Raw genomic sequence first — 288,358 nt, 5'->3', positions numbered from 1 at the left:
CCCTGGCTTGAGTGTGGAGCAGAATTTCCCCTTTTTAGGTCACAAACTCAGAGCACCCACTCATCCCAGAGACTCTCTCCACTCTGTCAATTTTAAACATCTTCATTAACATTTAGGAAACGCTGGCAAAGTGGTAACTATCCTGAGTTGCCCCTGCTGTACAGGAGCAGTTCCCGAGACTGAAACACACACACAAACTTGCCTACCAGGCTAGGATTATAAAAACACACTGATACCCACCTCTTCTGAACACAGCTGAATTAAGAGCCCTAGGACAAGGGTTGTGGGTTGTTCAGTGATCCTCGAAGGGTGCAGACAAGCCACAGCGTGTCGTCTTCCTGTGTTAGTTTCCTGGTCGGTGTCTGGCTGCCCCTTTGTTGTTTCACCAGGTGGAGTGTTGTTCCCCACGCCCTGCCTTTGGTGTTGGGATGGGACCTCTTGCGCTCAGATGGACAAATCTCACCTGGGCTTGTGATCTCCTCAAGAATCAGAGCATCGGACCAGGGTGAATATCATAGTGAGTTTGGTTTTCTGCTGGCCAATACTCCACAATCCGGTCGATTGCATTTGTCCTGCAGCCACTCCCAGCATGCCTTGGCCCATTAAATCCACATCCTTGCCTGCAGGTGGTAGCACTCATCACAGCCACCCAGCTTTCACTTCTCTACTCCTGTGAAATCACACACTTAAGCAGGCAACTTTCGAGGGCCTACCTTTGTCCTTTGCTGTGAAAACTACTCTTCCATCATTCTCCCCTCCTTCCCACCCTCCACTGGCTGAGCGGTCTTGGCCCACCACACACCAACTCACCTCCCAGACACTGTTAATTGGACTAGGGCTTGGTTCTGGCTTAAGCTGGGCCAATCAGATTTTCTCTCTTGCTATTTGATAGGGGCTTTGAAGTCAATGAGGGAAGCCACAAGCCACGAGGTAATGAAGAATGGGGGCTTAGATCAGTGCCAGAGACCCCCCAGAGCCTGCGTGTGCTGACCTGAGGGGGGAGGGGGACTGGGAACCCAGCAGAGACTGGTTCACCCTCAGACCAAAATGAAGCAGGTGGTAGCTGAGAAGTAGGGGTGAAAAGAGTTGCTACAACCTGGAGCTGTGTCTTCTCAACTAATCCCCCCTTCTCTTTTTTTTTTTATTTTTTTTAAGAAGATGTTGGGGGTAGGAGTTTATTAATTAATTTATTTATTTTTGCTGTGTTGTGTCTTTCGTTTCTGTGCGAGGGCATTCTCTAGTTGTGGCAAGCGGGGGCCACTCTTCATCGCGGTGCGTGGGCCTCTCACTATCGCGGCCTGTGCTCCAGACGCGCAGGCTCAGTAGTTGTGGCTCACGGGCCCAGTTGCCCCGCGGCATGTGGGATCTTCCCAGACCAGGGCTCGAACCCGTGTCCCCTGCATTGGCAAGCGGACTCTCAACCACTGCGCCACCAGGGAAGCCCTCCCCCCCCACCTTCTCTTTTTGAATGAGCTTCTGTTTCTTGCAACCAAGTGTTCCCTGATTGAAACCACACTCAAAAGTCGCCCGTGACCTTTACACTCTGGCCTCTTCGCAGTCCTCATCCTCCAGCATTTCCACAGCACCTGACACTGTCACCCCACCCTCGTCACAAACTCTCTCCACTTAGGACTTTTCTAAAAGGTGCTGCAAAATCTCGTTCTCTTTTTACTTCTCCGGTGCTTCTCTTCCCCTCTTTGTAAAGGCATTTCATGAGATTCGGGATTTGGTCTCCCGGCCTGGTCTTCCCCTAGGAAGATTCTATGGGTTCCCATAGCTTCCTCCACTGAGCCCAGGCAGAACGCTCCAAATCCAGACGCCAGCCCTGAGTTCTCCCTCCTATCCCCACCGCATTTTTAACTCTCTGATGGATATCTCTACTTGGATGACGCACAGTCACTCAAACTCTTAAAATGCACATTTGATATCTTTCTTCTTCAAGCCAGCCCCTCTCTTGACTTTCCCATTTCCACTGAGAGCATCGTGTTCTTTCAGCCGCATCCCCTGGGACCCTCGCGGTAATTCTGCACTGCATGGTGATTGCTTGCTTAGTCTCTGCCTCTCCTCTAGCTCAGAGGCTCCATGAGGGCCTGGATTATGTGACTGGAGTGTACAACTATTCCCTCCTTCCCTCCACTATTCCTAGGGTCTGGTACATGGGGATCACTTAAATGTTTGCTGAATGAATTGGAGGAATGGATGGTTATCTTTTATTTTTCCCTCTGCCTCATTCCTCTCGTCTCTCCGATATACACTCACCAAGCCCTCTGGGTTCTTTCTTCCTGCTGTCTCTTTCCTTGTCCCCTTCCTCCCCATTCCCTTGGCTTCCAGTCCAGACCCTCATCACTACCGGTTAGAGGTCCTGCAGAAGCCAGCTGGTCTCCCTGATTGCAATTAAAAACCTGCCAAGTAGAATTCTGGGAAGATGGCGGCAGCAGAGTTTTAAGATCTTCCCAAATCCCCTCCTATAAACAGACAGAGCAATTGGATAGAAAAACTGAAAACCTATGGACACTCACAACGAAACCGGATAATAAGGTTTTCCCTGAACCTCAACCAACAACAAGACCCACCTGCTTTCGCCGTCGGTGCAGCAAGAGGCAGAGGGAAGCAACAGGGCACTGTCAGCCGGACGTGAGAGCAGGAAAAACCCCAGGGAGCCAACAGGTATCCACTGGAAGGGACGGTGGGCCAGTATGGGAGCAGCAGCTAAAACCGGGAGGAGCTTTGCGCTCGCCATACACACAAACACAGCTATTACACACTAGACTATATGTGGTGTGAGTGGTATAAAGAATTTCAGTGTATGCATTTCTGTTGCACGGAACATGTTATGAAATAGGACACACACACACATACATAGTCACTTACACTCACACTCCACTGTGTTTAACTTCACTGCTGGATTCTCTCACGAGGCTTAGCTCACTGCCTTACTTCAGTGTGATCTGAAGATTCGGTTATAACCGACACCAAGTCAAACGCAGAAACACTCAGTTTTTGTCGAGATCACATGGCAGCTTAAGCTGGCAAGCACGACATCAGAAAGAGGTCTGAAAAGGTACTTGTGTGAGTCTAGAGAAACACTGTGCAAACATGTCAAAATCAACAGCATCGCCAGTTTTAAAATAACTTTTTGCCATAAAGTCTTGTTGTCTTAGGCCCTTAGGGCTGTCTTAAATCATCGTTCCACAGACTCATAAATACTTGAAAAGTTTGCCATGGGCAGAATCATCACAGAAGCCAGAAGAAATTTCAGTAACCACCTAACCCCAAACTTATTTTACAAGGGAAGAGACGAAGGTCTAGATTAATGGGGACTTATCCTACCAAAAGCAACCAATAACTTATTGGAAAGAAAAAATACAGTTTATGTGGCTTAGGAGACAATCAGAAGGGGGGAAAGAAAGAGCACAGATGGGCCTTCAATTTCCCTTTATAAGGTAAAAAAAAAGAAAGAAACAAATGCATTTATCCCTCTAATCTCAGTAGCCAAACCAGTTTAAAGTACATGTTGCTCAAAGGAATAAAGCCACCAATCTGAGGCTTACTTACCTAGTATCCTCTTAGCATGAGGGGCGGAGAAGGGGGAAAGGCCCTCTCTTCCTGAGGTTACGACTTTTCAGCACTGCCCTCTGCCCGCGGTCTGTCTTCCCAGGATCACATGAAAGTGTTCTATAAATGTGCATCGGCTTAAGGTTGGGAACGCTGGCCTGGGAGGGAGCAGTGTGTAAGCAATCTGACCCAGGCCAGGTGGCAGCTTTCCAGAAGCCTCTGCAGCCCAGAGGGAGGGCAACAAGGGGCAGAAAGCTTGCAGGTACCGGGAGCCTGCAGCTCTCTGTTTTGCTAAGTTTATCTGGGATCTGAAGCCAGTCTCTACTGCCTCGGGCTGCAGTTTAATTTACTTGGGGCAGTTCTACATTTTGGCTACTTTTCAAAACAAAGCAGCCTTAAAAAAAAAAAAAGAAAGAAAAAAGCTATAAAATTAGAAGTGCTTTTGGTAAATGGGGACAGGTCATCATCAGATTCTAGGGACCTCATAAAATCAAGTTGTCTTTTTTGAAACCGTCAGTATGCTCCCTCGGGAAAGGGGAGATGAGCAAAGACTGTTAAGCCAACTCTAAATGGCAAAGCTACCTAAAAACTCCATCAGTATTTAATGAATTAAACGAGCAGCCGTACAATGGCCAGTTAAGCAACTCTTAGAAAGGATGGGGAGCTCTTTTTGTACCAACACTGAAAACTCTCCAAGATACATCATTAAGTGAGAAAAATTAAGGTGCAGGACAGTGTGTCTAATATGCTACCATTTGTGTTAAAAAAAAAGGGTATAAATTTGCGTGTGTATACATTATGTATAGTACATAAATTCTATGTCCTGAGAAAGTCATACTATACTATATCATGATATACAAATTAATGACTCTTTGGAAATTCACAGGAGAAACTAGTGACAGTGCTTGCCTCCAGGGAGGTATGGACCAGGGAGGGGGGAGACTCTGGGCGGGGTGGGGGAGGGAAAGAGGAAGATTGTCTTCTCACATATTTCCTTTTCTGGTCTAGGAATTTTATCTCATGTGAATAGTAATTTTTCAAAGAAAATTTGAACGGTGACCTAATTTTCATTAGCAATATTTAAGTTTCAAAATTATTCTACTAGTCAGAGCACTGAATTCAATTGACCATAACTCCTACTTTTCACATATTTAAATATTTTGATCGGATTGGGAAGGATATTCTTTAAGAAGGCAGAGCTCTGCGATAGATAAAATCCTGTAATAGCAAAGGACCTGAGTGAGTTTTGAATAAGGGGTCTGGAGCCTGGATGTTTAGTCCTGATTCATCTTCTTTCTAGCCAGGGCTTGGGTCAATTGTCCAAATGCCACATGCCTCGATTTTATTAGGTATAAAACGGTCCCACACCCCACCTTCTCCACAGGCCCAGCGTGGCCCAAATAAGACGATGTATATAAAAACCCTCTAAAAGCGGAAAACCCTTACTCAGGAATAGAATGGTTCAGGGTGATCACATTTTATAATGTTTTCCTGAAGTTCTTGTGTAATTCAACATTCAAATAATTTGTCAAATTTTCCCATAAGACCAAGCATAAAAGTAAAGGGCATAGTTTCAGAGGGCCTGGATCTACATTTATTGTGGTTAATATTCATCTTAGTACTATTTTTAATTTTCTCAGCATCACCTCCCATTATTGTACGGGATGCCTTCTTCTAAACAAACCTCCCGGCCTGTCATCGTGGGCTGTTTTGGCCTGCATGGTTTCCTATCACATCTAAGTTCTGTTCCCAGTTTATTAATTATTATTATTTTTATTTAATTATTAATTTATTATTATATTAGTTATTATTAATCCAGAGCAAGTTTTTAGTCTTCACATTAGTAGCAAGGTATCATGCTTTGGCGAACTTGCCTTGAAATATAAAAAAGGCTTTCGATTACACTAAAATCACAGGCCAAAGTTCCAATGCCTGCGAACAGTGCGGTTCCCACCATCCTGATGAAAAACTGCAGACTTGTCTGCTTACCAGCGGAAGTGGCGCCACCGTGTGGCAATAGGGACAGTTCAGTTTTTACCATTTGTCCAGTCAGCTTTGAAATGATTCTTGACCTAAAAACGAATTACTTAATCAACAAAAGCAAAAAAAATTTTAATTTGAGGATATCTGACATATTTCAAAATTTTCTTATAAAGTAAGGTTTTATAATATTTTTATTTCATATAACTTATTTGCCCAATTCAAATTCATGTAAATGCGGACTTGCTGAAAATTACTAGCATATGGCAGAGAATGCAAAGAAAACAAAACATTTCCCAGGCAATGCTTAGAACTGCTGATTATTTAAAAATTCTGGAAGGAAAATAAATTCAAAGTAATGTTTATTATGACAGTAAACAGGTGGATTTATGAAAATAAAAAGATAATGTTTAAGGTTCATCATCTCCTTACGTGGCAAAAAAGAAACTCCTGCTAAGGAAGCAAACAGAACACGCAAATTTAACTCCTTGCTTCAAGAGACTTCATTAAAGTGATCACAAAGGAATTTTTTTTGTTTGTTTTTTGTTTGTTTTTGTGGTACACGGGCCTCTCACTGCTGTGGCCTCTCCCGTTGCGGAGCACAGGCTCCAGACGCGCAGGCTCAGTGGCCATGGCTCACGGGCCCAGCCGCTCCGCGGCACGTGGGATCTTCCCGGACCCGCGTCCCCTGCATCGGCAGGCGGACTCTCAACCACTGCGCCACCAGGGAAGCCCCAAAGGAATGTTTTTTGTTTTCAAGTTTGTTGGGACAATAACAAAGCAAACTGGCCGGCACATCAGCGGACAAGAGATGGCTCCATGTTTGTGGATAACAGGAAGTGGATGGAGGGCTGATCCTGGAGGAATCAGGGCTGAGCAGCCTAGAGCTGGGGTGAGGGGGCGATGGGGCTTTCGCCCAACAAGACCCTGCAGACCCAGGAGAGGCTCTGAAACCAGGAACGTTGGAGGGAGCAGAACTGGGGCTGAAAATAAAAAATAGGTGTAAGTGAAGCTGACTCTTCCACCCCATCCCACCCCTCCCCTGATGCCTATCAACTAGACAAAAGCAAAATCGAAACCCAAAACCAAACCTCCAGTGTATTCTGGAGAAAACAACAACAACAATAGAAGGTTGAAGGTAAGCTTTACAAAAATCTAAGAAAATAGAATTAAAGAAAGGTTTAAAATATGAAAGCATATTAGAGGCTTAGAGAATCAATTGATGAAGTCTCACACCTGATTAACAGGAGATCCAGGCATGGAACAAAAAAGTGGAAGAAAGAAAGTATCAAAGAAGTAATAGAAGAATATTTCCCAAAGAGAAAGGAGGTGAATCTCCAGATTGAAAGGACCCAGTAGGTGCCTGGTACAATAACTAAAAATATCTCACACAGTCCTGTGGGTTGGCTGGGCTCAGCTAGCCCGTCCTCATGTTGGGGGAAGGCTCTTGTGTGGCTGCAGTCAGACAACAGGTAGAACGAGAGTTATCCAAAGGCTCAGTGGGGCTGGGTGTTCAAAATGCTCACTCCCATGGCTAGCAGGTCACACAGGCTTTGGCTGGGAGCTCATCAGTGGCCTACATATGGCTTCTTCACATGTTTCGAGCTTCCTTACAGCATGGCAGATGGATTCCAAGAGTGAATGTTCCAATAGACAGGAAGTAGAAGCTGCCAGTCTCTTAAGGTCTGAATCCAGAAACAGGCCCAGTGTCACTTCTGCTATATTTTATTGGTCAGAGAGTCACAGAGCCCAGATTAAAGAGGAGGAGACACAGATCTCCTACTTCAGTGGGAGGAATATCAAAGAATTCCTGGCCATCTTCAAGTCACCACCAATCCTGAATGCTTCTAGAGATAAAACAAGATAGGTCACTTACAAAGTAATGAGAATCAGAACCAAACTCATTTTCCAGCATTTTCTCCCTTGTGTACCATACTCCAGCTACATGTGCCAGACTCATTTTATCCTCGAAGTCTTTCCTTTGCCATTGGCTCTGACTAGAATACGATTTCCCTGCATCTCTGCGTGACTCATTAGTTCTCACAATTCAAGTCTCATCTCAAATGTCACCTTCTCTGAGAAGGCATCCCTGCCCATCATATCTAAAATAGCATTCCCAGTGAGCACTTATACCCTTAGCCTTATTTAAATTCTTCATAGCACTTACCATTACCAAGTCTTTTTTCTTGTTTTTATTTTCCATCTCCTCCCTGAGAGTAGGGTCTTTGTCTTATTCAACATTGTATCTCCAATGCCTAGAGCAGCACCTGGAATGTTTGTTGAGTGGATATTGAATCAGAATCCATCTCAAGCAGACAACGGAGCAATGCCTTTAAATTCCTGATGAAAAAAAGTATTTTCAACTCAAAATTCTATGTTCAGCCAAATCATCCTTCCATTTGGTTGAATCATCTTCAACCAAATGGAAGGAGAGAATAGAGACATTTTTCAGACTCATAAAAATTTCCCCTTTACAACTCTTCTAAGAAAGTGTCTCCACAAAATCAGGGCATAAACTAAGAAAGGTTTTGGTTTTGTTTGTTTTGGTTTTTTGGCTGTACTGCATGACTTGTGGGATCTTAGTTTCCCCACCAGGAATCGAACCCAGGCCCATGGCAGTGAAAGGGCCGTCCTAACAACTGGCTGGCCAGGGAATTCCCAAAAAAGTTTTTTTTTTTTTTTTTTTTTTTTGCGGTATGTGGGTCTCTCACTGCTGTGGCCTCTCCCGTTGCGGAGCACAGGCTCCGGACGCGCAGGCTCAGCGGCCATGGCTCACGGGCCTAGCGGCTCCGCGGCATGTGGGATCCTCCCGGACCGGGGCACGAACCCGTGTCCCCTGCATCGGCAGGCAGACTCTCAACCACTGCACCACCAGGGAAGCCCCCAAGAAAGGTTTTAAACATGGAATCCAGAAAGCAAGGGATTTAACAGAGGAAAGCAGGAAAGGGAAGCCTCATGGTGACAGCTGTACAGCAAGACTGGAATTGCAGCTCATCCAAATTGAAGTGGGCAGATACAGGGTGCTGGGGATGGAAATCTCCAGAATAAAAGGGGGAATTTCAGTGGAATAGTTGACTGAATGAAGAAGGTGGAAAAAATTGACCATATATTTCTTCAAATGGTGCAATGAAAGCAATCAGAAACTGTAGGAGAAAGCAAAAGTGTAAGAAAAAAATGTAACCAGTAATTGTATTGATCACTAGCTCCTTATTAAACAGTATTCACAGAAATCCAATAAAACATTGCTCATTGATTTTCAGATTTGGAAATCGATCTATAGACAAAGTACAGATGGTTCACTTAACAATTGCACTGCCACCCTCTACCAGAGACAATCTGTGTGCCACCTGCCACCAGTGATGGTGTCCTCAGTGTCAGGCAGGCAGGTGGTCCAGCTCCCAAATTCCACTTCTGCTTCTGGGTATTTATTCAAAGAAAAAACCCCACTAAATTAAAAAGATGTATGCACCCTTATGTTCATTGCAGCTTTATTTACAGTAGCCAAGATATGAAAACAATCTAAGTATCCATCAATGGATGAACGAATTTTAAAAAACGTAGTACATATTTACAATGGAATATTATTCAGTTATAAAAAAGAACGAAATCATGTCACTTGTGACAGCATGGATAGACCTCGAGGGTGTTAAGTGAAACAAGTCAGAGAGAGGAAAACAAATACCATATGATCTCTCTTATATGTGGAATCTAATATATATACATATATATGTATTTTCAGCTAATGGATACAGAGAACAGATAAGTGGTTACCAGAGGCATGGTGTGGAGGAGTGGGAGAAATGGGTGTTGCTTTTTTAGTTTCATTAAATCGAATTATTTATTTATTTATTTTAAGATTTAATTTTATTTACTTTTGGCTGCGTTGGGTCTCCGTCGCCACGCATCGGCTTTCTCTAGTTGCGGCGAGCGGGGGCTACTCTTCATTGCAGTGTGCAGGCTTCTCATTGCGGTGGCTTCTCTTGTTGCAGAGCACAGGCTCTAGGCGCGCGGGCTTCAGTAGTTGTGGCTCACAGGCTCAGTAGTTGTGGCTCGTGGGCTCTAGAGCGCAGGCTCAGTAGTTGTGGTGCACGGGCTTAGTTGCTCCACGGTATGTGGGATCTTCCCGGATCAGGGATCAAACCCGCGTTCCCTACATTGGCAGGCGGATTCTTATCCACTTCGCCACCAGGGAAGTCCTAAATGAAACTTTTTAAAAAAGAAAAAAAGTCTCTACAAATTTCAAAAAAAATTCCAAAATAAAACGTGTATTTTCTGACCCAAATTCAGTGAAACTAGATGCTAATTTCAAATGATGACAAAAGCAAACAAACAACATTTTAAACAACAATTTAAAAAATTTTATAACAACACCCCCAGGACACTTAGCCAAAAAAAAAAAAAGAAGGAAAAATATAAATTAAAATTGATGCCTATTTTGAAAAAAATGAACTAAAAGTACTACCTCTCAAATTTAAGGTGTCCAGAAGAAAACTGACACCATGAATGAATTTACTTTAAAACAAGGAAGAAAAACAAAATGAGGAAGACTAAAAATAAGCTAAATAAATGTACTCACGATATTATAAAAGAACAAAATTAACCTTCAGAAATTAGAAAGTAGGAGTCAATGAAGATAAAAGCAGAAATTAAGTAAATTTTAAATTAAATAATAAATTTAAAAAATTTATTTTAATCTAAATTTAAAATAAATAGAAATTAAACAAATTTTTAAATAAATAAATTTTAAAACAAATAATGGTAATTAAAATTTAATTACAAACAGTATTTACAGAGAATAAAATAGAAAAAGTCAGACTTCAAAAATTTAGATTAAAAAAAGAATAATACGTGTTCCTAACATGATTCATTTTTTGCCACTTTTCTACTTTGCAGAATTTCTTTTCTTTGTTGCCTTTGATCCATTTTCATGAAGCTTCCCTGGATATTTGAAAGGTGTGCGTTTACCTGCATGCAAAGTTCTATATATCAAATCAAGTTGCAAACTGTCCATTTGCATACGGGGTGGTCAATAAATAATAATAAAGAAGAAAAAAACTGCTCTAATTTGAAACCCTTTATAATATGCCTTAGACCAACTTTCCTAAGCTAGGTTCCAACCAGTATCAAGCACAAATTATCCACTCCTATTACAGCCTCTTAATCACCTCACATGTTTATTTTCCCTCCTTGCCTGTTTTCATTCATATTTCAAAACTAACAATAACAAAAATACTTAAGCTAAATATATACGTATTTCTCAGTTTGTGCTAAGAACTTTATATAGGATAATACTGACTGATTTAATTTTTATAGCGACTCTCTGATGCAAGATTATTGTCCCCATTTTAGAGGTAAGGGCACTAAGTCTTGACACAGTTAAGTAATGTGCCTAAATTAGTAAGAAATGAGCTCAAGACTATTTTACCGTAAAGCCTGGTGAACAATTATGCCTATAGCCTCATCTGCTTCATTTGTCCAAGAGAGGATCTCTCTCCTCCGATGCTTGATAGCTTTACCCAGAAGGAAAGGAAAGAATGTGCTATTCTTCCATGGTCAGAAAAGCAAATCAGCTAAAGAAGTGTGTGTGTGGTTAAAACTGGAGATCCAGCCTATCAACCTGAATGAGTGTTCCCAAAGAGTACGAGAATGTAATGAAAATTTCATCCTCTTTGCAATATTTTCAATATTAATTTCAACCACTAGTTTCAATGTTCAGAGCTTTGCTAAAATGCATTACTCTTCATATCTTAAAATACATTTAGTGTCATGTTTGGTATGTGTTGTGTAAATGTTGGTTTTTAAAAGGGTTCTGTGTATAAAAATAATAGGACAGGGCTTCCCTGGTGGCACAGTGGTTGAGAGTCTGCCTGCCGATGCAGGGGACGCGGGTTCGTGCCCCAGTCCGGGAAGATCCCACATGCCGCGGAGAGGCTGGGCCTGTGAGCCATGGCCGCTGGACCTGTGCGCCCGGAGCCTGTGCTCCATGGCGGGAGAGGCCATAACGGGGAGAGGCCCGCGTACCGCAAAAATAATAATAATAAATAAATAATAGGACAATAGACTAAAAAGAAGTTGATATATACCATGTTTCTGATTTGGGTGAGATGAATATAACGAGAATTTCTATTTATGAGGAAATGACTGTATTTAGGTAAACGTTTGCGCTCTTTTACACAATTAAGACCAGTATTAATATATAAACCAAATACGTTTTCTGCGCCAAGGAAACTTTTGAAAATTGTCTCAGTTATGCTTCGAGACCGTGGATATTTAAATGTTAGCAAACATTATTCATGAAAATTCATTAGTAATAAAAATAATAGTAATTTTTAGCATTATTAACATCCTTATTATGAGGCAAAATAGCATAGCTAAAGTTAATTTTTAAAAAAGAAAAAAAGAATAGTGATGAGTATATTGAGAGGAGGAGGAGGGCATAAATGAAACATTAACAGTTGACCATACAGCTGGGACTTCCCTGGCGGCCCAGTGGTTAGGACTCCGAGCTTCTACTGCAGGGGGCACAGGTTCGATCTCTGGTCAGGGAACTAAGATCCCGCAAGCCACGCAGCCAAAACAAAACAAAAACCAAAACAAAAACACAATTGACCAAATGGCAAGTCTCTGCACTCTTCTTGAAACGCCTATAGGTTTGAAATTATTTTAAAACAAATTACTTTTTGTAAATGGTGATACTTGTGCTCTCAGGCCACCTGATCTAATTATAGTAAAACCAAGTGAGGCGAGATATCAGAAGTCAGGATTGGGAGGGACTTCCCTGGCGGTCCAGCGGTTAAGACGCCGCGTTTCCAATGCAAGGGGCGCAGGTTCAATCCCTGGTCGGGAAGCTAAGATCTGACATGCCGCATGGCACAGCCAAGAAAATTAAAAACAGAAAAGAAAAGAAAAGAAATCAGGATCGGGAAAATATGCCTCTAAAGGCTGCCGGCTTCTCTGGGCAGATGCAGCTATTTCTGGAAAGTTCCAAAAAGCAAAACTTGAAATTGCCATGCACTGGCAACAGTTTACGTAGCATTTACATTGTATTAAAGCTATTTACGTAGCATACATTGTATCAGGTATCATAAGTCATCTAGAGATGACAAAGTATATAAGATGAGTGCAGGTTATCTGCAAATGCTGTGACATTTTACATGAGACTTAAGCAAACTCAGATTTTCGTATTCTTGGGGGTCCGGGAACCAATCCCCCCTCGGATGCTGAGGGATGACCGTATACACCTTTCTCTGGGTTCATGCATGCATGTTGCATATCTGAGTACAAGCAGCCCCTCTGCTCTCTAGCCAAATTGCATCAATGTAGGTGCTTCCTTTGCTGTCTGTGCCCAGGTGGGAATTGCTGAGGAGCTGTGCATACCCTTCCCTCCTGCATTGTCTTGTGTCTCAGGCACCCTGACCCAGAGGTCTTGACAATAAAGGCAGGCGTGTCCCAATCCTGGGCTCAGTTTCCTCTCAAAAGCTTTTGGATCAGTGTCTAGGCTTAGGGGAGATACTAGGGAAAAAAAGAAGTCTCTAGATCTGAAAAGTTCTACCCCCCCAGAACTTTGAATGGCTGTTTGCTTCTCATTATTTAGTTCTTAACTGAAATGTCAGCTTTTCAGAGGGGCCTTCCCAGACCCCAGCTAGAGTAATCCCCTAGACCCCTCACTGCCTAATCACTCTTGGCCAAAACACACTTTTTAATTTCCTCATGATACACCAACTGAAATTGTTTATTTATTCCTTGTTTATCGTCTCTCTCCCTGATAAGCTTGCCCGCTGGTGTCTGCACTGGACAGCAGGGATCTTGTCTATCTTGCTTATGCTGCAGAGCCTGACGTTTAATGGGCACATGATGGCTTCGAACTGAACTGCCACCGTCCAGCCCTATGCCTCTGCCACCTCCGAGCTCCCCTGCAGCCGCAGGCACAGTTTCCCACCCCGAGTTCCCGGCATTTTCCCTTTTCACGAGTTTTAGCTCTCTTTTATGTTCCTGCAGAAACTTCCTTTATTTTTTGTGAGCCTAGCAGGGCCATACAAATTATAGTGCATACAGGATCGAGTTGTTTTGTAGCAGGAGACTCTCAGAGTGTCTGTTCTGACACACCTGTGATCTTTTTTTCACCTTTGCACAAAGCAGTTCCCAAATACCGAGCATCAGGCTTTGGGCTCTGACGCCCCAGCTGCCTTCCTACCTTCATCCTATCCTGACTGTCCTCTTGTGCTTCTTTCCATCTCAGCTGAATGACCTTGACTGCCACGGAGGTCAAAACTCTTGCCTGGGTCCTCATCCTTTCCTTCCTAGCACTCGACACAGCAGCAGTTATACAGTCATCTCTGTCTTCATTTTCTTGATGTCTGACTTTCTCCAAAAACTATAAACTCCACGAGTGCAGGACCTTGTCTGTTGTCTCTGCTACTCTAGCTCCAGTATCTAGCACGTGGCTCAGCACATAGTGGGCACTCAGTAAACATTCATTAATAAATGAAGCACCAGGAAAAGGGGCAGATTTTCATCTCAGATTCATGTAATTGGCAGCACAGCAGGAGCTATGAAAGAACCAGGGCATTGAAAGTTTTCACTAACTTCCCACTTTGCCTGGAAGCCTGGCAGAGTAGGGGCACAGAGATTTCCTGGAGAGACATACCGAATATCGAACAACAGCAAGTGACATGTTTATGACGCCAGCCATAAAAAACACGTTGTTGATGCTCCAATTCAGCCGTGGCTGGACATACACGGCCACCAAGTCCAGAGTTCCTGGCACCAAATCAGATCTCACCAGGAGGATCTCACCTGTAGTTGGCTGTCTTCCTGAGAGGTGATGTTGCCAGAACCATTATAAACTTTTTTTCCTACCTGAGAACGTACATGTTTTCCCATTTGATTTGCAAAAAGGCTGGTAACCAGCTACAGCCTGGAGGAGAGTCCACGCCACTAGGGGACCCATTGTCTTGGTTCCTGCCCCACCTTTGATTCTTTTCCTGCATTGCCCCTCTCTGCCTGGTGTTCATCAAGTCCTGGTTACCAGATAGCGCCCCCTTTTGTCTACACCTCATCTTGCGGTTCCTCATTGTCGTGCCATGGTCTCTGGGAGGGTGATCCAGAGGCTTCATCTCCAGGAAGAGAGGACGGAGTCCACACGGCTCTTCTCACCACACTGTTCTCCACCTCATCATCTTGAAATACTCTTTGTTCCTGATTATCATGTGTGACCCTCTGTGCTCCTCAGGCTTTCCTGTTTCAGGCACAGTTCCTACTTTCTGAATCCACCTGGTGGCACATGTTAGGAGTCTCTATTTTTTGGTACTAGAATCTAAACCAAATTGGCTTCAGTAGGAAAGAAATGCATCACTTGTACGGTTTTGTCTACACGTGACAGAACACCCGATGAAGAGCGGTGTAAGCAGTGAGGACGTTTATGACTTCCCGGAACAAGACGCCCAGAGCAAGGGCAGCTGCATCACTGGCTCAGCAGCTTGGTTATGTCAACAAGGACGCGGACTCTTGCTGCCTTGTGATGTTAATTTGTTAATTTGTCCTCACATGGTCACAAGATGGCTGCCACATTTTGAGAAACACAAGTGGACATGACACTTTTGGCTAAATAGGAACATTTCCTCTTGGTGTTTATTTTTATTGTGGAGAAGACTTTTTTGAGAAGACCTTCCATAGGTTTCTCCTTAGTCCCATTGGTCAAGATTGGGCCACATTCCATCACAGGTGCCAAGGAAGTTCGGAGGAAAGGTGAATATCTGGTTTTTTTTTTTTTTTTTTGGCTTCTATGGTGGAAAATGAGCTCCGACAGTAAAGAAGAAGAGATGGGGAAACAGAAACAGAAAATGTTTCCCAGTGTCCCTTACAGTTAGGTCGGGCCATGTGACCAGACCTGACCAATAGACCGCAAGCAACAGTGACGTGCCATTTCTGGTTGAGGCAATTAAGCCAATGCTTACTTCAAGACTTCTAGTTTCACAAGAAAAATTATACCTATTTGGTTAAGGCACTACAGTGGGGTTTCTATTATTTTTAGCTGAACAGACGCTGATACACCCTTTACCCACCAACCTGGTTATTGTCCTTTTGTCGTCACCCCTTCCTCACATCCATCCCGATCTATCTTCCTTGGCCGTGTTCTTCCCAGAGACTGATCTATGGACTACATCACACAGGCTCTCTTGCCCTGTGGCTTCATGTTGGCATCAGCCAATGGGAGGTAAGCACAGGGGAGATGTTGAGAGAGAGAGACCAGGGTATTTCAGCTCCCACTTCCTCTTTTCCTAGCACTTTCTCTTTTCCTGGCATAGCTGCATCCCTCAGGGACCAGAGCTCCTGTCTGATGGACCCTTCTTCGTGGCTTTAGCCCTCATGGGGCTCTGCTAACAGTGCTTCTTCCTCTGACCTGCCAGGCGCAGAAGTGGTAATGACTTCCCAGTGTCACTCATCCTGCGTGCCTGTATAAGTTTCCTAGGGCTACTATAACAAATTACCACAAACCTGGTCTCCAATTTGTCTATTTTTTCCTTGGTTGCTTGAGCTTTTGTTGTCATATCTAAGAAACCATCACCTAATCCAAGGTCACAAAGGTTTACTCCTATTTTGCCTCTAAGAGTTTCATAGTATTAGCTCTTACATTTAGGTCTGATCCAATTTGAGTTAATTTGTGTGTATAGTGCAAGGGGGAATCCAATTTCATTATTTTGTATATGGGTATCCAACTGTCCCACCACCATTTGTTGCCAAGACTATTCTTTCCTCTTTGAGTTGTCTTGGCACCTTTTTAGAAAATCAATTGACCATAGATGTATGGGTTTATTTCTGACTTTTAATTCTATTCCATTGATCTTTATGTCCGTCCTTATGACAGTATCACAGTCTTAATTACTATAGCTTTGTAATAAGTTTTGGAATTAAGTGTGAGTCCTTCCAACTTTGTCTTCCTTTTTCAAGGTTGTTTTGTCTATTCTGGGTCCCTTGCATTTCCACATGAATTTTAGGATCAGTTTCATATCTGTCTCCTGGTGAGACCCTGGAAGGCAAAGACAAGTCTCTCAGCCGCCTTTGTAACCTGCTTGGTTTGCTGAGTGTCTGGCCTATTAATACACATCAAAAGCTTGTTGAATTCAATGAAATGTTCCAGGGATTTTTGTCTGGAGTGTGGAACAAATTTCCACCTGGAAGAATGCTAAGTATTTGTTTCAGTTCCAACGCACTGAGCTGCAAGTAGCAACTACAAAACAATTAACGGTGGCCTAAACCACAGGATATTTGTGGCTTACTTAACAAGGAGTCTGGAGGTAGGCAGACTCCAAGTCACTCAGCAATTCAGCCATGTCCATCCTTCCTCTCCAGTATCCCCAGTATTCTGGTCTTTTCTCATGCTTGTCATGTCATCAGTAGTAGACGGTTGTCATTGTGCAGGCTCCATTTCCTCATGCCAGCATCACAAAGAAGAGTGAGGATGGGGGTAAAGGCTTTCTTCTCCGGAGGCTTTGTGTGTCATCCAAACGGGAAGCTCCCGCTCACGTCACTGTCCAGAACTGGATCGAGTCCTATCCCTAGCCCAGTCATTGGGGAAGGGGGATGAGATTACCATGATGCATTTAGACCAATCATGCTGCATCCAATGAAGCAGGGGCCAGCGCATACCTTTCCTGAAATCCAGGTGAAGCAGGTGTGAGGTGAGACATATGTGTTGGGCAGCAATGAATAGTGCTTACTCAAGCTGACTATACCTGATTCACAAAATGGTATTTTTGTAGACTCATGTAGTAACTCAACTTATAATGTTGTTCCTTTGAGAAAACGTGTTCTCAACACCAAAGAGAACGCTTGAGAAACATTGCAATACGTGGAATGAAATTCACCCATTTATCTTTAAAACTATAGGAATATAATTTCATCGTTCTTAGACCCATTCGAAGGTATTTTAGAATCTTTTAGTTTGAGGACCGATTATGAACATAAACTGTCAAGGTGTAGATATTTAGAAGCGATGGTTAACAGAGTTTACTATGAGAAAACCAAAAAAACTTGTGAACTTTTTGTTTGCTCATTAGTTCTTCTGTCCTCAAAAAGAGTGGGATTGCCAGCTGTTTATAAACACCATTTGGTCCCCCCAAGGATGGCTCAAGGAACTAAGTTCACAGATAGTGGCAGAATCGCCTCTCTTATCTCCAGGTCCACCGTTCATCCTGCTTAACTGCAGGAGCCTCGATCAACAAACATGGGCTGCGTGCCCATGACCTGGAAATAAATGTCCCAGGTATTTCTGTCTGGCGCTTGGAATGAATTTTCACCTGGAAGAATGCTAAGTATTTGTTTCAAGGCTGTGGCTGTGTCCCGGAGAGCCAAAGAGACCCTTTCCCGGTCTGTTGGGGCCGGCACGCGGGACCAGACAACCAAGATCCTAAGCACCTTCCAGTGTGGAGTAAGTGGGATCTCAGTGTATCAAACATCAGGGGCGCGAAAGGCCAGGGGCCTGCGTTGCGCCCGGTGCCGGCCCGGCGGCGCTCTAACCACTGCGCCCCCGATCTCGTCCCCGCCGTCGGCCTCCAGCCACAGGCGTCGCTGTGCTCTCGCGCCGGCCCGGGAGCCGCGTTCCGCAGGGAGCAAGCGCTCGCGCAGAGCAGGGGTTTCAGTTTCTGGCGCGAACTTCCGCCGTTGCGAAGTTGCAGGGCGGCTTGGCGCGATGTCTGGGGACGGCAGCGGCCGCCGGTCCGAGGGCCGGGGCCGGGGCCGCGACCCGCACCGGGATCGCACCTGCTCCCGCTCCCGATCGCGGTCCCCGCTGCCGCCCGTGTCCCGCCGCGGCGCCGCGCCCGAGCGCAGGGAGGCCCCGGAGCGCCCGAGCTTGGAGGAGACGGAGCCGTCGGATTCCGGGGACGAGATGATGGACCCGGCGAGCTTGGAGGCGGAGACCGACCATGGCCTGTGCCGCCAGATCCGCCATCAGTACCGGGCGCTCATCAACTCGGTCCAACGTAAGGCGGGGCGGCGCGGGCGCGGGCGCGGGCGCGGGGCGGCGCGGGCGCTGGGCGGCGCGGGCGGCGGCCGGGGCCAGCCCTGCGCCGCCTGGCCGCGCCTCGATTGGCTTGCGAGGCGCTCGCATATCCGTCGTGCGGATAGCGCTGCACGACCTTGGCCGGGGCGCGCAGGTCCCCGAGGAGAAGGACGGCACCGCCGGAGGCCAGGCGCGGGCGGGCGCTCGTGCGAGCCCAGATGGTCGGGAAGGGGGAGAGACGGCACGCGGAGCCTGGGCTCCTTCTCTTGCATCCAGCGGTTCCCAGCGAGCGCTCGCCCGCCCGCGGCAGCGTCGCCCGTGAACTGTCAGAAATTCAAATTCCCGGACCGCACTCCAGACCTATCCAGTCTGAAACTCTAGGTGGCCCAGGGGATCCTGTGGCTTGCAGAGTTTGAGAACCACTGTTAGCAGCGCTCCTCAGAGGCTGCAGAAGGAGTGGAGCCTTTGGGTGAAGTTTAGGGGGAGCCAAGTGGGTCCCCTTTTAAAGTTCATTCTGCTAAAGGGGTACAGTCATCTTTCTCTCGCCTGGCCGTTTTGGTTAAAGAGATAAAGCTGTTGGAAGTAATTTCCCCGGCGAGCAGGGGGCGGGGCTTGGCTGTGTTGCTGCAGCTGGTCACTTTGTCAGCCATTTGTTAGCGAATGATGAGCACCCTTCCCAAAGCTTGTATTTTTTTAAATAGAAAACCGGGAGGATATATTGAATGCCAGCGACAAGTTAACAGAGGTCCTTGAAGAGGCCAACACCCTGTTTAATGGAGGTAATTCATTATTTTATGTATGGAAGCTTTGTGTTATCATATGTTTTAGGATAATTTTCATTAGTTTTACATAAGAAGCGAATTATTGACATCAGACAACTCCCACATTTATAATAGTGCTTAACTAGTTTTGGAACCTTTTTCACTGTAGCACTACTACTACTTTTATTGTGCACTTACCATTCCCTAAGCATATAGTAAGGGCTTTACATGAAATTTGGGGAGGTGGGGGGCTGTGTCTGACAAAGCCCCCCAGGTGGTCCTGTTGCTTGTTCAAATTTGAGAACTTTCTGTGTATTATCTTTCTACTGTATTGACTGCTGTATCCCCAGAATGCATTGGTTGAATGGATGAATTAAAAAGAAAGGACTGAGCTGGACCTTGACGTCCTGTTTCTTTCCCTGTCCTCCCGACCTCCCCTCCCTCAGCTCCTTCCTCTTGGTCCACCTGTAACCCAGTAGGGGTAGCCATGTCTACAGGTGGCCCTGTTGGTCTCTAATGGGGGAAGGGGTGTGAGAAAGAGAGAGAGAAATCTCAGCACTGAACTCTAGACCTGTGTTACAGAAGGAGGAGGCGCTAAAAAATAATCTTGGTTTGAATGAAAAGCAGCAGCAGTGTTAGTGGTAAGAGCAGTCTGTCTGTCTGAAGACAGAGGACAGGTCAGAGAGGCCCCTGATGTGGGCACTGGGTCACAGAGCCCTAGGATGAGTCCCCAGACCACTTTTCCCTCCTAAGTCCATTGGGAGCGGAAAGGGAGGGTGCAGGCAGACGCGGGTGAAGAAGCCGGCAGAGCCGGCCGCTGCCCAGACACCACGATTCCTCATGTTCTTTGAAGACCAGAATGTTTATTTCTGGTCATTCGCTAGTGTGGCTGATGTTTAAATGTCACCCACTTGCACATTTTCTATCTGTACGCTTTCAAATCTGTGTCTCTCTTGCTGTGACTGCCGCCTCCTTACCATCCCCCATCTTGGTCTACTTACCATCCCCCATCTTGGTCTACCAGTTCACCTAATTTCCGCAAACCTTCCCGAAGCCAGCCTTTCCTTTTCACCCTGTGAAATCCCTCCTCCACCCTCTAGGCTTTTCTTCTCTCCCAAGCCTGGACCCCCCCAGGCTGGCTCCTCAAGGTTACTCTTGACCCCTTCGCCCCCTTATTATTATTATTCACCCAGCTTAAGAGTTGTCGATCAACAGATCGTTTCCCCCTCAGCCATTTCCACTGTGCTGGCTGGGTCACCTCTTTAAGGCAAAATTATTTACAACTGACCTGGGAGGTGGTCAGCCAGCACAGAACTCTGTATCCCCCGTAGACGTGGATCTGATGTTCTCAGTTTTAACTGTTTAGAGGCTTGGATCCATCCGTGAGAGATCTGCACTTTCCTCAGTGTGCGCTGTGACAGTGATGTGCTGGGGGGTCTAGAGCAGCCCAGGAACCCGCCCCTCTAGCTTCTGCCTCTGCCTCGTTCTCTCACTCATTGTCACTTTCGCAGTAATTCTCCTAAATTAAAACTGAGGAAAGGGACTTCGCTGGTGGCGCAGTGGTTAAGAATCTGCCTGCCAATGCAGGCGACATGGGTTCGAGCCCTGGGCCGGGAAGGTCCCACATGCTGCGGAGCAACTAAGCCCGTGTGCCACAACTACTGAGCCTGCGTTCTAAAGCCCGCGAGCCACAACTACTGAGCCCCTGTTCCACAACTACTGAAGCCTGCGCACCTAGAGCCTGCGCTCTGCAACAAGAGAAGCCACCGCAATGAGAAGCCCGCACACCACAACGAAGAGTAGCCCCTGGTCGCCACAACTAGAGAAAGCCCACGCTCAGCAGCGAAGACCCAATGCAGCCAATAAATAAATAAATAAATAAATAAATATTTTAAAAAATTGTGATAATGTTAAAAAAAAAAAAAAGAAAATGATGTATAAATACAAAGCCTGGAGTCAGTAAGTTCACCAGCCTGAGGAATGTTCGGGAAATAGTAATTCAAACGAAATGGCCTTGGGGAGTGAGCCAAGCAAAGGTATTTGTGTATTTGTCTCTTCTTGGGTGTCTTTTCCATTTGCCTTTGCCGGTGTTCCTGGAGCGCTTTTTACACACTGCCTGTTCCCTTCGGAGTCCGATTAAACCCATTCCTCTCAGCCCTGCTGTTTCCCCCAGTGGACCCTTCCCTCACCTCCCCCAACTTCCTCCTCGGTTTCCCTGCCCCATTCCCTTCTTCTGTCCTATTTAAATCTTTTTCTGCCTATAGCTTATCTTAAATCCCATGCCCTCTGTCAAACGTCTTGGGATCGTCCATCCTCAGCGGTCATGGCCCTGCTGCCCGTAGACTGTTCATTTGGTGGTGCTCGTGCTGCCAGGTAGAGGCTGCATCTCCCACTGCTGGCCCCGCACCTAATTTCACCTGAGGCTCCTTGACCACTTGCCTGTTGCTGGTTGGCAAACCCCCACGCCCAGCACGGTGCCTTACACATAGCAGGCATTCAGTTTGACTTGCATCATCAGTGCGGTGTTAACAGTGGCTGGGATGGGTTGCTGGAGCCAAAGGGAAAAGCCTGTGTTGGAGATGATGGAGGTTTTGTTAAGCTGGGGTTGTTACGAGATTGCGGTTCAGTTCCCGGGAGTAGGAAAAGTGCAGAGGGAGTTGGCTTTTAGGAAGACTGGTTAGCTTTGATTTCAGAGTTTGGTGAGCTGGGCAGGGGAACCAGTTTTTAGACGGAGATGGATGATGTTTGAGATTTTTTTGGTCCCGTGGGAAATGCGGAGTAAGTGTAGTTGGAAGTTTTGGGAAAATACCTGTGGATAATGTGTATGTTGTAATGTGTGTGTTTTCCTTCTTTTTTGAATAGTGTCCCGAGCAAGAGAAGCAGTCCTAGACGCCCACTTTCTTGTTTTGGCTTCAGATTTGGGCAAAGAGAAGGCAAAGCAGCTGCGTTCTGATCTGAACTCGTTTGATATGTTAAGATATGTTGAAACCCTAGTAAGTTCAAAGCTACAGAATCTTAATAAAAAATGCTTCATCTGTCACATATTATATAATTATCTACTTGCAAATGGTTTTCACTTCATTTTTCCTTTTTTGGGCCTCAGATTCCTCCAAAGAGATCTTACCAAATTAAACAGATGACAGTCGAGCTATGTGGTGGAATCTAGGTTGGCAGTTTAGAGCAGTTTGAAAATCTCCTAGCCTTCTAAGACTCTGGGCGCTATGTTTATTTCAAATGGCCATTTTTTTCCTCACTCAGCTGTCAGTTCATAAGTGTTCCAGCTTATTCTCAGTGACCTAGGACGTTTGTCCCAGGCTGGGCAAAAGCCCACACTGCAGATGGCAGAGTTCAGCTGGAGATGACAGGTCTGGTGGAGGGGCCATGTTTTGATTTGTCTTTGAGAATATTTCAGAACCATCTGAATATGACTGGGGTTCTGCTTTTGGTTTTTTTTTGTTGTTGTTGTTTTGTTCACCTGTCTTTGCCTCTTAATACGTTTGAATGGCTGTTACCTGAAATTTGGAAACTTTTCCTTGATGGATTTACCAAAAAAAAGCACAAGGAGACTAACTTTGTACCTTACTCTGTTGTCTTTTTTTCCTTGGTTCTACTTTGAGCCAACCTGTATCCTAGCATTTCTGCTAGGACATTGATTTTCTGACCAAATGTTTGTTAAAAGGTTATTAAAATGATTTAGTACCATGAGACCTGACCAGATAAATTATTTTGTAAAGGTATGAGGCAGACGAGGTTTTCGTTGTTTCTAAAACCTTAGATTTTTTTAAAATTTAAATTTACTCTACTTAAATTTTAAACCTTAAAATTTTCTTTTTTAACAACTTTTAAATTTTGACGTATCATGCATTTTGGAAAATGCACACTGATGTATAGCTCAATAAATAAAGTTAACTATGTATTGGGTAATCTTTTTAAAAATTACTTTTATTTATCAGGGTGAGCTTTGTACTTTAAATAACATATCAAAATAAATTCCAGAAGTCTTAAAGCAGTCCATATAAAACCTGAAATTAATAGCTGTCTAGTCTCTGGGAAGGGAAGATCTTTTCAAGTATGACACTAAATAAAAAGACTATAAAGAAAAGATTGGTAGATTTGACCAGACAAAAATTGAAATGTGCTCCTCCAAGCGTGCGGTGGTGGGACAGGGTGGCAGGAGAACGGAGTGGAGCTGACCATGCCTCTCTGATCGGGTTCTGGCAGCCTCTCTTTTCTTCAAAGTTTAACTGCCTTTAACGGGTGAAGCTCTCTGAGGGTTTTTGATTACTGTTTATATATGATACTACCATTTTAATTTGATAACCTCTAGGCATTTCATAATTTTATAGTGTAATAAAAGTGTACTTTCATAAAAGCAAATTTAATGTAATACACTTTCTGTAAGATAGCTTCAGGTAGCAGAATTATTAGACTTCCGCCAACTCTTCCCAGGAAGGCGTTTTTAAGATGACCGATTCTCTCCCTGACGCTAGGCCCCTGCTCTCTGGAAATGCTGAGATACGAGCTGAATAGAGGTCTCCAGGAGGTTGGCTGAAAAATGAAAATCCAAAGCCAGCTAAACTTCCCTGTTCTGTCTCAGAACTTTGGCTTGGGGATGTCATGTCATATTTTTATGCTAATTCAGCTTTGCTAATACTTTAAAAGTGAACTATGGGTGATCGGAAATTCCCGGTGGGCTTAGTTCTGGTCCGTCCACCCCTCAGCCTGCAGGGGGCTAGAGCAAGGTTTCTCAGGCTGGGCACGAGGGACATTTTGGGCTGGCTGAGTCTTTGTTGTGGGGGCCTGTTGTAGGATACTGAGAGCATCCTGGCTTCTGCCCACCAGCTGCCAGTAACGCTGCCCTCTCCGCCTCCCCCCAACCCAGTTGTGACAGCCAAAAATGTCTCCAGACATGAAGCCAAAAGACCCCTGCGGGGGCACGGGGGGTACAGAATCACTCTGGTGAGAACCATTGGTCTGGATCATCTCGCTTTCTTACCGAAAGGTTCTGAGTACATTGAGGAATATTTTCTGCCACAAAGAAGGTACCTTTGAAAATAGGAATTTATAATAAGAAATTTAGCCAACGTGTTAGGACAGCGAAAACAGACTTTGCCTCTGGCCTGTTGTTTAGTGATAGAGACGGTTGGGTACGGTGAATGATTGCTTGTGGCTTAACTGGGGTTTTTGTTTCCCTTCATTTTTGTAGCTGACACATATGGGTGTAAATCCGCTAGAAGCTGAAGAACTCATCCGTGGTGAAGATAGTTCTGATTTTGAATTCATAGTCTATGACTCCTGGAAAATATCAGGCAGAACAGCAGAAAACACCTTTAATAAAACCCATACATTCCACTTTCTGTAAGATTATTTTAAAAATCCGACACACCAGCCATTTGTAAACCTTAAATTGTTTTTTATTGTAGGGGCAAAAATTCTTTGGTATTGTGGAGGTGACGATCATGATGACGTTGTTTGGAGACTTTCTAAACTTTGATTTAAAAGCCCATAAAATCTTGATGTGGATGGACCCTCATCCTGCTTAATTTAAGGAGGAAAGGCCGTGGGCTGGCACCTCCTTACCAGGGCACCCTGCTGGCTCCTTAGCTTTCTTTCTTTTATTTTCTTTTTTATATTTATTTATTTACTTACTTATTTGGCTGTGCCGGGTCTTAGTTGCTCCTTTGCTTTCTGGCGTGGCAGACTTTGGGTCTGTGGCATAATGTCTGGCTTTGTTTTATCATCTTTAAAGTCCTTATCAGGTAGGAGGATGATATCTCCTATGAAAGATGTCTTAAAATTCTACCAGTATATGTAAAGTGCCATTTATTACATATAGTTTCCTGTTAGATGATCTCTGACTTATATTTGAAGACTGCTTGAGTCACTATCACATAAACTGCCTAGTTCATTTTTTGGATACAACTCTAATTTTGAAAAGCTTTTCTTTATACTCAGATGGAATTGGCTTCTGTCTTAATTTCCCAGCTCAGTCCTATGGAGAAGCTAAGAACAGCTCTTACTTGTTCTTCTGTGAGACTGCCTTTAAATACATAGTAGATAACTTCTCTGGGGTAAGCACCCAAGTGGTTTCTTCCTTAAGTGGATAGCTCCAGGGCATCTGTCTATTCTGATTACCCTTCTAAACCTTCTGAGATTGGTAGTGTCTGTTAGAAGGCTTTGGAGATGCAGATGTGGTCCGTCTGGGGCGTGGGGCCCAGCATCTGTTTTTAACAAGACTTCCCTTAACTCAAGTGCCCAGAACCGCTGTATATTACAGCAAAAAGGTCAAGCTTCCTTACTATAGGAAAAGTCCAAGCCTTTTTTGCTGCTGAGTTCTAGGCTGTGTCATAAATCCTAGGATCTAAAGATAGCCTTTTGTTGTGTGACTTAAACTTTATCTCATGATGTAGCTCAACTTGCAGCCGCAATGATTTATGTACAGCTTTGCAGCCTTGCACTTGCTGTTTGTTCCCTTGGCCTGCAGTGTCCTTTCCCCTTTTTTTCTCATCTGGTAAGGTTTACTTCTCCCACAGGCACCAGCTTGGAAGCCTCCAGTGACTTCTCTAGACAGAGGTATCAGTGTAGGATCAGTTTTCCCAACCAGACCACTCCCATGTCTGGGTAGATCTCTCTGTCCAAATGCTCTCATAGCACTTGAGTAATGCTCCACTACAGCACCACAGGATCTACCATATTATGTGGAAATGGATCTTTGTGCGTGAATATTTATCTGTCCATCTCTACTGTATACTTTGATCTCCTCAAGTGTAGGGACCACATGGGTCTAAATTCTCTGGGCCTTGGTTTCTGCATGGTACCTCTGTAGGGCTTTTTTGGAAGGTGGAGGGAATCCAAATGGGAAAGGAATCCCTTGGCCTCTGCCTGACCTGTTATCTCCTAAGACAGGTGTGTTCTGGATTCCCAGGCTGTGGGCCTCTGCCCTGGCACCCCCAGACCAAAAGGCTTTTAAATTTTAACCCCAGTGGAGCTGGTCGTTCCCTTCCCCTGATCTCTGAAGTTGGCTTTGTGAAACAGACAACAGGCTAGCTGGGAGGACCACAGGCATATTCACCGGCTTACTGTTCAGAGTAAAATACGAAGGTGTTGAGGAGGTATCTGTGATTGAGGCGAGCTCCTAAGAATTCTTTTAGACACACAGAGGGAGCAGAAAGGGTGTTACAAACCTGACACAAGAGTCTTGGTCTGATGTCACTCATACATCACTGATGCCTGGTTGTGAATTTGACTATGCCATGGGAACTGCTTTCAGTTAGTGAAATTAGTTTGTTTTAAAAACAAACAAAAGGGCTTCCCTGGTGGTGTGGTGGTTGAGAGTCCGCCTGCCGATGCAGGGGATGCGGGTTCGTGCCCCGGTCCGGGAAGATCCCACATGCCGCGGAGCGGCTGGGCCCGTGAGCCATGGCCGCTGAGCCTGTGCGTCCAGAGCCCGTGCTCCGCAGTGGGAGAGGCCACAACAGTGAGAGGCCAGTGTACCGCAAAAAACAAAAACAAACAAAACCCCAAAAAAGACATGAGAGCGTATTTTTCATTAGGTTGGGTTCAATACAAGGAGAGTGCCCTGTGCCAAAGCCACGAACCGAGCGTTCAAGAAAAGTTCGGATGATAGAAGAGCAGCAGGCAATGCCTGACGAGGTTTGTTTTTTCACATGTTGCTTTTTAACACACCTAATTTCAAATAGCCATTAATATGATATACATGTACTTTGGCCATCTTTTCTAAGCTTTAGGGTCTGGAGTCAGGTTCTGTCACTTAAAAGTAATCATTTAATGTTTGAATCATTTTTGACATGTTTAAGGCTTTAAACATTTTATCAGATTGACCACTTGTCTTAGTTTTAACTCATTTCTATAGGTTGGATTAGTTCTCCCAAACCAGGGTTTCTTAACCTCAGCACTGTCAGCATTTGGGCTGGATAATTCTTTGTTGTGAGAGGCTGTCCTGTGTATTACAGGATGTTTAGCAGCATCCTTGGCCTCTTCCCACTAGATGTTAATAGCATCCTCTCACTCCCCCTGCCCCACCCCAAGTATGACAACCAAATGTTAGCAAATGGCCCATCAGTGGGGTGGGGGAGCGGTGGTGCACAGTCACTCCCGGTTGAGAGCCACTGTTCTAAAGTGTCCCTTTTGTATTTTGCTATTTTATGTTCAACCTGAAAATGGTTGATTTGGTAATGCTACTCTTCTATTAGAAAATTAATATGAAAATGTTACTAAAACCAGAAAAATCTTTTTTAACTATTAGTTGTAAGATGGGGATAAAAACTGCTAGCAATCCCAGATAAAAGATATTTAGAGGAGTTTGGCCATGTAAGAGAGCAGAAAAGGTTAACAGGCAGACAAATAGGTCAGTCTGCTTGATAACAACTTTATATTTTCAGTTAAAAAGAATGGAAGAATCTCATCAAGAAGCAACAGAAAAAGAAGTAGAAAGAATCTTGGGATTGTTGCAAACATATTTTCAAAAAGATCGTAAGTATGATACCAAGCTCAAAAGGGAGCAACTTGTATTTATCAGGCCTGTGTCACTTTCAGTGAGAAGTTATTTTTATTCAAAAGGCATATATGTAATGTTTGAATCATTTTGATTCTTTCTTGACATACGTCTTTAATGAGGCTTCTCCTCTCTAGAAATTCCATGAGAACATTGGTGTAGTAAATTCTCATTTTTATCTTTAGAAGGTGGGATATTTTTTCTGTTACAAAATAATACATGCCATAGGAGTGAGAAAAGTAAGAAGTCAAGTACCTATTCTACCTGTCCTCACTCCCTAGAGGTTGCCACTTATAAAATGTGATGTGTATATTTTCAGATTTTCTTATGTTTATGTCATAATAAATATGCAACTAAGTAGGGGTTTTTTTTGTCGGTTTTTTGCTTTTTTCAAAGCTAATCATAATATACACATTATTCTGCAATATGACTTCTCCATGTGGACATTTTCCCATATAAATACATAAGATCCCGCTTATTCTTTTCAGTGATTCCCACTGGGTGGCTGTATCATAAATATATTTAACAAATCCTCTATTAGTGGGCAAGTTCTTTATAACATTTTACTCTTGTGTAAACTGCTGGAGTGAAAAATCTTGGCACATAACTTTGCGCACATGTGCTAATATTTCTGTAGGACAGCTTACAGATTTTTAGCAGGTACACAAGATTGCCCTCCAGCAGGGTTGTATTGATTTCCATCCCACAACAGGATGAATGCCCATTTCCTTTCTCTGGCTGACACTAGAGAGTATTGGTCTTAACTGATAAGCAAAAACAACTTTTCCTGTACTGAAGAATTTTTTTCCTCTTTTGTCTGTAGCTGATACTCCGATGTCCTTCTTTGACTTTGTGGTTGATCCACATTCTTTTGCCCGAACAGTGGAAAACATCTTTCATGTTTCTTTTATTATAAGGGTAAGATTTAAGATTATTTCTCTAATTGTTTTTATATGCTTTTAAAAGGGTAAATAATAACAGGTATAGATGGGAGCTGGCAAAGGAATTTGTACTAACCAATAAGTGTTTTAGACCCAGTGTAGCAAAACATTGACAAGTCATAGGCAGAAGGAACTAGCTAAAAACTTACATGCTTGCTTTTACATTATAGAAATTTTTTAGAGAAAGAATTGGCAAAATTTGAATATGGAACTTATAGATTAGATAACTGTATGATGTAAATGTTAAATTTCCCAAACTTGGTAGTTGTCATGTTATGTACGAGCATATTCTTGTTTTCAAGAAACATACACTGAAGTCTTAGGGAAAAGGAACAGATTGTCCATCACTCATAAAAATTAATATATATAGAGAGAAAGCAATAATGTAAATATGGCAAAAGTCAAACAATTGGTGACTCTGGGTAAAGGATTATCTGGGAGGTCTTTACAGTAGTCTTGTAACTCTTAAGTTTGAAGTAATTTCAAAATAGATGGTTTAGGAAAAAAAAAAAAGTACTCAGAAATGTACTTTGAGAATTTGCTCTAGGCTGTCTTTAGTCTTCTGTCAGGTTGCATTCCTGCACTTGTAAGATGAGTTCGATTTTCATCTTATGCAAAAATCTTGTATTGACCAAAGTATTTTTCCAGGAATGATAACAAAGGCATATTTTGTCAATGGTAAATGGTAGAATTATGCATTATAAAATGTGGATATTCAGGAGTTCCCTGGCTACCCAGTGGTTAGGACTCCACACTCTCACTGCTGAGGGGCCCGGGTTCAGTCCCTGGTGGGGGAACTAAGATCCCACAAGCCAAGTGGCACAGACAAAAAATAATAATAAAAATAAAAAGTGGAATATTCAAAAAGTATGAATCAGTCAAAGAGTCAAGATGGTTACAGTTTTATTTAAGAGCTCCTCAGGATGCGGTTGTAAAAGAGCTGATTAGAACCTGAGGGATACCCTGTGTCGAGAAAGATGTTAGAGAAGGCTTGTCCATATAAACTCCTCATTATTGTTACGGTACACTTTGATTGTCTAAGATTTAGAATTTTCTAATTGAGTAATTTTTTCATCCAGTGGTTATGGATTTTGAATCTAAATTTTAGTCTTCTCCTAAAATCACATTTGTGTTTTAGGATGGGTTTGCAAGAATAAGACTTGACCAAGACCGACTGCCAATAATAGGTAAATGATTCTATGTTCAGAAAAATTAGTTTTAGAGAAAGTGTACTTGTTACTAGAGTTTGTGAAATGTATTTTATTAAATGTAAACTAGTTTTTATTTTAGGTAACAAACTTTACAATGCTGTGTCTTCTTCAACTAACTGAAAATGCTGAAAACTTAATCATAGTTTAAAACCTATGGATTCATCTGTGTCATTGATTGAACATCTATTGCTGTGAAGACGAACAAGAAATTATATAATTTCCCTTAAATTTTAATTTAGAAAGCTTGTAATTGCAGTTATTTTTGTAGTTTCCTTCTTTCTATATTAACCCTAATGCCAGCAGCTCGAATCTTTAATTCTTTGTTGAATGATTCACACTCTCCATTACTCTTTGCCTTCTAAGGTCTCCTGTAGAGAATGAAGTTCTTTCATTGCACTTATGTCTTCCTTTAAAAGTTCTTAATTTCATGTTGGACCCATTAGGCCTTAGCTCTGTGGTTGGTTCATAGATATGCAGAGTTTTTCAAATGATTGGAATGTGTTATTCTACCACATTTTTTTTCTGAATGGAAGCAAACGGGACTACTTGCTATTGTAATAATACAGCACAGTAATGCATGAAATCCTAATAAATATGTAATATTCTAAGTATCTTGTCGATACAGGTTTCATTCCTATTATTCATTGGTTTCTGTTCAGATTACCTCTTCTGACTTGATAACTTTTGAAAACTTTGTCTTTCAAACAGAGCCTGTTAATATTAACGAAGAAAGTGGAGGAATTGACCAAAACACTCAAATTAGGAATCAGGGAATTATAGCTTTGAGTTACCGTGACTGGGAGGTAATGCTCTGCATGTTGCCTTGGGCAGTTCGTCTTCAAGAATTCCTTTGCTGTAAACCCAGTGCCCAAATGTTCTTTGTTCCCTGCCAGGAGATTGTGAAGACCTTTGAGATCTCAGAGCCTATGATTACTTCAAGTCAAAGCCGGCAGAGGCTAAGTGCTTGACACCAGCTGAAGGTAACATTTCCTATGGGAAGCTGCACGTATTTATTAAAGTTTTTTTTCACATTCTGGTGAAATTTGGATTTTGCTTCCCTCTAGTGCCCCATTTTTAGAACTGTGTGTAACTGCTGAAAAATGCAGAACAGGAGCTAGAGGTTGCAAGTTCCCTTCTTTGGATTGATTACTTTGGTGTTGTTAAGACTTGCCGTTGAAAGAGACAGAGCAGGGATTGTTCTTGGTTTGGCTTTTTTTACGCCCAAACAAATGGATAAAGTAGATAAGTGGAATATTGAATCCTGCCATCAGTTTTGTTCATTGTCCCATTAGGTTCGCTTACTTTATAGGTACAAAGTAGAAAAGGAGGATTAAGACGGAATTACCTTGGAATGATGTTGGTAATGGGCATTTCTGAAATTTGAGTTATGCTTTTGAAGTAATTCTTCATCTTTATGGAGAACATTGCTGGGAGGAAATCTTAGTAATGATCTGTACTGCACACAGCTGTGGATGGGAATCAGAAGACTGGATTCCGTTGGCTCTGCCCCTTTAAAATGTTGGGCAGGTCAATCTCACCCAGCTTTGTTTTCCTTCTCTATAAATCTATCTATGAAATGGGGGGAGGTTCTGAATTAGATAGTTGCTAAGACTTTTTTTTCTAGCTCAAATTTTCTATGATTTGGAGAATTAAAATTAGCTTTTTAGTACTTAATGTAAACGTTTTTTAAGGAAAAATAGCTTTATTTTTAAAAGAAATCAAATGTCTACTGAAACTATACACGAAACAGCATCTTTCCCTTAAGCCCTAAGCTTGATTATGTATGCTCTTTATTATATTCCAATGAGATTTTGGAATTCAATTTCAAAGACAATAACATTTATTAGTAGATATTGAAGAAAGCTACTGACTTTGAGGAAAAAAGTTCAGTAACTGTTTACCTACCCTAAGATACTCATCCCCACAATATATTGGGGATTATTTGAGCATTTAAAAATTTAACAAAATATTTATCTTTTCATTGCATCCATCAATACATTAAATTCTCTGCTACAATCCAAGTAAAATGATGGTGACCAGTGTTTCCTGATACTGTCCATGATGGACAGAGTAAAATCACAGCATAAAGAGTAGCCAAGAATTTATACTGTAAACGTTACCTGGGTTCAAACATCTTGCAACAATTAATGTAAACTCTTAACATGTGCTTCAATTAATTGAGCTTCTTTTGTTCCAAGATAATTGAAGGAAAGAGGAGAATTCATGTAAGATATATAATGTGTGTTTACTTGGGCCCTCCTCACTGAGGAGGGGCTGGCTGTTAGATTTCATGTGTGCATCTTGAATGAACTTTCGTCATTTATAAACTGTTAACCAGCTCTTTCCCCCTTCTTTTAGGACTCAAGTGGATAGCGAGGTCCAAAAAGGAAAGCGGCACATTGTATTGTACATACTGTGTGATTAAACATTCTTAAAGACAGATTGTTTTTAGTAAAGTATAGCTTTTGATAGTTAATGGGTCGTCTTTGATTAAAGGAGGTTCACTGCCATATTCACAAATAATTGTAGTTATTCTTTATTTTCTGTTCTTGGGGAGTCAAGTCAAGTCTAGTCAAGTCCACAAATATTACGTGGCACCATATGAAATTGTTGGGTTTTTTGAAGTAAAATACAGTCAAATATCAGCAATTTTATAGGATTCAGCCTGTGATTTACACACAAGAAACGACTCAGCCCTCTTTCAAGCCACGCCAGACTGCTTTGGATCCATCTTACCAGCAGTCCTCCCTTTGTACTTGAGGGCTGCTGACTGCCACAGAGAAAACCCGTACGACAGGGTGGAGAGATGCTGCTCCCGTGGGTGCAGGGCCTTCAAGTCTGTCCTTGATGTTCTCTGAGTCCTAGTTGCTCCCTTTTCCCATTCCCACACTTCTATATCCATCCTTTCTCACTCTTTCCCTCTGGTGTCAGAGGTAGAGGTGTCTCTTCTGTGGAGGCTCTGGATCTCTGCATCCTGGGATCTCTGCTGTCAGTCATTCCTTCACTGTATCTAGCACTTTCCCTTCAACCGCGCTCACCTCTCATCTTAAAAAAATTACTGTGACCCTTCTCAAGTTACTGTCCTGTCTCCTTTTAAATTAACCATCACTTGCTGCCTCCTCCTGTCAGTCCTCACGCCATGCTGTGTAGCACCTCCTTTCCCACCATCCTACCAAGGCTCTTTATTGGTGATTTCCTTTCCAAATTGTTAAATCCAATGGATAAATGCTGTGCATTTAACACTTGAAAATTTACTTTTTGAAAACTGTACATCCTTATGTCTGATGCTTTCCCTGGTTCCCCTTCCACCACCTCTCATGATTTATATCTGTATCCTGGACATTCCCTAAAATTTATCTGACTAAACTTCTCTGCAAAGCTACAGATGCACGTAACCAATGGCTTATTGGACAGCATGTGTGGGGGCTGTTTTAGACATACGTATAAAACAGCCCCCAAATTTGTTTTCCCTGTAATTGCCGTATGGGTACTTTTACTACCTTATTTTCCCAGAGAGAAACCTAGGATTTCTTTTCTCTTTTAATGCCACAGTCTCTACCTTAAGCGGTCACTAATGCCCGTCTGGTCCCTTGCTGCCACAGACTAGCCTCTGTGTCCCCCACTTCCTGTCTGTCCTTCAGATCGCTTCCATATCTTCAAAACCACTTGTCAGTTTCTCAGCCATCTCCCCACTGCCTTCAAGATTTGAAACCCTGAGCTCTTCAGTGATGTTCAAAGCCTTGCAGGATCAGGCTTTTTGCCTACATTTCCAGGCTCACTTCCTTCTCTCTGAACTCTAGCCCTTGCTTTCATTTTGGTTAAACAGCTCTACTGAGATATACTTTACATACTATGCTATTCACCCATTTAAAGTGTATAATTAATTCATTGTTTTTTAGTCTGTTCACGGGCTTGTGCAGCCATCACCACAATCTGGTTTTAGAACATCTTTGTCCCCCCAGCCTTGGACCCGTAGCAGTCACTCGCCCCTCTCCATCCAGCCTCCAGCCCCTCAGCCTAACCGACCCCTAACCTGCACTGCGTCTATAAATGTGTCTGTCTCTGTCTTTAAATTTGCCTATTCTGGACATTTCATATAAATGGAATCACACAGCATGTGGTTTTAACATTTGGATTTTTCGAGCATGTGTGTTTAGAGCTGATTTTTCATTCATCTGCTTTCTACTTGTTTCAAACTCTCGTCATTAAGAAACTTAAAAGTGGTTACCTTCTGCAAACCAAGGAGGCAAAGCTGTTCCTTTGCATTGTGTACCTTTCTGTAATTAAGTTTTCTAACCATGTACTTTTTCATTATTTAAAAAAATTATCAACAGAAGTTATTTGGACAGGGAGATTATGGGCCACTTTTACTTCTTTAAATGTCTGAATAGAAAGGAAAAAAAAAAAACTGGTATGTTCTCTCTTAAAGACCAAACGCACGTAACATCCCCAAAGCCTCTTCCTGCAGAGCGTTGTGTTCTAACAGCACCTCGTGCTGACCTCAGTTATTCGGTGCTCCTCACCCTGTCTGTTTGCAGTGGAGTTCCCCCACTGGAACTGAAATAAGTCTGTGCCCCATTTTTGTGCCGACGGTGGCCGGCAGGAGGTAGGCATTGACGTTGAGTTTCTCCTAACTGCTCAGCCTGCCCGAGGACGTATTTTCCAAAATGCATTCTCAGGCCCCCACGTCCCCCATAAATTGCTGCTACTCTACTCTCTAGGCCATATTCTCAGTGTAGCTTTTCATACTACGGAATTGGACATAGCTTTGTTTTACTTCTTCTATTGTTCTCTTCCCCCAGTAGATTGTAAGCCCTCTAAGGGGCTACGTCCTAGAGTCTTGGATCTCTGGCAGGGCTAGGGCTTAGGCCTAGGTACATGATATCCCATTAAATTTTAGGTACATTGGAGAATACAAGACAATGTGTTGTCTGCATTAATAACTGTGACAGGCTTTTACACTGTCTGTCTATATTTATAGAGGGGGAGCCAGGGCTCTTTAGTCAAGATAATTCACAAGCTGTGGAACTGCAGGTTTCTTTGTATAACAGTATTTGTTCTTATAAGCAGTGTTCACATAAAAGAACAATGAAAAGCATAAGGAAGGATAGAGGTGTGTGATAAAGAGTTTTCAGAGGCTTGGAGTGGTAGATTAAAACACAGCCCCAAGTTTTTTGTTTTTTTAAAAAAAATTTTTATTTATTTATTTTTGGCTGCGCTGGGTCTTTGTTGCTGCACGCGGGCTTTCTCTAGTTGCAGAGAGCGGGGGCTACTCTTTATTGTGGTGCATGGGCTTCTCATTGTGGCTTCTCTTGTTGCGGAGCATGGGCTCTAGGCGCACGGGCTTCAGTAGTCGTGGCACATGGGCTCAGTAGTTGTGGCGCATGGGCTTAGTTGCTCCGCGGCATGTGGGATCTTCCCGGACCAGAGATCGAAGCCGTGTCCCCTGCATTGGCAGGCGGATTCTCAACCACGGCACCACCAGGGAAGCCCAGCCCCAAGTTTTTTTGAGAGAAAGAGTCTGTTTCTCTCCCCTTGAATGTGGGCTGATCTTGGGTGGCTTGTTTGATCAGTGGAATACAGCAGAAGTGAGCATCTGATAGGCCTCCCAGATCCCTGAGTCGCCATGTAATAAGTCCAACTACCACGTGGCCCTGAAACTACCTAGAGAGGGGAGACAAGGCGAAGGACCAGCTAGGCTCAAGCCTCCTAGCCATCCCTGCCAAGCCATCACCTGAATGTTCCCAAGCATTTCCAGTGGTGCTGCATGGGGCAGAAAAATTGTTCAGCTGAGCTCTGCCTGAATCCCTACAGAATTGTAAGGTAAAATGAAATGGTGGTGGTTTTAGGTTAGTTATAGAGATAGCTGAAAGCCTTGGGAATGCTGTGCTTGTGGTTTAACTTTTTTTTTTTTTTTTTTTCAGTGTGATGCACTTAGAAACAACATTAGGGGATATAGGATTTTACTGCACCGACATCTATGAAGGTATGCTAGCCTAAAAAAGAAATACAATCTAGAAAATAATTTAAACTTTCTGTTTTTCTAGTTGACTTCTCAAAAATGGTGGTATACTCAAGAGCTCTCTTCGGAGTGGTTTTGCAATTTTATCTTCTTTTTTTGACTTTTCCATCAGAATAGTCACTTCCATAAGTGCTTCCTGGTAAGGCTGGACAGTTGGATAGGCTGTGACCCATTCAAATTCTTTTACTTCCTCTTTCTCCACTTGAGATTTCAGGAAAGTGGGAGCTTGCGTAGAGTTTCTGAGCACCTCATCGACCATTGCTTTGCTCTGTGAGTTCTCTCCCTCAAGTCATTCGATCTTGATGTCCCTTTGTTTCTTTGCCCAGGCCACCCTGTGCTTTTTGGTCTTAGTTTTGTGTGTTTTCTGGATATTTTCGGTGTTTTCATTCTTCTCCAGTGTTAATACTTTGGGGGAAGGGATTTCATTTGAGATTCCTTGGGGGTGTAGTCGACACTTGTGGTCTCTGAGGCCTCTGGCTTGTTCGGCTCGGTATACATGTTTCCGTATCTGGTTGTCCTTTATTGTATATATAGTCCATGGCACAGATCTCAAGTGGCTGTTAGCCCTGCAGGGCACTCTTACACCACGTCCCAGCTAGGGTCTCGTAATTGTTTCATGTCTTCCTCTTCAAGCCTCTTCCCCTCTCCTCCCCCTGCATTCCCTCCTAGTTGAAGACTGTGCCTTAGACATCCTTGTAAAAACAGAAGCAGCCCCTCAGGAACACCGTCCTCTTCCCACTGCAGGAACAACCCCGTGCATCTATCCTGGACTCTGCCCTCCTGCCTTTACGGTGGAAACAATGCCCCTTGGCCCATCAAAAGCCAGTTCTTCCACCTGTGCTCGCGGAACTTCAAGAACTTCAATTTACCATGATCAGATTCCCTTTCCTGCTTCAAAATTTCCCGCCTGCTGGATTGCTCCATCAGCATAAAAATACACTTCAGTATATATCATCTTCAAACAAAAAAGGAAAACTCTTCCTTTACTGCACATCCCCTTTTTTACTCCCCTTCACAGCGTAACTTGAAGCAGTTGCCTCTCCACTTTCTCGCCTCACGTTTTCCCTCAATCCTCTTCAGTTCGGCTTTCACCCCCATCACTTGTCTGAGACTGCTCTCATCTAGGTCACGAGTCATCTCGTTTCTGTCCCTGTCATACTTGACTTCCCAGCAGCATTCTACAGTGGTGACCACTCTCTCCTCTGTGAAATACCTTTCTTTCTTCTGGCTTTCAGGCTATAGCCAAGGGCATGTGACTAAGGCTATCTTGGACCCCCTGCACTCTTCCAGCCATTAGCTGAATGTCCGCGAGTAACTGAATAGCCCCTCATTCTCTTCCTGCCTCATGGCCACCCCCTCCACCGGCTTTGCTGGTTGCCTTTTAAATGTAATGTAGGAAGATGCAGCAGAGAAACTGTCACTTAAGATAGAGCACAGTCACACTCAGGCTTTCTTGGACGAGGACAGTCCTGATCATTCAGGAAGTGAAGTGCTGTGTGTCAGGCACCGGTTTGGAGTGGGAGTCAGGGATGAGCGAGCCAGCCGGGCACACAGGCTGCCCTGTGCTCGCCTCAGCTTCGGCTGCCTGCTTGGCATCCCTGCTCGACTCGTCCTCCAGAGCGCTTCCTTCCGTTCCCCCTTCTCAGTCCTGTCACTTCTCAGTTCAAAACGCACCCCCCTGCCCCATGGTAGCAGCCTGTAACTAGCTTCCCTGAATCCACACTTTTCTCCCCCTGTCCCCAGCCCCATCAGACCGATCACACATACAGCAGCCAGAGTGATCTCTGTATTCCATAAATCTGAGCACATCGCTTTCCTGCATAGAAACCTGGGATAGCGTCTTATTGCTTTTGGGAGAAAATCCCCAATTCCAGTATGGCAGCCATAAGCTGGTTCCTGACTGCATCTCCAAACAAGCTTCTCAAGCCGACTGCTCCTTCTGCTGCAGCCACGCTGACTTTTCCTGTCTGAGCATTTTCACATGTTCTTCCTTTATATACTCCCAAACACATAATATAGCAGCTCTGACTAGGGTTTTTTTTTTCTCTTTTCTTTTGCGGTACGCGGGCCTCTCACTGTTGTGGCCTCTCCCGTTGCGGAGCACAGGCTCCGGACGCGCAGGCTCAGCGGCCATGGCTCACGGGCCCAGCCGCTCCGCGGCATTTGGGATCCTCCCGGACCGGGGCACGAACCCGCGTCCCCCACATTGGCAGGTGGACTCTCAACCACTGCGCCACCAGGGAAGCCCCTGACAATGGTTTTTAGGTTTTAGCCTGTGTCACTTCTTCAGACCTTCTACGTACTCATTCAAATAAAATCCCATCTTTTCATGACACTTCTCACAATCTGTGGTAACTATTTAATGTCCACATCCCTCACTAGACTAAGCCCTAGGAGGTTGTGGGTGTTTATTTTGTTCAGTGCTGTCCAGTCAGCACCACTGTTGCTCAATGAACCAAACAGTACAAGCAAAGCATGCTCCCTTGAAATACCTGGGCCCTTTTTAACTTGGTGATAAATTTTTATGATTCTATTACTGGCTCCAGAGTTCATGGTAAATGTATTTCCTCACCTTAATCTTCTTTTCTCATGGGGACTGGGAACCTACTGCAAACCGAGGGTCTTGAGTATTTTTGGCCCAGGCCAATCTAGAAGAGCAAAAAGAGAAATTATACAAAGATTTGGAGAAAGGTTTTGGGAAACATGCTCTGGTATGAATGGTAATGGGAGTTGATTTGAGACTCACTTTTCATTATGTAGCAAAAGGCATTTCTGTGCTTCTATAGGCAGGCCTCCACAATATGTTTAACTTCTTCTATCTTTCCTTGAACCAAGGAAGGAGTGCTCTCTGATAAAAGCATAAACAAAGAGCCAAACACAAATGTGTCTGAGGTTGAGGCTGTCCTCAGTACATTCATTTTAACACTGGAGAGGGGAGGCTGAGTTGCTATTTCAAATTCCACACACCACGGTAGAAAAAAGAACTTACCTTTGATGAGAAATTTGAGATTCCAGAGTTGGTAAGTCCATTTTAAGTTCAGTTATGCATAAGGTGATTAACGATAAATATAATTGATAAGCTATCATTAATTTCCAATAATAGCTATCTAACTATAACATGTTTCATGATTCTTGTGAAAGGTTTACATTTTAGATAGATAATAAAACAATTTGACAGCAAGAAAGAGTTGTGGGTTTTTTTTCTTAATTTTATGCAGAAGAATAAAGCAGAGATATTTATCACTTAAGACGGAGCACAATCACATGTAGGCATCCTCAAGACCTCATCTCTTAGCCCGCTCAGTTAGCAGATAGGTTCTCTGATTAGCCATCTGGGTCATAAATATTGTTGCTCTGACTTAGCAAAAGGGAGGGATTTTATAACATGGAACTAGAAAAAAACAAAACTATATTTGCTGTTTAGGTAAAGTTAATTTCTCAAAGACTCATATTTCTGCTTTCATATTTTTCTTTCCTAAGCAATTCTTATATTATTTCCACAGCAACATTTATAGAGTTTACCATACTCTAGGCATTGCACTAAGAACTCAAATGGATTCTTTTACTTAATCTTCCAACAGCCGTATGAGGTAAGTACTTGTTATCCCCCATTTCACAGCAAAGTGGACTGAGGTCAGGAGAGGATCAGTGACTTGCTAAAGGTCCCATGGGTTGGTTTCAGAGGCAGGGTGTGTGCCTGTGTGACTCCAGAGTACATAATTTTCTTTCCTGTGCTACACCCATTCCCAGATAGGTGAATCTTCTCCTGCCTTTACTCAAAATGTAAGGACAGTAATACCTACTGCTCTTCTGCACTCAGATCCAGCCGTTCTGAGTCTGTCACCAAAGGCGGGTGTGAGGGTGGGATCTGCACTGCCGGTTGATCCTTCCGCAGCCCCCCACTGCCCCTTCTCCTCGGAGCACCTTTGGCCACTTCCGCGGCTCTTAGGGCCCCATGCTGTTTACCTCTGGTGTCTTCTGTTTCAGCCATGGCCCTATCAATGGCCAGTTTCACAAAGCACATCTCTGCCCTTCACTCTCTTCCTCTCAGCACGCGCTCTCCTAAGCTGCTCTCCCAGCTCTCATCTCTCATTCTCTATTCTGCCAAGTCCTGTTTTCCAGCCATTAAAGTCTCTGGCCCTCTTTCAGTCTTTCAGCTACCTACTGTTGATCCTTCAGGATGCCTTGGTTTGATTTCTAGGGCAACCAGAAGTAGTCACAAGCTTTTCTGTATGTGTCATCACTATCCTAGATCGAGACTACTGGGAGGTCGTAGGTGAAGACATCTTCTGGCTGGCAGGGAATGAGCTTCAGCGTGATCTGGGCTAAACGGCTGCAGACAGAGAGCAGAAGGGCCTGTGCTTCACACGCACAGGTGTCCCGGCTAAAGTGCAGTTAGAGAGAGCATCTTCCAAGGCAACGGGAGCATCCTTTTTTTTCTTTTTGGGATATATATTGTGTATCTTCCATGGAAATGGAACCCTGGAATCGGTGGAGAACCCTGGAGTGGGTCCTGCACACACACACGCGGTAGTGGCAGGAGGCCGGACAAGCGTGCAGGTGGCCCAGTTGTGGGGTCTCATCATTACTTAGCTGGCGTGTCACTCACCTAAATACTGCTCCTGCTATGAAGTTGTGAGCTTTGATACTGTTTAGTATACTTCTAGTCCTATACTATATAATTATGTTCATAACTGGTCATTAAGCAAAAAATACACCAATGTTGAAATCACATTAATGAAAATGACTGCGTATTCACATCAGGAAACCCTGTTCACCATACATGTGAGCGGCATCCGTTCGAACAAAGTCCTCACATAGCCCACTATGATGTTTCTAGTTCTTTAAAAAAATGTGAAAAGGAGAAAATACAGTGATTAATTACAACCTGGCTTATTTAGTAGGAATAAAATCTACCCCTTCCAAAATGTGCTGCTTGTGGAGACGAGCTTGAAACTGTAGCCCCAAACTCAAATTCAGAAATAGATGAGTTATAGAAGTAAATATGGGTATTTTATGCTTAAAAAAAAAATCAAAGAATTTCAAACATCAAGTCATGACAGTGGTTTCTATTTTCATACCAAAGCACTGAATTTTCTTTTTTTTAATACATCTTTCTTGGAGTATAATTGCTTCACAGTGCTGTGCTAGCTTCTGTTGTACAACTATGTGAATCAGCCATATGCACACATATATCCCTATATCCCCTCCCTCTTGAGCCCCCCCCTCACCCTCCCTATCCCACCCCTTCAGTCTACATTTTAATATCAGGTGCTTCCCAAACCAAACAAGATACCATTTTAAAACTGATCAGAAGTCATGCTGCTCAGACGTGAAACCTACGTGATATTAGTTCCGCCAAAATGTTTATAACACCTGGGACCTGACAGCATCATACTACCACACATTCCTAATAGTCACTGACTATGAGCCAGGCACTATGTGAAGGACTAAAAGTCAATGTCTTATTTATCGTCCCATGAAAACAGAATAGAAAGCCTCTTTTTTTTTTTTGATAAAGAAAACTATGCAATTCTTAATGTGAGCCTCTCTTTAAGTAAGGAATCAGCTTAATTAAAACACACAAAGACAATCATGTGGACCTGACAGTACTTTTGAGTACTATGCTGTAAAGTTTCTCTTTCCTGATAAGAGAAACTGGGGGGATAAAGAATATAAGCCAGGGAGATAAACAAAAACCTCTGATAGCCAATTAGGCTGAAACAAACGCTGAGCAAGACTACACTTAGCCCAAACATAAGCAAAGATGGCTTGAGTTGTGTTTCTCCACGACAAATATAAAAAGGACACTTTGCTAACAAGTATCTTCTTATATACCTGAATTTTAACCCTTTGTCAAAAACCACGAAATATGTTTAAATAGTTATGAGAAGTCCTAGCTGGAGGAGGAGATGATGATGCTTTCTGAACTGAAATGATTGTGAAACCTCTTCTCACGTCACTGAGCTTGAAATAATCTTCACAGTATAATCACAGATTAACTGCTGGCACTGGAAGCAGCACCTTGCCTGCTGTCTCCATTTTGCAGGAGTTTGAAAACAAACTAAATAAAAGTGCCTCTGACAGTATCTGAACATAAAATATGGACATTCCAACCACACCCTTGAGGTAATGTTATTATTCTCCCCATTTTCCAGGAGAGGAAATGGTGGCTAAGAGAGCTAAGAAATGTGTTCAAGGCCACACAGCAGCCAAGTGGGAGACTGAAACTTGAAAGATGTCTAAACTCAAAGTCTGTAGTCCTAAGCACCTGCCATACCACCTAACCTTGGAATACCGGAGAAGTAGAAACACAGTCCTTACCTTTGTAGACTTTACAGTCCAATTAGGGAGGCAAGAAATGTATGCAAGAGCACACGCATGATGTAGTGGTATAAATGGGATGCTTACAAAGGGCAGGAGTCATTAGCATGAGATGGGGTGCAGCAAGGAGGGCTTCTTGGGGAGCACATTTTGAGCAGTGGCAAAAATGGAAGACACTCCTGAGACCAGCCAAGCAAGGGGTGAGTCAATCAGAGTGGTTAACTAGAGGAGGTTGCACAGGCAGAGTACAAGATGGATGCTGTGGGCCAGAATATAGAGCACAGTCTGTGGTGAGGAACGCAGTAGCCAGAATATGACGTGGAGGAATTGTGATGATTTCCCAAAACAAATAGAGAACTATGAAATTTTGTTAACAGGAAAGTGCTTAAGAAGAAGTGGCACTAGAGAAAAGATCCTGAAACTGTAGGGACTAGAAGCAGAGAAAAGTAGAGAATTGAGTTGGCCCAGTGAGGAAGCACTGTTCAACAAAAATAGAATGTCAGTCAGAGATGTAATTTAAAGCCATCTAGGAGCCACATTTTAAAAAGTAAAGAAACAGATGAGGTTAATTTTTGTGATATGTATTTATCAGGATGTCAGGATAAACTTTATCCAGGATATATGTACAAAATATTACATTTCTACACTTAATCAATTTTAAAAGCTTTACACTGCTGTTTTTTAAAGTAACAGTTTTTTTTTAGAGCAGCTGTAGTTTTACAGAAATATTGATCAAAGAGTACTCTTTTCCTCCAAGTTCCCCCTGTTATTTATATCTTGTATTAGTGTGGTATATATATGAATCAATACTGATACACTATCATTAACCAAAGTCCATAGTTTACATTAAGGTTCACTTTTTGTGTTGTACATTCCATGGATTTTGACAAATGTATAATGACAAGTGTCCATAATTAGTACATCACACAGAATTGTATCACTGCCCTAAAGCCCTGGCAACCACTGATCTTTTTACTGTCTCCATAGTTTTGCCATTTCCAGAATGTCATATAGTTGGAATCATACAGTAGGGCTTTTTTTAATACTGTAAAGGCTTTTTCAGATTGATTTATTTCACTTAGCAGTATGCCTTTAATGTTCCTCTATGCCTTTTCATGGCTTAAAAGCTCATTTCTTCTTATTGTTGAATAATATTCTATTGTATGGGTGCACAGCCATTAGTTTATCCATTCACATACTGAAGGACATCTTGGTTTCTTCCAAGTTTTGGCAAATATGAATAAAGCTACTATAAACATTCGTGTGTAGGTTTTTGTGTGGACATAAGTTTTCAACTCATTTGGGTATATACCAAGGAGCACGATTACTGGATCATATGGTAAAGAGTATGTTTAGTTTGGTAAGAAACTGCCAAACTGTCTTCCAAAGTGGCTGTACATTTTGCATCCCCACCAGCAATGAATGAGAGTTCCTGTAGCTCCACATCCTCACTCCTATTTAGTGTTGTCAGCGTTCTGAATTTTAGCCATTCTAATAGGTGCATAATGGTATTTTATTATTGTTTTAATTTGCAATTTGCTAATGTGACATGATGAGCATATTTTCATATACTTATTTGCCATTTGTTTATATTCTTTGGGAGGTATCTGTCCAGATCTTCTGCCCATTTTTAATTGGGTTGCTTGTTTTCTTATTGCTGAGAATTTTAAGAGTTCTCTGTATGTTTTAGATACCATTCCTTTATCAGATGTTTTGCTAAGATTTTCTACCAGTCTGTGGCTCATCTTTTCATTCTTTTAACAGTGTCTTTTGCAGAGCAAACATTTTTAATTTTAATGAAGCATGACTTCATTTCCTCTTTCATGGATCATGCTCTTAGTGCTCCATCTAAAAAGTCATTGCTAAACCCAAGGTCACTTAGATTTTCTAAGTTATCTTCCAGGAGTTTTTAGTTTTGTGTTTTACATTTAGGCTTATGCTCCATTTTGAATTATTTACTGCAGGTGGGTGCCCAGTTGTTCCAGCACCATTTGTTAAGACTATCCTTACATTGAATTCCCTTTGCTTCCTTGTCAAAGATCAGTTGACTATATATAACTGTGTCTACTTCTGGGCTTTCTACTCTGTTCCAATGATCTATTTGTCCATTCTTTCACCAATACCACACTGTCTTGATTACTGTAGCTTTGTAGTAATTCTTAAAGGCTGGTAGTGTCAGTCCTCCAACTTTGTTCTCCTTTAACACTGTTTTGGTTATTGACTCTTTTGCCTCTCCATATGAATTTTGGAATCGGTTTTTCAATATTCACAAAATAACTTGCTAGGATTTTGACTGGGATTAGAATGAATCTAAAGATCGAGTTGGGAAGAAATGACATCTTAACAGTATTCATCTTCCTACCAATGAAGATGGATCACCTCTCCACTTGTTTAGATCTTTGATTTCTTTCATCTCAGGTTTATAGTTTTCCTCATACAGATCTTGTACATATTTTGTTAGATTTATACACAAGTATTTCTTGTTTTTTTTTTTTCTGGTGCTAATGTAAATGGTATTGTTTTTACTCTCAAATTCCACTCATTAATTTCTTGTATATAGGAAAGCAATTTACTCTTATATATTAACCTTGTATCCTGCAACCTTGCTATTATTGGTTCTTAGTTCCAGATTTTTGTTGTTGTTGTTGATTCTCTGGGATTTTCCATTTGGCTAATCATGTCATTTGTGAAGAAAGAAAGCTTTATTTCTTCCTTCCCAATAGGTGTGCCTTTTATTCCTTGTTTATTGCATTAGCTAGGACATCTGGTATGATGTTTAATAGGAGTGGTGAGAGGTGGCATCCTTGCTTTGTTCCTGATCTTATTGAGAAATCATATAATTTTTCACCATTAAGAATGATGTTTGTAAATGTTCTTTACCAAGTTGAGGAAGTTCCTCTATATTCCTAGTTTGCTGAATTTTTTTTAATTGTCATAAATGGGTATTGGATTTTGTCAAAGACTTTTTCTGTATCTATTGATATTATCATATGATTTTTCTTTTTTTAGCCTAGTAATGTGATGGATTACATTAACTGCTTTTGTCATGTTGAACCAGCCTTGCATACCTGGAATAAGTCCTACTTAGTGGTGGTGTATAATTCTTTTTACATTGTTGGACTCCATTTACTAGTATTTTGTTGAGGATTTTCACATTTATGTTCATTAGAGATATTGATCTATAGTTTTCCTTTCTTGTAATGTCTTTGTTTGGTTTTGGTATCAAGGTAATGCTGGCCTCATAAAATGATTTAGAAAAATCCCTTTGATTCTATTTTCTGGGAGAAACTGTAGAGTTGGTGTAATTTCTTCCTTAAATGCTTGGTAGAATTCGCCAGTGAACACATCTGGGCCTGATGCTTTCTGTTTTCAAAGGTCATTAACTATTGATTCTATTTCTTTAGATACAGGCCTATTGAGATTATCTATTTCTTCTTGTGTTTTGGTTGATTGTCTTTCAAAGAATTGATCCATTTCCTCTAGATTATCATAGGTATGAGCATAGAATTGTTCAGAATATTCCTTTATTATTCTTTTAATGTACATGGGAGCAGTAGTGGTGTCCTTTTCTCATTTCTGGTACTGGTAATTTGTATTCTTTTTTTCTTAATTAGCTTCACTAGAGGTTCATCACTTTTTTTTATCTTTTCAAAGAACCAGCTTTTGGTTTTATTGATTTTCTAGATTGATTTCCTATATTCAATTTCATTTATTTTTGCTTTTTGTAATTCTTTTTGCTTTAATTTTTGTAATTTTTTTCTGCTTATTTTGGGTTTAATTTGCTCTTCTTTTTCTCATTTCCCGAGGTAGAAGCTTAGATTACTGATTCGAGGTCATTATTCTAATATATGCATTCAATGCTGTAAGTTTCTCTCTAAGCACGGCTCATGCTACATCCCACAAATTTTGTTAAGTTGTATTTTCATTTTCATTTAGTTCAAAATATTTCTAAATTTCTCTTGCAACTTCCTTGACCCAAGTGTTATTTAGAAGGGTGTTGTTTAATCTCTGGTATTTTGGACTTCTCCAGCTACCATTCTGTTATTGATTTCTAGTTTAATTCCTTTGTGGTCAGACAGCATAGTTTGTATGCTTTCTATTCTTTTAAATTTGTTAAGGCTTTTCTTTTTTCTTTCTTTCTTTTTTAATGGTCCAGAATGTGGTCTATTTTGGTGAATGTTCTGCGTAAGCTTGAGAAGAACAGGTATTCTGCTGCAGATGAATGAAGTATTCTATAGATGTCAGTTATATCCAGTTGACTGATGGTCTTCAGTTCAGTTATGATCCTGCCTGTTGGACCTGTCAATTACTGATAGGGGGTGCTCAAGTCTCTATAATAGTGGATTCTTCTATTTCTCCCTGCAGTTCTATCAGTTTTTGCCTCACACATTTTGGAACAGTGTTAGGTGCATACACATTAAGGACTGTTATGTCTTTTGGGGTACTTGACCCCTTTATTATTATGTAATGCTCCCTCTACATCCCTAATTTTCCTTGCTCTAAAGTTTACTTTATCTGAAATTAAAGTACCTACTCGAGCTTTCTTTGGATTAGTGTTAGCACAATATATCTTTCTCCCTCCCTTTAATCTGTGTTTTTATATTTAAATTGGGTTTTTCTGTAGATAACATATAGTTGGGTCTCATTTTTTAATCCAGTCTGATAGTCTTTTAAAAAAAATTAATTTTTGGCTGTGTTGGGTCTTTGTTGCTGCGCGTGGGCTTTCTCTAGCTGCGGTGAGTGGGGGCTACGCTTTCATTGCGGTGCACGGGCTTCCCACTGTGGTGGCTTCTCTTGTTGCAGAGCATGGGCTCTAGGCGCACAGGCCTCAGTAGTTGTGGCTCGTGGGCTCTAGAGCGCAGGCTCAGGAGTTGTGGCGCACGGGCTTAGTTGCTCCGCGGCATGTGGGATCTTCCTGGAGCAGGGCTCAAACCCACGTCCCCTGCATTGGCAGGCGGATTCTTAACCACTGAGCCATCAGGGAAGCCCAGTCTCTGTCTTTTAATTGGTATATTTAGACCATTGATGTTTAAAGTGCTCCCTGATATAATTGGATTAATATCTACCATATTTGTTACTGTCTTCAATTTGTTGCTCTTGCTCTGTTTTTTTGTCTTCCACTCTTATTCTGCCTTCTATGGTTTTAATTAAGCATTTTATGATTCTATTTTTTTTCTCCTCTGTTAGCATAGCAATTATACTTTTTTGCTTCTTTAAATGGTTGCCCTTGAGTTTGCAGTATACATTTACAACTAATCCAAATTCTTTTTCAAATAACTACTTTACAGGCAGTGTGGGTACTTTTTAAGAGTATTCCCAGTTTCCTACCTCCCACCCCTTATAACGTTGCTTCACTCATTTCACTTATCCATAAACTTGCACCCTGTACAAGTTGCTGTTATTAAACCATCTGTTATCTGTCAATTAAGATTTTGAAAAATTTGATTTTACCTCCATTTATTCCTTCTCTAATGCTCTTTTTATAAAGTAGGTCTGAGTTTCTGACGTATATTACTTTCTATCTTTCTGGAGAATTTCTTAACATTTCTTGCAAATCAGGTCTAGTGAGGACAAATTCCCTCCATTTTTGTTTTGTCTGAGAAAGCCTTCTCTTTCACTTTTGAAGGATAATTTTGCTGGATACAGAATTCTAGGCTGGTCTTTTTTTTCTTTCAATACTTGAAATATTTCACTTTCTTCTTGTACGGTTTCTAACCAGAAGACTGACGTAACTCTGATCCTTGCTCCTCTATAGCTAAGGGTTTTCCCCCCCTCTGGCTTTTTTTTCAAGATTTTTGTTTGTCTTTGATTTTCTGCAGTTTGAATATGATGTGCCTACATGCAGATTTTTTGGCATTTATCCTGCTTGCTGTCTATACTGCCTCAATTTAAGAATTCAAGTAAATTTAAGTAAAAGTTGTTTCCCTGTCATACTATTCACATTTTACGTGCTCAGTAGGCACATGTGGCTAGTGGCTACCAAACTGGAGAGCAAAGGTCTAGACAGTGGAGGGAAAGGGTCTAATCTGAGGTCTCTTGGCAGTGAGTGCCCCACAGAGGAAAGCATCTCCTAGGACTCTACCACCACCACCAGTACCTGAGACCCCTGGTGCTCCTATCTACCTCCCTGCCTCTGCTCATAACACAGCTCTTTCCTAGTGTGTCCCTCTTCTCTGTATTTAACTGCCCTCCCCACCACCCCCCAGCTTACTATCTACTCACAACACTTTCTTCAGAAGGAAAGAGAAACACATTTCACTTTAATTCAAGAATCACGGGCCTATCACCATGCAGAGTCGTTCACATCATCAGTGCCTAGGACTGAGCCTCACTCTTAAGCTTTGCAAACTCAACTTCAGATTCAGTTATATAAACTATGTTAATGGAACCAAACATGCTAGTGTTGCCAGCATTTTGTCAAGAATGAAAATTAAAAACAAAGACAACTATCTATTACTGGCAATTTCATAAATAAAAGGATGTTCTAATAGTGCCCTCTTCCAGCTCCCCCCGGCCCCCAAAGATGGAAACTAAATGAAACTTTGCACTACTTTTCTCATTTGGGCCTGGAAGATGAAAACTTTGTGCCTAACCTTCAGCAAAAGAAACACATTAGGAACTACTGCCCTACCCATGTCCAAACCTAGTATTTGTTGATCTCTTTTCTTCTTCTTCAATTAATTTTATTTTTATCACCTTTTCCCCCGCCTATTTGTCTCTTACTAGTTGTGTGATCTTAGGCAAATTATTTGGCTTCTCTGGCCTTTGTTTCCTATGTTGTCCAGGAAAGCACCAGAAATAGTCAAATCTGTTATAATGAACAAAACGGATGAGGTCTGTCTTAAGAACATGGGTACTGAGATCTAGTAAGGGGCCTTTAAATCTAAGGATTGGAGGAACTGGATAAATCTAAGGTCCTCCGGCATGCTACATAGCTATCCTTAGGTTCTTTCCCATTGTGTGAGGCACAGGTGATGCTTAGCGATATAACAGGTCACTCTGCCACCAAGAAACCTCTTAAATAGGCACATATCCAGCGTAGTGGACCTTGGGGTCAAGAATGTTGAAACTGACTTCAAAAGTTTACCTGCTTCTCCAAGTTACATGATTTCACTAACATAAAAAGATAATCAACTTTATTGTTGACGGGAAAAAAATACAAGGACAGACAGGCTTAAATTATCTGTGCATACAGAATTAAAGAATAAGGAATATTACCTTGTTGGAGGTACTCACTGATTTTTATACTTTGCTCCAGGACTGTTAGTCTTTTAAGTAATCCCCTTTAAAATAGTGGTTGCAAATTGGAGGCTCATGTGCTGAATTCAGCCTATATAAATGTTGTTTGGCCTGTACAATTAAAAAAATTCTTTTAAAGTAACATTTCAAAACTGTACTAAAAAAAATCTGATTTCTAGCTTCTTTTTAAAAGTTAGGAAAGTCGCGGGGGTGGGGTGACGGTGGGATGAATTGGGAGATTGGGATGGACATGTATACACAAATATGTATAAAACGGATAACTAATAAGAACCTGCTGTATAAAAAAATAAATTTCAAAAAAAAAAGTCGTAAGATATGGTGGCACTAGGCACAAGGCAGCAACTGGCTCTGACACTTGTTTCCTTTAAAAGAGTGACGTGTTCAATTCACTTACCCTGCCATCCACAGAATGCATGTGTACTCGAACCTACGGGACATTTAAGTGAGTGCTTGCTGGTTTGGAAGAAGCTAGAATTGGCTAGAACGGCCTGAAATGGTAACTTTTGAACTGAGACCTGCAGGATCTAAAAAGAGGGTGATCATAAGCTCTGTGCCTCAGTCTCCTTATCTGTAAATTAGGGCTATCAACGCGCAGTTGTGGGAAGGACTGGCGATGGAATAACGAAACGGGTTGGCTCGAACTCGGCGCCAGAGCGCACGACTACGATCCACTAATCCTGGGAGGCCCCCGGACCCAATACCGACCGGGCCCCCCGGCGCTGCGACGCACCGCGCCGGGCCTCGCTCTCCACTCCTCCCCGCCGCGGACCCCAGCGCTCCGCAGAGGTCGGCCCCGGGGCGCCGAGAGGCGTGGTCGGCCTGCGTGGACCTGGCGGCAGCCATGGCCTCGGTAGTGGAGTACAAGGGACTCAAGGTCGGCTACTACTGCGGCTACTGCGACTCCGAGGAGGGCAAGGCGTCCTGCGGTGAGTGGTCCGGTCGATGGAGCTGGTGCGGACGCCTTACGTCCAAATCCCCGCACCGCCCGCCGCGTCCGGGCACTCGCAAGGGAACACCCAGGCCCTGCTCCCCAACTCCCGCTTTCCTTTCCCACTCGTTTCTTCCCAGACCGTTGTCCTTCACGTTTTGTCTCTTGGCCTCATCCTCACCGAAGATGGCGGTCCTTCTCGGAGAAGGAGCGGAAATAGCGGAAGGCTGCTGCCCTAAGTTAAGATGGCGCGGGCGGCGTCAGCGCCCAGGGGCTCGGGCGAGGGCCGGGCTGTGGGCGCCCGGGCGGCGCGGTGCATTGTGGGGTGGCGGGGGCTTTGGGCTGGGCCGCGTAGCGTTTGGAGGGTCGGGGCCATGGCTTCCTGGGCCGCGCTTTCGCCCAGCATCGTGGAATATTTCGAGGGCGAGGATTTCTACCGCTGCGGCTATTGCAAGAACGAGTCGGGCAGTCGCTCCAATGGTAAGCGGGCCGGGCTGGCGGGCGGGGAAGGGCGCCGCGGCCTCGGGGCTCGGCGGTGGGCCGGTGTCCTCGGGGGTCGCGGCGCCCCGGGCCGACTGGCTGGAGGGACGCGCCCAGCCCCTGACCGGCTGCCGTCTCGTGGAGCGAGTGCGGAACGCGGCTCCCCCTGAGTGCAGTGGCTTTCGGAATTAAAAACGGACCTCACCTTTGATTGAGCAGGGAAGCTTCTAGATGCTCATTCTTCGCACAGGTGCTCGGACGTGCGAAATAATTATTGTCTCGCAGTAGCCAAGTGTGGAAATAGGTGTCCATCGTCAGTAGGAGACGGTTAAGTACCTGGTGGCACGCCTGCGGTCCGTTACGGGGGCTGACCTGTAAGTTCTGATGCTGCTGTGAGGGTGTCTCCGAGGGTCAGGGCAAAACGCGGGGTGCAGGACAGTGAGGGTTGGGTGGTGCTATTGGTGTAGAAAACGGTGTGTGTGGAAAACACACGTGCGCGGACATCCGTGGCTAAAATGTCTCTGGAAGAATATAGAAGAAACTAGTGACCGTAGTCGCTGCTGGCGAGGGGCCCTGTTGGTACCGAGGTGCTTGAAAATTTTACCAGGTGTTAGGGTGCCGCGTCATTTCTCCACCCACCTCGATGACGACGACAAAGCCAGCCTACAGTACCCTTCCCCCCCCCCATGATTCAGTTTTCTTTCGGAAGATTTCTTGTTTGTAAACAGAACATCATGTTTATTTCCTGCCGTGTCGTGTTTTGGCAAAAGTAGACACTTATTTTAAAGAATAATCTAGCATTGTGGAAAATGGGATGTCTATGAAGATGTAAATCGGGGTGGTTTCCGTATTAAAAAAAATGTATGTCCTACCGTAGGGGAATGGTTTGGGCGATTATGGTGTGTCCGTTTACTCGTTAATTAAAAGTGTTTATTAGGTGCATCTTGTGGGTGAGTGGGGGTAGAGTGTAGTATAACGCAGTCATTAGTGACGGTGATGAAGATGAGTTAACGTGAAAAAACAGAGTCTTGGGTTAAACGGAGAACATAAGCAGGATGCAAATAACATATGTGACACGGTTACAGCTCTGGGAGGAGAAAAACCCAAGTGGTGACAGTGGTTGCCTTAGGGTATTAGAGATTTTTCCCTTCTCGCTTTCAGAATCTTAGTATTGTGATTATAATATGTGTGTAACAAATACTTTATACTAAACATGTCTAAAATTAATATTAGGTCCTTAATTATTTTTCTAGTAATTTTAGTAAGAAAATCGATTAATATAGATGTTCTCTAAGTTCTGTGGAAAAAACCTACTTTCAACCCTTTCACTTAGATAACTGTAAATTTCTGTCATCTCGATTTTAATAATAATCTTTACTATAGGGCACCCCACCTATTGGGTAGGTAGGTTTTACTATTCCTATTTTACAGATGAGGAAATTGTACCTCATGGAGTAACTGGGTGTTAATGGGTGTCCACCAGGCTTCTGGACATTTCTGTTGTACACATGCTTGTGCTTTTCTCATTACGCCCTGCTCTGTCAAACCTATCTTTATCTTTACGTACTGCTGATGCAGTTTACTGTTCACAAGAATAAAATTCACTTTTCTTTACCATTAATTCAGTGTTTTCTCATAGTCTTCATTGTTTTCATGGTTGCATAATTATTTCATCATATTGATAACATCATAGTCCCTGTAATCAATTTTCTGTTCCTAGGCATTTGGATTACTTTCAGTTTTTATACTTAAAAGGAATATTGCTGTATGTATACTTCTGTTCAGTGTGTAAGACTATGGTGTAAACAAATAAAAATCAGGAGAATTTATATGCACAAGAAAACATTTGCTTTCTAATTCTTCTAAAGAGACCAGGTTATTAAATTATTGGGGATATTATTATGACTTAAAGGTGTGATGTAATTTGATTGCAGTGAGGACCTAAATTTATGATGTCATAGAGACTGTTGACTAATCCTGAATTGCATGTGATCACTTTGTGTGCTTGATTTTTAAACTTTAGGTAAATACATCATGTATTTCATTTGTGTTGTGTATTGTGTCAAACTAACAAGTATGAAGTATGTGCAGACTTTCATTTCTCCAATATGAGCTGGATTTTTTTTTTTTTTTGCTTCAGTTTTCATATTTTAAAGATAATGCTTTGGATTTAAAAAAGTAAAAAGTTCCACCTGCTGTAATTAACATGGCACTTATTTTTCAGGCATGTGGGCACATTCCATGACTGTACAGGATTATCAGGATCTCATAGACCGAGGATGGCGAAGGTAAAGGTCCTTAATACAAAAATACTTCTTTAAAAAAAAAAAAAATTATTTATTTATTCATTCATTCATTCATTCATTCATTCATGGCTGTGTTGGGTCTTCATTGCCGCACGTAGGCTTTCTCTAGTTGCGGTGAGCGGGGTCTAGTCTTCGTTGCAGTGCGCGGGCTTCTCCTTGCCGTGGCTTCTCTTGTCGCAGAGCATGGGCTCTAGGTGTGCGGCCTTCAGTAGTTGTGGTGCACGGGCTTAATTGCTCCGCGGCATGTGGGATCTTCCCAGACCGGGGCTCGAACCCGTGTCCCCTTCCTTGGCAGGTGGATTCTTAACCACTGTGCCACCAGGGAAGTCCCAAAGATACTTCTGAAATTACTCAGGTTCTTCTTATAATTGAAAAATATTATTTGCCTTTAAAATGTTTTCTTGTTGTTGGAAAGAGGTTTAAGAAAATTTTTGTTATATTTTGTGTGTAGAGATATTTTTCTCCTTTTAAGGGTGTTTATTAGGAAAATTTCACAAATGTAGAGAGAATGTTATAATGAACCTCACATACCTATCACCAAGCTTCAATAGTTGTTAACATTTTGCCAATCTTGTTTCATCAATTTTCCTTGCTCCTTTCGATGGACTGAATGTTGTGTCCCGTCCCCAAAGTTCATATGTTAAACCCTAACTCCCAGTTTGTGGTATTTTGAGGTAGGGCCTTTGGGAGGTGATTAGGTCATGACGATGGATGGGATTATGAATGGGATTCTAGTGCCCTTATAAAAGAGACCACAGAGAGCTCCCTTGCCCCTTATGCTATGTGAGGACACAGAAAAGATGAACCAGGAAGCTTGTCTTCATCCTACATTAAATCTGCTGGCACCTTGATCTTGGACTTCCCACCCTCCAAAACTATGAGGAATAAATTTCTGTTGTTTATAAGCCACTCAGTCTATGGCATTTTTTTTTTAAGTCTTTAATGAATTTGTTACAATATTGCTCTTGTTTAGTGTTTTGTTGTTTTGGCCCTAAGGCATGTGGGATCTTAGCTCCCTGACCAGGGATCGAACCCACACCCCCTGCATTGGAAAGCGAAATCTTAACCACTGGACCACCAGGGAAGTCCCCTCTATGGCATTTTGTTATAGCAGCTCCAGCAGAGTAAGATACTTCCCCCTTCCCCTCCTCCCACAAGATTATTTAAACCAAATTGCAGATATCATGTCATTATACCTGTATTAAGTATGTGTTTCTAAGAAGGATTTTCTTTCTTAACATCTCCACAATATCATTACCATACTTTCCAAATTTAATGATAATTATTTGATGTCACCAGTTACCTAGTTTTGATTAGATTTTCTGCTCGTCTCAAAAAATTCTTTTTTATAGTTGGTTTATTTGAATCAGGATTCCCTTAAGGTCCACACATTGCCTTTGATAGCTGAGGTTTTTTGGCAGCTATTTTTATGTAGATGATTTGAGAATAACTATTAGGTAAGGTTCCTTACGTAAGTATGAGCAGTATGAAGTGCCCTGTGCCAGTACTCCCCAGAAGTCATGGGATTGAGCACAGTAAATGAAACTTCACAGCTTTCCTTAAACGTAATAATGGGGCCCAAAATGAAGATAGATATAGGCCAGATGTCGAAAGACTTCGTGTGCCATGATAAGGAGATTTTGTGGGGTTTTTTAATGGCACGGGGGAGCTATTGAAGGCTTTTATGTCAGAGAGAAAAGGGATGGAATTTGTGATTTGGACATGATCATTCAGATAGCAGAGAGGTGTCTGAGCGGGTGATTCTGAAGGCAGGACCATTAGTTCCAGAGATTATTGCGGTGTCCATATGTGAGGTGGTGAGGACCGCTGTCACGGTCAGTAGCAGTGACTGTGTATCAGGAGGTGGATCGGATGGATCATAAGACACGTTTTTGAGGCATTTTGGAAGTAGATCGCTTACTGGCAGGATATGGAGGTGCATTAGAGGGAAGAGTCTAGGAGGCCTCCCAGGTTTTCGGCTCGGGAACTGAACTCGTGTGTTTGCTAGGGCTGCCGTGACAACATACCACAGATTGGGCAGCTTGAGCAAGAGAAGTTTATTTCCTCACAGTTCTGGAGGCCGGAAGTCTGAAATCCAGGTCTCTACCGCTTTGGTTTTTCCTGAGGCCTCTCTCCTTGGTTTGCACCTGGCTGCCTTCTTGTGTCCTCACATGGTCCTTTCTCTTTGTGTGTGCATCCCTAGTGTTCTGTTTATTGTTCCTTTTTGTGTACAATTTCCTTTTCTGATAAGGATACCAGTCAGATTGGATTAGGGCACATTTAAATCTGGACAGAATTCAGCTCGTAAATGTATGACTCTGCATTAACTGAGATCCAGAAGGCATGGAAAGGATTAGATTGGTTTGGGGGTTCATCGTTCTGGTGCCCATGGAACCCCCAAGTGTGGATGTCATAGGCAACAGCACACATCAGTCCCACAGCATCCTGGGCAGTTTTCTCTGACTGCCCTTTTGCTGTTGAGGGTGGGTGGTGGATCGAGGCATGGAAGGGGCTGCAGGTGCAGGTGAGAGGGTAATTGAGGTGATTAACCGTGGAGTACATATGTAAACGTTCAGAAGAGAAAAACCTGGACTCTGGTCCTTGGTATACCCACGTTGCAAGATCATTTAGCTTATGAAAAGTAACTAAACCTAAATGTTTTTACACTGTTGATTAGGTTTTTACCCTAATTAATTTTGTACTCCTGTACTAATCGACTTTGCTACATATGAGAAATGTGTACAAACTTAACAAAACTATTTTATAATTTTAGAAGTGGGAAATATGTGTACAAACCTGTCATGAATCAAACATGTTGTCCTCAGTACACAATAAGGTAAGAATTTTGATTAATATAATATATTCTATTAATATGAAAATTGTGTATAATTTTTTAGTAGACTCTTGCTTTTTGAAGTGTCTATTTCTGTCTAGGTAGACATTCTTCATAAAGAAAAGCAAACAGGTTTTTTTCTACATACTCATACTATATTCAGGTGCCGATCAATAGCTTTTAATAATACTGTTTGGTTTAGATATAAATACGGTATAAAAAATACACTATTTAGTAATCTAGTCAATAATACGTGAAATATTGGGAGAATATTGGCAAATACTTAAATTAGTTTTAGATATCAAATTTTTATCAGTTTAGCTTAGGGCTTTGCAGTTCTCTGGTGTGTTACTTGACAACAGTTGTTTCATTCAGGCAATGCCACAGGATCCTATATAAGGGGGAGGAGGGCTGACACTTAATCTGCATCTGTTCAGAGTCTAGTTTTCTTCACTGGAAAACTCGAACTAAAAGTCTGTTTTCCTACAGAGTGTTTGCTTGATTTTTCTTAATATTTTGTGTTTCCCCTGTGCCCCCCTTACTCTGCCCTAACATGGGAGGATTTTTCCCTTCTCTGATTATGAAGGTCCTCCTCTTCCCCTCCCTCTTCCCCTTCTTCTGGTAGAAAATAGGGAAGGTACGTTAACATTGTGAGGCATATGTCTGCAGTTTCAATGTGTATGTATACTCTAGATAAAAACACAAACACAGTTGTGTCCATCATGCTTGGCATGTCCCCACAGCTGTCTCCCTTAATTACTCTTTTTTTTTTTTCCCTTAATTACTCTTAACTTGTTTTGGGGTTGTAGACTGTTTTGAGAATTTGACGGTTGCAGATCCTCTCTGCAGCAAAACAAAACAAGACAGGGAGCTGTATAGACAAAAATAATGTAACATCTAACATATTAGTTTTAGGGTGATCACTGACTTTGAATAATTCACTGCTTCCTGGTTAAGAATCCTTTCTCTTACATAATTGGTCAAAGGACTGGTACAATAAGGAGAAAAGATGGGTGTCTGGTTTGCTGACAGCATCTCATTTAGTATAAAATGACAGAGTAGCTTTTTCAGCGTAGTGTTTATGAAGTGGTGACATCTTCAAAGACAGAAGTCATTTTCCTTCTGGTAACAATTTATTATTGGATTATGGCTAGGATTTTGTTGAAATAAGTCTGAAATTGATTGGCCTGAACCTTGAGAATCTCTATTCAGAAAAGGCCAATTTCAGTGGGTTAAAGAAAAAGATAAAAGCATTTATAATTTACTGGGTGCCTGTCTCATACAGAGCACCATTCCAGGTATGTTGCCTTTATGAAAAGGGATTCAGTTAACGTTGCAAGAGAAAGTAATTATAAAATGTGACTTATTTAATAATTTTACATGGAATCAAACATTTTCTGAATTGTTACGCTTTTTTTAAAACAATATACACAAGAGTGGAAACTTTTTTTTTTTTTTTACATATTTATTTATTTATTTGGCTGTGCCGGGTCTTAGTTGCGGCATGTGGGATCTTCGTTGCTGAGTACTGGCGGGATCTTTAGTTGCAGCATATGGGATCTAGTTTCCTGACCAGGGATCGAACCCAGGCTCCCTGCATTGGGAGCACAGAGTCTTAACCACTGGACCACCAGGGAAGTCCCTGATCGTTATTCTTTATACAACTTTATTTTATATGTTGATCTCTTGGAGTCATTTTGCATATTCTTTTGGTTATTTTCCTTTGTTTACTGCAGTAGTTGCAGTGAGGCCTTATGTAAAGGCAAGGTGGTCTAGCCTACAACTTAGCTTCTTGTTAGACAGCTGCTAGGACCTGTCCAGTATGTGAGTAAAAATGAGGATGAACTTCCCTGTCTATGGATTTTTTTTTATTTTAATTTTTATCAATGTTGTATATGCTAACAATTTAAAGAATCAAACAGTTCTATAAAGCTTATTCTGCAAAAAGCAGTCCTCTGAAACCCTCCCGCCTGTCTCATGTTCTGTTTTCCCAGTTCAGTCACTTTCAAATCATTTAACTGATTCCTCTGGGTTTTCGTCTCTATCTTTAAGTGGCATGCTTATATAATTATAATACTTGATTTTTAAAAAATTGGTTTTCTTCATTATCTCTGGGCTTCTTTCTTTGAAAGATAAGGATTTAACTTTATTTCAGCCCTCTTCCCCTGTCACATTCAAGCTCCTATTTGTCCTCGTCCCAAACTTCCCAAATTAGAAATATCATTGTTTTGGATAGATGTAGTCACCTCATTATGGCTGTGTAAGTAAGCTTCACAGCTCAGCCATGTAGTAGTCCATGATTACTTTCTCTTTCCTGCACAAGTTTTTACTTTCCTGGTGTTGATTATTGTCATTTTTGTTTGCATAGTCTTCTAGGTTCCTATTACCAGTTCATCTAAAAATGCTCCCTAAGAGGTGTAAATTTCCTCTTGGTATGTTTAGATGCTTCAGGTACGCTGTCATTTTTATCTTCTTGATGAAAATCTCTTGTGGAATCTTCTGACCTGCTGTGATCTGGACAGGTTGCCTCTGTGCCTGATGCATCGCTGTCATCCTAGGGTCTCTTTTTTACTGTCATCCTGAGGATTCTCTTTGAGTCTTGATTTGGATCTTATCTCTTCTACCCTCTTTCTTGTATGTATTATTCCTTCATTTTAGTGAAGCACGTCTTCTAATAGCTTCTTGAGAAAAAGTGCATAAGAGGTAAGTATTTTGAGACTTTGTCTGAAAATGTTTTCATTGACTACTCAAACTTAACTTACAGTTTAGCTAGGAACAGAAGTGTAGATTGAAAATAATTTTCCTTTAGAATTTTGAAAGCTTTGCTCCATGGTTGTCTTACTGCGGTTGAGCCGTCCAGTGACGTTCTGACTCTTGTTCCTTTGTCCAAAACATGTTCTTTCTCTTGGGAAGTTTTTTTGTCTTCAAAGTTCTGATGTTTCATAGTACGTTTGGCAGTGAGTCTGTTTTCATTCATTGCATATGGACTTGAGGGACCCTTCTTATCTAGGGGCTCCTCCCATCATGTCCTTCAGTTCAGGGAAGTTTTCTTGTATTTTATTGATCCTCTCCTTTCCATTAACTTCTTTCTCTTCTCTAATGTCTTTATTCAGACATTGGAACTTTTAGACTGGTACTCTAATTTTTTTTTTTCTCTTCAGTTTTCCATGTCTTTTGGGAGATTTCCTCACCTTTATTTTCCAAGTCTTCTGTCTTCTATTTAACTTTTAATTTCTTCTTATTATATCTTATTATTATATTTTTACTTCTAAGAGGGATTTTTGTTCTTGGACTCTTAAATTTTTTGAGATTCCCTTCTTCTTGTATACTGTATGTCTCTATCCTCCAAGTTACTTTCTCCAGGTTTTTGGCACCTATCTTTGTTTTAGAGGCCCTCCTCAAGTGTCTGGTGATTCCAACCTTCCAGTGTCCCATTGGAAATTTTATGTACCCTGGTGGGTCTCATTTACTGTGGGCTTTAAGTAGGGTGATCTGGCTAGCCTGTTCTTTGGGAGAATCTCTGAGGTCAGTATTTTTAGTTCTGATCACATTCTGGAAAGAAAGTATTATCTACTGATGTTCTGGGGCTGGGTTGGAGAAGTGGGTCTTGGAGGTCTCAGCATTCAGCATGTATACTTCTGTTTACGCTTACTGTTTGCAGTACACTTCCATTCCTTTCAGCTGTGCCTGTATCCCTCAAGTAAGAGGCCTTATTTTTCCCTTTTCTGAAAAGTTTTCAGTTTTCTGCTGGGTTGTGTAGAGAGTCATATGTGCAGAGTGGGGGAGAGTATCAGATATATAAATCGCTTGCAAAGCAGACTTTCAAGGGATCTTCCTATTTTCACTCTCATCCCCCAGGGTATCAGGTATGGCCAATCCCTGAGACTTTTAGGGGTAATTAGAGAAAATTGGATATTTTTTTGGCTCTTCCCACTTTTGGCTTAGGATTCAACTTTTCTTTGGTCTGCTAAGTCAGTTATCACTTGTACATCTGCTTTCTAGCTTCCAGCATTTCTCCCATTATTTTTTTTCCTAGTGGTTTATGTCTTTTTTTTTTTTATAATCCTTTAACTGTATTTTTGTGAGATTTGGGGTGGGATTAGAGGCTACATTAAACCCTGTCCTATTTTTCAGAACTGATTTTATTTCTTCACAGTTTGAGTTCACTTTTTAAATATTTATTTTGCTTTCCTAGGTGCCGACCTTTACAGTTTCAGCCATCAAAATCTCACAAGAAGGTTTTGAAAAAAATGTTGAAATTTCTGGCTAAAGGGGAAATTTCCAAAGGAAATTGTGAGGGTAAGATGAGATGGGGGTCTAAAAACTGTTTACCTCAAATAGATGTTTCTTTCCAAGGTTCTCACTTTCAGTCATGTCTTAGATAGGGGAAGGAGGTCTAATACAATCAGGTACTACTGTTACTCTGATGATGGTGACTGCTCTTAGCACTGCTGTTACTGTTACCGCTGGCCCCCAAATCAAGTATATGGGGAATATATGCCAGGGAAAGTCTAGCTTGGGAAGAAGAAAGGACCATTTTAAGGATGTGATTTCCTGGAGTTTATTGAAATTATAGTTTTCACAATTCTTCGAGAACTCTTAATTTTATTTGATCCTAATAATATCCTTATGAAGTAAGTAGAAAGTGCTACTGTCTCTGGAGAAATAGATGCTTATCTGCAACTCACACAAGATTGCGTAATCACAATGCTGAGTGAAGCTCAGAGTTTCCATGTTTGAGTAAGGTTTTTAGTAAATTATATTGCCTGAAGTTGTCTCTTATTTTCAGATGAATTCTGAATTGTGAGTGGATTTCCTAAAAGATCATTAGTAACATTTAATTAACTTGGGTTACAGATACTTTGCTTTTTCAGTGTTTTTGCTGCCTTGTTTTTTTTTAATGTTTTCCTATAGGCACTACCTAATACATGACCATAAGAATTGGGAATGCCACCCATTCTTAGAGCTCTTTCTCACTTCTGCCATAGGAAACGCCTAACTCTGGGAGCCTCCCAGCCCTGTCTTTGCTTGTTAATTCATTCCCCAAGTATGTTTTGAATGCCTGCGATGTTCTAGTCCCTCTTATAAGCACTGGAGATACAGTGGCCAGCAAAACAGGTTTGTTCTTTGCCCTCGTGCACTGTGCTTAACAGAGCAGAATTCAGGACAACTTGGAGCGGACTTGGCAGCAAAGAGGCCAGAAGGCTCTAGGTCATACTGGAAACATCAGAATTCTGGTGTAACTCTGTTTAGTGTTGTCAGTAATATAACCTTAAAGGTTAAACAGATTTTCGTGGTTAGTCATTATGCAGTTTTTTTCAGCAGCCAGGAATCATGTTCTGAGTTTCAAAAATTAATACTTAGATAAGTTTTGAGGATGCTGTCCATTAGTAAATTGAGGATTGCCTGTTTTTTTATGTAGCTTTTACATTTGGTTTTTTATTTGACGTGTTGTAGGCTTCTGAATTATTTATGTCTGCACTCAATTCATAGGAGTGATGTACTCGTTAGGGTAAGAGACTAAACAGCTGTAACAAAGAGACACCAAAATGCAGTGACTAAAAAATGATAGAAGTCTGTTTCTTTCCTCACATAACAGTCCAGTGTGGGTGTTCCAGGTCGGCCTGCAGCCCTGCTCCCCCCCTCCCCACCCCCCACCCCCGCCATTCTGGGATTCTCTTCAACATGTGATTTTCAAGGTTGCTCTGGTTTTTACTAATAGAGCCAGTGGGGAGGGGAAAGGGTGGAAGTTCAGGGTTACAAATTTCCTTTAAAACAAGTGAGGCAAAATTGAACATGTCAGTTTGGTTCTGTTCCATTGGTGAGAGCTTGATTATACCTTGTGAAGGGACTGGCACGCTCCCTTGCCGGGGTGCCACAGTCTTAACCGCAGCCCTGACCCTGGAAGGTGGGAGAATGGATCTGGTAGACACGCAGTCGTCTCTGCCACATTGGATAAAAGGGGGCTTTTTTTTCCTGTGTGTATTTTAATTGTGTCAAATGGCCTGGCTGATGGACTTTGAACTGTTTTGATTTATAGATGAGCCCATGGAGCCCACCATGGAGGATGCCGTTGCCAGTGACTTTGCATTAATAAATAAATTGGATATACAGTGTGACCTTAAAACGCTCAGTGATGACCTCAAAGAGAGCTTAAAGAGTGAAGAGAAGAAGAAAGGAAAGAGCTCAGAGAGGGAAGAATCTAATGAATTAATCCAGTCACAAGATATGGAAGAGAAGTTGGACTCTGGTGAACCATCACAGTCAGTAAAAGTGCATGCAGCTCCTCAGCCAGGTATTGAAAGTGTGTTATCAGGCCATATTAAAGTCGTATTAAATAATTTTCTTTGTGCTTGAGACATTGTAATCCCTGGGTGCTCTCATGAGCTAAAAAAGTGAATTACTCATGAAATCTGTGAAATAGATCCCTGTTTTATATACCTTATTATTACCTGGATTTAGGTGAACAAATTGTTTAAAAAACCTGAAATAATAGCCTTATTATCCCCTAACACAGACATTTTAAAAGAGTTCCATTTCTTTTTACTACTTTAAGGCATTAGCGGTTTGAGAATAAAATTTTTGTCCATGAGAGGGTATGGTGCTAAACATTTTTATTTTTAGTGTTAAATGAGACAAAGTAAGTTTTAGATATTATGTTCGAAATATAGACATTGTGAAATTCTTCACTTTATCATTAGATTTCTTTATGCAATCAAAATTAATTTTAGTTTGAAAACTTTCAGATTAAAAAGAAAAATTTCCAGGGAGTTCCTTGGTGGGCCTAGTGGTTAGGATTCCAGGCTTTCATTGCCGTGGCCCAGGTTCAGTCCCTGGTTGGGGAACTGAGATTCTGCGAGCTGCTCAGCCAAAAAAAAAAAAAAAAAAATTTCCACATGTTGATATTTAATCTCACCTTTAATAAGGTGAGACTTCTTTCTGTATTATCACTTATAAAAGAACTGGCTTAGAAAATTTATCCAGCATTAAATGGATTTATTATATGTATGTGTGCACATATGTATGACTCTTTCAAAATTATTTCATTAAATGTAAATTTGCATAGTTATTCTTCAGTTCTTGAGTTTGTTCTTATATTTATTTATACAAAATAATCCAAGGGAGAGATTTTTTTAATATTATTTTAGTTTTTTGTTTAAATTATAAGTTACATGTGTTAAAGCACAGAAAACTTTGTGTTTTTACTGAATAGTTGTTTTTTTTTTTTTTTTTGGTGGTATGCGGGCCTCTCACTGTTGTGGCCTCTCCTGTTGCAGAGCACAGGCTCTGGACACGCAGGCTCAGCGGCCATGGCTCACGGGCCTAGCCGCGCTGCGGCATGTGGGATCTTCCCAGACTGGGACACGAACCTGTGTCCCCTGCATCGGCAGGCGGACTCTCAACCACTGCGCCACCAGGGAAGCCTGCCCTTTTTTTTAAATCTAAAATTCTCATGGCATTTAAATTGTTTGTCCGAGATTTCATCCTAATTGATAAGAATAGTCCAGTAAAATATTTTGAATGGTTTAGATCGTTTCTTTCAACTCTTACTCTTTTGGGCATTAGGGTCGGTCAGTTTGTTTACCATTTTTACTTTTTATTATAAAAATTACTTATAGTTTATAAAATTTGAAAAACCTTCATTTTGGAGAATTTCAGAGACAAATGTAGACTGAATATTGTAATGAATTTCCAGGTACCCTTCCCTCATTTGAAACAATTATTGACTCATGATGTCCACTCTTTTTTTTTCTTCTAGTTTTATTGAGTTATAATTGACATACGGCACTGTATAAGTTTAAGGTGTACGGCATAATGATCTGACTTACATCGTGAAGTGATTCTCACAATAAGTTTAGTGAATATCCATCATCTCAGATGGGTACAAAATTAAAGAAATAGAAAAAATTTTTTTTCTTGTGAAGAGAACTCAGGATTTACTCTCTGAACAGCTTTCATCTGTAACATACGGCCGTGTTCATTATATTTATCATGTTGTACATTACATCTCAAGTAGTGATATTTATCTTACAGCTGGAAATTTATACTTGTTGACTTGCCTTCATCCAGTCTCCCCCTTGACCACAAATCTGATCTCTTTTTCTATGAGCTTGTTTGTTTGTTTGTTTGTTTTTGAAATGATTGGCCATTCTTACTCTTCCAGTATTGTATTGAAGCAAATTCCAGACATTATATCATGCGGTATTTCAGAATGCATCTCTAAAAACTTAAGTACTTTAAAAAACATTCACAATACCGTTATTGCACCTAAGTAAAATTCCTTAATGTTGCTGAATATCCATTATTTAAATTTCTAATTTTCTTTTCAGTCTTTCTTTTTTTTAACTTTTATTTTATTTATTTATTTTTGGCTGCGTTGGGTCTTTATTGCTGTGTGGGCTTTCTCTAGTTGCGGAGAGCGGGGGCTACTCTTTGTTGCGGTGCGTGGGCATCTCATCGCGGTGGTTTCTCTTGTTGCGGAGCATGGGCTCTAGGCGCACAGGCTTCAGTAGTTGTGGCTTGCGGGCTCTAGAGCGCAGGCTCAGTAGTTGTGGCGCATGGGCTTAGTTGCTCTGCGGCATGTGGGATCTTCCCGGACCAGGGATCGAACCTGTGTCCCCTGCATTGGCAGGCGGATTCTTAACCACTGCGCCACCAGGGAAGTCCCAGGTGTACTGATTTTATACTGATGATCTGTTTTCATTCTGCTGAAGCAATTTATTGATTTGGGGAAATCTGTATCCCCTAAATAAACTGAAATCCTAATTTGCTGCCCATTGCAGTTGGCAGTGTGACAGTACGTAAATACAGTGCGGAGCATCACGGTAAGGATTGCTTAGTCCAGCGAATGCATCAGTGTAAAGATGACACAGGTGGTCTTTCGTTAAAATACTGAAAAGTTGTTTCTCAGTTCACTCTAGATAGTTTTATAATTTGTTCATAATTTTAAAACTTTGGTAGGAATGTGATTTTGAGTAACTGTTAGGAAATGCAGGTATTTTTCCTTATTACTATTTATGGGATGTTGATAGGTGAAATAAAACATTGTTTTAGGTATTGCTGATACATATAATAGCTAATAAAAATAGATGACCCTTTTTTTAATTGGAGTGTAATTGCTTTACAATGTTGTGTTTTTGCTGTGCGATGAAGTGAATCAGCTATATGTATACCTACACCCCCTTCCCTCTTGGACATCCCTCCCCCTCCACCCCCCATTCCACCCATCTAGGTCGTCACAGAGCACCGAGCTGAGCTTCCTGTGCTTTATAGCATGTTCCCGCTAGCTATTTTACGCATGGTAGTGTATATATGTCAGTCCTAATCTCCCAATTCGTCCCACCCTCCCCTTCCCCCCGCCGTGTCCACATGTCTGTTCTCTACGTCTATGTCTCTATTCCTGCCCTGCAAATGGGTTCATCTGTACCAAAAAATAGATGACCCTTAATTGAACAGTGGCTATAGTTTTATGAGCTGCACATGCATTAACACATTTAATCCTTAGGAACTCCACCGTTAGGACTGGTTATTATCTTTCTTGTACAGACGAAGAAACTTGCCCAAGGTCATCTAGCCAGGTGTGACAGAGCTCACCTCAGGTAGCCCATGTCAGCGTGTGTGCTCTTGACCAACAGGCTGTTGTGCCTCTCAGGACAAATTTGAGAAAAGATGCGTTCCCTGGCCAAAGAAAATTAATTCTCTAAGGCAACAGAGTGATGGCTAATTATGGAATTAGTTTTTTGTTACTGGTTTATTAGACTCATTCAGAGTTTTTTTTTAATAGGTAAATTTTGTTTTTAGTTGGAAAACATGTAGTGAAGTTGTATTATAATATGGTCCCACTATCACTGTTTTCTCATCAAATTAGTTTCTTTTGACCAGGTCTTGGTCTCTGACAAGTCCCTTAACACTCTACGTCTTAATTTTCTTCTCTGTAAAATTGACTTTTATATGATTTGTGAATACTGTTTCAGGATCCTGAATTTTTAAAAAAGCGTTTTTCTTTATTTAATTAGTGGCTTTTAAAAAGATTACAAAGTTATGTTTAGTGTTAGAAAAATTGGAGAAAAGAGAACACTACAAAAAAAAGGAGGAGGAAAGTCCTTTTTTTAAATTTCTAAACCCAAGTAAAATGACTGTTAACATGGTGATATATTTCTTTCCAGGTTTTTTCCTAAATATTTTAATTATATATATTTATACATAATGTTTTTTTTTAATAAATTTATTTTATTTATTTACTTTTGGCTGCTTTGGTTCTCTATTGCTGTGCGTGGCTTTCTCTAGTTGCGGCGAGTGGGGGCTACTCTTCGTTGCGGTGCGCGGGCTTCTCATTGCAGTGGCTTCTCTTGTTGCAGAGCACGGGCTCTAGGCACGTGGGCTTCAGTAGTTGTGGCTTGTGGGCTCTAGAGCACAGGCTCAGTAGTTGTGGCGCACGGACTTAGTTGCTCCGCGGCATGTGGGACCTTCCCAGGCCAGGGCTGGAACCCGCGTCCCTTGCATTGGCAGGTGGATTCTTAACCACTGTGCCACCAGGGAAGCCCATGTTTTAACATTGAATAATGACAAATCCCCTAAAATTTCTACAGCATTTAAAATGGCTGTTTGATATTCTGTTGCTTATTTTAAAAATTGTGTAATTCTATAATTGAGCATTTAGATTACTTTGAGGTTTTCATTTGTGTTCATTATTTGCCTCTATCTCTTATGATTTTCTTGGGATAGATTCCTTGAAAACAACTTCCTAGATTAAAGGGTACTCACTAAAATTTGTGGTTTATAATAGTAAAAATTGTTATATTTTAAAGGATTATCAGTTTGATATTTGCTCTTTTAATTAAAACAAAACTCAAATTGGAGCAAAACTAATGAGACCCCCCCCCCCTCAGTTAGATAGAGAAGGACACAAATATCTTGAACTAAGCAAGGATATTTTTTCATTAAAAAAAACCTGCCGGAGTATGTTCTGGGATCAGTCCTCATTCACACCTGGTTCCTAAGCATTTATCTCTGTCACCAGTGATAAATGCTTAGGTTTCAGAGAAATGTCCCTCAGACATGGGCTGGAGACAGCAGTGTCGTGAAGCAGAAGGTATTTGATTATGTTCCTTTTACAAAGGCAGAGAAGTGGATGAATATGTAAAAGAAAATGTTTCAACAATAAGAGCTGCCTGAAAAGTTTCTGTTACTATTTACTTTCTCTGGCAGTTCTTCTTCGAAGGTAGAATTTAAAGATCAACTTAGGGGTCTACACCATGAGCCTCTGAAACGTCTACCCGAAGCTAACCTAACAGTTGGAACTCTTTGTACTGATTTTGTGGAACCTTTGAGACCTTTAAAAAATATTTCTAGAGCCAAAAGTGATTGGTCTAATATTTTGAAATTCTTTTTTAGGCAAAGGGGCAGATTTGAGTAAGCCTCCATGTCGAAAAGCAAAGGAAATCCGGAAAGAAAGGAAAAGGTTAAAACTCATGCAGCAGAACCCAGGTGGAGAACTGGAGGGTTTCCAGGTTCGGTGTCAGCCACCGTCTTTGTTCCCACCAAAGGCTAAATCCAACCAGCCCAAGTCACTTGAAGATTTAATTTTTGAATCTTTACCAGAGAGTGCGTCACACAAGTTTGAGGTACTTTGGAAGGTGTTTTTTGTTTGTTTGTTAGCTACTTTGTTTTTTTTCACTTGAGATCATACAGTTGATGTTTTGCTGTTTATATAATGGGAAATTAAGGTGAATTGGGACGGAGTGGCATTTATATTTACTAAGTTAATTGGTACTTTAGAAAAACCTTTTTGTTTTTCTTTAGGATTTAAAAAGTAGGCAATTGGCTACTAAAGTTGTGAAAATTCTAGTTTTAGTGTGTTGTTATTTGAGGTACTCTGGCTTTTTGTATCTCTTGATTGAAATTTAGTAGAGTGAAAAATAAAAGATACTGTTTTAAAATTTCATTTTTGGCAGCTTTGGTTTAGGTAGTGAAAGAGAATAGATCACAGTAGGCAAATCACTGTTTCATCCATTCTCATTTTCTGATCTTGATCAAGGCAGCAAATGGTATTACATATGCAAGCCAGCAGTTAGGAATTAACTAAACAGTCCTAAATGTACTACTATAATCATCTCATTAATTCCCCCCAAACCAATTTAGGCATAGTGTGAGTATGCCTAGTCTTAAGAGTATTCCTCTTATTTTTCCCAAATTGATTTATATTCCAGGTGAAGTCTAGATTTTTCAGTATTAGTTTGGTATATTTATAAAATTTTTTTCTAAAACATTAGCCATAATGATTTTATTATATTCTCCTACCTGATTAATAACTGGTCAGCCTTTGAATTTACAGCTTAATATAATCTAAGAGCATCACTTATCACTGAAAAACCTGATATTAAACATTTACTTTGGTGCAGTTTAAATCTTAGGGCGATATATATTATCAGATATAAGTGTTAACAACTTTGACTCTTGTAATTCCTTGGCTACTCTGTTTTGGTATTGACTTTCTCCTTCCCAAATTGTAAGGAGAATGGAACACACTACTGAATACTTAAAATAGTTTATCAAGAGGTTTTTATCTTTTGATCAAATAGTAATGTATTCAGGGCACCAGGCACACCTAATATAACAGTTCTTCAGTAGGCACCTTTTACTTTTTTAATGTAACGATATCCAGGATGGATAGATTTTTGGTATCCCCTGGGTGTCACTCTTTCATGAGAGCAGCTACTTCTCGTGGCACAAGAAGTTTCCAGTTGGAAACAAGAAGTTTCCAATTACGCCTTTCTATTGTATTACATTTGATTTCGTGTTTTACTCTTCTATTTTGCTAACATATTTTAACTGGTTAGTAAGTAACGTTAAAATAAATGTTAGCCATTACTATGTACAATTACTGCTTTTAATGCATCCTCATTTTAGATATGAGGAAACTAAGGTGCAGAGAAGTTAATTTATTTACTTGACTAAAATGGTGACTTTAAGATTTGAGTAAAGGGAATCTGACCTTAGAGTCTTCATTTTAAACTATGCCATGAAATAGGAACACTTTTTGAGGGTTGTCTTACACTTATAGAAGAAAGTTGTAAGTTTAGAGTCAATGATGCATGAAAGAGTGTCCAAAAAATATATTCACATTTTCAATCTTTTGGATTGTTTTACTGAAGGTGAGTTGTGTACAGCTAATATTAAAGAGTATTTATTTGTGTCTGTGTCTTGAGTGCCAGAAGTATTCTACTGTTTTACAATAGAGGCAGTCTTACATAATTCAGTCAGTCTAAGAGCTTAGTCTTAGAATTTGGACAGGATCCTCTGCCTTCTTAATGAGTCTATAATTTGGAGAAATAACTTTTTTTCTTTATTCACTAACTGGTTGATTTTTAATGTTAAAATATTACCGTTATATGTTCATGCTTTAATATTTATATTGGAACTTTGGGGCTTTTTTGGGTGGGAATAACTTAATGCATAGTCCATGGAATAAATAAATGAATTAATGAACATTGTTTTTTAACTCCTTCTGAAGGTGAGGGTGGTGAGATCATCTCCACCAAGTTCTCAGTTCAAAGCCACATTTCAGGAGTCTTACCAGGTCTATAAACGCTACCAGATGGTTGTTCACAAGGACCCACCTGATAAACCAACTGTGAGCCAGGTCAGCAGGCCAAGTGTAATTTTTCTGTGCAAACGCAACTTTCCCCTCTGTTTGATATCACTGTGTGAATTCTTGGTTTATTTGTGGTACATTTAATTTATATTCAATTTGCAGTGTATCTGCAAAGAGATAGGACCATGGAATACTGGACATTCTGAAAGCGCAGATTTTACCTGATGCCATGTTAAGAGCCTTCCATGTATAATTTCAGAATGGAAAGTAAAATGAAGTATCTCTATTTAAAGTCACTGTGTTTAGATGCATTTATTTAAGAGTTAGTGAAAAGGCGATCTCTAAGTTAAAATATTTATGAGAAAAAAGTAAAAAAACACCCACTATATGGTAGGCATACTTTGTACAACACAGTTAATATGCTTTATCTCCATTTAAAAGTCATGTGCAGAAAAAGTTCATAACAAATAAATTACTCTTCGTTGTTGTACTACCCGTACACAACTGAGTGGGACTAGAAAAGTAAGATAGTAGAATGTTTTAATTGAAGTCCTCATATACTTATAATTTTACAAATCAAATTACCCGAGAAAAATCTGGAAGGGGAAAAAGTTTAAAGCCCTTAATATAAGTAGAGGTGACGCAGGTAGTGGCAATTAACATGAGCAGCAATATTGACTCTGCTGTATGCAGAGAACCACAACAGGTAGATAGAGAAAAAAAAAACAAAAAGAAATTGTCCCGGCCCTTGTGAGTTTAAATTTTTCATGAATATTGGTGCACAGTTCGTGCTTCACGCTCCGTGCTAGTCAACCTGTCCCTAGGTTTATTCGTTTTATAGAAATTCCAGCGCTGAGCTTTGGAAGTGGATTTGCGGAGATCTTACTCTAGCCTCACCTTCAGAAGCATATCATCAGGTAGAGGTGTTTCAGTAGCGTTTGCTTGTATCTTCCTTGCTCTGAAGGTGAGGCTAGTACCTGTCTCCTTTGAGGACCCCGAGTTCAAGTCGTCCTTCAGCCAGTCATTTTCTTTATATGTCAAGTATCAAATGGCCATACACCAGGACCCGCCTGATGAATGTGGGAAGACCGAGGTACCTTTTGCTAAATGTTTTTTTCCTATGTTGATGAGGTTGTCTATGAAGAAGCATAATATCAATATATAACCTTCTTATTCCATTTTCTTATTTGTTAAGTAGAGTTGATGATCCTTACATTGTGTACTACTGAACTTTTGTGAAAACAAGTTATACATGTGATCATTTTAAATCCCTCAGAAAAAAGGATATGTTTTTACTCAGTGTTCTCTCCAGGAACCTGAGTGTATTGTGTTTACACATCAGTCATTGGGCTAAGACAGCAGACGTCACTGAGTGCTCTTTGTGCCAGACTGTGCCACAGCACACAGGGAGGAGTCTCTGTCTTCAAGGAATTGATGATCAAACGGGAAAGACGGACCAATAAAGAAATATATCTTAAGAAGAAGCATGTGGGGAAAAGCTGAATGTGTTGAGGTTACATAGAGCATCATTTAACATGCATTTATCGAGGGCCTGTATTTTCCAGCTGGAGATACTTAGATGAATAAGAGATTGCATACTTTCCACAGTCGGACAGTGATGTTTTGGAAGAAAGATGCCAACAGATGCAGAAGGATTGAAGTTTTGATTTTTTGTTTTTTTTTGTAATGACATAGGATGTGTTAGCTTAAAAGAGATGATTAATAAGGCAGGAGTTAATGCTGCATGTTCCCTGGGAGAATGCTGACTTCTGGGTCTCGCAGAGCCTTTCTCGGTGAAGTGTGGTCTGCAGACCAACAGCATCAGCGTCACCAGGAATGCAGACTCTCATGTCTCCCCTCAGACCTACTGAATCACAATCTGCGTTTTGAACTAGGTCTCCAGGTGATACGTGTGCACATTCCCATTTGAGAAGTGCTTCCATAGGTTCCCCGTTGAGACCTATAGCTGTGGGTGGTAGCATTTACAGATAAGGATTCTGAAAGGTGCAAGAAGTTCCCTTTGATATTCCCAGGAGGCCTTAATTCCTTTCTGAGCGTTATTCTTTCCTACTACCCTTGAGATTCTGGCTTTGTGCCTGCCTGCTTACCAGGTATGGATAGTTGGGCCAAAACACCCTGACATGTTTGATGTGTTCCCGGGAACCCCCTCACCCCCTTTCGGGCTTCAGGCCTCTGGTGGAGTCCATTCTTGCAGACCTAGTTCAGTGCGAAAGTTCATAGTTGTAATTGGGGAGACAGATGGGTAAGCAGTTCCAGTGCTGTTGGATTAGTAAGGAAAGCCACCTTAGTGGGACTGGAGGTTAGGGGAGGTTTTTCTGAAGGAAGTGACATCGGAGCCAAGTCTGAAAAGATGAGTGCCACTTAACATCTGGACAGGCTCTAGGGCAGTGTTCTGTATTTAGGCATAAGGTATGATTGAGGCTTTTTAAAAAAGGCTTAAATTTACATTCACTATCATTGGTAGTACTGAACTCTGGGTACATGATTTGACCTTGTGTTTAAATAGAAATACATAATGGATTTCTTTATCGTAGCCAAATAGTTTTGCTTTAATGATTCATTTTATAGTATCACATGCTTATAGCAAATTCATACAGGTGGGAAAGTTTGTATAAACTATCATAAACTTTCCCACCAGTATGAATTTGCTGTGTTTAGTACTTTGATTTCATACAAGTGAGTATATTTGGCTTTGATAAATTCTTTTACTTTATTCATAGCATTTTATTTACCTGACATCTAACTGAATTCATATGGAGTTTTCAGAGACATTTGAAATGATGTTGTTTTTCACATGGGTGAATTTGTTATCTCACTGAACGTAGTTTCTAAGAAATAACATGAAATAACATTTTGTAAGTCAGGACTCTGTACTGTGCGTTTTTCTTTATATTAGCCTTATTGAGGTGTAATTCACATGCCATTATAAGTCACCCATTTAAAGTATATGATTCAGGGGTTTTTAGTATATTCACAGAGTCGTGCAACCATCCTCACTAGCGCCAGAGTATTTTCATCATCCCCAGAAGAAGCCCCATTCCCACAGTGGTCACTCCTCGTTTATTCCCCAGGCACCCCAGCTCCAGGCAGCCATATTCCACTTTCTGTCTCTGGATTTCCTTAGTCTACAATCAGTATTGTACAGTTCATATAAATGAAATTGTACAATGCTGGTCTCTTGTTGACTGGCTTCTTTCTCTTAGCATAATGTTTTCAAGGTTCATCCATGTTGTAGCATGTGTCAGTACTTCATTCCATTTTATGGCTCAATTAATATTTCATTGTATGGCTATACCAAATTTTGTTTCTCTTTTCATCCATTGATGGACTTTTGGGTTGTTTTCATTTTGGGGCTTTTATAGAAAGTTTTGCTATGGACATTTGTGGACAAGTATTTATGTGGACATATGTTTTCATTTCTCTGGGGTGTATACCTAGGAGTGGAATTGCTAGGTCATAGGGTAACTCTATGTTTACCTTTTGAGGAAGTGCCAGCCTGTTTTTCAAAGTGCGACACCTTTTTAAATTCCCATCAGAAGTATGCAAGGGTTCCACTTTCTCCACATGCTCAGCCACACTCATTTATTCCTTTATTTATTTATTTTTTAAATTTTAGCCATCCTAGTTGGTGTGAAGTGGTTATCTCATTGAGGTTTTTTTTGGTCTGCTCTGCGAGGCTTGTGGGATTTTAGTTCCCCGACCAGGGATTGAACCTGGGCCACAGCAGTGAAAGCGCCTAACCCCTGGACCACCAGGGAGTTCCCTCATTGAGGTTTTGATTTGCAGTTCCCTGATGGCTAATGATGTTGAGCATCTTTTCATGTGTTTTTTGGCAATTTGTATATTTTCTTTGAAGAAATGTCTATTCACATTTTTTGCCCATTTATAATTTTTTGCCCATTTTTAAGGGACTAGATGCAAGTCCCTTATCACATATGTGATTAGAAATATTTTTTTCATTCTGTAGATTATCTATATCTCCAGTAGGATTTTTTATTTTACAATCTGTTTTGTCTGATATTGGTTATAGCCATTCTGTCGTCTTCTGGTTCCTGTTTGCATGATACTTCTATACCATCCTTTTTATCTTCAATCTCTTTGTGTCTTTGAGTTTCGAGTGTGTCTTTTTAAGACACCATATATTCGGATCTTTTTTTTTTTTAATTTGGAGGGAGAACAGTCTCTCCCACTTAGTTGAAGTGTTTAATCCGTCCATATTTAATGTTGTTATTGATAGAGTTGGATTTATGTCTTCATTTCACTTTTTTTCTATGTTTCATATCTTTGTTCTTTTATTTCTTTACTACTTCCTTTTGCACTGAATGAGTATTTTCTAGGGTAACATTTCAATTCCTTTAATGATTTTTTCACTATATATTTTTGAGGTGTAGTAGCTGCTCTAGGGCTTACCATATACATCTTGACTCACAGGAGTGACTACAGATTTATACTAACTTGATTCCAGTGAGGTATAAAAATGTTACTCCTGCTGAGCTCTAGTCCCTCCTCCCCCTTTTTGTGCTATTTATAACATATATGTTGTAAACTCAATATATGTTATAATTATTACCTTATGTGATTTTATGTCTTTTATAAAGCTGAGAAGAGGAATAGGAACAAGTGTTTGTTTATAATTTGTTAAAATTAACCTGACTTTCCATTTCTGGTTCTGTTCATTTGTTCCTGTGGATCTGAGTTACTGTCTAATATAATTTTCTTACTGTAGTTCAGCTTTGTTCCCATCCACCTTCCTTTTGATGCTATTGTCAAATATCTTACTTTTCTATATGTTATAGTACCAACAGTACAATTATACACATATTATTTTGTACAATTGCTTTTAAAATCAGTTAAGAGAAGAAAGAATACACACATGTATTTGAGAAGCCTCTGATGTCACGCCCTGGGGCCTCGGCCGTGGACGTTGCACAGTCCCCCTGGGATGACGGTGGTCTTACTAGTGTTCTCTTTGTCGCCTTCCCTGATGCTGTTAAGGTGTTTTAGCTCTGTTGGTTTCACATCCAGCTCTTAGGCTCCACTAATGGCTGACTGTTTGCCGCATTGTTTTCAGCAGTGCCCCAGGGCATAAATTGCTCCATAGTTTGATTTATTAAATTTAGTCCCCTTTGCAGCAGCAGTTTTTGAGGCCCATCTTTGAGGTTTGTTCTGACCCCAGGAGGGCTCTTCTTCACTGTCTCTTTTCCTGTTTCTCTCTGGTAAACCAGCTGGCCTACGGCTTAGCTTGTTGCCCTCATGGAACTACTAGCCTCCTCTTAGATGCTTCCACCAAAATCTCCATTGTTTTCAAGACTTGCCCTGGGCTTGAACTTCCCTCTGTCCCAGATGCAGTCCCGATTGCTGAGGAGCTCTCTGTTCTGTGGCCTGCCCTCTTGAGCCCCTTTGTGCCGCTGCTCTGGAGCTGCGGGCAGGGACGGTGGCTCATTTCCCTTGGAGTGACACCTCTGCTTCATGAGCAGCGCGCTGGTCAGGAGCTAGGCCCTACTTCTCGTCTTCTCTGGGTAGATGATTAAGTTTTGGACTCATTAACAGGGAATTTTAGCTGCCCTAGTGATAGTTCTGTGTAGGGAGACGGTCACTGCTGTAGATGAGTCCTTCACCTGCCATGTTTTCATCCTAGAAATTCTTTCTTCACTTGGCAGACTCTTGCTCGCAGGTAGAGAGTGAGTGCTCTGTCTGTGGGGCTGGCTGCCTAGACGATCTGATTTGGACATGCTGCTTTGCTTCTCAGGCTCGAAGTGAGGCGTTTTATACTGAAGGGACCTAATTCTTGTCATGGAGTACAAATAGTAGTTTTCCCTTGTACCTGGCTACGGTTTCTACCTGAGGAACCAGCCAGTGTTCCTGTGCTCAGAGGCAGAAAGAGAAGCCAAAAAAGTCCTCCTTTGAAAAGTTCAAATGATGTCCTGACCTGCTTTACGGGCTCCACGCAGCAGCTCACTGTGTTGTGGTTTTGTCAATATAATGGGCCAAACTAATTTAATTACGTTCAAGAAAATCCATTTTTGCTTTTGTTGTTGTAAACCATTTGAAGTAAAAAACAGTCAACATACTAACTTGTAACCATATCAATGCATAAAATCCATTTTTACTCTGTTGGTGACCGTAAAATAAAATCGTTTAAACACCCCAAAAAGTAGGTTATTCTTTGAGAGATTTGATGAGAATATAAATAAATATAGATTGCTTTGATATGCAGAATAGCAAGTCAGTTCTTTTTAGTAACATCTTTAGAAAAACAGCACATAATTGCAGATGGTGAGATGGCATAGGATTTAGTAAATTATTCTATATGTTTGTTTCTGTTACTGTTTTCAATCATTCAGGTAGATACCAGATTTTCAGAAAATAATACTATCTAGATAAAATAAAACAGGAGTAATTTGTCACCTATCTTTTGTATAATACAATATAAAGCCAGAATTTAATAATCTTTGTTTTTCCAAATATCAGTAATTCCATGTGATATAAACATGGGATTTTTAGCTGAAATTTTATTGTTATATTTTAGAAAACAGCGTTATCTAATAATGTTTATTAAGTGCCAGTTGATCTGAGCTCTTCTAAACTATTTGAAGAACGGGCTGTAACCACAGCTCCAGTAGTCTCATCACAGTTCTGAGGCATTGACTAAATTGTTTTCCAAATTTTATTAAGGACTTTCAAACATAAAGGAAAACTGAGAGAGTGGTATACTGACCACCTGGTACCCATCACCTGGATTCAGCAGTGGTTAGTTTTCTGTGTTTGCTTTATCGTTTTTTGTGTGTTGAATCATTTTAACTTAGATTACGCATCATGACATTTTACTCCTGAAGTCTTTAGCGTACGTCTCTGAAAAAATAAGATGTGCTTCTTCAAAATGCAATGTCATTATCACATGTAAGAAAACTGATGATTTGTAAATACCATCTAATATCTGTCTCATTTAAAAAAAATTCCCATTTAAAAAAAATCAGTATCCAGTCTAGGTTCGTAGATTACATTTAGCTGTATATTAGTTTATATTTTTCAAATTGTATAACAGCTTCTATCTTTCAACTATTTTTTGTGATATTGACTTGTTTTTTCAACTTTTTATTTTGAAACTTCTGAAATTTATGAACAGAAAAGCTGAAAGAATACAGTGAACACCCACATACTGTTCACAAAGGTTCACTGGTTGTTAATAACTTTTGTGAAATTTGCTTTGTCATCTTTTCTTTACTGGAACCATTTGAAAGTAAGTTGTGGGTATTATAACACTTCACCTGTAAGTACTAAGCATGCATCTCCTAAAACAAGTATATTCTCATGTAACCACAATGTTTATCATTCCTAAAAAGTTAACAGAAATTTTATAACATCATAATCCATATTCAGATGTTCCCAATTATACCCAAAATACCTAGAAAGCTTTTTTTAGAAAAATACTAGATCCAGCAAGGTTCCTGCCTTGAATGAAGTATTATATTTATGCTGTGTTTATAATATGGCTGTTATGTTTCCTAGGTCTTTCTAAATTTTTTTCTTCCTCATGACATATTTTACAAGAGTGTAGGCCACTTGTTTTTAGAATGTCCTTTATTCCGTATTTGTTTCTAGTGTTCAGATTCAGCCTACATGTTTTTAGTTGTAGGTGATATGTACTTTCTAAAAAAACCCTTTTATTGAAGTATAGTTTCATACAGGAAAATGCACATAGGTGTTCAGATAGATGAATTTCCCTAAATTGGACTCACCCTTGTTCAGAGGCACTCAGATCACGAAATTGACTACTGCCAGCCCCTCGGAGCCCCCTCTCGTCCTTTTCCCGTCACTGCCAGTACTTTCTTGACTTGTAAGACTGCAGATTAGTTTTGCCTGTTTTGTACTTCAAGTTGAACCACGTGCGTACTATTTTGCTTGTGGTTTCTTTTGCTCAGCATTATATTGAGTGCAATTCATCTGTAATTTTGCGTGTTGTAGATTGCTCAGTCTCATAGCTGTATACTGTTCTAGTTATGAATATACCATAATTTATCCATTTCTACTGTTAATGGGAATGTGAGCAGCTCCTGGTTTGGGGCTACTATGAATAGTGCTGCATGTGTACATCCTTTCACATGTCTGTTGGTAAACATATGGGCACATTTCTGTTGGGTATACACCTAGGATAGAATTGCTGTCATTAGGTATGCAGATGTTCAACTTTTAGATATTGCCAGTTTTTTCTAGGGGTTAGGCCAGTGTTTTTTGTCCTGCTGTATCATATCAGGCAGCACATAACGTCAGGCTGCCCTGTATTTGTGCTGCTAGGTCTGCTCACTTAGATGGATGGCAGCCATCAGATCTTTTTATTGTTAAGTGCCATTTTCACCTTTGTAATTAGATCTTTCCATTGTAAAGGCACATTACTCACTATTTAAAAAGTGAACTGTGGGATGATATTGGTATTTTTGAGAGATTTTGAAAAATCTCTGTCCCAATCACCTATTGTCCAGTCATTTTATCATCCTTTGGTGTTTCTTGCCTGAATCAGTTATGGGAAGGTGGGAGGGGCTGCACAATGGTGAATTATCTAACTGTTTTATTTTCTTCTACATTTATTATCTGAAATTACGTATCTTCTGTAAAGAAGAGCTTTATCTTCATTTACCTCCCCTTCCCCCGCCCCCCATCATTTTTCCTTCTGGTATCACTGTGGGCTCATGGATTTAAAAATTTTTCGATTATAATCCATTGCTATCTTTTTTTTTTTTTATGCTTAAATTGTACCAAATTTGGCCAGTAGGATTCCCCTCAAGGGAGTCTAAGTATTTATTCCCTTTTTATCTGGTTCAATAAGATGTTCCAGACTAATGTGCTTTTCTTCTTCCGGGTTTGGAATCAGCCTTTCTCCAGTGAGTCCTAGCTCCTTTTAGTGGAGAATAGTATTTTTGTGCCTAAATCAGGATGCTAGTTATGCTCTTTAGGTACATGACAGTGGCTTCTGAAAGTCCAGGCCAGTTATCTTAAAGAATGTCCCACATTCTGTATTTGTCCGAATCTTTCCTCCTGGTCTAATTTAGCTTCTTTGTTGCCCAGATTTCCTGTAGACTGAAAATTAAGTCTAAACCTTGATTCAGGTTAAACAATTTTGACAAATATGCTTCATAGGTGATTTTGTGTATATCGTATCATGTCAGAAGTTATATAATGATGGGTTGTCCCAGTATTGATGCTAATTTCAAACACTAGGTTAAGGAGGTAACGTCTAGATGTCTTCATTGTAAGGATAAGATTTTCCCTGTGTTTAGCAAGTTATCTGTAGGAGAGTTACTTCTGCACAGATGAATGTCCCCTTCGTCAACAGCCTTTCATCTCGTGGTTTTAGTATCCACTGATGATCTTTGTTTGTTTGTTTGTTTTTGCGGTTGGCGGGCCTCTCACTGTTGTGGCCTCTCCCGTTGCGGAGCACAGGCTCCGGACGTGCAGGCTCAGCGGCCATGGCTCACGGGCCCAGCCGCTCCGTGGCACGTGGGATCTTCCGGGACCGGGGCACGAACCCGCGTCCCCTGCATCGGCAGGCGGACTCCCAACCACTGCGCCACCAGGGAGGCCCTGGAGTTGGCTTCTTAATTTAATTTTAGTTTTTAATAGGTGATACATTTACATAGTTCCAAAGACAAAACTACAGAAAGAGAGATTCACTTAGAGAAGTCCCCTTTGTATATCCCCTCTACCCTGTCCCCTGCCCTCTGGTAATAACCATTTTAATTAGCGTCTGGTGGTGTTTTTTTTTTTTTTAATAAATAAATTTATTTTTGGCTGCGTTGGGTCTTCGGTGATGCACAAGGGCTTTCTCTAGTTGCGGCGAGCCGGGGCTACTCTTTGTTGCGGTGCGCGGGCTTCTCATCTCGGTGGTTTCTGTTGTTGTAGAGCACGGGTCCTAGGCACACGGCCTCAGTAATTGTGGCTCACGGGCTCTAGAGCACAGGCTCAGTAGTTGTGGCGCACGGGCTTAGTTGCTCCACGGCATGTGGGATCTTCTCGGACCAGGGCTCGAACCCGTTCCCCCTGCACTGGCAGGCGGATTCCTAACCGCTGCGCCACTAGGGAAGCCCCTAGTGTCTGGTTTATCCTTCTAGAGTTTTGTTTGTTTTTCCAAAAATAAACAAATACATATGAATAAGCTTATTTTTCCTCCTTTCTTTCACCAAGAAGAACATTCTGCGTACACTCTTTGGCACCTTTCTTCTCTAAAAACATATCCTAGGGACTCCTCTCCTATGATATCATAGAGATCGCCCTCATTCTTTGTTTTTTCCACCACATATTTTTTCTTGAGTAGACATACGATAGTTTATTCAAGCAATCTCCTATTAAGATTGGCTTGTTTCTAATCTTTTGCCGTTATAGGTAGTATAATTTTGTCATTTTGCATTTGTGTGAAGGTGTACTTTTTTGCTTGATCTGACATAGTGCATCAAAAGACAAAAGCTCATAGAATTTTGCTAGATATTGCCGCATTTCTCCCACAGTTGTACTCTTCTGTGCTCCAGAGTATGAGTGCCTTTCTCCACAGCACCCCCAAAAGAGCGTGGTATCAAACTTTTGTGTTTTTTTGTTTTTGTATCCTTGATTAATTTTTAAAGTATTGAAAAGATGTTAGGAAGAGTGTCTTATTTTGGATAACTTCTGTGATCATAGGCTGAAATGTGTATAAAGAATTTTGTAGTTTACTTTATATAGTTTAATGAAACAGCTGAGAGACTGATGCTGGTGGTAACACAGAAGTGGAAGGGAGTAAGCAAAAAGGTTCTAAGGGGTGATGAAGATGATGTACTGTTATTATCCCTAATAACCAGGAATATTATTAACGACGTAAATTATGAGGCTTAAAAATGATCTTTCTATGAGTATGCTTAATGACTCATAACACTTTTCTCAATGAGAATATGAATCTTCCTTGTTAAATTTAGTGACTGAATCCAGGTTATTGCCTTAATAAAATATTTAAGCAGTGAGAAATTAGACCCTGTCTGGTCTATAAGAAGTCTGCTTGCACTAAAGAGGCAGGCTTACATGCCCCTTTTCCTCCTCATTGCAGGATAAACATGTTATGTGATTTTGTGTGTATATGTGTGCGTATCATATCATAGTTGCATTGTTTTAGAATTAAAGGAAATTTGATTTAAATTTTAGAGAAATATATATTCCTATCTCTCCTTTTTATGTGAGGTCGAGTCTTTTACCTGAAACATAGTTAGGGGGTATAGAAAGTAAACCTGGCTTGAGTGATGTGCTCATAAGTCACTGTGTGGCAGTGTATTGGACGTGTCTAGTGTCATGCAGGGAGGGCCCTCTGGTGGCATCATTGTTACGTACCCCCTCTTCATTGCTGACCACCCCTGTGGCTAGGGTGAGGGCCTGGGCAGCACCTCTCATGGGCTGTGACTCCTCTGATTTTATTCTTCTTCCATTGTGTTGACAAGAACCCTTCTTGAACTGTTTGTTCTGTGGCTTTGTTATCTGCAGTGGACACCTGCCTACTTTTAATAAGTCCCTATTATAGGTCTGTACTACAAAGGATTTCCTTTTGTGAGCATGCCGTTCTCTATCTAATTAAACAGCCGAGGTTCTCAGGCTTCATGGTCACCCGCGTTCCGTGTTTTCATTTTCCCTTCTACTGTGTCACACATTCACAAGTTAGTGACAAGAAAACATAATCATGGGAGATGAAAATAGTTTATCACCTGCTAGATGTCTCTGTCAACGCTGGAGCCACTTTTCTGGCGTAGATTACAGAGCCCATCATCTTAGTTTCTGTTCAGATTGTTTAAAACACAGCAGTCTTTGAATCCATGGATGAAGATAGTGGAAGTGTTATCCTAGGCGACAAGTACTCAATTGAATAACGCCAGACAGTTATTCTCTATTTGTTTGTAGATAGTCATAACATTGACAATGTTACTTACCATTTACTCTTTTTTAAAGAAATCTTTAAAAGGCTTCTTTAAAAGAAAAAGATGAACAAACTTTGTTTTTTAGAGTAGTTTTAGGTTAAAAGGCTTTTTTGGAAAGAAGTTCACATGTTATTTGAAAGACATATCACTAGGATTAATAAATCTGAATTTTATATTTTTACTTTAATTTTCTAAAAAAACCTTTTAAATTGAAAGTTTCAAGCGTTCATAGGGTAGAGATAATAGTTTAGTGAACCCCGTATGCCCATCGCTCAGCTTCGGCACTGTCAGCACTTAGCCCTATTTCCCCTTGCCACTTTTTGTTTGTTGTCCCTGAAATTATGCTCTTTTACCTATACATACTTTAATTTCTCTTTGCTTATTCCATCAGGTGATCTTGTATAAATTTAAAAATTACAGTGATTGAGGTATTTCAGGCTACTGTGCTTTCCCAGAAAGCACTGTTTTCTAAACTGGTTCAGAGAATTTACTGTGAGAGACTCACATATCAGGAGACCTCTACTTCTGAGGGATATTTATTTTGGGGAAAGTTATCTTATATTCAGGCATAAATGATTAGACAGTAAGTGTGGTAAAGAAAAGTTTGCCATGTGTCCCTTCTGACCCCATGGAGCAATGAAAGGAGGTGGTAGAATACCGGACTGTTGTCTCACTCCAGCCACCAGGTGGTGCTGTAGATCTGGAACAGGTTCGTTCCTTCATCCGGGCTCAGTCCTATCCCAGTGTGGCATGTGTGTTTACAGCCTATGAAGTATGGATAATGCTTTTCTTCTGCCATTTATAAGAATTAGTTTGCATTGAGGCATTGAATATGATAATTACAAGTGATTCTTTGCTTGTTAAAGATTTAAGTATTTTCTGGAACTTAACCTAGAGAAGCTTTCAGATTCATTTTTCCTTCTTAATAGCCTTACTCTATGTATATGAAATATTGAATAACAACTTATATTTAGAAAATTATTCACTGTATCATGCTGACCTCTTCCTTCAATTATGCAAAGAAACCAGAACAACCATGTATAGGATAGGCATATACTATTTTATAAATATCTGTCATAATTAACAGAATTTGAATGATGGCTAGGTGTGAGCATTTTGAAATTTTTGAGACACTTTTTAAGCCTATTTTCTTGAGTAAAGTAGAGGGCCTAGGCAATATTTGTACAGTTCAGTCAAAAAAACCACTTTTTATGAGCAGCTCCTAAGTAAGGGCACTTTTGTATTGTAGCCTGTCTTAAGGTATGTTGCATGACATTTGTTACTAATAGTAGTTAAATTACCAAGATTTTAAGATCATTTACTTAAATAAATTTAGAGGAGAGGCCACAGTTTTATCCTCATGATAATGTTAATTCTGAGGGAGATGCAAAGGGGTAGAGTTAAACTAACGCTGGGGACATTTTTTCTTAAAGTTTCTTTTGGTTAATAATTTCCAAAACTTGTCTCAGATCATAAAATCGTAGCATGATACAACATTAGAGACGGAAGGACCTTTGTGATTGTGTAGATGGTATAGATTCACTTCTCTTACTTAGAGAGTTAATTTGTCTAAGATAATATGGGTGGTTAGTGGCAGAGCAATGATTCCAAATTTAAGTGCTTTACACTGGGCCGTGGTGTTGTCATTGGAAGACGTAAAAGTGGGCGTAAATAGTAACATAGAATAACTGACATCAGTGAATGAAATGTTCAACATAAGCAAATTTTCCAAATAATTGAAGCATTTTTATTGTTAAAATTTTATGTCCAAATGTACTGTGTTCTTCCCTGCCTTCTCACACAGAATACTGAGCAGGACTTGTCTTGAGAATGACCTGCATATTCCCTCAGGAGTGTTCTGCTCTTACAGTACTTCTGTGTACCACATGCCCTCAGACTACTGCTTTTTTCTGTAAAGTTACTCTTTTCATCTTTTTTTGCTCTTCTTTTCTTTTTTTTTTTTTTGCGGTACGCGGGCCTCTCACTGTTGTGGCCTCTCCCGTTGCGGAGCACGGGCTCCGGACCCGCAGGCTCAGCGGCCATGGCTCACGGGCCCAGCCGCCCCGCGGCATGTGGGATCTTCCCGGACCGGGGCACAAACCCGCGTCCCCCGCATCGGCAGGCGGACTCCCAACCACTGCGCCACCAGGGAAGCCCCCAGGGTGCTTACTCTTTAATGACTATCTCTGGGCACTCCTTCCCACCCGAGAATGTGAGCTCCACAAGAGCACGGGATCTTCATCTGATATTTCATCTTCATCTACAGCATATTTCATTTCATCTTCATCTACATCTTCATCTACAGCACACCGAATGAGCAAATTACCCAGTAGGGTTAAATGTTAAAGGAAGAGAAGAGCAGGTGTAAAGGGAGGAGTGGCTGTATTAGTTACTGGCTTGGAAACTAGATCACCAAGTTTATTGTTTGTAAAGTAATAGTCAAGGGGAAAATGGCAAAGGGAGTTGGAGGGATTCTTTTGCAAGTTGGGAACATAAGCATTAGGACGTGCCTTTTTGAGTCCTCATTTTAACCTTTATTGCTTTCTTCTGGGATTTGAATGTCTGAAATTCTAGAGTAGTTTGATAATTGACCTCTAGCTAAGGTATAACAATATAACAGTAACCATTATAGGTAATATGTACATATTTATATTGTCTTCTGGAAGCTGAGGAATGAGACAGTGAAGCAGGATGTTTGGTGTCAGATGGAACGTGTGGCACGAAGTGGACGTTGATACTTGATTAACCAGCTGCAGAAGGAGAGATGAGCCCTGTGATAAATGATCTGGTTTGAACAGTGTGAAGATGACACCAGTGCTAGTGGACAGCGCTTGTGTGTTTATAATTCTAGACATTTTGGGTAAGAATACTGATGACAGGAAGGCTGAGTAGCATCACGTGTGACGCGTGGACTCTGATCAGGCACTCTTGCCTTAACTCTCATCTTTTCCACTTATTACCTGTGTGGCTTTGAGCAGGTCCCTGCTCCCTCTGCTTTCCGCTCTTCAGGTTCCTCATTTGTAAACTTGGGGGGAACATCACATGGGGTTTGTTGTGAGGATTAAGTCAAGGTAAAGGTGCTTGGCTAAATAATCTTTGACTAAACTTGAGATGGTAGGATGGGGATGATGATAAACCATTAGGAAGCATCAGAGACACCAAGGTCAGGGGCAAACAAGTGATACTCCTGGTCCATCCAGCCAACATTTGCAAATTAAATTATATTTTTCTTTGTTGTTTGTTTTTCCATTTAATTCTTATATCTGTTTGAATTAAAAGATCTTATATGTTTTAAATTTTAATATTAAATTAGAATCAGTTCTTTCAGAGGAAAAACGTAATAATACTCAAAACCGTTCAGTTTGGTTCATCAACATGTGATTTTAGTCTTTAAAATACTATTATACCACATAAAATCTATAAAACGTGTCATTTGGTGAAGCTATATACGTATATTTCTTAATCGCTTTGCTTAGAACTGGAAACAAAGGAACTGTGGATGTTCTTGTGCCTTAACTCTGGTGATGGAGCTTCTTGCTTATTCTGTGACTAGATCTCTCCTTTTGAAAAATTAGCTATATTGTATTAAACTACCATAATCTGTGGTATACTTTGTGCTCGTAAGCCAACTTATAAAGTACTCTGTCAGAGTCAGAAGGAATATACACTTCCGAGTGCCAGGAATGGAGTAGATGCCTAGTGAACATTCATTGAATGAATGGGCAACTGAGTTGACTGTTTTTAAGAAACAGCTGGATGGAAGCAACCTAAATGCCTATCGACAGACGAATGGATAAAGAAGATGTGGTACATATATACAATGGAATATTACTCAGCCATAAAAAGAAACGAAATTGAGTCATTTGTTGAGACGTGGATGGATCTAGAGACTGTCATACAGAGCGAAATAAGTCACAAAGAGGAAAACAAATATCGTATATTAACGCATGTATGTGGAACCTAGAAAAATGGTACAGATGAACTGGTTTGCAGGGCAGAAGTTGAGACACAGATGTAGAGAACAAACGTATGGACACCAAGGGGGGGAAAACCCCGGTGGGATGGGGATGGTGGTGTGCTGAATTGGGCGATTGGGATTGACATGTATACACTGATGTGTATAAAATGGATGACTAATAAGAACCTGCAGTATAAACAAACAAACAGACAAACAAAAGAAACAGCTGGAGGGCTTCCTTGGTGGTGCAGTGGTTAAGAATCCGCCTGCCAACGCAGGGGACACAGGTTCGAGCCCTGGTTTAGAAAGATCCCACGTGCCACGGAGCAGCTAAGCCCGTGTGCCACAACTACTGAGCCTGCACTCTAGAACCCACGAGCCACAACTACTGAGCCCACGCGCCGCAATTACTGAAGCCCGCGCACCTAGAGCCCCTGCTCCGCAACAAGAGAAGCCCATGCACTGCAACAAAGAGTAGCCCCCGCTCACTGAAACTAGAGAAAGCCCACATGCAGCAACAAAGACCCAACGCAGCCAAAAATAAATACATTTTAAAAAAATGTATTTTCCATTTGCCAAATGGAAAACTGCAAGAAAGAAAATAGCGTTCTTGAAACTTGTGACGTGAAGCCAAAGGAAAATTCATGTGATGTCAAAGCTCTTGACAGTGGTCCTTCTATAAGAAGTAAAAGCTGAGAGAGTGTTGAGAAATTGACCCCTACGAGTTAAGCACATTTTAGTGAGTGCAAAGCTAGTGTGCTAGGGATCATCTTGTTGTGGGCACCATTGCCGTTTGTCTTTAGTTTTTGTATTTTAGGTCTGCTTTTTCCATTAAGCCTGAGGAGCTTCAAGTTTTATGACCTCCTGGTAATGACAAGTGAACAGTGCCACCTATTGAGGACTGGCCTAAACAAGGAAAGTTTGTGTTTTTGCCGTGGAAATTCATATGATATGCCAAATAAGTTTAGCTAACTGCTTGCATGATTAAAAAGCGGTTGATTTGCTTCTAGTCAGTAGTTAATTATAAAAGTAAATATATACATTATATATGTGATTTTAAAAATCCAGAATATGTAAATGTGTAAAAAACTAGGGGATATATTTGTGTAGGTCTGTGAGTATTGTCTGTAAAATAACATACATGTTGGCTTTTCTGCGACAGTCATTCTAGAGATAGCTCAAAGTTTTACCCGTGGAACGGCTCCCATGTTTCTTTCTCCTGGGCTGTGGAGGAACGTGATTCTTCTGTCCAACCAATCATATAAATATTTAATTCCTTGCATGTTCCAGTCACTGTGGTAGGTCATGGGGATGCATAGATGAATAAGACACGGTCCTCTGCACGTTTTAAAAAATGAAAAACTTCTTTTCATAAGTTTGCATTAATGTTTAAAATGTTAAAATCCCAATAATATTAAAGAGTAATGGAAATATATGTTACCTGGCATGATGTAGAGAGATTTGATCTTGCCTGGGATCACTTGGTCTGATAAGTATGCAAGCAGTACCTATAACCATTATTCATGTGTTAATATAATCGAGTATTTTCAATAATAATTAAATTGCTGATAATATGTTCAATTTCTTAGTACTTTGACTAGAGAGCTTTTATTTTTTATTATTATTATTTTTTTTTGCGGTACGCGGGCCTCTCACTGTTGTGGCCTCTCCCGTTGAGGAGCACAGGCTCCGGACGCGCAGGCTCAGTGGCCGTGGCTCACGGGCCCAGCCGCTCCGCGGCATGTGGGATCTTCCCGGACCGGGGCACGAACCCATGTCCCCTGCATCGGCAGGCGGACTCTCAACCACTGCGCCACCAGGGAAGCCCGACTAGAGAGCTTTTAAAATAAATTTTGTTTTGACTGTGCTCTCCTGCTAAGAGACTTTATTTCTAAGTTTTGTGGTATTTTCTGCTTATCCCTAATTCATGTCATTCAGATTTTTGGAAGACACCCAGTTTTTCAAGGTCAATTTGAATTCTTTTACCAACTTAGTGCCATTTAAGTGATACCTAGTTTTGTCCTCAGTAATCTTTTGAGTAGTTGCTCCTCAAAAATAATACTGGAAGTTTCCCTGCAGGAAATTAAAGGAGTGTATTGAGGACATAGGTGGTCCTGAGGAGAGCTGATGAGAGGGGCACAGGCTGTTTCTTCACAGATACCAGCTCTTGGTTACTGGTGACTGCTTCTCTCTGTTTGTGGCATCTCACCTCGACCAAATGACACAATTTTGCAAAGTAGCCAGGGGCCATGAAGACACATAGGGGAAAAGAGCAAAATACGGATATTCATTTATTCGTTTATGAATTGATTAATCCAATTCACAAATGAATGAATGCATCTAGGCATTTAAGCAGCAAATATTCGTTGAGTCCCTACTATGTGCCAGGCATCATTTTAGACTCTGGGTAGTGAACAAGAGAGAAACGTTCTCAACCTCAGGGATATTATATGCTAGTGAGGAGGATGAATAAACAAGTAAGTATGCAGTATAGTGTCAGTATAGTACATGCTGACAGGAAGAGTGAAGAAGCGGTGAGGGACAGAGGTGGTGGCGATAATTATATGAAGACGTCAGGAGAGGCTCTGAGGAGAGGGGCTGCTTGGCAGACACCTGGATGGAGAGCATGCACCTGTGCGTTTCTTTGGGAGGTACATTTCAGGCATGACATGTTCACAGAACAGCAGGAACAGTGGTGAGGCTGGAAAACAAGGCGTGGCACATCTCCTTTCTTATCTATGTCGCTTATGAGTGTTTTGTTTTTTTAATCTCCTCTTTCTTTTTGCCATTCATTGGCTGATTTTCATTATCATAAAAATTTATATGTTTTGTTGTAGACTTGTTGCTTTGTTTCCTTGTTACCTGAACACCTATATATCACCACATTTTAGTGTTGTTTTATAACACTGAGACTTGGTATGTTTGGGCTTTATTGCCTCCTTGGTGAATTCTGATTAATGGTTGTGTTTAGTCAATGATACAATGAAGGGAAACATGGATTGGAAAAAGCTTCTAGGTTCTAATCCTAGTTTTGTTGCTAACTGACTGTAAACTAATGTAACATTTCTGGACCTCAGTTTATCTAGATGTAAACTAAAGCTGTTGGACTAGATAACTGCCAGGATTCCTCTTAACTGTAAAATTCTGTTGTTTCAGTGATTTTTAGGAAAAATCCCCAGGAGAAATACAATAATTTTTTTTCTTTTTATTTCCTTTTTTAAAATTAAGGCGTGCAAATCTTGGATGTACAACTTATTGAATTTTCACATATGTATGTACTCTTTTGGGAACTTTCTGGAATTAAAAAAAAAATATTTTCCATCCACGGTCGGTTGAGTCTGTGGATACGGAACTTGGAGGGCTGCCTGTATAAGTATATTCCAAATACCTTTCCCAATCTGGAAATACCTATACTCAATACCTAAGAAAATATTATTTTTAGAAAAATGCAATTTTCAAGTGTTTCCATTTTGTTGCATTCTTTTTTTAAGTTTATTTGTTTTTGGCTGCGTTGGGTTTTTGTGGCTGCGTGTGGGCTTTCTCTAGTCGTGGTGAGCAGGGGCTACTCTTCACTGCAGTGCGCGGGCTTCTCCTTGCGGTGGCTTCTCTTGTTGCGGAGCACCGGCTCTAGGCGCGTGGGCTTCAGCAGTTGTGGATTGCGGACTCCAGAGCACAGGCTCAGTAGTTGTGGCACACGGGCTTAGTTGCTCCGTGGCATGTGGGATCTTTTCGTACCAGGGATTGAACCGTGCCCCCTGCATTGGCCGGCAGATTCTTATCCACTGCGCCACCAGGCAAGTCCTTCCGTTTTGTTGCATTTTTGAACACAGTTTATAGATTAAGAAAGCAACAGATTTAAGGATTTCTCTTATTACATAAAGGTTTGGTCCCAATGTTGACTTTAAAGAAGTCCTAAGGTACTTTTTCTTTTAAACACACTTCTGAAATTATTTCCACACTTCTTATGGGATATTTTAATATTTTGGGCTGGTCCTTAACTTACTTGATGTTGTAAACAGGCAGGTCTTTAGGTCATAGGGTCCCGTGACAGAATGATTCTCCCATTAGAGAAGCAAACAGGTCTGTTCTCAGCACATGATGTCACCAGCGCTTGAGTCTTTCTTTAGTGGGTATTCCTTTTGGTGACTTTGCCAAGAGCTCCTTTTCTTTGCATGTCGATGTGAACTCTGTTCATGGTGATTTTGTTCACTGCTGGTAATGTTGAAAAGCAACAAAATTCTTTTAGATTCTGTTATCTTTGAGTATAGCTCTTCAAGCTATAGAATTAGGGCATTGTTTTCTAGATTTATAGATTCATGTTTCAAACTTAACCTTTTAATTTTAGAAACAGGAACACCAAAGTTGGAGGTAGTAAATAATAAGTTCAAATGTATACTATTTGTGTTAATAGATACAGAGCCACTGTTTATAAAATATACAGTTGTTATAGTGAACACATGAGGTAGGTGTTAGTGAGTGACTTAATTATAGCCCAAATCCCTATTGCTGTTAGAAATTGGGGAGAGCATTGCAAGGAGTAAAAGAATATGCACTGAAGTAGCTCACTAATTAGGATGTGCATTAGCAAACTGGATTCAACACTATGAACAAAACATTTATAGCTCGCTCTGTGTGTTAGCGTTAACGGACTTTTGTGATTCTGGGCCGATGTTAATCTTTAAAGAGGCATTTGTTACAGTTCCTTCCACGGTGTGGGCTTGAGCATTAGTCCCTTCACCAATCCAAAGTGCTAAATATTGCAAGGATCCCCTTGAGGGATATTATTGGGCAGGGACCATGACTTTTAAAGGGGGGAGAAGAGCCATTGATTCATTGATAGTTTATATTAGATTTTTCTGACAGTGTAAACAGCCATACTGAGTATTTTCAGTGAGCATTTCTATTAAGTATAGATTGGGGAAAATGATTCAGAGTCGGCAGGGGCCAGTGTTTCTTAGAATGAGTTTTGTGGAATATTGGTTCTGTGGAATGTTAATTAATGTTACATGAAATTAAAACCCAACCAACCAACAAACAGATCTCTTTGGTTATGAAACTTTGGAAAGCACTAGATTAAATGAAATTGAAGGGTTTTTTTTTTGTTTTTCTAACTATATTGGGATATAGTTATATAATGTTGTGTACCTTTAAGGTGTACAACATATTCATTTGGTATAGGTACGTTGCAATATTGTTACCACCATAGAGTTAGCCAACACTTCCATCATGTCACATAATTAGCATTTCTCTTTTGTGGTGAGAACATTCAAGACTTACTCTCTTAACAACTTTCAAGTATATAGTACAGTATTGTTCTCTGTAATCACAGGGCTGTGCTTTAGATCCCCAGAACTTATTCATCTTCTAGGGTGTTTTGTTCGACTGTGGGAATTCTCAGGGCCTGTAATTTGTCAGTATACCTTGTACTTCTCTAAGATGAAGGGGAAGTGAGACAGCAATAGTATGCAGCATTTCCCAAACTTATTGGGCCATGGAATCATTTTTTAGAGAGTGTTTTGGGAACTTGACATGCCACAGGATACCACCGGTGAAAGTGATTAGGCTGAAATCATTTTGTAGATAGAAAACTAAGACCTAAATAATGTAAGTACTCAAGTAGCTAGAGCTGGTGAGGTTCCAGACTAATTCTTAGATCACTGTTCTTTCCATCAGCAAAAAAGGAGATTTAATGGCTCAGAAGACATAGGTTTAAATATGTTAGAGTGTAAATTAGGTTTTCATTGTCATCTTTGAAGATTTATTGAAGCTTAATGTCCTGTCCAAGGTTCTGGGTCTAACCAAAAAAGGTAGTACAAGCGGTCATTTCTTTCAGCTGCATTGCTAACAAACGGAATAGGGAATAGATGTAAAAATGAATTTACAGAATTACCTGAATCAGCTCTTTTTACTAAAATTAGGATAAACAGGGTCTTAGTTCTCAAACCTTAGTTTTGACTTGCTATTAAGTACAGATTTAATTTTCATTCTGTTGATGACTTTTTAAATGGGGTGGGGAGAGAGTTTAACTTAATGTAATTTAGACTCATAATTAAAGCTTCCAAAATCTAGATAGAAAATTGGGAGATTGGGATTGACATATATATACTACTGATACTATGTATAAAGTAGATAACTAGTGAGAACCTACTGTATAGCACAGGGAACTCTAGTCAGTGCTCTGTGCTGACCTAAATGAGAAGGAAATCCATAAAAGAGGGGATATATGTATACATTCACTTTGCTGTACAGTATAAACTAACACAATATTGTAAAGCAACTATACTCCTTAATATTTTACATTGAGGTATGATTTAGGTTGATCATTATAAAATTTTAAATAAATTTAGATTATAGACTAATGTTAGATTAGTTAATTATTAGATTAATTATTAGATTATAGACTAATGTAGTCAGACTTGTCGTCTAACAGTTTGTAAGAAAGTACGTGCACCAGGGTGAAAGGCTAAGGGAACGGGACCAGCAGAAGTATTTGTTAGTGCAGGGAGATTTTGGGTAATCCATAGGAGCCGTTATAAGGCTTAGAATTCCACTCTGACAAATAGGTACACCTCACTGATGTTCTTTGGTTTAGGGGAAAAAATTGTGGCTTATCTTGAAAAAATGCTGTTGGGTGTTCCTTCTGCTTTATATAGGAATTTAACATGGTTCCTTATTAAATAGAAAAGGCATTTCAGGAAGATATTAGCTTAAATTACTTATGTGTTGAATATTTTACATTACAAAGATAAGTGGTTGATTATAGTTTTACTGGGATATTTTGACAAAATTGGTAGTGTGTATTCTTCTCTCCTGTTTATTCCCCCACCCCACCCTGCCCCCAGTAACTGGCATGGTTAATAACAAGTCTTGGAAAAAGAATTTAGTGATTATAACTGACAGGAGGTTTAACTACAATTTTGTGTTCTTGGAAAACTGTTTAGAAAATTTTGGTAAGCATTAGGTACTTCTCTGAAAGGAATGAGAAGGTATTATGAGACAGGCTACTGATGACGAATAGAATAATGGTACTAGGAGGGGTGAGTAAGAATGCTGCAAGAGAAGCAAGGTCAGTAAGTGACTATATAGCAATAGCATTGATCTGTGTGTATCCCTTTTCTCTTTTTATTTTTTATTTTTAAAAATAAATTTATTTATTTATTTATTTATGGCTGCGCTGGGTCTTCGCTGCTGCACGCGGGCTTTCTCTGGTTGCGGCGAGCGGAGGCTTCTCTTTGTTGTGCTGCACGCGGGCTTCTCGTTGCAGTGGCTTCTCTTGTTGCGGAGCACGGGTGCTAGGTACACGGGCTTCAGTAGTTGTGGCTTGCGGGCTCTAGAACGCAGGCTCAGTAGTTGTGGCACACAACTTAGTTGCTTCGCGGCATGTGGGATCTTCCCGGCCCAGGGCTCGAACCCGTGTCCCCTGCATTGGCAGGTGGATTCTTAACCACTGCACCACCAGGGAAGCCCCTCTTTTTATTTTCTTCCAGTTTTATTGAAAAATAATTGACATACAGCACTGTATAAGTTTAAGGTGTACAGCATAATGATTTGACTGACAACATCATGAAATGATGGTCTTAATAAGCTTAATGACCATCCATCATCTCATAAAGATACAAAATTAAACAAATAGAAAAATATTTTTTCCTTGCAGTGAGAACTCTTAGGATTTACTCTATTGAAAACTTTCATATATAGCATATAGCAGTGTTAGTTATGTTTATCATGTTGTGCATTACAACTCTAGTCCTTACTTATCTTATAACTGGAAGTTTGTACGTTTTTTGTTTTTTTTTTTGCTGTACGCGGGCCTCTCACTGTTGTGGCCTCTTCCATTGCGGAGCACAGGCTCCGGACGCGCAGGCTCAGCGGCCATGGCTCACGGGCCCAGCCGCTCCGCAGCATGTGGGATCCTCCCGGACCGGGGCACGAACCTGTGTCCCCTGCATGGGCAGGCGGACTCTCAACCACTGCGCCACCAGGGGAGCCCAGAAGTTTGTACTTTTTAACTGCCTTCATCCAGTTTCCCTTCCCCCCACCTCTGCCTCTGGTAACCACAAATCTGATCTCTTTTTCTGTTTGTTTGTTTGTTTTTGAAGTATAATTGACCTACAATACTGTGTTAGTTCCTGTTAACACAACATGTGATTTGATATTTTTATGCATTTCCAAATGACCACCATGATAATTCTAGTTATGGTCTGTCACCGTACAAAGGTGTCACACTGTTACTGACTGTATTCCACACACTGTACTTTTCATGCCTGTGACTCATTTATTTTGCAACTGGAAGTTTGTACCTCCCTCACCTCTCCTCCCTCCATGTTCCTCCCCTCTGGCAACCAACTGTTTGTTCTCTGTATCTATAACTTTTTCTGTTTATGTTTGTTCATTTGTTTTTTAGGTTCCACATATAAGTGAAATCATACTGTATTTGTCTTTCTCTGACTTCTTTCACTTATCATGATACCCTCTAGGTCCATCCATTTGTTGCAAATGGCAAGATTTCATTTTATTTTAATTAAGGCTGCGCAGCTTGTGGGATCTTAGTTTGAAAGATGGAAAGGGATTGAAAGATTTCATTTTTTGTGGCTAAGTAATATTCCATTGTGTGGGGACTTCCCTGGCGGTACAGTGGTTAAGATTTCGTGTTTCTACCGTAGGGGGCGCAGGTTCAATCCTTGGTCAGGGAGCTAAGATTCCACATGCTGCACGGTGCGGCCAAAAAAAAAAAAAAAAAAAAAAAATTCCATTGTGTGTGTGTATGTATGTGTATGTGTGTGTACCACATTGCCCTATCTGTTCATCTATTAATGGGCACTTAGGTTGCTTCCATATCTTGGCTATTGTAAATAATGCTACAGTGAACATATGGGTGCATATATCTTTTTGAATTAGTGTTTTCTTATGATAAACACCCAGGAGTGGAATTGCTAGATTGGATGGTACTTCTATTTTTAATTGTTTGAGGAATCTCCATACTATTTTCCATCGTCACTGCACCAGTTTACATTCCGACCAACAGTGCACGTGGGTTCCCTTTTTGCCACATCCTTGCCAGCACTTGTTGTTTGTTGTATTTTTTATAATAGTCATTTCAGGTGTGAGGTGATATCTCATGGTGGTTTTGATTTGCATTTCCCTGATGGTTAGTGATGTTGAGCATCTTTTCATGTGCCTGTTGTCCATCTATATGTCTTCTTTGGAAAAATGTCATTTCAGGTCCTCTGCCCATTTCTTAATCAGGGTATTTCTTTTGTTGATGTTGAATTGTATATTTTGGGTGGCAACCCTGTATCAGATATATTGTTTGCAAATATCTTCTCCCATTCAGTAGGTGGCCTTTTCGCTTTGTTGATAGTTTCCTTCTCTGTGCAAAAAGCTTTTTAGTTTGATGTGGTCCTATTTGTTTATTTTTGCTTTTATTTCCCTTGCCTGAGGAGACATACCAAAAATATATTACTAAGACTGATGTCAAAGAGTGTACTGCTTGTGTTTTCTTCTAGAAGTTTTGTGGTTTCAGATCTTACATTTAAATTTAAGTCTTTACATAGAGAAGAGACTTGTGGTTGCCAGGGCAGGGGGCGCCGTGGGAGGGGGAAGGACTGGCAGTGTGGGATTAGCAGTTGCAAACTAGTATACAGAGGATGGATAAACAGCAGGGTCCTACTGTATGGCACAGGGAACTGTATTCAGTATCCTATGATAAACCATAACGGAAAAGAATCTGAAAAGAATATATATATACGTATAACTGAGTCACTGCTATACAGCAGAAATTAACACAACATTGTAAATCAACTGTACTTCATAAAATATTTTAAAAAATAAATTTAGGTCCTTAATCCATTTAAAATTTATTTTTGTGCATGATGTGAGAGAGTAGTCCAGTTGAATTTTTTTACATGCAGCTGTCCAGTTTTCCCAACACAGTTCATTGAGGAGACTGTCTTTTCCCCATTGTATATTCTTGCCTTCTTGCCTCCTTTGTTGTAGCTTTATCTTTAATTTTTGCCATCTTAAGTATGGTGTGTCTTTGTATGGTCTCCTTTGGGTTGATGCTGTTTGGGCTGTCTGTGCTTCCTGGACCTGGATATCTGATTCCTTTTCCAGGTTAGGGAAGTTTTCAGCTATTATGTACTGACATATGTCCTCTGCGCCTCTTTCTGTCTCTCTCTGTCTCTGTCTCTGTCTCTCTCTTCTCCTTCTGGGACCCCTACAAATGAGAATGTTAGGACATGTGATGCTGTTACAGAGGTCTCTTAAACTGTCCTCATTTCTTTTTTTTTCTTCTTTTTCCTGTTTAGCTTTCCACTGTTTATCGTCCAACTTGCCCATCTCTTCCTCTGTATCATCTAATCTACTGTTGATTCCTTATAGCGTATTACTGTTATTATTTTTTAAAATATTTATTTATTTGGCTGCGCCGGGTCTTAGTTGCGACACGTGGGATCTTCCTCGCAGCGTGTTTAGTTGTGGCAAGTGAGCTCTTTTAGTTGTGGCATGCGGACTCTTAGTTGGGGCACACGGGATCTAGTTCCCTGACCAGGGATTGAACCCCGGGCCCCTTGCATTGGCAGCCTGGAGTCTTATCCACTGGACCACCAGGGAAGTCCCATAGTGTATTATTTATTTCAGTTATTGTACACTTCACCTCTGTTTGGTTCTTTTTTATATTTTCTCTTTGTTAAAAACATCTGACTCCTCACTCTGTTCATCCATTCTTCTCCCGAGTTCTTTGAGCATCTTTATGGTCATCACCTTGAACTCTTTATCAGATAGATTGCTTATCTCTACTTCACTTAATTCTTCTTCTGGGGTTTTATCTTGTTCCTTTGTTTGAAACATATTCCTCTGTCACCTGATTTGCTGTTTTTATGTTTATGTATTTGGCAGGTTGGTTACATTTTCCTCCTCCTCCAGATACAGCAAGGGAGACACCCTTACAAAATATTTCCATTACTAATGTAAATGTTTTCTTGCAAAGGGGCAACTCCTACTTGGTTTTCAGAGTTTTCCCGAATTCTGCTGTTTCTTAGAAAATAACCAGTTTAAGATAATATTCCAAAGAGACACATTTTGGGGTGGCAAATTCTGCTCCCCTACATTATAGCAGGCTTTACTTTTTTTTAGGGAAGTTTTAGATTCACAGCAGAATTGAGCCGTCTTTGGTACTGATCTAACATCACGGTGGTATTTGTTAAAAGGTGTCTATTTCTGTTATCAATTTCAGTGTATATACGAATTGTATTGTGCAGTTATATTTGCTGTTTTATGATTATTGTTTTTCAGAGTATTACCTTCTTTGTGACTGAATATAATATGCGTCATTTCATTACGAAAAAATTTACTCAGTAGTTAACTGGAGGGAAAGTAGCAGTGGGCTTCTCTGGTCCGCGGAAGTAGACACAGCCCTTCTCAGCCTTTTTCGTGCCCTGTGAGCAGGATAGTGAGTGTGGGCCTTGTGATTTGTTCTGTTTTACTGCTTTGCTGACTGAGAACCGCACTTATATGTTTCATGTTTTGGCAGCTTCAAACAGGAAGAGAATTTTTAGGTCTGTTTTGGAAAAAAACTGTGACAGGAATGTTACATATGTACATGACAAAGATGTATGTAAATTATTGGAGCTTCAAGGAGAGACAATAGTTTTCTTGGAGAGTATATGCTACTCTATCATTATTTGAAGTGACTCCTGTCAGATGAAAAATTAATCAGTCCAGTCAAACTAAGAGAGAAATGGAAAATTTTATTCAAGCTAAACTGAGGATTATAACCTGGGAACAGCCTCTCAGAAAGCTCCAAGAACTGTTCTGCCCGTTAGAAGTCAAAGCACCATTACAGAAGTTTTTTGACACAGGAGCCTGTACATTAAATGATGTATTATTGACTTACACAATCCAGATCTGCAAGTACAAAGAGCTGGGTTGTGTGACCCCTTACAAGATCAAGATGGAATGTTATCTTTTAAGGAGTTGTCCTATTGGTGCTGGGAGAATGTTGCGCTTTATTGTTGAGGAGGTTTGGTGGATGCATAACGCAGATACACAGTGCACATTAAGGGGAGAGAGGAGGCCAAAGGACAGAGAAAAATTTTTTATGTTTAAAATTTTCTTATCTTGCCATAAAATATGAATTTTATTTCACACTTCCATCATAATTGATGCATTAAGTACGACTGAACCAGAAGTACTTCTAAATTCTAATGTAGTATGTATAAAATACAGTTAACATGCACATACTGGAGAAAAGCACGGAAACCCTACAGTAGCACATTTCTCATTTTAAAATAAAAATGCACCATGCCTCCTTTTTCTCCACTATTAAAACTGGGTAGTCTTTCAAGTGTTACTTTTTATTCTTGGGAGGAAAGGCAGAGATTGTTTATGTTAGGCTAATGTAAAAAGAATCCAAGACCACAAAGGTTGCACTTTAAATTTCAATAGAATTATGTGCTTCATATCAGCATTATGAAATTTTAAAATTTGGTGTATCTTGCACTTTCAGAAATTTCTCCTCTAACAGTTAATATAATTGAATTGCATATTAATATCATTTAAATTAAGAAAAAAATCTTACGGTGCCTTTATTTTAGTATACCCTGTCATCTGAGGCCTAGATGATACTTACTAGTTAATTATGTGGCTTTGGTATGCACTAGTAGTCTTTTAGGAAAATATTTGCATTAGTTTTGGGGGGAGGAAGTGTCTGATATATTTTTTAAACTTTATTATGAAAACTTTAAACATTCACAAAGTAGAGAGAATTGTATAATGAGTCCTCATATATTCATCTCCTGTCCTCACTAGTTTAATATAATGACTCTTCTTGTTTTATCTGTGCATTCCCCACCATTACTTTCCTCCCAACCCCCCAGTGGTTTTGAAGGAAATCCCAGACATCATGTAATTTCATTGAGAAATATTTCAATGTGTACCTCTAAAAGCGAATCAAATTATTTGTATTCCCAGTGAGTACTAGCGAGCTTTGTGTGGAGAGGAAGTTCCAGAGTGCTTGGAAACAGACCTGCCATTGCATTTTATTGTAGTTAATTTGTATTCAGTAAGATCCAGAGTTTACATTACTTGGCTTTTTTTTTATTATTACAATACATCTCAAAGGATTTGAAGTGTTGATTTTGTAAATAACATCTAAGAAAACATTATGAATTACCATCATGAATATGTATGAAGCAATGTGACAGTCCTCATTTCAGAGCTAATCTGCGATTTGCTTTGTCATTTTTCATGGCTCCTCCCCAGCTCCAAAATTAGTTTCTTTATTTAAATGCTGAGAAACAGTCAGCATGTAACACTTATTTTCAGATGAAATCTATAAGGCTCTATTTGTGTCAGAGAAAGAGAGAGCAGAGAGAAAAAATATGCATATGGGGCTGAAAAAAAGAGGAAGGGGCAGAACAGTGTAAACATCACAGCCTGGGTACCAGAGAAGTAGCTTCCCCTTTCCTTCCCTCTCACCCACCCAACCTCCTCTCTTGGTCTTGGCTTTTTAATTTCTCTCTTTTCTTGGTGTCCCCTTTGATTTATATCTCTTTCTTCTCTTGGCATTTGCCTAACTTTGCCTGTGGCATTTATGATTAGGAAGATCGCTGACTCCTCCCTTGGAGAATGTTTTATTATATAGGGGTTGTGAGATAAAACTTTAAAAAGCAAAATATTTCAGGACGAATTTGTTGTGCTTTGTTTTTATACAGATTTTGAAAAATGTTTATTTAAACTCGTTCACATAGTTGGGTACCTGCTATGGCCTAGATTGAACTTTTCTGTAGTCTGTGAATGAATGATAACAACGTATGAAACGTTAACTATATATAGACATTTAGGTTCGCTCTATGTGCTCTTTTTGAAAAATTTTGTAATAATTTTTCCTTTTTTTGTGTGTTCTCTTTTGCTGCTCATTTATTGGATGAAACTGATTTTATTCAAATGTGACTCTGCAGTTCACAAGATTCCTTTGCAGCTCACCTTTGGAGGTAAGATTACTCAATGACCTTGAAATGAGAATTGCTATTGGTATCTTTTGTGAGGCATTTGATAATTTAAGACTGATCATTTCGTCATGATGTATTCTTCAATACCAGCAATGAGATGAATGCAGACTTTCCTTTATAAGAATTCCTATAAGTTACAGAGCTATCCCGGTAAGTTACAGAGCTCTGTGCGGGCAGTGACCTTCACAGCAGGTCATTGCCGCCGTTTTAATGGGTAGAATGAAGCCAGTCCATTTTAAAGAGACTTAGTTGTATCTCCTCACTCCCACGCCGCTCTCACATTGGCCTTATCCTCTGTAAACTGCCCTGGTGTTAAAGGAGAGCTGGAGAAGTCTGGGCAGAGGCTGTCATCAAGCAGGTTTCAGTTAGTTTGAGAGAACTTTCTAAAATCCATGAATTGATTAGGGAAGAGCAGAGGCCTTCCCTTGTACTGAGCCTCATCATAACACAGGCATGATTCTAGGTGCCAGATTCGCTTTCTCATCTGATTCTCATAATGGTTCTGCAATTTAGAACTGAAAATCCAGCGATAAATTGTGAGATAAAGAGAACTCTTAGATAATCAGAGAACCAGTTATCAGTGTGAGCTGTGGTTGATGAGGAGTTGATTACTTGGAGAAGATGGACGAGGCTTTGGGAAAGGAGTCGGAAAGGGGAAGCAGCCGGGTGTGTGGAGGGACATTGGACTTGGTACCAGACCTGGGGTTAAGGCCAGGTCCTCACTTACTAGCCATGTGACACTGGGCAGTTGCAGCTTCCCTGAGCCTCAGCTTTCTCATATGTAAAATGCAAATAATTTCTACCTCTCGAATGAAGCAGTCGGCAGGGGAGCGGTTTATAAAGCGCTCTTCGCATGTTACTAATATTTTGTATTCTTCTCTCAGGCTATGATAAGACTCTGTCCCTGCCTTTCATTTGTCCTTCCTTGGCCTTTATTTGTTTACTTCACTCTCTGTTCTCTTCCCCACTCCCAACCTCTTAAAATCATATCCCGCTTCAGGGTGAGCCTAGATGCTGTGTCCTCTGTGATGCCCTCTCTGACCGCTCCACATGGAGGCAGTTGTTCCCTTTTCTGCTTCCATAATATTGCATTCTGTGCTGATTGAAGCTACTGTTGTTATGTGGTGTGGCCCAGCCTCCTCCTGGTGGCCTCCTTGAGACCTCGTGGTGGCCAGTTTGAATGATTTCCAGGGGAAACTGAGCAGACCAGAGCGGGTAGTACCATCCAGACTTGGTTACATTTTCTAAATGTCCAGGACCAAAGGGGAAACAAAGCCTGGAAAGATCCTGGGTTTTGAAATGAGAGATCCTTGGGTGACCCATGAGTAAGTAATTTCATCTTTCAATTAATCTAAAAAGTGGAGGTAATAATAATACTTAACTTACAGGGTTATTAAAACGAAATGCGATAATGTGTGGTAAACGCTGAGTACAATGCCTGTCACACAGAATTTTAAATAGTTTGGTGTAAAAACAATAAAAATTAAAACTGTACTGTAAGAAACTTGAAGACAGTGTAAACTATATAGTCTACTCTTTAATCGATAAAGCACTTTCTAAGTATAGAATGGGAAGTATCACAAAGGAAAGGATGGAAAAATTAGATCTGATTTTGTAAAAAAATCCATGATTCGGTTCATGAAGACATACGGAGTTAAGAGGCAATTTGGGAAAGTGTAATAAAAAGATTATTATACTTAATATAATCTCTTAGAAACCGTTTTTAAATGTAGTGTTTTCTTTTGCATAATATTTGGTTGGATTTTATCAGATAGTTGATCAGCTGACATACAAATGGTAATATGTTTTTTGAAGTTTAATCTTATAAGCAGTCAAAGGAATGCAATTTAAAATAGCAGTTATATACAGTTTTTTAACTATCAAGATATCTTTTTCATTTTTAAGTGAATGCTTCGGAAGATGTGATGAGATGGGATGTTTTTAAACGTCATCCTTTATAGAAATCAGTTTGGTCATATACATTAAAGATCTTATAGAAATGCATACCTTGTGGTTGAGTAATTCTTATCTAGGAATCACTGCCATGGAAATAAAGATTGGGACAAAACTTGCTTAAATATGTTTGTTACAGCATTATTTATAATGGCAAAAAGTTATAAATAATTTAAATGTTCAACCATAGGAAAAGGTCATATAAATCATGGTGCAGCTGGCCATGTGATAGAACACCCAGTAGCCATTAAAATAGTGATCATGCATGTATGTTCATGCGTATATATTGATGAAAAATAGCAGTATAAAATACTTCTGCTTGTACTAAGAGACAGAAGCAGGATGCAGAATTATACATGCAGATCTCAGTTTAAAAACAATTTAAGTAAAAAAAAAACCAACAACAATTTAAGTATACAGAAATTAGTTAGGAAGGAGATACACCAAATGTTAGCGTTAACTACAAAATGCTAAATTATTTTACCTCTTGTTCTTCCACGAAGGAGTCACATGGGGAGAATGAGGTACCTTGGTAGGTTTTTGATGATGGCTCTTATAGTCAGTGTTTGACTGAGATGTACATCAGGGAAGTCTCTAGTTGATGTGGAAACAGGGTCTAGGGGAAAAAAAGGGACTGGCAGGAGCTTAGATGAAGAGATAACGTTGATAATGCTTAATTAAGGCTGGACTCGCATTTAAGCAAGAGCTCAGAGGAATAACCAGGAATAGGGGTTTTGAGCAGAAGGCAGTAAGGCTGGATTAGTTTACCTGCACAGGGAGTAAATAAGGAAGCTGGAGCTCGATATCTACTTCACTGGGGCAAAGTAGCAGTTTGAAGATGTTACTAAACAATGGCAAGGATGCTTTTTTTTTTTTTTTTTTTTTTTTTTGCGGTACGCGGGCCTCTCACTGCTGTGGCCTCTCCCGTTGTGGAGCACAGGCTCCGGCCATGGCTCACGGGCCCAGCCGCTCCGTGGCACGCGGGATCTTCCCGGACCGGGGCACGAACCCGTGTCCCCTGCATCGGCAGGCGGACTCTCAACCACTGCGCCACCAGGGAAGCCCAAGGATGCTTTTAAATAGCCCTCACTAACAGACTTTTCTCAAATGTAAGCTCAATGAGAAAGGACCGTGTTTTTCTTGTTTCCTTGTGTTTCCATGTATTGTTAAGTACTATATAGGAGGCACTGAATAAATATTTGTTGAATGAATAAATAAGTAAACTAGGCACAGCTAAGGCCGAGAGTAGCAAGCTTTTCCCCATAATCTGGCAGGACTAGCTAAGAGCACACAGGGTCTAATATTTATGTCTCAATATGGTCAGGTCTCTCTTCCCAGCTAGACTGTAGCTACTTAAAATCAGGATCTTTGTCTTTTTCATTTTTGGATCCTCTCAGGTATAAATAGGGCTTGGAATGGTACCAACCATATACCTAGAGTTGTACCAAACAAATACTTTTAAAATTACATCTTATTATTCATGTTAAATATTGGGAATCGTTGTGTAGAAGCTTAAATCTTTGGCGAAAAGTAGAAGGGAAAGTATCATCATCAAAGTTTAGTGATAGTTTCTGTTATTTTCTGTCTAATCTGCTTTTTCCATTTAATGATCTGGAGTTATGTTTTTACCTTGGCTAAATTGATCTTTTTTCTTACTGGGCTTATGGACATGGAGGAGGCAAAAGAATCAAAGTTAAAGATGACCAACGTGCTTTTCTTTTCTTGAAGTGTTTGGGAAATACTTTGAGGGCATTCTGTTGATATTTTTCTAGCTTGGAATTTCACAGGGGCCACCTGATGGCATAGTTAGTGGCTGCTGCCCCTGAATTTCCAGCAGCACTGAGCTCAGGGTTCTGTTGCTGTGCTGCCTTGCAGAACTTGAGAGCCAAACAGAGCCAGGGCAGGAGAATGCTGAGACTCTCTAAATGTTTAATTTTGCCATTAAGCTTATGCTTCAGCTGGAGAAGGAAAATTGCAAATATGGGTAATACCCAAATATTGATAGCTTACCTAATTTTGAATAAAAGAAAAATAGTTCAGGTGGAGACAGTAAAATACATGAGGTTTGCAGCTGAAAATGAAGGAGACTTTAAATTTCATTCTGCCTACAAGAACTAAACTACTATGAATGAACCATGTCCTTTTGTTATAAGTCCTAAACAGTTAACTGCCACATGAATCTAACAGAATTGTCAGGTTATAGTAATTACATCAGTAATTTGATCTGCTGTCATTTGAATGGAGCCATGTGTGGAGAGTCAGTTCCTTCCCTCTGTGGGGCTGACCCTTTTACATTTCTGTAAGCTGAAGACTAACAGAGCTCATTAAGCTTTATGGGAAAAGAGCTTTTGTCACCTCGTCAAGTCCGGCAACACATTTCCATTCTATTCCTGATTTCGCGTGGCTCTGTAGCTGCTGATGTGCATTCCCCTGCTAGGTTTACATGGGATCTCTCCCTCACAGACGTTTTTATTGACATTTCTAAGCCTGAATTACATTTCGTGTGGCACCACCTACAGATGTCTTCAATTAAATGTAGGTAAATAAAAGGGATTATGTATCAGAGGCTAAAAGATTCTTCAAATTCTCTTCTAAGCCATACTTTGCCAGCCAATCCAGTAGCATGCAGTCTCAGCATCATTTTGGAGGTAGAGAACTACAGAAGAGGCATTTGTAAGAAAAGTTAAACCATGTGGGAATGTGGGTCACTTAGGATTCTCTTTAAGGATGTCCTATTCCTTCATTTCAGATCAATTAAAATCTTCTTTGTTAGCAGTTAGCATACTAATTTTTCGAGAAGTTAGCAGCTGTAGTATATTGGGCACTATCCTAAACTCTTTGCTTACATTATTTTGATTTTTGTAGAATGTCTATGCGGTAGTTATTTCCAATTTCCTTATGAAGAAAATTGAACCTAGAGAGGTAGTTTAGTTGAGTTCAGTATCACAGCTACTAGTGAATGGCAACAACGTGCTTAAAATGTCTTATATTACATGAAGTGATGATGATATTATTTGAAGGAAGACAGTGATAAATTTGAGATGTGTCAACCTTGGCACTGTTGACATTTTGGGTTGGATAAATCTTTTTCGTGGCACCGTCTTGTGCATTGTGTGATGCTTAGCAACATCTCTGGCCTCTACCCAAGAGACGCCAGTAGCACCCTTCCCCCTGAGTTGAAACAAAATGTCTCCAGACTTGCCAAATATCCCTAGGGGGTAAAATGGCTCCGTATTAAAAACTACTGCCCTAGAGCAGCCTTAACAAAAAAAGAACAAAGAGAGTTAATAATCCAAGAGCGATGATAGTAGCAATGATAACATGTTTTGAGTCTCACAAAAGGTGGGGAAAAGGACAGGTGAACAAAGGACAAGGGAGACAAATAGAAAACAAATAGCAAAATGGTCCACTTAAACACAGCCATATTAATTATTACATTAAATATTAATGATCTAAACCAGAAATCTCTATGGAAATGTTTTATATCTGTGCAGTGGAAAACATGTATGTAGTCAATGGTCATACATAGTCACTAAGCTCTTTAGGACCTGAATTTAAAATTTTTTAAATTTTAGTTAACTTATGTAGCCACACGTGGTCAGTGGCTATCCTATTGGACAGTACAGGTCTAAACACTCCAATTGAAAGTCAGAAATTGTCAGACTAGGTAAAAGAAAAAAAGCAAAATCCATCTTAAATATGAAAGCATGAGTAGGTTAAAAGTAAAAGACCAGAGTAAACTATACCATGGAAATACTAATCATAATAAAAATGGAGTGGCCGTATTCATACCTAACAAAATAGACTTCAGGGCAAAAGCTCTCACCAGAAGGAAAGATGGACATTTCATAATGATAAAATAGTCAGTTCATCAAGTGAGGACAGTAATCCCAAATGTGGTACACTTAATAACAGAACCTCAAGATACATGAAGCAAAAACTAATGGAACTGAAAAGAGAAACAGTCAAATCCACAGCTATAGTTGGAGACTTTAGAACAGCTTTCTCAGTAATCGATAGAACAACTAGGCAGAAAACGACAAGCAATTTAGAAGATTTGGACAAAACTATCATACAGTTCCACTTAGTTGACATCTATTGAATGCTGTACCCAACGACAAAATACGTATTTTTTCAAGTCCATAGGGAATATTCTCCAAGACAGATCATATGCTGTACCATTGTACAAATCTTAATAAATTTAGAAGGATTGAAATAATCTCTGATCAGAGTGGAATTAAATTAGAATCAGTAACAGAAAACTGTTATAGTTTAGCAATAATAGGACAAACAACCTAATTTAAAAATAGATAAAAGACCTGATTATATATTTCACCGTGAAGACATACAAATGGCTAATAAGCACATGAAAAGATGCTCACCATCCATTAGGGAAATGCACATTAATACCACAATGAGTTACCAACATAAACTCACTAGAATGGCTATAATCAAAAGATAATACCAAGTGTTGGCGAGATGTGGAGAAATGGAACCCTCCTACATTGCTGATGGGAAGTAAAATGGTATACCCCCAGTTTAGCAGTTTCTCAAAATATTAAACTTAGGGTTACTGTATGACCCAGCAATTTCACCCTTAGGAGTATACACCTAAGTGAAATGAAAATGTTCAGACAAAGGCTTGTATGTGAATGCTCATGGCAGCATTATTCCTAATGGCCAAAAGCTGGAAACAATTCATGTGTCTGTCAGCTGGTAAATGGATTAGCAAAGTGTGGTATTTTCATACAATGTAATACCATTCAGCAATAAGAAGGAACGAACTACAATACGTGCAACACATGGATGAACCTTAAAAACATTATTGGAGGTGAAAGAAGCCAGGCACAACAGACTGCATGTTGTGTCTTTCCAGCTGTATGAATTATCCCGAAAAGGGGACTTTATAGAGTCAGAAAGCAGAGCAGTGCTTGCCTGGGATAAGAGGTACGAGCGGAGGACCGACTGCAAGTGGACTGTTGAGAATTTTGGGGGGGGGTGTGTGTGGTAGAAATGTTCTCAAATTGGGTTATGTGGTTCCACAATTCCATGAATTTGCTAAAAATCACAGAATGCTGTGCTTAAAATGGGTGAATTTTATCATATGTTAAGTACACCTCAATAAAACTGTTTAAAAAAAAAGCGTTTATCATTTCTTCATCCTTTAATTTCTCAAAATGTTGTGGAAAAGGTCTGACTCAGCTTGGCATCTTCCCTAGTTGTGGTCTAGGTGTTTACACAGTTTTAGCATTTGCCAGGGTAGTGTTGTGTGTTGAAATAGATGTTTTAATTTAAATATTAACTAGTTAATACCCAATATTAAATAAAGTTAGCCATTAATATTTATCGGTAGCTTGCAAAACCAACTTTCCAAGTTTTTTTTTTGGGGGGGGGGAGCCGGGAACTACTTTGCTCTTACTTGGAACTCTGTGGTAGACTGGGATCACATGTGTATATTTGGTTGTGTGTATGTGTATGTTTGTGCACTGATTGCAAACTGCAGGTAGCACAGGTGGGGATCTGGCTTTATAGCCAGTGGTAACATTCATTCATTTTGCTGTCAAGGAAAATAAAGGACTGTGGGAACCTAACATCTCTTCAGTCTGTCAGCATATGAAAAATATCATTGTTTGGAATGGCTCTGGCAGATATCAAGATATCTCCAGTAACCAGAATTTGGAAGAGGGAATGGCTCTTACCTCAACTGGGTCCTGTAGAAATGAAGGGAGCTTGCAGAGGTAGCTGTGGGAGGGGTGAGGTAGGTGGAACGTTGAGTTGCTAACCTTGAGAAGGGAGTTCAAACAGTTTTACCAAATAAAGAGCACACTGAGCTGGCCTGAATTGGAGAGCTGTGGAGATAAGGCTAGGAAGAGGGCTGAGCTGGTGAGTTGTGGGAAGCTTTTTTACCTGCTGTCTGGTATAATGCTTGGGAGGACCCGCAGTGCTGAAAGAGCTGGGGCCAGGGCAGATGGAGGTAACTCAAGAGGGGCCGGATCTTCTCAGAGCGTGGTTGTCAGTCTGCTGTTTGTTACTGACTAACCAGAAATGGAAAACTGGGCAGTGGCTTGATCCACTGGGCAAAAGTGGGAACATGAGTGAAGATCACTGCTTTTCTAGTTCGTGGGTTGAGAAACAGTCATGCAGTTTTCAGGCTGAGCCCTGTGCTGTAGAATCAGAAGTTGAATAGGCAAGGTAGTGTTGGCTGAGGCACCAGTTAGAATTCCGGAGCCAAATCCCCCAACTCACTGGGACTGTCATTTGATTGCTGTCCCTTTCAGCTGAGTCTGAGGCCTCTTGGGCAGTTCTGGCTGGGGTGAGCCTGCTGACAAAGAACCGGTGGAACTGAAGACATCATTCCTTCCCTCAGTTCATTTCAGTAATGCTTGGACAGCTTTCACGTGATCGTCGGAATAGTGTTCCCTGGACTTACGGTGGCCTTCAGCAAACGCTGGTTGAGTTCATAAATGAACTTATTCTCAGTTAGTTTCTGGATATCACATGATAGTTGAGCCAGTGTAAGCTGAAACCTTGTATTTTGTGGTGAAATTATATCAGCTGGAAGTCTTCTCCTGGAAACTGATCTCACGTGGTAAAAACTCGAGATTCAGAGAATAAAAGAAAGCACGCTAGAATAGAAAACCAAACATTAAACAGAAAAATGCCATAAATTTCCATGTTGAAGATTTTTCTGCACGGGACTTGGATTAGTTTAGGCATTTAAGTCCATTCAAGATACCTTTTTGCCAGGTCAGCCTTCCTTTAGCGAGTAGTGGTATTCCTCCTTACTCTGAGGGTCTTTCAGCTGTGTTCACAGTTAAGGTCATCTGCCTTGACGATTTTCATTACCCACTAGATGTGCATGAATGCTTCGGAAAATGTTTGAATGGTAAATCCTGGCATGGATTAGTTTCCATGGGGATGTCAGTCTTGTTTGATGTTGGTAGTCATTGAGTTCTAAATAAAAATATCAGTTTGGGTTGTCACCGTGGGATGTTTTTCTCTTCTGTCAGAAAGATTGGAAAAGCAGGATGCTCAAATTGAACCGACAGTAAGTAAGGGCTCACATTAGGTTAGTCACTCTTGTTTCTAAGGTGTTTGTTGTAGTGCCCAATAAATATTGGCTGATAGGTAGAATTGAGAAGTTTGGGATTCTGCTGCTTTTCCTTTTGAGCGTTTAGATGGCGCCTCATAGAAGTCTTTTTGTTGGATGGTTAGGATTGAAAATATAAATAAAATATAAGGAAATGTCAAAGTAAACAACGGATGAACATCTTACTTTTTATCTATTCTGTAGTAAAAATGCAGAAATAAATTCCTTTTTTATTTCTGTCACATTTATTAAAAACATTCGCTGTAAATCTTTTCTCAGCTACCTATGCTTAAAGTTCAAATTTTTGTCATTACAGTGTTCTTAGCTTTAAGTTGTAAATGTTAGGGTAAACTTTTTTGCTTTCTTTGAAGCATTTTAGTTCCTAAGAATTCTGTCATTGAGACATACATTTCTTGATTCGTACTTTGGTTTAGTAAATTGCTGAAGTATCTCCATTCATTAGGTTGAACAGGGCATGTCAATATATTTTGGTTGTGTTTTAGCATGGTGTGCCACAGACGCAATGTCCACTGAGAAAAACACTGAACTGAAAGTTGAGAATTCCAGATCCTTCTTAGCATTCTCCTAAACTGGCTGTGTGACCTTGGGCAAGTCCCTTACTCACCTTGACCCTCACTTTTTCACTTGTAAAGTGAGTAAGAGTATCTCAGATGAAGACGTCCCTTAAAACTGAGTGAACTTAGGCAACATTCTAACATGTTTTATAGCTTCTTTTCTGACTCGGGTATTTTAAACCAGGCAAATAAAATAAGCTTCCCCCAGCCTACAGCTTGCTGTAGTTCTGAAGCAAGTTGACATTTTACTTAGAATGGTTTTACTCACTTCTTTCTATAAAAACAAGTCTTATCCTGTTAACTTGCATACCCAAATATTATTTCTCTTATTTTTGTCCTTAATATGGTCTCACTCGTACATGTTAGTTATATTTTTAATAAAGTGATAACTTGTTTCGTAGAGAAAACTTGAGGTAGGAAATTGAGAAGTACCTGTTACAGATAAGCATTATAGCAGACTGAGAAAGTGCGTAAATACAAACATCACAACTTTCTTACAGATCCCTTTTACACCTTCTCAAAGTGGCTCCTCTCTAATGACTGGATAATCTTCACCAACTCAGGGATTCTGATGAAATTGAGGCCTTTAGATGTTTAACTAGTGTAAAGCACTGTGCCGCAACCTGAGAGAATTGTGTGAACAGGAAGAGTGAGTGAACTCTTCCTAATCTGCAGGCTGTGAATGTTTTGTCATTTATGTCACTTAGTAAAATTAACTTTTATATATTTCCTTTGTGAGCAGAGAAAATGTTGCTTAAAGTAGAATAACAAAATATTGTTACTTTTACGTGTACTTTTTTTTTTTCTTTTTTAAGGATCATTTAAACTTAATTGCCTTTGGATTGAAATATAGGTGATGATAGGAAATAATGACATTAGAATAAGCCTGTATAGGCTAAAATTTTTGGTGCAGTCTTATTACAGAGTTAGCATTATCTAATTTATAAATATATGTAACTAAGGTAATTGTGTGTTTTGAAGGTTGTGATCAGTAAATTTGGCTCCTATAATATAAAATGGGCTGTAAAACATTGATATCTAGTGTAATATCAAATCAGAGTACTTGCAGTTTGTGTTAACTGTCAGAATCAGTGAAGAAAAAAATAACCTCAAAATGCAAAATATTCCTTGCCGATGGAGATTACAATGAATATTGGCAGCTAAACGTTAGGTAACGTTCCTAACTAGTTCAAGGCTATAGTTGTCTTTTTCAGGAGGTGGGATTTTGCCAGGGGAACAAGACTCATTTAATAGCAGATCTTTTGTTCTAATGGAATGTTCCTAAGTGGGAACTACATGTCCAACCACCATATATTTTCTCAGAATTGGCCCTTAATTTCACATACTTTGGGTATTAACTGGAAACAAGGTTGGAGTCTTTTTCCAGGTAGACTGTTATTATATCTACTCTACAATATAGCTGTGAACCCGGAATTGTGTTAGCTTTGGTAGCCATCTTTAGCGTACTGATTGTCTGCCAGAAAATTAGGAGTTGGTTGCATTCAGTTTTTAAATCACTTGTGCAAAGCTATGTGATATATTAACCATGAGTATTGCTATTTGCATTTTCCAAATTAAATTTATTATTATTTTTAATTTCTTATAGACTATATTGTTTCACATTTTCAAATTTAGTTTTTGGGTCTTTTGTTTTCTTTGTTTTTTAAAGAAATCATGTAAATTTTGATGCCATACTGGCTTAGCACACCTTTGAGTTTCTTTTTTTTTTTTTTAATTTTTATTGGAGTATAGTTGAGTATAGTTGATTTAAAATGTGTTAATTTCTACTGTGCAGCGAAGCGAATCAGTTATACATGTACATATATCCACTCTCTTATTTGATTTTTATTTTTTTAATTAATTAGTTTATTATTTATTTATGGCTGTGTTGGGTCTTCGTTGCTGCACGCGAGCTTTCTCTAGTTGTGGTGAGCGGGGGCTACTCTTCGTTGCGGTGCGCATGCTTCTTATTGCTGTGGCTTCTCTTGATGTGGAGCACGGGCTTCAGTAGTTGTGGCACACGAGCTCAGTAGTTGTGGCGCACGGGCTTTGTTGCTCCGCGGCATGTGGGATCTTCCCGGCCCAGGGCTTGAACCTGTGTCCCCTGCATTGGCAGGCAGATTCTTAGCCACTGCACCACCAGGGAAGTCCCCACTCTTTTTTAGATTCTTTACCCATATAGGTCATTACAGAGTATTGAGTAGAGTTCCCTGTGCTATACAGTAGGTCCTTACTAGTTATCTATTTGATATATATCAACAGTATGGTGTATATGTCAATCCCAGTCTCCCAGTTTATCCCCCCCCTTCCCCCAGTAACCATAAGTTTTTCTACGTCTGTGACTTTATTTCTATTTTGTAAGTAAGTTCATTTGTACCATTTTTTTAGATTCCGCATATAAGCGCTATCATATGGTATTTGTTTTTCTCTGTCTGACTTATTCACTCAGTATGACAATTTCTCGTCCATCCATGTTGCTGAAAATGAAATTATTTCATTCTTTTTTTATGGCTGAGTAATATTCCATCGTATATATATGTACCACATCCTTTTTATCCATTTCTCTGTCGATGGACATTTAGGTTGCTTCCACGTCCTGGCTATTGTAAAGACTGCTGCAGTGAACATTGGGTTGCTTGTATCTTTTCAAATTATGGTTTTCTTTGGGTATATGCCCAGGAGTGGGATTGCTGGGTCTTATGGTTAATTCTATTTTTAGTTTTTAAGGAACCTCCATACTGTTCTCCATAGTGGCTGTACCAATTTACCTTCCCACCAACAGTGTAGGAGGGTTCCCTTTTCTCCACACCCTCTCCAGCATTTATTGTTTATAGATTTTTTGATGATGGCCATTCTGACTGGTGTGAGGTGGTACCTCATTGTAGTTTTGATTTACATTTCTGTAATAATTAGCGACGTTGAACATCTTTTCATGTGCTTTTTGGCCATCTGAATGTCTTCGTGAGTTTCTGTTCTTAAAATGAATCTGAAGTTTATTTGTAGTGTTTCATGAAACTTAACAAAAGGCAAAATAGTTGCAGGAATAAGTTATTTTCAAGCAATGCACTTTTAATCAGGTGCTTAAAATGATTACCTTTGGGATTCTCCATAAACTCTTGTTTAAAAAAAATTCAGGACATCAGTTGGCAAATCGTGGATTTTTATGTGAACAGGTGTGTGATTTTGGAGAGTTACTTTTGGATGCTTTAGCAGGGAGGAGAATACAGGTCCTGCTCTCTTACAGCCCCTGAAGACTTTCACTCTTCCAGTCTTTGAACCCATGAGTAAGTCCCTCCAGTGCTGTCCCTGGTGCCTGGAGTATGACTCCCCCTTTGCCTGTTCCTTTGAGTCTTAACAGTTGTCTGTTTTAAACATAACTGAAGCACATGGAGGCAGGTGGGTCAGGAGACAGGTGTACCTTATCAGAGTAAATATACACCCATTTTGGGAACCATTTAGCTGGAAGTCTGAATTGGTCCATTAATATCGATGTCATTTCTACAGAGTACCTTTGGTATTGTACTGCACAGCTCATTAATCACAGAAGCCATGCCATCCTTCCCCAACATTTAAGATGTGTTTTCTTTTGTATAGCTAGCGGTGAGCTTTATTGTTATATTTTTCCTGTTGTCAGCTAAATTCTTGAAATAGAGGAACTGCTGAAAAATAACTTCGCTTATTCTTTCAGTTATCTAAAACTGTGACAAACCGTGGGCATGAGAAAGATAAACTATTAAATGTTGCTAATCACATTACTGACTTGTGAGGAAATTGATAGCTTCTGTTAGTTTATATAACTTTGCTATTAAATGAGCTACTGATACAATTTCATAGACACAATCTTTTAGGATGTGTCATTCAGACCCCTTAAAAACAAAAACGGACTCAAATGTGCTCATACTCTACAAAGTGTCTGTACGTTGTCATTTGTTTCTCACAGCCGCCTGTGAGGGCACTTGGTAGCATGATTCCTGTTTTAAAAATTCAGAAATTGATACTTTTAAAAGTCAAGTTATCGTCTTGCTAAGATAAAATAGCCAGAAAATGTACGGTGAGTGGAGTTAGGGCTCAAATCCAGATATCTGGGTTCCGAATCCTGGCCTCAAGTCACTATAACCTGCTCCCTTTCTGTTTGCAGTTTACAGTTTATAGACTCCTCTACCTACCTTTAAAAAATACCTTTATGTGAATGGTTCTCAGAAGTGTGGTCCTGCAGCCTCTGGTGGTCCCTGATGCCTTTTCAGGGGCTTCTCAAGGTCTAAATTATTTTATAATTAGCCTTTTCCTCTCTCGTTCTATTATGAGTGTTTGGGGATTTTTTCCGAAGGCTACAAATTAAATGCAGAAGCATGTATGAGAATACAGCTGTCCTCTGTAAGCCACACATTAAAGAGATTTGCAGAAATGTAAACAGTGCCATTCTTTTAACTAGATTTTTTTTTTTTTTTGGTTTTGGAAAATAACAGTAATTTTAAAACAAAATATGTTAATTTTACGTGTATTGGGTTTATTGTTATTTTTAAGTGAATTAACAAGTACATATTTTTGAAAGGCTCAGTTTTAATATTTAATACAGTAAATATCTACAGATACAGCTCAATAAGTAAAAGTTCTTTGGAGTCCTCAGTGAGTTTTGTAAGTGTAAAGGGATTTTGAGACCAAGAAGTATGAGAGTCACTGATTTTCGTGATGCCTGTATCATTGAGGCAGCACCGCTGTTACTTTCCCTTTCCCAAATAGTGTGTGTATTTTCCTGCATGATCTGTGATTATCTCACCTTTTGTGTTTATAAACGACATTTGAAGAGTATTAACCATTAAAAGGCCTTAACTAAGTAAGGGGTTAAAGAAATGTAGCAATCCCAAGAGTTGAAGTAGGAGTCTCAAAACAATCAATAGAGACTAGTCAGTGACTTAGGAGGCCTCTCTAATACTGGGGGACTGAGCCCCTTGGTGAGTTAATTGAAGGGAGAGACTGATATGGCTCTTTCGAACCTAGTGGAGGTGAAGGTGACAAATCTATGTTTGTTGATGGTTTAAATTTACAATAAAGACAATTTCTAGTTGCTACTCATGAACACATTTGTAATCAGCAGGCATCCAAATGATAGCACGTTGAAGCACATGGCGTGGTGAAGTTCAGTGAGTCTGGGTTTTAAGGATGTTGTTGAATGACTGGAGATCCAGTCCAAGCGTTCTGCTGATTTCTGATTTCACAGATCTAACTGTTGTTCTTTCTGTCTTTATCTCCTTTACTCTGTCCCTCAAACTCTTGTGTTTTATCCTTGTTTTAAAGTATTACATAATTTGAATTAAGGGATTATGTTTGAGGGAAAGAAATTGTATTATGGCAGTTTTATGCCAGATGGAAGGATAGAACTGATTCAGCAAATATATGTGTGCATAGACAGACATCAAGCATGTTAGTTAGATCAGCCTAGTGTATGGTGTTAGACACTAATTTTTTTTCAGACTTTCCCAGCCAGAAGTGAGTGATCTGGGGGCGCTGGCTATTCCAGCTGCAAAGAGGGCTAAGGGAATCAGTATTTCAGGTTCACTTCCAGTCCATTTTCCACGGCTGCCGAGTACTTGTTGAAAAGCTTGAAAGTATTGATTAACTTACCAGATTGAGACTAGCAGATCAGTGTTAACCAGTAGTGCTGATGTTTCAGATATAGTTTTAGGAAAATAGCTTCTTATCTCCCTCTACTTGGAGCATCTTCCATTTTTGAAATCTTTTTTAAAAAATTAGGTCAGTGAGGACCCCACAAGGGAGAAGAGGAAATCGTTCATATTTTAATTGTCAGAAAACATGATGGAAAGAAAAGGAGTACAGCAAAGCAGGTTTTAAGAAAAAAAATTTTAACCATGCATTGAAACACTTTGTTTTTCATGCTGCTTTATTTACTGACTTGGATAGATGAGGGATATTTGAAAAGTGAGTTTATTTAGAAGTGTTTAAAAGTAGCTGATTTTCTTATTTAGCATTGACTTAGGGGCTAGGAGGCCAGTTTGTGTGTCGTTTAATAACTCCATGGTTTTATGATCATTTTATTGTTTAATTGACTCCTGGATTTCTGGTTTCCTCAGGTGATGGGATGGGGGTCAGAGTAGATGCTTATATGGCTTATTCTCTCCTAAGTGATTATAAAACAGTGCATATCTATATGAAGTGCTTTGCAGATGGGGAAGACCCCCAACTTTCACATGAATTGGAGAGATGGGAATAATGCCTGTGGTAGGACAAGTTGGTCATGACTGGACTCATAGGAGAACGAACCAGTGAAGTAAATGGAAGCAGGTTATTAAATGGGAGGTCCAGGGAATGAGAGAAGTGATGAAAATGGGCAACTGAGAAGGTTATTGCAGTTTGAAAAAAAATATTTCAGGCTGGTACAACAAGTAGGACTGATATATATTTAGGGTTAGCAATATACTGGTTATTTATTGAGAATATGCTTATTGAGTCCATACTTACTATGTCCTTAATAAATACATTTTAAATGAATGAACGAATACACTCATTTGATTTAATGAGTCCTAGAATGACACACTAAACTGAAATCATGGAAGAATTTAGATTAATTCAGGTGTTGTAGATTCAACAGGTTAATATCCTTTCTATTTTCCTTTTGGGTAATGCTTCTGTTTGGTTATCTGTTCTGCTCTTCAAACTGTATGTGTTTCGAGAGAAACAGTAATGATTTTTTAAAGAGCAGTGCTATATGTGACAGTGAATGCTAAACCCAGGGTTTGACAGTTTATTATTATATCACTAGTTAGTGGAAGCTCTTAAAAGGTTAAAGATGTATTTACTACCCAAGCACCATTTTAACTACAGCAGTGGAAGTTTTAGAAATCACTGATGCTGCTAGCGCCTTAGTAAATTTTCTCTTGTTTGTTGTTGTTTACCTGGATCACCCACGCAGGTACTTTTCCCCCCGCTTTCCCACACCGTATTTTTGGGAAAGAAGTCACTGTGCAGCTCACCCTTAAGTAGTGGGGAATTATGCTTCCCTACCTTTAGGCAGAGTATCTGCATAAACTTTTTGGAATTCTGCATGGGAGATTTGTCTCTTCTGCCTCATTTATTAGTTTATCCAATTATTTATATCAGTATGGACTCATGGACATTTATTTTGTATTTTGGGTTATAATCCAATACTACTTTATTTTGTTGCTCCAATTGTTCCAGCTTTTGCCATTGGGAGCTCTTTTGGTTGACTCCTGTGCCCCTTTGATATACCTCCAGCAGTGTGGGTTTGCTTTCTGTTTTTGTTTTTTTGTGCACTTCCTTATTTTCTGGCACTATGAGGTGCTCTAGGCTTATCTTGTATATTTCCTGCCCCAGCCCTGGAATCAGCCCTTTCTCCAAGCAGCCCTGGTTCTTTTTATTGCAGAATGATGCTAGAAACCAAGATTTGTGTGTTAGGTATGTTTGTTGCTACCGGGTTGTTGTTTTTTTAGGTCGTCTCATCTGACAAAGCAAAGAAGTAAATGTGCATATACTAACCCTTGTATGAATATATCTATGGTATATGCATACCTATAAATATTTCTTTATGTAACCATCTGTGTCTATATTAAGCTAAACATGAGTTCGTACTCATGTCTCCAGCTCTAATCCATTGCCCCATGGATCATTCTAGCCTCTTCCCCTTGCTTATCTGTAAATTTCCATTCCAGTAGTGAGTCTCTTGGTTCCTACCATCCGCTGTCCGTTTACTTAGTTGTTCAGTTCCAGTATACCTGTATATCAGTATCAGAATTGTTAACCTGTAGTTCTCATGGTAAACAACTTTATCAGGTAGAATACAATGCTTATGTGCAGATTTCCTTTTGCCTTCATTCTTATAGACCCCCGGAGTTTCTTAGGTCAGCACATTTCCCCTCCCCAGCCTCTTTCAGTAAGATGTTTTCATGTGTATACAGGTAGATTCTCTTGTCACCATCTGCATTCCTTCTTGGGATCCCTTACCCTCCTAATTTTCTTTCACTTTGCACATATTAAAGCTCACTCTTTGTGTTGTAAAATTCTATGAGTTTTGACAAGTGCATAATGTCATGTATGCACTACTACAGTATTATACAGAACAGTTTCATCCTATAAGTCCCTTGTGCTTCATCTATTCATCCTCCCCCCGAACCCCCAAATTCTTGGCAACCACTGATCTTTTTACTGTCTCAGTAGCTTTGCCTTTTATAGAATGTAACTGGAGTCATAGTCTCTGTAGCACTTTCACACTGATTTCATTCACTTAGCAATACGTATTGAAGGTTTCTCCATTTTGTGTGTGAGTTTGGCTTGGCAGCTTATGCCTCTACCAAAGTGTCTGTACCATTTTACATTTCCATCATCAGTGAATGAGAATTCCTGTTGTTCTGCATCCTCATCAACATTTGATATACAGGTTATTGGATTTCAGCCATTCTAATAGTTGTATAGTACTCTCATTGGTTTTTTTTTTTTTTGTAAATTTATTTATTTATGTATTTATTTTTGGCTGTGTTGGGTCTTCGTTGCCGCACGCGGGCTTTCTCTGGTTGTGGCAGGCGGGGGCTACTCTTTGTTGTGGTGCGTGGGCTTCTCATTGCGGTGGCTTCTCTTGTTGCGGAGCACAGGCTCTAGACGTGCGGGCTTCAGTAGTTGTGGCACACGGGCTCAGTAGTTGTGGCGCACGGGCTTAGTTGCTCCGCGGCATGTGGGAATCTTCCCGGACCAGGGCTCGAACCTGTGTCCCCTTCATTGGCCGGTGGATTCTTAACCACTGTGCCACCAGGGAAGCCCTCTCATTGTTTTTTAAATTTCAGTTTCCTAACAACAAATGATGTTGGGCACCTTTATTTATTTATTTTTTTGAGCATCTTATATGCTTATTTGCCATCTGCACATCTTCTTTGGTAAAGCATCTCCTTAGATATTTTGGTTTTTAATTGAGTTGTTTGTCTTCTCATTGTTGAAATTTAAGAGTGTATATTTTTGAATACCAGTTCCTTATGAGATATGTTTTGCAAGATTTTCTCCAGTCAGTGGCTTGACTTTTTATTCTCATAACAGTGCATTTCACAGAATCGAGGTTCTTAATTTTAATGATGTCCAGCTTGTCAGTTGTTTCTTTCATGGATTGTCCTTTTTGGTGTTGTATCTTAAAATTCATTGCCAAACCCCAGGTCACCTAGATCTTTGCCTGTTTATCACCTAGAAGTTTTATAGTTTTGCATTTTACATAGTCTGTGATCCATTTTTAGTTAATTTTTTTGAAAGAGGTAAGGTCTGTGACTAGATATTGCTGTTTTTGTATTTGGATGTCCAGTTGTTACAGCACCATTTGTTGTATAGACTGTCCTTTCTCTCTTGGATTATCTTTGCTTCTTTGTCAAAGGCCAGTTGACTGTATTTATGTGGGTTTATTTCTGGGTTCTATTTTCTGTTCTGCTGTTTCATTTGTTCGTTCACCAATATCACACTATCTCGATTATTGTAGCTTTATAGTAAGTCTGGATATCAAGTGGTGTCAGTCCTTCAATTTTGTTCTTCAGTATTCTGTTGGTATTCTGGCTCTTTTTCCTTTCCATGTAAACATTAGAATTAATTTGTCAATATTCACAAAATAAGTGGCTGGGATTTTGATTGAGATTGAATTAAATCTGGAGACCTACTTGGGAAGAGTGGACGTCTCAATCGAAATGAACATATAATATTTTCCATTTGTTTACATTTTGATTCCATTTGTCATAGTTTTGTAGGTTTTTTTGGCGTATGGATTCTGTATGTATTCATATTTTCTTAGATTTATACTTAGGTGTATAATTTTTTTGGTGGTTTTGTAAATAGTATTGTGTTTTTAATTTCAAATTCCAGTCATTGCTAGTATATAGGGAAGCAATTGACTTGTATATCAACCTTGTACCCTATAACCTTCTTGTAATTGCTTATTAGTTTCAATTTTTGTTGTTGATTCTTTGGAATTCTCTGCATAGCATGTCATGTCATTTGTGAACAAAGACAATTTTATTTTTTTCCTTCCCAATCTGTATGTATTACTTCCTTTTCAGTAACTAGGATTTGCAGTATGATATTGAATAGGAGTGATGAGAGGATATCATTGCCTTGTTCCCAATTTTAGGGGGCGATTGTCCAGTTTCTTACCATTGAGTCTGATGTCAGTTGTAGATTTTTTTTGTATATGTTCTTTATGAAGTTGATGAAGTTTCCCTCTATTCCTAGTTTGCTGAGAGCTTTTAGTCATGAATGGGTGTTGGATTTTGTCAGATGTGTTTTCTCTGTCAATTGATATGATCATACGATTTTTCTTTTAGCCTCTTTTCATGGTTAGATGACATTAATTGCTTTTCTTTTTTTAATCACTTCTCTAATGTTGAACTAGCCTTGCATACCTGGAGTTAATCCTGCTTTGTCCTGGTGTATAATTCTTTTCATACATTGTTGGATTTGATTTCATAGTATCTTGGTGAGGATTTTTGCATCTATGTTCATGAGAGATTGTTCTGTAGATTTCCTGTCTTCTAATGCCTTTTTCTGGTTTTAGTATTAGCAGACCTGCTTTTTCATTTTCCTTTATTTCCTTCTAGCTTTTTTTCCCATACACACTCTCTGTGACTTTAAGTGTGTGAACATGATACACAAGTTTTGTTGTATTTGTTCACTTAAATTGTTCATCTCTAACATTCATTCAGTCTCTAGCAAAGCATTTTTTTATGGTGCTTCATAATTTTCATTAATAACAGTTTCATTTAAATTCATGTTGAACTTTAAAATGAGAAATATCATTCAACTAACTATTTACAGAAAATGGTTACACTCTGAAATCTCTAGATACCTGTAGCAAAAATTTGTGGGATTTTCTTCTGTGGGATTATAGGTATATTAAAATAATGATAAGGAAATAACTTTTACTTTCCTTTGGCTGATAGAGAGAAATGTCATAGCACTTACTTACACAGGAACTCTTACCTAGAAAAAATTATGAGCTCATATGCCTTATGAGTGCAGGGGTGGCCACAGATCAGGCCTGGCTGGCAGCGTAGGGATAGTTCTCCTGTTCGCACTCAACCCTTGCCTTTATGTTCCCCATCTTTGTATCATTTACCATTTCTTTCCCAACTTTGGTGTGGAACAGAAGAATAGAGTTTAACAGTGCTTACTTATCCTGTAGATTTTATATTTCCTACGGCAAATTTTAAAACAAGTTGAAAAACATCTTAAGTTGGTTTTTCTCTATTCTTTTGTTGCTTCAGCGTTTCTACACCTAAAAAGTTTTGCAGGGTATGACTCTTCTGAGAGCCGGAAGATGATGGCAACAAAGAGGAAACTTTAGGACTTACTAACCTGAGTAAAATACAAGTAAAAGAGGTTAATTATTAAGATTTTTAATATAAAGAGAAAAATGACAAGCTGTTCATGTTTGTGTGTCTACCTTTTCTCAGGCAGAGAATCCCCCTTATGGACCAGATTGTGGTTATGGTTCCTTTCACCAGCAGTATTGGCTTGATGGAAAGATCATTGCTGTGGGGGTGATTGACGTCCTTCCATACTGTGTCTCGTCTGTATATTTGTACTATGATCCTGATTATTCGTTTCTGTCTTTGGGTGTCTACTCTGCACTCCGGTAAGATTGCTTTTGACAATTGTAATGGTCATATACAACTTCAAATAATTCTTCATTTGATTATATTTTATTATAAACAGTAGAAATCCCATTGGATAGTACATAATAATTTGTTGCTCTAGTAGTCTCTTATATACTGATATTTAGAAATATCACTTTTAGAACTGAGGCCACAGAGTCTGATGGTAATTCCCTAGCTTCTTAAGGTATCCATCTGGTCTAATGTATGAGAAGTCACTGTGATACTTTTGTTGTTTAGTTTATGCATTTATTTAAGCTCCCCTGTCAGAGCCACATAATGTTTTTTTAAAATGTTACATTATTTATATATTTTCTCTTGTCATTACTATTGTATATATATATTTTATAATTAATTAAAGGTTACGTGAATCTGGTGTAAACGAATTAAAGCAATGGCAGTCTGTTGGAAGAAATATACAGTTATATAAAGTATGTAGAACAGGACCAGAGAGTCCCTGACTGTCCACTTGACTCTATGACCTCATTGAAAGATGATTTCCTTTTTATGTCCATGGCTGCAAATATATGCAACACAGCACAGATATTTTTAGGTGCATTATCCTAATAATGAAAACAGTGGGGTCTTGTTTCATGAAAATATTTGTTTTTATTTTTATTGCTGCTTGTCTGCATATACATGTGGTAGAGGAGGAAGGAGTGTTGAGAATTATTTTTATGTTGTTTGGGAGCTTGAGTCTCTTTTTTCTCCCTCTTTATCACTTTTTTCTCTTTGCTTTTCCCATTCTTTGTCTCTGATGGTCACGTTTTTCACATCTTGATAAAATACACTTTGAGATTATTTTATTTACTGTGTGTGTGCTTTTCTCTGAATTATAAAAGTAGGAGAGTTGATTTTTTTTTAAATCACTAGTTGATTAAAAAAAAAATATGGTCCATAATTGATATTTTTGTGTTTTTCAGTGGCACACAATATTGATATTTTCAACATGACCTATCTTAACACCAAGTTACATAGCAAATTAAAAAATATACAATGTTTACGACTGATCCTTATAATAATCTTTTATTTTTCTTATGTATTTAATTACATTTTGTATAAACTAATTAAAAAACATCCATGATCCTTTGTAGTATCTTTTAACTCTTTGTGAAATTAGAACCGATAATTTAAAGCATTCACATTTTGTAACTTCAGAAGCGTGTATTTCAGAAAAGATACTTTTTCTTTGTATCAGAATCAGTCAGTACTTTGAAATTATTACCATTTTCTTCTTTTATTTATGTATCTCTCACTTTACAATGTGTAGGCATGGATTTGTCTAGATTTCTCAGATAAATGTTAAGAATGATATTTATTCTTAGATAATAAATCCCAGCCTCTGTATGAAATATTTCATTTCTCAATAAACAAAGAGATATAGAAATCCCACTGCATTTGAGATAGCAAATAATTCCCAACAAAATTTGTTCCCAGCAATGTTTGTTGCTTGGTATATCTCTTGAAAGTTCTGGAGCTGGAGGGCTTTGAGGAGGTAGTAGAGGAGCCTGAGAGCACAAAAGTTGGGGTCAGTGGAGAGTGAGGAGATTGCCACTGCATCTCTTTCCGTGCTCTTGAGAATCTGAATTGCTGAGTTTATAGAAGAGGAAAGACAGCCAGGAGACTGACATTATGAAGCAAAATTGGGGAGAGTAGGTTACAAGTTGCCAGTTCCATTACTGATTTTAATGTACTTCAGTGAAGCCTGTTAAATTTTTCCTCCGTTTCTTCAGTTTCTTAAGCAATCGTACAATCAATAAAGAGTTTTTATATTTTAATCTGTAATCAAGATTACAGATTACTAGATTTTTATGTAATCTAGTCTACAGATTTTAAAAACGTTTGAATTGGGGAGCATGAGCATGGAATTTATTTCCTTTCTTTTTTTTTGTTTTTTTAGCAAGATGAATTTTAGAAATGTAATTAATTTGCTTAACAGATGTTTATTTGAGCACAGTCTGTGTGTCCTGGAACTATTTGTAGATGTGCATAAGACAAGGTTTCCAGCTTTGTCAAAGCAGACAGTAAATTAGAAAACTGACAACACAATTTTAGAGACTCTGTTGTGCTGTGACAAAAATGAAATTATGGTAGTAGGCATGAGGCCCTTTTTATATAGGGTGGTTAGGAAAGACCTCTCTGAAAAGCCAAGAAAGAAGAATAGGAGCCAGCTATGTAAGAATCTGAGGATAGATATCCAGGTCAAAGGTAGCAAGTCCAAGTGCCCTGAGGTCGTTGGAATGAAGAGAAGGAAGGCCTTATGGGCTAGGAAATGGGGTAGGACCTAGGCAGTGCTGTGCAAGGATGGCAGCAAGGCAGGTGATGTTGATGAGGGGACAGATGGAGAAGGGCTTATAGGTAATGGTAAGGAGATTGGATTTTATCTAAGTGTGATACCAACCCAGTGTGAGGGTGAAGGGTTTGGAGAGGTTACCTCACCTGATTAATATCATAAAAGACTACTTAGACTGCTCTGTGAGGTTATGGAGGGGCCAGAGGGGAAACTGGAAATCTACTTGGGAGGCTGTTAGAGTCGTCTAAGGGAGGCCTAATGGTGGCTTGGACCAAAATACCTGAGGTGGAGGTGGTGAGAAATGGTCAGATTCACGGTATATTTTGGAGATAGCGCCAACTGGACTTGTTGATGGGTTGGACACAGGGGTGAGAGGGAGAGAACAATTAAGTATGGATCATAGGCTTGGGGCTTGGAGTGGTGCTGGTGGTGGAGTGGTGCTGCAGTTAGCTGAGATGAGTAGGAGGGCCGGTGGGTATTGCCGTCCTCATCAGAGCTGGGTGGTCCTGCATTGCTTGCTGTATCATTGCGTTCTTCCTCAGTGTGAACCTTAAGAGTGGGTTAGTTCTGAGAATAATAGGATCTATTCTGTTTTAGCCTAATAATGTTCAGTCTGTTTGGATTTAGAAATACTTTTGTTGTAAAGATGAATTTTTAGGGTAACGACCCTTCAGTGCTTTAAATTTGAACTTGCAAAATGCACAGACTGTTCCCTTAAAAAATAAATCTCTCCTTGGATTTCAAGCATCCATTGCTACTAAAAACAAAGAAAAAGAAAAGGAAATTAAAACCTTCAAGAAACAAACATAAAAACAAAACAGTTTTTCTCATACTTTAGAAATGTACCGAAGCTTTGCTTAAAGCTCTCGAACACAAGCGGTCATTCAGTTGGACAAGTAGGATGAAATTCTGTGCCCAGATTGATCCGGATACAAATTAAAACCATGTCGAGCATAGGCATTGCTGACAGCTTCTTTTTTCAGTTAATCCTTGCCTGTGCCAACAAATAGAGAAAAGGCGGTGAGATAGCATGGTTCTTCCCCCCCTCTTTACTTTTAGAGAAAATGAATATTAAAGTAGCATTTGGACATAGAGAGTAATATGTCATATATAGTTGAAAGTGTTTGCATGTAAGTGGTCATAGTAGTAATTCTTCCTGAAATTTGTTGGTTTTTGAGCTTCCTGAAATTTGTTGTCCTGTTTTTAACCTGATAAATCCAGTCTTTGAGAACTCCAGGTGATAATGAATAATAAGGAATTGTATTAAATAGATCTTTGTACTTCTATGCTCTTTGACTTTGAGATGCACTGCTATGCCCAATAAAGAGTGGAACCAGAACTTTGGTGCATTTGCTAAAATAATATACTTTTCTTTGGTGTCTCTATAGTAAAAGTCATCTGAAAGTGTTTTTAAAATGGTTTTTCTTTCAACACTTGGATTTTTATTTTGATAGCTTAATGTCACATTTTATCAAATATGTGTTACCAAATTGTACAGTACTTTGAATTTTGGAACTAAATTTAACTGTACCTTGATCTTTATTCTTCTTTTGGCAGAGAAATTGCTTTTACTAGGCAGCTTCATGAGAAAACACCTCAACTCAGCTATTACTATATGGGTTTCTACATTCATTCATGTCCCAAGATGAAATATAAGGTAAAGTTGATTTTCACACATGTTTGCTATAGAGTCAAGTTATGAAAATTAGTGCTTTTGTAGTTTCTAATCACATTAGTTTAACATGCTTGTACATTTTTATGTAAATCATGAATTATTTTTAAATGTGTCTTAAACTTTTCATAGAATCTAGCTTCTTCATTGCCTAAAACAGTGCCTGACAAAATAGGCACTTAATATTTGTTTAATATAGGTTAATCTGTAGGAATTCACTGAATATATCCCACCTATTCTAGAACTTCAGTAGGGCCCTGTGTACTTGGGATAGTACAGTAGTACCCATTAAGAAATCTACCTTCTTGAGGTGCATCGTCACCCTCTCCCCCCTCCATTCCTTCTCCCTCCATTCAGTTGTAGCTTTGTTTCCTTTGGACACAGTCACACTCCAGAAAAACTGGAGCTCGGTGTAAGTAGTAAGATATTTTCCATAGCACAATATTTGCAAATGTTTGTACGGTTTTCATTATGGGAAAATGAATCTTTAATATGATTTTTGTCTCAGAGCACAGAATTTGGAATTCTGAAAGGGTTTGAACGGGTTAATTAAGGAAATCTGTTTGCTGCCGCAGAAATGAAGCTTTCTGTGATGAGAACTACAGTCTCCACTGTTCTTACTTTGTAATTCATTGTATTATTTTCAGATTTAAGTATATTTCAGAATTTCCCTTTTAACAAAAGGTCTTACCATTTATGACTCTCTTTATTTTTATTTTATTGTATTTTTTATTATTGAAGCATAATTGACCTGCAACACTGTGTTGGTTTTGGGTGTACAATATGGTGATTCAACATTTCTGTACATTACAAAATGATCACAGCAAGAAGTCTAGTAATTATGTGTCACCATATAAAGCTATTACAATATTATTATTATTTTAATTTCCAGGCCTAACTTTATTATATTTTTTAAAATTTTAATTTATTTTAATTTATTTATTATTTATTTTTAAATTTTTTTTTTCTTTCGTGCTGCGCGGGCCTCTCACTGCTGTGGCCTCTCCCGTTGCGGAGCACAGGCTCTGGACGCACAGGCTCAGCAGCCGTGGCTCACGGGCCCAGCCGCTCCGCGGCACGTGGGATCTTCCCGGACCGGGGCACGAACCCGTGTCCCCTGCATCGGCAGGTGGACTCTCAACCACTGCGCCACCAGGGAAGCCCTAATTCTTTTTTATGGCTGAGAAATATTCCTGTGTGTGTGTGTGTGTGTGTGTGTGTGTGTGTATACACACACACATACATACACACCTGTCTTCTTTATCCATTCATCTATTGATGGGCACTTAGGTTGCTTTCATATCTTGGCTATTGTACATAATGCTGCAGTGAGCACAGCGGGTGCGTGTCTCTTTTTGAATTGATGTTTTTCTTTGGAAAAATACTTAGAAGTGGAATTGCTAGATTGTATGGTGTTTCTATTTTCAGTTTTTTGAGGAACCTCCATAGTGTTTTCCATAGCGGCTGTACCAATTTACATTTCCACCAGTAGTGCATGAGGGTTCCCTTTTCTCTGCATCCTTGTCAGCACTTGTTATTTGTTGTCTTTTTGATAATAGCCATTCTGACAGGTGTGAGGTGATATCTCCTTGTAATTTTGATTTACATTTCCCCGATGATTAGTGATGTTGAGCATCTTTTCATATGCCTGTTAACCATCTGTATGTCTTCTTTGGAAAAATGTCTGTTCAGGTCCTCTGCCCATTTTTTAATTGGGTTGTTTGTGTTTTTTTGATGTTAAATTTTATGACTCTCTTTAATGAAACTCTTTGATGTTTTCCAAGTATTAGTAGCTCACTGTAAAAGCTCTGGAAAGTATAGAGCAGTATAAAGGAACAGACTACATACATCCTGCCTACCATAATAACAGTAACCAAATACCTCTGATCTACTCAGAGCACTGCTTTAAGCTCTGAAGATGTGAAAAGATTTAAACATGAACCACCTTCTTAAAACTTGGAACATAGGTGAAGATTGGGGGTGTTTTACGTAAAATCAGGTCAATACGGTGGTCTGGTAAGTGGCCTAGGAGGCAGTGGGGTTGCTGCATAGGGTATGGAAGAGGAAAGGGTTTAATTAAAAGGGAAGAGAGGCCTCAAAAAAGAGCAGGTATGACAGGGAAGCACATTTCATGGAGAAGGAGCGTTTAAATAAAAATGAATAGGTGACAGTGCCATGCATATTCATATAAAAAAGGAGGAGGAGGGCAGTCACCCTTCAGTTAGTCGGTCTTCTTTGTAGCTGTAGCCGTGTTATGTGTTTTGTGGCCCTATCTGCTGTTTACAAGGTGCATAACAATGTAAATATAATAAATATTATTCACTTTATATATAAAGTATATTAATGGTGTTTCAAGGGATAACTTAGAAGCAAAATAAGATCATAAACTGGTAATCTTAATTTGTGGTTCTTTGTAGTGCTGTTAGCATGGTGAGAGACCCAAATGTTACGTTATTAGAAATAGTACCTAGTAATGTTTGCTGGCAGTTCCCAGTGTTTTAATATTCTTTGTAGGCTAAAGTTCTTTGTAAATACAGGCACACCTCAGAGATATTGCGGGGTTAGTTCCAGACCACCACAATAAAGCGAATATTGCAATAAAGCAAGTCACATGAATTTTTTGATTTCCCAGTACACATAAAAGTTATATTTACACTGTACTGTAGTCTGTTAAGCATGCAATAGCATTATGTCTAAAAATACAGTGTACGTACCTTAATTAAAAAATATTTTATTGCTAAAAAATTCTAACCATCATCTGAGCCTTCATCGAGTTATAATCTTTTCACTGGTGGAAACAGGGAAATGTGGCACAGAGACACAAAGTGAGCAAATGCTGTTGGAAAAACAGTGCTGATGGACTTGCTTTTGACTCAGGGCTGCCACAGTCATTTGATTATAAAAAATGCAATAAAGCAAAGTACAATAAAACGGGGTGTGCCTGTGCTACTCAAAATGATACTTCTTATTAAACAATTTTTAATTACTCATACTAACGAGTAAAGAATATGAAGAATATTGGAAGTATTTTAGGAGTAACTTATGTTTTCAGGAATCCCACGTTCTCATTTCCAAATCCCCAAAATTTAATATCTGTTGGGAATTTGGAAACACTATTAAAACCTGTAAAACTAGGTTGCAGCCCAGAGTGGAAAAGGTAGGTGGAGGGGAATACTCACTAACCATTTAAACAAAACTTTAAAATTTTCCCAATATATTATATCATATTCACATTATATCTTCTTGGGAAAGACAGTTCTGAAAATCTGTACTATATTTCGTGACTTTGTAAATATTCGTGAGATAAGAATGATAAAATATTTGAATATTAAGTTAATTTTGTAAAGCCAGCATTTTCCTGGCATGGTGGTTTGAATACTTTTGGATCTTCAAGAACATGTTGTTCTTAATTTTTGTATTGTTAGTTTAAGAAAATTGTTTTCATTGCATCATGGTTGAAGATACGTCATTTTAGGTCACTGAAGAGTAAAGATATTCTCATTTCAATTAAGGATATTTTGTTGTGAGCAAATGAGAACGCTCAGTTTTGGGGGAATAAAACAACTGCTTTTCAACATGGGAATTTTCAACTGGAAAATGTGCCGTTTGAAATTATAAGATGGATATTGGTCCAAGTGTGAATGTTTCTCATTTCAAGTTGAAGGGCTAGAGCTAGAGACCAATAAAAGATAGCTCACAGAAAGTGAATTGTACACTATTAAAATTTTTCTCATTTTCAAGATTGAATGGGTAAATTTAGCATATAAGTACAATAAGAGCTAAAATTATATCTTCTTTCTTAGTGCATAACTGCTTCAAGCGTTAGTAATGATATATTTTTGCCATATTGTAAAATATACAATGGAAAAATCTACAAAGTATATTTTTATCTGATATTAAAGAAAGAAGGAATATATTTTAAAATAGGAATATTTTTTATAACTAAGAAAGAACAGTCTCTTGGGTACCTGGTATGCACTAGACACTGGGAATACAGTTGTAAGCAGTATAGATATGGGCTCTGCCCTAATGGAGGTTACATCTGAGGGGGTACATAATTGTAATCCAGTGCATAAAGTGGCACCAAGTGACTGTACCTGTAACTATGACAATGTTTCATTTGGATTTTCTGGTGTAGATTTAGACATATTAAGTTACAGTCTTCACCATATTGTAAAGCTTTTTTAACATCTTTATTGGAGTATAATTGGTTTATAATGATGTGTTAGTTTCTGCTGTATAACAGAGTGAATCAGCTATACATATACATATATCCCCATATCTCCTCCCTCTTGCGTCTCTCTCCCACCCTCCCTATCCCACCCCTCTAGGTGGTCACAAAGCACCGAGCTGATCTCCCTGTGCTATGCGGCTGCTTCCCACTAGCTATCTAGTTTACATTTGGTAGTGTATATATGTCCATGCCTCTCTCTCACTTGTCCCAGATTACCCTTCCCCCTCCCCGTGTCCTCAAGTCCATTCTCTAGTAGGTCTGTGTCTTTATTCCCATCTTTCCCGTAGCTTCTTCGTGACCTTTTTTTTTTTTTTAGATTCCATATATATGTGTTAGCATACGGTATTTGTTTTTCGCTTTCTGACTTACTTCACTCTGTATGACAGACTCTAGGTCCATCCACCTCACTACAAATAACTCAATTTCATTTCTTTTTATGACTGAGCAATATTCCATTGTATATATGTGCCACATCTTCTTTCCATTCACCTGTCCATGGTCACTTAGGTTGCTTCCATGTCCTGGCTATTGTAAATAGAGCTGCAGTGAACATTGTGGTACGTGACTCTTCATAATGATCAAAGGATCAATCCAAGAAGAAGATAGCAATTGTGAATATTTATGCACCCAACATAGGAGCACCTCAATACATAAGGCAAATTTTAACAGCCGTAAAAGGGGAAATCGACAGTAACACAATCATAGTAGGGGACTTTAACACCCCACTTTCACCAATGGACAGATCATCCAAAATGAAAATAAATAAGGAAACACAGCTTCAAATGATACATTAAACAAGGTGGACTTAATTGATGTTTATAGGACATTCCATCCAAAAACAACAGAACACACTTTCTTCTCAAGTGCTCAAGGAACATTCTCCAGGATAGATCATATCCTGGGTCACAAATCAAGCCTTGGTAAATTTAAGAAAATTGAAATCATATCAAGTATCTTTTCCAACCGTAACGCTATGAGACTAGATACCAATTACAGGAAAAAAACTGTAAAAAAATACAAACAATACACTACTAAATAACCAAGAGATCACTGAAGAAATCAAAGAGGAAATCAAAAAATACCTAGAAACAAATAACAATGAAAACATGATGACCGAAAACCTGTGGGATGCAGCAAAAGCAGTTCTGAGAGGGAAGTTTATAGCAATACAATCCTACCTCAAGAAACAAGAAATATCTCAAATAAACAACCTAACCTTACACCTAAAGCAATTAGAGAAAGAAGAACCAATAAACCCCAAAGTTAGCAGAAGAAATCATAAACACCATATAATGCATTTATAATGTAGAGCAAATTAAAGTAATTAACAGGTTTGAAATATACAAACTCTTTTATTGAGTAGTGAACTGTCATGAAGACATGTTGAAATGAAGAGTCTATCTTTATGTGTAGGAAGGACCATCATTTGGTAGATGATTCCCAGAGCTTTCCATCATCAATTCCTCTTACCCTGTACCCTGTTTGTGTGTGCTGCTCTGTCCATCAGAGGTACATTCTGTTTCCCTCAACACGGATTGGACTGGCCTTGTGACTTGTGCTGACTAATAGGGTACTGTAAAAGTATGTCTGAGACTTCAGACAGGCCCAAGCCTTAAGAGGGCAGACAGCTTTTGCTTCCTTTGTCTTTGAAGCCAGTCATCATGTAAAAGGTGGACTACCCTCCTGGCATGAGAGGCCACTTGGGAGGCCTCAGGCCATCTTGGATGTTTCAGCCTCAGCCAAGCAGCAAGCTGAATGCAGCTGTATGATTGAGCCTAAGAGAGATGGGCAGAAGAACCACCTAGCTGAGCTGTAGCCAGCCCACAGAATCATGAGGAATAATTAATTGTTGTTTTTTTAAGCCTCTAAGTTTTCCGGTGGTTTGTTAACTCAGCAACAGATGACTGAAACACATGCTGTAGGATGGAAATCACTAGATACAGTTGTAACTTTCCACGTAGATGGAAATCATTCTGTGTTGAGCTGTGCAGACTCATTTCCTGAATTGAGCTGAACTGATCTGTGAAGTTGTTGACAGCTCAGTGTGAGAGAGTTTCGGCAAAGTTACTTAATTTGCCTGTGTGGTCATACCTAAAAATGTGCCCACTTGGCTTACGAGAATTCATCTTTATACAGCATTTTATTTAATACCCAGACTTGGGCCTACGAGGCATTTGTTAACATAATGACACATTTTGATTTTGCTTGTCTTGCTAATGTTGAGCACTGCAAAATGAAAATCACCATGTGGTCATTTTCGTAGTTTCTTTGATCACATGTGTTGCAGTAGAGCCTCCTAGCGGTTTGCTAGGTGATAGCAGTTATATTCTTGTGCATAATATTCCCTAAAATTCATTTTTACCGAATTATATTGGTTTTACTGTTCTTTGTGTGTGTGTGTTTTAAATAAAGGTTGATATGTATAAACAGTACAGTCAGCTAGGTTTTCTCTGTGGCCATAGTCTTAGATTAAAGCAAAGGGTAGTCACAGAGGAATTTAATGAGAGCTAGAAAACAGAGTCATTATGAAAAGAAGTCATCTTGATTTGTTGTGTTGTCGTTGCTCACTTTAACTGTTAACCATACTTGTGACCATTTTAATGGGACTTGGTACTGTTTGGCCTAAATCAGTACTGATTTGTGGACTCAGGAACTGGCTGAAATGAATGGAAATTATATTTTCAGCCTGGGAGAGTTTCTCTTTGGAGAAGCTCTCCTGCCGAAGCGGGAGCAGGTAGTATGGCTTTCTGGCTGACGTCCTCAGTGGATGCTTGTCCTCTTGGTCTGCTCCTCTCACAGTTCCAAGGTGGTTGCTGGCCTTCAGGCGTCACAAGCCATCAGCAGTAGCTAGAATCAGAAAAGTATAATATTGTCTCCTGTGTCTCTTTTTTAAAAAAATATTACTTTTAATTGTGATAAAATGTACATGACACAATTTATCTTAACCATTTTTAAGTGCACAGTTCAGAAGTGTTAGTTAAGTACATTCACGTTGCTGTGCAGCCATCACCACCGTCCATCTCCAGAGCTCCTTTCATCTTGCAAAACTGAAGCTCTGATCCCGTTAAGCAATAGTTCCCCATTCCCCTCTGCCCCCAGCCCCTGGCAGTCACCATTGTACTTTCTGTCTCTCTGAATTTGACTGCTCCAGGGACCTCATATAAGTGGAATGGTGCAGTGTCTTTCTTTTTGTGACTAACTTATTTCACTTAGCAGAACGTCCTCAAGGTTCATCAGTGTAGTAGCAGGTGTCAGAATTTCATTCCTTTTTAAGGCTGAATAATACTTGGTTGTGTGTATATGCCACGTTTTGTTTATGCATTCATCCATTGATGGACACTTGAGTTGCTTCCATCTTTTGGCTATTGTGACTAATGCTTCTGTGAATATGGCTGTACAAAGATCTGCTCAAGACTCTGCTTTCAGTTCTTTTGTGTATATACCCAGAAGTAGAATTGCTGGATCATACCGTAATATTTGTGTAATTTTTTGAGGAACCACCATACTGTTTTTCATAACAGCTGTACCATTACATTTGCCAAATCTTGTTATTTTCTGTTTTTTTGTTCATTTGTTTTGACAGTAGCTATCCTAATGTGTGTGAGGTGATTGCTGTCTTTTTTTTTGAGATCAAGAAAAACCTTACCAGGAAGCCTCCTAGCCTACTTCACTCATTTCATTGTCAGAGTTGTGCCTCTTTTCCGTGCCTGGGTCAGTGGCTGGCAAGGGGAATGGAGCTAGGGCAGCTGTGATTGGGGATGGGGTGGAGGCACTTCCAGAGCACATGCCACTGCAGAGGGCGAACACCTGGACAGGTCTGTTTTTTAAAATTCTGCTTAAAACCCAGTATTTTTAAAAACCGAGCTGTTGGTTTATATTTATTTATTTTATATATAGTTTATATACATGTTATGTATCAATAGTTTGTATATATATGTATCATTATTATATATACATAAAAAATTCAGCTATGGCTTTAAGTATATTTAGTTTTCTAAAGCTTTTTTAAAAATGAATTTTCCTGTGCTTTCAAAATGTTTAATATTCGCATGTAAAGCTTAGTTTATATCTGTATTTTGACACCTTCTCATACATTTCAAAACTGTTCAGTTTCCTTTCAAAGTGAAAATTGGAGTATATAGAAATGGGGTTAGGAATAATTTTAAAAATTTCTTCTTCGTGTTGTCTCTCAGACTGCTGCTGTAAGGCCATTCTGTGATCCGAAGGAGGTGTTTTGACTGAGCTCTTTATCCAGACTCGTATGCAGGCCAAAGTAAACAGTGATCCAGGCAGTCTGCTTTGGTATCATGACATGGCCAGACATCAGATAGCTGAAACATCAGAAAGGGTTTAGAAATGTCAGAAAAGGAACAAAAGGCTAATTCATCTGTGATTAATCATTCTTAAACTCAATGCCTCAGCTTGATTGTGGTCAAACCGCCCCTCTGGAATTCTGCAGGAGTTTCCCTAAAAGAAGGTAGTTGGCATTACTGTTACAAAAGCACCTCCCCCCCCAAAAAAATTGGGGTTTACAGAGCTGCATCTGCAAAATCCTGTGCTACTGAAATCCCCGGGCTCCCAAGCTTTTCAAAGTTTCCTGACTAGACAAATTAGCCAATGTTATTTTACTACAGTCTTGCAACCCAGGGTGATGCTTTTGGGTACCTGTGGTAGTGACTTTGCTACTGCTGGTTTGAAAGAGATACAGATAATCTCATCAGTTACCCACAGTACAGAACAAAACACTCGAGTTTTAAATTCAGCATCTATTTTTCTTGATGTTAAAATAAGTGACCAGTGAATTAGACATGGTCAGTAGAAAAAATTACCACAGAATAATTGTAGTAAGGGATTTTTGATGCCTCCTACAGGCAGTGGGAGGTAAAGGAATAACATGCTCATCACATATTCTTGTTCTTAAAATTGTCACATGTGGAATTTTGCCACATCAGAGTCAAAAGTGGGTCATGTGTTCTAAGCTTCTCATTACAGATGAGAAAATTAAAGCTCAATAGGTTCTTGCCCAGAGTTTGCATTAACTCACATTTTAATTTAAGCAACATGAAGGAGAGTCTGAAAGATTGAAATTCATATAAATGGCATTGTTTACCAGATTTATGATGAGGTATATATAACTTTTTATTTTGGAGAAACCTAAAATACTTGAACATTAAGTAAAAGTAAGTGTTTACTGGGGTATCAGAGCATATTTCATCAGTCCCTTATTTTTCCCATCCTTCTCCTCATGTATGTTTCCACAGTGAAATGGAAGGCTTTGGTATAGAACGTGATTCCTAACCTTTGAAAAACCTCAATCATCTTTGGAGCTTTTGAAAAATACTCAGATCCAAGCTCTGCCCTGACCTACTGAAGATGAGAGTTTGCTGTCCTCCTTTACACAGCCCCGTTCGCTGACTGCCAGACATTGTTTTATGTACCTTTGAACTGCCCTTCCTCCCCGCCTGAGCCTGAGTCCCTCCCACCTGAAAGGGATCTCGCTCATCCCTGCGTGTACATGTCCAGACCCAGCGTGTGCACCGCTCTTCAGTGCACCGTTCTCGGTGTCTCCCACTTCGGACCCCGCCCATTGCACTCCCCCTGTACGGAAGCTGGAGCTGGCCTCTCCAGTTCTGGGAACGCTGGTCCTTTCTAAGTGCTTCATCTGTAGCTCCCCTTGCTCTGCTGTTGTAGCTGTGCTGATCAGTCCGCGCTGATGGAAGGCCCACGCTGTACCAAACATCACGCTAGGTGCCGGGGCAGGAGGAAGATGGCCACACGTGGTCCCTGCTTGTCAGTTCCTTGAGCAACGGGCTCTTACCTGTCACTGTCCCCAGGGCCCGGCAAATTCATTGGCAAGTAGAAGGTGCTCAGTGAGTTTATTGATGCGCATGACATGTGGAAGGCAGGCATCCATCTTCGTGGTTAAAGCCGGGAAGTGGAGGAAAGTAAGTGAAAACTGTGCAGGGATCTGGCCTTCTGTGCAGGCCGCTCTCATTGAGACACTGGGCTTAGGGAAAAGTTAAGAGTCCCATTTCAGTAGTACACTTTATATTTTCCGTGAATTTCCTCTCTGTAGTTGTTTCTTTTTTTAAGTAAACTTCTTATCAACGTGTGATGTATATACAGAAAAATGTACCGTTCGTAAGCGTAAAGCTTGACAGATGGTCACAAGGTGACTACACCTGTGCAGCCAGCACCAAGATCAAGACGCAGAACACTGCAGCCCTCACAGCCCTCTTTCATGCCGCCCACAGATATCCATGAAAGACTAATCATGCCTGTTTTAACCCTTCATAAAATGGAATCACTTAGTGTATTTTATCTTGTGACTGACTTGTTTCACTCAGCAGTACATTTATAAGATTTACCCACATGCTTCTGTGTACATGGATGGTTCATTCTCATTGCCTGTCTGCCCATTCTACTGTGGATGGACTGTTTCTAGGTTTTGGCTAGTATAAGTACAACTGTGAGCATTTCGTGCGTGTATTTTGGTGAACATACGTGTGCATTTCTGAGTCATGTAGACCTAGGTGTGGAATTACCAGATTATATGTTGTGGGAATATTCAGGTTTACTTCATACTGCCCAACATTTTTTTAAGTGATTATACTAATTTACACTGCCACTAGCAGCAGACCTCCTGATAGGTGTCTAGCAAGGATGGTGCGTTGTGGGTTTAATTTGCATTTTGCTGTTGACTGATGACGTTGAGCAACCTTGTCATTTGTCTGTTGGCCAAGTGTAAAGTGTCTGTTCCGGTCTTTTGCCCATTTATCTCCTGGGCTGTCTGTGTCTGTTATTTGTAGAAGTTCTTTATATATTCTGGCTAAAATTCTGTGTTGCATAAATATTTTATAAATATCTTCTTCCACTCACTGCTTACCTTTTCTTTCTCTTAACAGTATCCTTTGATGAGCAGAAGTTTCTAATTTTCAGGAAGTCCAGTTTATCTTTATTGCTTTTGTGTCTTGTTCAAGGAAAATCTGCCTACCCTATGGCCATGGAAATGTTTTCTTATATTTTCTTCTGAGAATTTTATACTTTTACCTCTCACAATTCAGTAATCTGTCTGAAATTGATTTTCGGGTATGGTTGAGCTAGAGGTTAAGACTGAATTTTTTTTTCCCAGCTGTATAATTACTTTCAGTTTCTTAAGGGTACTTCCCTGCATATACTAGTTTAATAAATATGTCAGTTAAAGTATTTCTGTGTCATTATATTTGTGTTACGGCAAAATGTCCCAGCTTCCCCTTTTTCAGACTTAGCATTGATCCCATTAAGTGAACAAATTCCTCACTTAACTTGAGAATTACATTGGTCAGTCTGTTCTACTGGGAATGCTTGATTTAAGTACTGAATGATGTGCAGATAAATCACTTGCTCTTGTATGTTTCTTCCAAATAACTTCAAAAAATAAAAGCTGTGGAGAACCTCTTTAATTTAAGCAGAATGATATGTTTTCTGGAAATTCAGTTAAGAGAATGATTAAAACATAATGAAGAGCTCTTTATTAACAGTTGTAATATCAAACATTTAGCATTTGGTGATCACATCCCATTTTGTCGTATTTATGTAATCATACAGAGGTTTTAGTTTTTACGTAGCCCAAATTATTAATCCTTTTCCGCTATGGCTCCTGGCTTCTGTATCATGCTCTAAAAATTATATCTTCCCTTTATTCCTTTTCATCATCTCAGGTTTGCTTCCACTCTGAAATCCTCCCTGACTCTCCTACGTATATGTTTCCATTGCAGCTTACACGTTGATATCTGACATTTCTGCACTCTGTTTTCCTGTCTATCTCTTGAGAATCTAAGCTTCTTGAAAGATGGAGTTTGAGCTCATTTATTACTTCTTGTAGCAGCAATCCCTGATTTATAGTAAATGTTCAATAAATCTTTGAATGGCTGGATGGAGATATAAGAATAATGAATAATTCGATTATTGGTTAGAGGGAAAGTGCATATCTATGCCAAATAAAGTGGCATCATTTGACATTTCTACAGGATAGATCTTTTTATATTTTTGGCAATATTAATCAAATATAAGTTATTAAAATGTTTACTTTTAGAGTAATGAGAAAGTTGTTATATTTGAATTGTCAGATGAACAGTGAAGATACTCTTGCATTTGCTTTTTTCTTCAAATTGAAAAAGCATTGCAGATAATTTAGAACATTTGTAATTCTGAAATGATAGTGCTATATAATATGTGGTTTATATTTGAATTAAAGGTTTATTTTTAAATAGGTTGATTTAGAAATGTATCTAGTTGAATAAAGTTAATTATCTGTAAAATCCTTGAAATAGAATACAGTATAAATAATATTTTTCTAGGGAGTATAATTATAAATTTTGATAATTGCATAATGTAAATGTATAACCTAAATACTATTTTAATTAACATTAATTTGTTTCATGACCTCACATTGCCTGTGGCGGGGCAATGAAGGGGCTTCTCACGCTGAGTTCCTGTTCCCGCTTATCCTAAAATAGTGGTTCTCTATCAGGGATAATTTTGCCCCTATCACCACCCCATCCCATTTCTGGAGTCCCTTTTGATCATCACAACCGGGGCAGTGGGGGAGGGGTTTGTATGTTACTGGCATCTAGTCCGTAGAGGCCAGGGACGCTGCTGAACATTCTGCAATACACAGTCCCCAGCAGCAAAGCGTTCTCTGGCTCAAAATGTCAGTAGTGCTAATGCTTGAGAAACCTTGTTTGAAAGGGTTACCTACTTGCCATTGACATCTGTAGGGCTTTACAGTTGCTGAGTTACCGCAGGTAATTTGACGACTGTTGTCAGAAAGGAACTGCCATGAAAGATTAATTTGGGGCTCACCATAACAATTTTGAAATAAACTATCCTGTATGACACACCAGAGAGAAGTTTCTCATGTCTTATTCATGACCCTGTGCAGCCGTAAACTTATTGATGACCCCAGGACTGTCTTAAATTTTCTTTGGGGGCTTATGTGTGGCCTTCATGTCAGCTTAAAGGTAATTTAATGTTTTTGTACAATGAGATATATCCAGCAAATTTGAGGTCTCTTAGAAGGAGCAGCAGAAACAACAAATAAGGTTAAAATTTCCAAACTGTGATGCTTTGTTTTTTTAGTTCTGATGTGCATGATAGGGTCTGTCTTTAGTATTATAAAGGGTTCTGTTTTCCTTGCTTTGTAGAAATAGAAACTTGGCAGCTTATAATAACCAAGTGAATTGAATTACTCTTTCCTTAGCAGCTCAGTTGGGTTCATCTTTTTTAGCACAAAGAGCACAGTGTTGGCGTGTTCATTTTAGGATGGGCAGTCACATAGTCCTCTCGGCTTTGCTGGCACCGGGATGTTCGGCACACCCCTTGCTCAGGTGCTGCAGCTGAGCATGGTTGGAACTGAGCTGTTTTAGAGAAGCGCAGGCACCGTGTTTATTGTTTTTCTTGCCTAGTATTCCGCCTCGATGTTGTTACGAGAATGAAACCAGTTCTCACCCTTCCCCCACGCTAGGACTCCCCATCACAGCTCAGGTCTTCTTTCCTTCTTAAACTTATACATGTTCTCTTGGTTCTTATATCTTCATTCTGTAAAAACAGGCAACTGTAAGATTTTTATGTTTGACACTTCCTTTCAGAAGCCTTATTGTCTAAGTTTGTGGCGTTGGCTAAAGGAAAGCAACCTTGAGGAGCATGATTATGTCGGGTATACAGCAGAAAGGTGACAGTGACAACGCCGAGAAGCAGAGGGAGCCCAGTGTCCACTGCTAGAGGACCTTCCCCGTCACCACCTCACTCTCTTCCACCCCGTGTTCAGCCTCAGCCAATGGAATTGTTCAAGGATGATTTGCATTGTGTGAGAATTGTTTTGCTAGGAAATCTGTAGCTTCTCACATGGTTCTCTTAGATCCACATCTCTTTGCTTGGTCTTCAGGGGTTCCCTTTCCTTCCTGATTCCTCACAGTCTGCCTTTAGACATACCTTTGCCGCCCATTTTTTCTGTTACGTTTGTCCTATACAGAGAAGTTCATTGCAATCAGATGTCTGCCATGCCCATACTTCCCTGTAGTCTCTGCTAAAGGAAATGCAGCCTTCGAGTTTAGGTCACCATGCTCAGTTCCATGTGACCGCCCCCCCCCATCTTAATTGCCATGAATTGAACTAGGCATGGGTGCCTGACCCAGGTGCTCAATCTAGGGTAGATTAGTATTAAGGCTTGACATAAAAGCTTTGCCCACTGAATGGTGGATGAGCAGACTATTCAGATCCTGTCTTTTAAGGAAGTTTGGGCTAACAACAGGGAGGATCAGCAGTTAGTGGGGGCAGTCATACAGAACCACCGGACGACAGTAACACCAGCTCAGAGTTGGCTTAGGGCTTCATAAACACAGGCCCATGAAGTTTGAATTGTAGGCAAACTTCTGCACACAGGGACATTTATCTTGAGAGTAGAGTTCATGGATTTCTTTCATCTGGTTTTCAAAGGGGTCTGAGAATCAAAAGATAGCAAGGTGAGAGAGCGGTGAGATGGTAGGGGGAGCAGAAGCGGAGACAGCGAATAGCAGATGAAAATACAGATTGGGGTCTCCTGCTGCTGAGGGCGCAGAGATAACCTCTTGTCAGACCTACTTGCCAGCTCTTAAGTTATAATCTGTTATCCACGAGGCCTTCCTCTAGCCTGGCTTTCCTCCTTTCCTTGGATAGCCTGGAATTCTCTGGAGCCTGACCCTATGTGGGTAATATTTCTGCCCTCATTTTCTTTCTTTCTTTTTAATTAATTAATTTATTTTTGGCTGCGTTGGGTCTTCGTTGTTGCACGCGGGCTTTTCTCTAGTTGCGGCGAGCGGGGGCTACTCTTCTTTGCGGTCTGTGGGCTTCTCACTGCGGTGGCTTCTCTTGTTGTGGAGCATGGGCTCTAGGCCTGTGGGCCTCAGTAGTTGTGGCTTGTGGACTGTAGGGTGCAGGCTCAGTAGTTGTGGTGCACGGGCTTAGTTGCTCCGCGGCATGTGGGATCTTCCCAGACCAGGGCTTGAACCCATGTCCCCTGCATTGGCAGGCAAATTCGTAGCTCCTGTGCCACATGGAAGTCCCTTAATTTTCTTCTATGTTTTTTTTATACAGCAGGTTCTTACTAGTTATCCATTTTATACACATCAGTGTATACACGTCAGCCCCAATCTCCCAATTCATGTGCCCCACCCCCCACCCCCGCTTTCCCCCCTTGGTGTCCATACGTTTATTCTCTACACCTGTGTCTCATTTCTGCCCTGCAAACCAGTTCATCTGTACCATTTTTCTAGGTTCCACATATATACGTTAATATACGATATTTGTTTTTCTCTTTCTGACTTACTTCACTCTGTATGACAGCCTCTGGATCCATCCGTGTCTCTACAGGTGACCCAATTTCTTTCCTTTTTATGGCTGAGTAATATTCCATTGTATATATGTACCACATCTTCTTTAGCCATTCATCTGTCGATGGGCATTTAGGTTGCTTCCATGTCCTGGCTATTGTAAATAGTGCTGCAATGAACATTGGGGTGCATGTGCCTTTTTGAATTATGGTTTTCTCTAGGTATATGCCCAGTAGTGGGATTGCTGGGTCATATGGTAATTCTATTTTTAGTTTTTTAAGGAACCTCCCTAGTGGCTGTGTCAATCTACATTCCCACCAACAGTGCAAGAGGGTTCCCTTTTCTCCACGCCCTCTCCAGCATTTGTTTGTAGATTTTCTGATGGTGCCCATTCTGACTGCTGGGAGGTGATCCCTCACTGTGGTTTTGATTTGCATTTCTCTAATAATTAGTGATGTTGAGCAGCTTTTCATGTGCTTCTTGGCCATCTGTATGTCTTCTTAGGAGAAATGTCTGTTTAGGGTCTTCTGCACATTTTTTGATTGGGTTTTTTTTTTTTAAATATTGAGCTGCATGAACTGTTTATATATTTTGGAAATTAATCCTTTGCCCGTTGATTCGTTTGCAAATATTTTCTCCCATTCTGAGGGTTGTCTTTTCGTCTTGTTTATAGTCTCCTTTGCTGTGCAAAAGCTTTTAAGTTTCATTAGGTCCCATTTATTTATTTTTGTTTTTATTTCCATTATTCTAGGAGGTGGGTCAAAAAAAAAGACCTTGCTGTGATTTATGTTAGAGGGTTCTTCCTGTGTTTTCCTCTAAGAGTTTTATAGTGTCCGGTCTTACATTTAGGTCTCTAATCCATTTTGAGTTTATTTTTGTGTATGGTGTTAGGGAGTGTTCTAATTTCATTCCTTTACACGTAGCTGTCCGGTTTTCCCAGCACCACTTACTGAAGAGACTGTCTTTTCTCCACTGTATATCCTCACCTCCTTTGTCATAGATTAGTTGACCATAGGTGTGTGGGTTTATCTCTGGGCTTTCTATCCTGTTCCATTGCTCTGTATTTCTGTTTTAGTGCCAGTACCATATTGTCTTGATTGCTGTTGCTTTGTAGTATATTTTGAAATCAGGGAGTCTGATTCCTCCAGCTCCATTTTTTTTCCCTCAAGATTGCTTTGGGTATTTGGGGTCTTTTGTGTCTCCATATACATTTTAAGATTTTTTGTTCCAGTTCTGTAAAAAATGCCATTGGTAATTTTATAGGGATTGCATTGAATGTGTAGATTGCTTTGGGTAATATAGTCATTTTCACAGTATTGATTTGTCCAATCCAAGAACATGGTATATCTCTCCATCTGTTTGTGTCATCATTGATTTCCTTCATCAGCGTCTTATAGTTTTCTGAGTATAGGTCTTTTACCTCCTTAGGTAGGTTTATTGCTAGGTATTTTATTCTTTTCATTGCAGTGGTGAATGGGATTGTTTCCTTAATTTCTCTGTCTGATCTTTCATTGTTAGTGTACAGGAATGCAAGAGATTTCTGTGCATTAATTTTGTATCCTGCAACTTTACCAGATTCATTGATTAGTTCTAGAAGTTTTTTTTTTTTAAATTTTATTTATTCATTTACTTTTGGCTGCATTGGGTCTTCGTTGCTGTGCGCTGGCTTTCTCTAGTTGCGGCGAGTGGGGACTACTCTGCGATGCGGTGCACAGGCTTCTCATTGCAGGGGCTTCTCTTGTTGCAGAGCACAGGCTCTAGGCGCACGGGCTCAGTAGTTGTGGCTTGCCGGCTGTACAGTGCAGGGTCAGTAGTTGTGGTGCACGGGCTTAGTTGCTCCGTGGAATGTGGGATCTTCCTGGACCAGGACTCAAATCTGTGTCCCTTGCATTGGCAGGCAGATTCTTAACCAATGGACCACCGGGGAAGTCCCTCTAGTAGTTTTCTGGTGGCATCTTTAGGATTATCTGTGTATAGTATCATGTCATCTGCAAACAGTGACAGTTTTACTTCTTTTTTTCCAATTTGTATTCCTTTTATTTCTTTTTCTTCTCTGATTGCCATGGTTAGGACTTCCAGAACTATGTTGAATAATAGTGGTTAAGAGTGGACATCCTTGTCTTGTTCCTGATCTTAGAGGAAATGCTTTCAGTTTTTCACCATTGAGAGTGATGTTTGCTATGGGTTTGTCATATGTGTTCTTTATTATGTTGAGGTAGGTTCCCTCTTTGCCCACTTTTTGGAGAGTTTTTATCTTAAGTGGGTGTTGAGTTTGGTCAAAAGCTTTTTCTTCATCTATTGAGATGATTGTACGGTTTTTATTCTTTAATTTGTTAATATAGTATATCACATTGATTGATTTGTGTATATTGAAGAATCCTTGCCTCCCTGGGATAAATCCCACTTGATCATGGTGTATGATCCTTTTAATGTGCTGTTGGATTCTGTTTGCTAGTATTTTGTTGAGGATTTTTGCATCTATATTCATCAGTGATATCAGTCTGTAATTTTCTTTTTTTGTAGTATCTTTGTCTGGTTTTGGTATCAGGGTGATGGTGGCCTCATAGAATGAGTTTGGGAGTGTTCCTTCCTCTGCAGTTTTTTGGAAAAGTTTGAGAAGGATAGGTGTTAGCTCTTCTCTAAATGTTTGAAAGAATTCACCTGTGAAGCCATCTGGTCCTGGACTTTTGTTTGTTGGAAGATTTTTAATCACAGGTTCAATTTTATTACTTGTGATTGGTCTGTTCATATTTTCTGTTTCTTCCTGGTTCAGTCTTGGGAGATTATACCTTTCTAAGAATGTTTCCTTTTTTTCCAGGTTGTCCATTTTATTGGCATAGAGTTGCTCGTAGTAGTCTCTTAGGATGCTTTGTATTTCTGTGGTGTCCATTGAAACTTCTCCTTTTTTGTTTCTAATTTTATTGATTTGAGTCCTCTCCCTCTTTTTCTTGATGAGTCTGCCTAAAGGTTTATCAATTTTGTTTATCTTCTCAAAGAACCAGATTTTAGTTTTATTGATCTTTGCTATTGTTTCCTTTGTTTCTATTTCATTTGTTTCTCCTCTGATCTTTATGATTTCTTTCCTTCTACCAACTCTGGGTTTTGTTTGTTCTTCTTTCTCGAGCTGCTTTAGGTGTAAAGTTAGATTGTTTATTTGAGATTTTTCTTGCTTTTTGAGGTAGGATTGTATTGTTATAAACTTCCCTCTTAGAACTGCTTTTGCTGCATCCCATAGGTTTTGGATCGTCGCGTTTTCATTGTCATTTGTCTCTAGGTATTTTTTGATTTCCTCTTTGATATCTTCAGTGATCTCTTGGTTATTTAGTAACGTATTGTTTAGCCTCCATGTGATTGTGCTTTTTATGTCTTTTTCCCTGTAATTTACTTCTAATCTCATTGCACTGTGGTCAGAAAAGGTGCTTGATATGATTTCAGTTTTCTTAAATTTACTGAGCCTTGATTTGTGACCCAAGGTGTGACCTGTCCTGGAGAATGTTTCGTGTGCACTTGAGAAGAAAGTGTAATCTGCTATTTTCAGATGGAATGTCCTATAAATATCAGTTAAATCTACATGGTCTGTTGTGTCATTTAAAGCTTGTGTTTCCTTATTATTTTCTGTGTGGATTATGTGTCCGTTGCATAAGTGAGGTGTTAAAGTCCGCCACCGTTATTGTGTTACTGTCAATTTCTCCTCTTTTATAGCTGTTACCATTTGCCTTATGTATTGAGGTGCTCCTGTGTTGGGTGCATATCTATTTATAATTGTTATATCTTCTTCTTGGATTGATCCCTTGATCATTATGTAGTGTCCTTCCTTGTCTCTTGTAATAGTCTTTATTTTAAAGTCTATTTTATCTGTTATGAGTATTGCTACTCTAGCTTTCTTTTGGTTTCCATTTGCGTGGAATATCTTCTTCCATCCCCTCACTTTAATTCTGTGTGTGTCCCTAGGTCTGAAGTGGGTCTCTTGTAGACAGCATATAGATGGGTCTTGTTTTTGTATCCATTCAGTGAGCCTGTGTCTTTTGGTTGGAGCCTTTAATCCATTCACATGTAAGGTAATTATCGATATGTATGTTCCTATTACCATTTTCTTAATTGTTTTGGTTAGTTTTTGTAGGTCCTTTTCTTCTTTAGTGTTTCCCACTTAGAGAAGTTCCTTTAGTATTTGTTGTAAAGCTGGTTTGGTGGTGCTGGATTCTCTTAGCTTTTGTTTGTCTGTAATGCTTTTGATTTCTCCATCGAATCTGAATGAGATCCTTGCTGGGTAGAGTAATCTTGGTTGTAGGTTCTTCCCTTTCATCACTTTAAATATATTGTGCCACTCCCTTCTGGCTTGTAGCGTTTCTGAGAAATCAGCTGTTAACCTTATGGTAGTTCCCTTGTATGTTGTCATTTTTCCCCTGTTGCTTTTTTTCTTTTTTTTTTTTTTTTTTTTGCGGTACGTGGGCTTCTCACTGTTGTGGCCTCTCCCGTTGCAGAGCAACAGGCTCCGGACGCGCAGGCTCAGCGGCCATGGCTCACGGGCCCAGCCGCTCTGCGGCATGTGGGATCTTGCCGGACGGGGGCACGAACCCGTGTCCCCTCCATCGGCAGGCGGACTCTAAACCACTGCGCCACCAGGGAAGCCCTCCCCTGTAGCTTTTAAGAATTTTTCTTTGTCTTTAATTTTTGTCAGTTTGATTACTATGTGTCTTTGCATGTTTCTTCTTGGGTTTGTCCTGCCTGGGACTCTCTGAACTTCCTGGACTTGGGTCGCTAATTCCTTTCACATGTTAGGGAAGTTTTCGACTATAATCTCATCCGATATTTTCTTGGGTCCTTTCTCTCTCTCTTCTCCTTCTGGGACCCCTATAATGCGAATGTTGTTGAGTTTAATGTTGACCCAGAGGTATCTTAGGCTGTCTTCATTTCTTTTCATTCTTTTTTCTTTCTTCTGTTCCGCAGCAGTGAATTCCACCATTCTGTCTTCCAGCTCACTTATCCGTTCTTCTGCCTCAGTTATTCTGCTATTGATTCCTTCTAGTGTATTTTTCATTTCAGTTATTGTATTGTTCATCTCTGTTTGTTTGTTCTTTAATTCTTCTAGGTCTTTGTTAAACATTTCTTGCATCTTCTCGATCTTTGCCTCCATTCTTTTTCCAAGGTCCTGGATCATCTAAACTATCATTATTCTGAATTCTTTTTCTGGAAGATTGCCTATCTCCAGTTCATTTAGTTGCTTTTCTGGGCTTTTGTCTTGTTCCTTCATCTGGTACATAGCCCTCTGCCTTTTCGTCTTGTTTGTCTTTCTGTGAATGTGGTTTTTGTTCCACAGGCTGCAGGATTGTAGTTCTTCTTGCTTCTGCTGTCTGCCCTCTGGTGGATGAGGCTGTCTGAGAGGCTTGTGCAGGTTTCCTGATGGGGAGGGACTGGTGTTGGGTAGAGCTGGCTGTTGCTCTGGTGGGCAGAGCTCAGTAAAACTTTAATCCACTTGTCTGCTGGCTGGTGGGGCTGGGTTCCCTCCCTGTTGGTTGTTTGGCCTAAGGCGACCCAGCACTGGAGCCTACCGGGTCTTTGGTGGGGCTAATGGAGGACTCTGGGAGGGCTCACGCCAAGGAGTACTTCCCAGAACTTCAGCTGCCAGTGTCCTTGTCCTCACGGTGAGCCACAGCCACCCCCCGCCTCTGCAGGAGGCCCTCCAACACTAGCAGGTAGGTCTGGTTCAGTCTCCTATGGGGTCACTGCTCCTTCCCTTGGGTCCCGATGCACAGACTACTTTGTGTGTGCCCTCCAAGAGTGGAGTCTCTGTTTCCCCCAGTCCTGTCAAAGTCCTGCAGTCAAATCCCACTAGCCTTCAAAGTCTGATTCTCTGGGAATTCCTCTTCCCGTTTCCGGACCCCCAGGTTGGGAAGCCTGACGTGGGGCTCAGAACCTTCACTCCAGTGGGTGGACTTCTGTGGTATAAGTGTCATCCAGTTTGTGAAGTCACCCACCCAGCAGTTATGGGACTTGATTTTATTGTGATTGCGCCCCTCCTGCCGTCTCACTGTGGCTTCCCCTTTGTCTTTGGATGTGGGGCATCTTTTTTGGTGAGTTCCAGCGCCTTCCTGTCGATGATTGTTCAGCAGTTAGTTGTGATTCCGGTGCTCTCGCAAGAGGGAGTGGACACACGTCCTTCTACCCTGCCATCTTGAACCAATTCTGCCTGTGCCCTCATTTTCTTATGTTCCTCCCTAAAATATTCTTTTCCCCTCTACCATTAGTACTAGCCACTTAGTGGACCTGAGTGAATTAATTTTGGTTCTTTAACTTAAAGAGTCAAACTAGTAAGCGTGCCTATGAGCAGCGTGGATGCGTTAGAGGAGGCAGCAGCTGTGCCAGTTCCCTGGGTGCTCAGTGTTACGGGAAGTACCTACATAGGTGTGTCCACGTGAATGAACCACTTGCCCATCCAAGGCTGAGATGAAGAATAAGGAGAGAAAGAGCTGGTAGAGTATTCTGTATAAGCTGGACTTGATAAAATTCCATATCATAAGTAGTTTTTACTCTTTCCAATCAGTGGGACATTTCATCTTCTATTTCCAAGATGTTGTCCTTAGGATTATCATAGAGGGTTCACAAGAGTGGTTGATTAGCCATGTTTGTGTCTGGGCTTGTTGTAGTAATTTAGTGAGATAAATGCTACACAAAAAACATTGACTTAAAAATTAATGTGAGTAGATGGAAGAGAATATTATATTATCTGAAGTTTTAACATACTGAAACAGATTACTGAGGTTGAGAATTTTTTTCCTGAGAATTTTGAGAAACAGAATGATGACAGACATCTTTGTTGCCATGAAAAAGACACATGACTTTCATACCTTGGAGACAGAGAGAGGGCCATCTCAGCTCTTTTGGCCTACATCTGTGGAAACTGAGAACAAGGTGGCGGTGATAATGAGTTTATAGATTTTCCTAGGAAATATAGTAGTTGCTTTTGTAACTTGGAACTACCCAAGCTTAACTTATATTTAAGTTTTCCAGAGTTTTGCTGCTTCGTATTGCATGTTTGGCTACACAGTCTTGAACTTGTTTTTCAAACCAAATTATGATAAAGAATTAAAGAGAAGGGAGGGGCATTGTCATAGAAAATAAAACAGAAAATGTGTATTTTCTTTTTTCTGTAATTCCCCAATAAAGTTTTTAATTCTTTCCATTAATAATTTTATTAAGGGGCAAAATAATAAGTTGAAACAGTGATAGTCAGACATGTATAACTCATTTAAACTAAGTAGCTGCATTTCTTTGCATTTCAAGGTGGAAAAAAATTTTAAGTGCTGCACAGCCACCTTGATGGGCCAGGAATCATAAAGACTTAGAGGGAGTCTTAGGAAAATAAGGATTCTTTTTTTTTTTTTTTTTTTTTTTATGAGATCTGTTTCTCCCCTCTTTGTTATCATTTATTTATTTATTTTAATGTGAAATAATTAATTCTCTTCCCATCAGTTTTAGATGAACTGAGGAAAAATTACAGAGTGCCCTGGGAGTGCTTGTATTATGGAGTCGCATAGACTGTAGCTACGTATCTCAGTTAAGAATTTGGAGTAAAGCTTGTAGAGGGGAAGTTTCTGTCCTCTCTGTATTCAGGGTCTCATATATTCCAGTACAGCACCATGTTGTTACACTGCTCCTGGCTCACGAGGAAAACATCATGAGAATGGTAAAAATACTTTCATATTTTTGGCTACAGAATCTTGGAAAGAAGGATCTAGAGAGATGCTAGGTATTTTTATTGCTTTAATTCAGATTAATTCTAATAAACTCATTCCCAGAGGCTTTGCTAAATGGATTCTCTGTTGGAGTCAGCTTAGTAGGATTGGTGAGTGCGTCTTAGATGAGAGTCTGGCAAGCAGTTCTACGTGTTTTCTGAGCATGGGGAGTGATAGTTGTGTTAATCCCGCTCTGCTTTGGAAACCTTGCCATTTCCAGACATGGCCTGAGGCCCTCAGTTAGTATTCTAAGTGACATAGTAAAACCAGAGGGCTCAGTTCTATTATTGTATTATAATTAATAGTCCAATGGTAGACTTTCTTTTTACTTATTTAACTGTTTATTTGGAAGTATTTTCAAGCTTTCAGAAAAGTCACAAGAATAAGAATGATAGAAAGGAAACATACATACCCTCACTCAGATTCACCTCCTTGTCTCCCCCTAACCCCTGTATATACATAGGTATGTGAATGTGTGTGTTTATACATTTACACACACATTTTTTTTAACTGTATGAAAGTAAGTTGGTTATACTATGTGATTCTTCACTCCAAAATACTTGGCTTACTGTATGCCAGGTACATTTTATAAATAAGTGTTTTGTAATTATGAGCTCAGGTGCAACAGTCCTAGACAGAGGTGTTATTTTTCCCACCATTTTATGAATGAGAAGTCTGTAACTAACATACAACTAGTTAATGTTGGAGGATTTGCCTTCAGGTAGACTGAGGCTAAAGCTGTGCTGTATTGCTACCCTTGTAGGACAGTTCCAGTGTGAAGACTTTCATGTAAGTTTTAAAAGCACGCTTGAGTTTTCACAGGCTGTATAAGTCCAGAGTTCAGAACTATTCTAAAACATGCATTTTGTTTTCTCTTTTTCATATTAAAAAACCTTGATGTGTATCTTACAATGTATGGTGATGTAGTTGACATTATAAACGTGTGTCCAGACTTGGTTGTTAATTTTGGTGGTGCACTTCTTGACACTCAGTCACAGGTAGCCACTGTGTGTGTTTATGTATATGTGTTTTCTGTTTCCCACTTGAAAGGGAAAATGATGTTCTAGGTTACCAGCTCCAAGGGGTGGAGGAGCTGTTGCATTTTATTTAATATTGTGACCTTGCTTGAAGATCAGACATGCTTAATTTTCATGAGTAAAATATATAAATATTTCTGAAAAGCATCAAAAATCTCCTTAACTGTTTGAATTGGTGTCACTTCTGGGGGTGTGAGAATTATTAGTTGATTGGGTGGAGTGATTTGTGCAGTTGCAGAAGTACCTTACTTGAGATGATTGTTACCTTCTTCTGTTTGCGCTTCCCCTACTCTATTGTTTTCTTTTTAATTTTAAAAATAATTCCTCTTGTGGAAGAGGGAATAAATAAGGGGAATGTTCAAAATAAAAATTGCCTACAGTTCTCTCACCCAGGGCTAATCACTGTTGACATTGTGCTGTATTTCCTTGGGCTTTTGCAAATGTACATGCATTTCTTTTTCCCTCACAGTTGTTAGATGATGTATGCAGTGTTCTTTTCTACCTTTTTCCACTTGTTTCATGAGTATTTTCCTAATTTCCTTGAATCTTTCATATCCCTCAGATTTTAAGTGGCTGTAAATGTTCTAATAATGTGCCACAATTTATCTGGCCATTACTATACGTTTAAGTTCTTTCCACCTCTTTTTGTTATAAGTAACTCATGGCAAACATCTTTTTGTATATTTCTTTTTGAGACATTGTCACAGGATTCGTTCTTCTGCACATTCATGCTGAATGTAAGAAATCCGCCCATTTGAGACATTTTCTTCCAAGGAGAGCAGAGGAACATCATATACTAGAAGCTACTTAAAATTAGATGTGTAAACATACACAGGAGTATAACAGGATACTTCCTGTTTTAGGAAAAATAAACCAATTGATTTTGTTTTAATTTTTCTGTTTTTCTTAAAATTTTACACTAAATTAATTTTACACTAATTTTAATTTTTCACTTGACTGCCTCTAGTTCTTATAAACTGATGAAATGTAAGTTTATTTCTCTGTTCCTACAGGTTTTTGGATTTATTTAGGTGCTGATACATTTTATCCTACCTTTTAGGAGTCAGTAGTGCTGGTCTCTTGTAGCTATTTTAATTTCAAGCTGAAGTACTAAAAGGTTGCTTTTGTCCTTTCAGTACTTCCCAACCTTAGTTTGCAAGTTCTCAAGAGGATTATAAGAAAAATTGAGTAACTCAGTCATGTCTGGCCCCTTTGTAATAAGGGAAATAAAAATTCTCTTTTTAAATTTATTTCTCTACATTTTAACAGAAAAAATGAGGGATACCTCAAAGCATATGAAAGTAGATAATTGTCTTTTGCCATTTTTTTTTTTCTTTTCCTTCTTCAGCTTTATTTTCTTAGGCCATCTACAGTGCAACAGTGGCTCTGTCCTGACTTTATTCCACTTCTTCCTTTCAGCACCTACGTAGGGTCACCTAATCTTCCTGCAGCTGCACCTTTTCTACTTCCACCCTCAGCCCCCAGAACAAAAGAAGTCTCTAACTTTGCTGTGGTGGATCAGCATTGTGTCCAGGTTTAATAGCTGAGGCTCTGGCTCCTCCTTGCCCAGTGCCTTGAATCTGTTCCTTCTGTGTTCAGTTTATCTGCTGATGCTCTTCCATTCGTTCCATAAAACTCACCCAGTGCCCTGGCATTCTGAATGATTATGGCTGGTAGACTGTAATTTAGTATACATGCATGTCTGTTTCCATCAGTTTTCTATGCGCATTTTACTAGTTATGGTAATGAGACAGTTTATTTAAATATTAAGTAAACTGCTAAAAGATGCTTTAGTTACTTGCATGAAACTTAATTTGAGTCATAAAAAAATTGCTGCTGAATTAGTTGTGGATGAGATAAATAAAAGCGTTTAAGGTAAAAAAAAGTCCATAAAAATCTGGAAAGATTCTACAGTTTCCTAAGAATATGTTCACCCTGCACTTTAAAGAACCAGTAACCTAAAGTCACAGTGATGCATCCTCAAAGAAAAGGCTTGGTGCTAAATCTAAGAATGGCCAATGAATGTGCAGTTATATATTTTACCTTAAAGTGTTAACGGGATATATGTTTGTATGAATCCCCCCCGCCCCACACACACTGTAATGGACGTTTTCAGTGAACCCACCACTACTAGTCCTGTTCACTTTGGGTAAGATGCCTTTTGCTATAAATGATTCTATAAATTTGCTTTATCTGTGTAAATATATCTTTGCTTGAAGATACTCAAATTGTGATCAAACAGGTCTAATGAGTAAATGTTGCCATATAGTTACATGCAAGCCTTCAATCCTGGCATATTAGTAGGATTTGAGAGTCACTGAATGTGGTTTTGTGCTCGTACACTTCCGTAGTTGCCACTTAGGTGTTAACTCAAAGCCATATTAATTTGCCTCACTCTTCCAGTCCTCCTAGATCCTGGAATCTTGCTCTTAAACCCTAATCTATGTTTGTGTGTCTGTTACTGAAGTCGGGGCCTACTGTTACTGTCTACTTGCTTGGGCTGTTTTTAGCTTTCTGGAACCTTCTCTAAATGACTTGCTCAGGTCGATCTTTGTAGTTTCCATCTCTGGCCAGCCACAGTCTGGACTCTTTGTCACAAATCAAACCCTGGTTCTGACAATGGCTTTAAAAAAAAATCAATGTTTTACATGTTTAATTTTGGAAACATTGAGGACGTTATATCTTTCTTACACCCTGAAATTCACAATAATAGGTTTTTTTTTTTTTTAAGAAACCTTTTTATTGAGTCACACTACACATATAGAAAAATTCACAAAAGTGTAGAGCCCCCATGAAAATCACAAGATAAACACACCCATGGGTCCTCACTGTCTCCTGGAAATTGAAATTTCTCTCCCTGGCAGTCATACTGTAAAGGACCAAATTGTAAATCTTCACAGTTTCAGGCCATGCGGTCTGCCGTTGTAGTGAACGCAGCCGCAGAAGTTTTGCAGACAAATGGGCGTGGCTGGGCGCCAGGAAAACTTTATTTATGGACATTGAAATTTGAATGTCATATAATTTTCACATGTCATGAGCTATTACTCTTCTTTTGATTTATTTTCAACCATTAAAGAAAGTAAAAACCATTCTTAGGTTGTGGGCCATATGTGAACAAGCAGCAGCCCAAATTCGGCCCATTGCCATGGTTTGCTGACTCCTGCTCTCCGGGGTGCCACTGACCTTCCACCTACTCCCTGCTGGCCCAGCCTCTACAGTCTGAATTAGCGTTAGTATCATCTTCATCATCCAGCACATTATAGCCATTCTTCTACAATCAGGAAACCCAACTATCAGAGCAATTTGCTGTGTGAAGTTCAGCGATTAAGTTGCCCTCGTGTCTCTAGAATACACGTTACTAACTTGGGATACAAATTTTAAAATGGAGTTTTACCTACATAAATTTAAACTTATACTATATGAGGTAATAAACCATTAGTTATTCCATAGTGGTTTACAGACTAAACATAATGGTGATTGATTACTTCGTTTACTTTTCCTTTCTTTTTTATTGAACTTTCCAGATACTTAACAGTTTAAACATTGTTCTAAGTTTAAATGATTATATAGTATAGTTTATCAGTCATGAAATAACTCTGTTGTGAGTGCCTTATAGTATTGTTAAAAACCATTTATTGTCACCACTATGGTGGTATCTTGGAAAAAGCAAATATTTAATTCAGCCAGCATTCACTAGACCTGCTAGTAAATGAGGCACTTTGAGAACCTGTAGTACGTTACTCTGCTGGTGCTGATGAATGAGATATAGACCCTGTCTGCAAGGAGCACTTGGACAGGATAAACATTTACAAAAGTATCCTGCAAGATCGAATATGGTAACTTCTAGAAAAAAGGAGCAGAATACTATAGGAGCACAGATGAATGGTGCAGAGAAGTATGTGTTTTATTAAATCCGATTTTTTCCCCAAATTTTGAAAATTTCAAACCTACAGAAAAGTTGTATAGTGAAAAAGGATAGTACAGTGAACACACATATACCTTCACCTCGAGTCACCAGCTATCTACATCTTGCCATATTTGTTTTAACTCTTTGTATGTATGCATATATAATTGTATGTATGCATGTGTTTTTTTCTGCTAAACCATTTGAACATAAGTTTCAGAGATTATGACATTTCACCCTAAGTATTGTACGTCAGCATGGATCTCCTAAGAACAAGGATATTCTCATACTTAACTATGATACCATTATCACGCACAAGAAATCTAATATTCCGACAATAATACAGCCCAATATATAGTCAGTATGCAAATTTTCCAGTTGTCTCAGTAATGTCTTTTATTTTTTTCCCTCAGACTGAGATCTTATCAATGATTATATAGTCCATTTAGTTTTATGGGTTTTTAAAGTATCATTTAATCTAGAACTATAACTTGGCTGTTTTTGCTCTCACAGCATCGACATTTTTGAAGAGTTTAAGGTCTCATGATTTGAATTTGTCTGGTGATTTCTTCATGATTTTATCCAGGTAGGACATTTTTGGTCAGAATACTACCCAAGGGATGCTGTGCAATCTCAGGACATCACATCTGGAGTCCCTTGAAGTCAGTTTGTCCCATTGTAGGTGTGGTTCAGGTGGACTCTACCAGACTTCTCCACTGTAGAGCTGTTTTTATTCCCTTTGCAATTAGTAAGTCATCTGTGGGGTCCTCCTGTGAGACTGTGAATAGTTGTTCCCCCTTTTTCCCAGTAGTAGAATCTTTTTCACAATTTCTTCTGAACATTAGGACCTTAAAAACATATTTCATAATTCCAGTTGGTTGCAGACATTTAAAATTTAAATATTTAGGCATTCCTTTAGTGAAATGCTGCTGAAAGTTGGCCTATAAATATATTTCCTTGTAGAATTTAAACATTAATTACCATTTCATCAGGAGAAAGCACAGTTAAGATCAGGCTTCCAAAGATGAAAAAGCTGAGTTCAAAGCTTGGTTTCATGACTTATTATATGTACAGACTTTCTACGCCTCAATGTCTTTATCTGTAAGATGGGGATAATCACCACTCCTTATAATACTAAAATTATTTCTTTAATTATATATAGACATAATCTTTACTAAAAATGGGTGACTTCAACTTATAGAAAGAAAAAAAATTAGACATTTATTTAGTTCTTTATTCAAATTTGATCTGAAAATATAATACATTTCCTTTTTTTGCGCCCAGTGCGTTCGATTTATTCTAGTTTTTAGATATTTTTTATATGCCCTTCATTTAAAGCTAGGTATTTGCTAAAAGTGCTTTCGAAAGCTTACGTTTAATTTTGTCTTGTGTGATTCTTTGCAGTCATCTGGTAAGTGCTTCCTGCTGTTACAGGAAGGAGACTCAGATTCTCATAGATTATACTGTTCCCCAAGACTAAAGTTAGGTAACTGGATGAAGGGTTGATTTATTTAGTGATAGATTTTCAAATTCACTGCTCAGAAACAAGCAGTGAAGATTGAGTATAGTTAAAATTCCTTTATTAATCAGTCTACGTGAAGATAAAATGAAGTCTGCAAGCATGGAAGCTGTCATAAACTACTAGGGTTATGTCGGAAGCTCTCTGGAGCCAACTTAAATTGACTCCCACTGGCCAAAATATGAACCATTTGAGCATCAAAAAGGATAACTGAGGTGGATTGAAGCACATTAAATATCTTTAGACCTGTGAGCTCATAATGATACTGAAGAGTCATTGCTAGAGTTTGTGCTACGTACCACATTGTATCACTCAGATGCTACATCACCAGAAGCCTACAGATGGCGTGCAGATCAGAAGCTTCCAAATATACTCAGTGCTCCACACTTTCAGGCTGAAAACCATAGAGATAGCATAGTTTCAGGCTCTGCATAATAGTAACTTCTCAAAAAATATACTTTCCCACATCTGGAAGTTGTAGATTTCAGCTTCAATTTTATTTATACTATTTCCAGAGAGTTCTGATGTGGTAAACTGACAAGATAATTATGATACTTTGATGTCTCCAAACTGTTATTGGGTGGAAGGGCGATGATTGGCTCCTTTTTTCTTTCTTTTTTTTTTTTTAATATTTTCTTGGCCGTGTCGTGTGGCATGTGGGATCCTAGTTCCCTGACCAGGGATTGAACCCGTACCCCCTGCATTGGAAGTGCAGGGTCCCAACCATTGGACCGCCAGGGAATTCCCAATGATTGGCTCCTTAAAATTTTGAGATGATGTATTTTTTGTGTAAGTCAAAGATGATATCATTATTGAAGAACTTTATTTTAATGGTGTAGCCATTGAAAACTTCCTTTCATATATTTAAATTTTTAAAATACATATGTTTAAAAATTAAGTCCTAAATAACACTTTAAAACCATGCATAAAAATATCAAAAATCCTTACACCAAAAAGATTTTTTTGTGTTTGGTGGATATGTGGTTTTGTAATGGGCTAAAAAATGGATAAAAGTACAACGTTTACAGAGACATTCATGTTACTGTGATCCTAAGTATCTTTGTAACTATAAATTCTATTCTAACAACATTGAGTTTGGACCAGTATGAGATTTTAGGATGGATGTCTTAAAAGGAATGAAGAAGTAAGGTTTTTCAAGTTGTCGTCCAAGATTATTTTGTGTTTGTAACATAGTAAATTCATCTTAATAATTTATCTAAAATTCGGTGAGTGGACTTGAGTTGCTCACCCTTTGAATAGCTATGTTTAAGTTTAAAGTGATTGTGTCCTTCATAATTACATAACTGATCATTTAGAAAGGAAGGAAATAATGTATTAGGTATCTTTTTGGCTTTCTGAAGTGAAGGCACTGCACAAAGCTGTTACATTAACCTTCTACCAAGCCCTTTCTCGCAGAGACACACGGAATACTGATGACATTCAAGGGGATAGGATGTAAATTCTACCAGGACTCCTACTGCTGCACAGTTGAGGGGGAAAAGGTTATCCTTAACTTGAAGCATTTAAGTCATTTGTGATGAATTTTCCATCAGGCAGAAGAAAAGGAATGATTACCAAAGATCACACCCCTGGGATAAATATGAGGTTATAGCTAACTTCTTATTTCCCTCAGGGGTGTAATTAAACAGACTTTTACGATTAAGGGTTTTAGGCATTGAAAAATGTTTACTGGCAAAAAATAATAGCTCCAGTTAGAGACATGATCAATCAGAGACAGCTTACTGACTTTATTAAAGCTGTGGATTTGTTGTGAACTGTTTTTTAGCATTTGTTTGACTCAGGGCATATCAATTGAAAAAAGAATGTTGAAGAAAAAGCCAGTAATATGTTTCTAAAAGGTCCAAATCCTAAATAATTTTAATTAGGCAAATTTTCATAAAGGGGTACATAGGATATTGCTGACACACTTTAGGTATTCATACTTATGTTTGGTTTTAGCTTGGGAATTTTAACAGAAAAAGAATAAAGAGTTTGCGCTTCTAATCTTGGCTTTACTAATAATTGGCCTTAAGTCGCTAAAACTAGCCCCCATCGCCGCCCCATCTTTTAAATATGAAAATGAAACTGGATACTGACTAGGGAGGTCTGAGGCCCTTCTAGTTTTAAAATGATCTGATTCTCTATTTCTAAGGAATATAAGTTGACACAATTTTGTTTAATTCAATAAACATTCAGTAAGTATTTTTTCAGAACTCAGTCCATTGAAAGAATTCCACCAAGTCACAAGAAATGCAAAGAAATGATGTATTCCCAGCTCTTGGGAAACTCCAAGTTGGGATTATGTAGGAGGGAGGGGTATGAGAAGCACAGCCTGTGAACAGACAACTGCAATAGATTGTATTAATAAGTTCTACGATAGATTTCTCTAGAAACCCAAAAGACACCAACCCTGACCCTCCCAATCTAGATTAGATTTCCCTGTTATACTATCTGATGTGCTTTTTTTCATAGTATTTGCCATACTCTGTAATTATGTTTCCGTATGATTATTTCCTTAAATTCATCTCCCCTTCTAGACTAAAAGGCCCCTGAGAACTGAAAATGGCCATGTTACTGTTCACCATGGCATGCCCTGGACCTTAGCATGCAGCCTGGCATGGTTGGCATTTCATAATTACCTGCTAAGTGCAGGAATGAGAGCTCAGTTGGTGGTGAGGTCAAGCAGAGTCCAAGGAAAGCTTGCTAAGGAAAGAGTAGGCAGCATTTAGTTTCGGTTTCAAATATGCAGTAGTCATTTAGACCAAATTGGAAGTCACCCCAGGTAGGACGGCCTGTGCCTCAATGTGAGTGCCCAGGGTGAGGATGCAGGGGTAAGAGAGTAGACTGACAGCGGGCCTTGTGCCTTAATGCTCGAGATACTTGATGTCTCTAAACCAGGGAGCTTTCACAAGAAGTCTGTGAATCCATGTGCACAATGTGGATACAGACTAATAAACATGTGAGTATGCTGCCATCATTCTACAAACATATAGGTTCTGTTGTGATTAGTAACATCCAAACTCATTTAAAAGCATTAATGAATTTGTAGTGGGTTTTTATCTTGTGTAATTTCTCACCAAGCGAAACTAATATTACATTATCTTATAAAGGTCTGTGAAATTTTTTTTGCTTTAAAAAGGGTCATCTACTTTACTGTAGATTTGGCGAGCCAGTAAAGCATTTTGAAAACAGAGAATTTACAGAGTCATTTCTCCCTGGTGTCAGTAGGAGGGTAGCTTCAAGAGGGAGAACTTGAAATCAGCCCTTCTCACTGTTGTCCAGGTAAGGATGATTTCACCTTCGACAGTGGCGGAACCAGTGATTCTAAGTGCTGTTTTCCAAGCAATAGCCTAAAAAAGCAAACACCTAAGTTGATTCTTCTTACCAGTATGGTGAAGGCCAAATTTAATATGACATACATATACGTCTACGTGAATATTCATGTGAATATTTAATCTTTAACAGATATTAAAGAAGCTTTGTTTGTGTTTTACTTTTTTATTTTTCCCTTACATTATTGTCTTTGTCTTCATCTTGCATTCTATCTTTTTTTTTTTTTCCCTTTATCCTTTTCAACTTGTGACCCTTCGGTTTGAAATTAAATTTGTGCTGTAAGTTGACTCCCTGAATCTTTTCTTCACAAGCTTTCTTTGTATTTTCTAGAAGAAAAAAAGATTAACCCAGGGTTTCCAAAATAAAAGCAAAGCTTGTGATTAAAACTGAATTAGAATCTTTATTCTCTATTATTTGCTAATAGTAAAATAAATAGCCCAGTCTTAAGGAAGATTTAAAATAAGTCCTGGAGCCTTTGTGAACTCTTGGATTTTAATTAAAGAAACACAGAATACCATCACTTTCTGTTTGTCATTGGAAAAAATATGTATTTTAAAATTTTCCAAGCTTGGCCTGGCAGCACATGGAGTACATCTGTGGGCTTTCAGAATTTGGGGAACACAAATGGACTCAGATGTTTAGGCCCTTTGTCTTCACTGGTCTCAGCTCACCTCACCAACTGAGCATGGCACAATCCAAACACAGTTTCTGAAAACAGAGCAGCTCGAGTTCCTTCTCAAGCACTCTCCTGGGGACTGATAAAGTCAATCTCTGTTTATATAACGAAATCAGGGAGCAAGGGGTCTGCTGCAGTACTTTGTGGATGGGATTCCATTGGTGTTGTCTTTCAGGGAAAAGACTGGATTTAATAAGCTCTATTCTTACTCACTTTCTTTGCAGGTACAGCCCACTCTAATGGATTATTTTGAACTATTTTTGTTTATGTAGTGCTAGAACCTCTCTTTAAGCTATTGGTTTTAATAAAATCAATAGGTTTATTGTGGAAAAATGGGATAGTGATAACAACTTTACCTGATAAAAGACTTAAATGTCTAGTTAATCTTTCTTTCTTTTTTTGTTCAGTGCTGTTGGTGTTCACTCTGTGTGTGTGTGTGTGTGTGTGTGTGTGTGTCTGTGTATTTAAATAATATTGTCTTTCCAGTGTTCTTACATTTTAATTTAACTTGAACTTTTAAAACAAACTCTGCTGGTTTATCCTCAAGTACTCATGAAATCCTTCCTATTTTTCAAAATATTTGTAAGTATTCTTGAGAGTGAAATCTCATAAAGATCTTTGCTTCAGGACCAGAGTTCAAAGGAAAGTCCGTTTGGTTTTAATTTGAAAACTGTAAAAACAGAATACCCTCAGAATGGCAGGGTGAGAATTGGTAACTTCAATTTTATTGCAATCTGCCAAGCCCATCCCCAGATGTTTCCAATTAAAAGCCGAGAATGCTAACTTGGGTGAATGTCATATGAAAGCATTTCTTTACTATTCTGATTTTTTTCTAAGAAAAATAACAGTCTCAAATACTTTAACATCAATGAAAGAAATAACTTCTCATTTGCATGTTTTTTAAACTCATACAAAGACAGATGTAATATTCAAAGAGATTTTTCTGTGTCATATGTAGTCCTGAATGCATTGGGGTTCACATATGTCTTTTCAAGGTCCCCCTTAAAAAAAAAAGCTTTTTGAAAGATAATAAAGACCCTTAGAAACTAAAGTCATGTATTTCTGGATTTACTGTAATCAAAAAGTGGACCTGTTAACATGGGGAATTTGTTTTAAAAGGGGTGTTTAGTAATTTCATTGCTTTCTTCAGGATTGTTACAGGGCATTTTTCATTATAATGTAAATAATAAGTTTTTCTTTTATTTTTGATCAATTGTGCATTCCATTGTAAGAAGTACTTCTATAAGAATCTAGATAGGATGAGATAAAAGAAGCCAGAATATAATTTTAAAACCATGTGTTTCATAATATTTCTCCAGATAATGCCAGGTTACAGTAGGATCCATTCATGGACTTGAAAGTTACTTTGAACACATCATTCTGTAGCAAAAAGAAAGATACCTACTGGTAATAAATTTGAATTTATGGAAATTGGCATTTGTTCAGAGAGAAGATGGAGTTACTCTTTATGACTAAACTAATGTTAACATTTTGAATGTAAAGCAAAAAATACATTTATTTTTGAAGCTTCCCAAACCATAGACAAGGACCACATACTGTCTGTAGAGCTGAAACAGTTGTTTCTCATTTCATTTCCCGTTTGGTGAAGTTCTGACAGACATGTATTTGGGAACTCAGTGGGGAGACATGGTCTCTGCAGGTCTCCGGTCCGCCTACATTTGCTGTTGGTAAGTGCCTGATTTTTCTTTCCAAACATGGTGCTACTCAGAATTTTAGACACACTGCAGAGGACTTCTGAGGAATCTCCAGAGAAAGCTAGTTGTTTTACCTTTGTGTTCTACCAACACCTTGCTTGTAGTCCTTGGTGCCCTTTTCAGAGTTGTGGCCCATGTCGAGCTTCTGTTGCAGCGTCATGTGCTTCCTTAGCATCTTGTACCCACCAGCCTGCATTTACCACTGGCTGCGAAAGTCACTGGAGCACAGCTGCCTCCCTTGCCCTAGCCGACGGTGAGTGCCTCCCTGGGCTCGTTTCATCTCATCATCCTCCATGCTGAGCGGAGTCCCTGTGCATATTGAACTGTTGTGATTGTTAAGATTTTTTGAAGTTATTTTGAAAATACTTTAAAGAATTGTGAATATTTTTTAATCTAGGTATAGAAAGAGAATGGAAATCAGGAACCTAGCTCTGAGTTCACCGCTACCACTTAATGATCTTATGTTTTATCTGTGCAATAGAAATAATGTCTATCTTCATTACCTTTTTACGTCATTATAAGATTTAACTTGGATGATATGCAAAATCATTATGAGGGCTGTGTTCTTAACAAACACAGGAAGAACTCATTGTTATTGTCATTACCAACCAAAGTGATATGGCTGAACTCTTGAACAAAGAGGCCTTTTTTTTTTTTTTTTGAAGAGGCCTTTTCCCAAGTCACATTTTCTCTTCCTTTTCTTAAAATGAAGCTTAATGTGAAAAGCTATACTTTTCTTTAAAGGAAAGTGTATGCCGGTGAAAGAAGGGAAGAAATATTTTCAGCTTTGGGGGGGAAAAAAGCCAAATTGACTTGAACTAGTAGTTCCCAACCTTCTTGAGTATGAGAACTCCTTTTTAATTTCAGTAACTCTTATAGATTCTGTGATGATAATGTTCTTATACTTTTAATCCTTTCCCAAAGGTTGAGAACTAGTCTTAGTGAAAATACGGTGGAGGTGCATCATAAATACACATTTGGCAAGTGTTGATTGGTTCGTGTGTACCGTGTTAATGTGCAAAACAAGAGTGTGTTAAAGTAACATCTACTGTGTTTAGAGAAAGGAGGAGGAAAGGGACGGGCGGCGTGTACTGGATTCATTGTTCATCCAGCTGTCACTTGGAGCAGGTTTGGGGATATACATCAGGGAACAAATCAGACTGAAATCCCTGACGTGTCATTTTAGCTAGGAGTTTTCTATAGATACAGTAAAGAAAGTTAACAAGGATGTTAGAAGTCCTCTGGAAGAAAGACAGTAGAGGAGATAGGTGGGTTTCATTGAGCAGGTGACAGCTGAGCAAAACCTTAAAGTAGATGACAGAATTAGCCACGGGAATATCCGTAAGACCAGAAGAGAGAACAGTCAGTGAGAAGCCGTGAGGTGGGAGCAGGCCTGAAGTGTTCCAGGACCAGCAGGAACCTGTGTGGAGCCTGTGTGGCCAAGGCGGAATGGTAGAGGAGGAAGATGGTAGAAGACAGGCCGGAAAGGTAACGAGCGCCACGTCACTTAGGGCTCCCTAGGCTGTGACTTGGGTTTGGCCTGTACTCTGCCTCAAACAGGGAGGATGGGAATGCAGACGAATACTCCGTTTTAAAATGGATTGTCAGTAGATTTAGTGGTTGCTGGGCTTTCAGGAAGAGGGAGTGGCGAGCTGCCGCCGCCGCCGCTGCCCGTGGGCACAGGCTTTCGTTTTGGGATGATGAACATGTTATGGAATTAGATAGTGGTCGTGATCACACAGCCTTACAAATACCCTAAAAACTACGCTTTGAAAGGGTAGATTTTATGGTATGTGAATTACGTATCAATAAAAGTGTTGCAAAAAAATTGATTGTCAGGGCTTGATAGAACCTTTTCATTTTTTTTTTTTTTTTTTTTTTGCGGTACGCGGGCCTCTTACTGTTGTGGCCTCTCCCGTTGCGGAGCAACAGGCTCCGGACGCGCAGGCTCAGCGGCCATGGCTCACGGGCCCAGCCGCTCCGCGGCATGTGGGATCTTCCTGGACCCGGGCACGAACCCGTGTCCCCTGCATCGGCAGGCGGACTCTCAACCACTGCGCCACCAGGGAAGCCCACTGGAACCATTTTTTTGCTCCTCTTTCAACTAGTTAATACCGCCTTTGCCTTGGAAAATTCAGATTTCTAACTAGTTATACCTTAACTGAGGGGAAGTCTCCTCGTGTTGTTGGCTGTGTTTTCATTAGAAGTAAAGGGTGTTAATCTGTTTTAAAATATCTCTGCTGAAATTGTTAATGACTGTGAAATCAAATTTTTCTAGATACCCTTTTATATGCTCTTTGGCTACCTGTGTTCACTGTTATTCAGTAAGATATGACAGTGAGGTGTTTTTAACCTCTGGCTATCAAATGAATGTAATTTTTAGGCCAGAATTCTTACATTTTGCTAAACTAAGCTATTCTACATATAATTTATTTTGTGATTCTTTAGTAGTGTAGAAAACTAGATCAGCATGATAAGATGTTCTTCAAATTATGGTCTAGAGCATGGAAGTGAAAAGAATGCCAATTCATTCCATTGACCAAAAACCAAAATTGTATGCTCTCCTCTTCCAGAAGAAGCAGTTATTTTTAATAGAAATGGATCAGGACATGTATTTAGCTAGGTTTTTTTTCCCCCCAGTGTTTTAGATTTAACTTATGCATTTCCTCAAATTTTAATCTGTGACAGCCCAGTAAAGTTGATTGAAATATTATGACTATATTTTAATTTTTTCTTCTTTTCCCCGTGGGGGAGGTGTAGTATAATTTGTGTTTTACAAGTAGTCTAAGTAGTCTTCTTTAAAGAAAATAAAATCATTGAATACTACAGTTGTACTCTGAGTAGAATATTCACTCTTGTATGGCAGCTCAAAATATAGAGGCACTTTGTTTTCCACTTCTAGAACAGTGCCAGTTTGTAAACAGCTCCAGAAGTTACAACAGGTGGTGAAGTTATAGATCACAGAGTTTGCTGAACTTACTTCTCTTTGAGGACTTTGACTTGGGTAGTTACACCTCACCAGAAGTGTTTAATTAATGATGAAACACATGCATTTCCTCCTCTACATTTAGGCTTTTTAGAAGACAGCTTGTACCTTTTCCAGGCATCTTGTCTTGAACTACATTATCCTCTCCTGTGGCCTCCCCTCTTGATATAGGTGTCCTTGCTTGGTAAAATTTCCCTCTGGTGCCGTCCTTGTTGAGTGGGCTTCTTGGGGACAGCGTGGGGGGAATCTAGAGTTCATCTTCTAACATGTAGATCGAATTGAAAGAAAGTTCTGAACAATTGTAATATAAGCCCTGTCAGACCAATCACATTTTCAAAATTTTGAATACTTTAGAAATCTGTGGTAACTCAGATTTCTTCTTATTTACAAAAAGTCAGCACCCTAGGAGAGAATTAATCTGCTTTTACCTCATTGTTCCAACATGAATGAATGTACTTAGAGGTTGATTAAATATTTTTCCTTCTGACCATGGGAAAGTATGTCCAAATCCTTAAGTAATTACATTCTTAATACAGACCTTTCTCATTTTCTTAGCTGGAAAGGCAGGGCAGCTTTCAAGCCTCTGCATTTTTCATTTGTGTGATGGCAACTTTAAATTGAACTGCAAGTAGTTCGGTCACTTAACTCTCTACCAGCTAAGCTTAGAAAGCGTAACATTTCAAAGTGGTTTATTTCATAAAACTCTTTGCATTCTTTGATGGCTTGAGACAATATTTAAAGCACTGAAATAAGCCTGTACTGAGGAGAAAAATAATGTTTTAACCTAATCTAAAATTTGATTTTGGATGATCAGAAGTTAAAATGTGTACATGTATGGTTTTTCACTGAGGTAACCTGAGTATTTAAAGAGTTAACAATAAAATATTAAGTTCTGCCTTAAAAGAACATTGTGAAAATTTAGGAGCTTTGGACAGTTGTCCATGATCACACTTAATATATTCTTATGTGTGCTTTATCTTTCTCCAGGTCAGTCACTCCCAGTAGACTGTGAATTATCTAGAGACGTGCATTTGTTCATCTTTTTTTCCCAGCACCTAGTGCCTGTCGCATAGTGAGGAGTCATTTAATGTTCATTGACTGAGTATTTTTTATTGTCAGCATCATTGTTAAATCCAGGCCCTGGATTCAGGTGGCTGCTAATGAATCAGCATGTCTGCATGGAATGTATCTGTTTTTATCTTAAGAGACTCATAGTTGATGGCTGATTTCCCCCCTCCTCCCCAAAATTTGGTCTGTGCATCTTAGCCAGTCAGCATTTAGTTCTATCTTAAATTAGAAAATGGTGTCGTTTTGGGTTTTATTTTGTTTTTTCTTGTTTTTTTTTTTTAACTTAAGATGATATGTTTCCCTTTTACTAGACATTCTTGGGATTCTCTTCTTTTATATGCTGCCATCACAATAGACAAGATACACCATCCATTTTTATTACTGTTTCCTTATTCATATTGGTAATCTTTTTATACTAAATGCAGAATCATAGAATAATTAAGCAAGAAGAACCAGAAAATTCTGCAGATGAAGAGCAATAAGGGGGGTTTAGCTCTACCAGATATTATATTAAAATATAATATAAAGCTTTAATATTTAAACCTATATGGCACTGGTACGTGATTACACAGACAGAAGTGTAACAGAATAAATAGAAAGTCCAGAAAGAGATCTAAGTATATTTGGAAATTTAGTAAGTTATCAGAAAGACATTTTAAATTTTAAATCAGTGGGGGAAATGATAATTGTGTAAAAAATGATGCTGAGGCCCCTTGGTAAACACCTGAAAGAAATTAGGTTGGATCCTTTTCTTCTACCTTACACCAGAATAAATTCCAGATGGAGCATAAATGTAAATACAAAATTGTGAAACCATAAAAGTACTAGAAAAAAACCATGAAAATGTTTTTATAATCTTGGAGTGAAAGTGACCTTTTTAGTTATATTACAAAGCCCAGATGCCATTTTAAAAAATGATAAATTTGACCATTTACCAGATTTCTGCATGGTAAAAGAGCATGGCACACACAGTCGAAAGACAGACAAACTAGGAAAGTACAACATACTTTACAAACTAAGGGTTAATTTCCTTAATATATAAAGCATTTTTCAATTACCAGGACCATAAATCTAACAACAGAATGGGCCAACTTTATAGAAAAAAAAAAATACAAATTTCTTTAAACATATGGAAAGATACATAGTGCAAATTAAAACCACAATGAAATGCCATTTCTCAGATTGGCAGAGATGGAAAGTTTTGATAGTACACTGTCGATAAGAATGTGGGGAAAGTAGCACTTGCATACATAACATTGCCGATGGAAATATAAAACGGCCCAACTTCAGTGGAAAACAGTTTTGTGCTATAAAACTTAAAACCCTTATACCCAGCAATTCCAATCCAAGGAGTTTACCCTAGACATACGCACAAATGATGTGTATACAAGAATATTTATCACAAATGGTTATGCCATTTTAAACCAACACAAGTTCTAGATGGTCCAAATCCTTGCCAGAACATGTTTATTCGTCTTCTAAATTTTAGCCATTCTAGTGGGTATTCAGTGGTATCCTGTTATAGTTTTAAGTTGCATTTCTGGTAACTGATGTTGGGTTTCTTAGGTATTCGTATATCTTTGGCAAAATTTTTAAGTCTTTTGCCTTTTAAAAAATTTGGATTGTTCTTATTATTGAGTTGTTAAATTCTTTCATATGTTTTGGATACAAATATGTTGTCTAAGACAACAGGTTTTCTTAATATTTTCCCCAATCTTTGGCTTGCCTATTTATTTTCTTAGTAAGTTTTTGAAGACAGTGTAATTTTGATGAAGTCCAATTCATCAATTTTTTCTTTTATGGTTAATGCTTTTTGTGTTCTAAGAAATCTTTGTATACTCCAATGTCAAGAAAATTTACTCCTTTTTTTTCCCCTAGAAGTTTTATTTCTTTAGCTTGTATATTTAGCTTCCCCCACCCCCATTAGATTCTCAAAATAGTCCATAACCAAAAAGGAAAAAAAAAAAAAAGGATTTAGAACCACTGCTTTAGACTGCTATCTAGTGTTCAGATTTGTTAAGGTAGACAGCACTGCATCATACTGTCTCTTTTCCCAATAAAATACTTTCTGAATTAATGGAGAGAATGACATTGCTTTTGAGAAGGTAGATATCAGTGGAATAACTGGCTTTATTATACCTCCTAAGTAAATTATTAATTCATTTCTAAATAACCCCGTGCTTCGAATTTTAATATTAGATGAGTGTGTGGCCCACCTAGACCTGCCCCTCTTCTAGGTGACCTTTATTGCTCTAGGACAGTAAGGCATCAGCAATGCCGTGAACACTGCAGGAAGATCAGAGTCAGAGACCTGAGTTCTGGTCTTCATACTTTCATGCCTTCTGTCTCAGGCAGCAGGCATTCCCGTTTCATCTAGAATAAAGTCCAAAACATGATATCTGAAGCTGATCCGCAACCTACCTTTTCATTTCTGCATTGCTGTGTTATTTCACGTTCCCCAGAGTTATCTTGTACTAGGCCCAACTCTGCATCTTTGTTTATGCTGTAGTCTTCGTCTAGATTGTTCTCATTCCTTTTCAGCCTGCCCCAGACTTAGCCAGTGAATCTGTTCCCGTTAAAACTCCATATCCTCCTTGAACTCTTCTCCCAACCTCTTGAAAGGAATTGATTTGTTTTCATGTGTTTTATGTACAGTCTCTCCATTAGCTTACAGATTCTGAATGTTTTGAATGCTGGGAGGGTGTGGTGTTCATTTTAAACCTAAGTGATGCTTTACCAGTTGCTCACACATGGTAGGCTGGTTATAGAGCACCTTTCTGATATAAAGCCGTGTAACAGTGCTAAACCCTTAAGCAGCAGTATTCGTTGTCATGGGGTTTGCACTAGATAGTGTTTTTCAATCTCTGAGCTTGTGACCCATTTGCTATTTATGAAAGCAATTTTGGTGTTAAATAGTCCAAGAGCATCATTTAAAAAAAATGAAGTAGAGTAGAAAAGAAAGGATTACATAACATGGGTAAGCATTCTATAGTAAAAGATTTGTTTCTAGTTTTATATTTGCATATAGGTTTACTGGGTTGTAATGCAAAATGTATTTCTTACTATGGGTTGTAGGTTAAAAAAATTGAAAACTAATGTTTAGATTTAACCTCTGTGATGAATTTTGAATTTTAAAATTTAGAGAAATGTGGAATTTTAATTAACTGATATGTCTAAAAATTTTCACTAAGTGATTTCACATAATTTGCACTATCCTCTGTTAGTTGGCTACCAGATTACCCTTAGGTGAATGACTTTTTCCTTCAGTATCTGTTGTATAGTCTTTGTTTTATATTTGGGGTACATGATGGGGTTATAAATACATAAATCATTTTTTCTAAAATAGAGTGTTTGAAGAAACTTTAGAGGATTATTATCACAGATATTTCCCTGAAATTTTTGTAATTAAAAATTTTTTTTCTTTCTTTACATTTATCAGTCTAGGTTGCTCATGGAAGCATGTTGACCAGACAGTACTTTTTAGTACATTAGAATGGAAAGAATATTATCAGCTGAGCTTACAAATTTAAAAAATTCTGACTAAGGATAGTGAAATTCCATTTTGGAAAGTGTTTATTTCATATGTAAATTATAATGCTGTCAAATGTGAAATTTCACTGGTTATTAACTACAACTTGAACTTGAAACTGGGTATTCTTAGCAGTCAGCTCAGCAAGAATCATATGTTGAATATTTCTTCCAAAAGAAAGTAGAAACTCAGATCTTCCAAATGAGCACAGGCATCCCAAATGGTGATACATTTGTTTGAGAGCCTTTTGATCAAATGCGCATTCTTGAGCTGGGAAAGCAGTTACTAATAGGGTTGTTTAGTATTTACAGTAAAGCTGTTTCTGGTTGACTTCATTTAACTTTGTGATTAAAACTCTTCCTGGAATTCTGGAGTCTAGTAACTAGGAAGTTACTGTGTTAGTAATGCCTGTGCCTTTTTTCTTCACTTCTCTTTAGGGTCAGTATAGACCGTCTGATTTGCTGTGTCCTGAGACATACGTTTGGGTACCCATTGAGCAGTGCCTGCCTTCACTTGAGAACTCCAAGTACTGCCGTTTCAACCAGGACCCAGAAGCAGGTATGTTTGGAGCAGAGCTTGGCCGGAAATCATTGGCTTTGTTTCAGAATCCGCTTGCGTGGTTGTGACCCTTGACAGGGGTCAAGGTGACACAATTTTTATATATTGTGGAGTGTGCGTGAGTACCTGCGCACGGACATGCGTGTGTTTGTCGGATAGAAGGAGACGCTGCGTGTGCGTACACACGCAACACTCACGCACACGACACTCACAGTCATGGTTTTGCAAATAAATGCTGAAGCCTCATGTGCTTGTGCTACTTACTGACACAGCTTCTTCCATTTGGTTAGTTTTCGCATGCTTTGAGGGGTCACACTGTTCTCCATTACTTTTACAACTATCACAGTGCATAAAAATTGTTCACTGGATTATTTAGCCAACGTAAAGAAGATAGACGTATCGACCAATTGGACCAGATGAAGTCGTGGAATGGTTTCGCGAGGGCCAGCCGGCTGTGATGGGTTTTGTGATGATACTTCCTTGACTTCTTGCATCCCTGGTGCTTCTTCTTTTCTGTCCTTTCTTCTATCTCCTGCCCAGCATAGCCCCAGCCATATTTTATCTCTTATTATTCTCCTTTGGATACTGTGCACTGGTAGCAGGTACAGACACTAAAAGTATAGCCCTGGAGCCAGACTTCCTGCATCCAGACCCTGACTCGATCACCAGCTGGTAAACTGGGTCCCCTTCGGCAGTTTAGTAATCTCTCTGGCCTCAGGTTCCTGGCCTTCAAAATAGAGATAATAATAAGACCTTTCATATTGAGCTATAATGAGGATTAAAATAAAGCAAGCACATTGAGAATAGCCCCCTCTTACTGTGGTGTTGGTGATTGTTCGGCAGGTTAGGGTGCTGCATCCCATGTATGCCACAGGTTTCTTCTGCATTTGCCTTTATGTGCCCTGATCCCTCTCTCCTAGGAAGCATGCAGATCTGTTGCCCTCCCTGTCATCTGAGTAGCACTCACCATTTATAGCAGTTCTCCTCTGCACGGCCCTCCCCACCCTCACCGTGTTCGCTGTGGCTTTGCTCGTCAGGCGCAAGTCATAATGCTCTCCTGCCCTGTGATGAGTTGCATTAAGTTGTACTGCATGTCTTCCCCCAGGCTGAAGTTCCTGGGTGTTTCCGTGGGTGCTTTTTGACCTTTCTATCCTCACAGCCCACCAAAGGAGATGCCCAATGCATAAATTCTTAAGAACACAAACATTTTCCTACTAGCCACCTGTGGTTTAGGCTAACTTTAGGAAAAAGAAGGAAGGAGGAATGGAAAGGTCAGGGGAAAGGAAGAAAGTAAATGGACAAATCAAATAGGAAGACAAAGAGGACGGGGAAAGAAATGCAGTCATTTCTTCTGTTCTAAGATGTGCATTTTTTTTTTCTCACAAATCAGGTTTTCTTTCATTAAAAAATTGGTTCATGTACCTTTGTATTTTGTTATCTCCTGGGAAGGCTGTTATGATATCAAGAGTGGGCACTTCTTACACATGATGATACCTTAGAATCTGATGAAGAGTGGCCGTAGGGGCCCATATGCCAGGCACCTCGAGGTTAGCTCCAGGTTTTCTAGATGTTTGGGTTTCGTAGAGCAGCCAAAGCTTTGCATTCCTGTACCTTAAATTACTGATCAGAGTTTCATTCTAAGTTCTACCTCATTAATTAAATAGATTTGTTGCTTAAAAACAAACGTATTGAATTTGTCAGTTAGTTTTGGAGTCAGGCTCAAAAGGCAATAGTATTTTAGAGGAAAGCATATACGGTTGACCCTTGAACAACTTGGGGGTTAGGCGCCAACCCTCCACCCAGTTGAAAATCCATGTGTAGTCGACTTAGAGTTGGCCCTTTGTACCTGCAGCCTCAGATTCAACCAACCCTGGATCGTGTAGTGCTGTAGTATTTCCTATTGAAAAAATCCGAGTATAAGTGGACTTAATGCAGTTCACCCGTGTTGTTCAAGGTCAACTGTACTTAACCACTCTGTCCTCTCAAAAGAATTTCTCCCTTTATCTTTTCTCAAGGTCAGGTCAGAGCCAGTCCCTGTGGTGAAAATTGTTGAACATCTTAGTACACTGTTTGATGTTCACATGTAAAAATTTGTCTTTATAAGTTCCTTCCAACCGAATAATAATATGATCTCAAATTGGTTCCGACTCCCAAACTTATGACACAATTTCACCTTCCCTTTTTCCCTCTTGATCTGTTTTCTTTAAAATAGATCTGCTTCTCTTCTTGCGTATACTTGGAGATTAAAACAGTCACAGGAAAAAAAAATAATAAAAGTCACAGGCTCTCCCTGTTTTATAAAGTTGAAAAGGTGACTGCATGATTTCCATGTACTAAATGGACATTCAAGTAAAGATTCATTCATGTTAATATATTTTGAATTCATTTTCCAAAGTAAGCACTAATGAGCATTTCATGGCAAAGAAAATTTAGTCTCATACCTGCAGGTTGTGTCCAGGATGTACAACACCCTGGTGAGTGAGGAATATACAGCCTGTTCATTTCCTGTAATCTAAGTTCCATTTCTTATGACAGTAGCTTTAGCTCTTAATGTTCATTGTTTAGGATTCATTTACAAAAGCCAGAGGAGTTAATTTCTTTGATAATAGTGCTTCCAAGAAAATGAAGGTCCTTTTCCATATGCTGAATCGTTGGAACTTCGAGGAGGACACCATACAGTTTTATCAGTATTGAATATCACAGTCCAGAAACTATTTGAAATCACACTTACATCCTGTGGTTTTAGGAAATTAAAATGCAGTTACATGCTGGAATGCATTGAGCATGCTGTGAAACATGGTCGTTTGAGATTCAAATGGCAATCTGTGAGAAACTGCTCTCTTCTCTGGGGCCAGTTTTACTTTTACATGACCCAAACCCTGACTTAGAAAATACAGAGCTTAATATGGGCAATATTGTTAGTCGGCATGGTGCTCTTTTCACTAAATCTTGTTTCTCCTTTCAGCTGTTCAGTAGTTAAATTTCTCTGCAAAAGGCACAGCTGATCACCATGGGTGTCGGTAAAACAGACTTTGGTTACAAGGTGCATCAGTGGCCCTTGCAGGAAAAATTACATTTTCCCCCTGTCCTGAATTGCTGAGAACGTCTGGAAACCCTATTCTTCCCTGCCCTCAACCCATCCCCCGCAACCCGGCATATTGGGGGGATTCGGGTTCTATGGTTATTTGCTCAGCTAAAAAGTCTGCCTCACAATAGAAACCTGTTGTTTTTACTGCTGTACAGTACCATGGGGGGAGGGGCTGGCAAACTAAAGTAATTCGGAAAATTTTAAAGAGATTCTTTTGTTCATAAATAGGTCTTTTGTTTTTCAATTCAGGACCTCTGCCTACTCTAAATAAAGGATTTCAAAAGTTCCTCAAATGATTCTTAAGTAAACGTGTGCTAGGTTGCTTTTTAAATTGATGGATGGATATGTATAGATTTCAAAAATTCTGCATCACAGCTACATTGTACTTTTTTGGATTAAATTATTTTAAAAAATATTTACTGGAAACACTATTAGAAAATTTGTTCAAATGCATAAAACCGCTACTAAGAAGGAAATGAAAATGATTCCCATTCTCGTGGTACAGCAGTAAAATCATTGTTAATTTTTTTATGCTCTCCTGATCTTTTTTTCCTGTGCATATAGCTGTGTGAATTTTTTAAGAACAAAACAAGAAATCATGCTTCACACTTTTGTTATCGTTCTTAATACTTTGTGTGGCTTCTTAGTTTTAGTAAAGTAAAAACGACTTGACCACTAATATGGTCAGTCATTCAGCAAACAAATGCCACTACTTATGTGATAGTATCTAATACAGATATTTTACAAGCATAAGATTTACAAGAGCTTTACAAGGGTAAACCGAATGCTTTGGAGTTGGTTTTATAGCCATGATAAACTGTGATTTGATCTGACCCTTAATGTTGCACAATATTGTACTGCCAACTAAAACTTGGCATTTGCCGTCTGCCTCTATAAGGATTAAGTCGCAAACGTCTGTAGCTGCTGACCTTCCACACATCCTGAAAGGAGTTCAGGGCGGAGATCAGGAATGAGGCCCTCTGTGCTCTGGGAAAACTGGCAGAACAGGGCTTCAGAGAGAGATTTTCAGGAGGAGGTTTTATGAGCCCATGTCTTGCACCTCCTCAGATCTAGAAAAGCACTAAGATCGTGAACGGAGACATCTGCTCCTCGTGACCAGCAGCGGCCTTCTGCTGAGACGTGCGCTTGACTGCACGCACCCCCTTCACCAAAATCATATGTAACACTGACCTTCCCCCCACCCCTTCGGAGCAGTTCCTCAGAGCTCTCTGAGAGGCTGTCTCCCGGACTGTAGTCCTCATTTTGCCCCAGATAAAACTTCACCCACAACTCTCACGTTGTGCGTTTTTTTTCAGTCGACAGTACTATTTTTGTTGGTAGTAAAATCCTTTTGGTTCCAGTTTTACAAAATATTAAAACTTTGTTAAGCATATGGTATTTCCCAAGCACCATTCTGTGTTTTCCCCTATGTTACCTCAGTTTATCCTCAGAACGTAATTGAATGCTTCATCATTGACCCCTCAGATATTATTTATTGCAAAAATAATAGCTAATAATGGCTTTTAATCAGAAATGTAAACTAATTTTAATTTAAATATTGCTCTATAATATTTTTATGGATACTGTTAGTATTTCAGAGGAGCTAATTAGAATAAGCTTTATTTCTATTTCTACTTATAGAAGTATACATTTTACCACAGATTAGTCTAGATTTCACTCTCTCTTTTCTGTACATACTTTGAAATATTTGCAGGTAATTTCCTAATTTGTCTATAATATAACTAAGTCATAAATTCTTAGGGTATTGAATTTTAATTTACTATTAAAAAAGCAGCACCTAATTTTGGTTTAGTGCTTTATGTACTTAACTCAGGTTAGAGAATTTCCAGGACACCTAAAATCTTGCCAGCAGCTGCCGAAAATCTAAACTAGTATAAGATGGTTTTTCCTAATTTGGTCCCCATCCCCCAAAACTCTGAGCCTCCGAACTGTGTTATTTTATGTTGTTTCATTTGTCTCTTTTCTTCTCTCTTTATTCCGTCCTTCTTTTTTGCTGGCATGGTTCCCTGGCATTTTTTCCATACTTCTGCAGTTTCTGTCATACATGCCCACAGAAAAACCAAGTCCCACTCTGACTGTGCCTTTGTGTGTGAAATAACCAGGTTCAGAAAGAGCTCTGGCCTATATTGGCTTGCTTGGTTTCTCCAAGCCTGGTAGCACGTCCCTCAAGAAAGGATGTACGTCAGCTATAATATCATCTTAATCACTGGGAAACAGTGCCTGATGAGAAAGCAAATTTACTGAAACTCCCTAAGGCCCCTAAAAATGTGCTGCAGTGATAACTTACAGTTAAGTGGACAGTGGCCTTCTGAATTATTTTAGATGTAGAATTAAGTTGTTGTTCTTTTAATTCTTCTCGGGGTAAAAATTTTTTCAAGTCTAGATTTGAGGTTGACCTACCCATCTGAAGTTGCGAAATGAATGTTGATTGTTGGATACTTAATAAACGTAAATTCTTTGTTGCCAGTAAAGATGGTGCTATTGGATATAGCCAGCTGGAGATAGAATTAACATGTAGCCTACTGCGTGTCATAAAGAAACCAGGCATCAAACCAAGAAAATATCTTTGGAAACTTGGCTCTTATATTTGGTGAATCGGAAGAATGTGGGTTTTTTTTTTTTTTTAAGATTTTTAAAAAATATATTTATTTATTTATTGCTGCGTTGGGTCTTTGTTGCGGTGCATGGGCTTCTCGTTGCGGTGGCTTTTCTTGTGTTGTGCAGAGCACAGGCTCTAGGCCTGTGGGCTCAGTAGTTGTGGCTCGCAGTCTCTAGAGCACAGGGGTCAGTAGCTGTGGCGCACGGGCTTAGTTGCTCTGCAGCTTGTGAGATCTTCCCGGACCAGGGCTTGAACCTGTGTCCCCTGCGTTGGCGGGCGGATTCTTAACCACTGCGCCACCAGGGAAGCCCTGAAGAATGTGTTTTGATATGGAAAATGTAGAAAGTTACAGTCTCCTAATTTTTTCAATTTACCCCCTGTCCACTTAAAAATACCACTTTATTATACTATTACTATATTTTCCCACTCACCTACTTTTCAGAGATATACTTTTTTAATCCAGATGTTATAGTGTAGTGCTAATATGACTCCTGGTTTAAAAATCAGAAGCTAGATTTCCCTAGTTTGCATGGTCTTGTAATGAGGACACTACGGAGCAAAACAAGAAGTCCTTCCTACAGTGTTTATGCGTAAGAGTGAAGCAGTGTAATGTTTTAATATTTGCGTTTTCTATTAAGAAATGTGAAGCCAAGACTCATTAAGGTAAACTTCAACAGTTGTAAATGACTGTTGTCATTTTTAAAGGGTGTTTTAAAAAAGCCAGTCTTACAGAGAAAGTTTTAAAATATTGTTTTACAGATCTTTACCAGCCAGTCTTTGCACAATAAGGCATGTATGTGTGAGCAGTAAGCCAGAGGCAGGCTGAAATACCACTGAAAAGTTTTGAAAAGCAGACTGAAGATTTCCATTTAGCTATTCAAGAAACATTTCTCTGATCTCTTTCTTTTTGCTTATGAAATAGAAACAGTTTTTTAAGTAATTCCTTTTACAGTCATTCACCCAGTTTTCAATGTAATTAGTCCTATAATAAATAATAAAAATGACTCCAGCATCATGATAGCAGGCTCAAAATTATCGTGATGCTTCAAAACATGTCTATAAATGCTAGTTCTACCTGGTTCTAATGTGTGGCATCTTGCTGTGCTACTTTCTTTGTTTCAGTGAAAACTGACATTTCTGATGTCATGAAGGGGTTGTCCAAAATATCAGTTAAAGAATAAAAGTAAAGCCCACACCTGCTGTTTAAGTGCTGGATGAACTATGATATTCTGTTGAATATGAGACATCATCAGTTTTAAGTCCTATATTTTAGGTACCACTAAGAAAAAATGTTGCCAAGTAGACTATGACTGCATAAGTTGTAAGATACATTTGGGTTTCAGAAACGTCAGCCACGTCAAAATGTGACTCTTAACATAGAGGAAGCGGGGTTCAGTCTGTGCACTGTAATAGCTGGCAAAGCTGTGCAGTGTTGAGGAGACTTGTTTTTATGTGTTAGAGAGCTTTGTGGCATCTTAATTCTAGGCCTTAAATATGTTATAGGTGGAGTGTGCACGTAACGTATCAGAGTTGGAAGACATTGATTTCAAATGCCTTTATATGCAAATAAGATTACTATCATTGGTGATAGTAATAGAGTTCTTTTAATACTCTGATCTAGGTAGTTTAGAAAATTTGGTGAAGACATGTAACTACTTTACAAGGATATTTTATTGTAATAAAAGTGAAACCTTTTTACTACCCCAGATCATCAAAATTCTATAAGCATTGTCCATCTCCATACATTCTGGATTAAAACAAATTAAAAAAAATTTTTTTAAACTGGTCTGATGTTGGAAGGCAGCAGTAAAAGTAGAGAATTTAAAAACTGCTTAGCCAGTAAATTTAGTGATCTCTGACAATTGGTGGAATGCTTAAAGATTAAATAAGTAAAGAAGGGGCAAAAGATGATATCCCAGGATGTCATCAAGCTTGTCATCAGCCCTAAAATAATTTGCAGTTGACTGGACATTTTCCTACCTTGTGAGTTATCAGTAAATATTCTGTAGCTTGGAGTCTGCATCACTTGATATTCAATACAGTGCCTATTACCTATTGGAGAAACTGACCCAAAGACAAATGTAACAACCTGAAGGTTTCCGAAATCATCCCCACCCAACTTCAGTGTAAGAATGGAGCCTCTGCATCTGCTTGCAAGGTATTTTTAAACTGTTTAGATTCTGTTTTGTGGATGTTAATATTCATTCTCTCTGCAGAAAAATAAGCAAGCTGTAACATGAAGGTATGAAAAAGTCTGTTTATTTTATGAGTGGTCTTTTATGTGATGTTGGCAAAATGTTTTTAATATAAACATGGAAACTTGGGTAGAATTCCTGTTCTTGTAAGAAATGTATTTTCCTAGCTGCCATTCATTTGAAATAGACATCATAGGGGAGACTTGACTTGTTCATGCTTCTGTGGAGTGTTCACTAATAATAAAATGAAATTTGTCTGTAAATAGGAAGGACAACGTTGACAGTAGGGAAGGAATTAAGTTACCTGCTTTACTAACCCCTAGCAAAATAAGAAAGCAAGAATAAAAATCTGAGCACTTCTAATGCTAAAGAGACTGTCTTAGCCTGGTTTCTTTCTGGAAGCAGATCCTGAAACATGGGGTTGCATTCAGATGATTTATTTGAGAGATTGTCTTGGGGAGCAGGAGTCGGGGACTGGGGAGAGTGAACTAGGGGAGGGGGAAAAGAATAGAAGGATGTGTTATTGTGTGAGCTACCACTTTAAGGACTGGATTTCAGTCCTTTTGAGAGACCTTCTGGTGTGTGTCTCAGAGTTGGCCACCCAAGGGACCAAAGGAAGAAGTACTCGTCCACTGGCTTCCTCTCCACTGGCCAATGGTTGTCTCATTGGGTGTTAACGCCGCTGCACTTTCAGTTTGTATCTGTACATTTGCAGAGCAGACTCCTATGGGCACTGCAGGCTGTTGCCTCTGAAAGGCAGGAAGCAAGAGAGACAGACCTTGCCAATCTGTCCTGATAGAACTGTACTTCATAGTTGTAGCATGAGTTGGAAGTGAGGCCAAGGGGATATAAGAGGCAGTCCCAAGAGGTTTCTAATATAGGAAAGGTATAGAATGAGGTGGCATGTCCCTGATGTCAGTTGACCATGTCAGTTGACCATGTCAGTTGCATTAGGGCAGATGGAGTAAGGACGGCAAACGTGAGAAAGTAGTGGACTCTTTTAAAAAAGAAAAAAGCTAGCTTAATTTTAAATAAGAGGAGCCAATGCAAGAATTAGAAACCTAAATTTGAAGTCATAAATTCATTCATTCAACAAGTATTAAGCCAGGCATTGTGCTTTATGATGGGATGTAAATTACTCATCCTGGCCCTCAGGGAATTTAGCAAAGGACACTCTGACAGTTTCAGTAAAATGTGATAAGTAGCATATTGGGGGTAATAGAAGATGCAATTAATTCACATAGGAGGGTCCTCAACCCAGATTTGGACAGGGCATGGGAGGGCAGGGAACACTTGTTGGATGAAGTGATCTAAGTTAGAATTTAAAGGGACAGAATTCAAGAGCTCTAGGCAGAGAAGACTTATTCAGAAGGTCTGGGGAGCAGAGAGCACTGCTAGAGTTTAGAGTGGGCCTGGGCTCGGAGTGGGGAGATGTAGCTGGCCAATGCAGGACTTTGTAAATCATTGTGCGGAGTTCAGCTTTTTCTTCTGAAAGCACTGGAAGGCCATGAAAGGGTTTTAAGCGCTGAGTGACATCAGCAGATTGTCATTTCTACTCCACATGTGGAGAACGAATGGGACTTAGTTAAGACTGGAGGTAGGAAGACCAATTAGGAGGGTTTCGCGTACAGTTCTCTAAGCAGAAGGCGATGGTGGCCTAGACTAGGTTGGGAACAATTGGGAACAGAGAGGGAGTGAAAGGATAGGAAAGCTATTCCGGAGGTGGGGTCCACAGGACTGGCTGGTTAATTGTGTATGGCGATGGGGGAGAGAGAGTTGTCAAGAGAGTTTTATGGGTTCTGACAGGAACTGAGTTAATGCTGACTTCATTTCTGAAATGAGGAACGTGGAAGAGGAGCAGATTTTTTGGAGAAGGAAAAGAATAGTAAGTTCTGCTTTGGACCTGTTGACTTAAAGGTATTAGAAGACATCCAGTAGAGGTGTTGGGAGGCGCCACTGTCCCTCTTCCTCACTGTTGCTATCAGAAGATTAAAAATTTTTTTAAATAAATTTATTATTTTTAAAATTTATTTATTTTTGGCAGCCTTGGGTCTTCGTTGCTGGGCGTGGGCTTTCTCTGGTTGCAGTGCGCGGGCTTCTCATTGAGGTGGCTTCTCTTGTTGCGGAGCACAGGCTCTAGGCGCGCGGGCTCCAGCAGCTGTGGTGCGCGGGATCAGTAGTTGCGGCTCATGGGCTCTAGAGCGCAGGCTCAGTAGTTGTGGCGCATGGGCTAATTTGCTCCGCGGCATGTGGGATCTTCCCGGACCAGGGACCCGTGTCCCCTGCATTGGCAAGTGGATTCTTAACCACTGCACCACCGTGGAAGTCCCCAGAAGATTAAAATTTCAGTTCTGGTTTTAGGTGAAGCCAAGTAGTTTCGGATAGTGAACTCTCCACTCTAGGCCACTGCTAGAAATGCACTTTACATTGTGACATAATACACATTTCCTGGGATACCTGTGTACACGCACGTGCTCCCACACACACACACACACACACACACACACACAGCTGAAACAAAAATATGCTGAACAATACTCACCGTTACTCAAATAATGCACTCTAGTGTTTTTGAATTTGTTGTAGTTTTTTTTTGTTTTTTTTTTAAAGAAATGCTGTTCAGGGCTTCCCTGGTGGCGCAGTGGTTGAGAGTCCGCCTGCCGGTGCAGGGGACACGGGTTCGTGCCCCGGTCCGGGAAGATCCCACATGCCGCGGAGTGGCTGGGCCCGTGAGCCGTGGCTGCTGAGCCTGCGCGTCCGGAGCCTGTGCTCCGCAACGGGAGAGGCCACCACAGTGAGAAAAGAAGCCCGCGTACCGGAAAAAAAAAAAAAAATGCTGTTCACAGTCGATTACACTGATTTCCTAACCATAAATACCACCCACAATCTGAAAAACACTAGTCTGGGAGAACTAAGAGATGAGGGGGCCTGGATTGTCACTCCAGCTTTTCTACTTCTTCTATTTTTGGTAGAGGTAGTAGTGGTAAGCAATGACTGGTATGGTTAATATTTCCTGGTCCAAGCACTGTGCTAAATGCTTATCATGTATCATCTTCCTTCATCCTCACAATGCCTCTCCTGCTCTTTCCCCTAAATCAGTATTCATGAGGCAAACAGCTGGTTAGGGTTAGAAAGGGGTCAGGATGGGGAGCACATATTAGAATGTTCCTGTCACTGGAAAGACCTGTATAAATGACTAACTAGACATCTCACAGTTGTAGTTAACGGGAGGCCTCTGCTTAGTGGTGGATATCGTCTGTACATATCGGGTACATCCAGCCCACTGCCCTAAAAGCCGAGGTTGGACCAGGGAACGTGCCAACACAAGCGAGTTACTGTCCTGATAGGCCGTATTTGAGTGCCCAGTTACAACCCTGCACAGCTTCAGTGGAGGGCTTCCAGATCAGATATTTGGAGTCTGTATGGTGAAATTCAAGTGTTAGAAATAATGGGCTCACTCATTAAAAGACTGAGGAAAGTTTTGGCCCTAGGCAAGGACTATATAGGCAAGGGAAAAAGAAAATAGTACAAGTTTAAAGCCATTTTTATTTAATTGTAGCTGTACCTCTCTGGGCTTTCCTTGTCTGTTGCTAACAGGCCTCTTCCCTGTTTCTTAATTCTAGTGATATCAATAACTAAGATATCAATTTTTCTCATGGTTTTCATTTTGTGTTTTATTCTTAGGTATATACACATACATGAGCTTTGGGTAAGAAATGTCACTTGTTTATTGATGGGTGATAGGTTGTTTTTTTTTCCCTCCTCTCCTCTGTTACAGTAGATTTAGACTTAGGGCTGTAGCACAGACTCTTACATTCTTATAAAGGAGTCTCCTATTAATCTTGGTCAAGATTTTAATATTTTTATATTTTACTGGGGTCTAATTTTGTAATTGTATTGATCAAGTATTCCAAAGATTATTAACTGAAAACTGTGCAGAACTAAACAAAATTCTATTCTGTGGTATCCCACAATAATATCATTGTTTATCACATATGTTTTAGCAAGCTACACAGTCATATGCCTTATTTTTAAAATAACTCTTCACTTTTATTTGTAATGTAACAATCTTTGTTTACCAAATGTCTGGATTCTCCAGACGCGTCTGCCTTTTGAGAAAGATGTGACCTTATAGGCTTGACTCCTTGGACAAACTCTGGACTGAAATACTATGCATGATGATTTTATTACACAGTCAAAGATGCTTTTTAAAAAATATTTTACTCTAAATAAACATTTGAATATGCTAGGGAACATTTAAATAAAGACAGTTTGTGTTTTCTTCTCTCAATTCCTTTTTAGCTCACTGTGTCAAGTTGCATAGTTAATGTCTCCGCAGACCACAGCAGAGTCATTTAATGCGGTATTCTGAGCCTTAATGTCCAGAACTCTGAGTTCTAATTTCACAATTAGATCTAAGTTAAGTTCCCTTCTTAAAGAAGAAAATCTCTCTCTTCCGAAGAGTAGGTTGTGAAGTGTGACAATGCTTATGAGAGAATGTAATGAAAGTGCTTCAAAGAGCTGTGAAATAACACTTGTGCTATTTAAACTTTCTCATCAGCATTTTTCTCACCTGCCACCTGTACCAGCCTTATCAATCCAAAGCACATTATTGCTCTTATGGGAGCTTTGATCTTCATTTTAAAGTAATGCCAGGTAATTCCTCCACGCTCTGAATAAAACCAAAGAAAATCTTTCCAGGTTAATAAGTTAGAGGGTATGGGGAGGGAAAGAAAGGATTAGATACTGTGATATACTGACTAAATGTAAATAAGTTATGTTTGAGCTAGTTCACTAAATTTGCAATATCCTTGTCCTTTAAAATAATGAATAATGTTTTCAGAAAAAGTCTAGTGATTATAAATTGAATTATATTTTTAACATCTCTTTAAGAAAACACCCTATTGTTATATCCATTTTGTGAATCCTTTGATAATACAAAGGCTCTTTGCAATGCAGTTAGTCACCATGTTATATCGTCATTTTAAAAATTAGGAGTTTTGAAAATGTTTCCTTAAAGAACTTAAACTGCATTCAAGAAGGCGAGTAATAGCAGAAGGGACCATTTAGTTTATTTGTACTTTTTGAATTTGCCACTGGTGCTAGAGTTCGTTTTGAGAGATAGTCCTGTCTTTAAACTACAAACTGCAGCCGCTTCTTTTATAACTGTTTAAATCGGAAACTGATTTAAGACTTGTGAAGAAGTACTTGGATTATAGGAGGAGTTCTTAAAGATTTATTTTAAACTTTAAGAGACTAGAATTTACTTTAGAAAGTCTCAACTTTTAGGGGCCTGTGACTGTGTAGCTGAGCAACGTGAAGACAAGACTTCATGTCTTGTCAGAATCTGTGTCTGTGTCAGAATCTGTCAGAGCTGAGGGGGACACAGGAAAGGGACCCAGGAGTGGCCTGAAACAAAACGGAGTTTCTTCTCATGCTCCTGCTGTCCAGAGGTTTTCTATATTGATGGTAAAATTTTGCCGTAACTGACTTTGGCTGCTGGTTAGCTTGTTTATTTAATGACAAGAAAGGAGTTTTAACGTTCTTATTATAGTACCCCTCCACCTTTTCATTGTTAAAACATTTTGCTGCAAAGTAGGCATTTTCAGTGCAATGTAATGAAATGAAAACGAAGGCCTAGAGCGTTAAGTCATTTGGGGAGATTTGAGTCAGCAGGTAACAACAAATGGATTCCATCCTAAGCAGATGGGAACTAGTGAAAGCACAGCAGAAACTCTGGAGGTGCATGGAACTGGACTGGTAGCCCCAGAAACGGTTGGGAGGGTCTAATAAAGGTTAAAGCAAAAACACCAAAACCTGGGTAGCTAGAGGAGGTTTTTAAAAGAAAACATTTTTCCTCTGAGCAAGACGATAATGTACCAGAAGACACGTGGCAAAGCCTATTCAGTGTCGTACTTTTTGTTTATCACCTTGGAGAGGGGGTGTTTGCTTTGTGGAAGTACGTTGCATGTTCCCATCTAGTATCCAGAGATAATAGAATTAAAACACTCAGGTGGGGCTTCCCTGGTGGCACAGTGGTTGAGAGTCCACCTGCCGATGCAGGGGACGCGGGTTCGTGCCCCGGTCCGGGAAGATCCCACATGCCGCGGAGCAGCTGGGCCCGTGAGCCATGGCCGCTGGGCCTGCGCGTCCGGAGCCTGTGCTCCGCAACGGGAGAGGCCACAACAGTGAGAGGCCCGCGTACCGCAACAAAAAAAAAAAAACAAAAAGCAAAAACCACTCAGGTGATTATGGGCATTGAACTGGGGACCAGTAACCAACGGGGCTTTTGGGCAGCAGCAAAGCAGTTTGTAGCTCGTGGCGGTCTGAAAAGTATCTGTAAATTCTGGTCAAGCAGTTGACTTCGGCTGTGATTCACTCTTGGGTTTGGGCCCAAACTCCTCTCTTCATACAAATCATCGGTTAAGCTTTGTCAGTCACTGAAAGATCTGGAGCATGGGTGTCCTCTACACAGTGTCTTTGTTTCTGCAATTCTCAGCCTCTCTGGAGAAGCGACATAGACTAGTCCAGGATGTGAGGCCTGAGGCATGAGACAGAGCCTTTCATTCCAAATAAGCCAGGGGCATTTTTGACAGGTTGTTTGCATTAGCGTCATTTCCTTATGTTTTATTGTGGTTAATTAACAGGAGTTTTATGAAGATTTCAGGTACCATTCTTGTTCTAAAAATGGATCAGCACAGCACAGTCTAAAGCTATTGTGACCTGATTAATTTTAACATTTATTACACATTCAAAAATGGAGAATAATCCAAGAATGATTTAATTTGAGAATTCAGACATTGAGTAATAAACATATGGTACTAATTAACATGAGAATTGATAAAAGTTGGGGAGCTGCTCTGAAGATAGGTCCCTGGTGCTCGTCTCTGAAGGGTGTGAGATTAGGATCAGCACCGGGAACCACAGATGCTTACTTGTAGTCTACCCGGCGCTGCGCCTCATATGTCTGTGTATCGCCATAGTTCAGGGCATGTGGTGTCTGGGTGCTGATTCAGTTCCCACCCTTGAGGAGTTTACTGTCAGGTTGGGAAGGCTGTCCACATATAAACTGATAACGAGGAACTAGAATATTGTTCCTATAAATAAAAGGTTGTTTTTTTCTGCATTAAAAAGCACCATTTTTGATGGATGTGTTAAGTGGCTTGTTTGTGGTGTTCCTTACACGATGTACACATATGTCGAAACCTCACGTTGTACACCTTAAGTACAGTTGACCCTTGAACAACGTGGGTTTGAACTGGGTGTGTCTGCTTACACACGGATTTTTTTTTCAGTAGTAAATACTTCAGTACTGCACTCTCCAGGGTTAGTTGAATCCGAGGATACGGAAACGCGGATACAGAGGAACCACGTATATGGGGGTGGGGGGACTTTTATGTAGAGGGTCAGTACCCCCAACCCCCACTTTGTTCAAGGGCAACTGTATATGCAATTTTAATTTTTATTTGTCCCATATACCTTAATGAAGCTGGGGGGAGAAGCACCATTTTTAAGTGGCCATAATTAAGGAGAAGCAGCTAAGGTGACCTTAAGATGGCTTACAGGAACAAATCGCTGACATTTGTAACTGCGTTTTCCCAAGCGAAGTTGACAGAAGAATAAAATGATGCTGCGTTGCGTTCCCCCTGCTGATGGTTTTCACACGTGGAGCTTATCGCTCGTTGCGTTTTGGTCTCTAAATTGTGAGAGCAGTTAGGAATGAATGAAACTGTAAAGTCTTCGCATTTTTTACAAAGGACATATGGGTTATGTTTTCTCTAATTTGTTTGCATAAAAGATTTTGGAAACTTGTACTGTCGCCATTAACTCTGTTCATGGGCCTTTGTACTCCTACTGTTGCTTGGCATTAAAATAAAACCCTGAAACATGTTACGTCTTGAATAAGAAAAGCTTTAGAATCCCAGATAAGCTGGATTATGGCTGGTGAATCTGGGGCTGGAAGAGGAGCTCCCTGTAACCTTGCTTCCTAGGTAAGCATACCTGTGTTTGTATTAAACATGGTTCATAACTTAACCCAGCAGGTCATCATTATTTTGGCGTTCAGAGAATCACTGTTTACAGGGGGGAGAAGAGATGGCTGTGTGTAACTTGGCTTTACTTAACCTTTTGTGAAGGTTTTTGAGGGATCTAATTTGATGTTTTGTTTTGTCTGTTGGCTTTTTTTTCTGACAGCCTTGGTATCATTTTGCTCATGTTAAATATTCCTTTTATTAAAATTTTTTTGGTAAGCCTAACCTAGGTAAGTGCTGTTCTTGAGATATCTACGTTTGCCTTAAAGGTTTGGGTGTTTTTATGTGTCAGAAAATTTAAACATTTATTCATTTGTTCATTCATTGAAAAGATACTCTGAAATGAATGTGTAAAGTCCCATTTTGAGATTGCTCTTAATTGCAGTGGATAAATGAAAGGTCCTGATAAGATTTTTTTTTTTTTTCAGTTAAGGAAGTATCTTATAAATCCCCCACTCATCTTGAATAATAAATTGTTAAAAAATCAAGCACAGTGAGTTATTGTTATTAAGTCAGATCAGACTTATTATTAAAATTTGGCTTTATTGATCAAAGTATTTATTTTATAGCATTGTTTGAATTTTAAACCACAAAGAAGTAATTGGTCTTTAGGTTCAAAAGCAGACAGTCTTAAACAACATGATACATAATGAAACATGGAATATTTTAAATTTGTACATAAGGTGCTACAGTTTTGCTTTGGCTTACGAAAATCAGTAAAATCTTGAAATACTACCTTTGACCACTAATCTCAGAGGTTGTTAGGGACTTTTCTGCTAAAATAACTACACCATGAAGACTTGGCACAGTGAGAACATCCTGGGTATTTTACTCTGTTGCCTTTGTGAGTGCGCGCTCTCCCTCTCTCTCTGGGGGCTGGGTGGTGGTGGTGGTGTTTCTTTCTTAATGTATCAAACAGTCCATTCCTTCTCACTGCGGCGTAGTGTTCCATGGTGTGGATAATAGATGTATACCACGGTTTGTTTGACCATTTGCCTATTGAAGGACATCAGGGTTGTCTCCGATTTAGGACTGTTACCAAAAAAAACTACTCTGAACATTTGTTATACAGGTTTTTGTCTAGACTTCAGTTTTTGTTTCTCTGGGATAAATGCCTAGGAGTATAATTGCTGAGTTGTATGGTAAGTTGTATGTTTTTAAGAAGCTGCCAAACTGTTTTCCATTTAGTTGCTACCAAACTAAATGCCAGGCGTTTCCAAAGTGGCTGCACCATTTTATATTACCACTAACAAAGTCTAAAAGATGCAGTTTCTTCACATTCTTGCCAGCATCTGGTTTTGTTACTATTTTTAAATTTAGCTGTTCTAATAGATGGGTAACGGTATCTCACTGTGGTCTTATTTTGTGTTTCCCTTATGGCTAATGATGTCGAACACCTTTTCATGTGCTTATTTACCATCCAAACATTCCCTTCGGTGAAGTGTATCCTCCTGTCTTCTGTGCGTTTTCTGAATGGATTGTTTGCTTTTACGTTGTTGAGTTACAAGAGTTCTTTATATATTCTAGATACAAGTCCTTACCAACTTGTCTTTTCATCCCTTTAACAGGGTCTTTCACAGAGCAAAAGTTTTAATTTTAATGCGGTCCAGTTTATCACTTTTTTTATGTGTCATGCTTTTGGTGTTAGGTCTAAGAACTCTTCACTAAGCCCTAGGTCTCAAATATCTTCTAAAAGTTTTATATTTTTACATGTAACATTTAAATCTGTGATCCATTTTGAGTTAATTTTTGTATAAGATGTGAAGTATAGGTCAAGATTTAATTTCTTGCCTATGGATATGCAAGTATTCCACCACTATTGAAAAGGTTCTTCCTCCGTTTAATCGATTTTTTTTTAGTCAAAAATTGGTTGGCCATACTTGTGTGGGGCTATTTCTGGATTCTCTGTTCTGTTCTACACATCCATATGTCTACCCTTTGCCAACACTCTACAGTCTTGATTGCTGTAGCTATATAACAGGTCTTAGAGATTGGATAGAGTGATTCTTCTGCAACTTTATTCTTTTTCAGAATGGTTTTAGCTCTTCTAGTTCCTTTGCCTTTCCATATAAATTTTAGAATAATCTTGCCTATATCTATAAAAATACTTGTAGGGATTTTGATAGGAATTTTGTTAAATCTATATATCAGTTTGAGAAGAATTGATATCTTCACTGTAAGTCTTATAATCCATGAAAATGGTTTATCTATCCACTTATTTAGATCATCTCTGATTTCTTTCATGAGCATTTTATAGTTTTCAGCATGCAGGTCCTGTACATACCTATTAAAGAATTAGACTTACACCTAAGTATTTTTTTAAAAGCAGTTATAAGTGGTGTGGTGGTTTTTATTTTAGTTTCCATGTGTTTATTGTTAGTATATTGAAATACAGTTGATCTTTTAAAATTAATTATTTATTTCAATTGTAAAATATACATAGGATAACATTTACCATTTTAGCCATTTTTAAGTGTACAGTTTAATGGCACTTAGTACATTCACATTGTTGCACAACCATCACCCCTTTCATCTCCAGAACTTTTTCATTATCCTATACTGAAACTGTACCCCTTAAACAATAACTCCCCATTCTTCCCTCCCCCAGCTCCTGGCAACCATGATTCTAATTTTGGTCTCTATGAATTTGACTGCCCTTAAGTACCTCGTATGAGGGCTCTCAAACAGTATTTGTCCTTTCTGTGACTGGCTTATTTCACTTAGCATAATGCCTTCAAAGGTTATTCCCCATTGTAGCGTGTGTCCGAATTTCATTCCTTTTTAAGATTGAATAATATTCTTCCATGTGTGTATACCATATTTTGTTTATCCTTTCATCTGTCAATAGATACTTGGGTTGCTTCCACCTTCTGGCAGCTGTGAATAATGCTGCTATGAACATGGGTATACAAGTATCTGTTTAAGTCCCTGATTTCAATCCTTTTGTGTATATATCTATTTCTCTTCTTTGGAGAAATGTCTCTCAAGTCCTTTGCCTGTTTTTAAATCGCAAACTGGGTTTTTTGTTGTTGACTTTTAAGACTTCTCTATGTATTCTGGATATTAGTCCCTTATCAGATATCTGATTTGCATTACAGTATATTTTTGCATGTTGATCTTGTATCCTGTGTCTTTGCTGAACTTACTTACAGCTCTTGTTTCATAGAGTCCTTGAGATTTTCTGCATAGACTCTTACGTCATATGCAAGTAAAAATAGTTTAATTTCTTCTTTTCCAATCTGTATGCCTTTTAGTTCCTTTTCTTGCCTTATTGCATTGGCTGGAATGTCCAGAGCTATTTTGAATAAAAATTGTGAGAGCAGACATCCCTGCCTAATATTAGGGGGGAAAGTATTCATTCTTAATCAAGTTGAGGAAGATCCCCTATATTCCTAGTGTCCTGAGAGTTTTTATCATGCATGGCTGTTGAATTTGTCAGGTGTGTTTTATGCATCAGTTGATGTCATCATGTAATTTTTCTTCTCTGTAGTAGATTATATTGACGGTTTTCGAATACTGAATCAGCCTGGCATCCCTGGGATAAACCCAACTGCTAAGTTCTGTTTGCCAACATTTTGGAAAGGATTTTTGCATGCATATTCATAAGGGATACTAGTATGTAGTTTTCTTTTTTGTATTGCCTTTGTCTGTTTGGGTTCACTCCTTTTTTACTTTCTGAAAGAGATTGATAAAGTTGGTGTTAATTCTTCTTTAATCGTTTGGTAAAGTTCCCCAGTGAAACCATCTGGGTCTGGATATTTCTTTTTCAGTGATTAATTGCAAATTCAATTTCTTCACTAATTATAGGGTTATTTACATTATCTATTCCGTGTTGGGTAAGTTGTGGCAGTTTTGTGTATTTTGAGGTTGTTATCTCAAAGTTTCCTTTCTTGCTAGGCTGTCCCTTTCCTGGTCCTTTGGTTAGATTGAGAAGGCTTTTCATGGTACTTTTATGTTTTTGGTCTGTATGTTGGTGTTTTAAGTTTCCAGCTTTTCCAGTATGCCATCTGGAATAAAAGGGCAATAAGAAAACACAGGGAGCTCACCACCGTGTCCTTCCTCGGGTCTCAGAGACCCTACTGGGCTCTCACCTTCTCTCACCTTTCAGTGTCTTCTTATGTTTTATATATGATGCCAAGGGTTTTCAGTTGTACTTAGTGGGACAATAGGGAAAAGTAGGTCTGTTTCATCTTCCTGCAGGTGGAAGCCCTCTTGTCTTTTATTTAATTTTTAAAAAGTCCAAAGAACGATTTTTTACTAGTTAGGAATTGTTTAAACTATTCACGTTTGTTTTAGCTGTGCGTTTCTGACTGTGTCTTGAAAAATATTAAACATGTTACAGGTAGTTAATGTGTGGTGAATGGATGATTGAGAAAAATCTGTAACTTTATTGCCTGGTAAAAATTGAACCTGATAAAATCTGATCCAAGTTTTATAAAGGGCTTTTTTTTTTATCACTCTACTATTACTTCCTATATTAACTTTCAGAGTGGTTATAGCAACCAGTTTTAGGTTTAAAAATTCAGAAAAGAAAATCAAGTTTTAAAAGAGTAGATCTGTGACAATAAGCACAGTTCTGATAGATGAAACTTTAACCGAAAGTGGGATCCAGCTGCTCACCGCTCAAAAGCCAATAAAGAGGCCAGGTTTGTGGAAAGGAAAGTTTGCTTTACTTTGGATGCTGTCAACAGGGTGTGGGGGAGGGCGAGGGCGAGGGCGGACGCCTGTCCAAAGGCCGACTCCCCCTCCCCCGACAATCAGGGGGCAAGAGCTTCTATAGACAGAGGGAGGGGGCTGCATGCAGAAGCAGCACAGCCAGCTCTGACAGTCATCTTGAAATTGGTCGTCGGTGGTCTGACCAGCGTCATCTCGATTGTTTTAGGTACAGTTAATCTTCAGTTCCAGGGTCGGTTTGTTTCCATTTCTTTGAGGCCAGTTCTTGGAATTGTGGCAGCTTATTATATCGTGGCTACAGTCTGGTCACCGTGTAGTTCACTTCTTCCACCTGGCGGGGGTTTCAGTACCTGTAAGACAGCTCGCAGGATGTGGCTCAGAATGTTATCTGTAGCCCTTGAGGAGGAACTAAAGGTCCTTGACTATGCTTAATGACTAAACTATTATTATTTGGTCTCCTTTGACTGTTTTCCTTTGTTTCTGCAGTTTCTCACTTGTCTGATTAAACTTATTCTTTGGCTAAAATTTTTCCACAGACAAAAGGCAGGCCGAGGACATGGGGAGGCAAGGACCATAGGGTCCTGCTCCATTTTAATACCACTGTGACAGTCCGTTACTCCTGAGGTTTCGATGTTCTTAAATGTACTTTTAAGGGACCATCAATTTCTCTCTCTTTTTCTCATCTATTGTAAATATATTAGCTTTTTAGTCTCCACAGATTCACTTTATCATATAACAAATAAAATTAAATAGAAATCTGCTATCTTCTAATACAAAAATAGTGAATCACAACATTATTGTACTAAGATATAAGATGACAACTGAGGTTCGTTTTCTCTGTGCTTGTTTGCACTATTATTAAGGCACACCTGAGTGTCACTGTCTCCATTCTGAAGCTTTTAATGGGAGCAGAAATGAAAAATGGCCATATGAATGTGGCTGTATAGGATTTTTACTGCTACATCCTTGTGGGTGTTTTGTTTGTTTTTTAAAGTAATCCTCTGTCCTGAGCACTATTTTTGAAGCCAAGTGGCAAGAAATTGTTAATGCACCCTTATATTCATACACTGATTTTTTTAAGGTGTCATCTATGTCTGATTGTATGATGAGGGAATTCTTCATCATTATCTGTAGGCCCCACTTCCAGATACTGATGATCCCACAGTGTATCCTGAGTATCAGAATTTCTTAAAGCTTCCCAAGTGATTCTAATGTGCATCCAAGGTTGAGAACCACTGCACTAGAATTTAGCTTACTGTATTTAATGTGTTTTCTTTGAGAGTCTGCAGTTTCCCCTATTGTTAATATCTTAAATTTTTCTTACTTTTTTTATTAATAGACTTTTTTTTAAAAGCAGTTTTAGGTCTATAGAAAAGTTGAGTCTAAAGTACAGAGTTCCTGTATGCTCTCCAATCCCCCACTCCCAGTTTCCCCTATTATTAACATCTTGCATTAGTATGATACATTGTTATAAATGATAAGCCAACGTTGATCCATTATTATTAACAAAAATGCATAGTTTACGTTAGGGTTCAGTCTTTGTGGTGTACATTTTATGGATTTTGACGAATGTATAACAACATGTGTCTACCATTACGTTATTTTACAGAATTGTTTCATTGCCCTAAAAATCCCCTGTGCTCCCTCATTCATCTATCCCTCCCCTCCCAATCCCTTGGCAACCACTGATCTCTTTACTGTCTCCATGGTTTTGCCTTTTCCAGGTTGTCATATAGTAGTGGAATCATATACAGTCTGTAGCCTTTTCAGATTGCCTTCTTTCACTTAGTAATATGCATTTAAGTTTCCTCCATGTCTTTTCTTTTCTTGATAATTCATTCCTTTCATCACTGAATGATAGTCCATTGTATGGATGTACCACAATTTGTTTATCCATTCACCTACTGAAGGAAATCTTGGCACACATTTGCTTCCACATTTTGCAATTAATGAATAAAGCTGCTATAAACATTAATTTGCAGGTTTTTGTGTAGACATAAGTTTTCAGCTCCTTTGGTCAAATACCAGGAAGCACAATTGCTGGGTTATATGGTATAAGTATGTTTACCCATTCCTTTTTAATGGTTGCATACTATGATGTGTATCATTGATAATAACCCCCCCCCATTGATGGACATTTAAGTTTTAAATTTTTTAATTTAAATTACAAATAATGCTACAACAGAGTTTATACATCTTTTTGCACACATACTGATATTTATGTAGAATGGACTCCTAGAAGTAGGATTGCTCTGATCAAGATAATGTGCATTTGCCCTTAGCCACACATAGTATTATCAAGTCTCCTGAGGAAAAATTTTGGCTGGACCTGAGGGTTTGGAGGTCAGACTTAAAAATGGTAATTGAATCCACGGACATGGGTGAAATTTCTGAGGGAGAAAATGTAGAGCAAGAAGAAAGAACAACCTAGAACAGAACACTAACTCCCAACATTTAACAGTCAAGTAAAGAATTGCCCTGGTGGTTAAGAGAATAACCAGGATAAATGGTGTCAGGAAAGTGGAAGGCAGAGTGGATTTCAAAGAGGAGGAAGTGGTCCTCTGAGTTTATACTTCGCTGAGGGTGGTGAAGACTGCAATGTTTTTTTTCGTGTTCAATGTCAGGGAGACCCTTTGACCTTAGTGAATAGAATGAAGGTGATTGGACCAAGATACACATTGAAATAGCCTGTGGAGTGAGTGGGGAGGTGAGGAAATGGCCGTTAATATAAATGCTCTTTAAAGGAGAGAAAGAGTAAGGTAACTGGAAGAAAAGATAGGGGTCACATAGAGTTTTATTTGTGCCAGATAGCAGAGTCTTCAGCTTTTGTGAAAGTTAGTGGAAAGGAACTAGTAGAGAGAAAGATTCCAGAAAGTTGCAAAAAGCAAAACTTGAATTCGCCACTTGCCAGCAGCTATTTTTGTAGCATTTACACTGTATTAGGTATTATAAAATATCTAATTTATAATTAGATATAATTAGATATATATCATAAATGATCTAGAGGCGATTCGAAGTATACCGGAGGATTGCATTGGTTGTGTGCAAATACTACAACATTTTGTACAAGGAATATGAGCATCCTCGGATTTGGGTACCTGCTGGGGGTCCTGGAACCAATCCCCCATGGATACTGAGGGATGACTCAGTATGCAGATGGAGCTGAGACCAAGAATGAGGAAGAGGACAGGTTTCTGGATTGAGACCTTTGGCAAAGAAAAGTGAATTTGTGTTTGCCCCTATGGTAAATACTGTAATTTCAACTTGTATTTTACGAGGATTTGAAAATTTCCCCAGGAAATTTTCAAAAGTCTTTGCTGCTTGAAGGTACTTTTAGAAGTCTCTAGCTTAATTCCCTTGGAAGGAATCAAAATCAACCCAATGCCAGATTCACTCTTTGGAAATTAGTATTATAGCTAACTTTTGTTGTATTTGGGAATTTGACTTTGTGACCAGCAACATCATTACCATTATGGTAGTACCTTTCATGAGCTATCAAATATGGTGGAATTTAAAGGTACTGATTTAGAAAAAGCTGATTTGTCAAACCAAGTGAACATCATTGATCCTAAAATGAACTGATTCAATGTATTTGATAACTAAAAAAAAATTATTAGCTATTCCTGTACTGACTTACAGTATTACCTTTTGCTTTTCCCTCTTTTCAGAGCTCTACTTAAGATTTTTATTCTTATCTTGATAGCTAAATTTACAGATACTCTGAAGCTGGTAAGGATCTCTAACTTGCCAGAAGAAAAGAAACAATATGAAAATACCTCAGAAGGCTGGAGTGATGAGAATATGTCAGAACAAAATTTAACAGTTGAAAAAAGTACAAATGTAATGCTTGGGTTCCAAACACACACACACACAAATAGGAGGGAAGATGGGACGCTGAAGAACATAGCTTAGCATTTGTTCACTTTTTTATTTGAAATAATTTCAAATTTACAGAAAAATTGTAATACTAATACAAAGAACTTGTTCATATTCTTCAGCCAGACTCCCCAGTTGCTAATGTATTTCCACATTTGCCTTATCATTTCATCCCTTTTGTTCTGTATTTTTTTCTCAACCATTTGAAGGTAAGTTGTAGATATATTGAGCTATTATCCTTAAATATTTCAGTGTGTATTGCCTGAAAACTGGAACACTTTTGTACGTAATCAGAGTACAGCCATCAAAGCCAGGAAGGTAGCACTGATATATTACTACCATCTAATCCACAGACCCTATTCAGATGCCACAGATTTTTCCAGTGATGTCCCTTATGACACAAAACCACACACACATACTTACAAACCTACTTTCCTTTTACCTTCTTTTCTTTCTGATCCAGAGTTCAGGTTGGGATCATGTGTTGCATTTATTGTCATGTCTCTTTAGCCCCCTTTTCCCTGGAACAGTTCCTTAGTGCACCCCAGGTTTTTCATTACCTTGACATTTTTGAAGAATACAGTCCAGTTACTTTGTTGAAAATCCCTTAATTTGTGTTCATCATATGTTGCTTCATAACTAGATTCAGGTTATGTAGTTTTGACAAGAATACCCTAGAAGTGATGCTGAGTTCTTACTGCGACATCTGAGGAGGGGCACACGCTGTCGATTCATCTGACTGCTGGGGACTCACTTCGTAAAGTGAGATATGCAGGTGTCACTGCTGTAAAGTTAATAAGTATTTTGTATATGTTAGTAAGTAAATATTTTGTAGGGAGATACTTTGGGACAATGTAAATACCTTTATCAATTAATTTTTACTTTCATTGATGATTCTTATTTGGATCATTTATTACTGAGATAGCTGGCAAATGATTTTTCTCATTCAGTCATTCCTTCTGCTTTTCTTAGTTGGTATTCTACTACAAGAAAGAGCCATCCCTTCTCCGTTTGCTTGTTTATGTCAGTGTGGACTCATGAAATCCTAACATTTTGGTCAATGTATTATATAATCGATTACTCTCATTATTTGTTTTGAATGCTCAAATTGTCTCAGACTTGGCCAGCAGGGTCCTTTTCAAGGTGACTCCTGTATTCTTTTGATGCATCTCCAACATTTTTTGCGCATTTACTTTCTGGCACAAAGTATCCCAGGCTCATCTTGTACTTTCCCTGACCCAGCTCTGCATTCAGGCACTTCTCCAAGGAGCTCTAGTTCCTTTTTGTGGAGAGTAATATTTAGCAAACAAGATCTGGGCAGTAAGTATGCTCATTGCTACTGGGGTTTCATTGCTTCCAAGCCCTCTCAACAGACAGATCTAGGAAATACACTCACGCACTTATATCTACTTGTGTATTTGTATGCCGATACAGTGTATAAACACCATGGGTTTTCACCTGTACCTCCAATTCTGATCCAACACAGCAGAACTTATTCTAGTCTTCTCCCTTTCTAGCCCTTCTCTGACAGAGAAATCCAGCTCCCATTTTTCTCAGTATATTTATTTATATGATCAGTTCCTTTGTATGTAAATAATCTCTTGACCACACAAGCCAGGAAGGGCTTAGGCGGCTCTGGACTCGAAGACTGCCTCTTTGGCCCCAGCCCCTACACACATCAGCAGCGGCACAAACCAGCTTCCCTTGTCTTTGAGAAACGCTGTAATGGTAAGTTTCACGTGTTTCAATTTACATTTATTATATTGTTACAAGTTTTTAAGTGTAGCCTTTATTAGGGTAAACATTGGTGGTGAAAAAGGAAGTATTTAAGAGTGTATTTAAGGATCAAAACACATAGAGTAGAAATTTGAAAGAATACAACCCTTATTCATCATCAGGAGGGGTTTGCTATTAGCATTTTACTTAGGTAACCAGTAACCAGTATCTAAGTAGAGTCCTCACAGCAGTGAGCTGAGGCAGGAGGTAAAGTTGGTGTGGTTTTTGTACGCTGTAGACTATGAGTCTGGCATTATCCTGTTATCCTCTGGTGACCTTTTTAGAGGGCTTTGATGCCATAATGTCAGAACTAATCTGGAGTTCTTTCTGGTAAGAATCATCTTGATGGATTAGTTTTATATTATGATTTCTGGGAGTCAAGAGGTTTTTTTAATTACCATCATATCACGAGTTTGACAACATTATGTAGTTTTTTCCCTTTAAAAAGATATTTCCACCAGGACAGTAAGGCAAGAAAATGAAATAAAAGGCATCCAGATTGGAAAGGAAGACATAAAACCATCTTTATTTGCAGATGACATGATCTTGTATATAGAGAATCCTAAAGACCGTACTAAAAAACTATCAGAACTAATAAGTGAATTCAGCAAGGTTACTGGATAAAAGATCAACACACAAAACTCAGTTTTATTTCTGTATACTTGCAATAAACCACCTAAAAATGAAATTAAGTAAACAATTTTATTTATAATAACATCAAAAAGAATAGAATTGTTAGGAACAAATTTAGCAGAGCAGTGAAAATTTTATATTCTGTAAAATACAAAACATTGTTGAAAGAAATTACAGAAGACCTAAATAAATGGGGAAAATTCCATGTTCATGGATCAGAAGACTTAATATTAAGTCTTCAAATTGACCTACAGATTAAATGCAATCCCTATTAAAATAGCAGCTGGCTTCTTTGTAGAAATTGATTGTTGACCCTAAAAGTCACATGAAAATTAAAGGAACCCAGGGCTTCCCTGGTGGCGCAGTGGTTGAGAGTCCGCCTGCCGATGCAGGGGACACGGGTTCGTGCCCCGGTCCGGGAAGATCCCACATGCTGTGGAGCGGCTGGGCCCGTGAGCCATGGCCGCTGAGCCTGCGCATCCGGAGTCTGTGCTCCGCCACAGGAGAGGCCACAACAGTGAGAGGCCCGCGTACCGCAAAAAAAAAAAAAAAAAAAAAAATTAAAGGAACTCAGAATAGCCAAAACAATCCTTAAAAAGAAGAATAGAGTTAAAGACTATGTGATTCTGGCATATAGATAGACACATGTATTAGTGGACTAGAATTGGGAGTCCAGCAAGAAACCCATATTATGGTCAATTGATTTTCAAAAATGATACCGAAGACAGTTGAGTGGACGAAAGAATAATCTTTTCAACAAATGGTCCTGGGTCAGCTGGATATCCACGTGCAAAAGAATGAAATTGATTCCGTATTTCACATGATATACAAAAATTAACTCAAAATGGATTGGATCCAAATGTAAGTGCTAAAACCATAAAACCCTTAGGGAACAAAAATAGGAGTAAATCTTCATGACTGTGGATTTGGTGATGGTTCTTAAATATGGCACCAAAAGCACAAGCAACAAAAGAAACAAATAATAAATTCGACTTCATCAAAGTTAAAAACTTGTATACTTCCAAAGACATCATCAACAAAGTAAAAAGGCAGGTCATAGAATGGGAGGGTGTATTTGCAAATCATATATCTGATAAGGATCTAATGCCCAGAATATATAAACAACTCTTATAGCTCAATAAAAAGCCCAGTTTAAAAATGGACAAATGATTTGAATAGAAAGAGGATATATGAATGACCAGTAAGAACATGAAAAGAAACTTAACCATCATTAGCTTTGACCCAGTGCAAATCAAAATCACAGTAAGATGCCACGTCATATCATACCCACTAGGATGGCTGCAATAGGAAAAGCAGATAAAAACAGGTGTTGATGAGGATGTGAAGAAATTGGAACTTTCATACACTGCTGGTAGGAATGTAAAATGGTTCAGCCACTTTGGAAAACGTCTGGCAGTTCTTCAGTAGGTTCAACACAGAGTTATCATAGGACCCAGCAATTTCACTTCTAGGTATATATCCAAGAGAAATGAAAACACACAGAAACTTGTACACAAATGTCCATAACAGCATTATTTATAGTAGTTTAAAAGTAAATAACCCATATGTCCGTCAACTGCTGACTGGATAAATAAAAATTGATACATTAGTTCCCCCTTAAGCCTCAGGGGATATGTTCTAAGACCTCCAGTGGATGCCTGAAACCATGGATGTACTGAACCCTATATACTATGTTTTTTCCTATATACATACCTATGATAAAGTTTAATTTACAAATTAGGCACAGTAAGAGAATATCCGAATTGCCAACATCACTACCCTTGCACTTGGAGCCATTATTGAGTAAAGTAAGGGTTGCTTGAACACAAGCACTGTGATATTATGACAGTTGACTTGATAACCAAGATGGCTACCAAATGACTAACAGGCGGGATACACTGGACAAAGGGGATGATCCGAGGGATGGGATGGGGTGGTGCGAGATTTCATCACACTACTCAAAGGAGTGCACCCTTTAAAACTTATGAATTATTTCTGGAATTTTCCATTTAATATTTTCGGACTGTGGTTGACCACAGGTAATTGAAAGCGAGGAAAGCAAAACTGCGGATGGGACGGGGGGGAACGACTGTGTATCCCTACAATAGTATATGATTTGGCAATAAAAAGGAGTGAAGTGCTGATGCCTGCTGTAATGTGGATGAGCCTCGAAAACATTGTGCTAAATAAATCAGTCACAAAAGATCCCATATTGTCTGATTCTATAGAGAGATTGGTATTGCTTAGGGCTAAGGAAGTTCGGGACACTGGGGAGTGACCGCTAATAGGTATGGGGTTTCTTTCTGGGTTGCTGAAAATGCTCTAAAATTGATTGTTGTGATGGTTACACACCTCTGTGACTACACTAAAAACCATAGATTCGTACACTCTAAATGGGTGAATTGTATGGTGTGAGAATTGTTGCTGTAAAGCTGTTGTTGCATATTCTTTCACAAATAAGCTAAGTTTAGATTTGTTTTCTTAGTTTTCATTTTTACCAAAAACATATTCTGAGTGAAATGACTAGCCAACAGTATTCCTTACAGAACATGAAAATGTGTAATTCTCCCTGAGGGATTTCCAAATCGATTTTTGAGTCTCCCACCAAATGGGCTTGAAGACCTCACTGATTGAGCTCAGTTAATTTCTGTCATAACTGCTGTGTATTCCCTTGCCTTGCCCTTTGCTTTCCCATACTAAAAAGCTTCCTCTCAAATTCTCTCCACCTTCCCCATACACTCCCCCATGGCAATTAAAACATTTGTTAATACCTCTTGTCACTTTACAGTGTTCTAAATCATGTTTGGCTTTGAACTTGCCAGAGTTGAGTTCGGTTTCATAGTTGGGTTCCATCATGTATTTATTTGTTCAAATTTTCAAATTCCATTATATCCCCATTTTGCCCAATGATATTTAGCTCCGTTAATGTTACCGAGTCTACCATTTATACAGCTACCTTTATGAGAAACTGTATGTGTAACAAGTATGTAACTTGTTTTTACGTTTATGTTTTCGTGTTCTTGCAATGCTGTAACAATAAATCATGAAGTTAAGAAAACAGACTGTTTCATCAGTTTCTGGAAAGCCTAGAAGTTACAGAGTCTCTTTAAGAATAACGAATGAGTTAAATCCCCGTAAGAAGGAGAGGTAAAGCTTTGATCTCTAGGTTTTTTCCTTTGAAAGCACCCGTGATGTACAGTTCACCTCCTGTGAATAAAAAGCTGGGGGAAATCAGGCAGTTGCTGCCCACCAGAGTTTTCCTTGAAGATTAAAACATCACAGAGTTGACAGCACATTTGTATCACTAGAGATCAAATGCTCATCTCAGAAAAGGGTTTGCAGGATTGCCTTTGGTTTTTATTATATGAAATTAAATTGTGATATGTTAGAGAAAGGAAAGACGGAAGAAGTTCGTGTTGGCGGACATTTTTAAGACATCTCAAAATGAGCTGGTAGTTTCCCTCAGATGAGATGACAAATGGCCTTTAATCTCACAATGGCTTTATTTTTCTAGTATCTTCAAGGTCCCCTCAAGAAGAGGCCTGTTGTGCTGTATGGGTTTAGCTGTGTAGCTTTTTGTCTACAAATGCTGATAACATGTATCAGGCAAGCAACACACATGATTACAGGAGGGTTTTGTGAGGATATTTGCTTTTTTTTTTTAACTTTAGTAAATAAATCAACTAATTTTCAGTGTTTTAAGTGTCTGGTAGAATTTTTCTTGTTTAGGTTTTAAATTTAAATTTTAATACTAATTATATAGATTCTACTAAGAAGCAGAATCTGCTTTCATTGCAGATGAAATTAATGGTTATAAAACTGCAGACCGCTAATCCCAGAAAACACAATTGTAGTTTGTATAATGATAGTCAGTGGTTTCTGAAGTTGATGCAATACCCATCGAAAGGGTAATTGACTTGATTTTCTGGCCGGAATGTAAGATGTGGCTAGAATGTAATCCAAAAGACGCTGTATTTAAATCTTTAAATGCATCTCATGGAATTGTTGAACTCTGAGAACGTGGATGGACATTTGGGGAGGCAAGGGGGAGAGGGGTCGGAGAGAGGATCGTGTGTGCGGGCCGACATCACTATTTCTGTATTATCTGAGTTCTTAAAAAAGCATTACTTTTATGGTTTAAAAAGATATAAAATAAGAAATGAATGTGCATTTTATTATTGAGTATTCAGTAATTTCATTGATGACTACTTCCTAGAAAATGTTAAGGTTAGTTCAAGTTATTGAAATATCAAGTTTTAAACATTTTACAGTGTATCTTTTCTTTGTTTCTCTTACACTGTGTCTTGTTGATCTGTTTCCTTTTTCAAAAGTACTGGCGGTTTTAGATTGATACTTTGGCACCTTTGGGTAGGCAGAATTCTAAGTTTACATTCCAAATTTGAGCTGCAGTTTCAGTGTTTTTAGGTAGGGAAAGATATGCTTGATTGCTACTTTTTATCTCTATGATGTTTCAGTGCCTTTTTTTTTTTACAGTCAAAGTGTGATAATGGGAAAATATAAGGATTGGGGGCAATTAAGACAACTAATTTGTATTTCAATAAATTTATAAAAAGTTTCAATTAGGTCTCAGTATTTTGGTGAAATGGTGATAGAATGTCAGGATCACAGCATTTGGAATATTAAACAAACAACAGCAGTAACAGCAACTACAGTGCCATGAACTTCCGAAGTATTTGAGCACTGAGACCAAATATATTTGCATGTCCCATGACTTGGATATATTAACATTGAAGGGAATGAGGAGAGGATTTTACAATTCATTATTACCACTTTTTGTGGTAATTACATGTGATGTTAAAAAATCAACAGCTGGTTGATATCTACTTTTTGAGTATATTAAGCATTTGACTACTTTAATCCAGAACAAAGGCCTCAAAAGTATTTGGAGTAAAAAGAACTATTGAACTTGATTGCTTTCTTTGCTATAAGGTTCTCTAAAAATGCTATAAATTAATTTAGAAGTTTTATGAAAATTAGATATATAAGTTAAACAATAGACTCGGCAGCATCACAAGCCAGTGTGTTTCAGTGGTTGAATCTTAAAGCTTTTCCTGTAATCTTAATAAATAGGAATGAAATATATTTTTTGACAAATGAAACAATACAAAATTTCCTACTCTCTAAGAGGAGTGCACTCTCAAATAGTTGATGTGAATTATACATAATGGTGGATTTTTCCTAATCTCCTGTTTTCATTTTTATGTCATACTAGAAAAGAATAAAAATTAGAGGGTGGCATTTCATTCCAGATAAAATAAGATAATGGCATATCAGATCTTAAGTTTTTATTTGTTAGAGTGTTCCATTCATTTGAATTTTAAAGGATGTCTGTCCTAAACTATTTTAGGATAAAGGTTTAAACTGTGAAACATCATTCTGTGTAATTAAATATAGACATGCTTTTAAATGCCATTTTAAAAAGTCAGGGTTTTAGATTTAGCCCGTTTTGTGCAATTTTGCCACTGTCCTTGCTTCTCTCCTTTGCTCTTCTTACTGATCTTTACTAGTTTTCTATTTGTATTAGTTTCTAAGCATAATTGAATCTAACCTTTTCCTACTAGTAGCATTTATAAGCAGGTGATGGAGATTTCTGTGTTGCAATCCATGTGCTTTAAACTGTCTGAAACTGACAGCAGGAACCAGGTCCCTGCCTTTTCCTTTGCTTGTCATTTACCCTGGTAAGGGATGTGGTAACCTAGTAAATGTCAAATATTTAGTTGTTTTAAAGTATGTGCATTTTCTGCTTCAGTTGGGTAAAGTAATTTGTAAGAAACAACACATATTTTGAAGTCCAACCAGGTACACCAAAGCCACTTGAAATATTTACAACAGAGAACATTTAATTCACGGAATTGGTGATAACAGGCAGTGGTATTGCTGAGAGCCAGGAGCACAGAGATGTGACCCAGAGAGTAGCAACAGCAGGAAAGCACTGCCACCCCTGGGCTGAAGAGAAAAGGGGCTCAGGGTCCAGGGAGGGCAACCAATAGAAGCTGGGTAGTTCTAGGCAAAGGGAATAGTTAGAGATAAGTACTGTTAACAGGTTAATGTATGTTTGTCCAGATCTTTTTCTACGCATATACTAGGCTTTTAACACTGAACCTATTTTTTTTTTCACTTAACAATCTATTTTCCTTTGTCTTTTTAATAGCTGTATAACATTTTACTGTATGGATATACCTTAACATGTTTATTAACCAGTTCTCCATTCATGGACATTTATGTTGCTTCCAGTTTTTTAGTATTACAGAGAGTATTGCTGTAAATATCCTTACACGTACATATAAACACTGGTGTGTTTGTTTTTCTAGGACAGTGGTTCTCAGTCCACCTCTTAGGCTTAAGAAAATACTGATGCTCAGGTTCCATTGAGACAAGTTTTTAAATCAGGATCTCTGGGAATAGGATCCAGGCTTTGGTATTTTTTAAAAAACTCTTCAGATGATTCTCATATTTAGTCAGCTGTGGGCTGATTCTGAGAACTGGTCTTGCTGAGTCAATGATTTAAAAAAAAAAAACATTTTAGTAGATGCTGTTAACATTGTTTTCTGTATTAGTTAGGATTAAGAGCAACTGCCAATAATAGAAACCTAAAATAATTTGTCTTAAGGTAGTTTTTTTCTGTTTTATGTAGAATTCTAGACAGAGGCAGTCCAGGGCTGGAATGGCCGTTTTGTTCCACGAAGTTCTCAGGTACCCAGGTTCCTTCTAGCTTTTGTTTTTGCTGAACCGAGAGAAAGCTGCAAGACAGAGGTTAGAGCTCCTACTGTGATATTTGTGCTCTAAGCGGCAGAATGAAGGAAGGGCTGAAAAAGGAAGGAGGCAAAGACCCTGGGCCAGCTGTCCTACAAAACCCTTTACTTGTATCCAGTTGGCCAGAACTTGGTCACAGGACCACACCCGGCTGCAAGGAAGGCTGGGAAACAGTATGCCCTGCTAAAAACCAGGAGTTCTTCTATGTGGAAGAAAGGAGAACCGATAGTGGCCGTCTCCGAGAAAGCTGCATGCATCTGCCCTCCTGCCTGCGCAGCACGAGTGCCCATCGCCCCAACCTGGCCAGTTCAGGTCAGCCCAGACTGCTGAGTCAACAGAAAGCCTCACTGCAGGGACGGAAACTTCACACAGTGAATGTCGGCTCTGGGAGAGGCAAAATAAATTTAAATCAGACTCAGGAAAGATGCTGGAGAGCTGTAAACTTCATCGTGTATGAGAAAATAATAAGGACATTGAAGGCCATTTGAAAAATTGCATACGATTCCTTGTCTCTCTCCCTGATGTTTCAGCTCTCTTTGTGGAGGGAATTTACTGTCTTTCAGCAAGGCATTTGTTATTTATTAACATACTCAAGTTAGTCTTAATACCGCACAGCCTCATTTGAACATACTGCTCAGAGAAGACATCCTAATACATAGTACATAATTTTTATACTTCAGTTAAACATTCTTAAATTAGGAACTGAAAAGTGGTTTGATAGGTGCTGTTTTTAATCCATATTTTTTGTTAATGCAGTGGATGAAGATCGCAGTAAGGAACCTGACCGCCTGCAGGTGTTTTACAAGAAGGCCATAATGCCTTACGGTGTGTATAAGAAGCAGCAGAGAGACCCGAGCGAGGAGGCCGCCGTGCTGCAGTACGCGAGCCTGGTGGGGCAGACGTGCTCCGAGCGGATGCTGCTCTTCAGAAACTGAGTCAGCTCAGTCGCCTCTCTGCCCGGGCACTCCTGCCAGCGTTGTGCTGCTGACGTGTGCCACAGTGCAAGTTCATCACCCGGGGGAAACTCTGTAACCGTCCGCAGATTAGACTTTTTAATTTTGATGGCTATATAGATTTTCTAAAATATTTCGTGGCAGTGTATTTGTGAGAATCTCATGGTTAATATAAAGATTTTTAAAATGTGTTATGACCGAGACTCATAATTGGGGTTTATCATTTCGGAAGTCTGTTTTATGAACAAGAGACGGTAAACTTCTCTTGTTAATATTAAAACAAACTGTTTCCTCAGAGCCATTTAAAACATTAGTTTATGCTGACAGACCTTAGGTGTGGGGAAGAAGTGGGAATTCTGTGTCATCACTTAGAAAATGTCCTCTCAAGGCAACAAAACTGAGCTGTTACTCAGTGTTCAGTGTTACATTACTGCCGAGTGTTATATTATGTAGTTTAATAGAAAACTTGAAAAAAAGGAAATAGTACAAACTTCAAAAAAAGGATGTTTGTTGTGTTAACATCGGATGTCTCTTTACCCAGGACAGTCCTATTCGTGTCTGCTGTCTTGGCACAGTTATTTTTCCTAGAATAATTCTTACTCGTGCTCCCTTTTACTCTCCAAAATATCCCAGTTTGGACAGTAAAATATGTGATTACCGTAGCTATATATTATATTGTCGAAACTGGGATACTTTGCGTTATTTCTCAGATCTAAGAAGTGCAGTTTTTTTTAGAAAGTTGTTGGCTCCTGCCTTGACCTAAGCCCCATCAAAGGTAAATATAGACTAATTTTTATTTCCTTAGAACTCAGGACACTTGTTTTTGGTTATTGATTAAAAATTAGTTTCTATCTGACTACTTTTATAGCTGTGCCACGCATTGCATTTAAGTGAAGTAGGAATCATCTTGACCTCTGTTCCAGGGCAGGAGGCGAAACCACCCGGTTCTTGTCCTTTGATTTGGGGGCCAGAGAGGAGACACTACACTTACTAGTCTGCATCAGAGGCGGGTCCTTCTTTCCCTCTCCCTTCTCTTAGTTGGTCCTTCACTCATTCAGCAGGTGTCCCTTGTCCCCCACCTTCAAGGTGGCAGGCACTGTGCCAGGAGGTGGGAGGGGGGCAGGCGAGTCGAGCTGTGCCGGAGGTGGGGAGGGACAGAGGAGGCTTACTCTCCTGTGCTCTTTCTCAGCTGACCACCACCTGCTGCCACCTGCCTGGCCACTGAGTCCTTTTCATTTCTCATTTTGCCCATATCTTCATTTTCTGTTGATTTATCTTTTAAAAAACCGTGTTATAAAACTTAGTGGCTTGAATCCCACTACCGATTTTTAAACTTTTAAATTCACTGAGTTTAGGTATAAAACATTAGAAAATAATTTCAGCTAGCTAGAGTAAAAGGAAGGATCATAAAACGATGGTTTTAAAAATCAGATGTCTAGAAGTTCAACATCCAAATAAATTGTATTTATTCATTCAGAGAGAGAGAGAGTGTGTGTGTGTGTGTGTGTGTAGCACCTACCATGAGCAGGTACTTAGCTAGCTGGGGATAGAGTAGTGATGGCATGGATTTTGCATTCTCTGGAATTTTGTCCTTCAAAATAGCCTCCCAAGAGCATTTGATAGACTCTTATTTAGAACTGCCTTCAGAATCTGTAGAACATATAAAAAAATATTTCCCTCTAAAGTGAAGATAGCTTAATTTTTTAATGATTTATGAAAATGATACTTTAAGCAGCTAAACATTAAGCAAAGCATAAATAAGAAAGTAAGAATGACCTGAAATCCTACTGAGTTGAAAGAAATTTCAAAACAGGACTTCAGAAGCGTTGTGAGTAATCTCAGTATTATTAAAATAAGTAGGGTGGGTCCATACCTGGTACCCTTGGCGTTGGAGTGTCCAGGTTGATGTCATCAGGTGCGTTACGCCAACTTTCATCTTAGTGTGTAGAATGGAATTCATTAAGATCACAACTTAAGTATCAGGTGAAGAGAAAGCTTGGCTCTTACTTCTTACCACAACTCTGGTGTTTTCCTGCAGAGTTCAGTTTAGGATTCCTTCAGAGGAAAAGGATTAAGCCCCCTATTTGGAACTGTGGTGCTCTCCCTGTGCGTGGCTTTCTAGGTTGGCTCCATTGACGCTCCAGAGAGAGGTGGGGACGAAGGTTCTTCTACTCAGTTGCTATTTTCGTGTGTTGTTTTTCTGAGAGGAGACAGTGTGTTGATCCTCATGAACAAGGTGTCTTCAAAAGACGGTTATTTGTTCTTTTGAGCCCTGCTGAGTGAATGTTGATAGTGGGCTAGAAAAGGACAGTCAAGGAAAGTGACTTGGCTCGGTCAGGTGACAAGCAGCCTAGCTGAGAAATCTGATTTTACATTAACGGCTTTCATCTAAAGAAGGATGCATGAGAACCTTTCAAAGATAGTTTATATCTTTTCAAGGCTGGAAGCTTTGCATTTACAATCTTAGTGCTGCGGTCCCTTTCTGATTAATTAAGGTAAATTTATACCTGCCTCCCTGTCTTGGGAGCAAAAATGTAATAAAGATTCCCCATGCTGTCATCTTTATTTAAATTATTTCAGTTCTGTGAGATTTTTGTTATCTTATTTTTTTTTAAATGTAATCTGAGCACTTTCTTTATATTCTGAAAGATAGAGGCTATTACCAGATGAATATATTATTCATTTGATTAAAATTATTTAGATAAGAAGTTATTACTGTTTACGTTTGCTTTCAGATATTAGCTTATTCTAATTTTTATCCATTTTTCAAAATATCAGTTGTGTATGATTTCTTATGTTTTGGAATTTATTATGTAAATGAATCTTTTCAGATTTCCGGACAGTATATATAGGTTTCACTTGGTAAAGCTTTATATTATTTCAGTAGAATAAAGATGAGAAAGATGATGATCAGCTCCTTAAAACGTATCTACCGTTGCTCACTTTAGAGAAGGAAGTGAAGTGGAAACAATTGGGAAGTGTTTGAATTAGGCTCTAGTTACTCAAATGTGGATTATTTTCCAAAAGAAAACCGGTGACTGTAAGACAAAACACGTTTGGTTTTTGCATGTGATAGTTTTTGCTCTTGTATGTGCTTTTTGAACAGCCCATTTGATAAAGCTTGAATGGAAAAAATAAAACTCCCTGTCTGCAGCGGCTGTTGGTGGTCATTACTTAAAGGCCGACGTGTCCATCTTTCGAATTCTTGGCACATTTCACCTGCAGTGAGTATGCAGGAAGCCGAGGTCGCCACTGGCTACGTGAATGACAGTGTTTAATTTGCAGTAATTGGAATCCCAGATCACTTAGTTACCTAAATCAAAGCATGATGGATTTCTTTCTCAGGAATAAATAAAAGTAAAGTATTACCTTTGGGTAAAAGAATGTCTATTCCCTAATTTTTCACAAGATAAATCAGGGAATAGACATTCTTTTACCCAGAGGGACTCGAAATAATATTTAAGTAGCAAACTCAAGTATGAATTTCTCCTAAAAAGTTTAGTTTTCAGAGAAATTTTCATAAATACCTCACAAAGCAAAGCGTGCTTTCATCCTTCGCAAGAGCCCACAGCATATTTCTAGAATACATTTTAAAGTGTTTTGTCTTTTTACAGTTCAGGGGACCCTGGTGGGTTTATGATAAAATGAATCCTGTTTCCCAAGTGATTTGAACATTACTTATAAATCCCACTGATATTTTTTCCAGAATGGAAATAGCTTTATTATTTTTCTTATTTGAAATGGATAGTGTTCACCAGAAGACATTTAGACAGTATAGAAAAGCATACCAGAGAAAATAAAAGTCACTTACAATCCTGTCACTATTACTACTGTCATTCACATTTTGGTGTGTGTCCTTTCAGACTTTTTTCTACTTACATTTATGTATATGTTTTATTTTGAAATAAATGTGAAATTACGCCATGTATATTGTTTCATAATTTTTTCATCTATTTTTTTGAACATCTTAACTTACTGTGAAAATGAAAATAGATTGGAAGAATAATCATTTAAATGGCTGTATAATATTCCACTGTGTCTATACTCTTTTGAGACAGGAGGTTTAAGACTTTAGTCCCATCTTATGGATGACAGGAGTTGTAATTGATCGGCATTAATTGTTTTTCTCAGTTCTTTGTAACACTTGGCAACATTGTTCTTATTCCTCATTGCCTGATTCCCTTTGCCTTTCACTGGACAATAGGAATTTTCTCCTTACTTGAAGTTTCAGAAAATGTGTGGCTTTTAAAACTTAGTACCCCTCCTCTCATTGTCCCTCAAGTAAATATTTTCTGGGAGACCTACACTATTGTTTTTAGTTTGCACACCTCTAAAATTTCCAGATAGAAAATGTCTTAGTTAAAAGCTTAACGTTATTTAAAACCAATTAAGGGCCTGATTCATTGATTCTTTGTAGAACAGAGGTCTTTAAAATGCGTACCTGGAAAGGGTGGATAACCATACCACTATTTTTAATTTAGCTCAGTTTTTTACGTTTAAAAGCATGTTGGCTGTTTAAGATTTAATTCTAAGTAAAACTGCATTTTTCATATCCAGTTAGTGTCAAGTTGGTGTCTTCATTCCAGTCCTATCCAGAAAATATTTTCCAATTAACTGTTGCAGTTAGACCAAAAATTAAAGTTGCTGAATATGGTTTGCATGCCAAACTTTTATTCTTTTAGACTCCAGAGTAGCTTGCAGATTTGTATAGCTTGGTTTCCTCGTCACATCTCTTCACCTGCAATATGAAGAAGCAATTCCAAATAGAAGTGCTGTTTTTTTTTTTTTAAAACAAAACAAAACAAAAAAACCCTAGCATAGCACATCTTAATGTTATGTGGCACTTGTGATTTTTAATAGTTAATTACCTGTTAATATGACACTCAAAAGTAAATGTTTCAGCCACCTTGGAGGCAGAGAAAGAGATCCCTCACTTGTCTGGCAGGTATAAAGCAGACTGTTAGCAACGACCACAAATATCTTTGTTTCTTTCATCGTTACAATTTTATTGAAGTCAGTATGCAGAAAGTGGTTTTAAAACATTTATTTATCATTTATACGTTGCCAGCTAGAGCGATTTATACCAGAACGGTATAAATGTTGTGCTCCCAACTTGCATGACTCGGCTCTGTGATTTTGGATCACACTTTCCCCTGAACCTTAATTCTTCATGCTTTTGTCAGTCTCTGCCAGGGTCTTAAAATCATTTAACATAGGCCTTTTTTTTTTTTTTTTTTAATTAGCATTAAATGAGAACTCATGAATACTTCATGAAGTCCAATTCATCACTTTGTTAATTCGGTATTCAGTGAGTCTGAATAGCATCTCTCAGCTAATGGAGGTTTTTGATCATGAAACAAGAAAAACAGCATTTTAGGCTTGTGGATTCAGTGCTTAAGGCTCTTGGCTCAGTTGTATGTGGACAGTTGTATGCATTTTTCCAGCTCAGTTTAAAATATTGAGAGATGGCCAGATTGTAAGTTGGAAGCTAACCGTTAACTGATGTTATTTTATTGGCCATTAAAGCAAAGATTGTGTGTGTGTGCGCACGCGCGCGCGCGTGTGTGTGTGTATGTGTATATTTATGTATATATATTGGGTCGGCCAAAAAGTTCGGGTTTTTCCGTAATAACACACAGTGAGAGAGAGTGTAGTTAATTAAAGCATGCTGGTGATAGTATGATTTATTCTCAGTTTTCATTCAAAGGGTCAATTTGATAAAGGGTTTGCATATGTAAGACTGTTGTAGGGACTCCCCTGGTGGTCCGGTGGTTAAGAGTTCGCCTTCCAATGCATGGGGTACGGGTTCGATCCCTGGTCGGGGAGCTAAGATCCCACATGCCTCAGGGCCAAAAAACAAAACATAAAACAGAAGCAATATTGTAACAGATTCAATAAAGACTTAAAAAATGGTCCACATCAAAAAAGTCTTTAAAAAAAAAATAGACTGTCGTAGAAGTCATACAAACTGATAAAGCTGTTCTGTCCAATAACAGCCTGCAGCCACATGTGTCTATTTAATTAATTAAAATTAAAATTTAGTCCCTCAGCCTCACTAGCCACATTTCAAATGCCCAACAGCCACATGTGGCCCCAGCTGTCGTATTAGTTTCCTGGGGCTTCTGTAACAGGTTACCACAACCTGGATGTCTTGAAACAACAAGAATTTATTTTCACGCAGTTTTGTAAGCTAAAGTCCCAAATCAAGGTTTGGCAGGACCATGCTCCCTCTGATGGATCCAGGGAGAATCTTTCCTTGCCCCTTCCAGCAATCCTGGGTGTTTTTGGCTGGCAGCTGCGTCCCAGTTTCTGGTGGTTCTGCTTTCGTGTTCACGTGGTCATCTTCCCTCTGTGTTTGTTTCTCTGTGCCTTCTCATCTTTTAGGACTCAGGCATATTGGATTTAGGGCCCACCCTAACCCAGTACGACCCCATCTTAATACATCTGCAAAGACCCTGACTCCAAATGAGGTCACATGCACAGGCACTGGGGTTAGGACTTCAACATAGCTTTTGGGTGGGAGGACACAATTCAACCCAGAGGAGCTGCCATGTTGGACAGTGCAGATACAGACCCCTTCATCATTGTAGCAAGTTCTATTGGACAGTGCTGCAGTAAGGCGATTTTTAAAACTATGTCATGATTTGATAATTTTTTAAGGTTTCTATATGGCAAAACACCATGGAACTACTACAGCAAAACGTTTGGGGCAACTTATTTTGACACTTTCTGGTTTCTCTTAATTTCCATTGTGCAATCTATTCCATCTTTGATTTACATGCATCTATGCATATGTATGAATTTGTGGTATCTCATCACCCTGGGGCTGTGTCAGTTTCCTAAGTTACCTGCCATGTCATGATTTAAACTATGTACAGAGATAGTGTTTCTTCAAGAACAATTTGAATGGAAGGTTAATTTAGAAATGTGCAGGATTCCTGCTATTTTATTATTTCCATTTTTATATTGCATCTTTCTCATTGTTCTAGTTACATGTTAATTTTGATCAAATAGAAAAAATTTATAAATTTGTCAAAGTCTGAATCTATAGCAATAGAAGAATCTAAATGCATCCCCCAAAAGCAGTCTACCAAAAAATTATGCAGTGACTAACTTTGCAAAAGGAAAGTGGGAAAAATAAATGCTCATCATATCATCTCTCTTATACTGTTTAATCTACAGCTGGTGGTTACCTCACGTGCATAAGTGGACTCAGATTAGATTGATTTACAGCCCTGCTTTTTAAAGATTTTTTATTCCTTTATTATTTTATATATATAAGGGTAATTTGGCTAGCCTACTTCTAGCCAAAACTGTGTTGCCAATGTTCTCAACATGAAGCTCTTCAGGAGTTTCAGTAGAGGCATGTTACTTAGATACGGAGAAGTTAGTTTGGAGGCACTTCACCAAAACCGCTTGCAGACCCCCGTGAGCAGAGCTGCCGGTGGTGGGAGATCAAAGGAGCCTCCGAGGTCGGTCACTGGCCACTGGGAGCTCCACACAGTGTGAGGGATGATGTCTACAGAAATGAAGAATTACTGTCTCTAGTCTCCCTGGTTTTCTGCCTATTCTTGAGAGCCACCGTGGTTTACCTAATACTATTCCGTACGCTGATTTATTAAGAAGGCCAGAAGAACATCTGTGCGTGGCCAAGCTGCATCTACGACAGCTGGTGGTTCGTGCTTGAGGTCATTAACATCTGATAATGTCACCAAAGATTCCGTTGGGAAAGTTTGGAAATAAAGGGACCAAGTCTAGAGAAGAAAAAATCTCGAGAACAGTTTGAGCGTATTATAACGAGTGCTTTATTCGTTTCTGTTAGCCTTTACTGCCTCCGTTAAGCTATGGAAAGTGTTACACGTCAGCATTATCGGTGAGTGGTGATGAGTCGTGGGCCTTGCTTATCTGCAGGTTGCTTATCTAGCCACTTCCCCATCTGGAACACACATGGAGAATCAAAATGTAAGGTTTAAAAACAAAAAAAGGAAAGAAAACTTGCCTCTTAGCAGCTAAAATGGGCTTGAATCCAGGTGCTAAAGTTCATGCCTTACTCCTAGGAAAGCCGCTTGGGCCGTGTGGTATAAGGAGAAGAAAATTTTGGTGCTAAAGTAAAAGGATAAAGCAATCTGGAAATGACATGTGAATGGAAGGAGCCACATCATCTTGCTGTATGTGCGGCCGACATTCAGCACAGCCCCCACGGACAAGGGAGACTGGGCGTGAGGAAGGAAGGTGGACCAGGGGTGGGGAGGTGCCGATATCAGACCTAGAGCAACCTTCCGACCACAGTCCACTAGCGACTGGATCCTTTTATAAGCCTAAAAAAAAAAAAAAAAAAAATAGTGCAGGGAACCTGGACTCTACAGGCAAGCGGGCTCAAGTCCCAGGATCACGTACTAATTGTGTGACCTTGGGCAAAGCCCTGAGGTCAGCAGAGCTCAGCCTCATCAGGAGCGTGAATTGGGGCCTGTGTAGAAGCCTAAGAACACTGCCTCTCTGCCCCACTGTTCTTCAGCCCATCACACCTTGCCCAAAGCAGATGTCACCAAAAAGAAAGGTAATAGAAATAAAGTTTTAACAAAATCTTAAAAAAAAAGAGTAAACCCTACTGATCCAAGGCAGAAGACCCTAAACATCTCACCAGACCCTGGGCGCACAGAGCTTCAGGCCGGCTGTGGTTGACATTGGTAATGGCAGTGCTGAATTTGTCAAGGAATTGGTCAAAAGACATTCATTATACTCTAACATAGGAAAATGTAGAATCCATTTAAAATATTGCTATTCAAAATTGTTTTAAAGCAATAAAAAAGATTCTATTCCCGGGTAAATTCCAGTTATCTGCCAGATTCACAATATTGGAACAGGTCTTCAAGACCGTGGAATTAGAATCCATTTAAAACGCCTGTTCAAGGGATAACTCTGATGTTAGGAGAGTGAAAACTTTCTAATGGCTGCCTTTCTCTAATAGAATGTGGATCGACAATTATTCATAGGAACCCACGGAGAGAGCCTCACTCCAGTGGCGCCACTATTCAAGATTTCCTTGGTACAATGGGAGAATAAAATGGTTTTTGAGGCCTGGTACAATTATGCGCATTTTTGTTTGTTTTGTTAGAGACAAAACTAAACAACAGGATATCTGGAAAGCCAGCAGCATTTCATGGGCTCCGCTGATCGCTGCACACAGCAGGCTGCCTTACCCAGTTACAGTCTAACTGATAATGACTGGGCTGTTTTCACCTCGCCCCCAACAGCTCCTGCTTTTCTTCCTCCTTCTCCTGCATGATTCTATGCATGAAGGCAAATTTGGGAGGAGGCATTACACCTTAAAATTAGCTTTGCACAGAGCCACAGGTTAGCTGAAGAGCATTATCAGATAAGTCGGGAAATCAAAAGCACATATTTTAGGATGGAAAAGTGGTGACATTGTGTAGGACCGGCGAATGCTGCCTGAGGGGGGAATAGCGAGATGAGACTCGGAAATCGATTTGTGAGCTTTTACCCCCGAAAAAGTATTTCTATATTAATGGTAATTTTCTCCAGCCTAACTAAGAGCGGATTCTGCTGTATGCGGAGGCGGGTGCCCAGCCCCTGGGCCAGCGCGGTTTGACATGGAGGCCAGCCGAGCTGTTTCCCGGGCTTTGTCAGAAACACTCTGCTCGCAGGTCACGTTCTAGCAACTGCTCCGAGAGCCCCAGTGGAAGCAGGGTCAGCATCTCAGCATCTCAGTGGCCCAATCTCCCATCCAACCGGGAGGTGGGCAGAGCACCTGCTCGCATTTATCAGAGGATGCTGGCGGTGGTCCCACCCCAACTCGCCAACCTCAGGCAGGAAGTGAGCTGTGTCGGGGAAGGCCTGAAGTGTCTAAAGGTCTGAAACGTCTGTTCTTAGTTAGAGTGCTGTCTGCACAGTTGACACTGAGCGCCAAGTGGAGAAATTGGTCCCCTTTCCTTTCTGCCCTTTCTGTTAAGTTTTCCAAAAGCCACCAGGGGGCAGAAAGAAACTTCCTTGCCTTTTCCTTTTTTCTTTTTCCTTCTGATTATACATGGAAAGGTGGACTTTTTTTCTGGTCCACGAGGGCCAGTGTTTTTGATATAAATTATGCTTCCCATGTCTGTGATTTTTTTTTTCAGATTTGGGATGTGTTTGAATTGTTCCTTCTGCAGCTAAGGCGATCGTGAGGATCGTGAGGGGGGAAACCGCATATACACAGCATTTTATATTGGTTAATGATGTAGTTACACGACCCCCAGGCCTGACGCAGTATCCTAATCTCTCCTTTGTTATCCTCCGTGTTTCCAGCTTCACGGGGCTAGTGCAGGCCCTCAGTACCTCTTATCTGCATTACTGCAAAAGCCTTTCAGCCAGCCTCCTCCTGGCTTCCTCCAGTCAGTTTAACTGCCCCACGCAGCGCCCATCTGATCCGGCCCTCCTGGTCTCACGTCAGACAGCGCCTCATTCCCTGCCAGCTGAAGCCTAAGCTGCCCCACCTGTGTGCCCCGACTTCTCAACCTTTCCTCCTGCATCCCCCTTCCATCAGCTCCAGTCCCAACGCTTTTCTTCCGGTGCCTTGATCGCTGGGTCTGCTCCCTCACCAGTCATGGCCAACCCCTTCCAGCGACATACATTCAGGTCTTCAAGGTCAGATCAGGTGCTACCGCCTCACGAGCGCCTTGTCTACAATGTCTGAATTCCATCTTCATTTAGCAATTATTTCTCAAGGCTCGAGAAAGCCAACACAACTTGGGCCCTAGGAATGATGCACGTGGCTCTCGGTAGAGGCAGCAAAAGACTGGCCTCGTTGGGGAAACCTCCCCGGGAGAACGTGTGCTGGTGTCATGGGGCTGCTGAGACCCAGCCTCCAGGACGTCAGGCGGGGTCTGCCCCTCAGAGTTAGTTCCCCAGCACAGGGTGGAAATGGGCAGGAAGCCCTTCCAAGAAGCAAGTCCAAGGTGGACCATATGAAACTTTGCAGACTCTTAACACATATGAACAGTGAGAGAAAGGAATGCACAGAGGACCCCGTGAACAACTAGGGGTTGACATGCCTCAGCAGGGAAGGGCACATGAGGGCACATTTGGCTGTTGGTAGAATGGTTGCTTTGTGTAATGAATTCCTGGCCTAATGGGCATGTGGATCCCAGTCCTTGGGGGCAGGCCTGTTTTGGTTTAGAGCTTGCACACCAAAAAAAATACAGAGTGCACGACATGAGTTGAAAATTCTTAAAGGAGATCAGTGCAATCCCTGTTTAATTTGGTCTTTTCCTCTTAAATTCACTTCACATATGGGAAGACATTCTTGCAATGGACACAAAGGCATTTTTACACATGCTGAACACTTCACCCTGGGAGAAGTCCTTGCACCTAATTGAGATGCTGAAAGGGGAAAAACCTTGCAAACAAAGTTCTGCCAAGTACAGAAAAGAGTTCTCACCACCATCCAGGTGGCATTTGTAATACGTCTCCTCTTCAGGGTCTCACTCGTCCATGGATTCCTCCATTGCATTCGGGTAGGGGTGCTGAAGCGCAGCTAAACATAACTTGTGAAGATTTCATTGCTATTTACTTTACTTGGTCTTAAATTCACGAACTCTTCCCAATTTTATGAGGTGCTGCTTTTTCTTGAAGCTCGTGAGGCCTTCAAGGACAGGCCCAACCACGTGAGGCATGTTGCTCAAGGCAGTTGGACCATGAGCTGCTCAAGAGACTCACGCACAGTGCCATTTGTAGAGAATCACCACGCCTCCCACTAGCAGAACATGTGCGTTACGCCTGGCTGGCCAGGAGAAGCGCTTCCAGGGCAAGCGGCCCAGCGCGTCCTGGACCTGCAAAGCAGCATCTCTCCTGGAGGCCCGGGGCTCCCAACCTGCTTGCTCTTGGAAAGCCCAGTGCAAAACCCACATCACATACCTATACTTCATTCGTTCACTTCTTGACAGATATATCCATCCAACAACTATCTGAGCACCTGTTCTCTGCCAGGTGGTGTGTTTGCCACTGAGTGAACAAGACAGAGGGAGTTCCCATCTTCCTGGAATTACAGTCTAGGGAGAGAGACAGATAATTTACAGGTAAACAAGTAGACAAGATTGCTGTATTGTGCCCAGTCGTACAAAAGGCCACTTTAAATGGGGTGGTTAGGGAAGGCCTTTTTGAAGCAGTGACAATAAATGTGTGTGGACAAAAAATTGTCACTCAAGGGAGAGAGAGGCATGGACATATATACACTAACAAACGTAAGGCAGATAGCTAGTGGGAAGCAGCCGCATAGCACAGGGATATCAGCTCGGTGCTTTGTGCCCGCCTGGAGAGGTGGGATAGGGAGGGTGGGAGGGAGGGAGACGCAAGAGGGAAGAGATATGGGAACATATGTATATATATAACTGATTCACTTTGTTATAAAGCAGAAACTAGCACACCATTGTAAAGCAATTATACCCCAATAAAGATGTTAAAAAAAAAAATTTGTCTCTCGCCATCTGCCTCTACAAGGTCGCTAGCCACCGCAGTCGCTGACCTTCAACACTCCCTGAGAGGAGTTCAGGGCGGAGATCAGGAATGAGGCCCTCTGTGCTCTGGGAAAACTGGCAGAACAGGGCTTCAGAGAGAGATTTTCAGGAGGAGGTTTTATGAGCCCATGTCTTGCACCTCCTCAGATCTAGAAAAGCACTAAGATCGTGAACGGAGACATCTGCTCCTCGTGACCAGCAGCGGCCTTCTGCTGAGACGTGCGCTTGACTGCACGCACCCCCTTCACTAAAATCATATGTAACACTGACCTTCCCCCCACCCCTTCGGAGCAGTTCCTCAGAGCTCTCTGAGAGGCTGTCTCCTGGGCTGTAGTCCTTCCTCATTTTGCCCCAGACAAAACTTCACCCACAACTCTCACAATTGTGCATGTTTTTTTCAGTTGACCGTGTGTTGAGTGTCTGAAACTGTGACCGCATGCACACCTGGAGTTCATAGAGATTCAGAGGTGGGACAGTTGCTTCTCGGAGGGTTAGCCTCAAAACCAGGAGATGGAGAGTGAGCCCAACTAAGAGCACAGGTGAAATCCAGTGGATGTCCTTAGGAAGAAGATCGAAGGCAATCAGAGTGGTTTCCTGAGAGAGTTGATCTCTGCCCTGCTGTCGATTTTAGGAAAGGAAGATCAAGGTGGTCCCAGCAGAAGGAATGGTTTAAGATCCTGTGCGGAGGCAGAAATACAGGGCATGTGTGGGAGCAGCATGCAGTTTCTGCTGAAATACAGAGAACTTGAAAGAAAGTCATGGCGCTACAGCTGGACAGGCCGAGGGGACACGTCACGATGGGTGGACTTGGACGTGCCATTGTTGGCAAGCCCCAGGGGTCACTTTCACTGAGGTGAGAGTGGCCATGGCTGGACGGGCGGATGGCCCGTGAGGAGTCTCCCTGGCAGAGAGGAGAGGAAGCCACGGCCTCGTCTCCCAGGATGGAAATGGAGCCCACCCGCGCAAAACCCGCAAGCCCAGATTCTCTCTTACCATCAGCTAAACTGGCTTGTTTTTACCAGGAGGCCTAGTTTGGAATATTCGAGAATCCCAAGCCTCTCCTATAGGGAGCACCCAGTGTGAGGGGGCAGCCGGGAAGAAAGGCAGAGACTCCGACAAGAACAAGCCCCGGAGGATGAAACTGGGTGATGGCATGACCAACAAATAGGATTTGTCAGAGGAAAAAAAAAAAATGAGGAAGGACTAGAGGAAACCTGAAATTATACATATACCTGCTGTTAAAAATATAGGCATTCTCAGCTAAGGTCACTTAGAGTCATTTTCTTTGAGAAGATATATGGATATCCATTTTAGATCATTTTTTCTTCTTCTAGAAGTATGGAAACATGATAATCAAGGTGACTGGTTCCTGTCTTAAATGATAAAGAGAAAGCAAATATTCATTTTATTTAAATTGTGGCTTTGGGTTTTTTTCCTCCCCTTTGTAAGAGCAAAACTGGAAAGTCCCCACCTACACCTTTCTTATGTATAAGGTGACTTTTGTCTCCTGCCTGGGCCTTAACTGTCCCTGCATCTGTTTGGTTGAAGCCTCTGTCTCCCCACCCAGAAGGGCCCAGCAGCTCTAAGACACCAGACAGTTGCTCTGCCCACACCCCACTCACTTCTTTTATGTGCTCCCATTAGATACATAATCGAATGGATCTAATGCAAGGTCTCAGGGGGATGGGTAATCTAGGAAGTCACCAATATCAAGACTCCAGGGGCCCGGTCTGGAATAAGACACCTTGTTGGATGTTGTCCTGGCTACGAAATCTGGTACTAGCGCCCCATTTCCTCAGGGGGATGTGGGACCACACGTTCCAGACCCTCACACAGCTCCCACGGACTTTAATAAGAGACAAGCGACTGAAACCACATGCCATGCTTGGAAAATGTCTGGGCTGCCCTGCATCCCGGCTCTGGGGGAAGGGGATCTTTTACTGCTCCTAGAGCCAATCAGGGACAATGAAAACCAAATGTGTCCCCATTGCATGCAAGCTCACGTAGATATATTCACACACACACACACACACACACACACACCTTGCAAATATTATGTGTGCAGGTCGAGGACAGTTACTGCAGCTGAAATGTCAACTGTTGACAGGTCTATAGAGGGCAGAATGCTCAGGACTTGAATCATTCTCTCCACCACGTTCTTTCCTCCCTGCTATGGCTGAAAAACACTGACTTTGTCACCAAAGTGTATTCTGTGGGAGAATGGCTGCTTCCATATGCAGTTGACAAAATGTTGTCTGCATCGAAGGTAGCTTGTATTTCCAACTCTGCAAATATTCTTCATATTTTCTTACACCTCACTCACAGGACCTGTCATCGTTGCTCCGCTGTCAGAGAAGGTGCAGGGCTTTGCGTGTCCCCCGCGGTCAGGAGCTGTGACTGACCCTCTAGCAGAGGCAGGGGGTTCCCACTTCTGAGAAGTGCTCTGGCCTGCAGTGCCCCTGTAACAAGCAGATTTCATCTTGCACCATGAAGAGCTGAGAGTCGCCGCACCCCCTGTGACTGGGAGGCAGGGGTCGGGGGAGGGTGACACCTGCTCATGGACCCGCCCAGGACCCCAGCCTCTCGGTATACATGCCTTCGCTGGAACGTTTCGGCCAAAGTTGGAGAAGGTTTTTGGCCCCGTTTAGGGTGAAGGAGTTGTCGGTACACACCATGTGGGACAGCTTAATAAGTATTCCTTTATTCCGGCAACAGTCCCCGGTTTCTGTCTCTTCCAGCGGTGCCATCCATGCTCGTGGGGTCACCTGTCATCCTCTCCTGTGCCCCCAGCTCCACTTGCTAATGCCACCATACTTGAGCTCCTCCAGTGTCACTTGGTTCTCCACCACCAGCTCCTGCTTTTTCCCTCTGGGCCCACGAATGGCATCAGTTCCCCCGTCGTCCACCTTGCAGCCTCAGTGACCTGTCATTGACTCCTCTCTTTTGTGTCCAACATGGAACCACTTGAAAAACACTGTCAGTTCCAACTCCAGTGTAGTTCTAGCGTCTTTATCCTTCCGTTCCCTTGACACTGGTTAAGTTTGCTCTCAGTTCATCTAGTGCAGTAGGCTCCTTACTGGGCTGGCTAGCTTCAGTCTCCCCAACCCTCCTGATGTCTTGCTAAATAACAAGCAAAGGACATTTCTTCCTAAAATAAGATAATGCCTTCCATGCCTTTTCATTGATTCCTGATATTTCTTTGAGTTGACCTCTTATTGTACAATTAAATGCTAACCTTAAATTTTTAACCTCACACCCGTTAGGATGGCTGCTATCAAAAAACCAGAGAACAACAAGTGCTGGCAAGGATGTGGAGAAATGGGAGCCCTTGTGCACTGTCGGTGGGAGTGGTGCAGTTATGGAGAACAGTATGGTGGTTCTTCAAAAAGTTTAAAATAGAATTACCATATAATCCAGCAATTCCACTCCTGGCTATATATCCAAAAGAATTGAAAGCAGGATCTCAAAGAGATAGGTGTACACCCAAGTTTATGGCATTATTCACAATAGCCAGAGGGTGAGGGCAGCCCAGATGAACGAATGAAAAAAATATGAATACATACAGTGGAATATTATTCAACCTTAAAAAGGAAGGAAGGAAATTCTGACACATGCTGCAACATGAATGAAAGAAACTTAAGGATATTATGTTGAGTGAAACAGGCCTGTCACAAAAAGACAAATACTGTTTGATTCTATGTGTGTGTCTGGAAGTCAAATTCTGGAAGTCAGAGAGTAGAATGTTAGTTGCCAGGAGCTGGAGGGAGGGGGAAATGGGGAGTAGTGGCTTTGTGGGTACAGAGTTTCAGTTTCGAAAGATGAAAAAGTTCTCGATATTGGTTGTACAGCAATGTGATTATACCTAATACTACAGAACTGTATACTTAAAACTGGTTAAGATGCTAAATTTCATATTATGTGTATTTTACCACAATTAAAATTTAAAAAAATTTAAAAAAATTTTTTACATTATGACATAGCAGCCTGGTTGTCTTTTGTGCTGTTTCACGAAGATGGATTTCAGTATTTGGGAGAGGTTAACTCTGAAAACTACATGGAATTTGTAGAGTAACAAAATGTAAATTTTAAGGGCAAAAAGTTCTCTCTTCTAAGAAGGATGAATTAGATTCATGCAGTAAATGTATAATATTTATAAGATTCTTTTAGACAAAGCTTTCCAATCGAAACTTTGTCCTGCTGTTGACATGACCAAAGGCCAATGTTTCTACTTAGCCCAGCATTTTCAGCAAGTGTAGGTAGCTGAGGATCCCGAATCTCAAGAGGGTAAATTGTGGGAGTTCATTCTGATGTTGAAGCACAAAAGGATGTGAGAGTAGCTACACAAACCTGGACCATGCCTCTGACCATTTATCGGGAGATTTTCCATCCCCATTTCAAAGGGAGAGAAAGAATAATAAGAACCGGTGTCCAGACCATTTTAATAAATACAAAGTTCCCCAAAAGGCCCACCATTCCAGACCTTACGTCTCCTGCCAAATCCTGTAAAAATAAAGATTAAACCGTACAGAATATTTGTTTTGTTCTGATTGCTGTTATTTTGTTTGGGTAATAGAAGTCCCCTGGCATCTGGCCTGAGAGTGTGCTGACGGCTCCAGCTTTGATACCCTCCTCTCCTGCCCTTGAAAAGGAATCATTTCTTCCTTGGCCGAATAGTACTCTCCTTTCCTGGAATGACACACTTGGCATCACTCAGGGGGAGCAGGACAGCGCTAGGCTTTCACGTTGAAGTACTGGGTTCTAGTACCAGCCAGCCTGGGGCTCAGATTCTTCATCACTTCTCAAGATTTTGTATTTTTAAGTAATTTCAAGCTTGTGGAAAATTTGCAAGAATAGAACAAAGAAGCCCTGCAAACCTTTCACCCCGGTTCTTCAGTGGCTGCCACTTTGCCTTTCCCTCTCTGTGTGTCTCATATGATCAGAGAGCCATGATCAGAATGAGGAAATTAACCATGGGCACAACAGTATCTTCTACGGCATGTCTAATCTCACCGATCTTCCCAATAATGTCTTCTATAATAGTTTTTTCTTTCCGGTCTAAGACTGCTCACTGAGTACACTTAGGCAGTAAAGACACACTCATTTTTGACCACCAGTTAAGCAAGGCAGCCCTTCCCCGTCTTTCCCACTCTCGAGGAGAAAAAGAAGTCAGTGATTACAAAGAATTGGAGTAGAACACGATTAACTTAGTGTTTCCAGGCTGTATGAGTCAATTATAGTTTACTCTTTAAAATAAGATGAATTTATAATATGACTTTATACTATCAATATGTATTACTCTATAATATAATTGAAAATAGCCTAAGATAAATGAGAATGTTCATTTGATTCTACGTTGAAAACTCCTTAAATAGTACAGTTTCACAGGTAGCAGTCACCAAAAATTGTCCCCCTGCGGGAGTTATGATGCAGACACTTTAGTGATAGGCATAGTCTTGTCTGTGGGCTAAAATTACTGCTGCATCACTGCGTTAACCAAACAGCTCACAAGAAATTGAACAGTAAAAAGAAAGAATAGAGAAAATGGTCAGAAGAAAAGTTCATAGACTGGGGGTGGGAGGAGGGCCTCTGACGATCCTGTGAGGGCCACCGTCCCTTGTCTACACATCCAAGTTCAGGCTGGATTAAACCTCTTGGAAAATATTGCCTGTGCTGTTACTCTGTGAAACATACACTCATTTCTCTAGGAATGAAGCCTCTCAAAGGAGGAAATGTTGAGTTTTCAGAATCTGATGGTTGGAAGGAGGGAGTTATAATAATTGTCGTTATAATGCCCTTCTTCTTCCCTGCTCCCCGTCCCAGAGGCTAGTGTGTGTGGGGGGGGGGGGTGGCGATGTGGGCGTGTGTGTAGGGAGGCCCTTCTCAGGGTATCTTTGGTCAGGATATACTTCTTTAGGCCAAAGAGGCTTTCATATAAGAGGGAACGGCACTAGTGTGTCACATAGCAGGAATGCCAAACTTACGAGAATTGTGATTAATAGTTTCAGATGTTATTAATTTATCAAGATTATTGAAAGGTGTCAGTGGGTCATTAAGGGTGCTTGGTATCAGATTGGAAAGGAGAGACTAGAACCTTTGGAAAGTATGGGTTATTCCATTAAAAAAAGAAAAGAACATTTTATCATGGAAAATTTCAAACATACAAATTAGAGAGAATAATATAATGAACCCCATGTACCTGTCACACAGACTCAACACCAGTAATCTCATGGTGTTTCATCTACTGCCCTTTATGCCGAATCCCCTCCCCTCTCCTGAATTATTCTGAATAAAACTCTGATATCATATCGTTTCATCAATAAATATTGCAGTATGTACATTTAAAAGATATAAGCTTTTAAAATAATTAACCACAAAACCACTAGCATCACATCATCCATTTTTGCAATCATCTATAATCCTTTAACATCACTGACTATATCTTCAATGTTCGCATTTCCTCAATTATCTTATAAATTGTTTTACAAATTGTTCAAATTAGGATCCAAATTAGGTCCATACATTGCAATCAATTGATATGTCTCTCAAGTTTAGTTTAATCTGTAAGTGCCTTCTGCACATATTTTTCCCTTGGAAGTTATTTGTTGAAGAAACCTGGTCATTTGTCCTGCAGAGTCTCCCAAAGTCCAGGTTTTGTTGACTACATCCCCATAGCGTCATTTAACACGTTCCTCTTTCCCCTGTACTTCTTAGTAAATTGCTGGTTCTATCTCAAGCCTTAATTAAATCCAAGTGTTTTTTTTCTTTTTCTTTTAAATAACACTCCTTCATAGGTGATGGTGTGTTCTCCCAATAAGAGTCAAAAAATGACTTGTTGTACCTCTCTTTTTTTTTTTTTTTTTTTAGCAGCCATTGGTCATCATTGCCTAGATCCATTATTTAAGTAGGGGTTGAAAATGGTGATATTCTAATTTTATCATTCCATCTTCACTTTTTATCTATAGAGATAGCTTACCCTCATCGACTACTTGGCCCCAAAATACAGTTCATATAGAAAAGCTAGGCAAAGTGCTTCGTTTTTGCCCTTTATTTAGCAACTTTCAAAATAAGGAGTTGGTTTCTTAGCGTATTCCAAAGATAACCATTGAGTTTCTTTTAAAATATCGTATGAACTCATGGATTTAAACAGAGTTGGTGGGTTTAATCCATTGTAGTTATTATTCTTAAATGATTACTCAATTGTCCTATCTTTGGGAAATGGGAGCCTTTTCAAGTTTGTTGCTGTGGTCTTTTGACAGGACCCCAGGAGTCATTGATAGCTTCTTTGATTTTTGGTATGACAAGTTGCTCCAAGCTCATCTTGCAAATTTCTGCCCATTCCTGGAACCAGCCACTTCTCTAAGGAGTCTTAGAGCTTTTTAGAGGGAAATGGTATTTAGACACAAACTGGATACTAAGAACATTCATTGCTACTGGGCTGGGGATAACTTTAGGCCTTTTCAAGGGACAAGCCTAGAAAACACTTTTTTAAAAATAAACTATATCATGACTTCATAATGATATTTCCAATTCAAATGTAGGACTCTAGGGACTTTACTTAAGCACATCAATCTAATATGTACCTACTTCTCTTTTCTCCCTGTTGCAAAATCCCAGTTCCCAATGATACCAACATAATTACTCATTGAATTTATCCTGCAGTGCACACACAGTAGTTCAGAATACTACTACTAACACTATCACCAACATTATATTTACTGAAATGGTTCTTCAATTAAGAGCACACTTTGTGGGGATTTGCCTGAGTGACTTAGACTCTCAATTTCTATTTGGGACATTGCATGTACACAGAGAATTAGGCTCTCCCTTAGGATTCAGCAAACAAAACTATGACTCTGTGAAGTTTGAGTGGCCTCATCCATGGCTGCAAAGCAGGTTTTGGAAACTGTCAAGTCTAGATGAAGTCGGTCTACAAGTATCCTTCTTAAATGGCCCATTGCCATGACTAGAGTCTTTGGTCACCTGTTGTCAGGTTTTCATGTTAAACATTATTCGCCTTCCGCATAGTCTGTCTTCCTTTTAGGCCTAAACCTAATTCTGTTTGGGCTCCTGGTTTGCAGGCACAGCTTCATAGGATGTTGGATCTAAAAAGAACTGCAGATTCAGGGAACATCTAGCTCAACCCTCTTATATTACAGAGAGGGAAACTGGATCTCAGAGCTGGGTGGAATGCTTATGATATGTTTTTTCTGTTTTTTGTTTTTTTTAAACCCCACGTTTGTTTATTTATTTATTTTTGGCTGTGTTGGGTCTTCGTTTCTGTGCGAGGGCTTTCTCTAGTTGTGGCAAGCGGGGCCACTCTTCATTGCGGTGCGCGGGCCTCTCACCATCGCGGCCTCTCTTGTTGCAGAGCACAGGCTCCAGACGCGCAGGCTCAGTAGTCGTGGCTCACGGGCCCGGTTGCTCCGCGGCATGTGGGATCTTCCCAGACCAGGGCCCGAACCCGTGTCCCCTGCATTAGCAGGCAGATTCTCAGCCCCTGCGCCACCAGGGAAGCCCGACATGTTTTTAATGAATGTGCAAGGTTACTCCTCATCAGGATGTTGTTGATGTGTCATTTAGTAGAAAGAGTTCTGAGCTCATCTTTCGGAATTTGAGTGTTCCCATCTGTAAAATGATGGGACTAGACTAGATCTGATCAGACCCTAAGCTTTCCTCTTGATTCTGGGTTGAAACCGGTCAAGGGGACATGGCCAATTTGGTGTCCTTTCAATGGCAGTCCCACCATGGAGTGACAATCATGGTACCTCAGCATGATCCCCATGTATGGGCAGTCACTTACAGATGCATATAAAAAATCATTTAATAAACTATAATAAGGCAGACACCCCTGTAAATCCCAGACAGGTCAAGAAATAGACTTTTACCAGTTTCCCTAGAAGCCCTTCGTGTACTCTGTCCTGTTCACAAATGCCTTCCTCCCTCAAAAGCAAGTACGATTCTGACTTTTATAGGGATCACTTCCTTGCCTTCCTATACTATAGTTTAGAATTCCCTCCCATTACTTCTTTTAGTCTATAGATTTCCCTCCCACGTTTCTTTTTCTTACAGTTTATCTGTTGAAGAACACGACTTGTTTGCAGTCGCACACACACGATGCAAACCAACCTGTCTCTCTGTGCCCTTATTTCCTGCAGCCTGGCAGCTAGATCCAAAGGCTTCATCAGACTCGGGTTCTTATAACGTCTTGTGTCTGCTTACGTGATGTTAGTAACTTTTAATGCTCTGTGCCTGGGCCCATTACTTCATTGGGGGGAGGGTTGCAAAATGGTGACAGTCTATCATTTATTAGCTATAATTATATTATAAGGAAATTCTCTTCATCTACTATTGGGTTACCCTTGTGGTACCTGTCATACAGGAAATTAAGGACGAATGTCTGATCTTTCCTTTTATTTACTAGTTTTCATGATAATAAACTTGCTCCTTATTCTCTGAAGGTGACTGAGAATACACACACACACACACACACACATCTGTATATAGATTATGAACTCATGGATTTAAACATATTTAACATATTTGAACATATCCGATGAGTTTTAATGCTTTGCAATTACTAACCTCATTGAAGCTCCAGGAGTACCATCGTTGGCCAGTGGGAGGTTAGCAAGTTCTTCTTGGTAATAGATCATTCTTTCATTCATTAGCTCATTTACTCATTCATTTAACTGAGAGTTTTGTGTACCTATTATAGGCAAGACATAGAACTAGACAATGTAAACAGTATAAGACTAAATAAGATTTGGTCCCTGTCCACTAAAGCTTGCAGTCTACCACGAGAAATAACATAGACAGATTGCAACTAGAAGGTTGTATCATAAAAGATATAGAAAGAAGGATGTGTTGTAGAGATTTGGAGGTAAAGCTGGTATGATATGTTGCATAATTGTCAGGTAGCCAGGCCTCTTCTTTGCTCTGCCGTCCTCAGCATGTGATCTAAGATGGCTCCTCCGTCTCCTGCCACAATGCTCACATCCAGCCACCAAGAAAAGCGGAGAGGGAAGGGGAAAGCAGGCTCCTGCCTTTTAAGGTCAGCACCTGAAAGTTGTATATATCACTTCCATTCTACCAATGGCCGGAACTTAATCACACGGCCGCACCCAGCTGCAAGAGAGGCTGGGGAATGTGGTCTTTAACTGGGTGACCATGTGTCTGTTCACTCTGCTATGTGCAAACTCTGTGTAGACCATCAACTCTCCGAGTTTAATGTGCATTCGAATCACCTGGGGATCTTGTTGAATTGAAGATTCTGGTTCAGCAGGCATGGGTTAGTGGGTGGGGACGTTGGAATTTTGCATTTCCAGCAAGCTCCCAGGTGGAGCTATGCCACTGGTTCTTGGACCACATTTAAGTACCACACTTAAAGGGTGCCCATGACTGCACCGGGGGGACTGTCTGCTCTCAGGGTGGCTCCATCTTGCAGGCCACTGTGGTCTTCATTAATCTGTCACTGCTGCTCCTGTAGCTACTTGGGTAAATACTTTTGGAAGATGTTGAGTATTTGTATTAAATACCCAGATAATGGGCCAGTGTAAAAAGTGTAATTAGAACGTTCTTTGCCCAAAGTAATTTGTAACGTAGCTTTTGTTTAGAATTTGGAGTTTTCCCTTAGGATTAGCAAGTTTGAGTAATAGTATTACTAGCATAATAATTTTTAAAATGAGTTATTTTCTAAGTAGAAAACAAATCACAGTAGCACACAGATTTCTTGGCATTATAAATATTTAGATTTGTGGCCTTCATCCAATTTTCTTCAAACCCTTTTGAAAGTGTAAATAATTATACTTTATGCCAGCATAAATAGCATTTTTATTCCCTGGAGGAATCTAAGTACTTCAAAGCCCTTTAAGTATGTTATCTTTTACATTTCATTAATAAAAATAGAAGGAGCATCCCTGGAAGCGTCCCTTGCCTCCCTGGGGCTGGGTGAGTCCCCTCTGCCCTGCCGTCCCCTGCACCCTCCACCTCCCCAGTGTGGCCCTGAACTGTCAGCCCCAGGATGGCAGGACCGCCTCACTCTCGTTCACCTCTGCGTCCCTTAGCCTAGAACATTCCCGGTCCCCAGGGCTAGAGTTTGAAGTTCGGATCTCTCCGTTTGTTTTGTCCCCAGCAACTGGCCTTTCCTGCTTGACCTGGCAGAGCCTGGCGTAGGAGCTTTGATCTCCCTCCAGCGAGGCACAACCAGGGCTTATCAGAATAACCCGGGGTCGTTAGGAGGATTACAAGAGCGAAGGTAAGTGGAAGCATTTTGTGAATCACAGAGCGTTATACAAACGCAATGGAGCACTATTCTGTGTGATGACGATATATTATTATAATTTCTGAGCATTTACCGCATGCCAGGAAGTAAATGCCGTACATAATGCTCTCCTTTAATTATCATCTCATTTCACAAATGGAGAAACTGAGGATTCAGTAATTGGGCTGAGGTCACTCAGCCGACTGGCCAGAGCCAGGACCCTCACCCAGGTTGTGGGTCTCCAAAGCCTATGCTCTTAATGTGGACACACTTAAATCTGATTCCGTTATAAGGTGAGAACATATTTCGGGATGCTTTCGGGCTTGAGTCTGGGTTTTTCAATCACAGTTGTATTTCGTTTCTTTTCATATTCCAAAGTGTACCTTTACCTACCAGAAGTGGCTCGTGGCACCTTTTTGTTTGTTTGTTTGTTTTTTGCGGTACGCGGGCCTCTCACTGCTGTGGCCTCTCCCGTTGCGGAGCACAGGCTCCGGACGTGCAGGCTCAGTGGCCATGGCTTACGGGCCCAGCCGCTCCGCGGCATGTGGGATCCTCTCGGACCGAGGCACTAACCCGTGTCCCCTGCATCGGCAGGCGGACTCTTAACCACTGCGCCACCAGGGAAGCCCGCTCGTGGCACCTTTTAGTTCACGGTCTTTATCATCTTTCCTTATATGTGCATCAGAGGCGCGGGGCTGTGTATAAGGTTTGTGTGTCAGCACCATGTTTGTGGGAGATCTAAGCCTCAGTCTGTATTTTTGGTTCGCCTAACAGGAGGAGAGGAGACCAGGAACATGGGCATGAAAGAAGGAAGGTAGAGAAGCACAGACTAACAGATGCCCCCCACCCATCCGTCTGAGGTCCTGCAGTCTATCTGGACTGTTATCTCATCCTGTTCTGCATGTTTCAGTTCAGATAACGTTATTTCCCTCTCCTCCCTTCAACTTTGAAAATCACTTGTCCTACAGTGTATAAAATAGGGATGCTGTGTGCTTTAGAAAGATACACAAAAATGGAAAGGGAATTTACCTTACCTCCTCTGGGCATCTCAGTGAGCATTTTTAAAGATGCTTAATGAAGCATGGGGCCTCTTTAGAGCAGACTTACGTTCAAGCTGCAAGCTTTGGTTTTCTTTCCTCCCCCATCTCATCTCTCTCTCCCCCCACCCCAGCGCCAAACAGCTCCCATCTACCACCCCCTAACCAGGGGGCAGATATCCTGAGGCTCCCTCCCCCAAATCAGCGCTCAGGGGGAGAGAAAGCGGCTTTGGGGAGTGACCTGAGTGATGAGCTTCGGTGAAATGTGCACAATAAACTTCTATCTGGACTGAATTCTTCTGTGAAGTGGCAATCACTTCCCAGACAGACAGGCCCTGGAGGACCCGCCGTTCTGCATCTTTTAATCACCGTTGCTATGGAGAAAGCCACTATTTCATTAGAGAAAGCGCCTTAACGCAATTAACACATAGTTCAGTTGTTCTCCATCTCTTGTGGGCCCCGGAGTGGAGGGGGTCCTGGGGTATTGCTTTCCCTGGGGGCCCGCAGGAAACCACAGGCCAAGCAGGGCAAGGAGGGTTCCCAGGAAGTAAATTCTGGGCTGCGCCAGACTGGACTGTAGATTAAGGGACGTCAAAAGGAAGGTCTGGCTTAAAATTAACAAAAAACTCAGGATGGGGATTGACTCAGTGTTTCAGAGCAAAGTAAAACAAAACAAAGTAAACAAAGTCTCTGCTGGCTACTTGTTGAGTTTGGAAGTATACTGAAAATCTCCACACACCCTCTGGTGAAACTGATTTTTCTACTCTTTCTTATTTCAGTTAGGTTTTCCCCCAGTACTGGGACAAATCAGTAGCAGGGCTGGGTGTGTGACCGCTGCCCCTGAGCCCGACCCTCCACCTGGCCGCTGTTTTAAACTCTCTTTCACAAGCCTATTTGCAAACAGGGAAGATAATATTTTCTACCTAACTGGGCCATCATAAGGAAGTTTCCCCAGGGTGCCTGCCTGGCTAGAAAAAGGAAATGCTAATAAAAATGATGGGTTTTGATGGCTATGAAATGAGCGCTTGGGGAAGAGTTTTCTAAAGTTACTAAATTCTGGGCATTTCCCAAGAGAAGGGCTGTAGCTTCATGCCCCTGTCCTTGCTTTTCTCTAGCTGTGTAAAGTAAAAGACTCAAGCAACCATTTAACTCTTAATTAACGGTATTAAAAAAAAAGAAGGTACACTAGGAAATCCATCTGGAGAAAGAAGGGCAGTCGAAAAGTTGGCCAGCGAAACAAAGAAGAGCCATATATATCTTGTATATAGATGTTTTGCATCATCCCTAATTAGCTAATGTATTTCTTTCCACATACTCTTGGAGGAATTCTCAAGCGTGTCCCCTGCCGCTCCTGGAGACCACAGAAAAGCAAATGACACCGAATTTTCCCTTCTTAATTAAAATGTTAAACAGGGTTAAGATGCCAAGTTTCATCAGCGATATTTGCTCCCCTGGTGAACTCTTAAGTCCTGCTGGGGTTCAGTTCAATGGGAGTTATTTGAGTCAACACATGTTATTAAGTTTCCAAATGTAATCAGCCCAGATATTTTAATGGAAACTTTCTCCTTTCTTTTAATAAGCATGTGGTTTGGTTATAAAAGCACTTGGGTTGGGTGCCCTGTGTTGCCCTTCCGCAACCAAATCGCCATAGCAACAGGCAGCTGGTCTCTACAAAGCCTGGCGGGCGCTGCGAGGGGGCGACTGCAGGAGCCCAGCCCCCAGTGGCCCTGTTTGGCCAGGCATAAATATCCTCAATGGGATTAGAATGTGTAAGGGGCTAAAGGCTGTGGGAAAACTTTTGTCTGCCATATTTACCTCTTCTGCTGTTGTGTCTTAACATTTCCACTCGGGGTACCAGGGGGTTAAAAGTAAGAGCGAATGTTTTGATGGGTTTATTTTGAATTATGAATTCACGGGTCTGCATAATCGCCCGTCAGCATCAACCCGCTTTTGACTGTGTCTGCCCAGGGCCAGAGATGGGTGCGGGGAGAAGGCAGTGGGAATCTACACCCGGGAGTAGCTTCAGCGTGGAGAATTAATTACATGGGGTGAGGGGAGACACTTTTCTCCCTGGGTGGACACTGTATCTTGGAGACAGGCTTCAGGCTCACAGCCCTGCTCCTGGGGTAAGGACGATGCAAGGAGCAAGCCTTTTTTTCTGGCCAGTTGTTTATTATGGGGGGAAGAAAGAACTGGGAGGCAAGTGTTTCTGTCTCCTGGTCCTCAAACTCTACGTAAATTGGATAGGATGCTGTGTTCAGGACTGTGGACAGCATTCCCTTGTTATGGGCTGAAACGTGTACCACCACCCCCCAGATCCATATGCTGAAGCCCTAACCCCTGGCACCTCAGCACATGACTGCATTTGGAAATAGGGTCTTTAAAGAGGTGATTAAGTTAAAATGAGGTCATTAGGGAGGGCCCTAGTTCAATCTGACTGGTGTCCTTATAAGAAGAGGAAATTTGGACACACAACGAGACACAAGCTGTGCACCTGCTGAAAATGGAAGACCATGTGAAGACAGCCATCTGCAAGCCAAGGAGAGGGGCCTCAAGGAAACCGAACCTGCAAGCACTTTGGTCTTGGACTTCCAGCCTCCAGAACCATGGGAAAATAAATTTCTGTCGTTAAAGCCACCCAATCTGTGGCATTCAGTTATAACAGCCCTAGCAAACTATACATCCCCCCCAAACGATTTTCCAATTCTACTAGAGATGTTGACAGCCACGTGTTAGAAGAAGTAGGTATGATGACCCAGCAAAGACAACCTAGGCCACAGGTCAAAGTCTCTCTCTCCCTTTCTCTCTCTGGATAGAATAAAACAATGTCATGATCATTAAGCAAAGACCCTGCTATTAAAGCAAATTTAGCATGTGCCTCCGTCAGCTCCCTTGCAAGTGGCCCTCCGTTTTCCCCTGCAGCAATATCCCTCTTCAATGTTATGTGTTATTGGCAAGTTTAATGGAGTAGATATTGAATTGTTTACATTATGTTGTAAAACTTCTGTGCTAAATATGATCAAAATGATACACTCATTCTTTTCTTTTTAAAATTTATTTTATTGAAGGATAGTTGATTTACAACGTAGTGTCAGTTTCTGGTATACAGCAAAGTGAGTCAGTTATACGTATATATATTCTTTTTCATATTCTTTTCCATTATGGTTTATTACAGGATATTGAATATAGTTCCCTGTGCTATACAGTAGGACCTTGTTTATCCATTCTATATATAATGGTCTGCATCTGCTAATCCCAAACTCCCAATCCATCCCCCGCCCTGCCCTTGGCAACCACAAGTCTCTTCTCTATGTCTGTGAATCTGTTTCTCTTTCGTAGATAATTTCATTTGGGTCATATTTTAGATTCCACATATAAGTGATATCATATGGTATTTGTCTTTGTCTGACTTAACTTCGCTTAGTATGATAATCTCTAGGTCCATCCATGTTGCTGCAAATGGCATTATTTCATTCTTTTTTATGGCTGAGTAGCATTCCATTGATACACTCATTTTTATGATGCATCCTGGGAACCCCAGTGGTTGAGGGCTCAGGAACATCCCCACATGGATCCTTTGCTACCTTCCACCCAGCCACTCCCACTTGCACAAGTGAGCAAGGGAAACCCAGCTCCATCCGCCCTGGAGGATGTGTGAAGTTTGAAGTGGAAGCGGGTAGGCATGCCCCAATTGTAAGCAGACCTGATGTATCAAACTTGGACTTGAAAACAGACAAATTTAAGGATGATGATTTACATTGCTACAAAGTACACGTTGCAAAAGTATGTGTGTGAAGGATACATTAAAGAACAGACTCTTTTTTGGCGTTTAGAATTGGATTCAATGTAGAAAAATCTAATATGTAGGGAATTTCTTTCAGAACACTTGTTTAGTAGCATAAGTCACTGATAAGTAACCAAGATTGCTTTCTTAAGCTGCTTTTGGTCAGGAATGGGGGTACTACAGGCAGACTGGAAGGCAAGTACAACATAAGAGATGAATATATACACACAGGAACATACATACACATCTACACATTCATCTGTAGATAATATATATATACACACATACGTATACGTAATACATATATATGATTATACACACACACACAGTTCCTTGCAGTTGATGCCTTCATTCAAGAATTACTTACTGAGTGCCAACTCTGCTATCATGCGAGGTGCTTACAATACAAAGGCTCTGCTCTCAAGGGGTTCACAGTCTACTAGAGAAGTGAGATATGGAAATAACTAATTATAAGCCAGGTGATCTGAACATGGCAGAAGTTCATGCAGCCCCATGGGGGTATTTGTCAGCCACATATTCCCAGGGTCATATCCAGTTTGTTGTACTCTCACACCCACTATTTGTGAAGTCCAGCCTCAGTGTGTCAGGGTGACCTGCCACTTCTGCCCCTGGCTTTAGGGAGAGAGAAAGGAGAATTCTGTGCCAAGATATGGTGATGTATATACTTACCCGGTCCATTAGAGGCGATAAAAACATGCAAAATTAATGAACTATATTGCAAATTTGTCTTAGGATGGTAATGTAGGTTTTTCTTATCTGAAATTGGTCTCAAAAGAGAATCTAAAAACCAAACAGGAGATAGTTCAATTTTTTTTTTTTTTTTTTCAGCCCTTACAACCCAAAGCTTTTGCCGGCCTCCTGCTGTTGAAGTTTGGGATCACAATGTTTTATAGCTCCCTGGGGAATGTCCCTGTTTCACTCACCCACGTTCTTCCTTTTACCTAACCTCTGACCACCTTCCTTCAGATTTCCCTTACCTTCCCCCGTGGAGACTGTAGGAACCCTACGTACCTTTGGTCACCCTACCCTGCACAATTGCAATCTTGTCACTTCTCTGATCAAAGCCTCAGCATCTTTTCATTCAGGTGTGTTTAATGTTTCCTAGCTGCCATCCATATGCTAGCTAGAGAGTGTGCACGTGTGTGGCTTATGGAACAAAGTCCCAACCTCGAAACCAGGCATTCAGGGAGCTCCCCGGCCGGGATCTGCCTGTCCCTCAGAGGCTTCGGTCCAGCTCTGGAGCTTGCTGGCATCCAGTGCGCCACCTTCGCTCTACCTGCCACCCACACCTCTCCTCTCACGTCCCACTCACCCGCTGTGCTCTTCCCACCTGGGACAGTTTATGATAAATGAAAAAGAAAGTCATGAACACATTCATAGAAAAGAACAATTCTTGTGTGATAAACAATAAACAAACCAACAAAGCTCTTGTTCAGAAAATAATTTTGGAGGAAAAGACACTAAAATATTCAAAGTGGCAGTTTCTGGGTAGTGGGGTCGTGCACACATTTTTTTCTGCTTTCTACTTTTTGTGTTTCCCAAAATTTTAATATCAAATACATCGTGCTTTAATAAATGAAAAAAAAGTACTTCAAAAATAAAACCTACATCATATTCTTTAAGACCTACCTTGGGATGGTAGAAAATTCTTCTTGAGATGGTAGAAAAGAGCATGCATTTTTAGTCACTCAAGCTTAAGTTCGGACCTTGCTTCCACTACCTAGTAGCTAGTATTAGCTGTGCGGGCTTCCGTATATGCATCTGTAAAATGGGATAATGTGTTTTTCATAAAATGTGGGGAATAAAATATCCTGTCCATAAACTGCTTAGCACATTGCTGTGTACTAGGGGTTAATACATTTTCGTTCCCTTCCCTTTCTCACCCTTCATGAATTCTAAAGCCCTCTCGGGAAATACTAGCTTACCTTTGTGCGTCTATCGTGGCCCTACCACTTGCTGTGATTATTTTGTACGTTTAGTAACTCCTCAACCGGATGGAGAAATCGAGAACAGGAAGGGTAGTCACCTCTGCATCCCCTGCAGCCCCTCTTCCCATAATAGCCACTTAATGAATATTTTTTGAACAGAAGTAAATAATCAAAAACTGTATTGAAGTGAACAATCTGCCAGAAGAGTTCTGAGAATCCAAGATACAATGAAAAACAGACACAACCAGAACTAGAAAACCGAATGAGAAGGGGTAGCCATTTGTAAGCTCACTTTAAAGTCATAACTATCAGAAAATTCAGAATGACGACTCCCGCTCCCGCTATAACCTTTCACATCACACATACGTAACAGAGGCCATAAAAGTTAACACAGCGTTCAGTAGTGCACGTTACAAACAGATCACATGATGTGGTTGAGTTACTGTGGCGATGGGAATCATAACTTTGAATTTCCTCACTTTTATGTATGCGTAATAGTATCAACCGTTACTGTGCATTAGCGGCCCGGTTTGCCCTTCAAGCCTAAACTGTATTTATACCTGGAATAAAGGGGAAAGAAGCTGTTATTCACAAGGTCCCGAAACTGCCCTGATCTCTGCGGTTTACAGGTCTTTAGGCAAGTTTTCCAAGTGACCATTTTCCAGAAAGATATTGGAGTAAATGGAATATTTTCCTCTTAACAGAGCATTTTGCTTGCGTTTACCAAACAGTGTTTCTTTTCCATTAAAATAAATGCTTTCAGGCAAGGGCTGCATCACCATGGCAGTGGCTGTAGACCGAGCCACATGACATAGTTTGCAGTAGGAAGCTCTGGGCTTGGGTAAAATTGGGACGTCACAGGCCGTGGTAATGCTGGGTGCCCATTCAACCCCTGTCCTCCACGCTTTCAGACACTTTGTAATGTCACCTCAAGAAGAAGCCACCGAGGAGATGCCAGACATGAATTCTTGAGCTGGGAGGTGAACTGGTTTTCCGATGTCACAAGACCCTTCAAGACCCTCAGCTTGGATCTTACAAGACCCTCAGCTCTGTGCCCGGGGGAGTGGCCTACGTTCTTTAAAAGATGGGCAGGGAATGAGCAAGGGCTGCCTTTCTGGTGGCCTCTGCCCCTCGACTAATGATTCCACGGGTTAGGACATTATGCCTTCGTTGTTCCCTTAATTTTTCATTCTTACTCCAAATCCTTTATTGTGAAGGTCTTCTCCCAAGGTGGAGAATGGACGAGACCTCTGTCTTCTCAGGAGCCTTCAGAAGCCTGCAGGTTGCAATTAAGGTTTCCTTCACTCTGTCTTTGGTCTAAATCAACCCAGCAGACCTTAAGCCTTTCTCCTATGTCTTGTTTTCTTACCCTTTTATCAGCCTTGTCATTTTCTCCAAGATGCTCCAAGGACTCTGCTCTCTGGGACATAAACATAGTCACCAGATGAGTAAGTGTCAGCTTAAGGACTGAACTCTAAAATAATTTTGAGTCCAAGGTAGAACTTGTAATAGCTCCCAGGAAAGTTTTTTTCTTTTAAAGTACTCATCCAAATTGATAACAGCAAAACAAAAACAAAATCACAAACACACAACACAAACACACACACACACACACACACACACACACACACACAAGGGTGGTGAAGAGATTGTGATGCACAGGGAGCTATTTATGTATTTATGTGCTTGTTTCTTCCAGGGACAGTCAGCTCATGATAAATGGTCAGGGCACTTGAAATGTTTTAAGCTCCTGAATTTTATTTTTTATTTACTTTACTTTGGTGACTGTCTTTTGGTAATTCCTGTCAGGGTTGCATTTTGGAAAATTGCGAACACCTTCTTGACAATACTTTAGAGGAAAATTCTAGGCATACCTCAGGGTGAGGGCCAAGTATTCTGTCCCTATAAATGAGACAGTGAGGTCAGTATGGTTTTTTTTTTCCCCCGCCGAGGGGAGACGGAGGGGTAAAATTGTTCACTAAAATAAAATGCTCTTGAGGTTTGTATGAAGTTTCAGAAGTACAGAAATTCTTTCAGTAATCCAGAAACAAAGGGGAAATACCAATAGTTTTATTCCTTTTGCAGGTACATCCGGATATGTGGTTCTTTGGTGAGAGAAGGGTGAGACTGGGAGAAAGCTAAGGGTTTTGGTCCCACCTATAAAATGACCTGACACACCAATCTTCTTTCATTCTCAGGTGGTAGCACAAGCAATGAGTGAACATTTTCCACAGGGTTTATAAAAACTAGATGAAAGTTTAACATTTTTCTAAGAAATCTGATGAACCTCAAGATTTCTCATTCATCTCATCAGAGGTCTTTAAAGCACAAACACTAAATCTATTAAAAGTGTCTAAACTTCTTGGCAAAGATGATTTGCTTCTGGCTGGGGACATAGTGATTATTCTTAATAGGCTCTGCCCTATTCCCTTCCTCTGGAGGGACCGTGGAAACCTTTGAGCTAAGAGGGCTTAAGCTCTTGTACCCAAGAGTCAAAGTAAATGGACTCTTTTTCCTGTTCATTTTTAGGTATTTCCAATGCTACTTTTTTTTTTTTTTTTTTTTTTTTCCCAGTACGCGGGCCTCTCACTGTTGTGGCCTCTCCCGCTGCGGAGCACAGGCTCCGGACGCGCAGGCTCAGCGGCCATGGCTCACGGGCCCAGCCGCTCCGCGGCACGTGGGATCCTCCCGGACCGGAGCAGGAACCCGTGTCCCCTGCATCGGCAGGCGGACATCTCAACCACTGCGCCACCAGGGAAGTCCTCCAATGCTACTTTTTAAGACCACAAACATTTCTGAAGGAGAATTGTGATGGTTGCACTCAGTGTAAAGGATTATAGTACTGCCAAGTGGGTTTACCATTTACATCCTGTTTACAGAGTTTGACATCTTGAAATAAAGGCATGTGAGAGAGAGGAAAAAAAAAATGTCAGAAAGAGAGATCACCAGTCACATAGGGGAAAAGGGGTCATGGTGGTTGGAGATGGTTCTATCAGGAAAAATAGAAAAATGGGGCAGGATTAGATTTGGCTATGAGTCACAGTAATGTCATTCCAAAGTAAGGTAGACTTATATGAGAAAGGAGTTTATTTCCTTTTCCTATTAGGGTCCAAGGACAGGCAGTCTAGGCCGAGATGGTGACTCCAAGATTGTCTTGGCTCCTTCTGTTATACCTCTCTGCCAACCTTAGCTTGCACCTCATGGTCTAAAATAGCTGCTCAAGCTCCAGCCGTCACATTCACCTACTAACCAGCAGGAAGCAGGAAGAAGGGGAAAGCAACACACTATTTCCTCTTGCATCCTATTTGCCAGAAGTTCGTTTACCTGGTTGCAAGGAAATTAGGGAGATATAGTTTCTATTCTGAGTAGCCATGTGCCTAGCTAAAAATCAGTTCTATTTTTTTAAAAAGGGCCAAAAGGTAGTCTGGACACCCATTCATAGGAAAGGGCAATACTTTCCTGAAATTTATCTGTAAATTTTTTTTTTTTTTTTTTTTTGAGGTACGCGGGCCTCTCACTGTTGTGGCCTCTCCCGTTGCGGAGCACAGGCTCCGGACGTGCAGGCTCAGCGGCCATGGCTCACAGGCCTAGCCGCTCCACGGCATGTGGGATCTTCCCAGACCGAGGCACGAACCCGTGTCCCCTGCATCGGCAGGTGGACGCTCAACTACTGCGCCACCAGGGAAGCCCTATCTGTAAATTATAACCATACTAGAGTACATTCAATTAAAATTGGAGGTTAATAACAATATTAGTAATTTACCCATTTTGACTTAGAGGGGATGGCTTTAAGGACTGGAAACATGTCCTTCAAATGGCTGACCTCTGGGCTCCCCTTCCACTCCCCCTCGGCTCATCTGCCCCAACAGGGACGCTGTCCTGGGGACTAGAAACCAAAAGCCATCTATTCTTCACAGCTCCCCTCAGCCCCTGGCTGGCACTGTGGCCTTGGGCCAACCCTCCTCGCTGTCTGAACCTCGGTTTCCTCCTGACTAGAAAGTTCACAGTAATGCCCACCTCAAAGGTGAACTTTCAAGCACACCCGAGGGACCATGGTGGTGGATGTGGCTGTTCTCTGCCCTGAGCCCTCACGTCACCCTCAACCTAATGCATGCAGGGCCGATAATAATAGCAAACACTTGAATCCCTCCACAGGCTCTGTGGCAAAGCCCTGCACGTAATGCACCTGATGGTCCGCGTTTGATAGAAAGGGAGCCTGCAGGTTAGAGTGGTGAAGGAAGGTGCTAGTGCCCCCCCAGCTGGGCAGGGGCAGCCAGGACCTCAGCCCAGCTCGGGTGATTTCTGCAGCCCAGGAGTTGACCTTTTCGGCTGTGCTAAAAATAACAAACTCGGGTTAAAAGTCTCCTCTGGCTTTTCAAGCCTCTAAAAAATTTCAAAACATTCACAATTTTCGAAGTTCCTCCAGAGCACGGGGCAGTACCTGTTAATGGGTCGGGAGGGCGTGTTTATAAATTTGACACCGGGGAGTAGATGAAGATAATTACCGCTTCCTTTTGTTTGTGCTTTAAACCACTAATTAAGGATACGGAGACGTTTTAAAGAGAACTTTGGTCTGGTGCAATTTTTTTCCAACTCCACTGGTGGTTTACAGACATCAATCAGAGAATGCAGGTTTTTCTCATGCCCCTCAGGAATCCACGTGAACGGGCCATTGTCCCAGGGCTTGTGCGAGCTGCCTGGCCTGCAGAGCCTGCTCTCCCGCACTCTGCCCTCTGCAGCAGGCGCTCATTCTTGCGCGTGCTATTCCTCCGACTCAGACATATCAAGGCATCTGCCTTCGCTTTGATCACTGGTATCTTGCTACGACCCGAAGCCCCAGAGGGAAATCAGAGGGAGACATTTCTCCCTACACCCATTCTCCGTCCAGGCACGTCATTCAGACTGATCTCAGAAAGCTGGCTGCAGATGGAGAACGTGGGCCCCGGGGCAATGGCCCGGGGGAAAGATAAAAGGCACCCAAGTTGGCATGAATGAGTCTATGAAGCAGAAACTGCTTGCTTGTTCCAGGCCAGATGGTTGTTTCTTTCGCGTCTGTTCCAAGATGCTAAGCCCCAAAGGCCATGGGGCTCCGAGGAAGGGCCGGCCTCTTAGCTGGTGTCCTTTAGCTGAGTTTTCTGCCTGAATACAGGAAAATAAGACAAAGAAAAGGATTTTTCTTTGCTTCCTGGGTATGGGACCCACAGCTTTCTCAGATACGCTTTGGAAATAAAGTCATCCAGGCCCCAAGGACACCTCAGTACCCCTTCCTTCTAGCTACCTCCTATTCTTAGATCCTGCGTTTCTGACGATCGGGGTAAAGTTCTCAGCCAGCGCAGCGCCCAGATCCTGCGGGATGCCTGGCGGCACTGAACTGAGGGTGTAGCGGTCTCTAGCAGGCCATGCCCCGCAGAGGAGAACTGGGCAGCTTTCATCCGGGCGGAACCTCTGTCTCACATTTCGTGAGTGTCTCTGTATGGGGTTCTAGACATCGCCCCCTCCACCTAGATACCAGCTTCTGCCAAAAGGCAACCATGTCTTAACAGTTGGGCTGAATGTCTGCTGCAAACTTTTGGCTTCAGAAGAAGACGAACTATTTGCTCCATTACCTTCCCAGCTTTTAATGAGAGGACTGTCCCTATTCTAGGAGTCCCATGATAGCATCATCTCCAGCCCAGGCTCAAGTCCTTAATAAGCAAGACTCAGGAGAGACGGGTGACCATGCTCAGTGATGGTAAAACCAGCAGAGGGCTCGCTCAGTCTCTGAGGCTGGATGAAGGACCATTTCCTGCTCCCTGCAGGGCACACTGCCCCACCCCAATGCCCAGCTTTGCCAGTCCCTAGCCGAGTGACCTGGGACAAGTTAGTGACTCTCTCCTCTACTTAGTCTTGGTCTGTAAAATCAACAGAACCCATCTAATAGGTTGCCCAGAGCAGAGGTCCCCAATATTTTTGCACCAGGGACCATGGAAGACAATTTTTCCACAGACCAGGGCTGGGGGGATGGTCTTGGGATGATTCAAGCGCATTACATTTATTGTGCACTTTATTTCTATTATTATTACCTTGTAATATATAATGAAATAATTATGCAACTCACCATAATGAAGAATCAGTGGAACCCCTGAGCTTGTTTTTACTTGCCACTCCCTGAAAGGGTTTTGATACGAGTCTGCAAGCAGTTGATTTATTACGGTCTCTGTGTGGTCAGACCTCTCAGCTAATGATGATCTGTATTTGCAGCCGCTCCCCAGCGCTAGCATCACTGCCTCAGCTCCGCCTCAGATCAGGCGTTAGATTCTCATAAGGAGCGTGCAACCAAGATCCCTCGCATGCGGAGTTCACAGTAGGGTTCGCGTTCCTATGAGAATCTAACGCCTCCGCTGATCTGACAGGAGGCGGAGCTCAGGCGGTAATGTGAGCCATGGGGAGCGGCTGTAAATACAGATGGAGCTTCGCTTGCTCGCCTGCTGCTCACCTCCTGCTGTGCAGCCCGGTTCCTAACAGGCCACGGACTGTGAGTTGGGGACCCCTGGCCCGGAGGATTAAACGAGTCGATGCATATAAAGGGCTGAGTGCAGTGCTTGGCTCGATGACTATCCATTATGATTTCTCTGAGAATCCATAGGACATCAAGGTCTGATTGATTAGCTAGAGATATGTTTAGCCTTGACCATGTTTTCTTAGGAATTAAGGACATATGCTTGAGCCAATCTGGCAGAATCTAGGACTTCAATCCCTACTAAGCACCAAAGGGAATGATACATGAAAGAGAAAGTATAGCACAGTGGTGGTGCCTGGGGGTAACAGAGCAGGATGAAGGTTAGGAGTGGGATTAACCAGTCAAAACTTGTATGATTCTCCATTCATTCATTCACTTATTCATTCATACAACAAACATCTATTGAGTGCATATTGGGGGGCCAGGCACTGTGCAGAGTCCTGGGGATCCCGTGATGAACCCAGATGTATTCATGGAGCTCATGTCCTAAGGGAAGATTGCAGGAGGAGGGGAGGCAGGTCAAGGGAAGAAAACAAACACCTGAACAAGCTCATTTCAGATAGTGGTTGGTTATTCATTGCTGCGTAGCAAATGACCTAAAGGAAAATGTCTTAAAAACCATCATGTGTTTGCTCAGGATTCTGCCACTTGGGCAGGGGCTGGTGGGGACAGCTCCTCTCTGCTCCGCATGGCATCGGCTGGCTCTGTCCCTTGGCGGGCCAGCTGTTGCTAGCTGTTGGCTTGCAGTTCAGCTGGGGCTGTTGGCCAGGGGCTTAGTTTTCCTCCGTGTGGGCTCTCCATGGGGTTTGGTTGGCCTTCTCCCAGAGAAGTGACTGAGGTCGGCGAGGGAGTGAGCTAAGATGAGTGGTGAGAGGGATGGGAAACCACCAAAGGGTCTAGGCAGGGGAGGGATGCAACCTGACTGAGCGGTTGTAAAACCTCTCTGCCCCTCTGTTTTTTCATTCACAAAATGAGAGACCTGCCTGAATTGCCTCTAAGGTCTCTTCCAGCTAATTTTCCCAGAAGAGAACCAGTACTTTGGTGGCTACAGTTTCTGGATTTGGGTCTTCTCTGCTGCACTGTCTCACCTGTAGAGCAATGAGAAGCAGAAGAAGCCTTCCTGGATGCTTTATGAGACAAGACACAAACTTATTAAAGGAGGAGTCCTTGGTCCATTCTTCAGGCTGTTTTGTGAGCCGCATCGTCAAACACATGCTTCATGCAATGGATGTGAAAGGTAGATGCTTAAGCAAAGGCTCTTTTGAGCAAGGACTGTCAGCCATCAAAGAATTTCAGAAGGCACAGCTCCTCGAGTCCAGACAAGACCAGCAAATAAACCAAATTCCAGAGAGCTAGTGTTACCTGATGCTCGTTGGTCTGGGGGGTGGGGGAGGGGATCGGAATAGAAGTTTTCTTTGGAACTTAATTAGATCGACATGGTTGATATGCTCCTTAAGGTGGGAGCTGAGCATTTAAAATTATACCAAAGATATTTTTCCCCAGGTCTCTGTAAGTGGAGACGTGAACCTATCAAAATGTGCGATAAGGGAGCTACATGTGTCGTTTTAAACCAGTTCAAACCAGCTAGGCTGCTCCCTGCTCTGAGCTGCTGGCTATTAGCTGTCATCCAGCCTGGATGTGAGACAAGCAGGTGTATAAGAGAGAGACATCATCTCGTTAGGACTTGCAGGAACAGGCAAGCAGGGAGCCTATCAGCAACGCACATCTCCAAGGCAGGCTTGGGCTCCAGCACGAAGCACCATGGTAGATGGGCTTTTCATTTCAATGACATTTTTTTGGGAAAGATTCAAATTTAATCCTCTTCCAGGATAGAGTAATTTCAGTTGCCACTGATCCTTCCGATAAATGAGACAGGGTTTCATTTTTTTCTTGCTACCGAGGTATCTAATTTTATAAAAGCCTTCAACAATGCAATAATTTATTGTAGCAACAGGATGGCTATGAGTAAGGACTTGCCTTCTTTTCTGTTAATTTTCTAAAGGAATCTCTTCCCTTCACCACTGAGAAGCTGTGCATGCCTTTCTCTGGGTTTCGTTAAGAATGTTTGAAGTCACGATGGCAAGATCATTATGATGTTTTTGAAAGATAGTGGGTTTCAAAGAGTTGTACTCAAGAGACTTAAAAAAGCTTCATCAACTTAATTCCCGTCCTCAGCTACTTTTTCAGAGCTGTGATCTGGATATGCCGTAATTGGTATCATTTTCATTACAATCTCATCCCCAACTTTTGTTGTTCTCATTACTACTCCTCCTCTTCTGAAATGACACATGTAATACAAAATTAAAGAATAAGTCAGAGCCTAGAATCCTCCATGGAATTCAGAACCAATGTGGAAATGGCTGAAGGAATCCACATGCACACACACACACACACACACGTATGCACAAACGGGGTTATTGGACACATCCTTACAGAGGAAAACTGAGGCAGGGGACCTTTGTGATAAGGAGTCTAGCTTAGAGATAGCCGTTTCTTACAGTCGTGCCATGGCCGTGCCAGGGGTAGGGTTGGTGTGGTCATAAGTGAGACCAGTACAGGAGTTAGTGAAAACATTTAGAAATGTCCCCAGCTTCAAAGGATGGGGACAGAGGGAAAGAAGGAAAGAGGAAGTCCATTCTGAGCCTCAGAGGCAGGATTGGGACTTTCTGCTAAGACGGAGGGCAGGGAAGGCAGGTAGGAGCTGGGCAGTTTGGGGAACAAGGAAGTAATTCTCACATGTTTCTGAGTTTGACCTTGATGTACAAGGAAGTGTTGTATTTGCATTATAATCATTTCAGCCTGTGATTGAAACCTCTAAAGCTTCCGTTTTGCAAAGAAGTTAAGTCAGGACCCAAAGATGTCAATTAACTTGTCCAAGCTCATAAAGAAAAACCATAAATTAGGATGAAAGTCATGATATTCCTAGTCTCGGCTTAACCGGCTGGGTTTTTCTGCCTGTCCTGGTGGGTGTTAGAGAAGAAAAAGGGGATTGGTGGGGATTGCATGAACCGGGGGGGCCTCTTCTTCCTGTTGGCAATGTGTTTATCACATCCAGGCTCTGTACTGAATGTTTTGGTGGCTGAGCCATGTTTCACACCCAATTCAGGGCCTGTTACTTCATAGGTTGGTCTAGACCTAGGACTTTTGATAGTAGAGTAGATATGGCTCCCCCAGCCAAATGTGTCTTACTGATTTCTTAAAAGCTGGGGGGTGGGGTGGGAGGAGATAGCAATATGAGTGACATGGTACAAGAGCTTAGTCTCTTGTAGAAAAACAGTATTTTCCACAAAAGGCAAATGAATCAAAGATATTACAGAGAAATTTCCTTTTTGCTGCTCAGGAAATTTTTTTTAAAAAGTTGAAAGTGGGGGAGTGTTGTAGGATAATGTAGCTGAGGAAGAATGTCTCTCCACCGTGCAGACTTCTTTTTGTTTTTAATTAATTAATTTAATTTATTTTTGGCTGCGTTGGGTCTTCATTTTTGTGCGTGGGCTTTCTCTAGCTGCGGCAAGCGGGGGGGCTGCTCTTCATTGCGGTGCGTGTGCTTCTCACTGCGGTGGCTTCTCTTGTTGCAGAGCACGGGCTCTAGGCGCGCAGGTTTCAGTAGTCGTGGCGCATGCTGGCTTAGTTGCTCCACGACACGTGGGATCTTCCCCGACCAGGGCTCGAACCCGTGTCCCCTGCATTGGCAGGCGGATTGTTAACCACTGAGCCACCAGGGAAGCCCCCAGACTTCTTTAAAAATGTCCTGTGGGGCTTCCCTGGTGGCGCAGTGGTTGAGAGTCCACCTGCTGATGCAGGGGACACGGGTTCGTGCCCCGGTCCGGGAGGATCCCACATGCCGCGGAGCGGCTGGGCCCGTGAGCCATGGCCACTGAGCCTGCGCGTCCGGAGCCTGATGTCCTGTGCCCTTTCTGACATGCAAACTATTGATGTTGCTAACCCCGCCCCTCTCAGCCTGATTAACTGCTTGTCCACCTGAACTCCTCTCCGAGTGATTGTTTCGTTTGATGAGCACCGCAGCTACGCTCCGCAGTGGGCTACATGTGTAGAGCTGCTTCCCTAACTGGCTTTTTGCAATCCGCTTTTAGAGCCCGCGGCTCCTTAGTCAAACCCTGCGTTCAATGCAATGGTCTGGGATTGCCCCCCCCACCCACCCGAAGTGGGTGGCCATCTGCTTTTCCATTTGGAACTTTCCCTCCATAGCTCCTTTATTTAAGATGATAGGCTCTGGAAAGAATTGTTTTTTTGAATGAGAGAGAGAAGTGAAAAATACTGTGTTGTGAGGTACTATTTTTGCCTTTAAAAACATACACTCTCAGACCCACACAGCGGACCGTTCTGGTAGCATATGAGCTCAAGTCATAGCCAAGGTCTCTGCTGGTAGGAGCCCTTCCTACCCTAAAGGGACTGCTTGTTAATAGCTGCATTCATGGGAGTTTAAATTTTTGTGTGTTGATGTAAAGCCAGCTTTCCCCTCAGGGCTATTTATTTTAAAAGTCTAAAATAGTAAGGGGTCTGCAGCATATGCTGTAACGTAAGCGAACTGGGGTCTGCACTCCAAGCAAAGCCTTCTCTGTGCTGACCTCTGCGCTTTAATGCCCTCCAGGAGGGCGCTGGCAGCCCCTTGGCTTCCCCTTCAACACATGGCAAGCTCAGGCAGTTCTCAGAATTACAAGTTCAAGATTTTCATACCTGGAGGTAATGGCTGTAATAAACAGTGCTGGCCCTGATTTGCCACCATAGGACGGAAGGGAGGGGGAAGGGGAGGTTATGGCAGAATCGGTCCTGCATGTGGAATCACTTCTCCTTCAGGGTCCAAGGTTGAGATGGATGCTGTGCTTTTAAAATTGTTTTAACTCACCAAATTTTAAAAATTAAAAGTAAATATAAAAAAGCAAAAAAGGAGGAGGAGGCCACTTATTTATTTGTTTGTTTGTTTTTTGGCTGTGTTGGGTCTTCATTGCCGCATGCAGACTTTCTCTAGTTGCGGAGAGCGGGGACCACTCTTCATTGCGGTGCGCGGGCTTCTCACTGCGGTGGCTTCTCTTGTTGCAGAGCACGGGCTCTAGTCGCGCGGGCTTCAGTAGTTGTGGCATGTGGGCTCAGTAGTTGTGGTTCACGGGCTTAGATGCTCCGTTGCATGTGGGATCTTCCTCGACCAGGGCTCGAACCTGTGTCCCCTGCATTGGCAGGCGGATTCTTAACCACTGTGCCACGAGGGAAGTCCCCGAGGAGGCCATTTATAATAATGTCAATAAATAAAGCTAGGAAGTGGCACATACGAAAATTTTTTAAATCTAGATTTTAAGAAGAAGTAGCAGCAGCAGCACCGGGCATTTGTCTCCCCAGTGCCCTTGGTTGGAGTAAGCGAGCCTCCTTAAAATGCCTCTGAAGGATCCCAAAGCCATTTCAGTTATGGAATAAGTAGCACGAGCTGTGGTGGGAAGCAAGGTGGGTCTAGCATAGACGCTGCCCCTGCAACCCCAGGCAACCCCTCCCTCTGCCACATAGTTACAGAAGGTCTTTCAGACTTGCTTCTCACTTGATTTCTTTTTTCTAAAATTTATTTTTAAATTTATTTATTTATTTATGGCTGTGTTGGGTCTTCGTTTCTGTGCGAGGGCTTTCTCTAGTTGTGGCAAGCGGGGGCCACTCTTCATCGTGGTGCGCGGGCCTCTCACTATCGCTGCCTCTCTTGTTCTCTGCGGAGCACAGGCTCCAGACGCACAGGCTCAGTAATTGTGGCTCACGGGCCCAGTTGCATCCGCGGCAGGTGGGATCTTCCCAGACCAGGGCTCGAACCCGTGTCCCCTGCATTGGCAGGCAGATTCTCAACCACTGCGCCACCAGGGAAGCCCTTCTCACTTGATTTCTATGCTTGAGCTCTTCATTTTACCCAGAGGAAACCTATACAGATAATGAGAAGGCTTGCTTCTCCCCCTTCTCAGAAGCAAGTCATGTTTACTTCTCCCTTTGAAAATATTAGTTAGGAAATTTAACAGATGAGGGATTGGGTATGAGGCAGTATGAGAAGAAAATATTAATAAATGTAAAGTGACTTTCTCCTGTTGGTGAGAAGATTATTTCATTATTTTCTTGAAGAATTAGTAATAACTAAAATCCTCTCTACCTGTTGATTGTATCACTCAATTGCCTTAGAGTGTGGATTTCTACATTATCACCCATGGCGTCTCCATAAACTCCTTTAGCAATGCACCCACGTGGAGGCACTGTGTTTGCATAGACTGTCCACAGCCCAGGTAAAGATATGCACGAAGAGAAAAGACTCTCCTGGGGTGACAGGCTCTACAGAACCCCAGCTTGCTGTCCATATTTTATCTGGGACTCTCGAGGTGGGAGGGAAGGAAGCAGCCTTTGCGGTGCCCGGGTTTTCCCATCCTTTGTGCCTCACTTGGGATCCATGAGTAATTGGTGCATTGTACAGGGAGCGACCTCTGCTTCTTTGGGCAAATTGAACCAAGTTGGAGCTGTAAAAGCAGGACCATAAATCAGCTCTGTTACAATGGCAAAGTTCTTGAAAGCACCTCAAAGCCCTGTATGCATTCCTCCTAGTTAATGAGCAGCAAGGTAGATCCTGAGTCGCTGGCTTGATGGAGGCCGAGTTAGAACCAGAAGATGGATATGGAAAAATCGGTCACCCAGAAAAGTCTAAGCCATCCAAAGAAACACAACGAACTTCAAAGGCCTCCTATGCTTTCTCCTATACAGTGCTTTCCTGGCTGAATAATTTGTATAAAAAACAGCTGAGTCTTCCGTGGAACCAGCTGTTAGGTCGCATTTTGTGCATACTCTACTCTATCAAGGGGACTTTCTCTTAAAAATTGTCTTTAAGTCTCCTTGAAGTGTTGTGCAGATTCCCTGTGATGTGATGCAAAGGTGGTGATGGCCTCCTCTTGTCAAGGTTTGGAGGCCCTGAGCTTCTCTTGTTACTCCTTTTCTATGACTCCCAGGTGTGTTCATAACAACTTGTTCCTTCCTTAACCGTTCAGGTGGGGTGAGAGCCCGCAGGTTTTCGTGGTAGTTGAAACTGAACTAGATTCTTGCTGATGGACTGAAACTCTGTAGGAGTTTTTCTTTCTTTATGAGATGATGTGCCGCAAGCCTCTGAAACAGAAGAAAAAGGAAAAATGAAATTAAAAAGTCAGTGCCCAGGGACTTCCCTGGCGGTCCAGTGGTTAAGACTTTGCCTTCCAGTGCGGGGGTTGCGGGTTCGATCCCTGGTCAGGGAGCCAAGATCTCACATGCCTCGCGGCCGAAAAACTAAAGCATAAAACATAAGTAATGTTGTAACAAATTCGATAAAGACTTTTAAAATGGTCCACATCAAAAAAATCTTAAAAAGAAAAAAGTCAGTGCCCAATCCATTTGATCTTGGTGTGTGTGTGTGTGTGTGTGTGTGTGTGTGTGTGTGTGTGTGTGTAATTCTAGTTTATTGGTCTTCTTCTATCACATTTTTGTGGGCTTACATATAAACCATGTAACTTTAAATTCTTTCCCTCTTCTTTTTAGGATGAATTCTTATTCACTAGTTAATGTCTGGGCATAACACATACCACACATGTCCCCCAGTGCCATCAATAACATGGGGACACATTAAACAATGACCAAAGGTCCATATAGGTTTTTTGGCTCTTCAGAAAAACAAATCACCCCCCCGTCCCAAATGTATGGATCACATTTGAGAGAAAGCATTTACCTAGAGTGGTATTGATTTAATGACATAAAGAAAATGAGTTCAATAGTTTTACCTTTTGAATTGCAAAACTCTCATCATGTCTTCCTATTTACTAAAAGGACATGCTCTTAGCGCCCCCCAGAAAGTGCCCACGCAGTTCCGTGCTGCAGGTGACACGCACAGCCGGTCCCTCAGTGTGGTTAGTTGCAAGCCATGATGTTTCAGCTTGTGCCACACCCTGGCTAGCGGGTACTGATGGTTCGGGCCAGGGCCGCTGCAGCTGTGGGCCGTTCTCTGAGCTGCCCTTGCTTAATCCTCAGAGCTCAAGCTTTGCTCCTCCTCTCTTAACCCTCACGTCAAATCATTCTCAAAACCCCCTAAGAAGAATTCAGCTTGGCTCACACAGGCATTCAGGAAAGGCTAGTTCCCCTAACAGAAGGATACTTAACCTGGAGTCCCTGGACCCTAGAAAGTCCATGAATGGGGTTTAGAGTTGCAAATCACCCCATGAGATTATATGCACAGTTTCGTATGTGCAGAGATTCTTTTGAGGTGAGGGGGTGGGCTTATAGGTCTCCATGGATTCTCAGAGGGGTCTGAGTCCTGCCGAAACTTCATTGCCATCACTAACTGGTTTCCTACCTCCAATTTCGTTCTCTTTCCCACCCATCCTGTATATTACATGAGCGCAATATCTAAAACCTGTTTTTCACGTCTGTACCACAATCCAAAGCTTCCAAGGCTCCCCTCACCTGTAGGGTGATGCACACTGTTGCCCTGGCTGCCCTCCTGACCCCACCTCCCACTGCTCTCCGCACCTGTTCCTCTGGGCTGTTCTGCTCATTATTTCCCCAACGTGCACACGTATTTGCCTCCTCACTTGCCTTCTCTCATCCCTTCCCCACATTCTGATCCCGCAACTCTCTTTAAAGTCAAACTCTTCCGTTAAGATTTTCTTCCATCAACCAACCACCTCACTCCTGTCTATAAGCTTGTATTATCAACACACCTTTTAATCCTAAACTCCCTTTTGCAATTTTACTTATTTCACACCATTAACCTTTCATGTGTATGTTTTGCCATCCAAACTGGATTCTGAATTTCTTGAAGACAAAGGTTCATTCATTCTTTCATTCATTCATTTGCTCAGCAGACATTTATTGGGTGTCTTCTATTGATGGGGCACTGAGCCTGATGTTGGGTTTGGACTCCCACTACACCTGGACCACTTCTACACACAGAGAACATACTCAGCGAACAATGAATGAATGAATAAATGAATTGGGGTTAAACCAAGCCATTTCAGGAGTGCTTGAGAACCTCTGAAAAGAATACACAGCCAGAGTTTCTCCTGGTTTCTGAAGCCAAAGCAGAACACTCAGGCGTGGTGGTTCTTAAAATGTAACCCTCTGGAAGGGCTAAGTCCCGAGCAACAATTTCTTTCCGCATCCTGCTGACTCTGCACCATTCATGGCAGGTTCCGGCTTCGCTGGCTCTTCTTGACTTTTCCTTTCCTGAGGACAGCAGGGAGAGAGAGTAGGATCAAATCCACCCTTTCATAAGAGTTTGCAGCTTACCGTGGGGAAAGAAAAAGAAAACTTGAGTCCGTTCTACCCACCAGAACTTTCTAGCATTCTTGCCCCTTAGGGCCTGCAGCTAAACTAATATTTCTGACAGTGTTCCTTCCTGAAGAAGCCCACCTCTGGGAACAGGGGACGGGAGTCGGGAAAGCATCATCTGTGCAGGTGGTGGGTCGAGTCTACACACCTTCAGGTGGGCACGGGAACCGGGTGCTGGGTGCACGTGGCTTTTAGAGCTGCTTGGAAAGCCCTGGGTGTTTGTCTTGGCCGGTTCCTGAGGCAGCTGGCATCTGCCACGAGAGCTGGCCAGGATTTTAGTTTGGTTTCTTTGGCCTTCCATCTTGGTTTGGGATGGGTTCTGCTGCCCTGCTCCCATCGAAGAGGGACATACCCCTGAGACTCACAGGTAGTGGCAAGCCTGAGTTCTGCAAGCCACGTCCGGAGGTTTGGGGGCTGGCCTCTGTCACCTGGGGTTCTGTTCTCTTTGGTGCAAACCAGAAGCAGAGTGCTGGCTCTGCTCAGGAGGCCCCGAAGTCCGCTGTTATTCCTTTCCACCTCCTGCTCTCTGCTGCCAGTAAAAATAAGGGAGTGAAACGACTTTGGTGCTGGACCTCCCTCAAGGCAAGCGTGTGCCGGGAGAGAGGGAGGTTGTGTGTATGCATTTCACCATATCTTTTACTCCTTAGGCCTTAGTTCTCTAGAATTTTTTGCACAAGTCCCCTGCGGAGGTCCTGAGCAGCTACCTTCAGAATAATATATTAAAAATACACGGCATCACTGTGGGGCTGGGACCACTGGCTGCAAGTTCCATGCTGGAACGGGAAAAAGTCACCTTTTACGCATTAGAAAATGGATCGATGTGAATATACACTCGGCTACCTTTTTATTTTATTGTGGTGAAATACATGTACTCTAAGATTTACCATCTTAACCATTTTAGACTGAACAATTCAGCAATATTTAGCGCCACCATCACCGCTATCTATTTCCAGACATTTTCACCCCTAAGGGAAGGCTGGTGCACATTAAGCAGTCATCACCACCACCTCCCCGCCCCACTCCCTGGCAGCCACCAGTCAGCCTTCTGTCTCTATGGGTGCCCCTCTTCTGGATACTTCATATAAATAGAATCAGACAATATGTGACCGTCTGTGTGTGGCTTCTTTCACTGAGCATAATAATCTCTCAAGCTTTATCCACGTTGTGGCATGTGTGAGAATCTCATTCCCTTCCGTGGCTGAATATTTATCCTATGTTTGGGGGTTGAAGTTATTTTCTCTCCCTTGAACTTCCATTCCCACTCCCACCTTCACTCTGTCTCTAGAACTTCTGAAGTCATGACACATCTGAACTTGATTCCTCCCAACTCACTTCCCTCCAGACTGGCTGGTAACCCCCACCGATACCTGACAACAACCTGCACCAGGGCCCCCTGAAGGGCGGGTCAAAATCGCAGCTTCCAGCCCCACTCCACACCTACTAAGCACACTCTCTGGGCGTGGAGCCAGGGAACCTGCATTTCTTTTATTTATTTACTTATTTGGCTGTGCCGGGTCTTTGTTGTGGCCCGTGGGCTCTTTTAGTTGGGGCACGCAGGATCTAGTTCCCTGACCAGGGATCGAACCCGGCCCCCTGCTTGGGAGCGCGGAGTCTTAACCACTGGACCACGAGGGAAGTCCCTAGGGAACCTGCATTTCTAGCAAGCTCCCTGGTCACTCTGATGTACACACGTGGGCACCAGGGCTGTGACACAGGGCTGGCCAACTCCCCTCAAACCCCAGCCCAGGACTCCTGAGTCAACTGCTGTGTCTGGGCTTCATCTCCATCTACACCATGGAAACCCAGCTCAAATGCCACATCTCCTGTGATTCAGGAAAGCTTCCTCAACTCTTGGCCTGAAACCATTTCTCCTAGACTGTGAACTCCCTGAAAGCAGAGTCCAAGCTTCTCTTTGTATCCCTTGAATAATCTTCAGTCCCAGAATAAGAACATTTATTGAGTCCTTACATGCAGGTACTGTCCTAGGTGCTTCTAATCAATCAACTAATTTTATCTTCACAAGGTACAAGCAAAGGCAGTGTCATTATCCCCAAACACCTGGAAGAGCTACCGTTTCCAGGGAATGCCAGAGTGTTTCTGCTCAGCGGCAGACAGAGATGGACCCCTCAGTCTAAATCATGGAGTGGTACACCAATGAGTAAAGTTGGTGGAAAAGGCTTTCAAACTCACTGGGAGTAAAAAACTGTCAGGTGGTGCTGGTAGGATTATAACCATTTTAAAACAAGTATTAGTAACATCCACGGAATAGCTGTGTCCACGCTTTTCATCCCTGGCAGAGAACCCCCTCTGTCCCCCACTGTGTGCTTCCCCCAAGCCTGGGTGAGTTCCTCTGTGTCTGAGGTTTCCTGCATGGAAGATGTACATCTTCCCTCCTGCCTCACCTTATTCACCTTCCTCAATCATCCTGCACTCAAAGCGCGAGGTATGTGCCATTCACTGTGATAAAAGCACAAGTTAATTCATGTGACTGAGCGCCAGCAGCATAGCCCACGTGACACGTGGCTCATGTGGCTCCTGCCCAGTGGACTAGGACGGGTCTTAATCTGTACCAAGAAAGTAAAGCTTTGAAGAAAAATTGCAGGGACTTCCCTAGTGGTCCAGTGGTTAAGACTCCTCGCTTCTACTGCAGGGGGAGTGGGTTCAATCTCTGGTTGGGGAACTGAGATCCCGCATGCTGTGCGGTACGGCCAAAAACTTAAAAAAAAAAAGGAAAAGAACAGAAACATTGCCGCTTTTCTTAACCACATGAGCCAGCAATTCCACTCCCAGGTATGTCCCCCAAAGAATTGGAAACAGGGACACAAACAGATACTTGTGTATCTGTGTTCATAGCAGGAGCTGCTTTGACCGTAGTCAAAAGGTGGAGACACCCACGTGTCCATCGAAGGATGAATGGATAAGCAAAAGCTATCCATAGAATGGAATATTATTCAGCCTTAAAAGGAGATAATCGACAACTGCTACAACATGGGTGAATCTTGAAAACATTATGCTACGTGAAATAAGCCAGACACGAAAGGACAAATATTGTATGATTTCACTTGTATGAAAAACCTAGAGTTGGGCAAAGTCATAGCAAGAAAGTAGATAAAAATTTTACCAGGGCCTGGTGGGAGGGAGGAACGCAGGGTTATTGCTTAATGGCTACAGAGTTTCTGTTTGAGGCGATGAAAAAATGTTGGAAATAGTGGTGATATTTGCACGACAGTGTGAATGTAATTAATGACACTGAACTGCACATTTAAAAATGATTAAAATGGTAAACTTTATGTTACTTATATTTTACCAAAAAAAAAAAATCTCAGCTTTCCTTTCCAGCCACTATAATAAAATAAAGAACCGTGGATTGGCCAGATTCTATTATGGGATCGTTGGGTCTTAGGTACCCTTTGAATAGGGTCCATTAGAGCTCCCTGCTGTTGAAAACATAATCTGTTTAACCTCCTATTTCCCTGCCCCAGCTGCTGTGGTCTGGGGAAGAAAAGATTTCTGGCTTTCTCTGAACGGCCCCAGGGAGCACGTAGCCCAGCCTAGAGGGTAGCCCCTGCCCCAGCAGACCTTCCCCAGTGAGTCTCAGTCTGCAGATGTGCCCCAGGGCACCTCCGTCCTGGGATCAGGGTTCTGATTAATTTTCCTGTGATGGCCACCAAAAGAGAGTGTCATTTCATCGTTAGAAATTCCCCCAGTAACATTCAGGCCGTGTCCTTTTCAGGCCCTGTGGAATTTCTAACGACGATATGAGGAAGTATTGAAGAAATATTCAGGTTCACCCCAGCCTTGGGGATACACCTATGGTGACGCTGCAGACCTGGCGTGGTTAGGTCTTACTAATCCCACAAGCCGGGAAGGCAGGGACCAGGACTGGGAGAAAATCATTCCTGACCAACAAGGCTGGTGGTAGGGTTAATGGCTGTTCTCAAATACAACCACTATTCAGAGCATGTGCTTAATAATCTTCAATCAACTCCAGTTTACTTGCATGTCAAATCGATTTTACATGCAAAAAGCATCCCCCATATAAATTAAATGCTCTGTCAAAGACCTCCATGCTTCCCAAAAGCCTCAGGCACTCACTCCAGGCTCTTGGGAAAAAACTTAGCTCTAGCTTAGGTTTTCTGTAAAGTTATTTACAGATATTTCATTTTAATTTTTATTACTAATTTATCAAGGACATATGTAGGTTTATTACATGCCAGGAATGTTCCAAAATTTTTACTAGTATCACTTCACTGATTCCGCTTAACAATACTATGAAGAAGGTTCTGTCATTTCTCCCATTGTACAGATGAGAAAACTGAGGCCCAGGCCACTCTAACGGTGATGGCACAGACTGCAAGGACATTTCCTAAGAGGGCAGGTAAGACACCAAACAACCTGCTTTTTGTGAGGTTCAGCACCCCATTTTTTGTGAGGTTCAGCACCCCATTTCCTCCCCATTGGTTATGTTCATATAAGGTCCAGGGCAGTCCACTGAAGGACGGGGCAGGAACAGGCCCGCTGCCTGGCTCTGTCTTTGATTTCCCCTCATCCCCCTGGCTTCTAGGGAAATTGAGGGAGAGAGAGAGGGACCAGTGTCTCCACCTACCCTAGGAGGCTTTTGTCAGGAAAAGATGGCAGAGGGCCGATGAGAGTTTTCAGAACAACCATGGTGCTGGTACCGTCAACTTGAGTGTCAAATCATTTTTCAGAGCAGCCCTGAAATTCCTGGTAATACAGTATTTGAGAGCCACTTCAAGAGGTGACTACAATGCCATTGTTTTAGATTTGAATCGGGGCTGTGGATTGTCCCCGTGCTGGTTTCCTGGTTTGGATGTTGTACTTTAGTGATGCAAGATGTTATCGTGGGGGAAGTGAGGTGAAGGATAGTTGGGCCCTCTCTGCGCTGTTTTTGCAACTTCCTGTGTGTCTATAATTATTCCAAAATACAAAGGTTTTTTAAATGCCATTGTTTAAGAAGCCAGGGAACTGTAGCTACTTCTCCAGCCGCGCTGTGTGTTTCCCTGTGCTATGAGCTCATAACCAGCAGACCTCTATGATGGACTTGTTGTCAGTCTCAGGGCAGAGCTGACCTCTTTCAGAGGCTGGCATCAGTCCCCCTTTTCCCTAGACGGGGGGTTCTCCTCTCTGCACTGGAGCCAGGACGTTGTAAAACGGCTTCCTCGGGCGCCGCCAGGAGGCTGCAGCACCTTCCCCTAAATCTCAGGCACGATCAGCCCTGAGACTCCCCTCCCCTGCCCCACGCAGAGCCTGCTGCCCCTCCCACCCCCAGGTTCTTGCGAATCTGCCCTACAGTCCCCTGTGGGGCACCTGACATATGCTGTTTCATTCATTTCTCTCAACCCCAAGGAAGGAGTTTGTGAAGTGTGGGTGTCTGTGGGAGTCCCAGGAGGTGGGACCATGGGGACTGGTGTGAAATAGATCTTCTACAGACCAGCACAGAACATTCTCTTCCCGGGGCCACTGCAGTCAGACCATCATGCACAGGGTGGTGTTACAGTAAGTGTTCTGGGGCCAGAGTCGCGAGCCTCATGTTAAATATGGAAACAAAATTCTCAGGCAGCAGTAAAACTGCCTGCCGTCCTTCTCTGTGCTTCAAGCACAAGGGGCTGTCATCTTCTGTGGGTTCTGAGAATCCTGTGAAATATTCCTAGTTCTGGGGCCAGGCTGCAGGAGGTGTACTTACAGACCTCGCCTTACAGACTTAACTACCCAAGACCCTGGATCCTAATTTATTTCTCTCCCCAAAGCCTGGCATTTGGAGGTGGACCTCTTCAGGGGCAGCAAAACACAAGGGCACGTTATGACACCAATAATGAAATCCCTAAACCTGCAGCACAGAGATTCCACGTGGATTAGATCTGGCTAGAACGCCTTTGAATTACAGGCGATTTGTCACAGGCCTTTCTGGATTAGGCCCCCAGGGGTCGAGAAGATGAGCCTAGGAACTCCGAAGCGGGACTGTGGGTGTTGGGGGGTGTGGGGGGTTGGGCAGGCAGGGTTCGGGAGGCGCTGTGTCACCTTCCGGTGTCCCTTCTCTCCCTCGCACTTCAGAGTTTAAGGTCTGCTATTGCTTCAGAAAACCTGACATGCCAAATTCCCGAGGCTTCGTCCCCTGTTGTCCTGAGGGGCCAGGATGACTTTCTCCCCAAAGGAACATTGGGGTCCCTCCCAGCAGCCCCACCTTCTCCGCTGGAGCCTGTTTCCCTGTCTTTGTCTTCTCTCTGTCCTTTGATCAGCTGATAACGGGGATCCTCCCTCCAGCCCAGACTGTAGTCTGTGTGATTCCTTCCCCACAGATGGCCAGGCAGCTTTCACAGGCTGTGGTTCTGAATTTTGGCCTCCAGTTTGAGCTTTGTTCTCACGTAGTGTGGCTGCTTTAGGGACTAAGATGGGTGCTGTAATTTTCCCCCTGAGAGGCTCCTGTCTTAGACCCTAAGCTCCCTGAGCACAGGGAGGGAGGAACCTCCCGATAGGAGCTAAGACACACTCTCTCTGGGTCTTGACGGAGGGAGGTGACCCCAGCGCTTCATCAGGGAGCAGCAGCACGACCCTGGTCTGGAGCTTGTCCTGGGTGCTCCCGAGGCCTTGCCTTTTTCTGAGGATCTATCACGTGCCAGGCAGAATGCTAGACCTGTTAAGTGCCTTCTTTCCTTTGACCCACTTGATATACTACCAGGCCAGAACTATTGCTCCTGTTTTACACGTAAGGAAATCAAGGCACAGAGAGGTGAAGTAAGTAGTCTGGGGTCACACAGCAACTGTCAGTATTTACCCAGGCTGTAACTTTCATGCTGAACAGCCTCCCACATGGGTAGGCACATGCATCTCAGGCTGGTGAGCATGTGAGTAGCCTTGATGCTGGAATATGGTCAATTGAAGAGCCCAGCTGGCAAGAACATCCTGACTTCTCCATGGTTAAGGTCATCCTCGCCAGTGATGTTCTTCAAGGGACAGTTTCATCCTGCTCAGTGACTGCAAAGCCTATCACATGAATGATGGTGAGAAGCCCCTTTGCTAGGGGCTCAGATCTGCCTCCACTCCCTTAGACCTGTTTTTGCAGCAGCAGACTGTTCTATTAAAGTCAAAGCAATACCCATAAAGGGAGGGTTGTTTTCCCCTTCTGCCCCTCCGGCTCCCTGGTGTCCTTCCAAAGCGGCGCCTGAGTTCCTAGTTGCTCGAAACAGCCAGCTTGGGAAGGGAAGCTCCCCGGCCCCTCCCTGGAGGAGCCTGATTCACAGCAGCTGGGGGGTGGGGGTGCGGATGGGGGGAGGAGGGAGCCCTCTGCACCTGCCTCTGCCTTTGGCCACATCCTAGGAAGATTTCCGGCCCCACCCAAGTTGCTCCATGACTCAAGGCTACACTCAGCCCAGTTAGGGGCACGGACCAGGGGCTGTTTCCGCTGTGGGCTCCCGGCACCATGGGACAGCCTAGGAGCCTGAGGACAGGTGGCCTCAAGTGTGTGCCTCTAGCTCAAATCTGTCTGTTTCCGGCATCAATCCTCTCCTTTTCCAATGTGTGTCCTACCTCACCAGCTCACCTCAGGCTGGGGTCCGCCTCAGGGAGTTTGCCAGGAGCCTTCATCTCGCTCCCTCCTGATGCACCCGCCTGGCTCTGGCCTGCCCCTGAGCTGGGATGGGGAAACGGCGTCAGGAGTCTTTCCCCCACTGATGCAGGCAGTGCCCCATCCCTGCCCTCCCCCGCTGCTGTGTTATATGTCTATCTTAACTTCCAGTAATTCCTGCCAGAAATTACTGCTGAGGGCTCAGCTCCAAGTAAGCTGGCAGGAGTGGGCCGTCGGTCTGCACGGAGGCCAGTAAAGTCATCTTCTGCGCTCAAAGTCATCAAAAGTGCATGTGTGTGTGTGTGTGTGTGTGTGTGTGTGTGTGTGGAGAGAGACGGGGGGAGGGTGGAGTGTAATAAACTCAGTAGAGACCATTCCCATGGAATATCCCCTCTCTTTCTCCCAAATGTGCACCTTCAGGACTTTTACAGAGAACAAGACCAGATTGTCCCCCACCCAGGATGCACAGGGAAGAGCTAAGAGACTGAACAAGTTGTCAGGCTCAGTCCTGTGGCAGAGGGTAGGTCTTTGGCGAACAGTGGAATCAGAATTCAGGTCGTGCTGGCCCTGGAAGTGCCCAGGTGGGCGTCTCTCTACTGGTGAGTTAGGCTACAGAAGGGCCAGGGCCTTCCTGGTTTGTCCTGACCCTCTATCTCACTGCCCTGTGCTGGAACCATATCGAAGCCTCCACCAGGTCCTCTCCCTGACCCTTTCCTTCCCACCGCCGTGCCTTTGCTCATGCTGTCCCCTCCCCCAGATGTCCTTCCTCTCCGATGTTTCCTCCTTATCCGTGCCTCAGGTCCCAGCCACAGGCCACCTCCTCCTCCAGGCAGGCTCCCACATTGCTCAGGGAATGAGCAGATCTAAATGGGAAACGGACAGGGGACCAATCAGACACCACAGACCTGGAGAGCTGTGGTGCACACGGACAACTGTCTATTGTTTTGTCTAAGGAAGTAATGAGCCCAGCAGAAAAAAACTACAGTCCCAGGCTCCCCTGCAGCTGGGGAAGCCGCGTGTCCCACTTCTCACCAGTAAGATGGAGACAAAAGCTTGGGTGGGGCTTTGGGGGAGACTGTTTAAATGGGAACAGAATCACAGTGTGCAACCCTAATGATCATAGTCATATACTAGGGATGGATGTGGGGAAGGGCTGGACGGAGCCTGGGCCCCTGAGGGCTCTGGGAAGCAGCCCTGCCCATCCTGGACTCGTTTTGTGGGACAGATCCACATTTTATGAGGCCTGAGGGTTTTGCAGTGTAGGAGACCTTCTCTGAGAAAAAGAATACAAAATAAAGTGGCTGGAACTTGGGAGAGGTCTGGAGGTTTAACTGTTCCTCTGCAGGATTCCCGTTTCTGCACTTCTCTAACATGGAAAAGCCCATGTTAAGCCCAGTGCCCAGAGTCCTGTTATTCAGAGCCGAACATGATTCCGAGCCAACGCCCCACTGCCTTGTCAGGAGTGTCCACCAAGTGCCCACTGTCCTGTCAGCTTAGATCCAAGTCCTAAACCTGCTGTAGGTGACCAGCACCTGAGAAGCATTTACAGCCCTGTTGTGGGTTGAATCGTGTCACCCCGCTACAATTCACGTATTGAAGTTCTAACCCCAGTACCTCGGAATATGACCTGTTTGGAATCAAAGCCTTTAGAAAGGTAATCAGTTTAAAGTGAGGTCCTGAGGCTGTCCAAACTCAGTATAACCGGTGTCCTTATAAAAGGGGGAAATGTGGACCGAGAGACTGGCATAGAGGGAGGATAATGTGAAGAGCCACAGAGAGAAGATGGTCAACTGTAGAGGCTTCAGGGAAAACCAGCCCTGCCAGCACCTTGATCTTGGACTTCCAGTCTCCAGAATTGTGAGAGAATAAATTTCTGTTGTTTAAGCCACCCAGTTTGTGGCGTTGTGTTACCACAGCCCTGACAGACTAATACAGGCCTGAGACCCAGGTCCCACCCAGAGTCTGACTAAGCGGTCTTGGGGGAGCTCAGATCTGAGAATCTTTTAAAAGCCCCTGAGGTGATCTAATTTGCGACTTAGAGGATTTAAGAAAGATTCAGGGGGTAGGTTAAGTTCAAATGGGCCTTGACGAATGAATAGGAGTCCAGTGGACAAAGAAGCAGGGAAGGTGTTCAGGCGGGGTAACCAGCCCAAGTGTGATGGAGTTAAAGTGCAAGACCGGGTCGTGGGCACTAGGCAGGAGACCGGAGGAGAGGGCAAAAGGGTGGTCTGCACGGGGTTAGTAGGGTCTCACGGAGCACGTGGGGAGATTTACAGGGCAGCAGGTAGTAGTGAAGTCTGCAGACCGAGGCCTGCTGCCATCAGAGCTGCTCTTAGAAAGGCAATGCTCACTGCTTTCTCTCTGGAGTCTGAGTTATCAGGTGTGTACTGCGTCCGCTCCAGTGTAGCACTGACCTTCAACAGGTCTGGTCCTGAGCTTGGTGACAGTGCCACCCACAAGCTGAGCACCTTGGAAGGTGACGCCAGTGAATAATCACGAGCTGGAATCAGCTGCCTTTCCTTGAATGAACCTAGTGGACTTTCTCTTGCTTTCCTATTGCTGAATGCCCTTTCCCCCTTGCCCTGAGGGCAAACTCCTACAGCACCCTCACCACCCAGCTCCCATCACCTCCTCTGGACAGCTACCCGTCTTCCCCTGGAGGCTGCCGCTATCACATCACCCGCTCTGGCACTTTCCATGCTGCGTTACTATGGTTTGTTTATACGCCCCTCCTCACTGGTCTGTGGATCCCTGCAGAATAATGTCTCTTCTCTCGCATTCATTCAAAAATGTTAACTGAGCAACTACTGTCTGCCAGACACCGCATCCTGTAGCGGTGAGCATAACTGATGCTCTCAGACACTGACTGAATTGATGGAGCAGGAAAAAAGACATGTGAGGGAATTGAAACTAAAGGAACAATTTTGCATCATGGCAGCTTGCAAATATGTGTGGATTTGGGTGGCCAGGGGTCCGTTTGTATTGCGGGAATTCAGTTAACCACTTAAAACTCTCCAAGCTAGTTCCCCATTTATAAAGTGAGAACGGGAACCAGCTATGGATGCAAATCTCTTCAAGGAAAATCCACTAAATTAACTATATTCTATCGGCATTTAAGTTCCTTCCCTGGGGCAAGTGGGACAGGAACCTGGCACTTGGTTGGTCATTTATCTTGTTGTATCTCGGGCCCTGGGACAGCCTGGCTGGCTCCTTCTACCTCTAGGTTTCTGGCGCTGGTAGAATGTGGACACGTGGAATCTCAGGTCACAGTTGTAACTGGGCATCCCAACCTTCCCCACTGATGCCTTTACTCTTTCCCACAACTTAGTGGGTTAAAGTTCAACTTCTCCCCTGCAGCCCTGATACGTTGGCTACAGCAGCCAGTGCGTTAAAAGGATAGAGAAGGAGAAAGAAAAGCCAGAGGCCTGGCTGGCAGAGACCAAGAGAGGCAGGCAGTCTTAGCACCCTCAGCAAGGAATCCACTCTTTAGGGTGTGTCTTATTAACGTCCCCCAGGACTTAAGTCCTGAGCTGGTCTCTGTTCAGGTCCTGGAGACCCAGGGATGCAGATGACAGCTTTGCACAGGGACAGCGCAGGAGGGAAAGGCTCAGCCTTCTTCTGAAAGAAAACCAGGTGTTCTCAGAGGAATTCTGCCATTCAAGAAATGATAAATGCCTCCTTGGCATAAAGCCTGTTGCAAAGGGGAGTGGTTGCTTGAGCAAAAAATTCACAATTAATAGATATTTCTTTGAACCCAGCCCTTAAGTTACAGCAACAAGCTTTCATTAAAGATCATGTTGACCCTAATATTTGGCATTTGCTTACTCGGGCCAGCCCAGAGCCACCAGGCTGCTGGACACTGAGGCAGCCCAAGCAGCCCACTCTGTATCTGTAATGGTCCTCTCCCCAAGGTGCAGAGACAGCAGCGCTTAGAGACCCATTAGATGCAATTCTAAATATTTCCGCAACTTGAAGCAGAGAGGTGCCTCCAGCTGCTTCATGCCTCGGCTACCAAAAAGTCATGCACGAAAGACTCTTAACGGGCTACTTTTGTGGCGGGATGAGCTACTGTTACAGGTCAGTAAGCAAGGACTCACAAAGTTGGGAGAGAGAGTTGGGGGAGAGGGTGGGGTGATGGGGCCCAGGCCTGCCGCCTGTGGGGACCAGCAGGAAATCCTTGGACAATGGTAATTTAGGTGCTCCAGCCCGGCTGAATGCAGCAAGTGGGGACCACCGTGTGGAGGACAAGGGGGCCATTGTAAGGCCTGCTCTGCAGACCCACCTGGACCCTTCACTGACCCCTGCAGATCACTGCGTGGAAGCCCCAGTGTCTTCAAGGGCTGCTTCCTGGAGGGAGAAGGCGGAGAACTGGGGCACACTGAAGGGCAGCCCTTACCTTCCTCGCTCCTCCTGGCGGCCAGGTTGGGGCAGACTATTAGCAGGCTCGGAAACTCTGAGCAAACGCTTGCTGTGGACCTGTTTAGACCTGGGCCCGGGCAGGGCCGCCCACAAGGGGTGGCCGTCTAGTCGGAGAGCCGGGCCGGCCGAGCCTCGGCAGGTGCAGCGGGGGAGCAGAGGCCGCTTGTGGCCCTTCCATCCTCTCCTCCTCCCGCCAAACCTGTCACTTAAATCACGGTTCAAGCCTGCGCCTCGCCCCCCTGGAGCCTCTCCTGGGCTCCCCGCTCCTGAATACTGGGCCTCTCCAACTTTCATCCTCACCTCCTCCCAGAGCTCCTGACGGCCGGGCAATTCTCCGCCCTTCCCGCGCTTCTCCCGTCCTTGGGTCCTCGACCGCCCTGGCATTTGGCCGCGGCATCTTCTCTGCCTGAAAACCCGCCCACGCCCTCGGTCCACCTCAACCTCCGAGCCCCCAAGTCAAGGTCATCTCTCCGTGTCCCACTCTGCCCCGACCTCTGCAGCTGTGCTCTCCACCCCTCCCCTCTCCTCCACGGCCCTGGCGAGTCCTGCACTGACTAATTATCCCAGGCAGCTTTCCACACTAGCGCTTCAGATCCCTCTGTCCCACTTAATATTGACCCCCAAAGGGCAGTGGCCATATAAAATAAGCCCCTGGTTCTCAATCTGACTGCACACTGGAACCCCCAGGGAGCTTTAAAAGAACACTGATGCCTGGGGTCCCATGTCCAGAGATTCTGACATAATTGGTTTCCGTGCAGCCAAGGGGGGGGCAGTTGTTTTAAACTTCATTTTTTTAAATTGAAGTACAGCTGAGGTACAATATTATATAAGTTACAGGTGTACAATATAGTGATTCAAAATTTTTAAAGGTTGTACTCCATTTATAGTTATTATAAAATACTGGCTGTATTCCCCGTGTTGGACAACATATCCTTGTAGCTTATTTATTTTATACGTAGTAGTCTGTACCTTTCACTCCCCGACCCTTGTGCTGCCCCTCCCCCCCTTCCCTCTCCCCACCGGTAACCACTAGTTTGTTCCCTGTATCTGTGAGTCTGCTTCTTTTTTGTTTTATTCACTAGTTGGTTGTATATTTAGATTCCGCATCCAAGTGATATCCTACAGGGTTTGTCTTTCTCTGTCTGAATAACTTCACTCAGCATAATGCCAAGAGGGGGGTTTTTAAGAGCTTGACAGGTGATTCTAAATGCAGGCACGTTCTGAGAGCATCTTTTTATTCTCAGTGGTATCCTGCACCTCAGGTATTTATTGAGGAACAGAATCATTGAAACTTGGGGATAGAGGTGGTGAACAGGCTATAGACCAGTACAGACCAGTGGAACTATAGGAGCCACATATGTAATTTCCAATTTTTAGTAACCATGTATAAGAAAGTAAAAAGAAACAGTGAAATTAATGTTTATATCTTTTATTTAATGCATGCATGTAAATTGTATCATTTTTGGGGGGTGGGGTGGTACGCGGGCCTCTCACTGTTGTGGAGCACAGGCTCCGGACGCGCAGGCTCAGCGGCCACGACTCATGGGCCCAGCCGCTCCGCGGCATGTGGGATCTTCCCGGACCAGGGCACGAACCCATGTCCCCTGCATCGGCAGGTGGACTCTCAACCACTGCGCCACCAGGGAAGCCTCAACAAATTGTGTCATTTTAATATATAATCAATACAAAATTATTAATGAGGTATTGTACTTTTTTTATATTAGCTCTTCAGAATCTGGTGTGTATTTCACATTTACGGTTCACCTCCGTTTGGATGAGCCACATTTCAGGGGCTCAATAGCCACGTGCAGCTAGCGGCTGCTGTATTGGACGGGGCAGTTATAGGCCAGAGACCAATAGAATCATGATGTCCCTGTGCGGAGCTGGCCTGGAGACCACATGCACGCCGCCGTCCTGGAAGAAGGAGAGCTGGCTTCTGTAGCTGCGAGGAGAGAGATCTAACACTCTTAGCCCCAAACACCCCCTCCCTCCCTTTCCAGTTAAATCACAGCACCTTCTTATCTTGCCTCACTCCCCGCTCCTCCCACCACCCCGCCCCATCTGGGTCCCATATCCAAAACAAATTTCCTCCCACCCTCAGCCTCCTGTGGGCCAGCTTTCCAACACCCAGCTGTGGACCTGCTGTGTTTCCTGTCCTGGTTGCTCTTTGGAGAGCTGGCTGCCTGTCCCTGCGGGAGGGGAAGTGTGGGAGTGCACCTGGCTCAGAGATCGGGGAGAGATCCGGGAGAGTGTGGAGTGCGTTCACTTTCTCTCTCACTCTCCTTTGCTTTCTCTTGCTCTCTCTGCAGGTCAAATGCTAAGCCACTGGCCACCCCTCCCCGCCCAGGCCCTACGGCACTCCCCAACCCTTAAGAAACTCTGTAAACTGAGCGGCTCTCCAGGTGAGAGTCACCTGGCTATTTGCCAACCTCCCCAGGGGCAACCGTGGTGGGCACATTTTGATGTTAAAATGTGCAGAGCTGGCAAGAACAAGACTATTATGAGGCCTTCCCCCAGCGTCCCAGTCACCAGCCACATGACTTGGCCCTTTGATGTCACATTGGGGGCTTCAGCCCAGCTCTCTGCGACGACTAGTATAGTATCTCTGCAAATGCTTTCCCACTGGCACGTACTATCATTGTGCTCTCAGTGATTATCTTTTATTTCCAAAGGCAATTAATCTTCTTTGCCATCTTTTTTTTTTTTTTTTCCCTTGCATGTGGCCAGTTCCCAGCCTTTGTTGCTGTTTCGAATCTGTGAATTGTTTGGGAGCATGTGGTACATTGGCTTTAATGCCCTAAGTTTCTGCTGAAAGCTGAGATGGCGGGGATGTGTAATGAGGAATAAATTTTTTTTTAAAGTGCTGTAATTCTTAGGCATGTAGCAAGCGGTCTCACATGAAAACTTGGAGAGATTGACTGTAGATGACCCAATTTCATGGCATTATAAAGCGCTTCAACATGACTGGTTCTGCAGCTCAATCATCAAAGATTTACTGAGGGGCAGCTCTGCCCAGGGCACGAGATTGGTTCCTGGGAGGTGCTACAGGGACCGACAACACAGGCCCTCCCTGCTTAATCTAGGATATAAGACATAGGGTGCAGGTAGGTAGAGGGAATAAAGGTGACAAGGTCGTGTCTGTTAAGTGGAAGTTCAGAAAGGCAATGTGACACACCTAAATGCTGCTGTGGGTGTCCAGGAAGGGATGGGGTGATCAGAAATGATCCCAGAGGAAGTGGGTGCTTCGGCTGAACAAAAGGGATAGGCTTGTCATAGTACGGCAGCCAGGGGGGACATCCAGTAACTCTGGCAAGAGGCTCTGTACAAGTCCAGAGGGGAGCGGCAGGCTTTCTCCATCTCGTGGCAAAGGTGGTGATTCTAGGAGTCAAGACCATTCGGTTCTCTCTCCAGCTCTGCTGCTGACATCCTCCGATGACTCTGGCCGGTCCCATAATCACCTCAGGACTCCTCCTAGGACCGACAGTACTTGTCACCTTGATGTGCTGTTCAAGAAAGATCAGAGGTTGACCGTTCGTCTGTCATCCATCCATCCACACATCCATCCATCCACGCATCCATTCATCCATCCATCTACACATCCGTCTATCCATAAAAACATACAGCCATTCATTCAGACACCTATCCATCCACCTACGTATCCACCCACCCATCCACCCACCCACCCATCCACCCACCCATCCACCTGTGAAGTCATCCACTTATCTGTAAACCAACCGATCCATCCATCTATCCATCCATCCACCCCCTACCCATCCACCCATCCATTTATCCATCCCTCCAGCAAAGCAGCTGTGCACTTGTTCATACATCCAGTCCTCGTTTTCTAAGGACCTACTCTGTGACCGTCACATACTAAGTGCTGAGAAATGCAGAGGAAAAAAAGCATGGTTCTTGCCATCCGGACAAGTCCAGGTTGGCAATGATACATACACAAGTATTTATACTCAAATGACAAAGTTGCTGCCATAAGACAGCAGTAAGTAAAGGCTGCCAGGTTAGAGGGAAAAGAGAGCCCTGAGCAAGTGCTAACAGTGTGGGACTCACCTCCACCTGAGCACTGACCTTAGGGGATCAAGATGATCCGTGTATCTTCTCCGTTAGACTCAAAGCTCTTGAACAGGGACCATATTTTCAGTACCACCCTTAAACCCAGGCAAGAGGGATCCCTGTTCCAGGGCCCCCGTTTCAGGGCCCTGCTCTGACCCTCCCTCCTTCAACCATACCCCCCTCCACAGGGGGGAGGAGTCTCTGGGACCAGGGGGACAAGCCCACCTGGAGCCCGTGCCTCCTCCCCCTCTTTTCGGTCATGCCACAGGTAGCCAGTCCCAAATGGACATGAGGAGGCCTCTTCCCTGTGTGGACCCTCCCGAGAGGGGATCGTGTCACTGATGTGTGCATCCCTGAGCCCGTGGTCCGATGGCAGCATTTGTGGGATCTGAATAGAACTTGGACGTGCAGGCTGGGCTGACCTCCCGTGTGCCCACAAGGCTCTTAACAGTGTGGGATAGAGTCAGGATGGCACAGGCTACAGACCAGAGACATGAGTCTTCTCTTCCCAAGTCATCAATTCCAGCACAGAGCCCCAAGGTGTCCGAGAATTCTACACGGGGAACACAGACCTCCCAGTTGCTCTGAAGTTCTATTTGTCAAGGAAGGAAGAGAGAACATATTTTAATTACCGATTTTTACAAGAATAACATTTAGGGACTTCCCTGGAGGTCCAGTGGTTAAGACTCAGTGCTTCCACTGCAGGGGGCGTGGTTTTGATCCCTGGTCAGGGAACTAAGATCCCCACATGCCGAGCCAGCGCGGCCAAAAAGAAAAAGGAAAAAAAAAAAAAGAATAACCTTTAAATATTTAGACCTATGCGATGTGGGTCTCCTTCAGTGTCTTGCCCAGGTCCTGTAAATGTTAGGGATAGGACCCCACGCCCTGTCTGTGGCTGCATTGAAAGTTCCTGAGCACACATGACAACTAAATGTAGTGCATGACTCTGGACTGGATTCTGAGCTAGAGGAAAAAGTGCTGTAAGAGACATAATTGGAACAATGGACAAAATTGGACCATGGACTGTAGATTAAAATATGATATCAATGCTAAATTCCTGAATTTGAGAACAGTGCTGTGGTCGCCTAAGAGAACATCCTTGTTCTTAGAAAGTACAAGTGGCAGTACAAGGGGTAGAGGGACTGATGCCTGTGACCTTTCTCAAGTTGTTCAGAGAAAACAAAAAGACACTGATAACAAAATGAGAACAAAATGTTAAAAACCTATGAAGGTGGGGAAAGGGCATATGGAGGCTGTCTGCATTCTTGGAACTTTCTATCAATTGTAAGCTTGAAATCATTTCAGAATTAAAAGTTTAAAAACAAAACGGCACAATGGCTTGGGCAGAGTAGGGATTTAGTAAGTGTTGGCTGGAGTGACATTTTGAGGCCAAAGAGAAGAGTTCTGTGACTTTCTAGAGGGTGTGGATTATAAAGCCCCTCCCCCATTCCCCTGCTGAGCTTGCCTCTGTGGGGCTTCCCAGAACCAAGACGCTGCACACGTGGGTGACCGTGTGTCCCATGAGTTTGGATTGCTTCTGCCTTACACAGAAAGACCTCAACTAGCATGGCCTTCAGAGGAGGAGGAGAGTTTTAATGTTACCTGTTATTGAAAAAAGTCACTTCTCATTTGAATTGGACCAGCATGTGTAGCATTTTGTACGATAAAACCACTTTTCCCTTGAAAGTAAGTTTTCCCCTGGAGAGCTAGTGATTCGTACCTGTGCTCCCTGACGCACAGCAGGCCTGGAAGGGCTACAGAGATGGTGCCGTTCTCAGGAAGGGGAGCTGGAGCCCCCCGTCTCCGCCCGCACAAGCCGCACAGCGCGTGGGCCCAGCGGATGTGGGTTTTCCCTCTCCCCCCTGGAACCCAGGGCTCTCTTCCTGCTATCACTTCCACCAGTGTTGTTGCTGACCCGAGGCCAGGCCCCCCCGGCCCAGTGTTGATTCCACACTCCTCTGGGTCACGCTGTCCGTGTTGCCCCTGGCACCACGATCCCTGGCTGCCCAAATAGTTGGAGGAGACACTTGGAGGGCTGCTTCCACACTTGGCTCTCCCCACGGAAACTGCCAGCTGCTTCGTACCACCAAGCGGGCTGGCTGCCCGCCGGGTCTCCCCGCAGCACCTCCTTGCCCAGGGCGCCCCCCATTTTGGGAACTGATCCTTCACCTTTGCTTTCTCCGAGGCTGCGGTGCCAGTGGGCATCCGACCTCTCCTCCTCCAGGCCTGTAAGTCGAGTCTAAGGGCAGGAACCATGCAGAGAGTCGATGTGACCAGCTCCTGGAGACCCACCTGGCCACCCTCAGCTTGTGAAAAGCCAGGGCCAGGATAACCAAACAGACCTTTTAGAGCCTTGGACAGGATTCTGTTTATAAATACGGGGGACTTTTCCCAGCCTCCACCAAGACCTTCTGGACACTGACCTCCACAGTGCCCGTATCTCTCACCACTCTGCCCAAGAGCCTCCCCTCTGCACGCACAGCACCCACACGCAGTAGGCACCCCATAAATAGCTGTTGAGGACATGCCTCCCCTCCAGCTGGGATGGATGCTTTCTACTCCTCCAAACCCCAAGGCTCCTTCAAAGTCCAGGTCCGGCCCTCCTCCCCTGTGAAAATTTCTTGAAGTTCTTCCCCCAGGAACTGCTCCCTGTTTTGACACCTAGAAGCAGATGTCTGAACCCCTGGTCTGCAGCACATACTTTTCCTCGTTCATTATTTTCAGCAAACGTGTGGTTGGCTCGTAATTACCAGAGCAACAAAGTGCAAGTTTTTCTGGTTCCCGCTCTCAGAGAAGAGTCCCCACAACGTGGTTAGAGTGATGCTTAATGTAATGTGTTAATTTGGTTGGGCCACAGCGTCCAGGTATGTGGTCAAACATTATTCTAGATGTTTCTATGAGAGTGATTTTTTTTAAATGAGATTTACATTTAGATTGATGAACTTTGTGTAAAGCGGATTGCCCTCCACAACATAAGTTGGTCTCATCCAATCAGTTGAAGGCCTGAACAGAACAATGATTGAGCTCCCCAGTGCAAGAGGGATTCTGCCAGCAGACGGCCTTCAAATTTGAATTGCAATGTTGGCTCATCCTGGGTCTCCAGGCTGAGGGCCCACTGTGCAGATTTTAGACTTGCCAGTTTCTATAGTTGTGTGAACCAATTCCTTAAAATAAAACTCTCTCTCTCTCTCTCTCTCTCCACACACACACACACACACACACACACACACACACACACACACGGACACACACATCTTATTGTTTCTCTGGAGAACCCTAATATGGTGAGGGAGCCAGGTCAACCAACAGAAGTGCTACAATGTGAAAAGTAGGGGAAGTACAAAGTGCCTTCAGAGCAGAGGACCCTCTAACCAAGCTGGGGGTCAGGGACAGCTTCTCAGAGGAGGGACCCCAAGCCAAGTCCAGAAGGACACCTTGCCATCTTGCCTAGGTACGAGCTGCTTCCAGGAAGAGAGTTTCTTTGCTCCCCTGAGGGCCCTGCATGGAGCCCCATAATGCTGGATGCCCATGGTCATATTTATTGACAGTTGATCACTTCTCTAGCCAAGTTATTTAGCCCATGTTATTTCGTACTCTGCTCTAGACAGACATGGAAGGCAGCCAGCCTGCCTGTGGTCATCATTTGAATCTACTTAGTGAGGCTTCTCCTCACTGTGCAAAGGGAATCAGGAATGGCTTTGCAAGCCTCCGTGGGCTTCCTTACCAGCACCCTCAGGGAGAAGTCAAGGAACGTCAAGAAGACCATTCATCCACATGTGTCATCCTTCTCTCCTTCCCAATCGCAGCTCTGAGTCTAGGTCTCTCCTCAAGGCTGCTTTGCTTCTCTCTGACCTGAATCAGGCCTGAACAGATGGGCTCAAGTGACGTCATGAAGTCAAGATCCGCTCGTTCTCCGAACTTAAATCCTCAGAGCTGACCTGGTTCTGGTCTTTTCCAAGATATGAATCTTCAGTCTTTCCTTCAGTTCTGTTAGCAACTCCATCCTTCCAGATAATCCTGTAAATCAACTTGAGCTGGTTTCTGTTGCTTGCAACCAAGGAATTTTATCAACTTTTCTTTGTGGACAGGGACACAGAGGTGGTGAGGATGGGATGACACAGGGACAGGGGAGCCTCTTGTGTATTGAATATTCCTCCAGGCCAGGAAATGTGGCAAAGCCTTGTATTCCATGGATTTGAATGTGCACATTCCCCCAACACATGCACATTTTAACATGAAAATAATCGGCACGATTCGATCCCAGATGTCAGTCACAGAGCCAGCTGGAGGTGCGTGAATATCACTCCTTGCAGGGTCAGCGGCTCAGACAGAAATCCCAGAGATAACGACGAGCAGTCTTTCAGGAAAAGCTGCCTTCTACCGGAATGAGGACTCTAAGAGATGCTGTGTCCCCAGCAGGCATAGATGGTAATGCTGTGTGCAGAAACATGGATGGACAACTCTTGATTTAAAAGATAATTGAGAAGAATAGGACTCTGAATGAGGAGGGTCAGGGCTTTTTTGGCCAATTCAACTCTCTTAAATTTCTCATTTCATCAAGAACGCAATAGAGTGGTACGTGATTTTAAAAATTCTCTGTCCATATAAGTCTAAGAGAGTTCTCTTAATAAGTATAAAATAAATATTCTAAGCCAGGGATGGGCAACATTTTTCAGGAAAGGGCCAGACAGTAAATATTTTAGGCTTTGTGGGCCAGACCGTCTCTGTCACAACTATTCTGCCGTTGTAACACAAAAGCTGCCACAGACGACACGTAAAACGAATGCGAAAACTGTGTCCCTACATAGGTAGCAATATCCTGTAATATTTATTTATGGATACTGAAATCTGAATTTCAAAGAACTGTTGTGTTTTTTTAGAACCATTTACAAATATAAAAGCCATTCTTAGCTCATGGGCCATACAAACATAGATGGCAGGTTGAGAGGTTGCCAGCCCCTGTCCTAAGTGATGGGAAAGCGTTGTGTCATGGTCCAAATGACAGTGTTCTTCCTTAGCTCACTGATGGTTCAGTAATGATGTACCTTAGAATCAACGATATAAACTTTACAGCAATCCTATGAAGTAGGTGACATTCCCGGATGGTGACAACAAGCCATAGAGAGGTTTCATTGCTCAAGATCAAGCCGAGGGTAAGTGGCTGAGTTGAGGTTCAACCCTCGGTCTGGTTAACAAAAAAAAAAAAAAGAAAAGAAGAGAAAAAAAACAAAGATGCCTCTTTAAGGATGGCAAGTCAGATGTTATAACTGACACGATGTCTACAGGTAAAATCTGGAATGGATCTAGTGACTCTAGCTGCCTTTCGTTCGAATCTGCCTCACCCATACAGCAGATTATAGGAATTTGTGTCTAGATTTTGGGTGACCGTAGCATGAATGGCCAGGTGAGTCATTTTTCTAACTGAAAGCTGCTGGTGTGGGTACCATGACTGACACCTGTTTTGGAGCGCTAAAATGTTCCTAAGATTTATTAGGCTCACTGTGCTCTCTACCTCTTGATATTAAGAAATGCATTTTTCTGCCGAGAAAAAAGTGCAGGTAAAAAGAATTAAGACTAGCTTATAATATGTGTAATTGGCCTCAGCCGCCTCCCTGGTATGATCACACACTCCTCTTTCCGTAACACTGGCAGGGAATCCGCTGCCCCGCTTAGGTCCCCCGGAGGCCTGGAGGAGCGGAGGTGTGGACCGAGCCAGCCCCGTGGTGGATGGAGCAGGGGCTGGCAAGGCCCGATGGCCCCAGAGCCACAGAAGACATTAGCAAGCATTCTGCTTCATTCTTCCAGGCGCCGCACTCCTGGACCAGCCGTCAAATGAATTCTGCAACTGGGCTTCCAAAATCAATAGTCTGCAAAAATCTATCCGGCCTGCAAACTCTTCCTTGGTCGCCTTCACATTCATCAATGCCTCTCTCTCTCTCCGCATGCGCACCTCCCTCCGCTTCACCCCAGCCCCCAGCGCTGTTCGGCGGGCGGGACAGGCCCGGGGGGTGCTGGCAGGTCACTTCACAGCTGCAAACATGGGGACCTGCGAAATGATTCCAGAAGCGAGTGGCAAAAAAGATTGACCCGGTGCCTCTCGTTGGCAATAGCTCCAGGTATGCTTATTTCCTTGGCTGCCCTAATGGAGACCCTGCCTTCCCCTCTTCGGATGGGGCACTGGAGTGTTGAACGTCTACCAATGACTGTCTGGGTCTTGCTTCATATTATTAATAGCTACCATTTACTGAGCAACTTCATGGTTCTCGGAATGCCAGAACCGTTTCTTCCTCTCCCTTTTCCTCATACCGGCCCTCAAAGTATTATCTCTTCACAAATGAGGAAATGGAGGGCCAGGGAGGTAATGAACGTGCCCAAGTCAAAAAGTGGCTTCTTGCCTTAGCTGGGATTCGAATTGGATTCCATCTTCCCTGGAAGCCTGTGCTGATTTCACTTTACAGAAGCAGAGAGTTTGAAAGCCAATCAGAACTGCCGTGTTAAGTCAGAAACTTGGCCTCTGTCATGTTCCTGGGATCATTTCACATTAGAATAGCCCTCCCCCTCTGTCAAAGACAAATTCAAATCACCAGGTGAGAGCATCCCTCAGCTTACCACGATTGTGGAGCTGCTGTGACATTATCCCATCCTTCATCGTTGATTTCCATGCTGAATTTGTGTGTGCAAACTCCAAGCTTGGTGGACACTTGGGATGGAAGAGAGTTTTTATTATATAGACGGAATGTATTTTTGAACTTACAGGTTCCCTTGAAGGTATTCTAATTCTTAGGGTTGTATGTTACCCTGAAAATAGTAGTGGGTTGTTGAGAGCAAGCTGCACATTTCTAATCCGGCTGGCGATTGGAAATACCCATGCAGAGAATGCAAAGCATGTTGCATTGTTTATGGGAACCTGAGACACACTTGTGACTACACACTGCTACACGGACCTAACTGCTGGCTAGTATGCTGTGGTTGAGAAGGAGAAATGAAACCAACAGCTCTAGAGACGCGGAGACCCATCCATCCCGCTCCTTACCTCGAGGGAGCCGTAGACGTGCAAGCGCGGCTTTAGAAGGAAACTCCCCTATTTTGTCTCGTCAGTGTGACCTGAAAACAAGTTAAGAAATTCCAACCAACTTTTTGTTGGTTTGGCATCCATCTGTGCTACGAGGGGACCTCAGTGGTAAGTTTTCTGATGAAAATGGCTCTGGAACATCCTTAAAAGAATTCCAGAAATTCACAGATACTTTAAAATGTCACATTTCGTAATAATTCAATTAGTCGTTTTAAACTAACTTTTCAAGTTATTAAATCTCAAGCAAAGATTTCAAAACCAATGGCTCCAGCTGTTGGCAGACCCAAGGACACTCGGAGATTAAATGTGGACACGTCGAGACTAGCGCTGGAATGCTTTCTGACAGTGCCTCGTGGGGGAACCAGGACAGGGAGAGTCTGCCCCCCTGCCCCCCACCCAAGGACTGACACCACTTGGAGAGAGGATGGAAGAAACACGACCAGCGAAGCAGGCAGGACCTGCCCAGGGTCAAACAAGGGGACCTAGAGTGCAGGGTTTCAGAGGAGTGAGGGATTGCTGGGATCTGGGTCTTCACGTGGGAGCTGGAGGACGGGGGAGTCAGGACGAGAGTGGGGGGGGGACACAGGGAGCGCTTGCGAGGGGTACAGCAGGCAGACAGATTTGGCTGTGGCAGAGTGTTTGCCTTGAGAGCACATCAGGATGAGGGTGGGCGTGTGGGTCGGGCTCAGGTTGTGGGGAATTTAAAGCGAAGTGACAGGGTTTGGATTTTTATTCCGGGTGCACTCAGGAGCACGGCTCCAGGGGCCCACCCTGCCCCCACTTGCTCCTCACCCCGGCTTCTCCGTCTTGGTACTGTCATCCACCCAGTTGCTGAGGCCCCAAACCTGGAAGTAGCCTAAATTCCTCTCTTTCAGCCCTCCCCACCCTGCTCACCCTCCTACAGTCCATCAAAAGTCTTGTCATCTCTGTTTTCAAAAGATATTCCAAATCCAACCACTTTTCATCCCCTCTCTGGCTCTCATGCTGGTCCAAGGCTTCATTGTTTCTTGGCTGCACAAATACAGTGGCTCCTTCACTGGCCCTGACTTCCATCTCCCCAGCTCCTTAACCCAGCTTGCAGAGTCCTGTGGGACTGGCCCAGCGAACCCCCTTTCTCCACGTCTATCCCCCCACCCCCGGCCTCCTCCAGCCAGACAGCAGCATGCCCCTCTCAAGCCTACCTCAGGGCCTTTGCATTTGCTCTTACCTCTGTGCCTGGATCATTCTTCCCCCAGCTCTTTGTACCGTTCACATTTTCGGTCAGGTCTCTGTTCAAATATCCTGACCCGCCAGAGCCCTTCCTGATTGCACCACCGAGAGTCCCTCCTCCACCAAGAAGTTACTTTCTTCACAGTAGTTGTCACGAGGTGAAATTATATTATTTATTCATTTGTGATCATTCTGTCTCGCTCCCTGGAGTGTAGTTCTGTGGGGGGTTCATTTGCTCTTGTTCATTGTCAGAGACCCACATCCTAGAGGTGGGCCGAACCCCAGGCAGTTCAGGGCTCCTCGGGCCATCTGGTGAACTTCTCAGAACAATGTTTTTAAAAGCATAAAATAAAGCATGTAAGGGACTTCCCTGGTGGTGCAGTGGATAAGAATCCGCCTGCCAATGCAGGGGACACGGGTTCAATCCCTGGTCCGGGAAGATCCCACATGCTGCGGAGGAACTGAGCCCGTGGGCCACAACTACTGAGCCCGTGCTCTAGAGCCCACGAGCCCCAACTACTGAAGCCCGAGTGCCTAGAGCCCGGGCTCTGCAACAAGAAAAGCCACTGCAATGAGAAACCCATGCATCGCAAGGAGGAGTAGCCCCCGCTCACCGCAACTAGAAAAAGCCCATGCGCAGCAACGAAGACCCAACACAGCCAAAAATAAATATTAAATCTTTAAAAACAAAATAAATAAAACACGTAAGATTGCAAAGAAAACCAAGAATATTGGAAGTTCCCTGGCGGTTCAGTGGTTAGGACTCCCACTTTCACTGCGGTGGCCCTGGTTCAATCCCTGGTCAGGGAACTAAGATCCTGCAAGCTGCGTGGCCAAACAACCAAGAATAAGAATATTAAAATATAATTGAAATGGTTAGTACAATATTAAAAATGTATAATAACATATATGCTTCTTTATTAACATACTAAATAATGAAATTCTGTATGGGTGTAATAGCTACTTGTAATAACTACATTTCAAGGTGATGATGAAGGTAAATGCTACCTTACAACGTCTGCAACAATTATAATCTGACATGAAACGATCTGAGCTTTCTATTGGTGACAGACGCCTAATACTACTATGCTTTACCATTCATCATTGATGAAAATACTGAATACTACCTATAGGTTAGTAAAATTAAAGATTTCAGTTTTTTTCTAGTCTACGTTCAGACTCCCTGAATTCAGGGACCCCAGGAGTAGACACTCTGTAGTAGGTGCTAAATAATAATTTGTTGGGAAACAAATAGATGAGAGGATAAAGGTTCTGGAGCAGATGAGGCATGATGTCTACATTTAATACACATCAGAAAAGATTTATATTGCTTTGGAGAGCCAGACTCTGTGCTAGGTACTGGGTATAATGAGATGGAAAAGACACAGCCCATGACGAGTTTCCAGTCCAATTGTACACAAGCAGAGAATTTCAGTACAGCATGGCACATCTATGTCCTGTACCAAGGTACTGAGTCCACACAGGGACTGCAGAGACAGCAATCCATGGAGCTGAATGCTGGAGAATAAATTACACTTGTCCAGACAAAGGAGGGGTTGGAAGTGTGTTGTAGACCCAGGGAACAGCATGGGTGGAGCTCAGAGTTTTAAGGGGGTGAGGAGAGCAAACTGCAAGGGGAAGGTTCCTTCCTTCCTTCCACAAATATTTATTGAGCACCTGGTAAGTGCCAGGCCCTGTTCCAGGGACTGGGAATTCTGTGCTGAAAGAGATAAATTCTCCGTTTCCAATGAGGTTGCATTTCAGTAGAGTCAGAAAACAAGCAAACAAGTATATACTGTAGTGTCCAACAGTGATAAGTTCTGAGAAAAACAACAGGAGGTAAAGCTGAGGTACCCATAAGCGCTGTGGTGTGGGGAAAACTCTGTAGGCCACGCTCAGAAACTTTGGGAGGTGATGGGCGACAGTGGTGATGCAGAGAGATGTTGTTATGACTGAACTGTCTCCCCCAAATCCCTATGTTGAAGCCCTTACCCTCAGTTGACTGTATTTAAAGATGGGCCCTTTAGAAAGGTAATTACGATTAAATGAGGCCATAAGGGTGGGACCCTAGTCCAACAGGACTGGTGTCCCCATAAGAAGAGGAAGGGGGGGCTTCCCTGGTGGCCCAGTGGTTGAGAGTCCGCCTGCCGATGCAGGGGACACGGGTTCGTGCCCGGGTTCAGGAAGATCCCACATGCTGCAGAGCGGCTGGGCCCGTGAGCCATGGCCGCTGAGCCTGCGCGTCCGGAGCCTGTGCTCCGCAACGGGAGAGGCCACAACAGTGAGAGGCCCGTGTACCGTCAAAAAAAGAAAAAAAGAAGAGAAAGGGACACCAAGGATAAGCTCAGAGGACACCGAGAGAAGGTGCCATCTGCAGTGCAGGAGAGACCAAACCTGCCGATGCCGTGACCTTGGACTTCAGCCTCCAGACAGTGAGTGAATTCACGTCTGTCGTTTAAGCCCGGGTCTGTGGGGCTTGTCCGGGCAGCCCCGCCTGACTGGTGCTCACGTGCATTGTTAGAAAGATCCCCCCACCACCTCCTTCCCCGTTGGCCGCAGGTAGAGGAAGATGAAGGAGCTAGAGGGACCACAGTGCACAGTTGGGGAGTCAAGGAAGAGTCCAGACGGGGGACGAAGCAGGTTCAGCCAGGACCGCAGATGGGGACGTGGAGATGAGGGGACTGTGGAGGAAGTCCATTGGCGGGGCTGGGAAATGGGGCAGATGCGGGGTAAGGAGGCGGGCGGGCAGCAAGGTTTCAGAGGAGGTGAGCATGTGCGTGCAGTAAGAACCTGGCCCCCCTGGGTCACTGAGCCACTGAGACCTCACAGCGCTAGATCACTTCCACCTCCACATTTCCACGCAGACTAGGAAATGGGGGAAGGGAGGTCATTGTCTGGAGACTTCCTCTCTGGTCTCTTGGGGACTCCATTGTTCCCACACAAAGGGGCAGTGATAAGTCAGTTGTTTGCAGTTTCTGGTGCCAGTGGGAGAGGCTCCCTCTTCGCCCTGTGTCCTGCTGCCTGGGGTACCAGATGATGCGAGGCCTCTGAGCTCCCCAGTGGTAGCAGAGGAGGGGCTTGTACCTGAATCACAGAGGAGGCATTGATGGGCTGTGGGGCGGGCGGGGGGAGGCTGAGGACAGAGCCGGACAGCACGGGCTGGCACAGGCTGCTCCTGGGTCCGTGGGCAGCATATCTGCTTCTCTGTGCTTGTGTCCCATCGTCCTTCAGTCATTTCTCCCTCCCTCCCTCCTCACTCTCTCCTTCTCTCCTGCCGTCTTCTCCCACTTCCCTTCTACTCCTGTTACTTGCACCCTTCCAGCCTGTGCAGAGGTGTCTCCTGCTCCCCTCCCCCAGGCCTTCCCCCCAAGAGCCCCGAGCCCTCACGCTAGCTCCTCTCTGGCTGGTGCCCCCAGCCTAGCACCCTGCACCCCTTGTCTTCAGATTAGTCCCCATCTTGTCTTCTTTTCCTCTCTCCCCTCATCAAAATGTACCTGTCCTGTGTCCCAAGGCCCTCAGAACCCTGCTGAGTAGATGGATGGCTTGGTGCTTGGCCCAAGGGCTTGTTTACCGAACCAGTTATCTGGTTGATCTGAGCTCATGTGGGCTGATGTGGACACTGGGGACAGTGACTTAATGTCTTCTCCCTCACATGTCACGTTGGCATCATCAAGGCTCTTCCTTGCCATGATCCTGCGGCTGCAGGAAGATGCCCCGTGGCTTTGTGTGCCCCACTCCTCTCCAGGCTGAGCGTCCTGGCTTTCCTAGGGACCCAGCAGGTGTTCTGCCTCTTTGAGCCCAGGACAGGGATGGACATTATACTCTGGCCCAGACCCCACGTCCTGGGCTGCCGCTCTTCTGCGTACCTCGTATGTGCCTGCTTCTTACCTACCGGCACCTTTCTGCTTTCCTGGGTTAATCAATAGTCTGATAAACTAGTTCGCACCAAGGCCACGGCTCCTAGTTTCATGAGCCTCTGCATTTTGAGTGACATAACCTGAGGGACACTGCTGGTCTCAAAAGAGTGGCATTTCAGCAAGGTGGGCAGGTGGATTGGGTGACTGCACGTAAACACCCCGCGCTCCTCCCAGCAGAGCCCCGCCTTCTTTAATTCACATAGAGTGGTTCCTCCTGCGTGTTTGCCAGTGAAGCTGTGGGTGGGAGAGTGCAGAGGGATGAAGCCACGTGTTCATACCTATCAGCTGCTCAGCCCTGGGACCAGAAGGTATGTTCCATGGGGGAAGATCTTTCTGTCCATCTTGTTCTGTTTCTGCAGCACCTACAAGAGTGCGTGGCCCACAACTGGCTTTCTGAACGAGTGAATGCATCAGAGTCCCATAGCCTGGCGTGGCTGCTCTTCCCAAGAGGCTGGGGGCTGGACCAAACGGCTTCCTGGCGTCCACTACGGGCTGGGGATCCACTTTGCGTAGGTTTTCTTCTACAGTCATTAAAAGGGTTGCCGCTAGTTCTTTGCTTTACGGCAAACCTACTGTCCTAATTTCATAGAGCGTTTGGATGCCTTTCACAGTCCCTGTTCCGTTTTATCCTTATGACCACCTATGAAGGAGATGGAAGCAACTCTATTCCCCCCATTCTATAGGTGGGGAAACCGAGGCTCGGGGACGTGAAATGTCTTCCCAAGGTCACATCCAGAAGCCCAGCCTGTGGCCTTTCTTCCACCCTCCCCACCTCAGGGGCATCTGAGCATGAGGTCATAACTAAGGAGGGTCTCGAGAGGCTCTTATGAGTCAAAGCCAGGAAGACCTTTCCATCCAAAGAAGACAGACACCCTCTTCAATTTCTACACGTGGCCTCTAGGGCCTTTTTTCTTTTCATTTTCTTTTTTTAAACTGATGAAATTCACATAACATAAAAATAACCGTTTTTAAATGTACATTTCAATGGCATTCAATACGTTCACAATGTCGTGCTATATAAGTCCCAAAATATTTTTGTCATCCCAAAAGAAGACTCCACGCCCATGAGCAGTCTGTCGCTACTCCCCCTCCCCTGGCCCCAGACGACTGGTAATCTGCTTTCCACCTCTGTGGATTTACCTGTTCTGGGTGTGTTGTATTAATAGGGTCATTTGATTTGTGGTCTTTGCCGTCTGGCTTCTTTCACTTAGTATAATGTTTCCAAGGCTCACTGGTGTAGCAGGTGTCAGTACTGCATTCCTTTCTATGACTGAATAATGTTCCTTTGTATGGGTCACCACATTCTGATTATCCTATCTAGCGGCATTTTAAAGAGGTTGCGTGAAGAAGTTTCACTTTCCTGGGACCTCACACTCCATGCAGATGCCTTCGGACCAGGTGCCCTGAGAGATGGCTCTTCGCCTCGGTCTGGTTAAAGCTCACTTCTGTCTGAAGGAGCCCGCCGAATGGTCGCTTCCCTCAGGGACACTGAGAAGTCCCCGAGGAGGCAAAGTGAGGGTCAGGAGTGGGGGGAGATCCCACTTTACCACGTGCCACCCAGTGAACCCAAAGGAAACTGGACCTGAGAGGCCAGTGCGGGGACGACACCAGCGATGGAGCCAGGAGGCAGCTCTCCTCCCAGCCCGGCTGCACATTTCACTGGCAACTTGGGGGAGACCTTTCCTCTCTGGGCTCTGCTCCCCTCCCCGTGCAGAGGAAGAGAGGCCTGGGCCCCGAGCCCCTCCTGCCTTTCACGTTTGAGGTTCTAATCTGTTCGTTCCCCTGTTCCACGGTTAGTGTCCAGCTTTGCGTCCAGGTTGTTTTTCCCTCCTCCTGCCATGTGGAACTCTTCAATGTTCACTAGAACCTTCCTCAGGTTCTATTCACTGGACCATCTTGGGGTCATGGGTTCATGAACAAGAGTTCCTGGGGCAATTCCACGAGTTCATTGCATGAAGTTTCTGGCTCATGGTAAGTGTTCACTGACTGTAGCTGTGAATACTATAATAATAATAGCGATAATTATTAATATTATAATTTAGTGCATTGGAAAAGGTAGTACAAAAATGTGACTGGCTTGTCTCATCTGCTGGGTAAATTTCCCAGTTTCCCTGCATTGGTTTGAAATGGGAACCGTGCACCTGTCTTGTACCGAGTTACGCATCACCGCCTGTGGCTGCTTGGACGTGAACCACAGCGTTTGCAGCTCCTTGTCAGTCTCGGAAACGAAGAGGAGCTGGCTCTGCGTGCCAGTTTGGGGTCCGTAGTTAACAAGATTCAAACCAGAGACAGCTTCCTCTGCAGCGTACCCCCCCCACATCCTACTCCCAAGTGGCTTTGAGGATGATGCCAACTGCTCACACGATATCATACCAGGAGCTGATTGTAATCTTGGATGGTTTAGCTGAAACCCAACAAGCATCATAAACTGGTGTTATTTTGAACTTTAAGGCATTTACAAACCAACCTTGTCAAGATGTAGAGGTCGATTCGGCAAATCTGGGGTGGAGCCTGGGACCCTGCATTTCTAGCAAGCTCCCAGGTAAAGGGGGGCTGCTGGTCCTCGGACCACTCCTGGGGTGCAAGGCCCTACATGTTTAATCCCTTATTTAGTCTGTGTGTGTGCTGGCTAGGCCTTCATGGGAGCTTCTAGAAAATTCCTAACAGGGTTTCTCCACCGTTCTTTTGGTACGAAAGCCTCATTCCTTGATGACATTTGGAGAGGGAGTCCTGGCAGTAGAGACCAGCCTGGCTGACAAGAGAAGGGGCTGCGGCCTTGCTGTGCTAATGGCCGGTGACCCGGCGCAGAAGGTGCCCTTGTGGTCTGTTCAATCTGCTGCTCTGAGCCTGAGGCCAACTCTCTTGCCCATGGGCACAGCCAGGCTGCTGGGGGCACTCAGCCCATCGGTGAGGGGTCAAGCGCAGAGCTCCAGGGGATGTACTGGGACCGTGGGAGTCTGGGCCTCTCTTACCCGCCTTGGTCTCTGCTCTCACTCATATGGCAACTGTTTGTGTGACTTTGGGTGTCGTATTACTGCCACATGGGCTGCACCGTGCTGCAGGGGGCAGGCACAGGGTCCAGCTCCCCGCCTCGGGCCACCCAGACCAGAGCCCACGCCACCTGGTCCCCCAGCTGGCGCTCTAGTGTCTACTGGAGGGTGGACACGTTGCAGAGACTATGAGTGCACTGAGGCATCTGGAATATTCTAAAAACAGAAGAGAATGCGCACCCCAATCCTGAGAGAAGGTGAGACAAGAGCGCTGCACATCCCCTGGCCCAGCAGTGCTGGCACCCGTTCCCTGTCACCCCACCCTTGGTACCATTGGCAGCCACCAGGCCTTGGACCTCAGTGTCTACTCGTAATTTATGGGACAACAGTTTCCTCTAGGATATGGGCTGGAGAACCAGAAATCATATATTTTGTTCTTTCCCTTTCTTTCAAAGGGAGTAAGAATGTTCTTGGCAAAGGAGTCAAATGTGTGTCCCCATTTGGGTTTCATAAATTTCAGACACATCTCGTAGGGCGAGGTGTGACTGGGCTGCACTGGAAATTTTAAAGTGTGAGTCGAGGGCGAGTGGTCTGTGGTGAAAAGAACCGCTTTGAAGCATCTTTCAAAGCTCCTATTCTTCAGACTCAGGACAGACGCGCCAGGGCCAGGGGCTGCCGGGCAGTCGGGAGTGTGTTTGGATGCAGGGAGATGGCCGAGCAGAGGCGCTGCGGGGAGATGCTGACCCTGAAGGTGCCTCCTTGGTCGGTGGGAAATACAAAAGGAGGCACCAGAGTGAAGGCCGATGGGGGGCGAAATGAGGGGTTTCTTCTCAGAGCAAGAGAGGAAGGTTGGGAAAGGCTGAGGATCGGGAGAAATCACCCCTGAGAAGGAACTAGCTGTCACCAAGAATCTTCCCGGGAGTGAGTGCTTTACAGGCCTGTCGACTCACTTAATCCTCAGAGGATCTCGTCAGGTAGATGTTTTTATGCCCGTTTGACAGTTGCAAAAATGGAGGCTCCTTTAACGGATGCAGCCATTTAAAGCCTCGGTGTAGCCACCGGAAGACAGAGCCTCAGGACTGTGTCTGTAAGCAGTCTGCGGTGTACCAAGGCCTCCAGCTGACTCTGGGGCACGTTTAGTTAGAGCCACGTGTCAGGGGTTGTGTGGCGGTGACCGTTCTCTAGAAAGGACGCTTTTGACTTTAAAAACTGAGACGTCGCAGCTAGGAAAGCTCAATAGAGAAAAATAGCACGAGATGACCTTCTAGAAGCATTCTGTGGATTCTGCAGTCACCTAATTTCTGAGCGTGGAGTAAGGACCAGAAGAGTTTTACAATTACTTGGAATTGGCATGTGGAGACGGTGCTTGTTATCTTCTTGTTGAAGTGGATGGTGAGGTAAAGTCCCTCCGCTTTCAAGCAGAATCAGGACAAACTGAATTTGCTAATGTTCCCATAAAGACCTTTGTCTTTAAAAGATTTTATTGACTCAGGGCTTTTATTTTATTGCCTTCTTTTAGTCTGTTGCTGTGCAGGACCTGAGCTAATACATAAATATCGAACCAATGCTGGATGTTTATTGAGTGCTGGCTATGTGCCAGATATTTTTGAATGTACTTTACGTGTATTGCCTCCTGAATCCTCACGGCAAGCCTATGAGGCAGGCGCTGTCATTATTGTTATTTTATAAATGGGGACATTGAGGCCCAGAGAGGTTCAGTAACTTTCCCTTGCTCACACAGCCAGGGAGTGTTGGAGCCAAGATATGAGCCCAGACAGGTACGTTTGTTTATTTGTTTTTCTTAAAGTTTTTATTTCAGAAAATTTCAAACACATACAAAAGTAGAGAGGGTTGCACAACGAATATCTCTGTGTTCCTCATCCACTTCAACAATGGTCAACATTCTGCCACCTGGTTTTATCTTTCTTCCCCACATTTGTTGTTGTTTTCTGGAATATTTCATTCCTGGGTATCATATCATTCCACTTGTAAATACTTTAGTGACTTTATGTAATAGATAAGGACTTCTTTTCCTTTTTATATGACTGTAGTACTATAACCCCCCCAAAAATATTCCTTTATATCATCCAATACTTGATCCAAGTTCAGTTTTCCCTGATTGCCTCCAGAATGCCCTTTGGCAGTTAGTATGTTTGAATCAGGGTGCGACCACCAAACATCGCATCTGGTTGATGTTTTTTGTCTTGTAACCTATAACTGTGGCCCACTTTTCCCCCCATGTCATTTACTGGTAAAATATTCTGGATTTTGCTGTTTATATCTTGGTGGTATCATTTAACATGTTCCTCTGTCCCTTTTATTTCCTTTAAACTGGGAGTGAGAAGTGGGATTCCATTCAGGTTTAATTTTCTGGAAAGAATCCTTCATGGGTACCACTCCTCCTCTCTATTACACGGGCTGTCTGGTGATTCAGTTTTTAATGATGTTGAGATTGTTCTGTGGGTTCAGTTGGTGTCAGCCTGGTCACTTCATGACACAGCTCCCGTCCCTCTTTCATCTGTCTTAGCGGCCGTCGACGAATGCTGTTAAGGTCCATTGTACCATAGGGGATAGCAACACATTGACTTCTAGTCCTGTCTTTCTGATCTGTATTCATTAGCTGAGCTGCTTCTCTGAAGAGTTTTCCTACATAAACTACCCGCTAACCCAGGCAGTTTGACTTAAGAGTTTGTACTCAGTCTGTGCTTCTCAAACTTTCATGTTTGCACAGGTCACCTGAGGGTCTTGTTAAAATGCAGATTCTGACTCAGTAGGTCTGGGGTGGGGCCTGGGATTCTGCATTTTTAATAAGCTCCCGGGTGATACAGATGCTCCTGGGTCTGCAGACCACACTTTGAGTAGCAAGGCTGATGGATCACCCATTTTGCCTCTGACTGGTTCTTTCCTCTACAGAATTATTGGCTTATCTTCACATGGGCAAGCTACTCTGATGCTAAAGGGTGGTTTTGCGTTTTCCCTTAAAAAGGCAAGGTGAGTGGGTTGTAAACTTCTCTCTCCCTTCGGAGTCGCTTCCTGCTTTAACCTAAGCTGCGGAGGGTGTTATTCAGACGATCAAATTTTATTAAAGCTTAGAATTTTCTGAGAAAAGTTGACCCATCACATAATATCATACTAAGAGTGCAGTTTTATTGGTGTGTGTGTGTGTACGTGTGTGTGTGTGTGTGTGTGTGTGTGATTTCATTAAAAGTCACCTGTGTTTTAAGGGAAAATGGCCTGGTGGTGTTGCACCAGGAGAATCATCATTTTCTGATACTAAGTTTATAAACAGCCGAGGATTCTGCCTGCCCTGCCATCCAGGTGCCCTTCTTTTTTTTTTTTTTTTTTTTGCGGTACGCGGGCCTCTCACTGTTGTGGCCTCTCCCGTTGCAGAGCACAGGCTCCGGACGCTCAGGCTCAGCGGCCATGGCTCACGGGCCCAGCCGCTCCGCGGCACGTGGGATCTTCCCGGACCGGGGCACGGACCCGTGTCCCCTGCATCGGCAGGCGGACTCTCAACCACTGCGCCACCAGGGGAGCCCAAGGTGCCCTTCTTTTGTGAGCAGAAACCTGGTGTTGCTCTGGAGAACTATCTTCCCAGGTACTCTTCTCTTGCTTAGTCAAGTGGTGGGCCAAGCAGACTCTCTCTCCGTGACCTTAAGTCTCGAGTAGAGTGACACTGGGACTGGCTGGTGCTGATTTATTTCAACAGCAACGCCGAGAAGGGCCCATCCTCTGTGTCCTCCCTCTCAGGTCCCTGGAGCTGCCTTGGTCCTCTTTTCTGGGTCTGGGTACTCAGTCTTTCTTTGAATATGTGGGCTACCCCATAATTCTCTGTGAATTCTTTTTCTGCTTAAGTTACCAGAGTGGTTCTCTGTTGCTCACAACCAAGAAACCTGAACTGGCAGAGCCTCCGTCCTAGAACCTCAGAATGCTGACACTTACCTGCTTGTGCTCCGGCGGGAAAGCTGACTGGGTGGTGCTTTGGTCATTTGACTTAGTAGGATCAGAGCACTGATCGTTCCTCAGTAGCAGTGACTCATCAAAGGACCTGAAAGCAAGAGTGAAGATGATGGGAAAACCCCTTGGAATGAGGTTTCTTCCTCTTTCAATGAATTTGGTTTTACGGGAAGTACACTTTTTCCCACTGGTCAGAGGGGCATTGGCTTTATAGGCTAATCTCACCTTTCTGAGACAGAGGAAAAGGAACGAGAAACTACCAGTATCAAGGATTGGGTCCTGTCATAGGATCCTCACTCCTCTACCACCCTCCCATTAACCCCTGGAGTTGCAGACACATCTAAGGAACATTCCCCTGATTTTGATCTCAGTGACGTCCCTAATCATCGAAAAGGTTGTGTTCAATATACAACATTTTGCTAAGGAAGGCAGGGAGGGACTTCTAGCTGAAGAAGGTAGAGGGATATACATCTTTCCCAATTCCTAATGAAATAAATTAGTAAACACAGAAAAATTTAAAAAGCGAAATAACAGCAAATAAAGATAAGTAGTAAGCAAACAAGGAATTACCTTTGTGTCTAGAAAAGTCATGACTGTGTAAAGAACTGGAAAATTCTAATGTAGTGCAGCTCCTGAGTCCCAAACTCTCTCTCCAAGAAAAGAAAGAGGTTGGATAAAATTCAGCATTTTTACTAATACTCTTCAATTTAGAGAGAAACAGCATCTCTAGCAGAGAAGACAAGAGTAGGTAACACTGTGAAAAGATCCCTTCAGTTTGGAAGGCCCTAAATGTCACCTTCAAACCTTGGGGGAGATTAGGAGTTGCCGAGGATTGCAACTGTGCAGGAAGCCAAGAACCACAGAAGTGTGATACAGCCTTGGCTGGATGGAGTGGACCTTGATTTATGATGTGTAGTGGCATCCCAGAAGAGGGAGCAGAGCCCTGACTTCCAAGAGAAAGCTACTGGCCATGCTCCCTACCCATGACTGGCCCCTTCTCCATCTCTGTATCCCCAGACTATAGGAGAGTGGAGAGTTTAGTAAAATCCGTCACTACACTGTAGCCTACAGGACAGTGAGACCCAGATAATGTGAAAAGGGTGTAAAGGAAAATTCCCCTGGTATTCAGAGTAAACAGATTCACACAGAGCTGCACTCATTAAACTTGAACAGTGCAGCCATCATGCAAACTCATGATAGCAAACAACAACAACAAATGAAAGAAAGGGAACATAGCAGGAAAAAAAAAAATAGATGAAGGGCCTGCCCTGGATGAAAACATATTCCAGGAACTACCTATGAACATTTTGGATAATAGAACTTAATAAGACTATTAATTCAGTAAGACAAAACCTCAAAAGTGCGATGATGTGAAATAATAGAACGAGGTTTTAAAAGATTTCAGAGCAAAGGAAACACACTAAGTTTAAAAAACAATTTTGATAATACATTAGAAGTAAGGAATAATAAAGTCACCACTGAAAAATCAAATAACTGACAAGGAAGAATTACTGAAATTATTCATGATAAATAAACAGGAAAAAGGCAAAGAGTAAAATAGGTTAGAGGAGATATAGCAATAAAGGACAAAGATGATCCAATAAAATAATTGATGTCTCTGAATTAGAGACTCAACAGATGAAATAGGGAACACACCACTCAGAGAGAGAAATCATCAGAAATAAAATACAAACCTGTAGATCAAAAGGGCACAGAAGAAAAATATGTAAGTACTGACATTAGGCTGTATCCTGGTTAAGATATTGAACTTGGAGGATAAACAAAGACTTCTCAGACATTCAGGCAGAAGAAGCCTACAAGGGGAAAAAAGTCAGGTGTCCCAGACTCATTAAGAGAAGACAATGGGGCTTCCCTGGTGGCGCAGTGGTTGGGAGTCCGCCTGCCGATTCAGGGGACGCGGGTTCGTGCACCGGTCCGGGAAGATCCCACGTGCCGCGGAGCGGCTGGGCCCGTGAGCCATGGCCGCTGAGCCTGCACGTCCGGAGCCTGTGCTCCGCAACGGGAGAGGCCACAACAGTGAGAGGCCCGCGTACTGAAAAAAAAAAAAAAAAAAGAGAAGACAATGGAGCAATGTCTAGCGTGTTCTGAAGGAAAGAAAGCAAAATCCAAAAATATTAAGCCAACGCAAGCCAAAGAGCAGCAGCCAGGCACTGGAGTCTTTGCTGCAAATATTTTTTTCCCAGTCTTGTTTATATATGTCTTTATATGTGTGTATATGTTTTTATATGTGTGTATATGTTTTTATATGTGTGCATATGTTTTTATATGTGTGTATATGTCTTTATCATCAAAATAATCTTTTTTCTTTATAAAAATACATGATTATTGCAGAAAAGTCAGATAATATAAACGGAGAAAAAGAAAAAAATCAGACAATTCCACCTATTCAAAAACAACCTCCATTAACACCTTGGAGTGCACTTTTCCAGATGATTTTCTATATAGATACAAGTTGGGATTTTTTTTTTTACACAAATGTCACAGAACCACACTGTTTTGCAATATACTTTTCTTCACTGGATTTACTGTGAACGTTTTTTCATGTCACTAAATGTTTTCCTAGTTTAATGATTATGACCTATTGTATGGTTTGGCTCTTTATTTTTAGTTAATTCACTCTTGGCCCTTTAGATGGTTTCCTGTCTTTCACTATTATAAGCCATGATGCAGTGAATGTGCTTTATAAATAAATTTTTGTGCACACCCATACGTCTTTCCATGTTAAGTTGCTGGGACAAAAGCAAAAGATATTTTTAAAAGATGTTTGACATACATCAAAGGCTGCCATTCTAGGAAGCTTGACCAAATTTCAGTCCCACCAGAAGTTATGGCTGCTTTTTTCCCTACAACTTGCTAAAAAGGCATCCCATTGTTTCCTTAAACCTTCTGATAGGTGAAAAATTGTGTCTGAAAGTTGCTTTAATATTTTCACATTCTTTGATTACTAGGGAGGTTGATTTTCTTTTTTTTTTTTTTTTACTATGTATGAGTCATTTCTATTTCTTCTATAAGAATTTCACCTTCATGTTTTTTGCCATTAAAAAAATTGGGCATCTGTTTCTTCTTGTGTCTTAAAGATTGTACCCTCTATTATATATTTTATAAAACAATTTCCTGATTTGACATTTAATTCTGATTATGATCTCTATACAGAAGTTTCATTTTTTTCTGCCACCAAATTTGTCAAAATTCTCCTTAAAAACATCAGGGAGGGCTTCCCTGGTGGCGCAGTGGTTGAGAGTCCGCCTGCCGATGCAGGGGACACGGATTCGTGCCCTGGTCTGGGAAGATCCCACATTCCGCGGAGTGGCTGGGCCCGTGAGCCATGGCCGCTGAGCCTGCGCGTCCGGAGCCTGTGCTCCGCAACGGGAGAGGCCACAACAGTGAGAGGCCCGCGTACCGCAAAACAAAAAAACAAAAAAACATCGGGGAAGTATACAGTATAATGTACAAAAGTTTCTGTTTAATCACAATGGAAATGGAGAAGCTCAAGCACTTGACCTTGCAAATTTGAGCCTCCAGCCCTGCTTCTTCTGCTGAGGTTTCAGATCATCTGGTTCCATTGCAGTTTGCTTTCATCTCTCCCAGTGCCAGGTTGTTGATGACCTGCTATGATCCATTTCTCTTTTCTGGGGCACCTGCGGCTCACCAG

General features: G+C 41.5%; 2 protein-coding genes and 1 pseudogene across 21 annotated transcripts; 2 read left to right on the top strand and 1 right to left on the bottom strand.

Annotated features, from left to right (window-relative positions):
- Positions 1–18,161: 18,161 nt before the first annotated feature.
- Positions 18,162–32,615, top strand: NSMCE4A (NSE4A component of SMC5/6 complex). Of its 2 annotated transcripts, XM_022568555.3 has the most exons (11): positions 18,164–18,518; positions 19,240–19,317; positions 22,162–22,292; positions 24,506–24,657; positions 26,853–26,952; positions 27,702–27,792; positions 28,638–28,732; positions 29,894–29,942; positions 30,675–30,769; positions 30,860–30,946; positions 32,325–32,615. In XM_022568555.3, the coding sequence occupies exons 1-10, from the start codon at positions 18,227–18,229 to the stop codon at positions 30,932–30,934; spliced, it is 1,158 nt and encodes a 385-aa protein (XP_022424263.1). In that variant the 5' UTR covers positions 18,164–18,226; the 3' UTR covers positions 30,935–30,946; positions 32,325–32,615. The 2 variants fall into 2 exon arrangements, with proteins under 2 accessions (XP_022424265.1, XP_022424263.1); XM_022568557.3 differs by lacking the exons at positions 30,675–30,769; positions 30,860–30,946; positions 32,325–32,615 and adding an exon at positions 30,046–30,668 and having other exon boundaries at positions 18,162–18,518.
- A 2,123-nt stretch (positions 32,616–34,738) lies between these two features.
- Positions 34,739–41,482, bottom strand: LOC149747338 (uncharacterized; annotated as a pseudogene).
- An 8,196-nt stretch (positions 41,483–49,678) lies between these two features.
- ATE1 (arginyltransferase 1) lies at positions 49,679–206,273 on the top strand. Of its 19 annotated transcripts, none has more exons than XR_002643869.3 (15): positions 49,684–50,498; positions 50,641–50,980; positions 53,205–53,268; positions 56,060–56,122; positions 60,315–60,418; positions 62,160–62,414; positions 67,514–67,743; positions 69,633–69,761; positions 70,678–70,806; positions 99,575–99,607; positions 120,691–120,872; positions 124,742–124,841; positions 168,376–168,496; positions 202,044–202,474; positions 202,919–203,028. XR_002643869.3 is itself a non-coding variant. In XM_022568560.3 (15 exons), the coding sequence occupies exons 3-15, from the start codon at positions 50,746–50,748 to the stop codon at positions 203,095–203,097; spliced, it is 1,824 nt and encodes a 607-aa protein (XP_022424268.2). In that variant the 5' UTR covers positions 49,686–50,068; positions 50,152–50,498; positions 50,641–50,745; the 3' UTR covers positions 203,098–206,273. The 19 variants fall into 19 exon arrangements, 18 of the variants coding, with proteins under 18 accessions (XP_022424277.2, XP_089754387.1, XP_089754388.1 ...); XM_022568560.3 differs by lacking the exon at positions 202,044–202,474 and having other exon boundaries at positions 49,686–50,068; positions 50,152–50,498; positions 202,919–206,273; XM_022568563.3 differs by lacking the exons at positions 69,633–69,761; positions 202,044–202,474 and having other exon boundaries at positions 49,683–50,498; positions 202,919–206,273.
- Positions 206,274–288,358: the final 82,085 nt, after the last annotated feature.

Source organism: Delphinapterus leucas, chromosome 16 (genome assembly GCF_059928025.1).
Source record: "Delphinapterus leucas isolate spDelLeu-1000000601 "Yukka" chromosome 16, BTC_Dleu_Yukka2, whole genome shotgun sequence".
In the NCBI taxonomy this organism is placed as follows: domain Eukaryota; kingdom Metazoa; phylum Chordata; class Mammalia; order Artiodactyla; family Monodontidae; genus Delphinapterus; species Delphinapterus leucas.
The sequence above is the reverse complement of the archived record's forward strand: the minus strand, read 5'-3'. Positions and strand labels throughout refer to the sequence as shown.

Bases quoted from the DNA above. Each gene is read 5' to 3' on its own strand.
- NSMCE4A (XM_022568555.3), top strand. From the start codon at position 18,227: ATGTCTGGGGACGGCAGCGGCCGCCGGTCCGAGGGCCGGGGCCGGGGC. The intron at 18,519-19,239 runs GTAAGGCGGGGC...TTTTTTAAATAG, and splicing joins GCTCATCAACTCGGTCCAAC to AAAACCGGGAGGATATATTG. The intron at 28,733-29,893 runs GTAAGATTTAAG...TTTGTGTTTTAG, and splicing joins ATGTTTCTTTTATTATAAGG to GATGGGTTTGCAAGAATAAG.
- ATE1 (XM_022568560.3), top strand. From the start codon at position 50,746: ATGGCGCGGGCGGCGTCAGCGCCCAGGGGCTCGGGCGAGGGCCGGGCT. The intron at 62,415-67,513 runs GTATTGAAAGTG...ATTCTTTTTTAG, and splicing joins GCATGCAGCTCCTCAGCCAG to GCAAAGGGGCAGATTTGAGT. The intron at 67,744-69,632 runs GTACTTTGGAAG...CTCCTTCTGAAG, and splicing joins GTGCGTCACACAAGTTTGAG to GTGAGGGTGGTGAGATCATC.